Source organism: Dunckerocampus dactyliophorus, chromosome 15 (assembly GCF_027744805.1).
Source record: "Dunckerocampus dactyliophorus isolate RoL2022-P2 chromosome 15, RoL_Ddac_1.1, whole genome shotgun sequence".
NCBI lineage: Eukaryota > Metazoa > Chordata > Actinopteri > Syngnathiformes > Syngnathidae > Dunckerocampus > Dunckerocampus dactyliophorus.
The window spans coordinates 6038013-6276960 of record NC_072833.1 but is presented as its reverse complement, the minus strand read 5'-3'; the positions used below and the strand labels follow the sequence as shown (position 1 = coordinate 6276960).

Sequence of the window (238948 nt, the reverse complement as noted above, 5' to 3'; positions counted from 1 at the left end):
ACCCAGGCCTGGACTGGTGACCAGCCAATCGCAGGGCACATACAGACAAACAACCATTCACATTCATACCGATGGACAATTTAGAGTCGCCAATTAACCTGACATGGGAGGAAACCGGAGTACCCGGAGAAAACCCACACATGGGGAGAACATGCAAACCCCACACAGAAATGCCCAAGGGAAAATCGAACCCAGGTCTTCCCGATCTCCAGACTGTTACTGTGTGGCCAACATGCCACTAGACCACTGTACGGTCCCACTTCATAACTAGAAATGTAATATATTGTGCTGGTGGCGGTGCTAGCAAATTTGTTTATTCCTATGAAAAAAATAACAGTAATGCTGATAATAAATGCAGAATGGGCTTTTAGACTATTCCTACAACAAAAAGTAAAAAAAAAAGAAAAAAGAATAAAGTAAAAATAAACAAAACAGGTTCAATAAGGGAATATAATTGATTCCGTGTGTACCAGGCACCAGACCTTGTCATCCAGATGTCCTCTGCTCCCATAACTCAACATGATGTGTCCGCATTCGGAACGGTCTTCACGAACCACATGCTGACCATAGAGTGGGATGCCACCCAGGGCTGGCGGGCTCCACTCATCAAGCCTTTTGGCAACTTGTCGCTTCACCCGGGCTGCTCATCGCTGCACTACAGTGTTCAGGTACCCACATGATAAACTATTAACATCTACCTCAAAAATGGACTTCACATCTCAATCTGAGCTTGTTCTCCACAGGTGTTTGAAGGTCAGAAGGCTTACCGTGGGGTTGACGGTCAAGTGTGTCTCTTTAGGCCGATGCTCAACATGGAGCGCATGGTTTATTCTGCAAAGAAAACTTGCCTACCTGTAAAATGTAAAAGAAAATGGTTGTTGATGGAGTGAATGACAGTCATGGATTGCATTACTGTACACTACAGTACATGAACACAAGTACAGGTGCTCTTCGGGTTACGAATGAGTTCCGCTCCTAGACTGTAATGTAAGTCGAGTTTTAGTGTAAGTTGGAACTTATACCTAAATGAACTCCTAACTCCATAAAATATAGCAATAAAAATATTAAATACAAACACTAAATGTCATAAAAAAAGAACACTTAAAACCCTCCCCTTCTCCTCTCAGATCTCCTTGTAACGGCGCACGGAATCCATGACCCGTTTAGCGTTGAATAATCTTCATGATGGTTGCGACAGTCAAGCAGTTTGGACAAAAAGAGCGACCAATATCGGTGGGCGTGTCTCCTTTCTTGGATCTGTTTATGATTCATTTTCACTTCTGTGGTGACCATTTTTCTTCTCTTTTGTACACTTGGGAGACATAGGCTGCGTTCACACTGCAGGGTATGATGCCCAAATTCTGATTTTTTTTCTTAAAATCTGATTATTTATGTGGTCCTTCACATTACCAAAAAATGTGACTTGTCAATGTGAACGCACAGCGTCCGGGAAGTGAAGTTTTTACTTCATTTATGGAAGGGTGTTCATAACCACGGAACTTCACCTACAGGAAGTGGAAATGGTGTTCAGGTGTTCAGGGCACGTCCAACCGGTATGAGGCCTTGGGGAAGACGCAGGACACGTGGGAGAGACTGTCTCTCAACTGGCCTGGGAACGCCTCAAGATCCCCGGGAGAAGCTGGACAAAGTAGCCGGGGAGAGGGAAGTCTGGGCTTCCCTGCTTAGGCTGCTGCCCCCGCGACCCAACCTCAGATAAGCGGAAGAAGATGGATGGATGGATTATTTTCTCTGGGAAAATTAGCTTTGGCTGGTGTCCGTTTTGGCTTGAGTCTGACTTTCTGAAACGGATTAACGACGTTAAAGGGATAGTTTGGATTTTTTTAACAGTAAGTCGCTGTAATTGGACTACAATGCTGACTTCACGTCAAAAAATCCAAACTATCCCTTTAACCAAGGCACCACCTTCCTGCTTTCTGTACTGTACACTGACTACTTTAAGATACTGTATGTCAAAGTTACATTTCTATAGTATTGTCCCTCTTGAGAAAATATAATAAAATGTGAGGGGTGTACTAACTTTTGTTAGGTACAGTATGCAAAATCTCTTCAAAGAGTTAGCTAAATCTGTGTTTATTGCAATTATTCTAATCACTGTGAGGCGGGAGATGAGCGCTCCATCCATCATGTGGCAAGTGCATTCTGCTTGTGGCTTCATGGAGAGATAGAGGCCATCCTGTCGTGTGGCTAACTCCTGCATTCTCTCATTAAGCCCGCTGTAATTGCACAAACTCAATTATTGCCTCAGCGTTTTGTGATCTTCAAAGCCGAGATGCTGCAAACAAGTGGCGGGGAAGCTTAATGAACAATAAAATCGACAAGAAACGCACACGCCTTCCCGCAAAGCCTTTAAATCTGTTGACATTTCATTTGGAGGGAAGCGGCAACATTGTGCAACAAACAAACGAGTGGTCCGAGGCTGCGGATGAAAGATGGGTTTACTTAGTCGCCCTTCCTCTTTCAAGTTAATTAGAAATCACATCCTTTTGTTTCCCCTTCGCGTGCGTTTATTTACTTTCTCACTTGGACCATTAGAACACATTTGCAGAATGAGACGCAAATAATTGGATTTGTCTCTGCGGCTGTCAAGGATTGGGGAACATTTTTGTCTTTTGATTGTTATTATTCCTTCTCTCTGTTGTGTTGGCTTGGGGGGCTGACTTGGCACATTTGCTCAAGGATGTTTAATTTCATTTTTTTCTAATTTGTGTTTTGTTCACAATTAAGAGGCACTGGGTGAAATGAAGTTTATTGCTTTGTGACAGGAGGTTTTTTTTTTTCGTACCCTGCGGGAAGGGAGAACAGAATCTTTCAAACCTTTCTTGGACTTTTGCTCTCTTGCAATATGGCTGCACACCCAGTGACTGGACATATCTGGTCTAATGAACACGAGGAAGACCGAGAAGACACACAATGGCCGGTGTGTGTTACACCTCTTATGCAATCTTTTCAGTGCAAGTGCAATGTACTGTAGTAGTCAAACAAAGACAAATACACAACCGTCCACGTAATTAACAAAAGCAGGCTGTAGTCTCACGCAATAATGCTTAATAAGTTACAGTACTTAAAGGCTGCGTTCACACTTGCAAGTGAACTCTAGTGCGGTTCGCTTCATTTGAGCTCAAACGTGAACGCTACACGGACCAACGTTAAAATTAGAGCTTCAACTACCAATTATTTTCTTAGTCGATGAAGTAATCGGTTAGACCCTAGCCAAGGGGTAGGCAAGCCGCATGCGGCTAGGCTATTCAGCCTCCTTGTTATGGCTCTTTCGGTCATAACAAAACTAATTTTTATTATCTATATATTATTTTATATCTTGGAGTTCCATGTGAAACTTTAACATCATTTAAAAAATGTTTTTATTCATGGCCCTTGCCTTTACTTGCTGGCTTTTTGAGCGTGCAATCCCCGCAGTAAGCTAACCATGAATAGTTAAAAAAAGTAATTCATCAATATAGGTCACAAATGAGAGCCTGTGAAGAGCAAAGTCATATCTTACTACGCCGACATAGGGAAGATAAGCATCAAGCGTCAGAAACACAAGTCAAATTTTAATTTTACACAAATTAATACAGGAGTGACTCAAAAAGGCCTCACAAACGGCACTTCTTTTTGTTGTGTTCTGTTGTTGTAATGTGTAAAAAAAGACTAAAACCTTTTGCTACGTTTGCAGCTCCAGACTATTTTTATTTAGTATAAGAGGGGGCAAAACAGCTCTTTTGATAGTCAAGGTTGCCGAACCCTGCCCTAGACGGACTAAATCAATGATGAACCAAACACAAACAGTTATTGGTTTGGTCCGCAACATTTAATGGTTTGATTTATTTTGAACATGCAGACAAGTTACATTGTATCACATAGTGCAGTTCACAGTTCTACATGTCTAAAAAGGAGTAGGAAGAAGCAAAGCTTATTTGATTCTACCCCCATTGGTTTCACATGAATTGCAATACATTTGTTCACTTCCTGTATGCCAAATGTACTCTTTGCTAATTAAAATACATAGGAAAATGATATGGTAATATAAAAATGTGGTAAAGAAAAGAGGCAAACATGTGGATCACAGTTTTTTTCCAAAGTCAAAGCTGATGTGTGTATCATGTTTTGCCTAAAACACAAAGTCTGCTTTCATGGATGATGAAGGAAATAAAAAAAAAATCACATTTGAGAAGCTTAAACCAGAGGATATTTACATTTTTAAATAAAAAATGATTAATAGAATCCCGAAATAATCAATTAATCTTATAATCGATTAATCTTCCATTCAGTTTTCGCAGCTCTAGGTAAATGGCAGCAAAAGACTTGCAGAAATGACTACTATGTAAGAGAAAATGAGTCGGAAGTGCTGTCTCTGCTCTGCTCTCTCCCTTTGTGTGTGCGCACACTCTTTAAAAGTACATTTTAGAAGCTTTTTGTGAAATCTAAGAACACTAGTTTGGAATAGAGTCAAACCTTGGTTTTCGTACGCCCCAGTTTTCATATGATTCTGTACATTTTGGACGTGTACGAAAACTGAGTCAAAATGTTTGTACTCTATTGCACTATCGCAACTAGTACGTTTGCCCTGTACTGTATCATTCCGCAAAATCAAGTGCCCAAACAAAGCACTTTACGTGTTGCTGGCCCACTGTCCATGCATTATTTTTTATTGAGTGCGACTGCAAAATAACCCGCCATGGGGCCATAGACAGTTGCAAGTGCAAGCAATTTGATCAAGAAAGTGAGAAACACTATTGAATTCAATCTCACCAGGAAGTACGGAAACTCTGCATCAACAATAAGTTCCATTCATTCATGCTTTATCATTATTTCACACTGTTTTCTGCATCTAAAACTGTTATTAGTATTTTCTATGGGGAAAAATTGCCTTGGTTTTCATCCTTTTGGAACAAAATAATGGCAAACGGAGGTTCCGCTGTATTTGAGTTATGTCGCGTAGTACTGTATGTCAGGAAAGCTGGTCCTTAATTTATGCCAGGCTTTGGTCCCATTGCGAAAACACTACGAGTGTGAACGCAGCCTTGTACTTCAAAGTCATTGTTTATCATAAATAATCATTTACTTCATATTTCAACTTTGCACCTTCATGTATTTTACCCCAAAACAAGAACCCTCCCTCCCATAAAAGCCCCTAAACTCTGATGAGGTTTTGTCACTTCTCATTAGGACGGCCGTGACATTCACGCAAGGGCACGAGGGAGGTGTAATCAGAGGCAAAGGAGAGAGAGAGAGCGCGAGAGAAAGATGGCACCCATTCAGCTCCAAAGAGCCATGTTTGGCTCTGAGCAGTACATGCGCCCACCCTTTCCTCCCTCCCTCTCCTCTCTCCTCCCTGCCGCCGCTGGGGGCTTGATGTGATTTGACAAGCACAACGCTGTCATCTTGAGTTAGTCCAATTTAAAAGTCTAATTAATGAACACGGCGCCACTTTGTGTGCTTGTTGTTGTTGCCTTTCTTCCTCTTCTCAGGCCTATTTGTCTCCTATTTGCCTTCTCTTTTACCCTCCTCTCCTCACTCTTGCAGTCTTATTCGAAGGCGGTGTGACTGCAGAGGCCGCCAGTCGCCCTGAGGTGAGATTGGAGTCTCACACCATAGCAGATGATATCAACGGCATTGGGTCCCCCAATTACAATCAAACTGTCTCTTTCCCCAAACTTCACTGCACTATTTTGCTTAAACCATAAAAATCAGAGGTTACTCGGAGGTTTTTAGCGGAAACTTCTCTTATTAAGCTATAAAGATATATATATATATGTTATCGATTATAATGTAACTGCAAATGTACACCCTTCATGGGCATGCAACTAAAACCTAACTATAGGGATGTAAATTGGTGTCTACACTGTACAGTAAGCATCATAAAATCAGCATGAAACTCACGCACCTGTCTGATTAATAAATAATGGAAAAATATGAATACCATGAAGATGTGTACTGTCTGTATCATAAAAAAAACATTGTTCCAAATACTGGAATAAGGGCAATCGGTGACCGGTAATCCACATCAATATTATTATACTACTTACCATATACTGCATGCGTATTATATTGCAACATAATCTTTTTTTTTTAATGATGTAAAAATATTATAGTATATAGCACAGGTGTCCAAAGTGTGGCCCAGGGGCCATTTGAGGCCCGTGGCTGTTTTTTTAACTGGCCCACTGCAAGAAAACAAAAAAAAAACCCAGCAAAAACTGAAAACCCAGTAATTTTACAAGAATAAAGTCAGAGGAAAAAGATGTAATCTAACGAGAAAGTCGTAATTTTATGAGGCTAACGTAATATTATGAGGAAAAATAACGTCATTTTAGTAGCATAAAGTTGGAATATTGAAGAAATAATTACTTTTTATTTTGTATTTATTTATTTAAAAAGGGATATTGGGATACTGCATATTCATGAACAATTGTGTGTAAATATGCCAGAATTAGCCCAAAGGCTACTTTGAATCTGTAGTCTCTGGCAGAATGAGACAACAAAAAAAAAACAAAAAAACACCAAACCGTCACACAAGAGAACTGTGTGTTAAAGACAGTACATAACCACATACAACAATAAAAGAAAGCATTATAGTAAAATTAATGGCTACAGATCTAGTTCCTCTTCCGCCATTGTTTGATTGTTTATTTAAATGATTTGAAGGTAGGAGAGTCTCTTACAGCAACTGGGATCTTGTTCTGGATTTCTGTACCTGTGACTGATAGCACCTGAATGTTGTGCATCTGTACGGTATTACACAGTCACCTCTGGCAGAGGCTCTTGTTACCTTTCCACTCATGGTGGATTTTCATCTTAATAAACCACCCAAAGGTGGTGGAGCGAGTCCATTTAAAACCTAATATATTGAACAGGCTAATTAAATTTTTAAAAAATGTCGCAATATTATGACAACCAAACAAAACTACGAATAAAGTTGTAATTTTTGGACATTTAGGTTGTGAAAAAAAATTACGTTACGAGAATGAAGTCAAAATATGATGAGAATAAATTCATAATTAGGAGTTTAAGAAAGTTTAAATACTGTATCTGGGAAAAAAAACACTGAGAAGTCAAAATATTAAGAAAAAAAAGTCGTATTCTAAGTCATATTCTAACAAGAAAAAGTTGCAATTTTACAAGAATAAGCTCGTAATATGAGCCAAAAATAATGTCATTTTAGCAGCATAGTGCTGAAATATGAAAGAAAAAATGTTATTTATTAAAAACTCATAATATGAGACCCAAAACAAATTAAAGTTGGAATTTTTGGAAAATTAGGTTGGGGAAAAAGTTATATGGGAATAAAGTCATAATACAGTATTACAAAAAGAACATTGACAAAGATAGTAGGAAGAAAGTTGAAATATTTGGGGGGGAAAAAAGCAAAGAGCTAAGTTTATACGAATGATACGCTTTTTCACCTATACCACAAATCAATGTGGCCCTTGCATCGTTTCATTTTTCATTATGTGGCCCTCGGTGAAAAGGTTTGTACATCCTGGTGTATAGTATTTCACCACAGTCACCGTTATATTATATATTATTTTATTGTATATTACCAAGGGACAATATTATGGTGGTATGGTTTATTTGTTTTGGGCATGCTTAACAAGTTACATTCAGGACTTGCATTTAAACAATTCAACATGTAGGAAAAGGAGGAGGGTGGAGCAGAGCTTATTTAATCTTCCCCTTTCTCTACGCCCGTTAGTGATAATGCATTCACACCATATGTTTCACATGTTAGAAAATTGAAACTTGTACATAACTGTACAGTTGTCAGTGTATGGCAAAATATTCACACTTTGGCCACAAAATGCACTGTTTAGTGTGAGGTGTACTTATGTAACCCGCCTGGTTCAACCAGCCCCACATTCCACCCTGGACTCAAGCCAAGGTCCGCAGAGTGGAGAATGCCAGCTGTCGAGCTAAAAGCCCGGACTGTCAACTCGACGTCCAGCGCGACTCCTAAAGTTCTCAAGCACATTGCGTATACCCTGCCTCTTGCCCAAAGCTGGGATAGGCTCCAGCATACCCCCAAGCGGTATAGAAAATGGATGGATGGACGGACGTTGTGCTCCATTGTGTTCTCATAAGGATATAACAGTACCTGTGTGCACAAATACTCTTATCTGATTTAAATGCACTATTTTTTAGCAATGCGTGTGAAATTTCTGCAGTGACTCACTTTCTAAAATGGCATGCCACAACACAAAGTTGTGTATAATTGTTTAATAAGTTGTTACTAATTACTATTCCAAATGCCTCAAGAATCTGTATTGTATGTTTAAGAGGCGATGACCAGAAGAGGGCGCTAGTTGCTAACAAACCATAGGCCCAATAGCCTAAAAAAAAAAAAGAGGATGTGTGTTTAGCTTTGGAGGTCTGCCAGTCATGATGGAAAACCAACGCAGAACTAATCTATTTCCATGCATCCATCTTAATCCACCAACACATTGATGGCATCATTTAATCACAAAAATCATCATCACCACTATCACCATCATCTTCCTGCTCCCGCCCTTTTCAGCTGCATTAATAAAAAATGAGATTTTTTTTGGTAAATAAGTGCTGGTGATTAAGAGGAGATTAACGCATGCCTTCACACAGACACACAGACAGAGAGACAGACTGTGTGTGATGGGTTTTGTTAACACAAGAGTAACACCGGGCGGCGGTTGTATGCGCCTGACATGACATCAACGTTATCCTCCTGCCGCTCATGTTATCGCTCTTGGCTTTACAGTTTTAGGAGACTTTTTAACAGCGCCGCTGCTTAAGAGCTTAGCGTAAATGGATGGATGGCTAGATGGATGGATGAAGATCAAACACACACACACACACACACACAAACAGGGAGAGATCAGTGTCACTCACACAGCTTCAGCACCAAAGCCTGATTTGCTTTGTGGTAAAAGCTGTTTTATTTCTCATCAGTGTTGTAATGGAGAAGCTCTGCTGTCACACATTCTCATTTTACACACAAGAAGAGCTTTTTATCCTACACTCACCTCATTTTACACTATCAAGTGCAGTGATGACCATGAAAACACCAGTGCATTTAGTGTTGGTGCGTTCTTTGCAAAAATGTTGTGGTCGACTTTGGTTATGTGGAGGGGCTGCGGCACACGGTGCATTTCATACCCGAGCCTTCAGTGGGGACTTAAACGACACAATCCACCTTTTAATACGACTACTGTCACGTCACAATTGTACAAACCATCAATAACACACACCAATGCATATAACAATTACAGAAGTTGGGAAGACAAACATTATTTCTCAAGCAAGAAATCCAGTTAACCTTTTATCTTCGAATACATTGTCCTTTAACAACGCCAAACCTCTACACTACAACATCATCTGGAGCACTTTAGAATCAATATTCATCTAATAACGTGACAAAAACGTAAAAAATTATGAACAAACCCTTCCCCAGGCTGACTTATATATAAATTATATAGATTAACTAATTTATTTGTTCATATAAAGCACACCAAACGATGAACAACACTGTGTCTGCCCACTTTCTTCGTATCGGAACAGGATCAATTAAGCTCTGCGCTGTTCTTGTGATGATGCGGTCAAGTGCACTGTGTAACTCTGAATGTTAGGCATAGGCTTTCAGACGTCAACCAATCAGATGCTGACGTTACTGTAGGCCTGCTAGCTGGCCCTGTGAGGTGAATCTGAAATCTGATTAAAGAAGGTTAAAGAAGCAGTCTCATTGCTAGTGTTTAAGTGACATGGGCCAGCACTCTTGATTTTGAAGGCCCCGGGCAGATTACTGTAGGTTGACATGGCAATATGTAGAAGCTGAAATCTGATTGGACAAATATTCTGACAGACACATACACGTTCTGGAAGGAGTACACTCAAGAGATTAGGCTGCTGGGAATAAATTCATACAATTTTATAGAACAAATACTAGAATTAAAGTTGTAAATGTCGGTCAGTGCTTCTGATAGTGTTCAGGCCAGCAGAGAAGAGTTTGCTGGCCCTGACTGCACACCACTGGTGGAGGGCTTGTCAGAAAGTTGAACATGACTAAAATAATAACTCAAATATCAGAATAAAATATCTCAATGCCCTTTATTTTCCATGTTTACAAGCGTATACGGTGATCTCAGGTGAGTACATGCTGTTATGTACTAATTATTCAGTGGTATGTTGAACATTTGTGTACATGTGTATCAAAAAAGGGGAGATGTGAGTTCTGACTAATACTCTCCAGGCCTGGCAGCTGGCACCGCTCTGTCTCCCTGCAGGTGGGAGTGAGTCACGTTCACACACACAGACACACACTCACATAGAGTAACCCATTACATGCATGGCAGCACATTGGCTTCTTTTCCCTTCAAACCTCTTCACCACCACAGGCAAGACCAAAGAGCCTCCAAAAAACCAACTACATCTACAGCTACATATCTACCTACATATCTGTCCATCTATCTATCCGTTACGGTCTGTGCAATGACTGCTTTGTGTCTCTGCGCATGGTTACAACGGTTAAACACAGTAATTGCCATTTACTCTTAACTGTGTTCCCATGGGAGATGGAGCACAGGTGTCAATAGGTAACACACACCCTCAAAAATGCTGTTATGCAGCAGCTATCCTTTGTTTTTTAAGCTTTTGTCACTTTGTGTACTTGTGCCATCTGGCAAACATCAACATTACATAACATCCGGCATCAGAATGTTTCCTAACTATTTTATCAACTATTTTTTTTTTTTTTACGAAAACAACCAGTGAATTGGTGCACACAGGAGAGTTGTATGCGTGTGTGTGTTTCCTGACGTATAAATTAAAAGTGCAGAACTTCTCCCCGTGCTCACTGAAACAACATAGCCGTCAGCCGCCTGCCAAGTATGAATGTGGGGTGCAGAAAGGGACATAAATGACCCGATTGTGACAGCGTGCTTATGTGTTTGCCTTTGCCCCTGTCGTATGAATGTTCATTTATGTGTTCATTTTATGTGCCTGTGTGTGTTGTTACATTGGTGTGAATACTGCATTTATTTATACATGTGTACTGTGACTTTGTTGCTCTTTATACCCCATGTAGGAATAAAGAGATTTTTTCCTCCTGGAAAAAAGAACAGTGCACAAAGGGTCCTTTGACAAGCTAGTGTCTATGTGTGTGCGTGTGTGTGTGTGTGTGTGCGCTTCGATAGTGGGGGTGCAGCTCTTGGACCCTCTGAACTCCCTTCTGCTACGACCCACTGCAAGAGATACTTGACAATATGTTGTGTTTGTATGTCAAGACAACATTACTCCTCACCAGAGTTAAGCACTACTCAATCACTTTAGTGGCATAGTCATGATGTTGTATGTAGCAGTCAGTGGATGTGCAAACTGCACTATTTTGTACACACTGGTGCTAAATAATGGCATTATTTATGTGTCTTTTACATATTATGTACTTTCAAATAAGTTTATTTCATATACTCTTTGTTTTAGTACTTATTAGCTTGATATTGGACTAATATGAATGCTTTACAGCAAAATGCAGATGGACCCTTCATTAGGGACACCCTCACAGTACAATAAGATCCGTTATTATAGCTTTATCAATAATTATGCTTCAACATATAGTGTTTTGTAAGTCTAAACTGATTCTTATTGTGCATTTATTTGTAAAATTTTGTTTTTTTTAAAATTTGATTTATCTTTATTTTATGTGTAATATTATTATACATATTTTTGTCTTTAATTTCATTGTATGTTATTGTGTGGGTGTTGATTTTTTGAATATTTATTTTTGAAATGTTTTGTGTGGTTTATGAATTGGTTCATCTCCTGGAGTCTTATGTCTTCAAGTGTAATTTACTGTAAAACTATAATATAGTACGTGCATACAGTTGTTTAAAATGGTAATAAAAACACATTAAACGCTAACTGAACTTTACTCGTTTTCTTCCTCTTCCGGTGTAACAGTCAAAAGTTTCCCAAGTACTCTTGAGTACCATTTGTTTTTTCCTGACGGGTCCTGGCTTCATGGCAGGGGTCTTTTGTGTAAGGATTAAATGTAAATACCTATTTTAAAGTAATATTTGGGTGAATTCACTGTATTATGTGATAAGTTTTGAATAAAAATAATTTCTTTTTATTAGTTAATACTGCGTTAGTCGTATGTTGGTTGAGATTTACAATATTGTACTTGGTATCACCCCCCCTTTGCTAGTGGTACGGTCCAATTAGCCATTACCTGTTTACCAAACGCTGTTGTCAATCAGTGCCCTTATTACAAGTTGAAAATGAAAGGAAGCAGGTTTACATTAATTTTACGTCTTCATCTCTGTATTTAAGTGAAATGGTGATTTGAAAAGTAGATCTTCCCATCAATGTGAGTCACGTTTCGTGTGTTTCTTTCTTTCTGTCTTTCTTTCTTTCTTTCTTTCTTTCTTTCTTTCTTTCTTTCTTTCTTTTTATAGAAATGCACGCGCTTGCCTTTAATCAAGCTTAACCACATTGTGACAGTGACAATCTATTTTCTTAATTTGATGTTTATGTATTTGCATATTTTTTTAAATGGGTATTTAAAAAAAATACAATTTATTTCCGCCATTATAGTATATTAAAACCTGCTCAATCTGCCCCTGTTTGCAACTTTGTTAGCAGCTGTTCTCATGCATCCATACATTTCTCGTGCAGTTCTCATGCCATCCATACATTTTAGTCGTAGATGGATGGCAGTCTTGGTGCATCCATTGTGGAGAAAATGGGACTTTGGTTGCACTTTAAGGATTTTAAAAAAAGAAATCTTAGCATTGTGTTTTATTGTTTCTCTGCCTCCCTTTCTCACTTCACTGTCAACGTTTAATGCCAGGTTGCACTTGTCAGCTGCCCTTTTTATTCATCTGCATCAGCACCCATCAAAAGGTGAAGGCGGCACTTTGGTAAATACAATGATTAGGCATGAAAGCGAGCACACAAAGTGACGGGAAGACAAATAATAGGTGGACATTTTCACAGGGGCTCTGAGAGCAACCCTGCACTAACAGTCACACAAGGGGGATTATTTGGGGAAAATTCAAGGGCATTTGTTTTGTAGGGGTGCTGCCGGCCTGTGACGATTCAAGCTAATGTCAGTGTGAAAGCATTAATCTGTCAACAAAACCCTACTTGTTGGGTCAAAAGGCTTTCAGCATTGCAGCAAAAGACAAAAAAGCCTACCATATTTCCTAAATGAGAAAGAAGGCTTTTGAGTGAGACTGAAAAGAGGAAAATTGTCCACACTGCCTTTGGATAAGCAAAGAAGGTATAGCAAGCAAAGGTGTACAGTATTATCAAAAATCATTTTGCACGAGGGGTCTCTGGGGAAAGAACACCCTTTATTATTGGCACGTCAAACACAGATGCAGCTAATTGAGTTTGCGTAGTGCCGCTATTAGTTCTTCTTGTGTGTTTTGTGAAGCGCATTGAGCAGTGTGAGAAATTTCAGGTCAGTCCGGCTTATGGAGTCAAACTCTGCGGTTTTATAACAGGACCACCATGGGGTGTACAGTGGCGTATTCGTGATTCAGCATTTGCGGTCCCACATATTTGCTGATATCTGATTTGCTGCACATTTGTGTGAGACCTATAGGGCGAAGAGTGTCATCATTTTGTATGAGTGCGTCCATTATTGGATTTCTTTTGGTTATTCACTGTACTGGGATCTACTGTATTTGCCAGAAAAGTAATAGCACAGGCAACACTGTGACCATGCATGTTTTGCCAAATTTTCACCCTTTTGTATCCAGCGGTTCAGGAGTAGAGGAGTTAACTTACACAAACGCATACATAGTAGCCACGTTTTTCACATGACTATAAGTTATATGTACGAACACACTGCCCTCAGGAGTCATACCATCAGCCCCAGGAAGCCCCGTGTTGGACATTTCCTGTCGGCGCCAGGAACAATGACTTGTCGCAGGTCGTGCCTCTCACACAGGCCATGACCTCACCTCCGTGTCTGAGCTGGCAATAAATCACCTGCCTTTTAAATGCCACAAGCGATGACAGATTAACAAGGTAATGGCGCCACGGGTTTAAATGGTCACATGCATGAATTTTTTTTTTGTTACTAATATAACAGCAGTTTATGCTGTTTCCAAAATATTATGAAGCAATACTTAAACATAATGATTAAAAACACATCAGACATTAATGTATGACAGTACACAGCAAGCCCCAGTGAGTCATGTGTCATATAGAGTCATATGTTAGAGCCTTACTCTTAAACTGCTCCCGACACTAAAATTTTTTTGGGAAAAAAAAAAAAAGTACAAAAAAATAAAAGTATTCACTTATAAAATGCTTTTGTTACACTGCTGTCGTCCGCCAGTAAACAACTATAAAATACGAGTGAAATGAAGTTGTAATTGTCAAACACCCCCCTGACTGAGTTTCCTGAACCACTGCCATAGCCATGGACTCGCAGCGAAGAAAGATAAGTATTCACAACAATAACATTCACTGATATTGTCTTGTGATGAGTAGTTATTAATACATTAATAACTTACGACATACATGTATATAATACTTTCTCACCATTTACATAAAAAACACTGTCTTCTTACACTAATATCAGTTTCGGAAGCCAGAATTGACCACAACAGGTATGTAGTGTAACTGGCGGAGATTTGACACTGACAGATCTACAGTATGCAGAGACTGCAAGATACAAGATGAGCGAGAAGCTGTCCCTGTTTAGCAAGCCTTGAAATTGGGCATGAAAACCAATATTATTCTAAAATTTGAAGAATATAACTAGTTCAAAAAACTTTAGCCGCCTTGGCCTGCTTTTCCAGTCAAACGTCTCCTGAGTTTTTGACTTTATTTCCATTTGCATCAGTGCATGTGTTTTCCCCGGTCTGGATTGAGGAAAGCTAGTCAGGACAGCTAACGGTATAGAAGCACACTCCGGTAATCCACATTCAGTCCCAAACTTTCCTTTATCCGAGGCACAGTATCAAAACAACTGTCCTCAAAATATGCTGAACATAATACCGTAGAAACTGACGCGGTGGATGGCGTCTTTTGGAAATGTTAACAGGCTTACTCCATCTGCTCGAGTGTTCCAGCAAAAGCCTGCCACACAAGAAGTGGGCATAGTATTAAAAGATATACACATCATCTAAATTTTAAAACCAGTCAAAAATTGCAAGAATTTACATTTTGCACTGTTGGATCTTAAGGAGGTGATATGTAGAGTTTCAAAATGCAAGAAGAAATGGGAGAGACAAAAAATGTTTTGAAAAAGCAATTTATTCCAAACAAGCATTAAAGTGAAATAGGCTGTTCTTCAGCTGATCAAAGGTTTCAGACCACAACCTTTTAAACGCATTTCTGTCAGGTATTCACACTGTCGTGATCTCTTGATGGCAAAGGCAAAAAAGCTTTCTCTCTTTGGCTGCGGCCAGATTGTTGAGCTGCGTGAGCAGAGCCATTGCTACTGAGGCTGGATGCAGTAAGACAGTCATTTTAAACTTCTCCAAAGATCCTGAGGGTTATGGAACAAACAAGTCAAGTGGTAGAACCAAAAAATGTCACTGGTCCTGAGAGAGAGGATTCGATCGGCTGTTCATTAACACGTGGGACAATCGTTGGCCCAAATGAAGGTTGTTTGGCAGCGGCGGTTCTAGCTATGGGCCGCATGGGAAATTGGCCAGGGCGGCCTTCTCCAGGGGCGCCGCAGGGAGAGGAAGGAAAAAAAGAATCCTATTTACTAATGCTCAGCTCATCAAATCCTCATCAAGTCTGCAAAAATGTGTGGCAGATGGGCGCCCTCTACTGGCGTGATACTCGCACCCCCATTCGGGACAAACGTGATCAAAAGCCCACCACAAGTGATGTGGATCAAACCAAAAAAGAAGCAAGGGGGTGTTTGCCGCTGGGACTCAGGTTAATTACAAGGTAAAAAACATAAATTACAACAGAACAGAACAGAACTAGAACAGAACTTATTTAATTGTTAATATTGTATGAAATATATCGGAGACGAAGAGTCTCAAACATGAAAATGTGAGCCGACGGTATTGACGGTCCTGATGGCTTCCAACTTTACTAGCATGACAAGGAGAACCCATCTGAGATGTTTTCCACACGGCACAGTGGAGGGGGCACCACCATGATCTGGGTATATGTGCCCTGTGTGTCCTCCATTGTTCCAATACTGTAGAACAATGGAGCTTCAGGTTGTGCAGGGGCGTCAAACGACAGATGGCTATGTAGAGATGTTGCAGGGGACATCTGTGCGGTAATGACTGGATTTTTCAACAGGACAACGGTGTAGTTCACAGTGCCTGTCTGACAAAGGACTTCTTCCAGAGGAATAACCTCACAATTTTGGACCGTCCATTAGGGGATGGATGACAATGGAAGTTTACAAAAATGGACATCAGTTCCTGACAGTGGATGCCCTCCGTGAAGCCATGTTCACCTCCTGGAGCAACATTCCCACTCGTCTCCTTCAAACACTGGCATCAAGCATGCCCAAACCAATTTTTGAGGTGATTAATAAGAGTAGTGCAGCTACTCACTACAGAGTCCTTTTTTAAAAATATTTTATTCTTATTTTAGTGGGTTTTTTTAGGTATGGTCTTTAAACTTTTGATGAATGATGAACAACCTATTTCGGTTTAGTGGTTGCAAAGAATTGCTTACTCAGAATTTTTCGTGACTCACTCGCAATTCTTCTTTTTGCAATTTGAAGCTCTCCAAGATCCAACAGTGCAAAATGTCAATTATTCCAATTTTTTAACTGGTCTTACAATTTTGATTGGGACTTTATATAAGAGAAAATAAATTTAAAAAAAGCACCACAACAATATGGAATGCTCAGTTCCGACAATAAGCGTTCTCGCTGTACTGTCACTCAAACCTCCCCACCCCCCAGTCTCTGACAGGATTGTCTTTCAGAGGTGAAAAATAGAAAAAAGGGTAAATGTCACCATCGGAGCACACACCTAACACAGGAAATATGCTTTTCAGTGTTATTGGTAATTAACATGAGCACTTTTAACACAATAGATGTATATGTCAACCAAACAAATGAACGTACAAATCGAACATGTTAATAACATATTTGTGTGTGTTGAGGGCTTATATATAGAGTATACTGTGTAATATATGGCAGGCTTGAGGGGTGGTGGAATTTTATACTACTGTCAAGAAAATGTGTCATATTTGCTCCCCTTTGTTGCATGTGGTTGTCACTGTATTCGTGTGTGTGTGTTTCCACCATCCCTGTCGGTTTTAGTTATTAGTCACTGGCTGTGTTGAGATGCGGCCTTTTTTTTTATTATTTATTTTTTTTGAACAAAATAGTTTTTTTTTGAAGTCATAAATCCATAAGCAGACAGATGTAAGCTGGTGACCAAATACAGACGTATATTAGGCATTCCCCTGGATCCAGCAAGCGGCTTGATGGGACATAAATGCAATCATATCCTATCTCCCAAATCCCTCAGAGCTTTTTGCATTGCACTCCCCCACCCCCACAAACACCCCTCCCTTCACCACAGCTGATAGACTGTTAAAATACAGATGCTATTGCTAAGTCGGTCAAGATCATTCTCATGTTCACCATATGCCTTCCCTTTAAATTTGGTTGCACTGCATCTTCTCCAAAGTGCTGATGTTGGGACTTTTTCAGGAGGAGATGTGTGGGAAGCAGTGCTGAATTCAAAAAGACAAAAGGAGTGTGCACTTAAAAAAAAAAAAAAATCAAAATCAAAATGCCATTCTTTTGCGCTTAATCTGCCAGTGTGGGAATGGGAGATTGCTTACATCCTGTCTGCTACCCAAAATGTAAACCTTTTTCAAATCATTATAGTCCTATTACTGTAATTGACTGACAATAATGCTGCAATAATACCAGATTATAAATTCATCATGATATGCTAAAATAATGCTGGCCAGATGCTGCATAGAATGTAATCCAAAGTGAACATGTCACAATAGAGGGGGCTTTCATAACTGCTAAATGACATTGAGCGGAGGTTGCATTCTCAAATATATTGAATAAAAGCATTGGAAACACAGGAATTAAATCAGATTGGAGTTATATTTGTTATTTAACAGACAAATGCACCAGAACAATGACTGATTTAGCAATCTATATAGGAGCAAAAGCAAGAAGTACAAAAATGTTAACCCTTTTTGTGAAATACAGAAGTTTTACATTCACCCTCTCCTACAAATCCAGCAAAACCTCTCGTGTAGCCACTGAAGGAATATCAACAATAGGAATTTGGCTTGCCTGCAAGCACACAAGCGGTGGCTTTCAACAGGAAGCGCCGCCTTGACCCCTGCTTCCTTCATTGCGCCTTGTTTATACTCCAACGACTTCCTGTGCGCCCCTCTTGTTCCTCAGTCTGGGAATAAATAACAAGGCAAATCTGTGGATGTATCATGGTGCATGCATGTGATAAAAAGTCAAAGGGAAGAGCGACCTGCAGATTATCATGAGGTGTAATGTGTAGCTTTGGCCACTAGAGGGACTTTAAGACTGGGCTATGTGACTAGCAGCAGTCATTAAAAGCGTTACTTTGCATTGGGGTTAGATTATTGACATGTCTTTCTAAAAACACCTATAAAGTAAACTTTAACTCATTTCTAACTATTACATGAAATGAATATGTGTAGTACAGTTGGCTTTTAATAACTTTTTTCACAACAAACAAATTTACATAGCAAAAGCAATCACTAGTAGTTCTAATAAAGTTGACTTTTTTTATGCACAGTGCGTGGCGATAAATTTGAAGGTACATTTTGATGTTGTGCAAAAATGCGACTATGTAACACTAAATACTTACATTATGTTTATGTATGTATGAACTATTTACTACTTTTTAATTTTTTTAGCTTAATTATTGATATTCGTTTTTATTTTTTTCATGATTGTATTCTTATGGTATGAAAAGTCATTTGATTTTCTTTTTTTGAAAATGTTTTGAAAATAAAACATTTTGTTTATTTCATATTGACAACTGTTTTTAAATGAAGTCACAACACAGTGAACATAGAAGAAAGTTATTAGCTTTTATTTTCCGTAATCGAGGCCTCATTTCTACATATAAATGGCCTTTTTATTTGAAGTACAGGTTTTAGGGGCTGCCTCAACATTTTGGCCAGACTCTCAAGCCTCAGGCAGCAGGGGTCTGGGGCACGCTGCCAAATTTTATGAAACTAGCATGACCGCAAGGAATACCTGCTGGTTTTGTGTGTTTGTACATACGCCTTTGCTTTAATTCATTCATGTCGCCGATTGACTGCACTGTCCTTATTTGTGCATACATGCCAGAGGAAAATAAGGGTGAGGTATGCACCAATGGTTTGGTAATAAACAGAAAATTGGGGTTGTACTGTGTACAAAATAAATTGACATCAAACCAAGGAAGAACTGATGAACATACAGATAACTAACAATAGGACCGTTCTCACGCCAAGCGACACAAATCATGCTCGTTTTATTCCCTAATCTCACCCATAAACAAACCACCACCCAAATAAACAGACATGGCGGCAGTGTTTCGCATGATTAATAATTTGGCGCAACTTTCAACAAATTAAGACATTTGGATGCTCAGTCTTGATGTATTAAAAACCAAATGGAAAAACAAAGGTTGCACCTCAGATAGTTTTAACAAACACAGTGTCGTAACAGTCGGAAAGAATGTGGGCCTTTTGTTTGGACTGTTACACAAGTAATGCAAGTATGAACAAAGTCTGTCAGTTTTATTTTCCAGATGTAGGGTGATTGCTTAATAAGGAATAATGGATTTTTGTTTTATCGGAATATCAGAAAGGCTAATAGTCGTTGTAATTAACACCGCGCCAAGGAGTTGTCTGTGTGCCTCCTTACTTAGATGCAGCATTGAATGAATAAAATTGTGTGTCAAACCCAACTTCGTTGTTTTACCACGGCGTCCCCCCCACACAGCCTCTTGTGTGAGCTAACTTTAGAATGAAGACGACGCCAATGACTCCCTTTTGTTTTCCGTAGCTTTAACTGAAGGCTAACCGTTGAACTGTGAAAGTGAATTGGACAGGGATCAAGCATATTATATAGTTTTGTCAGCCTTTGAAGCACATCCAGTCTGCCCCCGCACATTTGCTGATTGCCCCTGAGCCCTTTTCCTCCTCTGCTCAGGCACATTGTGGCATTTACAAGGTACAGTGGGCAGCAAAATGCACATTAGAATAAGGAGGAAGCGTACACGGGGAATAGGGGAGGTACAGTGAGGCAAGGGATGAATCATTTCATTTAGTTGGAATGAAATTGCTCATGCTCTAAATAAGGTAGTCCATAAACACTTGCATGTCCTGTTTATTATTTGGAAAAATGCAAGTACATACGGGTAGAAGACCTCTGCCAAGGTGGAAAGACTGTGGTGTGCGTAAAACTATTGAATTTGCCACGTAGCATGGACAAAAGTGCATTCATCACACTCGCATCTGCGTTTTCTTATGTGAATCACTTCATAACACAGCATTACTGTAACCTTCCTGACTTTTTGGATTACTTCGAGTTGAAGTGTTTATTTTTATTGTTCAAGGTTGCGGTTATCATTGATACTTGGCAGGATTTTTTATTATGTGGACTATTTCAAGTCCATCCATTCATTCTCCTTGCACTTGTCCTCATTAGGGTTGCAGGTGAGCTGGAGCCGAGACTGGTTGACATTCAATCACAGGGCACATATACTGCAGAACTGCCAACATCTACTTTTTGTACTCGCATTTTGAGGCTGAAATGCGCTTGTATGCTAAGCTGCTCTCCAGGTGTGCATTTTAGTGCATTTTGCCGATTTCAGTTTTGGGTTCAGTCTCTGACGCTTGGATTATGACGAGGCGCTAGCATATGGTACGTTGGCTCGCTCCTTCCCTTTCAAAACCTCTTGCGTAGTTTACGTGCACATCCAAAAAATACTACTAGACCAGAATGCTATATATGACTTGCCTTTCAATATTTTTGGACTAATAATTGGAGATTAAAGAAACATTCATGTTTTCGCTCTGAGTCATTGTTAATCACATGGAGTGGTAGTTCATTGTTGTAGTGTTAAATGACCTGTTGCATGCTGTGCTGTTTGTTTTTTGGTTCACAACGTGAGTAAGACTGTCGTTCTGTTTGATGACCGTCTATCCGTTTACACTGTGTTGACAAGCTAGTTGAGTACCGCTTGCGTTATGCAAGCTGAAGTCCCTCTGACTGTGCAGACTTACAATGCCATCAACTGGACCTGTTACAACGAAAAAAATTCAACAAACACAAGTGCAGCGAGCATGTGTAGGCCTACTCTGAAATCATTGAAACACAGCCTTTTTGACTGGTTCCCATATTCGTTTAAAATTAAAACAAAACACAGCCACTTTTCTGCATATCAGTGATGTTTGCTTTTTCGACTGCTGAATTGTCATCAATGACCATTCTATTTGTCCTATCCTTGACTGTCTTTGCAGAAAGAGGTATTCTTTCATTTTCTGAATCATTCCTTGTTTGTTTTTTAATTGGGAGAATAGATGCTGTGATATTTTTATCAACGATCCTTTCATGTATTCTCCATCTGTGAATGGCCTCCCGTCCCATGTGCAGCCCAGTGTTGCTTTTCTCGCTAAATCTGGTGACTTTCCAAACCCTCTTGGCGACTAGCCCCAAATGTAGGCATTGGTAGTTCGATACTTAGTGACTGCACTGTTTTTTGGTAGACTAAGTGAAAGCAGGTATTGTTCTGGAGTTGCTGCCGAGAGGTCCGCCCCCACTCACAGCAGTCACAAGCGGTCAATGCACAGTCAGCTCCTGTGGCACACTATTTGCCTCTCCTCGAGTCACCACCTCTGTGATTAGCATGTCACGGGCTCCAAACAAATAAATACAGCGCGCTTCTCGTTCTAAAACTTATTGCGATGCTCTCGTTAATTACATAGTTGTATTTTACTGTGCAGCAACTTGCTCCAGACTCAACTCAAAACTCGCTCACCTTTTTTTTCTCTCCAGTGAGACTCACTACATACACTAGCCTACCTCCCCTTCCCTTGCTCATCCAATCAGCAGTCAGAACTTAGTCTAGATGCATTCACAGACTGTCGGTGAGTCTTGTTGAAAATGCACATTTCTCCTACTTTGGTGTTAAAAAAAATCACCACGCTCTGAGAAGGGAGCCGCAACAAGGAGGCTGAAGACCCGCATGCGACTCCGGACCCTTGGATTGTCGACGCCTGTTCTAAACCCACATGTTGTGACATTGCCATCTTCTGGCCTGGCATGCATATTACACATTTTTCCTTTGCAAACTTGGATCTTTGAAAATTGTACAGGCAAACGGATGTTAGGATTCCTGTGGAAAATACAGTTATTCTTACATTAGACAGTGTGCCTATTGTTGAAGAAGAATCTATTTGACGTGTTTTCCCTCTGGTGTGTCTGCGTTGTGTAATTTGTGTGTCATTGTTTTGTGCATGCATGTGTGTGTTATGTGAAGTGAAGGCGAGGGGAGAGAGTGCAGGAAAGTGGTGAAGAGAGAGAGACCGAGAAGTGACACGAATCAATGCGAGCACTCAAAGCACCTTCAACAGGAGCAACGACCGCCTCCCTCAACCCCCCTTCTCGCCCTGATCTCCTCCCTGCCTTTGCCTTGGGTCACACCTCACAGGAACAAGCATCTCCGCTACCAGCGCAACATCCAGTAAGTCAATACCTCCCACCTTGCATAAAAACGATGTCTCTAAGGTAGAGTACTGTGTAGTTCACAGAGCTGGGCATGTCTCTGTAGCTTTACGCACTACCAGCTCTTCCTACACCATTCACATTTAAAGCCTGCTGGCGGATTGGATTGAGGGGTGAGCTTTTTCCACCAATCACCACTCTGCCCGCAGGGAAAAGCAACGTGGTGGAGTAGGAAGAGACGGTCCAATAGAAAGGCTTGATTTGTAGTTGGGATTGTTTGTTAAAACTATCCTTTTTGCGTTCAGCCTATAAACACTCATGATTGACGTACTTTATTCTGTTATAAGCATGCCTTTTCAATGAAAAATGAAAATAATGTAATTTTCATCCACAAAAGATTCAATATGACTGATGACATTTCTGACTGTGGTTTTCCAAAGCTCAAAGTTGTAAACTGATTTTTCTGCTTGTCAAAATATGTATCTGTCACAAGGCCATTATTCAAGTAGTCAACGTTCAATCTGTGATAACACTGACAGCAAAATTATTCCAGTGGTGCTGTTGCCTGACCGCAACCAATTGAACCAGACTGGGCCCATGTCCAAATCATCTAAACTCAATTTTTAAAACCAGTTTCATGGGAGATGCAGTTTGGCCTGATTTAGGGGGCTGAAAACTCTCTTCAGCATTTTTATGCTACTCAATAAATGTGTTTGGTTTATTATTTGTTTACTTTACATCAAAGAGTATCCTCCTCCTTATCCTGTGCCTTTGTGAAATGCACCTGTGTTGTGGCTCGAGTGGTGCCACTGGTGTTATGGTATGGGCAGGTGTATGTTCTGGACAATGAGAGGTACATTTTATGCTTTTTGAACGAACAGCGATACTGAGCCCTGTTGCTCTGCCATTCGTCCATCACCGTCGCCTGGTGTTGCAGCATGGTAATGCATGCTGCAAGGATCTGTGCACAATTTCTTGAAACATCCCCGTTCTTGCATGGCTAGCGTACTCTCATATGTGAGGCAAATGGTGGCCACACCAGATACCAACACCATATGTGACTAATCATTTTATTTAGCGCTGTCCAAGGTACCCGAACCACTTCACTCCTCAGTCACACACAGGTGTTGGTAATCTACATCTGTAGTCTCAGCTGCCCTGGGAAACGTGGCTGCCAATTTGCACCTCTGGCCTCCCTGACCACCACCAAACATTCATTCACATTTATACACCAGTGTGGGCAGCACTGGAGGCAAGGCGGGTGAAGTGTCTTGCCCAACATTCCATTTTCTGGATGACCTGTTCTACCTCCTGAGCCATTGGTTATTTTTCCGCTCAAAGTCCCACCCCTAATGTGAGTATAGCTCAGTCCTAATGAATGAATGAATGTCTGCTATATTTACAGTATATACAGTATTTACAAGTATAACTTGCTGCTGATCTCCCATTTATTGTTCATTTATGATACATTTTGTACTGTGACACTCTTAACGCACACATAAAGCCACACATGACTTGCTCTCTGCAAGTGTGTGTCCCGCGGCCCGAAAAACATTTTTAGCGAAAGGTAAGACTCAGACAGACAGTGACACCTGTCAGTCTCTCAAAGATATTCCCCCAATTCAACTGATGAAGTCCTCTCCCCGACAAATATACACATGCAAGGCTCAGCTGACAAATGTAAGCGTCAGTGCATTAATGGGGTGTTGATCTCGTACAAGGCACAAAGCTGTAAATAAAGTCCCAAACATGTGGCGGATTGCTGGTGCATATCCCTGTCTTCTTCTGCCGCCATCTGTTTAGAAGGAAGAGACAGGTGGACTGAAGTTTGTAGTTGTACTACTACTACGACTACTACTCAAAGCATATACTGTATCTAAATTGCAAAAAGAATGGCTTCGCCTCGGAAATGAATTGTTCTCTCCATCATACTCACTATCCGTCCATCTCTACTGTGTGTTAGCATGGCTGCCGAAAGCAGTGGCGTGTGAATAGGCTTAAGTGATCTGTTTTCATTATCTCTCTGCAACACTTCTCATAGAATTACTTTTCAAGGCAGGAATGTTCTGGTTGTTATCTGTACTACCAAAAGGTCAATTGCAAGCGAGCTGTTTTATCACCACTGATCTATAACAGAATACGACTGACTGAACATGGACGTATACGTCTGTTGTTCTTCCACACCTGTAACATATAAGTCATTACAGACCAAAAGTGTGTACAGCTTCAGGGCCATACATAGCTGACTGCCACATTCACTGCTCTAAAAATACAGCTATTGTTGAGTGATTCACTAGAGCCAATTGTTTACTTGACACGAGTTACCCAAGGCCTGTAAAAAGAGCATATACTGGCCTTAACCTTTCCTATGGCGTTTAAAACATGTGAACAAGCTCTGCTTGCTGTATGCTGTCAAGACTGTGAAAATGGAAGATTACTTCTTTTTCATTCTATTCTTATTTGGGTCCACACAGTGTTAATATCAATATTGATAATGCTACGACCACTACTCATAATACAACTGGACATCTCTTTCAATGTGATGAAAGAACAAGAAGGAAAGTGGTCGGGGAAGCTGCCAACAAGCCGAAAGCAACAACAAAGTCATTTTAAGAATTTTTGGCAAGTACCGGTTGCGTATGACGTGACAAAAAGTCGAGAGGAAAGGAAGCCTTTTATTACAGAAATAAAACATCCAAGCTTGGATACATTTGGCAAAAACATGCATAATGTCCCCTCAAAAGCATATTAAAATGGGTTTTGGCTAAAATTCTAAAAGGTATGTTTGGCACAAACACGATCACCAAAAACACTAGACGCTCGTGATGATGACATGATGGAACATGGTGATAGCAACATCAAACTTGTGTCGTTTTTCTTACGCTGGAAGTGGGGCTGTATTTACTGTAAGGTGGAGGGACATATAAACAACATCAAACCCTCACTTATCCACAGATGTTTACCTTTTTATATAGACAGAATTAGCTTCACTAGTAGACGTAGTACATACAGTACACTAGTCTTCCCTAATGAACAAAATAAGTGGGCATCAGTTTCCAAACTTTTTCCCCAGTTCATTTTCTAACAAGCTTCATTCATGGATCAAACAGCAGTGATGATCTTCATTGTGCCAATGTGATGAGTTACCTTATTATTGTTATCAAAGTAAAGCCAGCTTCTCTGCTGCCGCTCTATTGGGACCTCCCTCTGCTCGCAGACACGGGGGAAATCTAAACAACGCCCCCTTACTGTACACACTACCCCCTTTTTCCTCAGAACACACGTCTTGTCTGGTGCACGTCGTTTCATTTGTGAAATTAGTCCATTCTCTCTGACCCTGTCTTTTCATCAGCACTGGTGGTGCATATTTTAGTCCCCTTTTTCCTGCGCTTGTTTTACTAATTGGTGGCTATACTTTGCCCAACACTGATCGTCTTTGATCATCGGAGATCATTACGTTTACCTCATTAATCTGATCCTTGATTTTTTTTTGTTTTGTTTTGTTTTTTAGCCTCCTTCCTAAAAAATAAATTGAAAAAATTAGAGTCCATACAAAATTTGATTATTAATACATCATATGAGCCAAGAAACAATGCAGTCATATTGCGCTGTGATATTAATATGTCACATTGTCTTGTGGCAAGGCGGACTGCTTTCCAGGAGGAATATGGCGCATTTGCTATGGATGGTGATCCTTTCCGAGTGGGATTATACACATACACTATATAGCATCTTTCTTTCGGGAATACAGAGCTGGAATCATGATGATAGACAACACTTTTTAACAGCTAATAATACGTAATGCAAATTGTTTGCGCTTGTGAATATTCTCATTCATCCAGTCATTGTATTCTCACGACATTCAATCGATCGCAACTGGACTGTTCAGGTTGTCTTGGATGCTCATCCGAGCAGGCTTCATCAGTTCATGCTCAAAGACTAGGTGGGACACACCAGTCAGACTAGATAGGACAGCTCTAGTCTGAAATGGTTTGTATGTATTTAGTTTTATTGTTTGTTTATATAATATTAAGCTTTTTTATTCTTAAAAAATATAGTAGTGCAGTAATACAATGCACTTTTTCCATAAAATTCCATGAAAATTGCAAAAGTTTTGTTATACATTTATGTTATGTGCTCTAATCCTTTTTCAAGGTTGAGATTTTGAATTCAAAAGGCGTAAACTGACAGATTTTACTATACTGACTGACTGGAAATGTAGGATGACCCTTCTTTTTCATGTTTCGTAGTGGTAGGTGGATCATATGACATATGTCTCCCTTAAATATGAAATATGGCCTTTTTGCGGGAAAATGTTATTAAGAAAATGAAGAAATATCTAAAATACTAAAAAAGCAGTAGTCAGTTGTGGCCTGAAGGTGGAGCTCCCTCTGTTGGTGTTTGTTGGCTGTTGCCCCATCTACCATCTACTCAACCCTTGACTGCAACATCTGCACCTTTTTATTTGTATCCTGATGAAAATGTAATGTTTTTTTGTTGGCACATGTTCCACCCCTCCTGTAAAAGTTTGAAGGAAATTGAGTGTGTAGTTTTTGTGTAATCCTGCTTGCTAACAGGACGTCTTATGTTATACAGTCATTGCTTGCCACATTGCGCGTCAAATTAGGTGGCTTCACTCTATCACGCTTTTTCAAAAATATATTCATTAATAAGTCATGTTGTTTTGTAGTTCAATACGACCTCTTAGTAAAAAGCATGCATATTTAAGCAAACCTTTTTGCCTAAATGAAGCATTTTCAAACATAAAAATGATTAAATGACCTAAAATACAAATACAAGGCATTAAGAGGACTCATTCAAATTGTGATAGGCAGTATTTTACACTGGTCATGAGGTGTCAGTCGGTGAACTATACGAGCGTCAGACTTGATCACCCACAACAAGCTTCTATTACAGGTTTGAATTATCTCACAACAGGGACAATAATATAATGATCATAATAACACACCGGCGCAAGTTTTATTTTAGTCTTAAATGACTTATTTTCTCTGATTACATCTCCTATATTGGATAATAGCAGTGTAAAGGTGACTATAGGGGTGTTATTTCATGTTTAGAGAACCATAAAGACTCACCTAAAAATCGTATTTAGTAGGTTGTAAACAGGTTTTCTATGCTCCATCTACAGAACTATTCCATTTATAAAGATTTGCGGAAATCCACACATCATGGTCAGGCCTGGAACCAGTTAACCGCGATAAATGAGGGATTACTGTCGTATGTGTGTGTGGATCACCAGCAGATGTAGTAATACTGAAGTAAATACTGATGAAGTGAAGTTAAATGCTAAAACTGCAGTAATGGGGACGCGGGTGGGAACAGTTGGCCCTCCATTGCCTCCTAAAAGGCCCGCTAAAGGCGGTGATATAAAACAAGCTGTGGTTGGTTTAGAGTGAAGCCTCCCTTTTATGAAAACAAGGCATTATGTTTTAATTACGCTCATTTGCAAAAGCTCCCTTCCTTTCTCTGCGCCGTCACGTTCTTTCAAACATGCACTAAAGATTTCCTAGCAACCTTGTAATTCATCCACATTAAGCTCCACTTTCACTCACTTTGCGCATCACATTGTTTCCTTGTGTTTCAGCCGCTCTTTTCAGCAAGCACATTTCCTACAAAGATATCCTCCCTCACAATAGCTTGTTGTCTTTGCTTTGTTGCTGACAGCTTCAACTCCAAATTGCGTCTCGTATAGAAAAGATGCCGTCCTCCTTTCTTCCTCCTCGCCCTCTTATTCTCTTCGGAGCAGATTATATCTCACGTCACTCTGTCTGCAGGCGCCACTCGGCATTGTGAAGCACGCCTCTCTTGTTGTCACGACGAGCTCAGCGCCCTCCTATTATCAAAAAGATAAGTGAACGTTTGTGTTGTGGCAAGACAAGGAAGCTGGGCTGTGATGTAGTGTTATATGTACGCGGTAAAATTGGCCTGTCTGTCACTCAAAGAGCCTATTCTCCAATCGTAAACACAAGTGAGCAACACTGAGTTTATTTGGACCTTTTGTGCCAGAAAATGCATGTTTTTTTTGCTGCAACTTGTTTTGTCATGTACATATATCTCAGTTGAGTTTGTGCTACAGTGGTATCTCTGTTTATGTACCCCACCAAATGCAAACCCAAACAAAAAAATAGCATTCAAGAACCAATTACATTTGTAAACCTACGTAACACTGTATTGTTTGTCTACAGCAAGGGTGTCCAAACTTTTTGCATTTTCATTTTCTCCATTAAAGGGATAGTTCGGATTTTTTGACATGAAGTTGCATCACCTCCCCATCAGCAGTGTACTACATCAACAGTGACTTATCAGCCCACTTGGTCCCGCGAGTCCAGCTCTGGTCGGCTTTCCGTGATGAGGAACGTAGTTCCGCTCAGTTGCTGGATCAGTTAAGTAAAGAGTTTGGCTTCTCAAGACAATATGCATTCAAAAGAGCAAACATTTGCATCATAAAAAAGCCTCCTCCCAAATTACTCGGCGTTTATATTTGTCTCCCGCTGTATCCCAGCGCTCTGTCTCCTCTCCATTCTCGTGTATGTGATGACGCTCGCATCTTCTTTCGCAACGACGCGGCGCGGTCATCTTGTTTTCGTGAGTGCGATGCGAGCGTCTTCACGTACACAAGAAAGGAGAGTTGACAGTGTGCAGGGATACGGCATTTTCCAATCCCGGCACTGGGGAAATGGTATGTAGGATACTTACTTATTTGTCAGTGCCAATGTGGCATTTTCTCCAAATCTGACCATCCTCACTAGTATTTTTTGAGACTGGATTATTGGGGCATGTCCTGTCGTGTTTGCAACATCAAACGAGCATCTGTATATGTGCACTGATGATGCATGTGTGCTACATGCACCGATTATGTTGGTTAAAAGCACAAGAAGGTTTTTAATAATTTCAATATTCATAAATATACAAGTGTTGAACATTTTATGATAAAGAATAACAAAGGTTACAGTTTGGCCCGTGACCTAAATGCGGCTTTGAATTTTGGCCCCCTGTGCGATTGTGATTGACACCCCTGGTTTAGCAATTCCACACTTCCTCTTCTACTGTGTATAAAACCGTATACACTTTTAAAAGCATGTTAACTGCCCTCTGAATTGGGAAAATGTGTCATTTACTTAAAGCTGACATGATAATGTGCTGTGTTGAAAGAGGGAATAATGGCACAGTTGGGTGCCGTTTAACTCGTCTCTGCCATGTTTTTGTGATTGTGGTCCCTTGCGTGTCGTCTCCTACTTTATTGAATTTTAGTGGATGTTCCTAGTAGCTGCAGCAGTGTGTGATTGTTGGAAACATGTACGCATCCCTCTGATCCAAACACCGTCACCTCGCACACACTTCCTCCCTCCTCCGTGCGTTCTTCCACTTTCAACATCCTTCTCTTTCTTATGGAAAAGAGCCAATTAGACTTGAGACTGTTTGTTTTAAACAAAATGGCTTTTAATTAGCGCGATCAAAAAGGCTCCTTTCTGCAAGCCCCGGGATCCACTTTGTAGTTCCCCCTCCAGATCGAACGCGGTTTTGATGCCACCTGATAGGACGCCAAGACAGTCGGGACACTTTTATAATGCACACACAAACACATGCAGAGAGGACCACTTTGTGCCTAACCATCGCTTATTCTCTCCTAGTCTCTTTTTGTTGTATTGTTATCATGACCCGTCCCTTCTGTTCCACACATCCTCTTAATTCTTCTGGTGTCGCTCCTTTCTTCTCTTTTGTCTCTTCTCTGTCTGATCTGCGGGGTTTTGATGATGTGGGCCCAGCATGTCTCACTGTTGGATCTGAACTAGTGTCTTCCACCTGCGTGTTGCAACTATATAAGCTTCTAAAAAAAAATCACTTCAAATCTTGCAGAAAGTCATTGCAGAGTGGAAGCTCATATTCATCCAATTTCTGGAGCTTTTTGTCTATATTAGTAGACTCTTTTGTCTGTTTGTCTCGACATATTTGTTGTGTCTTTCTGACAGGGGCTGCAGGGCGTCAACATGTGACCCTATCTGCTCACTTGCTCGCCTCGCCACCGCTCCTAATTGACGTGTGTGTGTGATGTTCTGTAGCTGAAATGGACTGACAACTATCACAGGACTCAAACAGGACAGGAAGCAAAATGGGCTGATTTTCTTGGACTCACGCCATGGAGGGGCCTAGGTTTTATCGGCTATTGAAACCTGATTTATTGCACAAGTTGACCCTTGACATGATTTCACTCATGCACAGGACACAAGCATGCATATGTCTGATAAATGGACAGGAGGCACACGAGGGACCAATAACGGCACAGTATAGTTGATATGTAGCCGTATGATTCATGTATCTTACTGATGGTATGAACAGCTTACTTAGCTATAACTCTGGCATGATATCTTACTGTGCGCGCACTTGCCGTCAACCTCCATATAATTAGATTGTGCATTGATTAACTGTCAGAGGCAAGTATGTCTGACAATGTGAAGCACTGTTACAATGAGTACATCAAGCTTGTACTGTACTTTTGTGATCACATGGTTGCAACAGTGGAAATGTTATTTCCTGTTCTGTGCTTTTATTTTGTATTGCGTGCTTCTTGCCGGGTGCAATGTGCAGCCGCTTTAACCTAGTGGAACTGTGGTACAGCTGTTTGCAATCGCTAGGGATCAGTTGGGTTGATATAGTCTATATAGTTTAGTGTGTATATATAGCTTATATAGGGTTTATATAGTCCAGCGGAGTCATTCTGACCGCTGGTTCATTGTTGCTGTATATTTGGAGACTGTGGAACATCTGGTATCTGTTCCTTGGGGGAGGATACTGTCATGCTCCGCAGGACAAATCATTACTTCCTGTTCTGCATTCTTATTTTGGTGTATTTCCTGCTAGGTGTAAAGTGCAGTCACTTGACGTTGCTGTGGCAGTGTGTCACAGCTGGTGACATGACTTTATTAGGCCTGCAGAGTCAGTTGGACTTTGCTGGTTCATTGCCTTTGTTCAGTTCTTATCAATGCTGTCACTGAGACTTGTTGTCTTACCTGTTGCAATTTCCATGTACTTACCAGTTTGTTTTCGCAGACCCCTTTTCCTCTGTTGCTTTTTGTTCTCCTTTTGCCTGCACGACTGTGAGTACCTGCACCTACTCGTGCCTAATTAAATTGCTTTTATTTGCACAAAGCCTCTCTCTCTCTGCATACCAGTGGTCGAGCATTCGACAGCTTCAACAGATCCTAACAGGTTGGATTTTATCTTATTTTAGCTCCTTTTTGCAAAGACCCAAAGCGTTTTACACTGAAACCCATTAAAAAGATTGCCTTTTATGCTCTGTCTTTTTGTTAGAAATGACACAAGAAAGTGTCAGTGACTTGAAATAAAACCATGGGATTCTTAGAATAGTGCAATAGTGATTGTGTTCCTCAGACAATGGAAATATATGTATTCTTCCATTTGCCTTTTGACACTTTTTTGTCATTTCCATGCATTCAACACACAAAAAAATCAAGTACAACTTGGCCATGGTATGATTTAATTTTTGACCTCAACTCATACTTACTGTGTATTCTGGACTTTTGAGCACACCTGAATATAAAGAAACAATTTTTGTGCATACACTTGTCTATAAGCCGCAGGTGTCTATGTTGTAACATGGGATATTTACACAGAAAGACACACTTTAAACCTTGTAATCTTACCTATACTTGGTGTTCCCAGCATCATTCGTTAGCTCTGTTGAGACGTAAGATGCTTTTATTCCTCTGAGTTCAACAGCTGCCGTGGTCCAAGATGTCCAGGCAGAAGCTGTAGTAATTCTACACTTGATCAAACTTACTGAAGATTTGTCAGATCAAAAAACGTTTGCTGCAAAAGAATTAAAAACATACAATATCAGCTTCTATTGTGGAACTGCACTACTTTCGCCATACATTGGCCGCATCATTGTTTAAGTCGCAGGGTTCAAGTGTGTGAAAAAAGTAGTTTGTTCATAGTCCGGAAATTACTGCGGTGGCATAAAACTGGAATTTCAAGACAGCCCCATCGCACATCCAAAGCAGCATCACAAACCACAGCATGAGGATCCTCGCAAGACCATGGACAAACAAACCTCCACCCCCTCCCCATCCCAAACAACCAATGCCGTCCGAAACATCTGTTGCTGACTATTGTTCTCTGTTTAAGTAGAGTATGTATGATTCGTGCTGAAATCGGATTGATATACTGTAGGTATCGGCTGATACTCAAGGCTTCAGTATCAGATTGGAACAGAAGAGTCACCCTATTGATCAAACTTTCTGCACATATCTAAATTGGTGAAGGTATTTTTCCATTTTCAAGGTCCCATATTATGCAAAATGGACTTTTTAACGGTGTTATAGCAGTAAAATGTGTCCCTGAAGCCTGTTTATAACTTCTTTGCTCCAGTTTTGAGAGGTCACTTTTGAAGTTCCGTGTTTTTATGGCATCACATGTAAAAACCTTCCTCCGTATGAACATGTTACCACCCCTTACCCGCCCCTAGCTAGATGAGAGGCCCCATGTATACTCCTGCCACTTCACAGAGGGCAACTTGTAAAAAAACAGGCTTCGCTACACATCTCAAAGCAAGGCCTGAAGCTCTGCCAACAAAACTCTGTCACAAAAACATTTTACAGGTGTGTATGTTAAAGTCTTCAGTGGAATAAGACAGACATACATATTTTACTTTTGACACCTATGGAAATGTGATGGGAGTTTGCAAGTATTGAGTTCGGACAACAAACAGCACACACAACTGTGCTGTGTACCTGTTCTCTTTGCTAAGTGCTAATTAGCGGAACAAAGCATCTGTTGTTCTTTTAAACACACGCCATCTCTCGCTCTGCACCGAGGATGCAAGTTGACATAATACGTATGCACACACCTGTAGTTCTAAGTAAATGCATGCCAAATAGAACTAGACGGCCCCACTCCCATGTGAGCTGACAGCTGCATCAGCGTAACATGCCATATAAAAGCGAACAGGACCTTTACTATAAACACCGTTTCTCTTTTAGAGAGAGTGCTCTAGGCAGAGAGCATGGTGGTTTCCACTGGGATAGACAGGGCTAGTAGTTACAGTATGTGCTTATTACCCCGCCTCCTTTGACACATAAACTTTGTTCTCCCACTGTCTGAGGTGAGGACAAGGCGGACTAAATAGAGAAAAGAGGGGGACAATAATGTATCTGATGTGAACGTGGTTGAAGAGCGCTTCCGTCTGATGGAAAAATTAGAGGCATTTTGCTCTTGACAGGTTATTGTGTGCTCATGTTTTTTTTTTCCCACTTCAAATGTTTTGTCAGTTTGTTTTCAGTCAAGCTGTTTCACAATAAAAGCAACCAGTGCTTGAACACACACACACATGCACAGACGTACATAAAAAGGGAAGTGTGCAGTTTGTGTGCCTTAATAGGGGACGGATCTGATTTTGTGTTCTCAGAATGGTCGCAACGGGAAGAAAGACGTCTTCCCCTCGGCTAATTATTGAGATGAGCTTTGATTGCCTGTTTGGAAACACTTTTTCTCTAACAGCTGTAATGACAATGATTAGCTGCACCACATGCGCGCACACACACGCACACCTTATGGTTACAGAAAGGTGTGTTTGCTTTGTACTTGTCATAGTTTTTTTAATAACAGTGACTAATTTTGGCTTTTTTCTGATGCATTAAGGTGCTTGAACGCCACCTTTTTGGACACAGTCGATGGGGTAAAATTTAATTTCATGTTAATACAGTTACCATTTCTGCTATTTTCTACTGAAACGCACTGGAAGGATAATTGTGCAACATTATTGTGTGTGTGGAGGTATAGTTGGGAATATTCTCAAATAAGACAACTCTGGTCAGTCTTTTTAAAAAGACAGCTCCTAACATTTGGGGCAATAAGGTGTAAGGTGGTCCATTGTGTATCTCAGGTAATTGGTTCCAAAATATGGCCTTCTAAATATGGTTTTTAACATTATCACAGCCCTCTAGACATGAAATAACGCCCCTATAAGTCACTCATAGACCCGTAGTACCAAATATAGCAGACAGAATAAGAGAAAATAAGACAAATAAATAGAGGTGTATTCATTAGTGTTTCTCACCTTCATTAAAATGCTGGCAACTTTCTTTGGTTCCATTTTGGGTTACTGAGATAGAAAAAAAATAGAATCAAGAAATGAAATAACTCATGGCAAAACAGGAAGGTGGGGTTGGTGTCGTTTTTTTCCTTCTCCAGTAGTACAACTTATTGTGCGATGGTTAGCATCCTCCTTTGCTGTTTGGGTACAAAACTTGCAAACATAGAGCACTTTAGCGTCATACTGCTAGCGATCGAACATTTAGCATTCTGAACTGGACAGGAAGCCATGGAGGAGATCGATTGAGAATGGTCTACAGTCCCTTAGCCTATCAAGACGTAGAACACAATGCGTAGGTTCTCCCTTAGCCAATCAGGACGCAGAACACAATGCACATTCAAATGCTGTAAAAAAAAAAAAAAAAAAAAAAGCACAAAAAAAAGTCAGTGAAATGGCGAGTCGGCGAATGTTGAACCGCTATGTAGCCAGGGAATACTGTACTATATTTCTAATGGGGAAAAATGTCTACGGTTAGCATCTGTTTCGTTAAGAGTCGGACCTTCTGAAACAAATTAATGATGCTAACCATGGTTACAATGTATTTTGAAAAAACGTGATAGAATGAAGTGGCAAAAGTCAAAGCACGAAGTAGCGAGGGACGGCTGTATTACAGAAGCTGATGCATTGCAAATTGCAGCCGTGATTGATACAAACAAAAACAAGGACAAACAAGCTGGTTCAATAGAAGTACAGGGGTACATTCATTAAGCTATTGTAATTGTGAGTTCTAGGTGGTTGTGATTCATTAATGAGTCGTTGTAAGCTATGGTGGCCCTCCTCCATCAGGGTTGTTTAAATGTATTGAGTGTCTCTGTCTAATTGTTTGGCCTGTTTGTGAGAGTGAATGCAGTTTTTTTTTTTATGGACATGAACCTGGAGGAACTGAATGCTTATTTGTTGAGTAATATCTGAATATATGAAGACTATCAGGAGGTGCAGAAGGCCAGATTCCCATTAGAGAGAATGACAGAGAGACATACAATAAGGGAGATGGTGAGAACAAGGCTGTTTATTCTGTACTCCCAATGCACCGATGGCATCATTAGTGTGTCAAGAACTGGTTTATTAAGCAATGCATATTGCCATCACTCATTTTTTTTCTATTTTTCTATTTTTTTTTCTTTCCTTTGTCTTCCTCGGATTGACTTCAACTGAATTTGGTCATCCTACCTTCCTCCTCTGGTGTTGCCTTCCTCCCCACCCAGTCTGTCTCACCTGTTTGAGGAATGTGAGTCCTTTTCCTAAGTCCTTAGCTGGCATTTAGGTTGACTTTTGTCCTCCACGTAAGAAACTGTGGTAAATGCTACAGTTGTGTACAATTTCAAGGCAAAACACTCAGACTAACAAGAGCTAATCTTTTGTTCTGTGGTTGAGATATACGGTATATTAGTTTGGGGGGAAAGAAGTTTCTGCCAAAAAAAAAAAAGCAAAAATAATTGAACCGGGAGGATTTCCAGGTTTTTTAAAATGTATATTTTTAGACAAACAAACGGGAAGAAGAAAGAAAAAAAAAAACAAGGTAGAGGTGTATATACACAGTCACAAGTCACAGGCACATGTCGCATCTTACCAGACATCATCATTGTCCAGTTTGTATATAACTGTCCCATTTTTTGGGAGTTGTGAGTGACGCTGAGACTGGCGGCTAGCGAGGCGTCGTGTTACTCTGCCAGATAAATATAGTTTTTCGTGTTAGCTGCTACGATAACAATATCGCTTTAGCTTGATTAACAAACAGGTCAGTTATGTAAATGGAACCCTGTTGGTGTTGATTTGAGAGTTTTTTTGTGAGGGCTTTAGCATCAAAATAGGTACCTTCCATGACGTGCGTTGTTAGCTGGCTCATACTAACTTGTTTTGTCTCGTTAGAACGCACAGAAAAGGGAAAGAAATATGCCTTCATGTTTCACATAAGGATTGTGAATGATGGGCAAAATAAAAAAAAAAAAAAAGTCCACTTTTCCTTTTAAGTACCAAAATCACATCGACAGTCAATATTACAATTTTGAACAGTGCGGCTCTGTAAGGTGTCAGTGAGTGAGGTTGACCAACGTACTCTTGTACAGCCACACCAGCTTCCGTCTGTTACACTTGAAGTATACTGTATGTTAGACTTTGTAGGGCTAATAATTGCTTTTCACTGAAAGCCTTTAGATCATTCATTCTAACTGTGTATACAAGTTCTCACACACACACCTACACACACACACACACACACACAGACACGCACCGCAGTCTTTTGAACACCAGCACGTGTTCCACCTGGGATTATAGAGATGTTTGTGAGATCAAATGTTGTCCACCACCCACTGAACCCATCCTCCCTTCCTATTATGTGTGCTGCGGGGAATAATCCTCTTGTGGAATTAATCTCCTTTAAATAGCATTTGTTACCATGCTGAGATAGAATTATTGCTCTTGTTCCACTTTGGGATATGATAATGTACTAAATCTACTTGCGTGTGTGTGAATGCCCGTGAGAAAGCTGATTAGGAAAAATACAGTATACGCTCTGCTCAAATGCAGGCAAAATGCTTGGGGTGAGGGTCATTTTATGTGGGGCAGTTCTATCCTTTTTGTTGCCTTATTGACCACAATAATTGAGTGACTCTTTGTATCAGGTAATGTGTAAAAACAACTTTCATTATAATTATCAATGAGGGTGCTTTGCCAATCCGATATTTGGGCGTATTTTTAAAATCCACAGTCCATAACATTGTTTGTAATTTTCATAAGTGAGCACATCCTTGCCGCACGACGGTCAAGTGGTTAGCATGTTGGCCACACAGTCACAGTGTGGAGATCGGGAAGAATGGGTTTGAATCTCCTTTGGGCATTTCTGTGTGGAGTTTGCATGTTCTCCCTGTGCGTGGGTTTTCTCCGGGTACTCCGGTTTCCTCCCACATTCCAAAAACATGCATGTTAGCTTAATTGGCGACATTAAATTGTCAATAGGTATGAATGTGAATGTGAATGGTTGTTTGTCTATATGTGCCCTGCGATTGGCTGGCGACCAGTGCAGGGTGTATCCCGCTTGTCGCCCGAAGTCAGCATACCTCCGCGACCCTAATGAGGAGAAGCGGCATAGAAAATGGATGGGATGGAGTAGCAGGTCAAGGACTTGCATATATATATGTGCATATATATGTATATGTGTATATATTTGTGATTCAGTCTTTGTATTGATCATTAGATTGGTTAATCTCTTGTATTGTAGATTTTACAGGTATATACCATTTTGACTGTTGGACAGTATTTCCTCCCATACATCTTCAGACAGTTTACATTTTGAAGAAAGGGTGACTTTGCCAAATAGGCACCTCCAAAGTGAGAGAGACGGGGAAAAGGAGAACTATAATTTGTCTGACTGGCAGAGGAAGTACGGTCTCTCCAGGGTGTGTGACAGTTTAAGTGAATAGAGACATCAGCCATCGTATGTTTTGTTCTTTTTTTTTCTGCAGACATGAGATATCGTCTGCTGTACTCAGACCTGTCAAATCCAAGACAGCCCCGAGTGTTTTTTTTTTTTTTTTTTTTTTTTAACAAGCTCTTCTCTCCTCTATGCAGCTTTCTGGATGTGACTGCTAAGAGGGAGATGTGCAACAGGCACAGTGTAGTGGTGATAGTCCATCACTTCATACAACCTGTGCATGTTGCAAATTGTTTGTAACATGAAACCACTTTGCTTCTTCTCAGATAGGGCCTTTATTAATGTTACAATTTTTTTTAAAATCTTGAATGCATTCAGTATTTAGAAAAATGGAGAGTTGATTCTGTAAATGCTTTGTGTGGTTCCCGCTTTGGGTTATGGTCAAAATGCTTTGGAAGACACGCTAGCATACATGTAATACAGGTACCCTCAACATTTTATAATCATTAGACAAAATGCTCAATGACTTATGGACAGTTAGTGCTGCCCGTGTCCCTACATACAGTAGATGTTTTGGCGGCCATGTTTTTCAACCAATCTTGCTCAAATTGTACACATGTGCTTGTCAGCCCCCTAAAGGTGTGTACCGATTGTCGTCACCTGTAGAGGGTGTTTTGTAGAGTGCATTTAACTGTGAACAATTTCAAGTCAGTCCGACTTATCGGGTTAAAATTTGGGGTTTAATGGTGTATTTGCCACATTTTCACCCTTTTGTGTGCACTGACTCAGGAGTCGAAGAGTTAGTTTACATAAAGAAATACATGCAATCATAGGACTCTATGTATCAACGTTGCATATTGAGGTTTTCACAAAGAAATTTCCTCTACTTCACAAATGCTCCCTTTGTGACAATGGCCCCTTTCACTTCCTTTCTTCCTCCGAATGTTTTTTTTTCAGTTGTGCTGTTCCCACCAAGTGATCACAGATTAGGAAACGAGGTTGAAAAATAACAAACGACGTCAGTGTTTGACCCAGCTACCAGCTTGGTTCCTGATCTGACAAGGGGAGACCATTCCTGAAATGTTGGACTTAGGAGTGTCTTAATTTTGTAACTGACTTTTAAATGACGTTTATGACACCACCATAGGATTGTGGTCAAAATGCGTTTGGGAGACATGCAACTGTACATGTAATACAGATATCATCAAAGTTTTATACTGTATTTTCTGGGCACTAAGTTGGTCTGCAGTAGGAAATGAAGAGGCGGAAAAAAAAGGGGCAACGTTTAGACCAACAAGGAGACAAACAGTAAGTAAAAAGTATATGGATACAATAATACCTTTTTTTTAATCAAACATGGCCTGACGTCTGGACTTAGAAACTTATTAAACCGTTGTATTTCAACACCAAAACTTCATTTTTAGAGGGAAAATCATACATGTGTATTTCGTGACTTAGTGTCCGATACAGCGACTACAATCTCCAAGCTAGACATAGTCAGTGTCTTAATCAAATAACCTTGCTGTCTAAAATATGACATTTCTCAATCCCTGCAGGTATCATATCTTAGTTGCACATTACTTACAGACTCATCTCTAAGGCATACATGTACAGTGACCTATATTTAGTCAGAAATATTGAAAGACAAGTTATATGTAGTAGTATGGTCGCTACGCTATGTTACACTGATGAGACATTACGTTATATAACATTACTTTCACAATGCATTTAGTCAGCCACGGCATGTCCAACACGACAGAGTGGAAAAAAAGTTCTCCTCCCATTTCGCGTGGAAGTTTTTGACTTCTAACTTTGTCCTTCTTCCCCACTTTTTGAAATACTTTCAGGTTTAAAATAAGTAAGATGGAGAGGCCACCTAGTTAGCTCAGTAGCATGCTACACTAGCTGTGGCCGCCTCTTTTGTCCCTGCAGTGATCCCGTATGTGGTGTAAACAAGGAATAATAGGAGTGTAAAGTGACTATAGGGGTGTTATTTCATGTCTACAGGGCTCTAGTGTTAAAACCCGTGTTTAGAAAGTTATAAACAGGTTTTCTATGCTCTAACTCCTGGCTGTGCCCCTGTCAAGATGTTTTGCCCAATGGCGGCCATTTTTTTCAACCAATCTTGCTCAGATGGTATGTACCAAATTTTGTGATGATTCTTCTAAACACTCTAAAATTACAACGAGTGTTTTGTACACAGCGCATTGGGCTGTGTGACAAGTTTCAAGTCAATACGATTCATGGGGTCAAACTTTGGGGCTTAATAACGACGCCGCCATGTGGTGTTTTTCTCAATTTTCACCTTCGTGCTTGCAGCGATTCAGGAGTAGAAGAGTTAGCTGACAAAAACAAATGCACGCAGTCATGAAAAAATGAGGACACCCCATGGGGGCAGTACCTGTGCTGTGCAGTGGAGTTAAAAACAAAAACGTCTGTATCCTACCAGTTAATCAATCCAGTGTGTCCTCATTAGCCTGTCTGTGAGTCAGACCATTGGGATGAATCAGCTGTTGAGCAGACGGATCCGATCTCAGGCGAGTGATCAACCGCCCTCCCCACATGTGTTTACCATGAGTAGGCTGATCCCAGATCTGCGCCTGGAGAGGTGCAGGGTTGCAAACAGGAAGTGAAAGAGATCAAATGCGCCAATCAGAGTGTGGTGAGGGGAGACTAAACATCATCACCCGACAGGAAGGAAGTAGCTAGAATGACACACTCGCGTGTGTGATTTGCACCGTTTATATCCAACACCCAAATATTTACTTCTGTGCAACTGCCACCCTCTAACACAAAGCTGTTATTATGCTTAAGCATTGTGTATATATTGGAGCTAGTGTGTGTGTACTGTATGTTTTGTGTTCGTCGAGGGCGAGGGCTGGAGGTCCTATTGGGACCACCTTGGTGAACAATGACTCTTTTATTCCACGGCGAGCGTTTTACTGGACTCTTTGTCTCACGGCCGACACACAACCAGACAGGAAACACACATATCCTTGCACACATATAGGCTCATGCTCACTCCAGTGGGGTTCACTTTTCTCTGACTAGGCGTGTGTGCCTGAATGAATTGCCCGTCTGCTGGTGTCCAACTTTAGGAATGTCTTGGTTACATCTTTCTTTATTTTGTTGGTAGTAGAGACGGTGGGATTCACACAACAAAAGTGGTGGTGGTGGTGGTGGATAATTAAGAGAGTGTTGATGTTGATCTCTCCTTTGTTTAAAAATAAGGAATTTTTGTTGGAACGCTTCATTAGGCCATTCCAAGACAAAAACTCTGCAATCAAATACATTACTTGCACAATGTCTCAGCAAAATAAAAAACCCAAAACCCTTTGAACTTGAACGCCGCACAGTTATTGTGAACTTCTGTTCCCTGAAACAGATAATGAGTATAGGTTTGGCCATCTGCATGTGTCCCAATCTCTCTTCTTCATTAACATTGAGCCCTGAACCACCAGATGTTTCATCACTATCGCAGCATTAGAAGTCAGCTTAATAGGCAGATGTGTGCATCTCTCCCTCTCTCTCTCACTGATTGTTGTCATGATAGAGAATAGTCTGATTACCGCCTCTGATTAGGCCAATGGGCTGCTAATCCTTGCATGGGGAGACTTCGCAACCAGCATGCCGACAACAACGTGGGAAAAAAACAAGTTATGCAACTCATAGCAATATGTTTTTTAAAAGAATACAGTTTCACAATAGGAAAGGCAGGTATTCTAATCTAAATAAGAGGCAACTACCTCTATGCATTAGGTGCAAGTTTGTGATGAAGTGAGGTTTACCTGATGCATCCACATGCATGCACACACGTGCACATTCACAGAGTCACAGAGGTCTGATGTCAGGCTTTATAATGCGAGTTTGGTCACTCATCCCAAATGTCATGTTTATCCGATCCCTTTTAAAGACCCTGTGACAATGGAACAGATGGGACTGCCTTTTGTCCGACACACACTCACACTTGCACACACACGCACGCACACACACACGCACACAATGTCGACTCTCACTGGGAGACGTGAGTTGGGTTTAAGGTTGTGTGATTGTGTTTAGCCAAGCAGAGTGATTGTGCTCTACAGGGGAGCCAGCCTGCTCTCACCACGCCAGACGGACAACACACACATACACACGCGCACACACACACACACACACACACACACACACACACACACACACACACACACACACACACAGCCCACTGCCACTCTTGCACAATATTTCTTTTTTTTTTTTTTTAGCTATCCCTTGCTGGTTTTGTTGTTGTAAAAGATTAACTGAGGATAAATGTTTTCATTCCGTTTCACGAGTCAATTTTTTTTATATTTGGCTACCTAATAGGAACGCTCAGCTCTGACTAATTAGCACGCAGGATTATTGATCACCTAGACACTTTTTTTTAGTTGCGCTAAGAGTAACTTTTTCTTTTGAAATAGATGATTTTCCTCAGTCAGCCCCAGCCAATAATTCAAAAAAACTGCTACATAATTCTGTGTTCTTTATTTCCTGAATGTTATTGACATAACAGCCAACTCCTGTAGTTGTTACCCATCATATCATTATTTAATCTATGCCAATTCGGATAGCTCACTAAAAACTTTTTGGGAATATTTCATACTGTATATACTAGGGGTGCACCAATTACAATTTTCTGTCTGATCACTGATCTTTAAAAAAGGCTGACCTGCCGATTCCGATTTTAGAACTGACGGCATACACCTTCAATGTTCTAATCTTATTTGGTTGAAAAACACTGAATACCAGTAAAACAATACATACTTGTTGTTTTAATTGCATAAAAGGAAGTTCTCAGAAATAGAAATGAAAAGTGTAGAAAATCGCTGTCCAAACTACAAAATCAAAGTCATCACTTGTTTACGTCTCGATGTTTTGTGTCATTACTGCCGCCTAGTGACCAGAATACCACATATCACTTGTATGTCAATATACAGTATGTGAAGATGCGAGGGTCGCAGCCATCTTCATCACGTACACAATAATGGGCGGCCGATAGCGGTGATATGTTACTTCGAGAGCAACTACAGTAATTGTGCCCTCATCCTCTTGTATTTTGGTACGCACTAGAAAATAAGAATCCATTCATTTCTAGTGCAAATCATGAAAGTCTGTCTGCGCTCAGGTTGATTAAAGTTTAAGTATATCAGCATGTGTTTGTGTGAGTGCCCTGCACTGATAAAGTTACAGGTATTTGTCTTTTTATTCTGACATGTACTGAAGTGGCAATTGTGTACACACACATTATGGAGAAGAGGGGGAACCAGCGAGCAGCATAAATCCACCAGTCCACGCTCAATGGCTCCACCAGCAGCGTGCCAACCTCGGCTCCGCATGCACCTGGCGTCCCCTCACACGGCGCCACCATTATTAATTGCTGATCCATATTTATGTGGCACAAATTTGCCATTTACTTATGCATAAAATTGCGAATGGGCCCGGGGCGCTTAGCCAGAGACAACAGCGACCTTTTTAAAGAGTGATAAATGGGATTGTATTTGTGTGTATTTTTATTTTATTTTTTTATAGACGGCGGTTTTAGCAGTTGGTCGTGGCAGGAAGACAACATTGGGCTGCCAATGAGATCCTATGATGTGGATATGTCCCCTCATTTGTTGTTCTACAATGGTGGTCGTTAGCTGAACCGCCAGAAGATGGAAGATGTACTACTCGCAAAAAGTTAAGGCTATTCGGTTTTTGGGTGACATTTCAGAATGAATTTAAAATGCACTACAACCTTTACAGGTAAGCATTTACTGATGCACAATTTGCTGTTCTCTAACAAGGAACTGAACAGCAAAATTCACAACAGGTGTACCCATGAATCGACCTGTTCATTTGCTGGCAGCGTGCTGTGATGTTTTGATATCATGACACCAAGGCTTCAAAGTTCAGCCTGCTGGGGTCGCTCTGAGTAACGTTCACCTGCATTTTAGCAGAGATGGGAGAAAGTCAGTGTTTTGCAAGTCTCAGGTCTTTAATTCAAGACAAAAGTCTCAAATCAAGACAACACAGGTCGTGTCAAGACCGAAGTCATAGGCTTGAAAGACCTTACAAATCATAAGCACTGTTAAAGTCTTTACAAAATAAAATACCATTAAATTCTCCACCGAAGCATGTTGACACATCCTAGTGTTAATCACTGCTACTTTTCAGCAGTCTGGCGCTCAGAAATGTAAGCCACACCCTCGTTGCTTGTTCTTAAGGCTAATTGGATGTTACCAGATGCATTCAATGAGGCAGATTCTGTGGGAAAATTTGGTGTTTTGCTGATGACATAACGGTCATTTGAGTTGAGTACTTTGAATGGGGACACATTTTGTATTTTTAAAGGAAAACTTTTTACTTTTTTTGGAATTTTGCCCATCAACCACTATCCCTGTGTGAAACATGAAGACATATTTCTTTCCCCTTTTCTGTGCGTTCTAACGAGAGAAAACGAGTTAGCATGAACCAGCAAACATTGCACTTCAGTGGAGGCACCTATTTCAACAATAAAGCCCTTAAAAAAAAAAACTCAAAACGCGAACAGTGTTCCGTTTACATAACTGACCTGTATAATAACCAAGGTTATTGTAGCGGCTACTGTATATCTATATCTGGTGATGTAACACAATGCCTCGCTAGGCTCAGCGTCACTCACAACGCCTCAAGCTACTGCAAACGGGATAGATGGTGCCTCCCATGACGTGCAATGTTAGCTGGCTCATGCTAATTCGTTTTCTCTTTTTAGAACGCGCATAAACAGGAAAGACATGAAACAGGAGTGTTCATGTTTCACATAAGGGTTGGGGTGGATGGGCAAAATTCCCCCAAAAAGTGCAGTTTTCCTTTAAGTCATCAGACTAAAGTCCGGGTCAAGTCCAAAGTCATCGATGTCTTTGATGACATTGTCAAGTCGAAGCCAAAGTCATCCAAACTCTGACTTGGGTCCACATCTCTGCATTTTAGATTCATCCTGAAATTTCACCCGAGAGCCGAATATCCTCACGTTTTGTGAGTAGTATATGTTTAAGCAATGGCTTTTTAATTTGTCTGATGCGTTGGCATACAATCAGGAGAATAGTGTGCAGACTTGTGTGTAGTGTGTGTAGTGTAGTGTAGTGCTAAAACGTTGCCACACGCTTTCTAGTATCTCTTCATTGAGTGTGCCTGTTCCTACTTTTTACCTACTATTTTCTCCTCTATCTACCCACCACTTGATTTTCCGCCATCATCCACCTTTGCATGGTATGTTGTGTGTGTTTGCGTATAGGTCACCTTGTTATTGTCAAGCAAGCTTGCTTTCCCAGAGTGTGAAGTGCAACTGAATATCTCTCTTGTTTTTCTTTAACAGGATTGTCTCTGATGGGTATCTACAGCACAGCAGAGGCATCTCTCAAGGGACCCTTGTAGGTCAGCTGCTATTTTTGTGCCACAAACACACACACACACACACACACACACACACACACACACACACACACACACACACACATGCACGGTTGCTCTGTGTTAAGGCTCATTGCAAACATTTTTTTTTGGGATGGTGGCCTGTATCTCTTTTGTCACCCGGGTTTCACAAGGTCAAACATAGAGTCCAAATCAGTTGCCATGACTACAGTCACCATGTAAGCTGTTTACATTATCAGCTTGGTGCCAATGGGCAGCCAGACAGTGTAATCAGTCCTTATTACCCCCCAAAAGTCAAATTACCAAAGATAGACTGAAGCAAAATGTTGGTATACATACTACAAATATGAATTAAAACTTCCACTAGACACACCAGTGATGTTATAGTTGCACACAGGGACTGCATAACTCATATATGATGTGTAGTTTGCTATGCATTTTCTTTTATATTGTGTATTTGCCATACTTTTGCATTTGAAGCACTTGTGAACTTGTACTTTAACTCACGGGGACACAAGAGGTTAGAGGGTGCAAAGGCTAAACGTTCAGACAGGAAAATGACATATGGCGGTCTGGGAAAGTGGAATTGTTTACTTAAGGGGAAAAAGCCATCGGAGAGAGAAAATGACAGCTGAGACAAAAGACATGTCGTTTGAAAATTATAATCAAACATATAATCATATATATAATCAACATCAAACAAAATCTATATAGTAAAAATGTAGAAATAATTACAAATATTAGATTTATTTAGATTTTTATATATATATATAGTTATAATTATATATATTTATATAATTATATATGAATATAATGTATAAAGTGCATACAACAATATATATATAATAATTCTATTATCATCAATATTACATGACATATTAATAAACATGTACATAAATAATAATTAAACATTATATTGAGGCGAGTCGATCGAGAGAGGCCGACAGGCACGCCGACAGTCCCAGTAAACACGAGGTGTGAGTTATGGATGTGTAGTGGGAACATATGGCTCCTGCCAGGCCAGATTTTCTGTGGTGAGGGACCTTGAGGACAGAACAGGAGAGGAAAGACCCACATACCATCTGGGCAAGGGACAAATAAAGTGGAGGATGGAATTAGTCATGTGAGGGTAAGTACAGCTTCGGAACAATGCCATGCCAGTTGAGAATAGTGACCTCGCTGAGGAACTCAGACAGGCACATATACTGTAGCGCACAAATTTAGATCAGACGGATAGACCATCCTGTCCTCATTTTTTAAAAACCACTACATTTGTATGCTTACACTGGCATTACATTGTTGGACACATGGGTTTCACTCCTCGACACTGTCCAGGAAACAAGGCCAAAGCCTCAGAATGGAGCCCCTGAGTTTTAATGTCCACTTGATGCGTCAAAAATGAGTGAAACTGGGCTACTTTCATATTGGGGTCATCCTCCCAAGAGCTGTAGTGGTCTGTGGTGCCCTGTCCGACTTCTAGGTCAGCATACAAACTTTGATTGTGTTAGTCACAGAGTAAAAACTACCTGGGGTCCTGAACTTTCGGAACAGTAACCAGTAGGGTCAGACATGTCTTATCTGATCATCCAACACTCTGTTTTGTGTCCATTCACAGCAAGTCAGTCAACACAGGTTGTTCTCAGCTTGTGACAATTCAGACAACCTGGGAGATGTATAACAATTAACTTGCACGCTGGTCCAGGGCAGGGGTCCTATATACATCATATTTGGTGAATAGCTAAGGTTATCTACTTCCTGCACAGAGCCAGCACAGTCACCATAATAGCATGCCGACATGTTTTCTGCACCACGTGACCACATACAGTATTATCCGTGTTTCACACGAACATCTTTAGATGAAACTCGCCAACAAAAGACAGCATTGACCGCAAACTCAAACTGTTCCCATGATTTGAAAGTATCAAAAAGTTGGTCAGAGGCTGCCACCTGCTTGCTTCCCACAATGTGTACTGTATGCATGTGTGACACAGTGGGTGGCTTGTTTACAGACGCTTAAATAGCTTAAATAGATACAGCACGATGATGTAGGACGTGCACTCCGTTGTTTGCGTTTAAAGAGACAAACGACACAAATAAGCAAATGCATCCGTGTACACCACTAGTCAGCTCCTAAGATCTTGGTAACAAAGGGCAGGTTTATCCCAGGGATCCACTATAAATACAGTGTAAGTAATATGGCAGCCAGTAAGTAATAATACTAGCAATAAGAGCAATAACTGTAAATAAATATGAAGTTTGGTTTCGGATGCAATATGTATAGTAATATAACAATAATACATTTCATAGAGTTAGAAGATAGCTTATTCAGTAATAAGACTCAATCAACAAATAAATGAAAAACATTAAATAAGTTAAACTGACACGTTGTATAATGCTAGACAAGTACAGAATATGTCAGTTGTTAAAACTAAAAAACATTGGAATTGATAAATTTGTAAGATACATGATTAAAATATGTTTTATTATTTATTAAATTATAAAAATGATTTTAGTAAAAATGATTAGTACATAATAATTAATGCAGCAAAATAAATACAAACAATAATAAGCATAAATGCTATCAAATGTAAAAAAAAAAACAACAACTGCTTGTATCTCACCTATTGTATTATCTGTCAGAAGCACTTTTATCACATTATTAAAGAAAATAGAAACGGGTTGACCATCTTGCCATGGGAAATATGAATTCCTTGCAGGAAAAGAGCTATTGTGTGTGTGTGTGTGTGTGTGGCAAGCTCACCCGCCCCCTAAACACACACATACAGTATATATAGCATGCACGTTCATGTTGCACTGCAGTGGGAGCATCATCTGTCACCAAGGGGCGACAGATTGTCCTCACGGTGTTCCTTCAGGTCGGTTTAGCGACATATACACCCTCAATATGCCCGCTGACACGCATATGCAACTACATTTAATCAAATGGACCATAATCACCGTTCTGTAGTGTCTCGTCTATATGCTGTCCAGTACACTGAGCTCTGATATGGTTGAAAATGAACTGCATGCACAGATCAAATAGGAAAAAGACTGCAAATCATCAATAACACATCAGTGTGGCTATATGATATGGCGTTGTGAGATCAGAACGCCATTGTAGTGGATTTAAGCAGCACATCAATTAAACATCAAGCGCATGCATCCTGTGGTAATAATCACGGGTCTTTTTAGTATCAAAGTGCTGCTCGGGCCTTTAAAGATCATCATCCATTATCAAGCATGCAGGGCAAACTGTACGAACTTGCATTTCCCACTTCTTCTGCACCTTCCTCTTGTTTGCATGTGCAAAAAGCTGCAGGCCTCCTAACTTGTCTGAGCTGCTGTTTTTAATTCTGTCCCTCTGTGGAATTGTCTCTCTGAAGAGTAAGACAGCAGAAAAGGAGAAGGAAATAGAACGCAGGTAGTTTCATTACCCTCCTCCTCTTTCTCCCGGTGCCTGGGTTACGGCCAATTAGGCCCATTAGCAACAACAAAACACAACAAAACCCGGTCGGCGAGCAGGCAGGCAGGTAGTTAACGGTGGGAGGAATTGTTATCTCTCCCACCAACAGGAACAAAGAAGATGCTCTCCAGAGTGCGGGAGCAAGAATTTATACCTCCCGGTGTTCTCAATTCTACAATTAAACTCTTTACTGCAATTTCCAGGTGGTTGGCGGCCCCTGGGGGAGCTCGCGAAGCACAGCCGAGAACATAACACCTGCAAAACGGCGTGTTATGTAATTAACCAAGTTTGAGACAATTGCTCAGGAGTGCATGCACTTTGCAGCAGACTATTCAGCTGGTGTATTGATTTAATTAATTGCCTCCAACAGGGAGGTTATCTTTCTGTCGATATGTGACGTTACTAGATGACTAGACTGCGGCCTGTTTTGTTAATTCCCTGTCCATCTATCTATCTGTCGCTAAAGTATATCCAAGTTTCATTTCTACATTGGTGTCTCCTGACAATGTATTAGGAAAATTAAATGTGAGCAGTGAATTCACATTTATGGGATTACCGTACACTGATACTGTCCAACAATTAGAGGTTGACCAGTGAGATACATTGGTTGTCTGAGGCCACACATTTCTCAATTAATGTTCATTTAGAGCATTACAGTTGAACAAAAATGCATGGTTTTGTTATACTGAATATGTTGGAAAACCTGGTCAGAAGTTTACATACACATGTTATAATACACACACATAGCATACATGTATCAGTCAAGCCACTGAGTGCTCTTAAATGTGTTTTTGTTTTTGCTGCTAAAGCAAAACTTCCAACTACAGTCAATCATGATCACAAACCATGAGTTAAGAGGGCCTGGCCTTGTAAAGTTAGAAGACATTCTAGAACCAACAGAACCACTTATCAAAAGACTCAGGTTATTGTATGTACTAGGTGTGCTCCAATTGATCGACCACCGATCAGTATTGGCTGGTTTCCGTGAAAAAACACTGTATCGGCATCTGCTGATACTTGCTTTATAACGCCCATCAGCTCCGCCTATCAGATCGCCCTCATTGCAGCATTCAGCCTGTAGCGACCGTCTCCCGCCCACTTTCCCTTCACAAAGCCAAAAATAAACGTGGGATTTACCTTTTAGTTGTGAGAATGATAAAGTTTTGCACCCTGCAAGGAAAATGTCTCGCCGGGGTGGCACGTTAAAAATTTTTAGTCTGGTGCGGCATTTGGGGGGAGGGTGTGGTGAGTTTTTGAAGCTTGCGATGTGATCATCGTTCGGGCGGCCGCTAATGTAACCGTGTGTGCTTGGCAGTCGGAGGTCTAAGGCGGGTAGCCCGAAAAGTGGTTGGATTCGTCCGACAGGATGACCGGCCGTCGGCGGCGGTGGAGGAATCCGGGTTTGTGTGCTGTGTGCTCTCGTATCAAAATTCTCCTTAAAGAAGGTGTCTGATCCTATGAGTTTCACCAGTGACTGTGGGAAAAAAATGCCTGTCAGAATATCCTGATAGAAAGGAACATTCATTTGTGTTCTGCGCATGTTCTACTTGAAAGGAATCTTGTGTCTTTGGCAGGAACTACTTGTAAACATGGAAACAAACAAAACCCCACACTTTTGGAGCGAGGAGGAAGCAAGCCACCTCGTTAGTGTCGTGAAAGACAGGAACATTATGTCTTTGATTGACGGTACAAAGTACCGCGATGGCGAAATCTATCAGAAGGTGAGCGAGGAGTTACGCGAAGCAGGGTTTGTATCTTCAAAAGTGTCCGGCGGGCTCTGGTGGGTGTAGCATGGATGTGGATGGCACAGCTTCGGATCCATTTACAGTCACAGTGTGTCATCAGCCATGCAACAGAGATACAGAAAGACTGGAAGATGTTTTGGTCAATGCATACACACACACACACACACACACACACACACGCACACACGCACAAACACTTCACAAGTGACAGCATTAAAGTCTTCATTGCTACAGGACAAAATTTGTCTCTTGTAGGCAGTGTAATAGCCTAGTGCAATTTAACAAGAAGCAATTGTCGAGACAAGTGGCCTAACACGGCCTTGCAGGATATACTGTACACTACATCCTCCACCTGGTCGTCTCTGTGTCTCAGACACACACAATCCAGAGGATATAGTGACTGCGTGAGCATCATTCTGGTGGCGTAATCAAATAAAGATGTGCAACACAAAACGTGATGGGGGAAGAGGGCAGGGAGTTAAATCTAATGCAACGTCTCATATTTGACTCCTCACTTCTCATGTAGCGGACACGTCCAAGATAAGTGCAAGAGAGTCTCGCTTTGTTAGACGTGCCTTTTGTGGCGTGTTTTGCATCAGCATGCAAATGTTCATTTTGGTTCTCTCACTTTAACACCTGATGGGAAGTGGTTAAGTTCATACAATTTCAACGTACCATTTTGTGTCGATGATATGTGAAGCGGGAGCACTTAACTCCTTTCTGATGAAAATGTAACATCCTTGTTTTTGTCCTTTATTTTCTCGTAGTGTTTGAGTGTATGACCCATTTTTCTTAATTGAAAACAAATGTGTTTCAATGGAGGCTGCTTTTAACACATTTGTTTCCAATTTTCCAAATTGTGTGCTCAGTATTAAGGCTATGAGGAAAATTAAGGCTGAGGTGTGAATGTTTCTGTCAAATCCAAATTACACACACATTCATGACATAATAGCTGCAAAACTAATGGCTGTTTACTGTTATGACATGGATGTTTCACTCCACCCTTAAAAATAACATTTCTTATTCAAATAAAACTACACACCTGTAGAATATGCACCCTTTTTGTCCTTATGCTTCACAATTATACTATTATATTTATACTATTTACTCAAAGACTAGTGTTATCGTTCATGTGAAAAGAATGTCAAAGTGTGTGTTTACCAAAACGCGGGTGCCCACTTGAGCGAACAAGCGAGGCTGTTGTTCTCTTCACCTCCAATTACACACAGGGAACACCTCTGCTGTGTGTGTTGCATGTGTATGTGCGCAGCCACACATTTGTGTAACCTTTTGTGTGTGTATGGGTGAGATTGTATTTATGTACATACTGTGTGTGTCTGTATGCTCCGCAAGGCCCTGGGGTCACAGGCAGCTTGGTGACAGTGCAGATGGGATAACATATGACATGTGAGTGACTGAGTTAGTGTGTGTGTATGTATGTGTGTTTAGGTCTCAGTCCATCTGGGCTCCCCTCTGATGGGCCAGGACTCCCTCTGCTCTCCGCTTTCTATCAGTAGTCCACAGGGGAGCCAAAAGGATGAGGAAGAGAGAGCTTTGCTTACCTTCATCACTTCCACCAACTCTATTACAGTTTCAGGGCATGTTCTATTCAATTCTGTTCTATATCAACATACTGTATGCTCAAGGAGGACATTGTCTCAAATTCCACATTCCTAGTAGGATCATCAATGAAACGTATCCCAGAGAGCTCAGATCTCCGCCAAGGTTTGCCTACCTCCAAATCAATTAGTGAACGGCGTATTATCTTTATAGTTAAAATCAGGTACACTGAAAGTGGGTTTTATGAAGAATTTATTTTGCACTCCTGGAGACAAAATTGATAAAATCTTTGGGGAAAAAAAACAAGAAATTTGAACCTGAGTTATAGGATTTTGCATGTTGAGTGATGTTGAATTAGAATAAGCATACACAAAGAAAATATTTTATTTTTTGGCACTGAGTTTTTGTTGTGATTATGTTACATAAAAAAATCAAAGTTAATAAAATGTAACGCTATTTCTACGTAACGTGTGTGTGTGTGTGTGTGTGTGTGTGTATATACACATATACACACACACACACACACACACACACACACACACACACACGCGCACAACTGAAGCTTTGGACGAGCAGGACAAGTCAGTGAGGACTTAAGTGAAGCTGCACAAGTGGAAGACACACTTGAAGTTGAAGAAAAGAAGAAGGCTACACAAAGGGAGGATGTCTCACTTGTAGATAGTTAATAGGAACACCCTTTTGAACAGTTCCAATGGGCTGATTTGAAACGTGCTAATAGGACCCTAAAACAGATCTGTACAAAATGTTTGCTTCTTTTTGAATGAAAAAATTTACATAGGTATACATACAATATATTGAGATATTTGTCGTATTTCCATAAATAGCAATAACTGCTTCTTATTGGTGAGTCTTTGGTTGAATCAAGTGTCTGTTTATGACAATGCACACTGTACCGTAGAATAAATAGGCCTCCTGCCATGTCTTAATTAGCTTGAGCTGCAGATGTGTTTGTGCCAATCTGGGATAGACAATGAAATATATATTTGTGAAGCTAATGTGCTTAGATGCCAGCGTGTTTGACCTATTTTCCCTCCAGCTTGGCAACTAAAGCATAATTAATTTTCATGTGTAGGCAATTCATAGCACTTGGTTCAGGTGTGCAGGCAAGGTGATATCGATATCTTAAAAAGCTGCAATTAAAGTTCAAAAAAGCCAATCTTTGCTGCCCCCCTCCTTGCTTTACCTGCAGTAGGAGTCACTCTATATCCATGTCGTTAGTGTGGTTTTGACTAGAGCAAGTTCATGTATGATTACATGCTGTGTGTACTGTATCCTTTCTGAAGTTTAATTGGGTCATTTTTTGTGTTGTATCCAATTTTTTTTCCCTGGCATCAGCCTCTTGTTGGCAAGCCAAGAGTTTTTTGGATTTTGCCGCCGCAGAGGCCAGACACAGAATGTACAGGACACACTGTGCATCTCTGACATTGTGCATTGTGTCCCCCATGAGACTTGTCGCGCGCTCTCATTCACGGGGATCCAGCTCCACTGCGATCTCATGTGGCTGCCCAGGGCCGAGTGGCGTTAAGGCTGCAGGATTTGGACTACAAAATGTGGAGGGGTTGGAGTGTGTGTATGTAGTTGGGATGAGAGGCAGACAGCAGGGAGCTGGGCAGTCAGTTTGTTCCTGTTCCATCTGTGGGATGGGCGCCAGAGCTTGGACAGGACTGATGGAGCAGGAGGGAGCAAGGGAGCAGGAGTCCGAGGACTGTGGATTTACAAGTAGGCCCTAAAAAATGGGAATCACAAAAGTAAAAGGCCAAAAAAAGTGATGCTTAAAGATGACTTGATGAGGCCTGGATATTGGAAGTAGTAACTTCAGAGCGCATACCTCTGCCAAGGTCGAACCATTTGCAAATGTGAAGAAATATGGTGGATGTCCGTAATTGTGCTTGTTCCTCTGTGTATTGAAGACTGTTTCATTCCACAAAACAGGGACACCAGAAATTTCAGACCTCAACTCAAAAAAATTGCATTGGAAGTCAAGAGTTCCTGCTTGTTTACGCACAGAAGTCCACTAAACCAGTTTCTAGTTTCGATGCCCACTTTGCCGACCGGAAGAAATAGAAAGTAAGTTTGATGATTATGTTATGCATTAAGAGTGTTTAATTTTTAAGGTTTGATTTATGCTGGTGTTCCAAACTCCTCACTGTGAAAACCTGTCAATGTACAGTGTGTGCGTGTCAGGATGAGAGAGTGGAGATTCCCCCCAAAATGAGGCTTTGTCGCTGGTTGGATGTATTTTTGTACTGGATGCTGCTTAATCATGTTGGTTATACTTTCCCTTTCACTTTGGTATCAAATGAATATGCAGACTTACATCATAGCGATTGCGAGTGGGCAAAAGTAAAGCTTTAAACTTCAACTTGTTCAAATGGAAGGATCCACAACATCCGGCTGAAATAAAAGATATGTAGGACAAATACTTATCAATTTATCAGTGCTCATGTAAAACTTTTATCAAAATTTGACCTTGCAAAATACAAATTTTTGAACCAGAATTACTTACTATACGTTCATTAATCATGTTCAATATTCCAAGTTAATAAAGATTAAAAAAAGGTTTGTTTTTTACGTGCGCACGAGTATGGGGTACATGGCTTCAAGTCAAATGTCTGAAGGGGTACGCAACCGTGAAATGTTTGGGAACCACAGCTCTAAGCAGTCAGAATCAGGGAAGTCAAAGAATACATGACGTCTGTCTCATGCCGGTGTAACCGAGGGTTTCAGGATGCTAGCTGATGTGAATGTTCGGTGTAAATAAAAGACGGGAGTTACAGACAAGTTTATTTATTTGCACAGTCAGTCTGTTAGCAGCAGACAAGGGACCTTCTTAACTCACACAACACACTTCTGGCCTTCACAATAAGAGCGCTTTGGGCTGTATCCTATTTACTTGTGTTAACAAAATAAGGGTGTCACAAAAAATAGCTTACATCAACATTGAGGCAACAAACAAAGTGCACTACTTGAAAGTGTATCTGTGTAAAAAGAAGCTTCATAACATTTATTTTCAAGTTGAATGGTTTGATATTTATATACTGGTTGAAAATAGTCCTGTAAAAAATGTATAGTAAACTTGATAAAAAGTTCATATCATTCAACAATTCATTGAGAAGTTCAGACATTTCATCAAGAACTCTGGTTAGCGCCCTCATTTAAACCATGCAAACTTTTATGATCCTGCCTCTCAAAAGCATCAGCATCGAGAATCGTTAGGAACTGGAATCGAAACTTGGAATCAGAACAGGAATCATTCAAATTCAAATGATGCCCTAACCCTAGCGACCAAATGACCCGATGTCCATGAATGCCCCTCGTGTCTGTGCCATTAGCCACAAGGTCGAGCTAGAGCAGGACGAGAGTGACATTGAATGTGAACTTAACATGCCGTCCGACACACACCTAGATCGGCTTTATATCTGCTACACTATAAAGCGACGGGTCTCTCACCGCTCCAGCTCATGTTGTGTTCACATTGTGGCAATTGTGCCCACAATGAAGACTCGCAGGTACAGTTTCATGCCTACTTAAATATGTTGACCCAGGAAGAGAGGTGGGCTGCAGAAGATATGGACGTCCTATTATTATTAAACTTACCAGAGTTGATCAGAAAAGAGTTACACGAGAATGACTGCATCACGACACAATTTTTATTTGGCCGTCAGTCATCCCCCCCCTCCAAAAAAATGCTATAATCTACGGTATTGACCTGAATATAAAACGGTATTTCTTCCCTAGAAAAGAAGTCTGAAAAAGATGGGTTGTCTTATATTTGCGGTCTTGAGATTCATGCATACAAACCAACAGGTGGTGCCAAATGGCTTCTCCTGACGACAAACATTCGGCTTTACAAGTATGTGTCCACAAATGGGTCTTGAAAAAGAGGGGTCCTCTTATATTTGGGTCCATACAGTATTTTATTGATCATTCCGAACAGCTTTTTCATGTTTTTGATGTCCGCACTCTGAATAGGGAGGTTTGAAAGAAGCCATTCATGTCAAACTAAAAAGTCCCTCTCGAAACAGACTAGGAAGTTCAACTGTCTGCGTATAACAATGTCCTAACATCTCTCCCCCAAAGATTGTCTCATTCCACGGGAAGAGTGGCCACTGACGAGGTGTTTTTCAAAACATTTCACAATAAGCACCCATTTTCTGAAAAGTTCTAATTTATTACAAAGTAGACCTACAGGTGTAACATTGGTCATTCCTACAGTCCAGCCATGCACACACCAGGCTCGAACCGGCGACCACATAAACCCACTGACTGATAGTTAAGTCGAGCAGCATTAGCCAGCGAGCTAGAAGGAAGAGGCTGCCAATCACTGCTCAGGTAGTAACTATCACAACCCCACTAGTTGGCATTCATTACACATGCACACTGCACTTCTGTTTGTTCTATTCTGTTATAACAGGTACAATTAAGAAAGATTTAAAACTTTAAAAAACGTATAAGCTGTTGTGTTTTACGGCTCCAGACAGGTTTTCTTTCGTGGGCGAGGGGGCAAAATGGCTCTTTTGATAGTAAAGGTTGCCGACCCCTGACCTAAGATATTACAAATGGACAGACAGTCATTTTTTTCCAGGTTGCACTAACCCATTGACATTACAGCGCTTCAAATAGCAAAAATATTAGTGTTAATGTATTCTTTTTGGACCATGTGCCACCCCTTAACAAAGTTTTTTTTTTTAGACATCAGTTTTGTAGTTTTTGTGTAGTCCTGCTAAATAACCAATTACAAAACGAACCAACCAAGACACGACAATCAACACATCATCTGGTGTGATTTTTGTCTTATTCCCTTTATCCACTCCCTCTTGCCCTGTCTTTCTACCTAGCGTCCGTCACTTCCCTTAAGCATAATGTGCCTCCCTGTCAGGTATTGCTTGACCTGCCTGATGATAATGGATGACATTATTTGGAAGCGTTTGTGCAAGAGGAAGTGAGGAATGTACAGGAGAATGTGTGTGTGTGTGTGTGTGTGCTGGCTAGGGATGGGGGGTGTTGGAGGGTTGGGTTTACAGGGGTGTATATTACCATATCAAAGACATACTCTGCTTTTCTGTCCTAATGGTAATTACACTGCCCACAATTGGCGCTCACTGCTCCGATCACAACAAGGGGGAGAAAAAAATCTGAAAATGGAAGGAGGGGTATTGAAGGGAGGTGTGTGTGTGTGTGTGTGTGTGTGTGTGTGTGTGTGTGTGTGTGTGTGTGCGGTGGATACTATTGGCTGGGGCTTTCAGGTTATGTTAATATTGCTCATCTATTTAATTAGGTGCTGGCTTTGTTTACATCTTTTGGCCCCCTTCTAGGAAAGACAGACAGCGGGAGAGAGAGAAGCAGAGAGGAGGGAGCGATTGAACGAGTATCAGAAGAGCGCACCAGAGAGAGTGTGGAGGGAGAATAGCAAAGTGGTTCCCGGCGCTGGGTGCTGGGATGGCTGCAGTGAGGTGCGACTGTACCTTTTGAAAGCCTTAATGAGGTCCGCTGTGGATGGGCCTTTGATGGGCCTCCTAGCGCCGCCCAACTCGTGCGGCCTGGCCTTTGAGAACGAGCTGCAGACTGCAGCCAGATTTAAACACTGATTGCTGCTTGTGTACTTTGGCACACTGCTGTAGATTGACAGTGTCGGCTTGTACAGTACATTGGACCCGATCAGTTCCATTTGGCTGTTTTATTTGGGTGAGCTGGTGTTATTTTAACAATAAGAAATAATACCGTTCAGGTAATGTTTTAAGAGACACGTATGGTGTACTTGAGCACTGCTGTTGATGTGTTAACGTAGGAATGAAGTTAAAAAGAGTCATACTCTGTGTATATCTGTGGGGATACAACACTTGCCTCCGTCCACCGTCCTAACAGAGACGCGTGGCTTGTCATGATGTGCATGCGTTAATTGTGATTAAAAAAAATACTGTTATTAATTAAATAAATTACTTACCACTGTTTTAATTTTTGACAGCCCTACTTAAAATGTTTTTTTTTTTTCCCAAAACGAGTCTTGGGGAAAAAAAATAAAATAAAAGCAAGGGAGATTGCCTCAGGCCAATTCGCTTTGTCTCCTCTCCTCTTGTACCCTTTTTAGTCTTGATTTTTGTCCATACCTTTTTGGGCTTTTCTTTGGAGTTTAAGGTGAAATTCTACGGTGTTCAACTGTCTAACCATTAGCGTTTCACGGCCTTTTGAAACTTAGAGAAGTAAAAGACAGGAGCAAAAGTTTCCCTAATTTCTTAACACCATAACTGTTGGTTAACTGTTGCATAGAGGTGCTTCCATGAGCAGTTGAAGTCATATATTGATGCAAAGGCGTCAGTCAGTATGTTGGTTTATAGCCATTATACATGCATAAAGACATGGGACTGCATTTGTGCATGCAGTTTTCCTTCTGTAAGGAAATGCCGAGAGAGCTTTTGAAACAAGCTAGTTAGTACACTTGCCTTATTATTCAGGTGTTGATGAAGGGCGAGTAGGTCAGTCAAAGTAGACTCAAAGAAGCAAGGATGTGATTACTTCTCAGGTTGAGGTTAATAAATGATGGAAAATGGACAGAAAAGGTATAGTGGGAGGTAGAGGACTTTTGTGTTGCAGTGAAAAGTGACTTTCAGGAGTGAGAGCGTAGCAGAAGAGCTGTGGATTCATTTCAAGCGGAAAAAGGAGTGAGAAGAAACAGGGTGAAGAGAGGGAACAGCCCACATGCTATCACGCTGTTTTTAATAACGGTGTAGCGGCGACCCGAGGCCTCCACGTCCACGCAACGGCTGTGCAATGTCTGCCCGGCGTCTGTGCCTGCACACAAAAGGGCTCCCGTCCAAAAGTCAAGGCATTCTGCTCTGTCTGTCGCTACAGGGCTGCACAAGACCTGCGCCTGATGAATTACCACCTGAACTGTACGATACAGCAAGCCCTTGCGGTTCATGGAGTACAGCGCCGCACCATGCCGTGATTGACATTGACTACATTGAAAGTAAACAGCTTTTTCAGGTGGGCTGCAACTAGTTGCTGTCTGCGTTTTTCCAATTATATGTATCTCCTGCCTAATCAGCTTATAATTAAACACTGATAGAATGAGAGCTCTGAAAAAGTGAATAAAAATATTTCTTACTCCTGCCGGTGAGTTATAAATCATTATAAATACAATTCAGTATTTACAGTAAGCCCTCATTTATTGCAGTTAATTGGTTCCAGACCCAACCGTGATGAGTGAATTTCCGCAAAGTACGATTCCTTATTGACCTGACCTCTAGACCTGAATTAACACCCCAATAGTCACATTTACACTCGTGTTACCTAGGGGTGGAGCGATTTGTTTTAATAATGATTCAATTTGTGTCAGGATTTCATGATTGCCAATACGGTTCAAGGATGATAATGATTAATAATGCTGACATACTTAGAAATAAGTTATCAATGAGTACAAAAAGTAGTTGAACATGCAATACAACATCAGGATGAACAGAGGGTGGTATAGCTTGCCATGTTTAATTATTTACTTTAAATAGTATAATCCAAACCTGTAAGGATATTATGCACATTCCTCAGCAAATGAATGTGGGATGGTATCTTTAGTTAGGTGTTTCTCACCTGATCAGAGCAGCCATTTGAAAGAACAGTGCAGCAACTAGCAAGTCATGCGGTTTCCTTGTACCTTATGCTGCTAAGAGGGTTGGGATGGGTCCTCGCGCTTAAAAGAGACAGTGAACAGAATACTGTGATATGGTGGGTTTATGATAAGCTTTGGTAATGATGAGACCAAACTGGGAGAGCAAACAGATACTTTGCATGTGAAGTGATGGCAGATGGCGTGCAGCAGTATAAGGAAACGTGGTAATGCAAAAGAATACATAAGAAACTGTAAATGTGACAAAACGAGTAAACGGTCAACAAAAATTACGGCTTCCCGGGCTTTCTTCTCTCCTCCTCTCTCCCCAGCACAAGCAAGTGCGCACCATTTATTGCTTCCACGTACGTAAGCGTGCACGTAACCACGCCCCCTACACCCGTGCAGACTAAATACAGTGCTCTCCACCAAACTTACAACCTGTCTCCTACAAGCAAAAACACGCAAATGACAGACGTTTCGCAGCGCACATATTTGTTTTCACCTGGACACGCCGCGCTGGATGATGACGTCACTACGTGTCACTGCTACTGGACTGTAAACTACCATCTAGAGACGTACAATACGTCCTTACGTTGCATATTGTCCTCATAAGAGTCACATAAAAGGAGTTTCAAACAAGGACAGATGAGTTTGTCTGAATGAAGTGACCAAAAGAAGACCACTACAACTCCCATGACCACCACATACCCGGAAGATGATGAGAGGCAGCCTCTGAGTAACGTTTAACATTTTTATCATTATCCATATCAAGCCTGCCATGCTTAAATCCAATGCTTTATTTCCTAGTATCGATTCAAGCGATTAAACAATGTTAAATCGATATTTGTCGTCAGGAATGGAAACTTGCTGAACACAGATCGATGTAGTTGAATCATAGAAATATAAATCGATGCATTGATGTAGTGAATGAATCGCTACAGCCCTAGTATAACCCAATATAGTAGACATAATTAGCAAAAATAAGACGGGAGAGCAGAGTGGCGGGTGGTGGGTGCCATGAGTGACGTCAGTGATTCACATTTACATCGGTTTTAGCTTGGCGTGGGTTATGGCCGCTACAGTAGCCCGTGTTTTTATTAAAATCCCTCAAGGCATTTAGAGTACAGTTGTCCTTCGCTACATGCGGTACAAATAGCGCTCCCTCGGTTATCGCAGTTTTGCAAAAAACAAAAAATAAATTAATGATTAGTCAAAAATGATTAAAGACAAATCACATGCAGTATTTGTTGTCACTGTGCGTCATTAATGTTACATTGATGAGACAAAGATTACATTACGTTAACAATGCATGAAGTCAGCCATGGCATGTCTGACATGAAAGTGAAAAAAAGTTATCCTCCCATTCCGTGTGGAAGTGGTAAGTTTTTGGCTTCTTACTTTGTCCTTCTTTCCCATTCCCTTTGAAACACTTTCTTAAGTTTAGAATACATAAATTAGAGGCTAACTAGATAGCTCAATAGCTTTCTATATGCTAGAGCGGCGGCCGTCACTTATGTCCCTGCAGTGATCTGTAGCCTGCATGTGGCGTAAACAAAGAATAATGAGTGTAATAAGGAGTGGAAAGGTGACTATAGGAGTGTTACTTCATGTCAAATAATGTTAAAAACCATATTTAAAAAGGCATAAATGGGTTTTCTATGCTCTAATTACGTAAATATTCCGTTTATTATTGAATTCTACCTAGCAGAAAATAAAATAAAGTGCATTAAAATGTATTAATATAATTATTTTATAATAATATATATATAGATATATTAATATTTTTGATTATTATATACATTATATAATATATAAAACATATATTAAAATATATATACAGTAGATATATTTTTAAAGTTTTTTTTTAAAGAACTAACATGCGTCATTAAAACTTTGGTGCTTCGTAAATGTCATCTTATCATGTAATCAAATCAAAATAATCCATTAAGGCACGCTTGCATGCATCTGATGGGGAAGAACACGAGAGCCATGACCTCAAACCCAATAAAGAATCTTTGAAATTTCCTACAGTAGATTGTACATCCTCACAAACAGGCAACAATTCACAAGGGGACACACACCAAAGATTGCATAGAAAGTTCTCCAAATTCTAGCATAATGGCCAGGTGTAATATTTTTGTCTGTCATATAAATGAATGTACATTAATCTTGGCTGAATGATAGTCCCCTCATTATTTTAAGATACGTCATCATATTTGCATAATTTACAGTCCAGTTAATTCAGTGTGGGCTATGCCAATGAATACAATTTACTGTGGTGCATTTTGTGGTATTATTCAATTTGTTTTCATTCACTCATTTATTGGGGTATTTTTCTGAACACCAAATAAGGTCCAGTAGGAGGCGTAGTCAGCACGAACTGCTGTGCAATGGCCTGTCATACACACGCACACACACACACGCGCACACACTCACTCCTCTTGTCTTCCTCCTCTCTTCACAGTATATCAAGTGCATCATCCCCTCGCACCTCACTTTGCCCTCGAGAACAGCGGCCTGCTCACACTCGCAACACAACACACACGCACACACACAGTGCTCAAGCACGACAGCACCCTCATAAGCGAGATAAGGAACTTGCGACACCAAAGTGTCCGACTTCTGTCACCCTGCTACCTCGCCTGGAGCACATGTCCTCTGCTGCGGAGCCGAGCGAGGGAATGGAGGGAGGAGGAGTGGGAACAAGGAGTGGGAGGGGAGAAAAAGGCGACTTTAGGAGGGGGAAAACAAGAAATGTGATAAAGATGCTGAAGATGAAGGCAGGGAGAAGTGGCACAGATGGAGACAGAGAGAGAGGAAGAGGGAAAAAAAGGCAAGAGAAAGTCGTAGAAAAGCAAGCATCCGTGCCAGACAGTGACTGTTGTTTTTCGGTACATGTTGTCGGCTGGCGCGCCACCAGTAAGCATGAGGCGGATGCAACTGGGAGCGCTTGGTAATTATCGCAATGAACCTCCCTCTGCGCACATGTGCTTTCCACTTAGTAATCTTCACATAAATCCAATGTGGTTAGTTTGCATGGAACACAGGAAGAGTTAGAATAATAGTGTGCAACCTGTCTCCTCCTCAGCTTCAACTCCTGCCAACGTCTTTCCTAAACATTCCACTCTGCTGTACTTTTGTGTCTTATCGGGCCCTGCTCAGTATCTCCCACTTTTGCAACAGGTGTTTGCGGACCTCCTTTAGGGAGGGATGGACTCCTGCAAATCTATGATAACGTTCTGTAGTCATATCCCAGCCTGTACGTGCAATCATGTCATCCAGCCAAGTGACAAAAGTTGCACTCATGAGATATCTTCATCAGTTAAAATAGACTATAATTTCCTTTCTGCAACTTTATGATACAGACAAACAATTGTAGCCTTGTACATCAATTCTAATACAGCTTGCACATGGCAGGATATAAGGCCGACATATGATTAGCAAGTAAAAGCCACAGGGCAAATGTAATGCAGTTTTTTTTTGGTCAAGGTCGCCTGAAGAGATATGATACAGCATGTTTGTCCATCACATGTCCATAACACCGCCACGCTAAAAGTGCCGTTTGTCGACAGTTTTATGTAAAATTCTCACGAGCACTTGAAAGAGCATTCAAGATTCTCATTCTCCATTATAGTCTGACCGTATTTGAATATCAAAGTGCAGCAAGCCGTGTGCTGCACCCTTAGGTCACTCTGATCTACAACATGCCCTCTTGCCCTCTTTAAATGAGGACATTGTTTTCCTGTTCCCTTTGATTGAAATGGTACATCTGAAATGGTTTCTATCTGATGGCTGATTAGGGAGATCAAGTATGAAGTGTTTGAATTAGGGGTGTCCTAGAATAGTCGACTATTTGACGATTTGATACGCAGGAGTCTGATTCGACTAGCAATTTCGCTGTCTAATCGTATGAAAATGTCATGTGATCAAGATTGTCCCATTCTGACCGCATGGGGGTGCCCACGGCTGCTGCTGAGCATACATTTTATATATTGTCTTTGTTTTTTGTTATGAATAGCCTATTTTGAAACAGATTCAGCCTCATTTGTTTTAATAAAAAATTGAAAATGACGCGTGTGTTTCACAGAAGACCTCTACTTATGCAAGATGGCGGCGCGTACGCACAGCGAAGCCAGCGTCTTTTCCAAACGTACAGTTCTGTAGTTGTTATTTTGCTCACACCAGATCTGGTTTAACATCTTACACTCGGCAAGAGCTTTTGGATATTGGATTTTGCAGCGCCATTCAGTCATCTCTGAGCTCTCCAGAGCACCGGAGTATACACACACCGCGCAGCCTGGCGGAAATGCTCCCCACCGGCGTCAAGAACGTAAACAAAGGCGAGGGGAAAAAAAGCCCATTCGACCATTAGTTGACTATGGACAAAATCTCACGAATCAGATTTGACTATGAAAATCCTTAGTCGAAGACAGCCCTAGTTTGAATATTATGTTTAGTGTGGTGCCGAAACGAGTCCCAATCTATCAGTCTACGCTCTATAGGATGTTGACATTATTGTATGGATTCAAGATTCAAGAGTTTTATTGTCATATGCACAGTAAAACAGGTAGTTCTGATATGCAATGAAATTCTTGTTCTGTTCATTCTCCCAAAAAAAGAAAGAAAAACACAAGAAAATGAATAAGAACATCAGAAACATAAATACCAATAAATTAAGCAACAACAACAGAAGAGACATGAATACAAATAAATAAATAAATCAATATATAGTGCTATGAGTGTGTGCGTGTGTTGCGTGTGTGTGTGAGTGCTTCGTTGAGAAGCCTAATGGCCTGTGGGTAAAAGCTGAATGAAGGTGTAGCCTTACGTTAAATCCATTCAGCTTTTACTACATAAATAAGAAGGTTATAAGGGATGAAACCAATACCTTGGGGTTAGGAACCTCAACAAATTATTCATCCCTACAAGCTCCATGTGTGTTCGTATCCTGGGATAACAGAATCATTGATGAATATCTTGCCAAAGTATCCGACAAAGCTGTGTGCTACATGGGGAAAGCTACTGACCCATCAGAATGTCTACCTTGTTTATTCCCAGGCAGCTGTTGGTGAAATTTGACATGTCATGATGACATTTCTCAGTGAGCCTGCACTATTTTGTCCCATAATTGTGTCCACTCACCCATTTTAGGGGCTTGGCTTTCTCTAAGTAGCATGTAATCCTTCCATTGGACTAATACTGTGGTGTGTCACTATGCAGGTCACCGCTGGCTTTCCATCTTGAACATGTCTTCTGAGACAGGTCCTTGTAACCCCCCCGCCTCTCCCCATCCCCAAGCACCACCCCCACCCCTACGCCCTCCTTCCTTCGCCTCCTTAAAGTTGAGCACACGGAGTCTTGTTGTACTTGAAAACAAATCACTGCACTCGATGTGGCTTAATAATGTCATGAATCTTTTAATCCGCATTGGACAAGTTGATCCATCCTAGTACAAATATGGGAACGGTTTCTCATTACATGACCAAACTCAAACTGTTGTCTCTAAAGCACATAAATAGGTCAGATATACAGTAGAATATTAAATGTTCATGTTCACCCCACCTAACACTGGGGTGTGGGACCTTTTTCCTATGAGGGGGCCTTTTGGGCTTTTTATAACAGCTCTTCTGAGGTTTGATTTGTTTTTTGATGCATAAAATCATCATGTGTGCCATTTATGGTCCATATGTCACAGGTTTCCTCCGCCAATGCAAAAGATAGCTGTGCAATGTTTCGTATGTTACATTTCTAAATGGTAAACTAAAACTCCTAAAAGCTGAACTGCTCAACTGGTGGGTCGGGACCCAAAACTGGGTCACGGAGTTGTTTTCAGTGGTTTGCGGTCTATGCCTTGGCGAAAACAGTATATATATATGAACATAACGACCCAATGTTCATAAATGCACCTCGCGTTCTTGTCTGTGCTGTCCGCTTGCTACGCCGCCACAGGGTCCGTGCCATGTTTATGGGCGGGTTTTTCTAGCTTGGGTGTGAGGGGAGGGAAACTGAGTGGGGCTTTAACGTAGTGTCTGTCCGACACACAGCTGCAGATACCTGCTGGAGAACAGCACGCTAGAGGACAGCGTCTCACCGCTGCAGATCACGTTGCATTGTAAGCAAGCCATTTAAATATAAGATATTTTAAAAGTTGGAGTTGAAAAAAAATTTGCAATTTGGGTCGCCACTTGTCATTGAGTTGTAATGGTGGGTCCTGCAGCCAAACCAGTTGAGAACGAGTGCTGTAAAAGCTCCAAATAACGCCTCTATTCAGTTAACCTTAGAGTCTCCTATAGGTGGCAGGTGTGTGGTTGACAAAACAATTAGTGCTGGGTCACATACATTGACAGTAACAGTTGTGTAGGCGTATTTATTTTATTAACTTGACAAGATGGCAGGAGGTGCATTTGAAGTATCATGAGTGGTCAGTCAGTATCTAGTAGACTTTTGCATGTTTGTTATAGTGTTGGTTGTGTTACTCAGCTGCTGGTGTGATACACGTGTGTTGCCGTACTGTTGTTTACCATGTACTCATCAGTGGTATAACTTTGATTATGCTACTGCTGTTTTGTGCAATTGACTTGTTAGTAAATGAGCACTTTCTCATGCACTCCAAATCATTGTTAAAGTTACAAAATTAAGTTGTTTTTTAAAATGAAGAGTCCTCAAATTTGGGAAATATCAGCTTTTTTCCAGTTATTGCCTGCTCCCAATTAACCCCGTCCTCTTGGAACTGGGAGCGAAGTAAATCTTATTTTTCTCTCTGGATCTCAAACGGCTAATTCATGGAAATCTGTATTTTCAGTATGTGGCATTCAACATCCACATCGATACATCCTGTTCTTATCGTTCCACCTTTTTTAATTTGAGCTCTTCTGTAATATTTGCCACTGCAAACGTTTTGGTCATGGCTGTGGACTTGTATGACTTAAAAGCTGAAAAGAATTCTGGGGGGTTGAATAAAAGAGATCAGGAGTTCATTGCTTTTGTATTCTAGTGCATAAAGAGCTATTGTAAGAGATACAGCATTGTCTGTTGTGCAGCATCCAGCAGGGGTCAATCTCAATCAGTCTCTTTTGTGAGGAGTCCCTGCACTGATATCCATTTTTCTCCATCCTTTCTGAATTCCAGTAATGTTTCATAAGGCATGACCTCCCTCCGAGTGTTGTGATTTGCCACCTGAACAATGCCAGTTTGGCTAGCGTGAAATGGAGACACCTTTGACTGTGGCAACCTACCAGTAATTGAGGTCCTTTGCCAGTCATGCGTGGGGTCACATTCCCTGCAGTCGGGTGCCGGGAGGCGGGAGCGCCTTGCCATTGAAATCCAGAAAGCCGACTCCTTTGTGGGGGTGCTCTGTTTGGTCGAGGTTGGCACATAAAGCATACAAGGCCTGTGAGGTTGATAAAAAAGGAAGAGTAGCGCAGTCATTATCTTCCCAAGGACGCCAGAGAAGAGCTTTGGACAGCAGATGCTCCCTTTGCTCAAGTTTTGTACACACAGGAAGTCAGGCAGAAACTTGTGCTGCCCTCAAGCATAAACCCTGAAAATATTTATTTTTGTGGATGCAGTCCTTTAATCTTGTGTATTTTTGGTCTCAAAAACCTCGGCTTCTTTCTCCAACAAAAATAATAGTGTTTTAATTTTTCATTTTTACACATTTATAGATGAGTGCCAAAGCAACAAGTAGCTGTTTGGTCTTTCAGACAATCAGAAGCCTGAGGAAAGTCATTTCCGAAAAAGGAAATGTAAGAGAATAGCACACAACAGAGCAAAGAATTACATTAAAATACAACACCAGATTTGCATTGTTTGGTGCTTGGTAGAAATAACAGCGTTTGCGTGTACCATCACTTCATAATACAACGCTGCAATATTTCCTGAACATTGTGAATTACCGCATCCAACAGAATATAAAATGGTATTTTTCCCCACAAATAAGTCTGAAGAAGTAGGGTTGTCTTCTATTTGTGGTCCATACAGTCGTCCCTCGCTACATCACGATTCAAACATTGCTCCCTCACTCTATAACATTTTTTAAAAATTAATTAATTACTGCTGTTTTGTGGTTGGCTATGGACTATTATTAGTGAAAAAATATTGAAAGGCAAGTTATATGTAGTATTCTGGTCACTAGTCGTCAGTAATGTTACATTGATGAGACATGACACTATATTACATTACCTTCACACTGATACTTTTCCAGCAGCAAAAATTCACTTTTTCAGCAGCTCTGCAAAAATCTCATGATCATCTTAATCAATTTCCCCTTGTGGGACTAATAAAGACATATCTTTTCTTATCTTACCTTAAAAATAAAACCAAAAAAACAAGACTAAGAATAAATATATAAATGTGGAACAGATGCATAATAAGGTAATAAGTCCAGTCCTGTGTGTGTATTTTATCCCTCCCCCTCTGTTGTGTTGAAAAGCTGCATGGCGTGGGGGAGGAATGATCTGCTTAGTCTTTGAGTGGAGCAGGACAGTGATAGTAATCTGCCACTGAAACTGCTCTTCTGTCGAGAGGTGATGCTGTGCATTGGATGATGCTGGTTGTCCGTGACGGAAAGGAGCCTCCTCAGTGTCCTTTCCTCTGCTACGGATGTCAGGCTGTCCAGTTCAGTACCGATGACAGAGAGGAGTCAGTCTGCACGGAAGTCAGCCATGGCACGTCCGACGTGACATAGTGAAAGAAAGTACATTAGTATATAAACTGTATTTGTATTTTTGTTCATTTAAAACATTTTTATGCTTAAAAATTCTTAATTTAGGCAAAACATACATAACATTTGCTTTGGACTGATAATATTAGTGAACCACAAAACAGTGATAATTTATGAATTCATTAATTTTTTAAAAACCATGATAGAGTGAGGGAGTGATTTTCGAAGGGATGACTGTAAATAAAATAGTTATTATTCTATTTGATTTACAGTCGTAACAGTACTACAGTACGTTTCCAGTACTACATTGGGCCCAACAAACCAGATTTAAGGTGTCACACAGAAGCAGCACAGATAAAATGTACGTGCGGAAATGGCCTCTAATCGTGATCTCCTCTTCACCCCCACTTCTTCCTTCTTTTTGCTGTTCGCCGCCTTGTTCAATAATGATCCCTGCTCTCTACAACGACTGGAATCCTTTTGTGCTGTCTGACACGTTTTACGTTTGAAAGGGAACAGAGGGCGTTTTTACAATGGCCTTTTATGCCCTGTGAGAAATATACGAGTCTTTCGGCTCGGCTAATGAAGGCGCTTTCATGTGGCCCCCCCCTCCCACCAGTAGAGATGGACTGTCTGGGGCCCACACAAGGCCCCAGTGTAGCCTGCAGCACCCTGTGCCATCCCGGTATTGATTGAACAGAGTGAAACTAGAATTGGGAAAGAAATTTGACCTTTTATAAGGTTCTCCTCACAGTGACAGGAAGGAGGTGTGCTCAGGCTAGACCCTTGCACCCATCATCATTATCAAGGTGACCATTACTCCCCCCACTTGTTTCAAAGCTACTCATTATGGCTCCTTAGAGCAGCAGGGCGAGGGCTGAGGACAGAGAATGATAAGCAGACTTAAACGGGAGAAGAGGAAGCGGCAGATGAGGAATCCTGATGAGGAATTGGTTTGGTGAAGGGTGAGGAGAAATAATTATGAAGGCCACTTCACTTCACCAAGGGCACATTGTATTGTGCAGGATGTTACTTCAAGTGCACGCACACATATATGCATGAAGTCAGGACGTGTCAGCTCCTGTCAGCTTTCAGCTGAGGGCAGCAGAAACAAGAGAATGGCTGGCCGTGCTGCCGGGGGTCATGAGATATGAAGTCTCGTGGTGGATTTAATTGTCTCTTTATAATCAGATTAATTAGCAGGCGTATGCTCGCCACACACAACACCTCATGCTTGTTTTGTTTTACTCGCCCTTGGTGTGCTCAAGTGTGAGGTACATATTGTGTTACAAGTATGCATACTTCCCACTAGGGCTTATGAGTGTGCAGACGCAGCGAGGACGAATATCTCCGCCGACAGCTGAGAAGCGAATTATTCCAAGCGTTTAACATCTAAGGCTGAAGAACACTGTAATACAAGAGCCGTGAGTTCAATGGCAAAACAAGAAAATGTTTTTTTTTCTCCCCTCTTTTCTTGAAGAGTACAAGTGGGAGCCGGGTAAATAATTCATTTCCTTGGCTCAGGGCACGTCCTATTGTCACTGCTTAACAAGCACAAGGACAGGCAGCCGGCAGGCCTCTTATTGCTTGTGAGCTGCAGAGGAAGAGGGAGTGAGATGAAGAGGGGGAAGCATGGTAATGTTCCCTTTTGATCCTCCCTTGTTAGCCTGTGGTGAGCTTCCTTCGTGCACCGCTGCCCGAAGAGATGGTCAAATCGCGCCCCGGGCTGTGTCAGATGTGCGTGTGCATGTATTTGTGAGTCAGTAAAAGGACAGTAAAGACACTTCCTGTCGGTTCATATAATGCAGCCCAGGTGGAGGTGTCTCCTTCGTCCTCTTCATAACATTTTTCGGGGGGTATTTGTGAGTGTTTGGAGGGGTGGACTCTAAGGGGACAAGGTCCAGGCTAATGGCAGGAAGTCTTTTAAAGTTTGCAGCCGCCACGTTTCATCTCAGCACACAGGGGGCCCCTGGCCATAGACCCTTGCTTTTGATCCTCTCTCTCCGCTCTAGTCTTTCTGTTGGCCTCTCACACAGTTTGTCACCACGGCACCAGGGCAGAGGTGCCTGTTAACTATCGCATCTCATATTACATACATGGAGTACATGTGTGAACAATGGAGGTAACACACATTTGCATACTAATGCACATGCACTCGTCATGTGGTCTTACAAGAATCAGCAGGAACTCATGCAAAAACACCACACACAATGGATTGTTTCTCGACTGGTTCCCTCACATATACTGCTGACAAAGTTATTGAGATGCCTGCACTGTACAATATTAAATATAATTAAAATGAATCAGCAATCACTTTAATTAAAATTTCTCAATTAATTATTCAGTGTTGCAGTCCGTTTCAGCCAACAAACGGCAACATTTGATTGAGGAGCACACACCAGTGGTGACCCGCATGTGTGTGTGTGTGTGTGTGTGTGTGTGTGTACTCGCGGAGAGGTATTAGCCTAATGGCAGTTGCATTCAAACACTTTTATGAGCTTTTCATGTGCCCCTGATGGTCTCCAGCCACTGTTTCCGAGCCGCTCACTTTAGCACCACATACATGCACGCACACACATGCACAGCGGCTTGGTCTCTGTCAAGCACTCACCACCAACACATTCAAACACACGCACACACACACACACACACACACACACACACACACACACACACACAGCCACAGGTCTCTAAGTGAGACAGGGCCCAGGGTAATTTGCTGTAGTGGAGCGGAGTGGCACTAAAAGCCTGCTGGGTAATTGAGAGGCTAGGGGACCGAGTGAAGCCGACTGCCCTCTATGTTCATGTGTGCGCGTGGAAGTCGCGCTTGTGTGTGTGTGCGCAAGCGAAGGCCCCTGCTCTCTCTCATTATGCTGTGGCTCCTGCCTGCCTGTCATTGTCTGGACGCGGCGCCTGCAGAAAGCCAACGGTAATGCGCAGTGACACGCGGCGTGTGTGTTTGTCTTACTGTGCGTGCATGTGTGTGTAATTGCAGTGTGTGACACATCATGTCCTCTGAAAAATAACAATATCCTCACCCTGCCCTCCACCCGCTTTGCAACACATGCGAGCACACACATCGTTCCACTGGTTGTTTCATGCTTGAAGTCAGATGGCAAACAGTGACCCAATCCACTCCACTAACTGTGCAATGCCTAACATGAACGTTAGAGCTGACCATGTAAAAATGTTATCTGAACTCAATGGTATGTTTAGGGACACCCTTGCCTCTTGCTGTACATTTGGCCCCGTAAAAGGTAAAAACAGTTACCTTAGAGTGCAGTTTCTAGCACTATGAGGTACCTAAGTCTGGTCGAAGTGCCTATATGTAATATATATGTAGCTCTGATTTACCATGGGTGCGTGTGACTACATCACTGATCCATGTATTTCAGCCTTACGTGGATAGGGTAGTCATACTGAATTTGAAAGAGGCCTGACTCCGATTCAATAAAATCCAATTCTTTGCATTTTCATGACCTATATGTGAACCATACACCAGGAAGTGTAAATCCAATCTCTGTGTAGGTAGTGGCATACAATAACATCAAATGTACCACAGTTCCAGTGCAAAGCTAGTTGTCCATTGTCCATTGTTAGTTTTTATTCTTAAGGAGTGGTAGTGTGGGACAACCAAATATATTGACGTGTATGTGATTTTGTTTTGCATGCTTTGTGGCAACATTCAAGCAAAATTCCTATATGTGCAAGTACATTTTTGCTTTTTAGCCACTCAGAATAGATGATTTCAGGATTGTCTGCAGGGATGCTCGGCTAACACACCCATTTTTATGTTTTTTTAATCACAGTCTATACTGACTACACTGTGTAGAGATGTCGTGTCACTACATCGCAGCTTATTTACTCACCCATACGCCGTCCCTTCCGCGCCTTTCCTCTCTTTCTTAGTGGCAGTTGAGGAGGAGATCAATACAGCGCCTCCGTTCCTCAATATCTGTCGCTCACAATTTGCTCAGGTAGTCCTTTTATAATGCATGCATGAAAAGGCTGGGCTGCAGCTCAGCCCGGTTGAGGTGCAAGTGCCTGTGACAGCTAACACATGGCCTACTTTAGTGCACTAAAGCAACAAAAACAAGAGTAAGGGGATATTATCCTCTTGGACTTATTTGTATCATGTTATTACACAAGGTTTGTATTTTTGCCCGTCAGTATTTGTTCTGACAATGCAAACTTATTTGAATTGAATATGAATTATTTTACCCAACTGATGAGACCTCAGTGAACCATTTCTAAGGTTTGTTTAAGCAGATAAGGGCTGTACTTGATTATATTTCTAATATAAAGGACTTGTGATAAGCTCTAATTGTGATGCGGAATTAATCTAGACAGTAAATTTGTTATCACAAAAAATCCAACGTGTTTCCTCCTGTTAATAAAAAATAAATAAAACAGTTGACTTGTACATGCTTTTAGTCATGCCAATGAAATCAATGTGTTATTATACCGGCGTTATACCAATGAAGTATGTTCGTTCCCTTTCCATTAGCTTTACACCAACGTCTCTTTTAGTCTTTTTCAGGCTCTGCCTCTCGCTGTGCTGCTTCTTCCCTCTAATTGATGCTGACACCAAATCAATAATTTCACTTTTTTTTGTCCTTTTGTCTGCTTGCGCTTCTTTGCTCAGAGCGCAATGGTGGCAAGAGAAAGAGAAAACCATGAAAATTGACAGCGTGTGCGATGGTCTCTGGATTGTCTGAGGTGTTTGTGACCTTCTTTTTGGCAAATAAGATCATTTACCGTCCTGTGTATAGCAACTGAACTTGAACTGAATTTAAACATGGTCATGGGGTGCCTAGATGTGTCATGATCCTCTGTAATTGCAATGGAAATGTTTAAGTACGATTGTGCCATGTTGCGTTGGACCATGTAGAAAACTCTTCAGATTAAATGCAGTTTTAACCCTCTATTGGTCATAGTGCACTGTGCACCAGCAACTATTTGTTATTCTTTATTGCCACGCCAGCCTCAGCGAAGGTCTGAAATTTCTCCATTATTATCATGTTCCAATACAGTGAATACAGAGTGCATTGAAGGAATGCATTTTGAAGGTTATTGACATCCACGTCTTGCATATACAGTGGAGCCTTTTCATGCAGTGTATTAATAACGCGGCAAGACATGCACCATATTACACTCTTCCAGGAAAATGTACGCGAACCGGGGCAACATTTCGATGTAAAACTTTGACGATCAGTGACAATCACGTTAAACAGGGCGTACGTTTACCGAGGTTCCACTGTACAGTTAATGAGGCTCTGCAGTATTTTAGTATAGTTGCTGTACTGAGGAAGTAAAATGTCACGTTTGTTCTATTTAGTAACCTTTTTGCCCTTCAATGTGTCTCCCAAGCGTACGGCAAAGAAAACCCAGAGTGAAAGTGAAAAGTGACAGACGGGACAAATGCCAACCAACATCGGCCGCATGTTTGGTCTAAACTGTTCAACTGTCACGACCATCATCAAAGACAAGAATGGCATCTTTGAACATGTGACATGATCTGTTCCTATGAATTGGGCAGTGATAACTAAGCAGTGTAGTGGTCACTTCCTCCTCCCAATAAACCTGTCACTCCCTCCTTTGCAGTGCACATTCCTGTGTGCTAGAAAACCACCAGGATAAAAGTAAATTTCATTGCTCTTTTCTTTAATTATTGCATTTAATCTTTTTTTATGAAGGACATGTAAAATACATGTCCTTCTGTGTACAATGTGAGTGACTTAGGTGTAGGTAGAATTTAAGTTCCAATTTACGCTAAAACTCGCCGCTGTAGGAACAGGACTCATACGTAGACTTCCTGTAATGAGATAGAAACAACCTAAGGGATCACCCGATTCTTTCAGTGCAACAGTTTACTGCTTATTTTAACCTACTGATACAAAAGACTAGACTGGAAAGGGATTCATTCCACAATATGTTATGTATTATGTGGTTGTAGTTTGTAAAGCTACAGTGCAACGTACTGAGAGGAGTCTCTAATAGCATAGCATTATAAATGGAGATAAAGTGGTGATAATCCATTGTGCTCCATGGAAAATCTAACTAACTAACACTTCAAGGCGCGTACGCTGAACACAACAAAAGTTAACACCCATAATAATAATAAATAAGGTCAACAAGGCAAACACAATGGCTCCTGATTAAGATCTAATGTGATTTCACACTACTTGAACAGGGATTTAATTTAGTGCCGCCGGACTTCGAGAAACATCCGCACTGACTTGAAGGCAGAAAAAGTGGGTGGGGGAGGAGCAGATGGGGTGTGTGTGTGTGTGTGGGGGGGGGGGGGGGGGGCATGTTGTGATGAGGAGGTCAGACTGGAAGGAGGAGGAGGGCGGGGAGAGTTTTGGGAAGAGTTCTGTCAAGAATTGTATCTGCAAGAGAGGCCTGGCTTGTGTTTATGCTGTTGCACCGTCTGGAGGAATTAGTCATGTCCCACTGTGGAGATGAGGAGGCGATGAGAAAGAAAGAGGAAATTGTATTTGTGTGTGTGTGTTTGTGGAGTAAAGAAAATGTAGATGAAGAGAATGAATTGCACAGCCTTTTTATGTGCCATCAAGTTCATGGCATTGACATATAAGTACCTCACACAAACACACACACACTCACTTATACACATGCTCGTATATACTCCTCACATAAGACAGATAACAACCATTGGGAATTCTTTGTTTGGCCAAATCAGTAGAAATGTTGTCCCTTGCCACTTTGTGGTTCGAATTTTGTGGCTTCACTCTATCACGGTTTTGCAAAAATATATGAATTAATAAATGATGCCGTTTCGTTGTTGAATATACACTTTTCTCAGACATGCCATCCATCCATCCATCTTCTTCCGCTTATCCGAGGTCGGGTTGCAGCGGCAGCAGCCTAAGCAGGGAAGCCCATACTTCCCTCTCCCCAGCTACTTCATCCAGTTCCTCCAGAGGTGTTCCCAGGCCAGTTGAGAGACATAGTCTCTCCAACGTGTCGTAGGTCTTCCCTGAGGCCTCCTACCGGTCGGACGTGCCATGGACACCTCCAAAGGGAGGCATCCTCTCATCCTCCTCTCATCCTGGCTCCTCTCAATGCGGAGGAGCAGCAGTTCTACTCTGAGCTTCTCTCGGATGACTGTGCTTCTGACCTTATCTCTAAAGGAGAGCCGAGCCACCCTACGGAAAAAACTAATTTCGGCCGCTTGGTCCAAAGTTGGGTCTCTTCATTGGGGTCTGCCACTCTTTGTCTAGTCCCTCCCCTAGGACCTGTTTGTCATGGGCTTAAAAAAGCCCCTGACAACTTGGCTCCTAGGATAATTGGGACACACAAATTTCTCCACCACAATAAGGTGGTGGCTCAGGAAGGAGTTAAAATTTGCTTGCATTTCTTCCTTGTTTAAACACTCTCAGGATTAAAATGTATTTTGAATTTTAATGATCAACCTTTTAGGTTGGACACAAGAAATGAATAAGTGACTCATGCCTATTTCACTCTTCTGACTGTGCCTCGTCCTGGTGCCGTTCAGCTGTAGCATTTTTGTATCCTTGTTAAAACATATTGCTACTGGCGTCACTTCCTGTATGCCCAGCATTCAGCTCCCCTAGGGAACACATTTTTAGCAACGTACACAAGTCTAATTTATGTCTTACATGGCTTATTTACTCTTATTATGTCTCCTATATTGGGTAATACGAGTGCAAAGGTGACTACATAAGTGTTATTTCATGTCTAGAGGGTTTTCTATGCCCTAACTATTAAAATATTCAGTTTTTAAATTTGAAATCCTACTTTGTGGAAATTCTCTTATCATGGTCGGGTCTGGAGCCAATTAACTGCGTACCTAGAGTGTATAGCATGGTGCGTGTGTGTGCACCTTGATTGATCCGGGAGAAAATGGCTTTTGTTTGGTCCCCAGTGCTACGTAACATTACAGAGTAATTACAGAATGTGTGCTTTGTTTAGGGGATATCTAATTATGTTGTTTGGGTTGCGCAGGGCCCTGGGGTGTCACAGTGTGTGTGTGTGTAAGTAGCTGTTGGGAAGACACTAATTGTCGAGGCAGTGCTAATGGTACAATGGAAGAGGAAGATAACATGGGTGAGGCTAGAGTAGAATTTAGGCTTACCTGCTGATATTAGCCAACATCCAACCAATCTCCAATATAGGAGACCAATACAGTGGAACCTCCAATGTCCTCAAAAATTTTAGTGAGGAGTGCAATGACCTCTACATTGGAAAGACCAAGCAACCCTCATATAAACGTCATTCAAAAAGAAGGGGCATACCTTTGAGGGCGATGTCCAAATTTTGGATAGGGAGGACCACCTGACATCAAACGAGAAAGGCCCTCTTTGTGGTTGAGGAGGTTTGCACCATCACCAATTGCCAGCTTACAACAATGTCCTCACACTTCACTCCCAAAGAGCTGTTTTGGCAACAACCACAACAACAACCCTCAGACGACGGGCCCACCAGAGACACAAACAGAGAGACTCCACATTTCAAATTCAGAAACTTTTGGATTACAGGTGAAAGGTTAAATGTTTTTTTTTAACAAACAAGAAGAGTCCAGTTGCCTCGATACAAACTTTGCAGATGACCATGACCTGGATGACTGAGAATGTAAATGTGTGATGATAACCATAGAACCGAAATGAAACTCTGTACAAAATGACAAATACACCTATTTAAATGTCCTATACATGCACAGATTTATTTTACCAAGCAGGTGCAATGGGAATTTCATGTAGCCTGAACCAGTCATTGTCAACTGGTGGGTCGCGGGCACTTTTTCAGTGGGTCGCACATCTCAATGTTGAGTTTTTATTCTAAAGGGGATTTTTTTATGCTATTAATACTTTTATAGGTGGCGAATGAATGTGTTAGTCCTGTCTCTTGTTGAGCTGTAGAACGTGTTTGACTCTATATTCTGCTTATCATATAGCAGCTGAATGTACATCCAGATTTTCTCTTTGGCTGTCATAATCAGATGTGTTTGAAATCGCCATGTAAAAATCACGACTGCTAATCTTTCAAAATCAGGATTTTCAATGTAAATTAGCTAGCGTATTTGTTGAAATGCATTTTGTTAATGTTGAGTGTTACAGAGAAGTTATTTTGTATCTTATTTAAGTTCTGTATGTTCAGTTGTACAGTCTTCAAGGTAAAGACTCCGAAATGGAACTCAATTGGAGTCTTTATCAATCACCTGTTAGCTTCTTTCACAGAAACTATTTGTTCAAATAATCATGAGTTTGTATATAAAAACTAATTGTTCCTGACATGTTCATTAAACTTGTTCTGTGCTGGCACCACATCATATTCAAAGTGCACTGCCTTTTCATTTAATATGAGATAGCCGAGAAATTTTAGTGGAAAGATGTCTGCTTTTTGGATTGCCGCTTGCCATTAAGAGGTCATGGTGGGTCTCGCAGCCGAACCAGTTAAAACCATTAAACCATAGTGACTAATGCCTAGTACTGTGTTGAAAACTGTTTTTTTAACAATGGTGGGCACGGTAGCACGGCGCAATTTCTTGCACACACACGCATGCGCACAATGTTTGATGACTCTTCATACCCGTATTGTCTGTAAAGATAATGAATTTTCATGGATGGGACAATTTGATGATTCTGGAACAAATGAATTCTCTTTATGTAATATGTTATGGAAAAAAAAAAGTTCTTTCAAGTCAACCAGGGTCCTGGACGTTCCTCTGTATTGTTTTTTTCATTTGATAATATTTAGTTCAAGCTAGCTGATGCAATGCCCGAAACATACTTTGCATTTTTGTTGCGGAGCCTTAGAAAACTACATAATGACAGCATGATTTTTATCAAGTGAGTTTGCTTCTGTTTGTCACATGCTGTGCGTGTCTGTTTCAAGGTCTACACAAGGTCTCGCAGCTGCGTATCTGGATGTTCTTATTGACATCTATTAGAAATGAGAGCCGCCCATTCTGCCTCACAAAGACTGTATAGAAAAAGGTCTCATTCTTCCTTGTTTATATAATTCTAATTACCGGGTTGATTTAGACTTGGCATAAAAAAAAGTAGCGACGGCATGATTCAAAAGGAGCTCTTGGCTTGAATAGCAACTGGCCAGCATTGAGGAAGGGTCAAGGTACTGGGATGTGTTCTTGTCTATGTAACAAACATTACAGTACCCCGATGTCACAGATTGGACAATTGCTGAGCACATTTGTTCCAATATGTTGCTGTTCATTATGGCATCTGTGGACCCAATGGTGCATTGTCTGTCCAGCATTTATTTAATAGAGTATGTACCAGGGCAATCATATTGTTGTTAACAATATCTTTTATTGAATCCAGCTTCACCCAACACTGTCTAATTAAATAAATTACTGAATACACACGGCATTATCACTCGAATTGAATAGTGCTTTTTGCCCACTGGAGGTAATTTGAAAGCTTTTATAATGGGCAGTTTTAGACTATATGTTATCTTTGTGATACAACACAAAAGTACCGCAGTTATATGTGGTACACCATCAGTAACGTAACTCTTGGGGAGGAAATACTCAATAATGTTTCCCATGTTGATCTGAATATAAGACAACTCATCTTTCTTAAGACCCAAGAAAATAAGAGATTTTATAAATCATGTGTTAAATACCATGATAGCATATTTCTTAGCTGCGCAACAGCTCACACATTGATCTTTATTGATCAACATTGTCTTAAAGTTAGCATCGTTAGCAACTCCTCTGCTGTTTTTGACCAATTTTTGAGCAGCTTTTTTTTGAGCAGGACTTTGTGGTCCCGGCTGCATCTCTCTCAAGTCACTTGTATGTGTGTGAGTGACAGGAAGAAAAGCTCAAACTTGCTGGGGGAGAAGTAATTTGGCCCCACCTATAATGTTTTTTTGCAATAAATTGCTCACTCAAGCATTTTTTGTCTCACTCCTATTTCTTCTTTTGCATTTTGAAGCTTAGAACCCAACAGTGCAAAATATAAATCCAGCAATTTTTGAACTGGTCGTAAAATTGTGACGAGGCATGTGTGAATGTGACAAAATTATATTTTCCACATATGACACCTGACATTACCGCAATTTTCGATGTATAAGCTGCTCATTTTTTCTCACGCTTTAAACCCTGCGGCCTATACAGTGATGCGGTTAATTTATGGTCACGTTCTCGTGACATCTCATACCCTTCAGAACAGCCATTTTGCACTTTGTGCACACACCCTCATCATGGAAAACACGTAGAGATGCATGTGATGCAGCGTTCAAGTTAAAGGCGATCGATATAGCAACTTTTGCTCAAGTCTTCCAGTGGATCCTGACAGTGTGGAGCAGTTTAAAAAAAAAAAAAACCCTCTACCAACAGCGGATTTGGAAAGGCTGGAGTACTGCGTGGTGAAGAGGAGAGCACAAGCTCAAGGGCTAAGTTGCCTTGTGTGACAAATTATGAGGCTGTTCAATTCCATGGAGGAAGATGAAGACAGCGATGAATGACTTTTGCGATAGACTTTAACCAGCGTGTTACACGCACTCTTTGGTCGTGTTTGGGAAAAAAACATTTATTGAATAAAAAGTTATGAAAATCTTCCATCTGTAACATCTTTCTGTGTATTAAATATCCCATGTTACAAAGTGGACACCTGCAGCTTATAGACAGGTACACATCAACAGTATTTTTCTCTTTAAATTTAGTGGGTGCGGCTTAGATTTAAACCCGGAAATTATGGTAATTTACTGTAGTGCTTAACATAAGTACTTATCATTTATGTGTGCAGTAAAACATGATTTTGAGGCATTTAGATGTAAAAAGCTGCTATTTGTTCCTCTGGTGGCAAATGTATGGTGGCAAATGTATAGTATTTTCCTTTTTTGTACCGAAAATTATAACTGAACCGAACCAAAATTACATTTTAGTGTACCATGACACCCTATCACCGATTATCAAACTATGTTTTGTTATGTCTATTTCATATTATTTGTTAGAACTGTCAAATCAAGTAGTTACAGTGACAAGAAATCTGACTCAATTTGAAACTTGACGACTATTTTTTCTACTATTTATCACATTGTCACATTATCTCATTAATTTTCGATGTATCCAACTAGAAGAGAGTGTATTTGGAACACAGGAAGTGAACAAATGTATTGCAATGGATGTGAGACGGATGGGTGGGTAGGATTCAATAAGCTTTGATTCTTCCTACTCCTTTTGGACATGTGGAACTGTGACTTGTAATGTGTGATGTATTCCAATGTAACTTGTATGCATGTTCAAATTAAACCATTACCATTCATATGGGTCATTTTCAATTATATCTGGTATTGCTTACTTGCTCCATTGGTGCTTTTGACCCGGGCCATCTCAGGTTGAACACAATAGATTTGTGATCTTCCAGGCAGAGGCCTTCCTCTGTGCTTTATTGTATCTTTCTATAATCCAATCACATTTCACCCAGGCAGATACTTTCAGATGGGGGTCACGATGTGTGTGTGCGTGCGTGCGTCGTGCATTAACTCATTTCCATTTTGATTCTGTTAGCGTGTGTGCATTCGCAGTCACTTCTTTGCTCTGGCTCAAACTTTGTTAGTCGGTTGTGACAGTTTGTTTGCAGGTGTGTACACTCGACTTATATTGTGTAACCCTCTGCAATTGACTTGCAACTCACTCAGTTTATCGTGTATGTTTATGGAAGGTTTTTGCACATGATCCCAAGGGTAATGTCCCTAAATATGTGTTTATATCCACTCATGCTGACCACTTCATTAAGTACCCCTTTACAGTCACACAGGGTTATTATTGAGGTCATATGTTGTAATGTATGCATTTAAATTGCTATGTGTTCATAATCAGCTACACTTATGTGTGACCTCAATAATAAGAATGTTATTGGTACCTGTAAAGTCAACAGGATGTAATGTTATCGTCCCTCGTGCTGGATCACATTAGACTGGACATCTAGAGCTAATCATTTTGTTTTTGTGTGTACTTACGTTAAAAACACAAAGCAATGTAAGCAGCTTATTTAATGATGCTGTACACATGAAATAGTTTTTTTAATGAAAAGCTGTGTCCAAACCTTTCAGCATTACGATATATACATTATTATTTTTTATGTAGGGGTGGTTAATAATAATAATCTAAATGCACAACCTCCAACTGTACCAAATACGTAGTAAAACATAAAAAAAGCAAGGCTTGCATTTGAAAAATGAATACTCCAAAAAGAGGCTCCAAAATGTAATAACATCCTTTATCATGAGCGAACAAAGTGCAAATGAATGGCATGATCAGTGCACAAAAGCAGCACTGTGTGTTAGCATCAGAAGCAGACGTGGCAGAACATGATGCGGCGTTTGATCACAAGAAGCCTGTTGCGCCCTGCGAGGGAAACGCATTGATTTCGTTGTCATGAAGCAACGAGTGTGTGTGTGTGTGTGTGTGTGTGTGTTTTGGAACATGACACTAAAGGTCCATTCAAAGCTCTTCTTCAATCAAGAGATAGTGGGGACATTGAGCGGTGGCAACATAAACACATTTTCAGAGGGAGAAAGCCATTGTGATGATCGGGCTTAATGGAGGCTCAGCTTGGAGCGTTACTCACTGTACTCTGATGGCAAGAAACAAATAAACTTATACACACACACACACACACACCAGTGCAAACATTCTATAAACAAAACACTCCTTTCTTGTTCCATTCGCATTTATGCTCGAAGTAGTGAGAGTAGAGTAGAGGAGAGTTTGAAAGCTTGAAAACACGTCTCTCTCGCTAAAATCTACAATGGGCTTTTGTTCACATGCACTTTGAGTCAAGGTAGCAGTTATTACCAACAGTTTTACCAACAATTGAGTGACCTCAGTTAAAAAGAAAGAGAAAAATACAAGTTTTTTACTTTTAAGTGTCCACTTACTTCAACTTCCAACTATTCATCTGAACTTCCAACTTTTCTTACAGTGACAACTCATTAACTAACCAACAAAGTCACCGTAAATGCTCCAACTTTATCGTTGCTGGGAGCGTGGTCTACAAAAGCCAATAGCCGGCGGGCTCTCTAATTAGCACCTGGTCTAAAGACATTGGCATTAAAAGCTATGGCTGTGGGCAACCCCCGATGGTGTTTATATTAACTCCACAAGATGGCAGCAGCTGCATTTGATGTGTCATGGGTGGTCAGCATCCAGCAGTTATAGCTACCTCTGTATGCGCTTTAAAATGTTGGCTTTTACTGTGTAACAAACTCACGCTTGTCGTACTGAGCTCATCAAGCGATCCTGTATTGATGACTTGTGTCGTATTGATCGGACAACCGCACAAAGTCTTCTCCAGCACATCCCAAAGGTTGCCATCGGGGTTCACGTCTGGACTCTGTGGTGTGAAAATGATCTCTGATGCTCCCTGAACCGCTCTTTCACAATTTGAGTCTGATGAATCCTGGCATTGTCATCTGGGAATGTGCCCATGCCTTCAGGGAAAAAACTGATTGTATAACTTGGTCATTCTGCATTTTGAGGTAGTCAGCTGACCTCGTTCTTTGGGCACAAAACCCAATTTGCTTTGCTAAATCCAGGTGGTGACCGTTTTTTGTCCAGTTAGTGCAGATAATAGACAGCCTGGATGCCCCGAATGAGCAGAAGATTTTGATCTTGGAATGGTTTGGATCGGTTAAGAAATGTAGAACTAATGGACTAATGGCCTCAGTGTCTGTATCTTTTCCCTCACATCAAAGACATTTTGTGGCACAATAAGTGGATTTTAAAGCTTGTTTCCACTCTGCCTCTTGGGTTCTATTTGCTCCCTTGTGTAGTCCGTGTAAACGAGGGATGAGTGAACAGGCCTCCCATGGATTAACCGCCGACTGACTCCAAAAGTTGCAGTCAGACTGCGTGTAAAATCTTAACACTTGCTGCGCACAGCCCTAAACATTTAGCTCGGGAAGGGAGAGCGCTGTTGTCCCCAAATTACATCTCCCGATGACGGCTGCTCCCAAAATCTGATTGGTGTTATTTGTAAATCAGCCTAAATCTCAAGAGAAGCTTCACACAAATGGAACAGGGTTTACTAATCCATTTGTAAGGCAAAAGGCAGACAAACAGACAGGGCAGAGCTTGCCAAGTGTTGCAATCACAACTAAAGATGATGAGCCCACTCCCTTCTTCTACACTCTACATCCCTGTGTGTGTGTGTGTGTGTGTGTGTCCTACATTGCGTTCTTTACAAAACACTGACAACTGAGGGAGAAAATGAATTGCTATCAAGTGGATAATCTACAAAAGTACACCAGGAGCTTTTCCACCTTATGCAAGTCATTCATGCACGGATACCACGCAATCATCTCCTGCGCAAGCCGCCAACAGGAGTTTTGAAAAGGCAGTAATTGTAAGCATGTTGGGGGAATAAATTAGAACGATGACAAAATACAGAGATAAATCCAGCTTAAGAGAGAAGGGAAGATGCGCGCCGGCTGTTTATTTGATTTCAGCTTTGCTTTGCTCTCCATTCCTGATCCTGATTTTATTTTTTTCTTAGCGGGGTGGAAAAACGGATTTTTGTCAGTGATTTGGCACTGAAATAGCTTATTGTCTGAGGCAGCCACTGCGCAGGAGCTACGTCAACATCACATGTGTGCGAGAACACGCTCCACTGTTTCCATGGGGAGTAATGGCCGTGGAAGTGGGTTTGGGCTCTGGTGGCACAATACGCCACTGTGCATGCTGCTTTTGACTGCTGTTTGTGTGTTTGCCTATTGACTTGTGTCATTTCTCTTCTTGGTATTTATAGATGGATGAGGGAGGGGTGTGAAGAATGTGGGGTGGGGCAAGGGGATAAGCAAGTGACTTCAGCTTTTCCAAATGTCCTCTTTAATTGGACATTCTTACTGGCCATTTAAATGCTTACATCACACACACGTGCACACCCACAGCCAAGCATATAACATACCGTTGTGGCATGTCATAACAACTTGAAGATATTCATTATTTTTTAAAACAAGAATAGGGTGACAATAGTCTGAATTGATTAATTTTTTTCTCTAATCCACACGGGGTCTAAATATACGTCCATTCACCAGAATCCTCAATAAGTTCCGCTGAAGGTTCTAGAATGTGCTACCTTGACCAATTATGTTAGTGAACACGATTGACTGACAGTTTCTCTTTGCAAGTTGACACAACACTGAATTGTTAAAAACTAGAAGAGAGTCTGCCCTGAGATTGGCTGGCGATCAGTCCAGGGTGTACCCTGCCTCTCGCACGAAGTCAGCTGGGATAGGCTCCAGCATACCCCCGAGACCCTAGTGAGGATAAGAGGCATAGAAAATGGATGGACAGATGGATAGAAGAGAATCCACAGTTCAAACCACCCAAGTCTTAAAGGAAAGTGCACTTTTTTTGGAATTATTCCCATCATCCACAGTCCTTATTTCAAACATGAACACCCATGTCTTTCTCTTTTCTGTGCGTTCTAAAGATATAAAAATAGCTAAAAAGGGGCATCTAATTAATGCATGTAATAGGACACACCTATTCCGCCTACAAACGCCGCTATTAAACACCTCCAAAAGCCTCCAACAATGTTTTATGGTTTTATATCCATGCTGAAACCATGTAGTAACAGGGGCATTCATGATAACATAATACTTACGGTATTTTGCCATACCTTGGTCATTTTAAGCATTACCAGAACTTCCTTCACCAAGTGATGGGCACAAGCCTTGACTGAGCCCCTGAAAAGCTGTATTAGTAATTTCTATTGTACTGCAAATAATGAGTGATTTCTCTGTCAATACAGCCGTTGTGGAAGTACCTATTCTAGCTGACATATTTATCTTGCTATATGCTATGAGCGGCGGCCATCTCTTATGCCCCTGCAGTGATCCCGAATCCTGCATAATGTGGTGTAAACAAAGAATAATAAGCGTGTAAAGGTGACTATATGGGTGTTATTTCATGTCAACAGGGCTCTAATAAGGGTCTAAACCGTATTTAGAAAGTCATAAACTGGTTTTCTATGCTCGAATCCTACTATGTGGAAATTCACTTATTGAAGTCGGGTGTGGAACCAATTAACCACGATAAACGAGGGACGACTGTACTCAGTTTTGAGATTGAAATATGTTTCAAATGAGTAGTTTGAATAATTGTATTACATGAAAACACATCTTTACTACTTCATTAACTGTTAAGTTGTTTATTATATTATTAATAATATTGATATTGTTAATTATTGAAAAAAAAAACATGCCTTAGCGCTATAAATACATGTCTTTTATTATGCACAGGTGATGGTGATTTTTTTCCCCTCTTAAGCAGGGTCAACAAAAACAAGCTCATAAATGGCCCCCGAGCCGCACTTTGGACACCCCTATTTTCACTGTTCAAAGTCTACTAATGCCCTGTTTGAGGCCCATTAATAATGTAGTTAATGGTGATTGCAGTGGTGTAATGTGGTGAATGATGGGAGCTCTATACTTTAATACCACAGGCAGAAGAATGTTAAAGTTGAATTGAATAACATGTAGCACATCTAAAAATGCATCAAACAATATCTTTATCAAATTTTTAGTCAGTGTGTTGACATTCTTTTCGATGTGGTAAAGTCAGGGGATTAGATAAAATAGACATAAGTGAGTGCAATTGCTGTAATTGAGGAAGTTAAAGAAAAAAAAATGCAACCAAAATAAAATAGAGTACATTAATTGGCATTGGTGACATGATGTGTGTGTGCAGCCAAAGGTCTGTCCAGTGTGCTTGTGTGTGTGAGGGGTGTGACAGACCTTTGTCTCTGGGAATGGCATGAAGAGTGTGTGTGTTGTGTGCTGCAGGCAGGGAAAGTCCCCGTGGAAGGGGGCACACCCGATGATGTGTATTTGGGTGCGTTTGTTTCATTGTGTGGGGGTTCCCCATTGGCGTGATAGTGGCTACTATGTCATGTAAGGTACTTCACTTGCATCACATTTTTATGACATCGCTCCACTTGCCATTAACGTGTACTGCAGACATGCAATTGTTCAACTCTCACTGAGTGGATATTTCACTGGTGGATGACAGGAGAGTGTAAAAATGGGATTGCACAAACTGTTTTACACGACAGATTAAAAATACGACAGTAAAAAAAAATCAATTAAGAGAATGATTGGAATCTTGATTGCTGGCTGCTGGGATGCGAGCATGCTCATGCATTGATGCGTATCAATAGCAGCACATCAAAATGTTATGGCGGCCATTACGTAAAGCTGGCCACGCCATCAGGAACATATGCTGCTCCAACCACGACCCCCCTTAAACTCGTATTTATGTCACCTTGTGAAATTTCCGAAATTGTTTTTTCGGAGGCGCCTCTAGAGAATGGCGAAGCTTCTAATAATGACATGGTAATTTCTTACACGTCTTTATGAGGAATGAGAAAATTAATTCATTCTGACAAGCTGTAATTATTAGCCGTGGTTGCGGCCCAGCAGTTTAGGCTAAGATAGCCTGGCACTGAGCTGCAAGAACGAGAGAAACGATCACCGAGAGGCAAATGAAACTGTACACACTCAGACATAACTGCAGCACAACACAGAATGCAAGTACAGTATCTTATTGATTTACAACAGGTCACTTTTAGCAACTTTGTCCCTCATCTTTAGAATTTATGACATGCTCTGTGTCATGTCAGTGGTCAACCAAACTGTCCAGGGCCCTCACGTATAAAACTGTGAGTGGAAATCTGACTAAAAGTCTGCGTATGCCAGAAACCCAAAATGTGCGTAAGCACAAAAATATTCAGACCTAAAAAAAAGTGGCGTACGCAACTCCACCCCACGCCACGCCCTCTCCACGCCTTCAATTCACCACAAATGGTCAATGCAAAGTGGCTCATGAATGAATGGCTCATGGCGTTCGTATTTAATGATCCTTTGCTCGGTTCTTCTGAATCACCGCAGTCCTAGTGCCCACGTCACTTTTTGATCCCATGAGATTTTGTGACACGAGATCTTGTGGCACCCCTATTGATTCACGCTAGAGCGAGGAACCTGTTGATTTTGAATCATGTCAGACACAAGCTGTTTGCGTCTGCTGAAGTCGAAGCTCAAACAGGGACATGTTTTCTGTCACGAATCCCCCAGTTAACTTTTTCAGTCTCCAGCAAAGTTCGATTTATGTAAGAGAAAGAAACCGGTTGCGTTTGAATGAGTGTCAGACATCAAGAGTGGATGTACCGGTACAATATATTGTGTCAGGTCAAAGGTAAAATTGGAACATGTCACCCCACATTTTACAATCTTCAAAACATCACGAATTTCTTGATGCTAAAGAAGCCTATTGATTTTGCAAGACGCTATACACAAGACACTTGAGGGGGTTGCGGTCAGATAATCAATAGGGTACATGCTCGTGGACTCAGCTTATGATGAAATGTTCTTATCAATGACTTTCCCTGCATTACGTTTTAAAAGCCTTTTTGACAGAATGCCATCATTATGAGGACAAGCCCTATGAAACATTTATTACACGACATGACAGAGAACAAGGCCTGACTGCAAGCTTTGTTGATCCAATCACTTTGCGTTGCAAATGGCTGAAAGACATCTCGGAAGGCTTCCAAAGACTCCATGTAGACAACAAGGTAGATGTCTTTTGTTTTAAATGGGTTGACCGGGTATGAAATGATGATGTAGTCCTGGCTGACGTCACGAGAGGAGCCTTCTTTTATGTTTTTAGTGGTTGACCAGCAGGGGGCACTGTGACGCCCAACCGACTGGCATTATTTTTTTATTTATTTTACAGGTAAAGACCATACCTGTCAACCTTCCAGTTTTCCCCGGGACACGCCTGTATTTTGCCCTTCTTTCCCGTTGCCCTCCCGTTTAGTTTCTGGTCAGTTTTCTGTATCTTAGCTTCTCTCTGGTACTGCATATGAGAATGGTGATGGTATCCTTGCGTCTTCCCTCATTTTGTCTTATTGTATGGAAAATGTCCATTATTTTTGCATGTAGGTATTGACCGGTATGGTGCAGATATGGATACAATTAAATTCATGACACCAAAAAAAGTTTGAAAAAAAACAATAATAAAATGAAAGTACATTGGAACCGTGGTTAACGTCATTAATTTGTTCCAGAAGGTCCGACTCTAACCGAACAGGATGTTAACCAAATCAATTTTCCCATAAGAAATAATGTAAATCCAATTAATCCGTTCCAGAAAGCCAAAAAAAAACATGTTTTTATAGTTTTCCAATTATAGTTTTACATGCAGAAAACAATTGGAAATGCATATAAATACGTACATATAAATGATGAATGAAAGGAATAAATGAACATTTAAGGTTACTTTTACCTTAATTGAAGACATGATTCTTGATGTGACTGAAAACAGGAAGGTTGTGGTGGTTGATCTCGCTGCCACATCGTGTCTTTGGGAACTCTCCCATTTTCAATTAAGGCAAAAGTTCATGTAAAAGTTCAAAAAAAATGTTCATTTATCCCTTTCATTTGTCATTTATATGCATTTAGAATTGTTTTATATATGTAAAACTGTAATTGTAAAACCATAAAAACATGTTTTGTGTTGTCATTTCTGAGAGTCAACTGCTGATGACATCATACACTGGCGACGTAACGTGCCAATTTGTTTAGCCAGCTAATAGGATGCTAAGAAGGATGTGATTAAAAAATACATTGGGAACACATTGGATTCACACATGTATTAATAACACGACAAGGTGCGCACCATATTTGATGTTAACCGCAGAATGAACACAAACTGAGGGAAAATTATGGTGTAAATTTACGACGTTAATCAGAAAAACACGCCAAGCGGGGTGGACGCTGTCTATATGTGTATAATAATGGTAAAACCCATGTTTAGAAGGTCATAAACAGGTTTTTCTATGTTCTAACTACGAAAATATTCCATTTATTAATATTGAATCGTACTTTGCGGAAATTCAATTATCGTGGTCGGATCAGGAACTAATTAACCACGATAAAGGACGAACGATTGTATATTTAAAAAAAATATTAAGATGTTGTCTGCACATTTAATAAATATTTAAACTAACTTGAACCCTCACCCTTAAACTAACCCGAACCACCCTACTAAACATTGAGGAGGTGTCTGTTCAATCGACCAATATTTTGGTAGAGATCCACAATTTCTGCGATCGAAACTGCGATCCATGGAAGATGCGACACATTATTGCCACCTACAGGATGTTCAGTTTTATTGCTATTTAGAATACATTGGTGTGGGTTGATCGAATGCATTGATCGAGTATTACTACCATACTATACTATTGTATTTCTTTACCCTGCTCTGTGTAGTACAAGAGAAGTGATATCAGTATGATGTGACTGTATTGTCCCTGCTCTTTACTCGTTCAGTCATGCCATTACAGTTGTTGGCTCATTCATTTAACGACCCACTTCTGATGTGCAAGCAAGTGGCCATTTGTTTTTCACCAAGTGTCACAGCTTGACAGGGGCAGATATTTATCTCTTTTTGTGCAAACCGAGACGTTCACATTCATCTGCATATGTGCAAATATTATATCTTAAAGCAACTATTCATGCGAGGCTATTGAGTGTGTGTTTCTCCCATGAAAGCCTTTTTTGTTTATTTGTTGAGCGTGTTCATTTTTGTCTTGTGCTGTTAAATGTTTTATCCTTGCAAAGGCATGATGGGACCCCCCGGGGAAGAGGCATCTGCCCGCCACGGCCACACGCTGAATTATACATGACAGCACAGGACAGTGTGTGAGAGAGTGTGTGTGTGTGTGTGTGTGTGTGTGTGTGTGTGGTGGGGGTATTTGTAGGTGTCACTGAGTGAAGTGTCCACTTTGTTGCGTGACTCCATTTCAGATCTGCGCTCAGCTGTCTTCACTGGTTGGCTGTCTGTTGTGGCCTCGTTCTGTTTGCTTGGCTTTCAGTGACGGCTACATACTCCCAAAATATGTCTTTTGGAATCATTTTGCACGTGTTTGACAAAGTCTTGATGAGCAGCAGACTGTTGCTTTTGGAGATTTTATGGTTGGTTTCATTCTGCAGTTGCAAGTCGGGACTAAATATATGATATGCATGGTAACCCTGCATGTTTGTGTGTTTATGTGTGTTTGGTCACACAGCTTTGCCTATTTTATTTTTATATAGTTTTAGTTTTTAGGCCAAATTGGGGCCCTAAGCAAACTTTTATTTGGAGGCCCCCCCAATTACAAAAATGACTTTATGATGAACAGGGACACCGCCAGGAATTTTGTGCTGCTTGAAAAAAATCACATCAGGCCCCCTTGTGGGCAGCTGTGGTTAAACATTTTTAGGAGCTATCTGACCCATTAAAAGCTATTTTGACACAGCTTGACTGGAACCTGAATTAGATTCATCTAATGGTGCAGGAGCAGCTGTATTATTACACCAGTGGGTGAATTCTGCCGGTATTCTGCTGCATGCTGTCAATCATTTTGTCCAGAAGGGCAGTGTCAGATTACTCGTCTCCGTTTTTTCACTCCTGGCTCGGTCTGATTTGGTGCTCGATGCCTCATGGCAGCGATGTGCCCCCTTGCACAAAATGGGACCCCTTCATGGATCATATTGAGGGGCAGCCCTGTCTGGGCGGCCTTGGAGCCTCAGTTTAACAGCTTGCCCTTGCCAAAATATTACAGAACAACTGGAGCCAACATTTCCTACCTTCCTAAAGTCACTATTTTGTATGTGTGGCTGATCAAACATTAATCGCAAACTGGAATTTATTGATTTTATTGCATTTTTGGTTTTCAGAAAGCCTTTATTGCGTTTGACCAGGATACTGCAGACAGCCGGAAATACGAATAAATCATCAAAAGTAAACAAACAAAAAGTTAATTAACTACTTAAGCGATCAACTTAATGACTTAATTAATAATATGTTGTAATTAATCAAACATTCACAACATATACTGTACACATACACCCATTACTAAAAGTCAAATATCAATGATAAATATCCATCCATCCATTTTCTATGCCGCTTCTCCTAATTAGGGTCGCAGGGGCATGCTGGAGCCTATCCCAACTGACTTCGGACAACAGACGGGGCGCATAATTAATATATAAATAATTTCTAATATACAATAAATAAACTCTTTTAACTTAATTCAATACCAAAGACGAACGTATACGTTTTTCTAAACCTGAACGCTCGATCCCAAAGACATATTTATATATTTTTTTTGCATGAGAGGCAAAAAGAGGTGATGACGCAACTGCACACTAATCGATGTCACTTTTGGAGTGACACCATAAGAACGGCCACAAGGTGGCAGAAGTGCATTTGATAAGAGCTCGGCATGGAAATTTTTCATGTAAAAACACACTGGACAGCAAGGAGGAAGTGGAAGAGCATGGAGGAGTGTAGCGTGCAGGAGGTTACGCATTTTAGGGAAATTTTAACGCATGCAAACGCACACATGCACGCGTGCTCACAGACAGTTTAGTTCCAAATGTAAGTTCATGGTGTTATATTTGTAAATAAATTGTTATTAAATTGTTATTTTGGTGTAAAACAACTTTTTGTGTGTTTATGTTGTGGCATAGTTGTTTAGATATTTGAGCTTTCAAAAAAGCAAAGTGTCAAAGTGAAAGTTATGCTTGAAATTTGTCTTTTTACAAAAAGCTGGTTTTCCAGAAACTTACCTGTGTTCTACTGCTGATTACTAAAGAACGGAAAAAGGTAGAAACAATCTTTTTTTGCAGAAGAAAGACGGGAGTCTAATGTTTCTTTCGGTAGGTTCCACGTTTATATAGCCATAGAACACAATATTCTGTGTGCCTTGAAAAATCAGTCAAAATCGTCTAAAATGGACGGTTCTGAACGGGTTGTATTTTGAAAAATGGCTGGGATGGAATGAGTTAAGTAATAATCATCAATAACACCACATAATACTTGTGATTTCCAAATATCTACCATCATGAATTTTAATTTTCGCAGCAGTAATTGATAGACCAAAACAAACATATTGCCCCAAATGTTATATATGGTAAAAGGGAGAATATAATGCATACATTTCATGAGCCTTTTCATGACTGCAAACATGATACTCTTCACAGACTCAAAAAATAAACACAAGTTTTTTGTGTTTTTATAAAGGTTAAATAATTTGCCCTCTGAGCGTGCGTTAGTATGTGTGCAGTGCACCTGAGGCCTTGCTACTCTAGCTAATGAAAGCCCCATCTCTTCATGCAAATGAGGCTGCTGTTAACCCCAATCAGAAAGGTCGCTCTATGCACATCTATCCCACATTCCCCTGAGTGCTGTGCAGACAGGACACAATGGTCCCACACCCACTGGAAGGCCCACATGTAATTACTGGGAGACAGAAAAGAAGAGGGGGAGTCAGGGTCTCAGGTAGGTTTGCTTTTTTTCGTGTAATTGATGTGAAACACAGGGTTGGTTGCATGTTAGGTCAAGTGCAAGTGTTGTCTCCACCAGTAGACACATGCTCACAGGGGTGACAGGTAATTACAAGATGAGAGCAGCTCTGCTGTAGGTACAATTGAATGGTCAGGCTTGATGTGCCGTCAAAAGAGCACCAGCCCCCTTGACGACAGCTATCATTAGTACCTATAACCCTTTGGAATTGATGTGTGCCTGTTTATGGTAGCTTTAATGTGGATACAGGATAACCATGCACACGGACTAACCGCTTCTCACACATAATGCAACAGCAGTGTCTCACAAAAGTGCATACACCCCTCCCGTTTCAGCAACCATTTTATTATATCTTCTCAAGGGTCATTACTATAGAAATGGAGAGGACTTGCAGCTTTGGAAGCAGTATATTATTTCCGAGGGAAGAGGCCGTTTCAGAATGTCACAGTACATGTTGGAATTTATGTTTCTCTCAATGAAAACCATAGCTCCTCAACGGCAGCAGCACTCATGCAGCCCCAGACTCAGGGCATACCGGCAAAAACTTGATGTCACAATGCAGGGGTCTCCAAACTTTTTCCACCGAGGGTCACATAGTGACAAATGAATGGATGCCAAGGCCACTTTGATATTCTGTAAACAAACACTTATTATTAGTATGAACTTGTGTCTTTGCTCTATTTTTGCCCCCTTTTTTAAAAAATGTTCAAATATTTCAACTTTCTTCTTAAATAATCTTTGTAAATTTTCTTTTCGGAACATTATGACTTTATTCCCTTTTCCCCAACTTCATTTTCACAAGTTTCATAATATTACAACTTAAAAATAAAACTTTTTTCTTTAATATTTCAACTCTATGCAACTAAAATGACATTATTTTTTTCAAAATATTACAAGTTTATTCTTGTAGAACTATTTTGTCATTAGAATACAACTTTTTTTTCTTGTAATATTTTGACTTTATTCTTATAAAATTATGGCTGGTTTTTTTTAATTTTCTTTTTCAACTATTTCACCACTATTTCAACTTCCTTTTTGTACATTTTCTTATTTATGACTTTATTCCCATGATATTTTGACATTATTCTCATGATGATATCACTTTTTCTGCAACCAAATTTTCCAAAAATTAGAACAATATTTGGTGTTTTGTTTGTTTCTCATAATATTACAGCTTTAAAGAAATCTTTTTTCTTTAATATTTCAAATTTATGCTATAAAATGACATTTTTCCTCATAATATTACGAGGTTATACCTCTAAAATTACGACTTTTTCTTGTTAGATTACAACTTTGTTCTCCTAATATTTTGATTTTATTCTTGTAAAATGACTGCAGATTTTTTTCTTTCATTTTTTCCAAGTCCAAGTCCAAGTCTTTTAGAATGTGCCACAGGCCGATAATCAGTTGCGGGCTGCAAGTGACACCCGGGCTGCACTTTGGGCACCCGTGTCATAATGGCACCGATGCTGAGTAACTAAGTAGCTATTGGTGCCTCATTTTGGTGCTAAATTAATAGTTACTACTGTAGCGTCTATCTGCACATTGAAATGATGATAAGGAGGTGGTCGATCAACAATCTTTTATCAGAATGTATTGTAGGTTACTGTCGGCCACAGCCATGCCAAAATAACATCCGCACCCACACGTGCTCGCTCTCCCTTCTCACCTAATCACCAGTCATCCTGTACACATTCACAGCCTCACAGACAGTCGGAAATGACAGAACTCTAACGTCGCTACACCCTTCAGAAGTTTGATTGTACTTCACGTCAAAAGATGCAGACTCAGCCCCCTGCAACAAGTGCTGGGAGATGATATTGCACAAGTAGTGTCATGTAAGCCACTTCATTTTGATCAGTAATGACATGACTCCTCCATGTAGGATTAACTAGCAAACACAGCTGTAACGCTAGTCGAACAATGATCAATATCTGCTTGAATCGTTCGGCGTGTATACACTTAAGTATGGTGCAATTTTGCAAATTATTTTTGCATGTTCCGTGCATTCTGTGTTGCGGCTGGTTTTGCTGTGATCATTATGACAATTTGTTGTCAATTTTAGTTTATATTGGTGAATTTATTACTTAGTTAGAATTTTGTTTATAATATTGAAGCATTTAAATTACAGTGGCACCTTGGTTTTCTTCATTAATTTGTTACAGAAGGGCACACGGAAACCGAACACGGAAAACTCGGGCAATAGGAAATAATGTAAATCCAATTAATCTGTGCCGAATAATATTTATAAAAAAACTACATTTTATGGAGAGTAAATATAATTTTACATGCAGAAACCAATGCAAAATAATGATGAATTGATGAAATGTATTGTTGATGCAGACTTCTACTTGCATCCTGGCGAGATCAAATATGGTGTTTCACACCTTTTTTTTTTATCAAGTACTAGCACTTGCAACTTTCTTCAGCCCCATGGCAGGTTATTTAACAGTCCCACTCAATTAAAAACACATGGATAGTGAGTCAGCAACGGGTAGGATGCTTTGTTTGGGCATTCGATTTTGCGGAACGATACAATATAGAACAAACTGACTAATTTGCTGTGTGCAATATTGGTCAAAAACCGAGGCAAACATTTTAGCAGAAAATTTAGATGAAAACCGAATAATTTTGTTTTTGGACAAAATTTGTATTTTTTACGTAGGGTTCAGGCACCGTTTAAACAGTAAAAAGTAAAAACAATTAAAAGCACCAATTTGGCACTGGTAGCAAATGACACATTGGTAGCAAATGACACATTTAGACACTAATGGCTTTGTGTTGTTAAATCTACAAGAAGCTGTACACTGGCTCCTCATAAGTATATCCAAGTTGCATTTCTGTAGTAATGTCACTTGAGAAGACATATTGCAATAAAAATGTTTGCTGGAATTTGAAGGTTGTACTCATTTTTGTGATATACTAGAAGGAAGGAAGTAGTTAGTAACCCCTTTTGCAGCTTTAACTTCCAATATTTAATGACCTTGAGTCCAAGAATTTGTGTTATTATTGTTATTGTTAGTTCTTCACAAATGTCTTTGTAAAGAATTTAGGTTGGGACTTAACGGACGTTGCTTTGTTGCACAGTCATGCTGACAGGGCCTTCCTCAGTCTTCTCCCACAAAGCTGGAGGCATAGAATTGTCAACAGAAACATAATTTTAAAAGCATAGGAGCAGCCTATCAAATTAGGAATGACAAAAGCTGCTTGCTAAGTACCAAAAGTACATTATGTGGTTTTATGGTAAGGAAAGCACATTTTCCTGCATGCCTTATCCCTTGTGACTTTAGTTGGAGTTGTTTTCCAGTTCATTGCTTGAAAAATCATAAGTAGATATCATGGTATTTTTGAATGCTACAGTTACTGAATTTGGTACTTTTATAGGTACAGCCCAAATTCCGTCAGTACTACTAAGTGCTGATTCATGTAAAATCAAACGGTACCATGTTTCGGCACCTGAACGCATCCTTGTGACTTGCTGTTTACATCAACAAGAAAACGTATTAAAGATACAGAAATACTTCAGTATTTTTACAATATATGGATAGAAGTAGTGGAAAGAAGTAGTCCCTCTGTTGCAGCAGAGGGAGCCCCCCTGTGGTGGACAGAGGCAGCTGAATGAATCATTGCAGCGCCCCGACAGCCATGACCAATGAAATGCTTTTCTGGGAAGAAATGCATGATGGGAAGCTGTTAAAATAGTTGATGTTTTTTTTCTAAACTCGTATTTGTACTTGTATATTTCTTACCTACCTTTTGAGTGTTAAGTTGCTGTGTGATGATGTTGAATGAATCATTGCAGGGAGGCTCCCTCTGGTGGACAGAGGCAGCTGAATGAATCATTACAGTGCTTTGGCAGCCATGGCCATTGAAATGCTTTGCTGGGAACTAATACACGGTGGGAAGCTGTTAAAATTGTTTGTTTTTTTATTCTAAGCTCGTGTTGGTACTTGGATTGTATATTTCTTACCTAGCTTTTGAGTATTGAGTTGCCGTCTGACGATTTTAGCGTTCTTTCTTAGATGACACCGTGAGCCAGTTATATTGAGTAAAGACCTGCTGCGGTTTCCGATTGATAAGCTCGTTGTGAGTTTCTCATAGCTCATAGCATCATTAATCAAATGTACATTACAAAACCGATAAACAACATGTACTACTTTATGCTAAGAAAGCGCATTAATATTACAAAGATTTTTAAAATGAATACATTACTCACATGGTTTACATGTATAACAGAAATAACATTTGCTGTGACAAAACAATCCCAGGTACTGTTTTGGTTCTAATGTGAACGGTACCCACCCCTAAACTACAATCCTGTGATACAACCATGTCACAATGCCTATACTGTAAGTTTCAGAATCTTCCAAAAATAGTGCTCTCTTTGCCTGTTTTTCCGGTATCCCAGCATAGTCCAATGTTTTTACCACATCGGTTAACCTCAAAATGGAGTCAATGCATGATTTTCTGTCGACAGTAGATTTTGATAACAAATTCAGTGTATTAGGGACCAAATATATCCAAGTTTTAGGCAAAAATGTTGTTTTTGAGGCTTCATAAAATATAAGTATCCATGCTAGAAATCATGGAACTCTTCATTCCAGGTATAATTGTCAGAACACAGCTATTTTTTTATGAACTCTTTTTTGTTCCCCATTGGACCCCAGGCTTAACTTGTGAGTGAGGACGTGCATATCTGCATACTCCCCTTGACAAGCTTGTTAAGCATGTTTTGTGGTTAGTACAGCTTTAACTTTGTGCATCATTGTATGTCTGTGCAATTAAATATTGAAAAGCACTTGACCATCAAAAGACTACTGCAATCTTTTCCAGTGAGGGAAAAATTATTACCTTAAAATCATCATGCGCTCAAGCCTGTGGGCAATTGAGGTCCCGATCTGCTCAGCTGCAAATGCGAGACAATTTTTCTGTTGTTGTGTATAACAATGCCAATCCCTGTTCGCCCCTTGTCTTGCGATAAATCGGTTAAAGCCCACCAGTAGGGTCTAGTCGATCAATTTTCAAAGATTAGTTTTGCCAAGCCAAATTACGTTTGTAGCTCGGCCAGCCTTTGTGGCGCTGATAGCCTCAAGGTGCTTCTGCCCTCTTCACTTAGAATGTTTTTTAATGTCCTGAGGCATTCTCAGATATTTCTATGTCATACTGTGAATTCCACAGATCTGCCCATTGTTCGTGTTTTCCTCACAAGCAGTGAGCCCATAAGAGACTTGCTAAATGAGACATCTGTTGTGAAACAAAGCCAAGCCTTTATCATAATGATGCCCTTTTCCCATAACGGCTGAACACAGAAAAGTATTAATAGGATAATACAATATAGTGTATAAAGCATTCTAGTGTATCTACAGTACCCTCCAGAAATATTAGAACAGTGAGGCCAATTTCTTTATCTTTGCTATACAGTAGTCCCTTCTTTATCGTGCTTAATTGGTTCCAGACCAAACCGTGATAAGTGATTTCCTCCAAGTAGGATTCCTTATTTATAAATTGAATATTTTCTTGAAACATGTTTATGACTTTTTCAATATTATTTTCAACATTATTAGAGCCCTCGAGACATGAAATAACACCTCTATAGTCACCTTTACACTTGTAATACGCGATATAGTAGACAAAATAAGAGTAAATACGCCATAATAAGACGCACGCTCGTGTGAGTTACTGTAAATATTGTCTCAAAGAGAGGTGGACAGGGGTTCGGCCACAAAAGTAGCCCGTGTTTTTATTAGGGATTATTGTGCCTGTTGTGAGATAATTCAAACATGCAATAAAAGCCTGTTGTTCCGGCCATCGAGTCTGATCCTTGTCTGTCTCATCGAACATTACAGCACTACTGACACAAGTGACCAGTGTTGAATACATGTCATTTTATCATGAGTGTAAAATACTACATTTCATTATTTTATCATCTTTGAATGCATCTTTTGAATGCCTTATATACGTATTTAACTTCATTTAGCCATTTTTATGCTTGGAAATGCTTAATTTAGGCAAAAAACAAACATTTGCTTAAATATGCATATTGTTTAATAATAGGCCATATTCAACCAGGAAACAGCCTGATTTATTCATTTCTATTTATTTAAAAAACGTGAGAGTGAAACCGCAAAATTTGCACTGCGAAGTGGCCAGGGACGACTGTAGTCTAAAAACATTTGGGTTTGACATCAAAAGATGAAAATCAGACCAGGGACCAACTTTCATTTCCAGGTCTTTACATCTGGATCGGATGCACAACTTAGAAGATAACACCCATTTTTCATGTTGGAACATGTGACTGACAGATGTGTTTTTTGGCCCAGGTGTGTTGTTCTATTATAGTGCTTAATCCAGTGAGCCCCAAACCCCGGGCCGCGGGTAATTTGGTACCTGTCCGCACGGAAAGAAAAAATAATTTCCATTATTTCATTTTTTTTAATGTTTTATTTTGAAAAGTGGCCGGATTCTCTCTGTTACATCCGTCTCACCTGACGCATGTCCATTGTGCGTGTGCTAACTTTATCTCATGCCGCACAGATAGACTACTACTGTATTTTTACCATTTTTCTTTCACCTCATATTTGGTCTCGAATGCTGATACTATGTGGGAATGCATAAAGGTAAGTTTTGATGACTTATTGAGTGCTAATGTGCACATTTGTCTCAAGTTAATTCATGCTAGCACACTGCCTTTTACCACACACGTCAAACAGCCATGTAATCATCTCTCTGGAAAAACTTGGCTTGAACTTGAACTGGTGGATGGTGGGTCGGCATTCATTTTGTGCTTTTAATTTGATGTTATTCATGTCCCTCCCCCCCCCGATTTGTGGGAACACAAGCCGGTCCGTGGGTCAAAAAAGGTTGGGGACCACTGGCTTATTCAATCAAAATAGTATTGCATTTCCACAGGTAGGGTAGGATAGGTTTTGCCTGTGCATTTAGAGGTGAAAGCAACATGACAACAAGAGAGCTGTCTCAAAATGGCTTGAAAAACAAACAATTGTGAATCTGAGAGAACCGTTGCACAAGCATCGGTCATGCCCAGTACAACAATAGACACATACAGACACCTATCAGGGAATATTACTGTCAACTTATAAGGGACCTTTAAGCTTTAAGCCATCTGATTCCATGTACTGAATTTTATGGTTCCCTGCACAATAGGTATAACATAGATCAAAGCACGGTTGTGTGTGTGTGTGTGTGTGTGTGTGTGTGTGTGTGTGTTGATGAGTTCTTCCAGTTAAGCCAACAACAATCCCTGTTTTTGAAAAAGGAAAAAAAAAAACTAGGACACTGTTCAACCTAACAACAAAACAAAACATTTTTCAAATCCCATTAAGCCTTGAATAAAGGAGTCATTTTCACAGTTTTGATGTTGTTTTGCAAGACAAGAAATTGGTGCATGGACACCTCAACAGTGCAAGAATTAAAGAGAACTGTTGTCTAACAGTTCTTACTATATATGAGTCATATTCTAATTGAAGGGCTGAAAACATACATGGCACTTGATCATACACCTAAACGGCCATGAGTGCGATCCCAAAATGTTGTTGCGCCCCGTGTCTAAATTCAACATCAGGAATAGGATGGCGTGCAGTAAACTACTTCCTGTTGAGCGCAATACAACAACAGCTTTGGGAGGAGAAGGTGGCCATTGAGAGGGTGGAACCAGGCCCCAGAGCAGCCTGGGTGAGCCAACGTTTCATTATCCCCCCTCCGTCCCTCTGTGATGGGGAGAAGAAAGGCAGACGTGAGCGGAGAAGAAAGAGAAAGAAGGGAAATAGAAGAGGGAGAAGAGAAGAAAAGAAAGAGACGTTTGATAGAGCTGTGTGTGGAGACTGAATGAGCCAGTGAAGGGCAGCCATTGTCTTGCCACGACCTCAATTTGGTACTGTACGCTCCTCTTTTTACTGCACTGTCTCCAGCCACAATGCTTCCTTTCTCCTCCGATCTGCTCCCTCTCTCTCTTAAAGAAATAGGGGGATTAGGGCCCACTGAGGGGCTCTGCGTGTCCAGATTGCCAACTAACTTTCCGTCTTCACCGAATAACCGCAAGACTCATTTGTTTTACGTCTACTAAACTAAGCATCTAACAGAGCGAGGCTTTTGAAAGGTAAGAGAGACTCACAGGGACAGCTGGACTTCCTGTTTACTCAGGACATGTTTAAGGAACAGGGGATGCATTCATGTCTTTTCTACCTCCACTGCCCTCTTAACTCCTCCCATCCTGGTCTTGCATGTTCTTATTTTTCTCTTTCGTTCCAGCTCTCTTTGCACTTTGCCGACTGAACTTGCTATTTGATAGCCGACTTATTAGGATGTTACCTAAACATCAGTAGACAACACAGAAGTTTGGTTTTTCTTTCATGCTCAGTTAACAACAAAGAAACTGTGCTCCAAAGCAGACCTCGAAGCCTCACTGAGAGCAAATATACCCCGTCCGTCTCGAGCCCTCCCTGAAGTTTTCTTTGTGCAGTGGGACACCGGGGCGCGCGCGTCGAAAGATGTGCTAGATTAAAAGAACGGCTTCCGTCGCAGCCGTAGTGCCCATTGTGCAGGGGGACAGATGTACACAGATGAGGCAACACCCACACACGGACACAGTCAGGCTGCACAGATACAAAGTCAAAATGTGTTTTGCATTGCAATGACACTCTATCTTGTTAGTCATTAGGCCACCATCGAAAAGTGCCGGATAATAACAAATCATGTTTCCGATATCAGTGAAACATTAACTGGTTGCAATCGTAATGGATATCATATTTTTTGCAGCAGTTGTTGAATGATTCCGCTTTAATTATCGCAATTGTCCAGAGGTAGAAAGACTACTAAAATATTGTACTCAAGTAAAGGGTGTGTTCACATTTGTACAAGCGTACCTTCGTTAGGTTCGTTTGGTCAAGTGCGAACGCACTCCACCCAGCCCATGATGGGACCAAACAGGAGACATGGCCCTCAGTCCACCTCCAAATGTACTCTAGTCCTAAGTGAGGCAACTGTGAACGCTGACAGCACCAACACACCATAACACCACATATCAGAGTGTAACCACACGACAGCTAGCAAAACAAAACAGAAAGCTTTAAGAGTTAAATGTGCGTTCAGAAGTGCAAATACAGGAGTTAAACTTTGCTGGCTCTTTTCAACAAAGCGCTTGTGTTGCTAATTACAGTTCAGTGAGATTTAAGGCTGTCTTCGACTAAGGATGTTCATTGTCGAATCTGATTCGTTAGATTGTGTCAATAGTTTGTGTTGTGTGTGTGGGTTTTTTTTTTTAAGAGCATGGTGATGGTAATGAGCATGGTGCTGGTAATGGTGATCCCGACAAACAGATCTCATTTGCGACTTTTTCCACTTCAAAGAAACAGGCTAAAACACTCAGATAAACAAATAAACATGGTCGGTGTGCAACAACAGTGCCTTCATTTATTTAGTGACACAGAAAGCAAGGAGAACAAAACCGAAACACGGTCGCTGTTGGCACACATCAGAAAAGGACACATAAAATCGGAACAACATGGCTTGAAAAACAACAACTTGCCAAAACTCTCAGTTAGCAGCCTAATTTCTGGCATTACAATTCACTGTCCGGATATAAAATAAAGTTGATTCAACAGCCTTACCCGTTTTAAATGATACGCCAATGATACGTTGGTTGTTATATGTAAGAAGCTGCTGACACGAGTTGCACTTTACTTTCTGGAAATAAAAAAATATCCACACTTTGGATGATTTTTTTTTTAGTAGCCAATAAGTCCGTCGATGTTGCTGGTCTTCCCAGCGTTCGAAGCCGGCACTCCCCTGAAATGGGTGATTTTTATTGATTTTTGGTAAGTATGGGTCTTCTGTTAAACACACACCTCATTTTTTTATTATTTATTAACATAAATTAAGCTGTTTTTGTGTCATTATAGGCTAGTTATAACAAAAACTAAGACGTTTGGGGAAAAATGCATGATTAGCAGCAGCTGTGGCCAGCCCCCCATGTAGTCAGAATGGTACAATCTTGATCACATGACATTTTTTATATGATTCAACTGTGAGATTGATAGTCAAATCAGACTCCTCCGAATGGAAATGTCAAATAGCCGACTATTCTAAGACATCCCTCGTGAGATTATTTGGTCCGCTGACAAAAACGGAACCGTACTAAAGTGACCATCATATCGTATCTTTTTAAAATATTTGATCCAGACCAGAGAACCGGACTTCAAGTGTAAGCGCACCCCAACACTACAGGTTCACAATTCTACTCAAGTAAAAATTGTAACTGATTTCAAATTCCAAAGTGACCAGTTAATTTTGAGGGGGTGGTGTCCTACAGTGTACAGTCAAAAAGTCTCAAACTTGGTGTTCTGTGCATAAAGTAAGCGCATGATTTGTGACATAACGTCACGTCACTCAAGTATCCCGAACCAAAATGCCGTCTGCTAAGTTGAATACAGCCGCACGGTGGCCGAGTGGTTAGCTTGTTGGCCACACAGTCAGGATATCTGGCAGATCTCGGGTTGGATCTCCGTTTGGTCATCTCTGTGTGGAGTTTGCATGTTCTCGCCGTCCGTGGGTTTCCTCCAGGTACTCCGGCTTCCTCCCACATTCCAAAAGCATGCATGTTAGGTTAATTGGTGACTTTAATTGTCCATAGGTATGAATGTGAGTGTGAATGGTTGTTTGTCTATATGTGCCCTGTGATTGGCTGGCGACTAGTCCACGGTATACCCCGCCTCTCGCCCGAAGTCAGCTGGGATAGACTCCAGCATACCCCCGCGACCCTAGTGAGGAGAAGTGGCATAGAAAATGGATGGATAGAATGAACAAAAGTTTCTTTTATATCTGAAAAACAGCTAAAATAAAGTTTGAAAGAACACCTTCTTTCGCCACATTATATTCAGCTGAATATGGTATTCTCTTGTTATTGTCTTGATTCAGCTGCATGCATTCGCCCAATGACAAGTGCTTACTCTATTCAAATTACAATACCCGCCCACATATGAGGGATGTATCGCTTAGAATTGAATGTGGATAGTTTTGTTGAAATTGGCCATGAAGCCCTTGGACTAAAACTGAAAATCACAGTGGAACGCAACACTTCTCAATCATCACTGTGTCTGTTTCCAACCTATGCTTAATACACTGCATAAGCAACAACCGGCTAACTCAGAATGCATTAACACTATGTAAGGATGGTATGTTGTATGGTCCACCCCTCACACGTCAGCAACCGTACCACAGATCCTCTCAAGGGAACATTCTGAGAAATGGAGCCTGGATACACCCCAGTGCACAGCCTTGAAAGCAGCATAGATTTACTGTCCTCCGTAAACAACTCCACACAAGTGAGTCCACCTCACATGTCCAAATTGAGTCCAAAGTGTCAGTATTTAGTGTGAGCACCATTGTTATCCAGCACCACCTTAATCCTCTTGGGCATGGGATTCACCAGAGCTGCAGTGGTGGTTTCTGGAATCGTCTTACACACTTCCATGATGAAATCACTGGTGGCGGACGTTAGACGCCCGGCTCACAGATGCTGAATTGGGTTCAGGTCTGAAGGAGACGTACTCGGCCAGTCCGTGTGTTTGGGCTCGTCGTTATGTTGGATTTATTGCATCCCAATCATCAACAAAGAGTCAAAGGTTTTTCAAATGAATTTGAATTGTGAATATAAAATCACAAAGCGTATTTTTTTTTGCTCCCCTCCTTTCAATTGCAGGTCATGGCGAATAAACATGTAAATACAGCATCCTTGATGGGGTCCTTTGTTTGCACGGCCTTCCTTTGGCTACATTCTCCCGAAGCTAATGAAGATGGAAGATTAAGCAACAGCGACGAGCGGTTACTTTTTTGTCAGGGAATTATCAAGTGTCCATCCATCTCACTTAATCACCATGTTAATATCTCCTCAGACACCGATAGAGAGCTAGCTGTTTGCCAGCTCAAGGTTAGCATGCTTTTATTTCTATTGACGAGATGAAAGAGGATGGCGCATTCAAGCTGTCGTCCGAATGGGCGCAGGCGTGGACAAACCATTACATTAATTACTGTATACACTACAACTTCTTCCATCTTCTAATAAATACATTTTTAATAAATATAACGCATGAGGGTTCAAAATCCAAATATTCTTATGGAACATTTTTGTACTTCACAAGGATTGCGCAAATAATATCAAGAAATTGTAATGATATGCTAAAATGGCAACCTGAAGATACAAGCACTGCATCAAATTGTCTACAATGAAGCCTTTTATGAACACAGATAGACTGGCTTTTCTTTTCTGCTAATCGGCTCTTTAATGTTTTATTTAGTGCTGTCTCTCCTGTTGTTCGGTTTGTTTTCTGAAGTATTTGACTTAAGTTATTGCCTTATCTTTAGCCATTGTTGCTATCGCTTCTCTGTGCTGTGGAGATGTATCCCATTGTCCTTGCCATATGAATTACTAAAGAGAGTCATTACCATAGTGATGACTATGCATTCGGAGCAGGGAGTTAGCAGTACCCAACCAGATCTGGTAGATTACACTGTTTTCTGCCTATACACCGTGCAGTTTATATTTAATACACAGTAGTGGAAATGCTGTGTATGAATATACAGTGGAACCTCGCTTAGTGTCATTAATCCTTTCCAAAAGGTCTGACTCTAACTGAAACATACTCTAACCGAATCCATTTTTCCCATAACAGATCATTTAAATCCAATTAATCTGGTCCAGAAAGCCAAAAATGTTAACACAAAACATCATATTATAGTTTTACAGTAAATTTTACATGAAGAAAAAAATAAAAGGTTACTTTTACCTTCACTGAAGATATAATTCTTGACGTGGCTGCTCCCAAAGACGCGATGTGGCAGCGAGATCAACATGCTTTTGTATTTGCCATGAGTTATTTCTTGAATTCAATAGTGTTTCTCACCTCACGAACCAAATGGAGCCAAAGAAAGTTGAAGAACGAAGAAGGTGTTGAAGAAGGTGAGAATTCAAGAAATAACTCATGACAAAACAGGAATGTGCTGCCCGTGTTGATCTCGTTGCCACTTGGTGTCTTTGGGAACAGTCACATCTTCAATGAAGGTAAAAGTAACCTTAAATGTTAAATGTATACCTTTTTTTCATCATTTATATGCATTTAGAATTGTTTTATGCAGACGTGTTTACATTGTGTGAACATTTTTGTGAGTCAACAGCTGATGACATCATAGACGGGCAACTGACTTTTTGTGATAAAAAAAAACCAAATTCATTCAATACCAAAACCGCAATTATACGTTTTTATAAACTCGAACTCCCGATCCCAACAACATATTTATACATCTTTTACATTTTTTTGTGCAAGAGGCAAAACGAGGTGATGACGCGCCTCCCCACTAAACGATTCCACTTAAGAGCAATTTTAAGCCATGAAAACGGCCACAAGGTGGCAGTAGTGCTTTTGATAAGTGCTCGGCAGAGATCATGTGGATGGAAAAAACACACATGACAGGAAGGAGGAAGTGAGAGCGCGTGGACGAGTGCGGCGTGCAGAAGGTTACGCATTGTAGGGAACGCATGTGCATGCACACACACATGCGTGCACACACATGCACTCACATAGTTCAGTTCCAAATGGGAAAATTTGTGTTAATGGTGTTATATTTGTTCATAAATTGTTATGTTGGTGTAAAACAACCCTTTTTTGTGTTGTTTATGTTGTGGTATAGTTGCTTAGATATTTGAGCTGTCACAAAAGCAAAAAATATTTGTGTCAAAGTGAAAGCTGGTATTTCTCCCATTTTTAGTCTGGAACTGATGTTTTCCGGAAACTTACCTATGCTATACTGCTGATTACTAAAGAACGGAAAGAGGTTGAAACATACTTTTTTTTCTGATGAAAGACGAGAGTCTAATCTTTCTTTTGGTAGGTTCCATGTTTATATATCCGTAGGACACAATATCCTGTGTGCCTTGGAATATCAGTCTAAATTGTCTAAAATGGGCGGTACTCAAGGGGTTGTCTTTGTAAAAATGGCTGGGATTGAATGAGTCAAGAACGCAGTTGGGCTCACGCAGTGTATTAACAAGGTGACAAGACGCACACAATATTGTACGCTACCCAGAAAATGTGTACAGACCAAGGCAAAAATGTTGGCGTAAATATTTAACATTAACTGGAAAACACGCTAACCGAGGTTCCACTGTATTTGACTGCTGCCTCTTAACTGATTGTAAAGGTAGTGTACTTCAAAGGTGCAACCAGCAGAGGCACTGTTTTAGTCTTAAGTAGTTTGTGACCTCCATACAACACTGCATCGCATGTTTTCCGAAGCAATTTGACCGCAACCCAGAGGCGGCCCAAGAAACAAGAAACGACCCAGCGCATGTCAATACATGATTGCTTTATGACAAACCTGACTGAACACACAAATAGTCAAGTAACATGTCGATAGCCATCTCTTTCTCTCTCTCTCTGGGAGTCCGGAGAGGCCTGTCCTAATTGAGCTGGCCTCAGGAAGCCCATCATTAGCCCTGCTGCTCTGGTCACACATGGTCACCAGATGTGAGTCCAGCCACAATGGAATGCAGTGCCACTCGCTCTTCTCTCTGTCTGCCTCTCTCTCTGCTAATAAACTGCCTTTTGTTTCTGTGCGGCCATTGTCCGTTTTAGCCCAACCGCTGTCTGACATAAGAGAAGTCATCGGGCTCTGAATGGGAGGCTTTGTAGTCACGCAAAAATAAATAAAAAATAACAGACTGAGAGACAGACAGAGGGAGATGGACGGAAGGCTTCTTGAGGACTTCAGTGCACCCTTAGGAATTTTTATGGCTTGTTTGTGCAGTTTCACAAGCCAATATGTAAACGTGGCTTTGTCACCTCCTTCTACCTGCGTGTATTTTCCATTGGAAAAAAAAATTCATATTTTTGAATTGACTAATTTAATGTGCCCTCGAAAGAATTCCAAATATTTTGTGATTCGTCCTGAGAAAGGATGCCAAATTGATATTTTAAACTGTGGAAAGGTCTTTATCTTGTGTACTTGTGTGTGCGTGCGTGCGTGCGCGTGTGTGTGTGTGTGGTTTAAACGGCGGACACATGGCAAAGCACGATGCATTTCGACGGCTGCCCTCATTTGAGACAAATGCAATTATCTCGCCTGGCTGACTTTTTTCTTATTATTGAAAAGTTAAGTCGCTAATCTGTGAAGTTGTTTCTCAGCTGAATTAATTCAATTATCTGGCAGCATGAGTGGATATCAAGGGCTGACGTCTCTGTCCGCGCATTTTATTTCGTGGCTGCACTTGCATAATATTATTCATTGTGTGTGCGTGCGCTTGTGTGCTGATATTAGCGTGGATTAACGTGTTTGTGACACTCGCCGCACATATTTGCGTTGTATTTTCAGATACCCGTGTGTGTGTGTGTGTGTGTGTGTGTGTGTGTGTGTGTGTGTGTGTGTGTGTGTGTGTGGAAGCCATGTTTTTCAACTCCCACTGGATCAAGGCCTTTTTATAATCCACTGAGCCGACATAATTCCACCTCACTTACAATGGATTTGTCTCCGCTTTGTCTCCTCATTATTGTTCTCATTCACATGATAAGCTGCTTCATGGTTCCATTAGCGTTGTATCTGCTTCCATAAGCAGCCAATTTTCAACTTCCAACTTTGTAACCCCGTAATCTTTTATTTTGGTACACTGAAGGACAGTGGTAGTAGTAGTAGTAGTAGAAGTATTCTCTCATTGTTCTCTGTACAAACTAAAAAGACGTTCCATTGGATATACAGTAAAACCTTGGTTTTTGTATGCCTCAATTTTTGTAAGATTCAATTATTTTTTTTTTGCAAAAATGTTGCCTCCCTTTTGGTTTTCGTACAATATTGCACTCAATAAACTAGTCCCTTTGCCCCGTACTGTATCTTTCCACGAAATTAAGTGTCCAAACAAAGCACCGTACACGTTGCTGGCCCAGTGTCTGCGCATTTTTTATTGAGTGCGACAGCAAAATAACCCCTCATGGGGCCAAAAAGTTCTGAGTGCCAGCAATGTGATAAAGAAGGTGAGGAACACTATTGAATTCCATTTCGCCAGGATGTACGGGAAGTCTGCATCAACAATAAGTTCCATCCAGTCATCATTTGTAATTATTTTCTGAAAGTAAAATTTACAATTATTGTTATTATTAATGATTAACATGATTTTCTATGGGAAAAATTGCCCCTGTTTTTATCTGACCTTTTGGAAGGAATTAATGATGAAAACCGAGGTTTCACTGTATATTGTTTGAGTTTGAATTCCAGTCACATTATTTTTATTCTTCTAGGGTTTCCAAGCCTACAGTCCTTTGTCAAATCATCCGGCTCCTGTTCTCACATTAACTCCACAGCATCAACTCCACCTTCCCTCCCTGTGGGGCCCTCGCCTGTATCTTCAGCATACAGTCTGCAGCAACGCATCTGTCAAAATGGCCGCAATAGCAGGGTCAATAAAATCACTTATACCACAAAGTTGGCGCTAGCACCGGGTTATAAATAAGCATGGACATTTGGTAAGTTCTATATTTACAGCAGTGATGTCCTACAAAAAAGTAATCAAATTAAGTGTGTTTTTACAGCACAAAAGTCATAGCAAGGCTCTTGTCTAAAGAAAATGTGCGTTAATAGTAATGTAAACAATATATCCCACCTGGCATCCTCCTCAGTGTCCTACTTTATATTTACATTAAAAGTTGCTCAACATTTAATCAACTAACAATTCTCAATCTATAATAATGAACACTGAAAAAGTGCCCTGTATCATTAGCGTTGCTATGGATAAATGTGGATAGTCCAGCGTTACCTCGGTTTTTGTTGTTAATTCATTCCAAAAGTCATGAAAACTGAATCATACAAAAACCCCAGGCAATTTTTCCCATAGGAAATACTGTAAGTCCAATTAATACGTTCCAGATACCCAAAAATATTAACAAAACCTACATTTTACAGAGAATAATAATAGTTTTGCATGCAGAAAACAATGGGAAATAATTCTAAACTAGAGAAGCACTCGGACATCGCAGACGTCCGCCAAGCGCCATAGTTCCCTCCATTGTGATTTACACCAAAATAATAATTGTACAATTTTTGGATCAGTCTTTGATATTTTGTAGAACCTGTTGGAAACATGTCCTGTATTTTTTCCCCAAGTGGTCTGACCATTTTTTGTGGCATTATATGCTCAAATGCCGAAAATGTTATCTCAGAATATCTCAGAAAGAATCCTTTAAAAACATTCCTGGATCCAGACGGTGATCTGGATCACCCCCAAAATGTAATCGGTTCTTCCATATTCCATTTCCGACAATTCCTGAAAAGTCCATCCAAATTCATTCAGAACTTTTCAAGTTATTTTGAACACAACAAACTGACAAACAAAGGGATGAACACAAGCAAAAACAAAACGTCTGTGCGCTTGGTGGTAGTTATGATGAATGGATGGAACTTATTATTGATGCATACTTCCACTACGTCCTGGCGACATGGAATTCAATAGTGTTTCTCACCTTCTTTATCCAATAGCTGGCACTCGCAACTTTCTTTGGCCCCACGGCAGGTTATTTAGAAGTCGCACGCAATAAAAAACGCACGCACAGTGAGTCAACAACGCTTCGGGTGCTTTGTTTGGGAACTCGATTTCGTGGAACGATACCGTACAGGGCAAACGGACTACTTTGTTACTCGCAATAATGCACGAAAACCGAGGCAAAATGTAGGTGAAATTGTTCAGATCAAAACCAAATCATTGGAAAACTGGGGAGCAAAAAAAAACGAGGTCTGACTGTGCAGTGATTTTTGCAAAACTCCTAAGCACAGGGCAACCATCTGCCTCGCTTGACTGGGTTGAGAATGACAAAGATGGATGATGGATCTTTAGGATATGTAGTATAGTGGGACCTGTGCTATTAATAGTCTGTAATAGTAATATAACTACAATCAGCAGCATTGCTATGTATCAACTTATGTTGGTCGACACCCAACAGGTATCCCACCATTTGGCATCCACCAGTTTGTTGTTTATGCAGACACCATCTTTTTAACTCAAACACATTTAGCTTTACAGTGTATGCTGTGAATAAAACCTCCCTTTAGAGACAATCTACTTCTTTTTGTCTTTTGTAACTGCAGGAGACTTTGTTTCTCCTCTCTCATTTAACCTTATCGATCCTTACTGAAGATAGGACACAGCCGTGTATACATGGGAAGACAATGCTTGAAGCTGTTCATAGATTTCTCCCTGCTGCTCTAAGAGGTGTGTAGCAGGCTCTCGGGGTTTTCTCCGTCTATTGTTTAATGGATTATATCGACACGCTTCTCTTGAGTGAAGCCCTACACTCATTTCATTCAATAGGGGAGCTTATTGTTGTTTACAAGCTCAAAGCATTTGTCAGATGACTCAGATTATATTTGTGCTTGCAGTTGTCTATGTCTACATGAACATTTTGGGGGACAAATAGATGAAAAGTGTATTGTTCATTGATCAAATCTCTGACAACGATGCAATGTACTTGCCAAGGTTGGAAGAGAGGGTCCCCTGCATGAAAAAGCAGGCAAAAACAACTCATTTTGTGGCTCCTTTTTGTTACTCTACCAAAAACTGCTTTTCCCCCCTCAAGTATTGTGGTGGCTATTGATCAAGAATCGAACCATGTCACTCTGTACTGGAGCCTAATGTAATTTCGACCCAACTTTAAAGGAGAAGGCTGAAAAGAAGATGATCAGCCACAATGAAGCACAGTGGAGCAGAATGAGATGAGACGAGATGCACATGTAAAGGGCATTATGTTGTCAAACACAGACAGTGCGAGCCTGTTAAGTTAAACACGTTGAGCCCTGTCAGGTAATTGCATCTCCACGTTAATGTCTAATTAGACAGCTCCGATGGGAGTCATATGCACTGCTTTAATTAAGGCACCCGGTCTGGGACTTTCTTGTTCACACATATGAACACTGACAAACACGGCACTTGTTTAGTGTTATGTTCTTCTTCAGTTTTTATGATTTTATGGGTTAAAGATGCCATATACTACTGTTTTTTAAATCATTTTAAATGTGCAGTAGTGTATAGAAAGGCTGTTGCCCAAAATCTAGTTTAAAAGTGTTTTTAGTAAGCGATACTGGGAACATGCCCTTCTGTGTGTCTGTAGCTTTAATGCTAATGAGCTGTGTTTGTCCATGTCGGTCTTTGTGGTTATTGAGCACTTTATTCACTTTTTACATATACACGGGTTTTCAAAATAAATTAATTAATAAATGAGTTGTTTTGTGGTTGAATACTGCCTATTTTTTGTTTTTTTTAAAAAAAAGGCATATTTTAAAGGCAAATGTATGTATTCTAAGCCAAAATTCAAAATTTTTAAGCTTAAAAATTGCTAAATGAACAAAAATACAAATATAAGACATTCAGAAGACACAGGACGTAATATGTAGTATTCAACACTGGTCACTAGGTGTCAGTAATGTTGCATTGTTGAGACAAATATAAACGGTTAAAGACCCACATACAGTATACTTGTAGATCTGCTTACAACTTACACAAGTTCCACTAATAGTTGGCCGTAGGTTAACACTGTCAGCCACCTATTCTGTTGGTGTACATACAGTAAGTGTGCTGTGCAAACAAAAATCTCCGTCATTCTCTGTTGTCTGCTTGTAATGACTCGAGCTCAACATAAAGATGTCTGGTACAGTTCCCCTCAATATAATAGTCTGTGCAATCATTGTGTCCCTTGCCCCTATTGCTATACTCTCAAGCATGATGAGAACCCAGAACTTCAAAACCTGCCGTTGGAGTGCCTCTTCTCTTGAAAGACAGTGTTGGCATGCATTGTGGTTGTCTTCCGCTAACTAGTTCATTATTATGTTACTCTACCGTCACTGACCAGCCTTGAAGTCGATGTTCAGACTATCACTGTGGGGGGCTTCCTGTCAGTCATATTCAGCAGGACCAGTTTCATTCAATAGGAAGCATAAATAACCGCAGTACCTGTACCTCATGTGACAGCATAAGCTGTTAAGGTCGCCTGACGTCACCCTCTATTGTGTTTGTGTGTGATTTTACACACCGCACTAGTTCACTGTCGCACTGTGAACGTCTGCTGTAATTAAGGCCAACTCGTGCCTTTGAGCAGTGCAATCGCTGGCCACAAGATTAGGTACACCTGCAGTGTGCACACCCCAACCACATATTGTGAAATGAATAGTAATCATAGAAATAAGCACTATTTTCTTGGTATGGCCGTGCAGCGTCAGGGAATCTCCTCCATTACACCACAGTGTAAAATCCGCTTGCTAATTAAAGCCTTATAAATCAGCACTTGTAATTATGCTAATTAGCCCGATAACTTCCTCTCAGAAGCCTACACAAACAAAGGCGACGGTATCAGATGATGCGGCGCGTTAACGAGCTTGTCAACTTATCTGACACACACTAATTAATCCACGGGATTTGGGAAGGAGGGGTGTTTTTCAAGTTGGTTTTAAGGGTTGCATGAGGCCCCTTTAGACTTTTTTTCAGTGCGACCATGAGGGTTTAAGCTTGGGCCGGTTTCAAGATATACCACGGTATGAAAAAGTCATAGTTTGAAAATCACTGAAATCTTTCATTGTGCCGTTCCTGAAGTATTAGAGAAAGTGAACAAGACAAGAGTGGCGGCTAAGTGACATGAACGGTTTACTCCCCACTGAGCAACAAGCAACAGCCACCGAGCAACAGTTGTTACAACAGTCACGTGACCCGGAAATGGACATGAGCCACACAAGTAAGTGTATCAAAACTCACAATCTAACAACAAAATGCGTGTGTGGACAAGTTGTGACCTTCACTTTCACAAACGTTGTGAAATAATAACGTAACGTTGCTACTGTCTTTTTTTTTTTTTAGTTATTTGTGTTGTGACCTTCTTGAGCCACTTGCTGATTGCATTTACTTGCATTTTGCTTTGTTTTAAAACAAAAATCTATTTATGTTGTCGTATCTTCAGTTGCAGGATTAGTCACAGTAGACTGCATTAAGGACTCCTCCTTTCAATAAAGACATTTCAAAATAACACATTTTCAAGCTGTAATTACAATACAGTGAAATATTTATATTATACACACACACACACACACACACACACACACTTATCGTTGCAATAATAAAATGGCCTTTTGAAGGGTTGTGTTGGGCTATGGCAAGCAGGCCTTGTTGCTTTTGCAGTAAAAGTGAAAGGCAGTACATTTTCCACACTTTCAGAGGCAAACATCAGCATTATACCTTAAGGGGGTTTGTTTTGAGAACGTTCTTGTACCTATTTGGCCCTGAAAGTCCAATAATTCATCCAGTTGACATCACTGTTGATTGAATGCATGTGTGTAAAGACAAGTCAATGCTTTTAACGTATGATTGCTGTGGTCAGTGCATGCACGAGTGCTCATAGTCACACACGGTGCCAGTCGACGTACCATAAGAACATGTGTCCAAACTTTTGACTGGTGCTACAGTATATTCATTTCCTACACTTTTGCAACGTGATGTGTGATTGATTAGCGATATTACACAATTAGGCAGCCTCAAGTGAAGAAAGCGACAGGTAGAACGCGTCTTCCAACGTTGCACCAATCACACATAACAGCTAAAAGTGTCACTCTGTGCATGACTACCGCCTGCTGTTTACCTCCACCCCCTCCCTCCTTGTTTTCCTTTCCCTTTAATTTGATCTAAGAAGATGTGGAATCCTTAACTTTTTTTCAAAGCATACTTTTTTTTTTTTTTTGGTGAGCCTTTTTTTGCACGTCACATGACGTTCTGTCTGTTCAGTATGCGGCGCTGAGAGGGCATCATTACGGAGCTTGTATTTGAGTCATTTTGATTTAAGCAGCCAGACAATGGCCTGTTGATTGAAGCAACCAGAAGGCAGACAATAGGGTTCTATGGCACATAATGCGCCACCATTTTTTCTGAGCTCCCCGCTTTCAGAAAAGGGCTCCGGCTCTCCATTGTGCCTCTCATGGAGGGAGAAAAAAATAAAACGGTGCTTGGGGAGGAGGAATATTTTCCCGTGGTATGTCATTATTTTGCAAATTTCTATTATCTCATCATGTTGTCTTCATTGTAATTGCAGCTAATTAGGAGGCTAGTTAGGAGCCTGGGCTTTGAGGCTGCCTCTGCTGCTGAAAGGAGTCCACCGATTATGGCCCCCGACAAGAGAGGAAGCAGGAGAAAAGGGGAGATTAATGCTGTTACCCAGGAGACACTGGCTTCCATCTGCGGGGAACAATGCAGTTTTGTTTTCTCCGGGATCCTGCTCAGATCAACAGAAAGGGCTATAGCTCTGCTTGGCGACAATGCCCGATTCTGTCTTTCCGAGGTTTTGGGCAAACTCCGCCTGCCTCGTCCGTTCCCGCCTCACCTACCATCAGTTCCTCCCCTCTGTCATTTTTGCCACCTTTCCCTCTGTTCAGCGGGCCCTGACTAAAAAGCTTAGCGGCTGAGTGACTGAGAGCTCCCTCACACCCCCATATTCCGAGTATCGGATGAAAGCGGCAAGATGTATGGCTGGAGTTCCCAGGTTGTGGGAGGTCGTGCCCTTGTCACACACAGAGCTGCAAGGTTTTAGCCGGCAATCCCTTGGTGCGCTCCAAAAGCACTTAATGAAATAATATACTGTCGCTTTTGGTCTTTTTTTCTACCCCCACCACACTGAGGAAGGCCCCTTTTTCTAAGTGCAGGGCCCCGGGGCCCCCAGACACCTTTTTTTTTTTTTTTAGCAATGAGGAGGCAATACAATGAGAGCCGGAGCCCCGTTCGGTACAGTACAAACACAGAGAGCTCAAGCCGGGCTCGGAGAAATGAAAGGCCTTTGTCAGCCTTTGTCAGGACACTGAGAAAGCAGGGGAGAGCGAGCGCTTATGGATCAAAAGAGACAAAGGGAAACAGATAGAGAGGAGGAAGGAGACAGGCGAGCTCGGATCACATGACTCAGAGCATTGTGATCCTGAGTGAGGAGCATCTCTCCATCTGGCCAAAGCCAGAAACCAAGGGAGAGAGAGACGAACAGACATGAGAGAAAGTATTGAGTGAGTGCCAGCGACATCTGCTCCCGTGGGCACAGCAACATAACTCCCTCTCCATCAGCCTCAGTCAGTCTCAAAGGTACTAATAGATGCTCTATCGTTCCCCTTTTTTAGTCTATGGTAATGGTTGTGATTGTGTTTGTGTCGGACAATACAGTGGTACCTCGGTTTTCCAACACCCCAGTTTTTGTAGGATTGGGTTTTTAACGAAAATGTGTATTGTTTTTTGTACACTGTATTGGTTATCGTACGGCCAAACATTGCGCCTAACAAACCATTCAGTTTGCCCGCGTATCGTTCCGTGGAATCAAGTGGCCAAAGAAAGAATCCCACGCGTTGGAAACTCAGTCTTGTCTTGTTCATCACAAAGATGCTTGATAGTAAGACGGATTACTTGACTTCCACTTCCGTAGTACGCCCTGAGTGGGTTAGCCGCCATGTTGGTAAGCAGGATCCAGACACAGTTCACTGTGAAGATGTACTCGGCACACTGCTCTGAGATCAATTGCTCAAATAGACGGTCCAAAAGACAAGATTTGTCATTTTTTAAATTTCAGGAAAATGTAGTAGATTTATAACACTAGAAAGTTGTCAATAAACGGGATGGTGGCGCACAGTATATCACGAAGCTGCTTTGTTTCTCCGGGGGAATAGTTGAAGTCATGAATTGTCTGTTATTTTCTTGAAAATTTCTATTTTAGGAATGACGGCAATGCTACCAAGCATTCAAACAACATATTATTATCCTTTCACTTGTTTTTCCAGCATCTATCGCCTTGTCAGGGCCAATCATCAACGCCAGGGGGTTATATTTGCATGGTATCTGGACATAGTTATAATGCTGTAATGCAAAAACTTGCACTACTGTATTGTCCTCAACCCATTCTTTCATTGGCTTTTTGTCATCAGTGAGCATCTTTCAGCGTATACTGTCAGGTTATGTTTGTATCGGTGTGAGTTTCCCCCAATTGTTTGGTCTCCTTTCGATTTGATTAATGCTACTTCCTGTTATTGACACATTTCCCAATAGCATACTTCAGCATCTTGTATAGGCCTAATTGCCGCTGGAGCCATCTTGTTGACGTAACCCCTGTTACAGCCACACCGTGATTAAAAGGAAATAACAGTTGATTTCTGGTGTAGAGTTAGAAAAACATATGGTTGTGATACGGTGCCATATGAGGAAGACTTGATACGGGGTCAGAACACATAGCAGCCACACGTCTTGTGATAAGGAGCCAACCATGCCTCGCTACATTGAAAGATTCCCGGTTGAAATAGTAAAAGCAGAAAAGAAGTCATAGATAAAGACCATCCTGGTATTACTGTTGTATCTAACAAATGATTTCTGCGTCTACTTCTTGGCAAAGGATAGCATAGAATAGAATAAGGCGTTGTGTTCCAGTTGGCAGTTGGAAAAGTTGGAAAGGAAGAGTTGGGAAGTACCTGCATCTGAAAACAACAGCCAAACTTTAATCAAACAACCTGAGATCCTAACAGATTCTGAGCGAGAGCAGACAAGGTAATCTGTGTTGTCGAGGGACTGCACCTTGCTCCCCCTCCCCCCCGGGCGCCATTTATCTTTGTCGTGTTTAATGCGCAGTCAAAGTGGGTGAAAATCTTCTCTCTTAATTTCACATGTCATCTCCCGCCAAAATGCTTCAAAGACGAGGCCCTTGCCAAAGATTTCCTCCCTTCTTTCTTTTCGTCTCCGCCTTTCCTCCATCCCCGTGTTGCCATCGTCACCGCCGCTTCGGTGCCAGGAAAGGAGCGCGCATTGTCGGCTTGAGAGTTTAACTTTCAGATGTCACTCCAGTTGCATACATCTGTGACGTGCCGTGCATGTGCTCGGAGACAGAGGTGCGCTGATTGAACTGAGGACAAGAAAACATCCTCATTTTTACGGGCAATGAGCGAGCCGGGCTTCCCAACCTTTTAATGTAATCACTCACTTGTGCACGTGTACACACACGACACACAGCCAATCAATAGTGTGAGCATTGCTAAAATGTCTTTCTCTAAACATCCAAATGCTTGATCTTTATAGGTTGACACAAAAACCCAGACTTTTTTGCAGAACATAATTAGAGGTTTTTAACACCCAGTTCAACTTGTTCCTCAATACACTCTTTACATTTAAACAGCATCAGTTTTCCAACAAAATCAGTATTATTGGACCACTGTGAGCTTGTCAAAAATACCTGAAAACATTGTTTTGGAGACCAAATTTCACAATGATTAGAGGTTTCACAACAAAAATACTTTTAAAGTCCTCAGAAGTGTTCAGGAGATTCACTTTTTCCCCCCAAAGTGCTTAATTTTTGAATGAATTTCAGCTTACCTTGTGTAGCTGTGATGCATGAAGACAAGTGTACACCTGCTATTAGATTAGAATGAATTGACCCGAATGTAAGGCCTGTTTTGGGGAAAAACAAAACATAATAAAAACAATTAAAAAAATAAGTGAAAACTTGTAATTAAATTAAAGAAACAGATCAATATTTTTTAAATTGTCGTTGGAATTAAGCATGATGTTAGTCCTTTGATGTTTAAGAAGTACTCAAAGTGTCAAAAAAAGCATAAGTGGTCCTGCGAAAAACCTTTAATAACTCAAAATGTCCCGAAGTAAACTTAGCGCCTTTTGGGAATGAGCTCTTTTCGTTACTTAGCTGCTTCGCCAGAGCTCGGCTACCTGAGGCTCCCGTCGCAATACTCGAATATTTTTTTAACACCCGAGTGGGGAAAATGTGTATTTTTGAAAGAGTTAAAAATATCCGACTTTCTGTAAGACCGTGAATGCAATCTGGCTGAGTTCTCACTGGCCTGCGTTCGTTGAGATGTGATATCTTTTCCTCCCACTGTAAGCTAACTATCAATATATCCCTCCCCCCCAAAAGGAAACAAACAATAGTGTTTAATTGGATGCATCACTTAAGCATCACCTTATTGCCCTTAATGCATGGACAGATTCCTTTTGTCTTCTTTGCAGCAATGCTGGCTTGATATGTGGTGAAAAACAACAAAAAACGTTGAAAGACATTTTCAAAACAAGCACCCAACATTTTCCTGAAAAGGAGTCATTTATTCAAAGGTAGACCTACAGTACTTGTGTATCATTGGTCATCCTTGCACACGACAGGCTCCACTTCTTGAGGCGTCGGATAGTGAGGTTTAGCCAACGTACTATCACAACCCTGCTACCATAATTTCCGGACTATAGAGCGCACCAGTATGTAAGCAGTACCTGGTAAATTTAAAGAGAAAAACAAATTTGTACATACATAGGCCGCACCGGTCTGTGAGCCACAGGTGTCCACGCCGTAACATGGGATATTTAGAACACAGAAAGATGCTATACGCAGAAAGATTTTTTCAACCTTTGTAAATAAATGCTTTTTTCCGAACAGAGCCGAACAGTGCGTGTAATATGGCTAGTTAAACAGAGCCGAACAGTGAGTGTAACATGGATAGTTAAACAGTAGCCTACCAGAAAAGTCATTCATCGCCATCCTCCTCCTCCTGAGAGCTAAAACCACTCGAGTCATCTTGACAAGCATCACAATAGAACAGCCTCATAATTCCTCCGTTGTCAGTCTCTCTCGTTCTCTTTCCTTGTAGCTCTTCGTTGTCTCGAGTCAGATTAGCCATTTAGCTTGAGCTTGAGCGTTGGTAATAGTGGACGGTTGACAGTCTGAGTAGTCCTAACAGAAGCTGTAGTAATTTTACACTTGATCAAACTTGCGTAAGATGTGTCAAAGAACGCCGCATAAGACTTCAAAAAGTGATATTAGCTTCCACTTGCCTCATCCACGTCACTGCACTCGAAGCATCATGGGAAATGTAGTTTTTAGCCGCATGACTGTACAAGCCGCAGAGTTTAAAGCGTGAGAAAAAAGTATCCCCTGAAACAAAATTACGGTAGTTGGCATTCATTACGTAAAGGTTGCCGACCCCTGTGCTTGGCAGTTGTTAAATAAGTCTGCATTGATGACCATCGTCTGAACATTGGCATGCCATCAGGTGGTTTGAATTGGTTATTTTTATATTCTGCAATTTCTGCCAGCTCAGATTTCCCTAAAAGACATGAAAACGTACTTTTAAAGAGCAGTGTCACACTCAGAAGGGAGAGAGAGGAGCAAAGAGGTGGCGCTTCAAATGCATTTTCTCATGTATAAATCTCTAGACCTCGAAAATAAGATGATCCGGGTTTTTTTTTTACTAGGGGAAAAATCCACTATTATAGTCCAGCCAAGCCCGTATTTGAACCGTCTTTTTCCAGGGCGGAATCATTCACAATCTTTTTAAAAACAAGAATTGGGTGCACAAGTTTGAATTTATTTTTGCACAGGCTCAATTACATACACACATTCACCTTCAAGCCTTTGAGTGAGCGGTACTGAAGGTTTCAGAATGTCTTTTAACTTGACAAGACCAAGCCCTGTTATCTTCTCCTTAGTGACCGTGATTGACTGCAGCTGATAGTTTCTTTTCGGCAGCAGAAAAGAATGTGTCTGACAGCACTCATTGGATTGAACAACTGGACAGTACAAAGAACTTTGTGAAGATCTAAGAAGGAGGATTGTAGATTTACACAAGTTGGGAAAGTATTTTGGTCGTCCGTAAACAGTTGGATGTACGTGTTTACCTTTTTCTCTCCACATTCTATAATGAACTTTACAAGGCTATCCTGGTAAAGACGAGTCATTTGGTTTTATTTAGCATGACAACACACGACGACTTTTTATCTTCTTGACCAGATTTTAGTCAACAGTTTGCTCACCCTTATCTCCACTCGTCCAATATAGCTGACCGGAGCCTTGGCTTCTCACCCTGACTGCCTGATGCATTGGTGATAAGTGGTCACTGTGGAAACGGTCGCGGGTGTTACATGGCCTCCCACACCAAACAAAGCCTTTTCACGTCCACTGCTAATAGTCGCACCTTCTGACTGGGCGCCACTATTCAACACATTAGCGGCCAATGAGGCTTTATTGTTAGCACGTTACCAGGAACAGGGAGGGAAATACCTAGCTTAAGTAACTTTGGAAATACTGTATTAACTTCACCTTTACTCTAATGACCCCTTTTTCCACTTGACGCTTTGTACGACTTTCATTATATCAACAGGCAGAGACTGGCATGACTGGATTGTAATGAAAGAGGGAGGTGTGCCGCCCCAGCCAGCTGAGCTTGAGTGTGTTTTTACGCTATTAGCAGGCGGGGGTCAGCAGGGGTGAGGCTGTTCAGCATGTTTAATAGCCCCCGAATGGACTGTGGACATAGTAATAGACTGATAACAAACACAGGCAGGGTCATGGGTGGAGATGAAGTCATGATTATGATTCAGGGGGAAAACAAAGTAATGATGGATGTTTTGGTGGGTTTCACTATTTGGATATCTCCCCCCTCCCCCCCCCCCCCCCCATTTCTTTGTGAGGTTAGTAACTGAATAACTTATGCATACATGGCAAACAGTGCTTTGAGCAAATTAAGCATCACCTTATTGCCTTTAAAACCAGAATTCATACATTTTTTTTAATGATCCATTCAAATGTTTTTATGGAAATACTGTTCTAATTACATGACAAGTGAGGGAAAGTGAGTCCCCCGGTAGGCAATACACAGCATTAGGTAAAAAAAAAAAAAAAAGGGGGGGGGGGGTGAATTAGAACTTCTGGATGTGTTAAATGATTAGATTGCATGTGTGTGCGTGTCAGTGGTCTAATGACGGTGCTGTCTGCAGAGAATGGAACACAGGAGGGAATTAGTCGTCATTGCATATCAAAGGTTCAGCCATTAGAGACTCGGGGTAGGGTCTTCCTAATGAGGGGGGGTACCGGTGTGTGTGTTTTGTTTGCTTAGGTCACATTAGAATCACAGTTGGACACACATTCACTATGACCTGCTTTTCTATGTGGTGTCACACAAAAGGTGGGTAGCGTAGATATACAGTATATGAAATACATGTCAAAAAGCTAGATGGAGTTAGATGCGCTGTGTTGCCAGGACCCTCTGGCAAGCCTCGCCGTGCCTCTCAGTGTGGCACGGCGTGGGCAGAGGTGCCAGCGAGATCCCCGGGCTTTGTGTGACACACGAGATCAACGCCAGAGCCGTTGCACGCACACGGCGCACAATGCACCTCACACATCTCCTGTCTCCTTCTCCAATTAGAACTCTCTATATGTGCATTTGCCAGTATTAATGTGTGTGTGTGTGTGTTTCTTCATGTAGACCCATTGGCGATGCCCTCTGTGCCATCTGCACCGCCAACCCCCCACCCTCTCCCCAACCTCCCACCCGTCCCACTCATCACAAGGGTGGGCTTAACCATCTGTGTGCCAATGTGTTCCCACAGGGAGGGGAAAAGAAGGGGGGGCAACAACATGCACATGCACAAATACACCTAGAAGTGCACTTCATCTTCCTAAAATAGATGCAAAGGTGTCAATTTCATGAATCCATTTCATCAGAGCCACTGTCATGGGATAGTATTCATCTCAATATTGACTGCTAATGGATGCCAATGGGCGTTATTGTTATTATAATCAGGGGAGCACAACAACGCCTTGTCTCAGACCAGGGTAATCACATGAAAATTAGGTGCAATGTCGCGGCACCTGTAACGTGGAAGTCCCAGCAGACCGTAGTTGGTTAATGGTTTGAGTCCACAAACACGATTCAAAGGCATCCCCAGGACTTAAATGTGATGGAAAGTTTATGTAAATGTTAACACCAAGGTGGCTTGTGGTCTGGTAATGATGGTGAGTGGGTGTAGGCGTCATGCTGTTGAATGCAGGCCGCTGGCTTCTATTATGTTTGGATGATGAGGAAGGTAAGCCTTGACTTACTTGAGTTGATCGTCTCTGTATTTTGTGCAACTTCTTTTTAATCGTCTTTCATTCTGCATTCTTGCTCGTCTAAGATAGTCGGCATGTATTGTTCCTTATCAGGTCTCCACGATGAAGGAATAAGGTACTCTTGCACCCAGTGTATGTGATAAGATTAGATTTGCGCGACATATAGAAAATGGAAGTGGATTATTTAGTAAGAAAAAAAAAAGACAGAATTGAATTAAAACTAGTGGGTGTTATTGTTAAACGTGGAACAGTGGGAGCTTAAGCATAGACTCAGTGTAGCCCCCAGGCAGTGGATAGCACCATCTCCTCTTTCTTGTTCTCACCAGTAGTCTTAAAAACATATAAACAGCCTTCAAGGACCGCAAAGCCTGTGTAGAAAATCAGAAAAAAGAATTTCGTCCTCACTCTTTTCCCCTCCTCAGTCCTCGCACTTCTCCCTCGGAGCAAGTATACAAGGCGTGCGTTAGGGGGGTGGGGGGTGGCTGCCAGGGTGCATCAATCCAGAGTTGAGCTTGTGCCTTGACGTGGTGAAACACAAAATGCACAGATTTGATGCATAAACGTGTGCTCTATAAAAATAAAAAAAATGAGCAGAAGGGAATGCTGCCAAATCCCCCCATTCAGCCCGATGCTGAAAGAGGCAACATCTTGACAGCTTTGAGGTGTGTGTGTGTGTGTGTGTGCGTGTGTGTGTGTGTGCGTATGCATGTGTGCGTGCGGTGGCGGTAGTGGTAGTGGATAGAGAGAACTGAAGTAGAAGTAGATAAAAAAATGGCTAAACAAAGCTTGATAAGTGATGCACCTTTGTGGTAGAAGATTAGGAAGTGTAGGAAATTAGATAATGTATTCTAATTGGCTTCTTAAACTAAATAGTGCCATTGGTCATATAAAATGAATGGAGTGTGTCCTATAGGGGCTCTAATATCGGGCATTTTACCAATCAATAGCTAGTCTAATTCATTTTGAATTCTTTTTTGTTTGCTTGCAGATTTTCTGTATATCATCTTCTAATGTTTAGCATTATGAGTTGTATGCCAAGCCTCTTGTGTTATGTTATACAAGGGAACCCCCTTATCTCACCGCCCCTCGGACTAGCTGACTGACGTTGACAAAAGTCGTTGTCGACACAGCTGAAATCGAAACCAATTTGTGCACAATCATCCTGCCTTATCGTCATTCCGTTGACATTACAATATTTTATACTCTTATCTAAGAGAGCTGTTGCGCTAATATTGTTGTATGACAAAAAAGCTTTCGTACATGTGCAAATCTTTCTTCTGGTGGCTATAAACAAGTATAAACAATAAAAAAAACAAAAACAAATGGGTGTAGAACCCAGGTTGCTTGTAACAGGAAGTCAGTACGTGCACGTGTTAATGCTGTCTGACTACTTATGATGGAGCACGCTGCTTCCGGATAATGTGAAAGTTAACAATAGTACAACAGACCTCGACATATTAAATTTCCCTACAATGCGTAACCTTCTGCACGCATACACGTGCATGCGCATAGTTCAGTTCCAAATGTGAAAATTGTAAATAGCTCATGGTGTTATATTTGTAAATAAATTATTATTTCAATGTAAAGTCAGCTGGGATAGGCTCCAGCATACCCATGACCCCAGTGAGGATAAGCGGTATAGAAGATGGATGGATGGATGTAAAACAACCTCTTTTTTGTGTTGTTTATTTTGGTATAGTTTTTTTCCTGATGAAAGAAGGGAGTCTAATCTTTCTTTTGGTAGGTTGCATGTTTATATAGCCACAGAACACAATATATTCTGTGCCTTGAACAATCAGTCAAAATTGTCTAAAATGGCTGGTACTGAAGCCGCTGTCTTTTGAAAAATGGCTGGGATTGAATGAGTTAATGTGAACAAAAAATCAGAATTGGGCATCATACCCTGCAGTGCGAACGTAGCTTTATTGGGAGGAAGAAGTCTCAATAATGAGACCACCACGCTGCTTAGTTATCATTGTCCATTTCATTCTTCTTTCACATGTTCAAAGGTACCATCCTTAACAGTCGTGCCGTTTCAGCGGCTTGGGCAGTGCATGAAGCCAATGTTAATTTCTTCGCTGAGCCTTTTGCTTTTCACTTTCACTTTTCTTGTGTTTTACACTCTGTCTCACGCTTTGGCGACATAATGGAAGCTAAAGTTAAAAAGTTAGCTAAAAAGAACAAAAGTGACGTCCTTCCTCAGTGTAGCGATGCGACTACGTATTTCTCTGCCTACGTAAAACGAGGACCACCTGCACTTGTGTCCGAATTAAAACATACATTTCCAGCATAATGTGGTGGTTAAAAAGCAGCAGTGATTCATCTTTTGGCTCGTGCATCCGTTCACCTGTATGGTGGATTAGTGGCCGCAAGAGATTCACACGCGGCCTGTTTACATCTATGTTGGAGAAAGTGTGCATGAGAGTAGATGAGAGCGTCTGGAGCCCCCACCTGCCTGTATAAACTGGGACCTGGCATCAAGAGATAGTGACTCTATATCTTAATAGCGTCGCTTGACCGCCACTTGGCCTTCAGAGGGGACACTTGTGTCCCCCCACGATAAAACCACTTCACACAGATCTTGCGCCTCCCTGTGCTGCGCTCCGTCCGCTTGGTCTTCCTCTCCTAGGAGAGAAGATATGTGAGCTCATGCTGGGATGGAGATAAGTCCCTGGCACCAGAGGCAGTCATGCATATTTCTGGAATATTGTTGACTGAAGCAAGTTTAAGCTGACTTTCTATTGTACTGACGTATAACAGTCAGCTGATGTAGGAATGGAGTTGTTCAACTGGTTTGGGCGGCACATAAAAGCATTCCAGCACAATACTCCCATAATTACCTTGTTTTAACTGTTGGCAGACAAAAGAACTGGGACATAACTGTCACTGAATCAGTTAGGATTGGTTCTTTGTCATTTGTCACTGAGGATAAGTGGACATTTAGTCATGCCAACTCCTGTATTCAAGGTCAACCTGGCGTAAACACGGGACACAGCAGCTTTTAGCTATTACCAGTGTCCTCTGATCTTGTTGGTTTAAGGGAAAATGGCGTAATCATAATTCACATATGATCTACTTTCAAAGATCTTGACATGCAAGCGTCCCATTTGGTGGAATAGTGTGACTTGTGTGTCTTCATGGGTCTTTAAGGTTTGTTTACAGCCAGTCTCCCCATGCCCCTGCTGACAGTCGGCCCCTAATGCACTACAGCTGTTTGGGTCCCCGACACAAGGGCCTCTTATCAACGGTTTCATTGTAATGAACCCTGTGTGTGCATGCTTCTTTATGCTTTTTTTTTCCCTTTTGTGTGTGTGTGTGTGTGTGTGTGTGTATGTGTGTGTGTGTGTGTCCTTCTGGGTGTTGTTGCAATGCATCCCTACCTACACACAAGAAGCTTTGTGGCACCTTTTTGTCTTTCTCACATCGCCTCCCTCTTTTATTTCCAAGAGGCAACTTATGAACCTTTGAAACACCTAATGAGCTCTCTTTTGTTTCAGTCCAGGTGAAGCAATCGCAATCGCTTTTGTTGTCAATATTTTCTCATCATAGACACTCCAGCTGCCTTATTCATATTAAGCAATGCATGACTTGTTATCCTCACAATTGCACTGTTTTAACAGATATCTGGGGCAATCTCCATATATCAGAAAAAGCAGTGTAATAAGTGTTTGCAAGCATGCCGAAAGGCCATTTTCCCCAATCTGAAGCATTTGTAGATTAAAAAAATAAATACATTCTACATATATATATATAATTTCTTTTTTATTTATTCCCCAGCTGTTTTGCAGGGCCAAGGAGAGATGCCGTTCCAAATCAATCCTGCGTTTAGTGTTGGAATTTGATTCAATTATTTGGCGTATTCTTCCCATTCGACCATGAATTACAATAGGTGAATAGAAAACCAATGCCACTGATTGTTGTTGACGCTGTTATGTGGAGTCAAACGTGGAGTTTGTCTGTGCTTGTAATCTATTATTTTTGGAATCTTTACACTTGCTGTATAAGGTGATCATTTGCTGTTGTCTTTTTAGTCACTTAATGGATGTTACATCATTTGCAGTTAGGAGTCATTTTTGTTGTCTTTGGATCTGCCAAACGCTTTGAATGCTATTCGCCTACACAATTTGGATTTATAATGGCTTCTGAATGGTATTATCAATAGGCTGTTGGCTGGTTTGCTTGTTTCAGATAAAGGGCTGTCACCTAATAATCTACAGCAACGATCCTAGTTCAAAATAATGTTGTTCCTGAAAGTTTTCAGACACGTTCATCACATTAACTGTATTTGTCATGTGTGTGCAGTTCAGTGACAGGGCTGGTTTTGGATGGCCCACCACCACCCCCCTCATTTCAGTGTGTGTGTGTTTAAGTATTACAGAAGTGGCAGTCTGTCAACTCCGCTTTCCTCTCTCCTGACCGGAACAATGGCTAGATTGGCCGTATGTGTGACACGCAGACCACACACCACTAATAGTGACTGACAGCACAAAGAGCTAAAAAGCAGCGTGCACTCCTGACACACAACATGTACAGTATGCACACCTGAGGACACAATAGGTGTGACTGGCGAAGGTTGTGTTTTGTGTGTTTGGTGTGTGTGTGCGTTCATGCATGAGAGGGCCGGCATATGTTCTGTTGAAAGTGTTCAGCTGTCTGCTTGTAACCAAATCAAATCCACGTAGCAGAATCAAATGGCTCATTCTGGCTGCATCAAAACAAAAGAAGTAAGTAAGGACTCCAACGCTTTTATTTAGAAGTCATGTTCTGCTGGAGCTATTCATACTATTCATAAACATGGCCATGAAAATGGATGGAGGACGTTGTGTTCGGAATCATGCAGCCACACAATGGCTGGCTAATGGCCACACAATAAGTACATTGAGACGTTGGGAATGATGGAAGGGAAGCGGGGATATTATTGTGCAAATGTGCGCAAGTGTTTTCAGAAAAACCTGGAAAATGAATTAGTGCACAATAGATTTACAGTACCTTTGGTCAGTGACTGTGGTGTGGCTTTATTGAGAAACTGCTGGCACCAATGAGGGTTAAGGTTTGAACCCTGGTGTTGGAAAACTGGTGCAAAATAGGTACTTTACCTGTAGAAGTATTGTGGATGTAACGGATGTGTAAGAGTACGTTGGTAAACCTCGCTCACTGACACCTTAAGGAGAAGAGGTTATCTGCATATTGAGTTGACGGTCCGTGCTTTTAGCTCGATGGCTAGCGCTCGCTGCTCTCATTCTGAACCAGGCGGGCTACATTGATACAGTATCTGAAGTGATTAGTGAGCATACCACTCACCTTTTCAGCAAGCACTTGTACAACATTATATTTTTTCAAGGGACAATGCTATGGAAATTAAACTTGGATGCACTTTAGAGTAGTCAGTGTAGGGCTTGTATAGCAAGATAGAACTGCTATCCATTAAAAATGGCTCAACACGCAGCCATTATTGTCAAATAGCTGCCAACACAAGTAGGTAGCAAGATAATTGCCTCTTGCCTACAGTCGAGCATAGTGGCGGTAGCGGCATGGTCTGGGGCTGCATGAGTGCTGCCAGCACTGGGGAGCAGTTCAGCAGGGCATTACCCCCTCCCATGGGAAAAATAAAAAAAATAAAACAAATGATAATATATAGACACTCCTCATCAAAATGTTAAGACCGATTTAAATATTGCAGTCATTTCGATTTTGCGCTGTTGGATCTTAAGGAGGTTCTAAGTAGAGCTTCAGAATGCAAAAGCAAGAAATGAGGGTGAGACAAAAAAAATCTGAATAAGCAATTTATTGCAAACAACAATTAAACTGACATTGGCTGTTCATCAGCTGATCAAAAGTGTAAGACCATAGCTCAAAAAAACCTGAAAACTTCCTAAAATACAAATACAATGTTCAAAAAAGCACTCTGTCATGAGTAGCTGTGCCATTCTTTTTAATAACGTCAAAAATTGGTTTGGGCATGCTTGATGCCAGTGTTTCCAGGAGGCTAGTGGGAATGTTGCTCCAGGTGGTGGTCATGGAGGGCATCCACTCTCTGGAACTGATGTCCGTTTTTGTAAACTTCCCTTGCGAACAGGTATTGCGAACTGCAGCGTTGCCCTGTTGAGAAAGCGAGTCATTACCACACAGGCGAGGGCCTTCGTCATGAGGGATGCCCCCTGCAACATCTCCACATAACCAGCTGCCGTTTGACACCCATGCACAACCTGAAGCTCCATTGTTCCATGGAAGGTTAATGGTGGCGCACCCACCACTGTGCCGTGTGGATAGAAAACATGTCAGGTGGGATCTCCTTGTCATTGCAGCCATTCCAGTAACATTGGAAGCCATTAGGACCGTCAAGGTTTATGTTTTTTAAACTTTCTTCCACCTTTCATTGACCCATGTTTGAAGCTCTCATACAAATTCCAAACAAGGAATTTTGTGGCATTGAAGGAGAATAGGCTTTTGAAGATGTTTTATGTTCTTATAATAGCCTTCTCTCGCAGATGCCGTCTGATGGTTATTGGACTGCCCTCGGCACCGGTAACAACATTTATGTGTCCTGTGTCTTGATGGACAGTCAGTGGCATCCTCCAGCTCAGGGTCGGTGACATTTTTTTGGGGTCGACTACTTGACTTTTTTTTTCATAACCCTCAGGATGTTTTATATGTTTAAAATGACTTATGAATGAATGTCTTACTGCGTCCAACCTCAGTAGCAATAGCGTGCTGCGAGAGGCCTTGCTTATGCAGCTCAACAATGTGACCGAGTTCAAAAAGAGAACGTTTTTTTGCCTTTGTCATCAAGAGATCATGACAGTGTAAATACCTGACACGGAATCTCCATTTTTGTCAAGATTTTGGCTTTTCAACGCTGCGGTCTGAAAGATTTGTTCAGCTGATGAACAGTCTGTTTCACTTGAATGCTTCGTTGCAATAAATTGCTTACTCAGTTTTTTTTTTTGTCTCACTCCCATTTCTTCATTTTGCATATTGAAACCTCCTTAAGATCCAACGGTGCAAAATGTGCATTCTTGCAATTTTTCAACTGGTCTTAAAGTTTTGATGAGGAGTGTATGTATGTATATTCATTCATTCATCCATCGCGGGGTATGCTGGAGCCTATCCCAGCTGACTTTGGGCAAAAGGCGGGGTACACCTTGGACTGGTCGCCAGCCTATCGCAGGGCACATGTAGACAAACAACCATTCACGCTCACATTCATACCTATGGACAATTTAGAGTTGCCAATTAACCTAACATGCATGTTTGTGGAATGTGGGAGGACACCGGAGTACCCGGAGAAAACCCACGCACACACGGGGAGAACATGCAAACTCCACACAGAGGTGCCCAAGCGGAGACTCGAACCCAGGTCGTCCTGATCTCCTGACTGTGTGGCCAACATGCCACAATTGATATTGATATTTTTTTAGATTTAAAAAAATCAATAAACATTTCCCTCTCTTAGCATTTTCGATGTGCAGCACTTTTCGGCAAGGCAGCTTGCCTTTCAGACTTGTGTCGACGTCATCTGTGGTTGTATCATTTCCTTTCATTTGCATCCTTTTAATAGCAGTTTACACAGCAGAAGATTGAAATCATTCGGAGAAAGAGGCAGGAAGTGAAAACGTTGTTGACCCCATAGATGAACGTACAGAAGGTTTTCTGGGCCAACAAAAGGTGCAAACACATGCACGTGACATGATGAGCTAAAACATTAAATAGAACTTATCTGTGATAGTTCCCTGTGCATTGCGTAACATAGACTTTCTTATCATCCAAGAGTGTCTACATGATTTGCGGCTGTTGGCTTGAGTGTGTGAAAACCGTGTGTGTGTGAGTGAAAGTGTGAGAGTTGGTCTTGAGGAAGGGGGCAGCACTGATGTGCCTTTGATGAGCTCTCTGGTCAAATGGTCCCTCCCCTCACGCACACACACGAGATGAGAATGAGGCTTCTGCTGCTGGCCCTTTAAGAGCTGGATCTCACAGCTTCCAGCCAGGGGAGGAGAATAGGAGGGACAGAGGCAGAGAGAGAGAGAGAGAGAGAGAGGGTGGGTGTCAGTCTGAAAGTGTGTGAGTAGAGAGAGAGAGGAACACACACATACAGTCATACAGAGAAAGAGAGAGAGAGCGGTGTGTGTATGCGTGTGTGTGTGTGTGTGTGAGAAAGGTTGAAGGATCACTCTTATCCCGTCTTGTTTTGAGGGGGAGACTTCACCTTGTTCATCAGAGCATTGTGGGACTGTTTTATGTTGTTGTTGTCGAGAGAGACGGACCCTTACTCCAGCATGCTCACTGAGCCTGAGCTACCTCAGGAGTGTAACAGGTACGTGCGGACCCTCCCTCACACAGACACGCTCACACACGCGCGCACACACAGATGAGTTAGCGGAAGATGAGTGTTGTGACATTGCGTGTGGCGGTTGTCAATGCATGTGAAAGGAGCGCTGATATTAAATGCATGGGCAAATGTGCGATGAGATAAAAGTGTGTAAAAGAACTTGTGTGTGTGTGTGTGAGAGAGCGATAAATACTGTGATGTGTGTGTGTGTGTATGTCGATGCTCATCATCCACTTTCATCACTTTATTTCTATCTCTATTATGTCTATCTTCCGCTGATAGATGTTTCTTGTAAAAGCTGCACTTTTTTTGGAATAAGTAGCCACATTTTATATTTCGAGCCCAACTTGAAATACCGAAAGCCATCGCCGTGACTTAGGCTCCTGTTTTACAAATATCACCGGTTTAGTTTTCACTTAATCCCGCTTTGTAATCCCATTGTCCAATCCCTACGATGTCATTTTTTCCGCTCTTCCCTGATATGATAACGTTGCCCCTCTGACGTTGTCTTCATTTAAAGGTGTGAAACCTGTAACCTGAAATCAATCGTGTTGTGAGAGGCAGATTATGTTCTCATAGCTCCCACAACCCGGCGTTTTCACACACACATGTTGACTTTTATGGCATTAAGAAGTAGCGCTCTGTTTGCCCCATGAATCTAATCTTTTGTTTCGAGATAAACTGGGGAGGAGTTGGAGGAGGGGGGGATTTCAGGGACCCTTGAGTAAAAACACGTTGAAATATGTGTTTTTCCTAATAATCAAATCCGTCAAAGTGATTGAGAGGCAGGAGGGGAGCAATATAACAACAGCAAGGGAGGAATTAGGAATGTAAAGGATTACACAGGAAAGCAGAATGTATAGAGATAAATGTGGGGATTACAATGATTTAAGTGGCGAGCACTTAAAACTCTTTGCTTTCCAGTAATGCACTCCATCACTGCATTGCATGTGTGTGTGTGTGTGTGTGTGTGTGCGTGTGTGTGTGTGTGTGTATGCATGCACAAGCAAGGGGGTATCTCGTACTCTTCTGTGTGTGTGTGTGTGTGTGTGTGTGTGTGTGTGCGTGTGTGTGGATCGCCACTCTCTCCTCGGAGTTGTCAGTGCGTGTGCTCTCCATCCTCGTTGGCCGCGATGCTCTCGGTTCCTGTGTCTCTGTAAGTGTCTTCATCTTTTCATCGCACTTCCTCTCCCTTTGCTTACCACCGCTTCTTCTCTTCCTTTCCACAATCTGATGGAGAGTTTTGTAAGAGTTTCTTAGGTGAGAAAGAACTTTTGTGTAGTATTTTATATATGTTCTGTAACTGACATTGTTTTCCCGCTTCGTTGTGCGTGAAAACTTTCAGTTGAAACCTTCTCCTTTGTGGCTTTGTGTGTTTGCGCCACATTGACAAGGACATGAGAATTAACGAAGGGGAAAAGGATTTATGTGGCCAAATCGACACATTCCTCCATGATGGACAGAAGAAAAGATGTGAGGGGAAAGTGACAGAAAAGTGAGAATGGCCTAAATTGTGTGCGCGGGGGGGAGGACAAGGTCTCACTCTGCTGCTTGCTCAATGTTAAAGAAGTTGCAGCGGCGATGCTGGGGTTGTTGGTGAGTTTTTACACCCCTCCATTTGTCCCCGCTATTTATTGCTGTGTGATCTTTTAAAATGGGGGTGTGAGCACTTTTGAGACACTTTTTAAAATTTTTTTTTTGACGATTTTTGTTTTTGTCATGGTTTCGAACCAGTTTAAGTGCCACTCCCAGTACGTCATGTAGATGAAAGTGATACGTGTGTGTGAGGAAATATGTGTGTGAAGGCCAAAGAGAGAGTAATTAAGTAGCGTGTCCGTGCTCTGCAAACTAATGCACTATGCTGCCCCTCTCTGTCCCGTCCTCCATCACACACACGCACACACACACACACACACACACACACACACACACACACGCACGCACACTAGGACTGGAGGCCATTGTTGGGACCATATTGTGCGTCCCCTGAGAGCCTTGATAACCGTGTCTCCATCCATGGAGGAAAATAGAAAAATACCAGTGGAGGAAACTAAACCCCCACAACCAGCTGAGCGGCTGTGTTTGTTGTGTCTGTGTCCGGTCTTGTCACATGACGTGGGGTCACATGGTCGGAGTGAAAGGTCAGGCGGAGGTATTGCATGGTTAGTCGAGCAGTGCTCACTTTAAATTCATCCATCAGTCCCCGCAGGATCTTTTCCCCAACACACATCTTCCACAATACGAGGCAGTGTTAGGGGTTGTGTGGTTCCTCCCAGCTGGCTACAATAACGCCTCTGTCTGTCCAGGTAGCGCGACAGGGAGGAGGTTGAAAGTTTTGGGGAGAGAGAGAGCAGCTGTGTCATTTGGAGAATGAACTCACATGTGTGTGTGGTTTGCAGCAGGGAACGGAGCAAGCGGGTGGGGTGGGTGGCTGCGCTGACAGCGAGACAAATGTCGCGACTCCCCGTATGGATCGCTTCGCAAATAGCCACGCCGGAGCAACAATGGCGAAAAGTCGTTGCCTCGCTCAATAAACACGAACGAAAAGGGAACGCACGGGGTAGCCTTCCACCGGATGCACTTTTTCCCTCATTCTCCGTCTGTCTCCTTTCAAACAAGCGCCCCTTCCCCTCCTCTCCCCTCACACACACACACTCCTCATAGACACACACACATTGTCGTCCTCGCTTCTTCCTCCAGATTTTCCCACGCGCTCGTCTTCACTTGTCTGGACTTTAAACTGATGTGACAATGTTGATTTTTCTCTTCATTTTCCTTGCTTTAGAATGTGTGTGTGATTAAACAGCAGTGACATTAAGGTGCTGTATGTGTGTGTTTGTGTATTGCCGCCTTTTGTGGCCACGCTGGACAGGAAACAGAGTTCGGGCTAACAGCGGCCAATTTGCTACCTCTCACAGAGGACCCTTTGTGTGTGTGTGTGTGTGTGTGTGTGTGTGTGTTGGGTGTGTGAGCATTCTGTGGCCGTTACACACTTTCTTTAAGTGTTCATCGGGGGAAAATCCAGCGTGCATTGCTAAGAGCACAAAAATGTCACAGTGCAGTCACAGTTATAAATAGTCAAGATGGATCATATAAGGCACAATCTTTACAATATTCAGTGCCTTTCGCCCATGTTGCTGCCACCTATAAATAGATATTAGGCAATTTCCCTCCAGGGAATGAGGGCTGGAGTGACCTTCTTGCAAACAGCTGATTGTGTAAAGAGCGGGCAGTACAGAAAACAACACCAGGCCAAGAGAGAAAAGGCGTTATGGCGTATGTGTTAAAATTCCCCCTTGAGGATGTACAGTAAATGTTGCGCTCGGAGGCAAAACGCCCCAGGCTCAAGTATTCCGGAGAACAATTTCAAAGACACACTCGGGATTATATCATTGCCGATGCACGCGCACTTCTTCCAATGGATGTGGCGGCGTGCTCGTGTCCTAAAGCGAGGCAGTACATGCACATTCGCTTTACGGCGGAATTCTCCAGAGGAGGCTCCCACGCTCCCTGAAAGGAGTTAACAAGAGCAGTTAGCGCCATCATTATGTTAGCAGCCAACGTGTGTGGGGAGAGTGTGAGCTTTCTACCTTTCATATTTGTGTGTGTGTGTGTGTGTGTGTGACAATACAACACATTTTTTTACAAGAAATGCCAGATCTTATTTAATCCTACCCTTTCTTATGTCTCAGCAATTACTGATAGTTTCTTTTTCCGTATCAAATAGTAACACAAACAGTGACAAAATGTAGTCACCATAAGCTGGCCGCGTGTATTTAAACATGCTTGCGTAAGCCTCGCCACTGCATGCCGTGCCAGCATGAAGCCGGATGAGTTGATTACAGCAAAGCGACCAGCCAGGAGGCGGTTAACCGGCGTCCACGGCGATTATTCGTCCGGTTAATGGACGCGCGTCCCCGTTCCGATTAGTGACTTAGCAGCGGTGGACATATGTGATATGAGAGCGACTTAGCCGAGGAGCCGCTAATCATCAAAAAGCCAAGGGGGAAGTGGCGCTCTAATCTCAGCTTAACGCTGTCACCGTGTGCGCGGTTGTGTGTTTGCGTGTGTGTGTGCGTGCGTGCGGTTTCTGCATCAGTTTGTGTAATACAGGAGACAAACAACAGATTAAGAGTTTTGCGTCTTTCGATTTAGTTCACAAACACACATAGCAGTGAGGTGTCATTTAAAAATCTTTACAGATGTGCAACAAAGCCTAGTTGTGTGTAAAGTTGTGTGGCTCCTGCATGGGTTTGTGCGATAGACGAGACACACAACAGATTACTTGTACTTGGAATTCAAAAATACGTCTTGCGGTGGGGTGTCGTTTAAAAATCTTTACGGACTTGCAGGAAAGGTCACGAGCGTGTGCAAGGTTGTGTAGTTTCTGCATGAGTTCGTGTACGACAGGTGACACACAGCAGTTATAGTTTTGCTATCTATTTGTTAGAAAGGCAAAAACACACAGAGGAGTGTCATTTCTGCACAGCATTGTGCTCCAGAGCAGACAAACAATATCTTTTGATGTGTTTTTTAAATTAAAAATCCACAAAGGAGTGGGACATCGTCTCAAAGTCATCAGGGGTGAATAGGTCGTGATGTGTGTGTGTATGTGTGTAGTTTCTGTATGATGTGTAACAGAGGAGACAAACACCATACAAAGATGTTGCGTTATGATTGGACTTCCACGGTGGGATATGTGTATGAGTGTTTGTAACAGAGTAGAACTCTGCAACAATAGATGTTGCTTTTATATTTACATTTTTTGCAGAAGTAACGTCATGACAGCCTTTTAAATTCCCGAGAGTGTGTGTGTGTGTGTGTGTGTGTGTTGAGTTTGTGTTAGACTTGTTTCATTCAGAAACACACATCCGAGTGGGATATCTCATTGCAGCTTCCAAGAGAGGGAAGATAAGGTGTTTCCAATAGGATCGTTTAAAACCTGACAGTTACGTCGAGAGACTTGTGTGTGTTTTTCTCGCACAGGAAAACAAGCGACAGATTTTTTCCCGTTCAAAAATAAACATAAGAGTGAGGTGTCCTTTCAAGTCATGACAGCTTTGTCCTGTGAGGAGTTGTGTGCTTGATTTGACAAGTTCAGCTTTTTTAGCTTTGCAGAAATTAAGCAAATATTCTCTAATTATGACCTGGACCGAGCTGCCAACTTATCATTTTAAGTAACAAGAAAAAAAATTTGATAATCCCCGCATCACTCTTGGCTTCCAAACGTCTTCCTCCAGGTCTCCGGCGGCGTGACAGCCCCTGCCAAAGTTTAAATGAAGTAACCTGCGCACACGCCGTGCCCAATTGTGTAGTAATTCCACTTCAAAGGCAAAAAAGGGGGAGGGAGGGGATTTTATTGCCGGAGAGGAGCTGCAAATGGCCTCCCCTCTGAGGAAGTAGTAGTAAGTTGGGAAGACGGGGTGGGGGGAAGGAGAAAGAAGAGAAAAGAGCCAGGAACAGCACACTCTTGTCTAAAATATCATCAACGCCGCTACTATTTTTTTTACTGATTCAAAGGTGACCCCAGGTCTGTGTGTATAGAGGGTTATGATTAGGCCGAGGTGTGCACGGGACACAAGGGGACGTGTGTGTGTGTGTGTGTGTGTGTGTGTGTGTGTGTGGGTCCGTATGTGAAACAAAAGACCTCAGTGTGAGCGAGTGAAAGGAGGTAAAGTAAACAGGGAGTGATGAAGACAGACCTGCAGTGTTAGGGCCTCTGTTGTATGTATGCATGCATGTATGCATGTGTGTGTGTGTGTGCTAGTTTGCACAGCTGGGCCAGCCTCTCCACATTGGCTCTTGTGTGAATGGAAGAACTATGATTTATGCACTCACTCTCTGCTTTGTCACCACAAGTGACATGCACTCTATCATAAACGTTATCTTCAGTCAATTACACTTTTAATGTCAATCGAGCTTAATGATAGCGGCTTTATCTGCAGCCTTTTGTCATAGACACAACTTGTTGTTGATCATTTATGGCGTGTCTTTTTGCTGAGTAAGGCGGAGCAGATAAAGAAAGCCATTGCGGTGCACAATCCACCGTAATGACTTGCATGGATATGCGCTTTATTGTTGCACTTTAAGGCTTTAAAAATCAATGCGAAGTCGTATTTGCAGGATGCATTACAAAGCAACAGGCGGTGCTATATTGTACCATTGTATCCAATCAGGACCCCGAAAAAGCACAGTGGATTAAGAAAAAGAACAAGTCTTATATGAGACTGTCCATGGGAGAAAAGCCAAAATAACATTTTTTTGGTACTTTGCAACAATAACTCGAGTTTGCTAGGGCATGACCTCAAGCTGAAAGTTTAGCACCACTTGATGTCAAGCTCCTTTTTGCCTTAATCTTGTTTTAGTAATGGTTTGATTTAATTTCCAATAAAGAAATGCATGAGTCACCCATTAGACCGTAATGCGGTTACAAGAATTCACTGATTTGAATGAAAAGTTGCACAGCACTCATATGATTACTGTGTGAATTGATTACATACTGCAGACCTGCCAACATGAATCCATTTTTCGTCCTCGACACGCATTTTGACCCTTAATTATGCTTGTACGCTTTGCTGCTCTCCAGGTACGCCTAATCCACCTATTCGCCTAATACTGAGCCTGAATTACGTAGTGTGCTTGAACGTGTCATCACCGGAACACAACAATGCATGGACAGCATGCGGACCACCGTCGGGGGAAGTACTCATCATTTCTTCATGGTTGGCCGGTCTGCTGAGTTTTGGCATGTTGTAAAACCAAAATGAACTTGTGATATATTTAGGTATTACACTAATTAGCTTGCTAATGTGTCACCTATAACCCAAAGCTAAGATGTGGATATTTTGTTCAGATAGATTAGCATATATTGACCTTCACTGGCTTGGTTTTAGCATCTTTAATGCACAAAATGTATGAAAGAGGCCCCCGCATTCTTCAATTTGTTGGTATGTGGCCGTCAGTGCTGACATACAGGATCATATCTATGGATCTTGCTGGCAAAATAAATTGAAAGTGTTACCGCAGCGTTGGATTTTGGCCGCAAGTTTCCCTGCAATGTGGTAGCGCCACATGTTTCCTTTTGCAGATTGTTTGACTTTGGCTGTCATAAGGTAAATAAGCAATGAATTAGTAGCAGGGCTGCTCCTCGGAGCAACGCCAGCCGACAGAAATCCAATAGAGGGTAATCAGTTTAGCCGAGACAAGCAGAGAGAGAGAGGAAGGCTGTGGAAACCCAAGATATAATGACTAAAATATCCCGACAGTCCGATACCTGTTGCTCTGTGGAGTGACTTTCTTGCACACTCACCATTGCTCGCCCCTCCATCACCGGGAGATGTTAGCAGCCTATTACCCAGGGTCATAGTCGCAGTGGCTTCAAGGCTGACAAGTGCATCTGAAAGCACTCAGCCGACGCTGAGAACCACATTAAATTCTATTATTGCTGCATAGTCACTGCATCCCTATTCAGCTGGAGTACAGGGAGGCAAATTTACCTTGCGAGAGACAGAGTTCACCTAATAGATGTGGCTTTATATCCTTTGCTTCTTTTCAAGGGAACAAAGCCACGGTAACAAATTGACACAGCGGGGCTCTTGTGTTGCTAGCCATTTTCTTCCAGTCCCCCCACTATTGTCCAGAGGTTTTCATAAACACACATTATTGTCGGTGTGCATACTGTTCTCTCTCTCTCTCTCTCCATTATTTTCCTCTCTTTCCCTCTCTCTGTGTGTCTATGAAAGCCCATTGTCAAGGCATGGTCATTTCCTCCACAATGCCAGTGCAAGCGGGCTTCATTTGCAGTAATGGCCTCAGTTTTTGGAAATGTGAACGTTGAATGGCCCCTGTCGTAAACACACTGGAAGGACCTGAGAGTGTGTTTGAAGGTCCGCCAAAGAGCTGCGTGCTCACCATCAAACTGAAGGGCATATTGTTCTGTCGCTTGAATGTGCGCATTCAGCCACAAAGTACCTTTAAGATGCCTGAGTTGTCCATCCTTGATGGGGAGTACAGTATGGATATTTTGGAGTGTAAACTTCTAGTCTAGGTTTTGTTTGCCATCTTACGTTAATGACGTGTGTCTATTCTGTCGTTTCTATATTTTTATGTTACCTCTATTTGCCTTTTCCAGCAATGCCTTTCTTTAGGCTTCTGATTGGCTACAAAGACCTCATTGTTGGGGGTTACAGCACCACCTGTTGTTTTATAGTCTGAAAATGTATTTTTTTTTAGGTAATCTAAGCATGTGAAGGTCATCCAAGGAATATGGAGGACAGTCATTAACATCCCTATTATCAATCTGGCGTATCTTTTTTCAGAAAGCGAACTCCTCTACTCACGAATCGCTGCACACAAGAGGGCGAAGCTGTGGCAAAGCATGCACCCCTCCTGTGTTGCTGCGCTGTGATTTTTTTGGACAAATGCACCAAATGTTAGATTGACTTGAAATTTCTCACACAGCTCAATGCGCTCGACAAAACACCCACTACAACTTCAGCGTGTTTAGCCGAATCGCCACGAACTTTGGTACACGCTATTAGTGGACTGACAAACGCATGTGTGTAAAACTTGAGCGAGATTGGTTCCCAAACATGGCCGCCATACACCAAAACGTCTTTGTAGGGTCGCATGTAAGTGTCTGTTTTGAGGCCAACCAATAGGGGGCACCCCAAATGTCATTAAAAAAAGGATTACAATTTGCATTTTTCCAGACAACTGTATATATGATTAACTCCTCCTTTCCTTCCCTATCTCCCTACCGTCCTCTCCTTGATTTTTTTGGTTTCCAGGATGTCTTCCAAGCGACCAGCCTCTCCATATGGGGGGACAGATGGAGAGGTAACCATAGCAACCAGCAGACAGCGAGTGGAGGATGAGGAGAGCGAGGGACTGGGTGGCGTGATCCATCTCCCCCTAGCCTCCTATTGCAGCAAGGTGTCCCCTCGCTCGCCCCCTTTCCGGAGCTTGGACAGCCCCCCCAGCAACACGGTAAGAAGTTCAGCTTCGGCTCGTGCGTAACGGGGGTTCCTAATTGGGGAACATGTTGCCAGTGCAGTTTACACAACGTGATTGGGTTTGGAATCTGCAGCTGTCATCATCATGGGCCTCATCTTCCTGCCTCGCCTTCCGCTGGCTCTCAGCCCATTCCCATAAGTGTGCGTGTGTGAGGGGTGCAAACACAAACACCGTAGATCAGCTTATGCTCACTTTAATCCTGACCTCCAGCTGTAAGAGAAGTAGGTGCTCAGGGCAGTTAATTGATACGTTAGGAATAATGTGTGTCTGAAAAGTATTTTGGACGGCGGCTGCTGGAGGTTTCCCTACACGCACGCACGCACGCACGCACGCACACTTTTCCCACTGTTGTGAGCCCACCAGCACCCGTAGCCTTGAGCCCATCTGATGCGCAATTGCGTGACTCCAAAAATGTGACTCACTTCCAAGTGTGACATTGCGTGGCGCCGCTGAATGTACAGCATGTCTGCAAGTGTCGGCGCTATACGAGCCTGCCGTATGCGTGAACTTAGCCGCGCATGCATGCATTTACGGCGTGTGCGGTAGCGCGCCTTCTCCGACGACCTTTCCCACCCATACTACTCATACTTGTACACCGTAAAACAATGAACAGCCGCTTAGCAGCTGTAATGGGGAGCTAATTTTGTAATTAGGCAGCTGATTAGCCTGCAGGCCCTTCCCACTTTGTGGACGTGTGTGATTGCAGGTGCCGACCATAAACCAAAGTCCTGACGTAAACATACATTGTGTTTCCAAAACTGAAGGGGAAAACGCATTTTTGTTGCATTTCCTTCAATTGATCAGCCAGGGATGCATCAATCTTTAGTGTGCAGTCAGTCTTAAAGTGACAGTACTTAGCACACCAGAAGGGAGACAGTATTGGTGGTGCTAGTGTTGGCATGTGTAACTTTTTTTTTTATTTTTTTATCTCGTCTTGAAGAGGCTTTAAAGCGGCAATCCCTTCGCCGCTGACTGTCAGCAACTTTACTACGAGTGTTGTGCGTGTGAGAAGGGAGTGGGGGGGGGTTCACTCATTTTCAGGACAATAGCTATAAAGCGATTGCGACAAGCGAATGGCGGACGGTTGACTTGGAAGTGAGGCGACAGGGGGTCCGTAGCGGATGGTCGGGAGGGGTGGTGGTGGTGGGGTGGGGTGGTTTTGGGGGGGAGCAGCGAGATTACAGCTTTATCTTGTCATTGTAAATGAACACGACGGCAGGGAAGCGCCTGACCTCTTCTGCAGCCTTACCTACCTGCTGCACACACGCATACTTTCATATTGAAACCTCTGCTGTTTATGATAGTTTCCGAATGACTGCAATCTCCTTAAGAGGTTTTTTTTTTTATTTTTATTGGTAAGTAAAGTTTTCCGTGTGTACGATTGGATGTATAATAGCAGTTAAGTCAAGCAACACCAAATCACTATGATAGAATATCCTCTTTTATGTTATTCACATTTCTGCAGCAAAGAAATAAATAATTCTTGCAAATGAGGCAAACGTGCTAATGGGCGAGCACTAATTGTTTCCCTAACACAACAGAAATCTATAAACATATTTTATCATGCCTGGTTTTCCTGTTCCTTTTTTTAATTTATTTATTTTATATGCAGCTGTGTGTGAGCGTTACGTGCATGTGAATTGGACAGATTTAACACTAATTTTTCATGCCAGGCGACACACTAATGAATCAAAACACGCTGGCCTGTCAACAATCGGCGGTGCTGTTGAAATATACTGGCATGCATTAGCTCCTATTTAACATATAATATGCATGTTTGTTTAAATAGCACCAAAAGCAAGCTTTTGGAGACCTCTGCCTAGGCTTTTTTGGCCAATCAAAGGGTGAGTGTTTTCCCGTTGCGGGACACATACAGTATAAGAATGAATGCAAGAAATGCTGTTCGGATTCTCATAGCATCTTGTAAGAATTTATATTTACAGTTTTTTCTGTGGCAGTAATTCTCCTTCAAAGTATTTAATAATATTTAATTTCAGTTTTAGGCCTACACAAAACAAGTTGCGATCTGCAAGTAACTCCCAGGCTGGACTTTGGACACCCCACGTCTAAGTGAACCACATTAAACAGGATCCTACATAAGGCCAACCGGACATGATGCAATTCATGTGCATGTTGATGGGGGGTAGTCTGTATTCACACAGCAGCCGAGTGCACAATCTGGATCAGATCTGGATTAAACTGGGTTTGGTCATACTGCACATACCTGCAGTGGACCTGCTTGATTGTGTTCTAAACTATTATAAGCCATGAATGGCTTTAATGGAAATATACCAACATGATACAAAGTTCAGTAAAATTCTAACCTCATAACTCTCTGAAAAAAAGCCTTTTTTTCTGTTGACGTTTTTTTAAACATCGAAGCAGGTTTTTTACAGCATATGCTACTTGAACTTGAGGACCTTCAAGTCAAAACTGACAGTGTCTGTGTTCAGCCATGGCATGTAACGGGATTTGCTGCATGTGTGTGTGTGTTTGGCTGCAAGTGTATGTCGTGTAGATTGGCAGCTCTGGCGTGGAGCTAAGTCTTTACCCCCCCTGCAGGAGCGATCATTGACATTCCCGTGTGTGTTTGGATGTATTTTAGTCTAGCAGCTGTTTCCAGCTCTTTCCACTGTCACATTGTCCGTGTCTTGATCCACGACCACGCGCCAAGCATCAAATATTGTTGTTTTTTCCACACTTGCACCTTGCAAAGCCCGGGACATGTCAGGCACAGCAAGGGAGAGAGAGAGAGTGCGTGTTAGGCCAAGGATTCTTCTTTCTTCATTTGGCAAGAGTTTTGAAACCAAGCAGATGAGCTTAAGACAAAAGTTGTTTAATTCGGTTCCATTGCAGAGGCTGTAAAAGGATAAAGCGAGTGAGGCGCGATTTTTACTTTGTTCCACTCATTTGGAAGAGAATTGACATCTGCAAACTAAAGGCAGAACCGCCCACACTGCCAGGCTGCCACATCCGTAAATGCATGTATGCAGTCTCACACACACACACACACATGCACACATGCACCTACAGGCTATCTGGGTGTCAAACAAAATGGCACAACTCTGAGGAGAGGGCAGGAATAAATGCATGTTGATGAGGAAACTTTTACAAATCCTGTTAGTGGAGGGGCACAGATGCATCACACCTGACTGACACCACTTTGTAATAAGTCCTAAATGCAAATCAGTGCATGGATTATGATATATGGATTATATACTCGGGATTGATTGAAAGGACCCTAATTGAAGGGGCCACACTGCCTGCTAATTCGCTTTGATCGGGAAATGACCTCCATTGTTGGACAAGATGACATCTCGACATACCACAGAGGACCCCCCCAAACCTCATCTTCTACACACACTCTTCCCCTCGCTTCTCTCATTCTTGTTTGTTTTCTCTGCGCGACATCTTTCTCGAAAGAAAGCGCGTTTTAAGTAGGCGCTGGATTAGATAAATGGGATGTGACAGGTGTGACCGCTGCCTTCAAGATGCCTCCTTTCCTCCCTCCCGCTCCCTTGCTCTGTCAACTCGCTCCCTCCTCATTTCCTTTAATAACATCACCTCTCTCTCTCTCTCTCTCTCTCTCTCTCTCTCTCCTTTTTTTTACCCCCTCTTTTTCTCTCTCGGAGCCGCTTCCCTCCCGCCTCGTTTCATTTGCATGGCGTGCTTGCGATGATGCAACTCGTAATCACGGAGACGCTCATTTTGAAGTGTGAATTACCCTAATCTGACGAACAGGAGGCAAGGAGGGATGCAACAAAGGCAAATGGGAAGGAAGATACTTGGGTGAAACTTTTTAAAAATCTATTTTAGGGTAAAAAAAAAAACAAAAAAAAAACGAGTTTCTCCAACAGTGACATTAAAATTAAAAAAGCAACACCAGCCATTTGCGTGCATGGCAAAGTAACAGGCACAGAACATAAAGCCATCAGCCAATCAGGAGCCTGAAGAAAGTCATTTCTGGAAAAGGGGCTGAGGATGAGGAATGAGGAATAGGGCAATTATTCATGTGCGCTGCTGAAATCACATGCAGTATATCTGAACATACTAAACAGCAATAACAATAATAGAAACTAATATAGTTTTAGAACACCCCAAAAGTTTTAGAACACCCCAATTCTTCCAGTTATTTAATGAAATTCAAGTCGTTCAAGTCCAATGAATAGCTTGAAATGGTACAAAGCTAAGTGGTGAAGTGCCAGAGGTTAAAAACAAACTGAAAAATAATGTGTATTTCAGAATTATACAAAAAGGCCTGTTTCAGGGACCACAAAATGGGCCAACAATTTAAAGCTGTTCTGCAGAAATGGAGGTGGATCAAGCCTCGGCAGTTGGTGCTACCAATTCCTACGGGTGTTCCAAGTTCCGGAGTACTTACTACCTCCTCTGTCTGCATAAAGACATAAAGTGTTGGTCACACACTGTGGTACTGTACCCTTGTGAACATCAGTTGATTAACATTGTGCCGGAGAAAGTAATTTGTTGGTACAAAAATGACAATAAAAAAGGGAATTAACAATGGAAGAGAGACAGACCATCTTAACACTTCAAAATTTAGCTTTTTCCTCCAGAGAAATTGGAGTGTTCTAAAACTTATAACTATAACTATAATTGACATGCCAATGCTGCACTTTTCCCCAATTTTTTTAAAATAAATAAAATGCATCTTCTATGTGAGCAAAAGGTTCTAAAAATCAAAGTAATGCAATAAATAACATCCTGCAGCGACCGACTTAAGGCCACAACTCCTCCTCAGCCATGTCATCATGGGTGTTCCAGCCATGTCATGCTCGGTGCACAATGCATGTGCAGGAATGCTGGCAGAATTAGTGAATTATTGAGCGTGCTGACTTATTCAGAGTGTGAAAACACAAGCGAGCCAGTGAAGTGGAGGATATGCCAAGTGATAATGGCCGGCTGTACCTCTCATACAGCACCTCCAAGATTGGAAGAAAATGCTTCTATTTTATTTTAATAGTTATCTTCTATCCCGATGACTTGGACTATGAGCTCGGTGTCAGGTTCCACTTCCAGGCTGCAGGTTAAACATTGGCCAACGATCTCCACCCAAATACACATTAATGACATCAATAGGGTTGAATTGCCCTGTTGTATATGTGTAACACGTGAATAAACACACACACACACACACACATAAAAACAGATGTATATGTGTACTGCAGTTTGCCGCCCTGTGGTGAGATTAGCCAAAGATTAACTCAGTGGACCATTGACCCTTGCGTATGCAAAGAGCTAACAGACTGGCAGGCTGGATTGATTGACTCACTTGGTCGTTAAAGTACAATAAAGACACGTCTTCGTATACCTCTTCTGAAGAGTTTCAATTCTTTGCAAATTTGAGAGGATTCCACAAAACTGTAGTTTTTTGTTTGTATTTTATATATTTTTGTGTTTATTTTATGTAATAATAATGATTGTATGAGCGTATAAGGGCCTTGGTGGAGGTACTGGGATGGAAACTGTAACTATGTTAACTGCGTGCTCCCTCTCAGTGTCACTGTTAATTGGGCTGAGACGGCATTAAGTCTATCATCCAAACAAATGCCACCTCGATTGGATTGCCTTTACTCGCCATTCAAGCTGTTTTCCTCGACCTCGCTTTGCCAATTGTGCATTTGGAAACTTTCTTCCAGCTTTATAAATTAATCCAGGCTTCAGTTTAGTGTGTTCTAGGCTGAGTAAACTTGTGCCACAAGCAGTCGGATAATTATTCACGATGACAGCTTGGCATAAAGAACACAGCTTTACCGTTGGCTCTATATATGATATTTTGTAGCTGTCATGCCAGTTGTTCTGTCTTTTGTGATTTTTACATCTACGGCTTGACAAACGTCCAAATCCTGCAGTCTTACAAGACAAAAGTACTGACTGGAACTCGTGCTTGCGAGTTGTGTGTACAGTAGCGTTGGACGTCCCTCAAAGCCGAGCAGTGGAAGTCTTTGTAATGTAGTGACGCCGAGAGTTTTTTTTTTTCTTTTGCATCGTGTGCTCGTTCTGTCAAGTACCTCCAAGTCTAGAATATAGAATAAGCAGAAGTGTGCTCCAACTTAAGAAAACTGGCAGGGGATAAAAGTCAGGACATTAGGCTCAGAGAACAGGAGAGAATAAAGATAAGCTCCTCCCGACATTCCTTATTTAGGTAAATCTAATGACTCTTTTCCTCCTCTTCCTCCAGGAGCTAGATGGCTCTAAGGGCAACTCCCTGAGCCCTTACACCCAGCACAATGCTACCTCACCAGGCAAAGAGGAAGGCGGCGGTGGGGGTCGACCCTGCAGCGACGGAGGCTCAACTACGGGGACCCTGGGAACGCCGGAGAGACGCAAGGGTAGCCTGGCGGACGTGGTGGACACACTGAAGCAACGCAAGATGGAGGAGCTGATTAAGAATGAACCGGAAGGTCAGTCATCTTTATCTCTTTTTATTTTTTTTTATTAGCAGGTTCAAGGCTTGGTGGTGCCATCAAATAGATGAAAAGCGGACCCAAAATGTAATATATATAAATATCCACAACACAAAAAGCAGATTTGTATTTCATTCACTAATAATATTGTTCAAAAATGTGCATTAACTGCTGACTTGGAACAGTTCATGTTAGGCTTTTGTCTTTTTTCTTCCACCACACAACCACACCAGGATTTGAATATTTAATACAACCTGACTTCAGGCTGGTTTATGCTCCTGAGTCAAGGTGATGCCGCCCGCCAGCATTGCGTGACAACCAGCACAGACGAAGCTGTTAGTACATCACTTCCTGTATACGACGTGTTTTAGTTCCAGTTCATAATAACGCCCTCCATCTCCCTTTAATTGCCATTGTTCACTAGCGACAAAGGAAGCTAACAAGCTAAATAGTTGACGAGTGTCGTGGCTGCTCACTGGTTGCACTTCCACACTTGAAGTACCCAGATGTTGCATTCAGCGCATGGTGAGTGTGCAGCGATGGCGCCTAACCGCCCTCAATCATCTTGGCTACGTTCCGGAAGGGGGAGGGACTAACTCGAGTGGTTGCGATTCACAATTAAAAAGGAGAGAAGAGGAAAACAAGGAAACGGATAAATATGGCGATCGTCATTTCCTGTGAGTGCGCAATGACACTCATTGGTACAGCACAGGACAGTGGAACCTCGGTTTTCTTACGTCCCTATTTTTGTAGGATTCGGTTTTCTATGATAATTATTGCCAAAAATATGTCGTCGTTTGTGTACACTGTCTTAGTTATTATGTGTGTGTGTGTGCATGTGGTTTATTTGTTTCCAGAACACGCACAGAACGATAAACATCTCCATTTCTGTCTCTTTTCTTCCCCCTAATAAGAAATGTGCTCCCTGCACTGATGAGGGGTGCAAGCACACTGCGTATTTCTGAGTGTTCTGTGTGCTTTTTGTTTTCAATACGGCTGTAAATCAAATTTGCAAGTGCCAGAAATTTGATAAAGAAGGTGAGTAACTATTGAATTCACGCAAGAACTCGGACAGCAAAGTGCGACGACAGTGTCTGTTACAATAGGATTGTAATGTAAAAGGTTCCTTAGTAAACACAAGTTGCAGGGGGAATGGTTCTGCAGAGACACAACAGAAAGCGAGCGGGGCCAGAGTGTGTAATGATGATTGTACCTGTTGCTGAAGTTCACAATCAAGTTGACTTGAGCGAGTATACAACTCTAACCATCCACTACGGTTTCTAACGGACTAGAATGAAACAGCATCCCCATTTCGTTTTGTTTTCTGCATGTAAAACTATAATTATTCTGTATAAAATATGTTTTTTCTTCATATTCTTGAGTATCTGGAACGGGTAAATTGGATGTACATTTTTTACTTAATGACCAATTAACGACTAAATCCGAGGTTCCACTGTACGCAGTGCACGCGGTGTACATGTTGAAGTGCAAGTATGGACGCCCGTGAATTGAAACACAGCTAAGAGCTGACTCACTGGAAAACACCGCCCCCGGTCTTTGGGCGGAGAATTGCACGGCACGCATAAGCATAAACCAGCCTTGATAAGAACACATTCCGCTTGCTTTGTGGTCTGCGCATCCCACCAATTTCAGCTTTGCATAGCCTTGCAATGAAGTGAAGTCTTGCCTCTGACAGCTGGAATGGCGCAAAGAGTTAAAATTAGCTTTTGGCCAACTCTAATTACCCTTTGGCAGATAAACAGGAGTTTAAGTCCACCATGGCGTGCATGTAATCGTGATAATGTGACAAGAAGATCAACAACAGGTGTCCATCTCCTCGTGATATAAATAAGTTTTATTGCACTCGTTTTCGAAAACAACTTTCTGTGCAGCCAAAAGGTTACGGCACAGTAAGAGAGGCACTACAAGTGTTTACCTCCCATTGTACTCGCTTCTATGTGCCTATAGTTCTCCCGGTGCATCAACAAGCTTTCACTTCAAGCTGCGAAGCGCAAACCGTATTTTTCTCAGCTTTTCAATGCGGTCAAGACTGCTGGTCCTCTCTCGCTGTCTGCTTGTTTTTTTTACACCAGTCGATAATAGAGGCCCGCAAAAGAAAAGAAAAGAGGAAAAACTGCTGTTTGTCGAGCTGCGCTTGTAATTGAGGTGTGTTTTGGGTTGCTTCGGTGGACCTTGTGAACTGGCAGGAAAAAAAAACAGAACAAGAATGGATCTTTATGAGTCAGCCAAGGCAGAGAAGGAGAGAGTTAAGAAGAGAGATAAAGCAGTGGTGTCTTCATAGACCCCATTAGTGGTGCGTTCCAACCCGGAGCATTATCAGCTCTGGGTTCAAATGAAACGTGCCAACAAAAGGGCCCCAGCGCCTCCAGACCTTGCACACATACAAAAAACCGAGCCAGGCAAGAGAGAAAGACAAGGAAAAAGGGAATGAGAGAGAGACAGAGAGAGAGAGAGAGGCAGTAGTATTGAAGGCGAGATAAAATCCCTCTTCTGTGCCCGGCTAGCTATTGTTTGGCTGTGTGGCTCACAAAGACCATTAGCAGCAAACAGCAGGTTGGGATGAAATTTTAATGAAGGCTTTAATCATTATGAAAGGCTTGGAATATTACTGCTCTCTCTCTCTCTCTCACACACACACACACACACTTACTATCGCTTCCAGCTGGATCAATGACATACACACACGCGCACACATTTAGAGTAGGAGCATTAACACCAAGAGGACACAAAATGGGTCAAAAAACAATAAACATCTTGAAACAGACGAGGCTGGACTTATAACGGAGGCTGGCCTGGAGCGAGACATCTCACGCACACACACACATGCACGCTCCCGCACACACACACACACACACACACACACACACACACACACACACACACACACACAAAGAAAGTTTGAAAGATATAGTTTTGTGTCCAGTGGTGCTCTACTTAAGGTAGATGAATGGAGCTCGTGTGCATACTAGGTCAAAGTGAGTCTACTGTTTACACCTATGAGAACATTTAATGCAGCTTCATACGTGTGCATATGACAAGTATTTGTGTGCGTTTGTGTGTGTTGCGGCTAATAAATGACTAGCCATGTTGTCCCCCATGGCCTGGCCTGATCATGCTCCACTGCTCTCCTGCTCTCTCCATTCATCTTGTGTCTTCTCTACCGACCACCTGCTACCCCTGGAGATAACACACACACACGCACGCACGCACGCACACACACACACACACGCACGCGCGCCCCACACAACAATCCAGGTGCAAATACAAGTAGACTCCCAAAGAGCAACAGGATGGAATAATCTAAGGATCCCAGCCGATGTATGCAGTGTACGTCTGCTGCTGCTGTATTAATCCAGAGAAGTGAGAGGATGGAAGATGAGCGGCTCGTGCCGGAGTGCGCGCACGCGTCATTATGTGGAATAATGAGGCATCGCAAGAGGTGCAGGGTCGAGAGGAGTGTTGGTGTTAAGACCCATGAGAGATGGCTGCACATAAACAGGCATGGTTTCCTTTGGGTCTGACTTTAACCTCTCGTTAGCCTGGGCTGGGTGGCTGGAGGATGGAGAATAAAAATGTCGGTGTAGCGGCGTGGTTGTTGGGTTAAGGCATGATGGAATTTGAGAGACTGAATGTGTGGATTTGTGGGTTGGAAGGTGTTTGGGTGTATCTTTTGAAGGAAAGCTGAGAAAGGGTGAAGGGCCAGTTGCTGGATGGAGTGAATAAGTGGTTGCATGGTGGCCAGGTAGATGGAAAGGTGGGCGAATGAGTGGACGGATGGTTTAAAGCAGCAAAGTGTGAGGCCAGGAGACCTGGAGAGGTACAGCAGCTTGAGAAAAATAAGTTAAAAAAATAAAGGCATAATGTGAAATGAATTGGTTTTTAGTTTGTACGATGAAAGATGGACAAAATGTGCTTGAGAGAATGAGGCTGAAGGGTGGCTAAATCGTCAGGTAGATGGGAATGCGGGTGAATGAGTGGATGGATGGTGTAGGCCAGTGTTGTTTATCATGTAAACAAGTCCCTAGGAGGCACCAGACGACTTCTCGGGAATCGCAGCAGCTTGAGAACCCAGCTAACCCCTAACCCTAGATGGTTGGTAGATGAACGGGAGGGCGGGTAACATGCTCGATGGATGGATTGATGGCAAGCTTGTTATATTGAGGGAGGGTTATGGCCTTCACCTTCCACCGGAGACCCCACATCCACCCACTGTATGCTCCACAGCAGGTTTACAGGCATGCTGGCAACCTGGAGGTCAAGCACAATAGTGTTTTTATGGCTCAGCGTACTCGCCGCTTCCCACTGCTCCGAGGCACCAGTCTCCATACTGAAAATGCCAAGTCAATGACAGATGTCGCACAACACACATACACACACACACACACACACACACACACCACTTCATCTACTTCCAAGGCAGTGCGGGGATCCAAGGGTTTGCTTTTAGAGCGCACTGAGGCATTTTATAGGACAGCACTTAGGCGAGGCCATTGTGCCAGACAAGCACACAGTGGCCGCTGCTCCCTCACGCCTCCGTTCACTCCAGTGGGTGACAATGGGAAGGGCGGATACATTCTGCCAAGAAGAAGCAGAGGGAGAAAGAAAGGGAGGCAAAAAAGGGAAGGAGCTTGATAAGTGGATGGATAGAGGCAGTCTTTCGTTCATCCGTCCATCAGTCCGCCTCCCCCCTGCTTTTACTTTTCTTAATTCTACATGCTAAACATCAACAATAGCATATACAAGACCCTTTTCTTTTAAGTATAGCTGCCTCTGGGCCATTTGTGGCCTTAGATGCACCTAAAGGACAGAAAAATGCATACAGTTGCAGGTTTGCAAGCCTGGCATGAGAGCGTCTTTATGCCATAATGTGTAATTAGTTTGAGATCTCAGTGATAGATGCTTTTATTTGTCATTCAATCCAAGTGACATTGTATCCTCACTCCTCAAAGAGTGCCATTCACATCCATTTTGTCTTATTTCCAGTTTAGTTTTTCCTCTCTCTCTTCTCGTGGCATGAGAAACGGGCAACATCAACCTGAAGCCTATTGTGAGGGCGGCCTATTGTTGGAAGCCATGAAAGCCGCATTCAAGTCACTTTTTCTTATTGAATTGTTTGCTTCGCTGTGGCGTTCTCTTCCCCCAGCCTCGCTCGAGACAATCGGTGGGGATGAAACTCCATTCTGCCTTTCTTCCCGGTCCAGATGAGCGATATCGAGGAGATGAATAGTGTGCCAGTGTGTGTGTGTGTGTTGGGAAAAGCAGTGCCCCAGCTTTTGTCCGATACTGGAGCATAAAGGGGCTTAGAGAGAGGAGAGAGGGTCCTGTGGTTTTCCTGATGGTCTGTGTGTGTGTGTGTGTGTGCATGTGTGTGCATGTGTGTGTTATCGGCCTCCCGGCGTGGCATTAAGTTAAGGACAAAGGCTTGGGGTTCATGAATCAGCCAAGGCTTCCAAGCTTGGCTATTGTGTCCGAGTCACAGTGTGAGTGTCCTGCTGCATGCTGAGCGTGTGCATGTGTGCATTTATGTGTATGTGTGGCCATATCTGCTGGCCAGTCAATATGGCTAACATGCAATTCATGCACTTGTGCATCTCTTCTGTGTGTGCGCACAAAAAGCCGGCTGTCACACAGATCCCAAAATAATTGACAGGCCCCCATGTTGCCCCCCATCTCCATTCACTTGCATTCAACTCTTCCAATCAAATAAAGGGAATCCACAATTTACATCTTCTCATAAACTCTCCTCATTTGCACGGCCTGTTGTTGTTTTCCTTCGCCTTTCTGTTATTCCCCCCCACCTCCCCACATTACCATGGGGAGACAGAGGAATGTTTTTCTTCTTTCTTTTTTTTTGGCTGCATAATAGCTTCAAGGTTAATGAGTTTTCTGCACCAACTTTATCCATCACACATCGCTGCAAAGCTTTAAAGCTATGTTGGAAATAATAATTAAAAAATCAGTTGGAGCGGTGCAGAATTAGACGCCATCGCACATATCTAAACCTATGCAGTCAAATCGTAGGTCCTTTTCACGATATTTTAACAGTAATATGTGTCCTGCTTATGAGCACCCAATGTGAGGAGAATCTTTGCGCCACTTTTGAGTAAAAAGGTGCTCAAACGGTGATTGTTTTTGAAGTTCCCAGTTTCCATGACGTCATGAAGGAAAAGCTTCCTTTCTCATGGGCGTGATGCCACCTCTGAACCGCCCCTAGCTAGATGAGTGCGCCCTGTAAAAAAAAAAAAAAAGAAACAAAAAGAGGCTTCTCTACACATCTTAAATAAAAGCTGGCGCTCTGTCAGGTTTTCCTCAGCGAATAGGCTAGCCGAGTATGATGTTGTTGTTAAAATGTTCACATACCGTAGCTATGTGAGTGTTGCTAACATTTCCTGTCTGTTGCTATAAACGTAGGGGAGCTGAGTGGTGGGTGGACAGGAAGTGATGTTGGGTTTTATTAGGTGCTTTTATCAGGGATTTTTATTAGGAATTATTGTGCCTGTTGTGAGATCATTCAAACCTGTCATAAAAGCCTGCTGTCACGGCGATCAAGTTTGTTTGCCAGGAAGAGTAACACCGAGTGACCAGTGTATCATTCACAGTGTCTTTCAATGTGTCTTCTGCATGCCTTCTGTTTGTATTTTAGTTCATTTATATGCTTAATTTAGGGCAAAAATAAAATTAGCTTCAGTATGCAGTTTGATTTTTTTTACTAATAAAAGGCCATATTCAACTATGAAACAGCAAAATGTATTAATCAATATATTTTTGAAAAATCGTGATAGAGCGAAGCCGTGAAATTCAAACCCCAGAGTGGCGAGGCATGACTGTAAAGTGAATAGTAGCGCTTCTTGGAGCCACACACTTGGGGACACGTCAGGCATGTGAGGTCAGGGGTGCCTAAAGTACATTTTTAGCCCGTGGCTCTTTTTTTTTTTTTATTGCCCCTTGGCATGTAGTAAAAATATTATTATATTACACTTAGATGTGGATGTTTTGTTCAGAAAGCTTATAATATATCATATATTGATCTACAATGGATTGGTGCACGTCCTTACATTTTTCTGCATGCAGCCCTCCATGGAAAAGGTTGGACGCCGCTGGCTGTAATGGATAGTCATGTCCCAATACTTTTGTTGTGTCGCAGTGCAAGTCAGTCATGTACTCCGTCTTGGGGTCAGACGTGTCTTCATGCAGTTACTCAGCAGCCCGGTCAGCCGGGCTCTCTGTGTCAGTCTTTGAAGCCACAGGGTCCAGCATGAATTAACCCCTGGCTGGCTGGTCAAGAGGGCGGGGCCTGCAAATGAAGTGCTGTGAAGTCCATGTTGTCAGCCTCAAGGGGTCGTGACCCAACCCCGCCCCCCACCGCCCTCTTCTGCCTGAGCCCACAGCGCGGCCCCAGCCTTATTTGAGCCAGATGTTGGGAGACAAGAATCTAAACCTCCCCTTCCTCTTCCTCCTCACTTCCTATTGCAGCAGCCACTCATGATGCTCGCTTGGATTGATTGCTGTACTCCTTTTCCTCTTTACTCCCTGCGGGAGCCCCCTCCCCCCCTTGTTTCTGCTTCACTCGGGGGAAAGACCACTCTACGTATACATATAAGTATATGTGTGTGTGTCTGTGTTACCCTCTTTCATCGTCTCCTCTCTCTGCCTCCATTCATGCTTCCTCCTCGTCCTCCTCCCTGGCTGGGCTCAGGAGTAGTGAACAGGTGTTGTCTCCTTTTGATTTGGGTGCGTTCGGATTAATGTTGTCAGCTCAGCTGTTAAAACAACTGCCACCGCCAGATGCCAGTCAGTTTGGGGCTGGAGCTGTCACCTACACACACACACACACACACACACACACACACACACACACACAGATAGATACCCTACTTCCAGCACACACACTTGGCACATTGGAGCACCGGCGGAGCAAATCAGCTGCTGTACGCCAGTCTCGCTTGTAACCCAGGTGTGTTTTTGTGTTGCCTTTCCAAAACATCACAGTCATAGGGTGTGACACGATACCGCACTGATCATTAATGTACAGTTGAGTTGCTACTATCACTAAAAACCTCAAGGAAAAGTCTTTTTTTGGACTTTTTACTTCTCCCTTATGCTTTCGTGGCTCCGCCAGGGTGTTTACCTCCAGCCCTTGACCGTTAAACTTTTACACATCGATGATTCATGCTTGTCTCTCTTTATGGGCGTACGTTTGTCACCGTTTTCTTTGGCGCCCGAACAACAACCTACACAGCCTTTATTTGCTTATTTGGTGATTACGTTTAGAAAACTGCATGCCGGTGAGTGAAATTTGGGAGCAAAAGTATGATTAAGAGTAAATCATCAGCCGTTTCGGAAGGGCACACGCTTCCTTACAATGTGTCATACAGGAAGTGCTAGAATATGGGAGGGTGTTTTTTCCACGTATATCTACACTTTTTCATATTTTTGTAAGAATGACTGCTGTCATCTGAAAGCCTTAAAATAAATAATAATAAATCAACACTTTAAATTCATTTAAATTCCTTTGCCTCTTGTTGACTTGTTGCATTAAAAAGAGTAAAGAGTAATTAAAAAAACTAATAAATCGTGAATTAATAACTCATTTTAATAACATAATAAATACATCAATCATTTAACTACAAACAAAAATATTTAATGAAGAAAAATAAAAAAATAAAAATAATTAATAGTAAATTATGAATGAACTCTTTAAAAAAAATGAATCTGTAAATAGAAGTAAAAATAAATATTTAAAGAGTTTTAAAATTAACTAGTTAAACTCTAAATAAAGAACTTGAAGTGATTACAACTAATTACAATTACAATTACAACTTATGAATGCATACTCTTGAAATTAAAAGATGAATAGATGAATACTAATAATGAATAAATAAACTCTTTAAATAAATCAAACTTTAAATAGTAATAATAATTAATACATGAATAAACTCTTTACATTAACATATATTTTTTATTTTAATATTAAAAATAAATAAATAGTAATTTGTAATAATTTTAATTCATTTTAAATTAAACATATTATTTATATTTACCGTAAAATAAACAATTTAAAGTAAACAAGAAATTTATAGATTTTTTTTTTAATATAACTTTAAATAAATGCAGACATAAAAAAAAAAAATTGAAAGTTTTGAAATCATAGCTGAATAAATCATTTTGTGGCAAACTCCTCACCGTGTGTGTTTGTGGAGTGTGTCACGGCGAATCTGCTCCCCTACTTTTTGTGCAATTTTCGCACCTACGAGTCTCTTGAAAAAAAAAAGCACTAATGTCACATCGTTATCTCCCTCCAAATGAGTCACCATATTTGTGTGCAAAGCCATCACACGGCACAGTCTTGTGATACCGTTTCAAGCAGCCGTGCACCCTCACACAGTGGACACTTGTTTGTCAGCTCGCGTCGGTTTGCCTGACACTCTTCCACCCTGCGGCGCACACAGTCTTTCAGCCCTCGTTTTTCGACTTTCTCTGCACCATTTGTTGTTTTCAAAAAAAAAAAAAAAAAGTACCTCCGCCCTCCAAGCTCTCTTTGGATCACGCCCTCCTTGTCTGTTTTGTTGGCTAGCTTAATTACACTAACGAGGTTATGGCCGAGGTTATCATACGCCGATGAAGTCTTCAGTATCTGCAGACAGCCAAACATTGTTAAGACAATTAGCTGCACTCAAAGAGTCATGGCTGTCTTGTCGGGGTCATGACGGGGATGGAAGAGGGAAGACGCAGGAGGGCTGAAACTGAGTGGAATGTTCCAGAAGAGAGGAACCTCGAGCATCAATGTAGATAGTAATATTAATACTAATATTTTTGTTTAAAAGGACAATTCCCATGGAAACACTATCGGTCATGCACACACACATGCAAGTCAGCCGAGCATTCCAATGAGCACTGTTTGGATTCTTGTTGCCGTCGGTCTAATGGTTCTCACATGCCTGTCGCCCTTATCTTTGAGCGGGACAATGTGGGCTTTTTTTTTTTTCCTCCTAAGACTTTACAAAGCATTCTGTCTCGGGCCGATCGCGGCGCAGATGGGACAAACATTGGCACATTGAAGTGTGGGGCGGGGGTGGAGACAAAAAGATACAGAGAGGGATAGCACAGACATCTAAACAGAGGGAGAAGAGTGTGCTCATACGTCTGTTTGCGCTTGTCAACAGCGTCTGCGCAGACAGGAAGAAAGAGGAAAGGGCCCGCCTCTTTAAAGCCTGTCAGCCAAGTAAGAATAGTCTTGAGTCATCACTTTTTACCTGCACAACGTCCAACATGCGAAGCAGCACGACTGCGTCAAGAGCTTCTTACACTTCTGTCGGTCTCTCCTGCCATCGCTTTGACAGGCAGACGAAAAATGTCACGACTCACTAAAGAAAACGCCTGTGTGTGTGTGTGTGTGTGTGTGTGTGTTAGCGCTGTCGGCCTCTTGTATTGCTAATGCGTGGGTCCGTCCGTGGCCCATACACGGCAGGCCCCCCACACACAATGTCTTCTTTTGTTGTCACGTTAAAGTGATGCAATAAAGCTGTGCAGTGACAAGGACGGCCCGCGGGCCACTGACTGCACTGTGACAGGGACATCCACTGTGTGTGTGTGTGTGTGTGTGTGTGTGTGTGTGCAGACAAGAGCACTGAAGAGGGGTTATTGCCACAAGACAGATTGCAAGTGTCATTTTCCATTACAGCAGCCTGAGCCACTGTGTGTACACACACACACGCACACACACACACACAAATACACATGCCTCGGCCTACTTTAACAAGATGCTTTTGACAGGAAGAAATGTGCGTGCATTAAAAGTGAGTGCCCCGACGATTAAATTGTCCCCTCGCCCTGACACCAGGTGGAGAAAAGGCAACTTTCATATGATTGGTCACTGATAAGAATGAGATTTATCATATTTAAAGCAACAGTATGCAATTTGACCATTAAGAAAGTCATTTTGATGATGCACTGACTTGAAATTGGGAGGGGAAAAAACCCTTTAAACACATTTTCATATGATGGCTACTGATACAAATGAGCTTTATTACATTTAGAGGAACGATACGCAACAATGTTTCCATTCAATATCAGCTTCTGAGTCATTTTGATGGTACACTGGCTTTAAAAGGCTGAAAAAAACCACCATAGGAATGGAATTACAAGTAATAGATTTAAATAGTAGATGCAAATAATTCACAAGATTAGTCATCGATGGCAATTGTGAATACTAGATTTAAAGAAACACTATGTAACAATTGTACCATTAAATAACAGCTTTGTAGTCATTTTGATGGTACACTGGCTTAATTAAAATGACGGGGAAAAAAACACAGCTGACCACTACTACTTGGCCACTACTAAAAAATAGATGCTTTATACTTAAAGCAACAATATGTAACAAAAATATCATTAAATAACAGCTTCAAGTTTATGTTGATGGTACACTGGCTGGAAATGAGGGACAAAACACTTTTTTGTATACTTTGTTGTGATTGATCACTGACAATTATTACATTTAAAGCTACACTATGTAACAATTTGACCATTAAATATCAGTTTCAAGCTCATTTGGATGGTACACTGGCTTGTAATAGCGAGAGTTGCATCTCTGCAATCACCATGGCAACCCTGCATCACACTGAAAATCGGGTGGACCAGCCAGGACAACTCGCGTTGATTAGTGGAACACAACTTTTTACAGTTGATGCTTGTGCGAACTTTTACACGCTCTTTTTGGGCAATTTATTGAGCATTGGATATTGATGTACTTCACATGTTTAGCTTTTGACAATGTATTAGCTAGCTAGTGCACTTAGTATTGCACTTAATAGCATTTGATAGTCAGGATTTAGCAGTTATTAGTCCCATATTTGGCTCCCATCTTCATGCAAACCTAAAATCCCCCAGTTTGTTTCTCTTTATAAGGTGCAGCAGCGATTTGGGTCCATACTGAAAGAATCCAGAGCCGATTCAAATGTCTTAGATGTTATCAAGGAACCTTTAATGATACAGGAGGTCACAGAGGTAATTGGGAAAATGGGGTGTGTCTGCAAGTGTGTGTGAAAGGAACATATTCTCCCTGTCGTTGGAAAAACACAGCGCTGAGATAATCATAGCTAAAGTCTCAGGCTTGGCTCGAGAAACAACCAAAAAAAGAGATAAATAAATAAAATAATGAACGTGAGAGAAGAGAAAATGTTTGAGGAGTTTGTCGCCGACTTTCTCCCGATTGTCGCTCCAGAATTTTTTGTGCCCTTCATCGTTCTTTCGCAATGTCGCGCCCTCGCCGCCGCTCCTATTTCTGACTGCCAGTGTGTGTTTGTATGTATGTGTGTGTGTGCGTGTGTGCGTGTGTGTGTGTGTGGAGATTTCATGCCAGTATGAAAATTGGCTGTGGGTTTGGTTCAAATCAAATTGGACATAAGCACCCACAACACCATCTGTTAGGCAAAGGCAAGCGGAGTGAAGGGCAGAACTCTCTGCATTGGGATAAATGGATTTTTCAATTTATTAAATTGTTGACTGACACCCTCTGAAATGTTCCCCTTATGTGTTCTGCAGCCTATTCTTAGAAGATCACATTTAAAGCTATACGTCCACACTCTTCCCAGTAGCTAGAAATAGAGTTGAGCTTGTTTTGTCTTGCAGTGCCACAATTAGATGTTACATTTAAATGCTACCTTTTTTCACAAGACCTCTATGGGTTGTGCTCAAAATGCTTTGGAAGACTAAAATCCATCCGTCCGTTTTCTATACCACCTGATGATCAATGACTTATGGGCAATCGCTAGATCCCAAAGACATTTTGGTTGATGGCGGCCATATTTTTCAACCAACCTTGCAAACATTGTACACACATGTGCTTGTCAGTCCCCTAAAGGTGTGTACCAAGTTTTGCGGTGCTTCGGCCAAGCACCCTCAAGGTACAGCTGGTATTTTGTAGGGCGCATTGAGCTGTATGAGAAATTTCAATCTGATTTATGGGATTTGATAGCAGCGCCACCTTGTGGTGTATTTGTCAGACAAATAATAGCACAGGCAACACAGTAGGAGTGCATGCTTGACAAAGTTGCACTTTTATGTGGGAAGAAGGTGTCTTCAATGCTTCGCATTAGTTTGTGTGGTTGTCGGATGAGTGCGATTTTCTGCAGCTTAGTAATTAAAATACACATATGATTGTCATGTACACTGCAGGGCAGGACCATTAGTAATGTGTCCCCTGCCAATGCACCCTCAAAACTTGATGCTGATTTGGTGCCAAACACTCACTTTCAGTGTGTGTGCCCCCCACTTGCCTGCCAAGCGGTCTTTATTAATAACTCCAATTGGAGTAGCTTGAATGACAAGTACGGATGATGGGGGACTGCATGGGACGTTGCGTCTCTCAGCAGTGGGAGAGCCTGGGAAGTGAGGCGGGATGTAGGAGACGTTTTTAGTGTTTACACAGAGGCCCCTGCCATCGCGGCAACTGTTGCCAAGCGCTCCTTCTCCCCAACAACAAGGCTCGGTAATTGGTGCTGTGAGTCGCTCACCTCGCAAAGGTGGACAAAAAGCGTTTTGATATGTCTTATAGTGCCCCCTCTTTCTTTCTTTAGTTTTTCTCTTCTCATACGCCCTCATCTTGGCAAAGCCATTTGGAGCGCCATTAGAGGGAATCAATGAAAAATGTGTCCAGACACATGGAGCGGCTCAACCAAACATGAATTGATCATCTAAATAACAACATTATTATTTTGTAATGGAGCATACTGGAAGGGACGGGGTTCCAGCCAGACTGGAACACTTCAGCATAAATAAGACGATGTATTTTTACATTCATGTACATCATGTGGAAGATCCTGTCGCCCGGAATTTCATTGCTTGAGACACAACATTAGGTACACGTGCACAACCCAAAGGGATAGTGCCGTGGGAAATGATCCAATGTTGCTTAATTTGTCCAGAAAGTATCATTTATTGAGTACAAATAATGTATATATGTATATTTCTTCATTGCTCTATGCCAGCGACAAAGAGTGAAAGGAAGAACAATTAATTGAGATATTACCTGTATCGATGATACATAATTAACCTGTGTATTATGTTATGAACGACTTCTCGTTAGGGATGTCCGATATCGGCTTTTTTGGCGATATCTCCTGTCGTGGAATTAACACATTGCGGTGACCCACAGTACGGTTTTAGACATTCAGCAAGTGCGCTTCCGTTTCCGAGTCTTGAGGTTGTGCAGCCACTTAGCTGTTGCTAGCGAGTTGTTGCTTGTTGTTGAGTGGAGTGGAGCGTAAACTCATCTGTCTCGTTGTGAATCACATCTCCACATTTGGTGACGACAGCGAGGCCCTACCGGCGCCGCTACAAGCTAACGAGTTGCCCAACGTCGGTGCTATCTGCGCCGGCAACACGATACACGCCCGTAGTTTCAAAACATCGAAGCCCACTTGCGAGGAATAACACAGAACGTGACAAAGTATTTCGTCGTAGTGGCTGCACTGGATGCCTCGACGACGGCCAGCACGGGAGTCCATAGGCCAATATACAGCAGTTTTTAAAATCGGTGTTCATTATAGGGAAAAAACGATATCGATATCCACCGATATTGCATTTTTATGCCAATATCGGATAATATCGGCCCACCGACATCCCGAGTTCTCGTCCTTGTGTATTACATCGTTTTCACCCAGCGATCCCTTCCCGTCTGGACGCAACTATTTACTAATCCGGCACAGTGTGGACCCACATTTTTTTCAACCTGCCAAAAAAAAAATCCCAGGAACGTTTGGACAGGGACAGGGCCGCAATCAGCGTAGGTAAATGTTTAGCATGCATTATTAAATCAGTTGTCCCTCCCCCGTTTACCAGATTTAACAACAAATTAATCCGCAGCAGCCCTTTCTCCCCATAACTTTACCCTTCCCTCTTCCAGTGAAGAAGCTGGAGTTATGTAAAGCTCTTGTTGGGTGAGTTAAGGTTCTAGAGATGTGGTGACAACAGCTGCCCAGGGAGGGCCCAACGTGATTTTCTCTCATGGGGCCCAGAATTTCTGGTCAGACATGGCAAAAGCACAAAAAAGACCTTTAAGAGTTGTTATTGAATTGTTAAAAAAAAAATATGGGTCCTCTAAAGTGACCTTCTTGCCCAATTGGTCCCATCCTCATTGAACATTTCATAAATTGTCCTATTTTCATGCAAATGCTAATGAAAACACTATCAGATCTGATTTGGGCTCAGCGGCTAGGAAGAAAAGTGGGCCGTGTAGCATTAAACAGTCGAAAGAAGGACGTTTGCTAACTCAGTTAAAGGAAAAGTGCACTTCATCCCATCATCCGCAATCGTTATGTGAAACATGAACATGTATATGTCTTTATCTTTCCTGTGCGTTCTAAAGATAAAAACAGATAAAAAGAGACAGCTCATTACCGCACGTAATGGGAAACACTGGCTACGTTTACATGCAGTCAATATTCCGGTTAAGGTCAACATTCCGGTTTCTAAAACATTCACAATAACCCGTTTACATGCGTGAAGTGAAAAGGAAAAAAACAAAACGCACGGACAATCTTTCGACGCATGGTAAACGTCATTTCCGCTTCTTCTTCCTGAATCCAAAAACAACAACAACACTGGCACGGCGGATAATGAATGAATGAATGTTTGCGTTTTGGTGCTGGCACTGACCCGCCACCAGTACTGTTGCGGTACTTTCTACCGTCAATAAAATACATCATGTTCCTGTCTTTCACCACACTGACGAGCTGGCTTGTCTCCCTATCGCTCCAAAAGTGTGGGGTTTTGCGTGTCGTCATGTTTACAAGTCCTTCCTGCCAAAGACACAAGATTCCTTTCGAATAGAACATGCACAGAACACAAATTAATGTTCTTTTTGATCGGGATATCCCGATAGGCATATACGTGACCCGATTTTCGGGTTAGAAAAGGAGTAAACCAGGGGTAATATGCTCATATTCCAGTTTTTCAAAAGGGTTATTGGTGTTTACATGGCCGTGCGCAACCAGGTTATTGCTAATATTCTCGTCATGATAGGATTATTTGACCGCATGTAAACGTACTCACTTATAACGGCTGGAAAGCCTTCTGAAAAAGTCTCCAAAAAGCGCCAACAGCACTGAATTTGCATATAATGTGACGTGCATTTTAACCAAGCTACAGCCACATTGTTATTATTATTATTAACAGTGTTACGTCCGTCGAGCTACGTCACTGGCGCATTGGCACACCGCACCAGCTAGCTACTAAGTTCACCGCTAAAAAGGTAACGCTTCAAATTCAAGCTGTTGTGTTTTTATTTTTGAGTTTAGAAAAGTTAACGGCAGGTGTGGCTTTTCTACGTTGCTATGTGAAATCAACGCGCCCAGGAAGGAAGTTCTGGTCATGCTTAAACAGACCAAAACATGGCAAAATACTGGAAGTGTTACATGTTGTCATGAATGTACCTGTTGCTACATGGTTACAGCACGTATTTAAAAGCACTGCTGGAGGTTTTTGGAGGCGTCTCCGTAGGCGGCATAGGTGTGTCCCGTTACGTGCAGTCATGAGCTGTCCCTTTGTGTCCGTTTTTATATGTTCAGAACGCACAGAAAAGAGAAAGACGTGTGTTCACGTCTCGCGTAAGGATTGTGGATGATGGGCACAATTCTAAAAAGAGTGCTCCTTTAAGATCACCCACTTACAGAGTTGTGACAGTTGAGATTTAGGTCTCTCCTTGGTTTCTAATCTAATCGCGGCATCATATGTAAACATAGTCCGTCACAGTGTGCTCAATACTTCAGTGTTCATGGAGGGTGGCGGGCCTAGACAAACGCCGCCACTGCTTGTATAATTGCTTATTCAACGCTGACCCCTGCTCCGTTCGGGAAGGCGGTGAGGGAGGATGAAGAAGGAAGTGGTGGGAGGAACGCGGGGGAAGGAGTATAGCCAGAGCCTCATCTTGCCTGCCAAGGCAAGTCAATGTGGAGCCTGTTTTTTTTGGAGGTGGGGAGGGATGGAGGGAGGAGGGGGTCCAAAGCCAGGGCCCTTTCCTGTGGACCCGCCTCCTCACTTCTTCATCCTCCTCAGAGCCCGGCTGGGTCTGGCGCTGGCACAGAGGCCCCTTTGTTGTGCACCCGAGAGCCCGGACTCTCTCGTCGTCTGCTCCCTTCTTTTTCACTCTCTTTCCTTCCTCCTCCGTCCTTCCCTCCAAATATGAGATAATAGGAAAAATGGAGCTGGCCACTCGTGGTGACTCAGGGCAAAGAAACATCTGAGTGAACAAAAGAAAGTGTGAAAGAGAAAGAAAAAGCTCACGGCGCGATCCAAAAAAACGGACGGGGGCTCGCACTGGCTAACACACACACACACACATATAGAGTATGTAGTGTATATTCACACGCTGTCTCGCCGCCTGTATCCGCAGGTTGTTTTGGCTCAGCGGCAAGGCAGCAGCTTGACTCTGTTTGAGCAAATGAGCCAAAATAATAGCAGACAATCCCAAAGTTACTGTCGACGCTTCCCCCCCTCCGTGCGCTATTCCCAGATTGCAATGGGAATATCACCTTTTGATGATGCAACAGGATTCACAGCAATTTTTTGATGCAATGCTTGATTTTGAAGGGGGAGACAGGTATCCTCCCTCAACTCCACCCTGCAAATATGTGGCCCACACCCCTGCGTGGGCACAAAACTCTCCACATGCTTACCTCACCCACTTATTCGACGTCACATATAAGAAAAAGGGAGTGGCTCCTCTGATTTTCATGGAAAGTGTTGTGTGCTGTCCTTTTGCATTATGTGGTTTCTGGCAACTGTCCTCCATGGTTGCTATGTTTTCATGCAACTGTCAAACTCATTTAAGGCATAAAATAAAGGAGAAATAATACAATTCTATTAGTTCTATTAATTGTAGTAAAAAATAATGCAAATAATGAAATAGAAATAAATAGAAAGAAACATTATGTGGTTCCTGACAACTTTTAGTGGTTCCTGATGGTTGCTACAGTATGTTTCCATGCAACTCTCAAGCTCTTTACCTAAAATTAAAAAAAATAATAAATAAAAAAATCAATAAAATACAATTAAATGAAGTAAAGTAGGAAATAAATTAAAATGAATAAAATACAAGCAATAGAAATAAACATGTAGTTTCTGACAGCTCTTCTGGATGGTTTTCATGCCCATTTTACACCTCAAATAAAAGAAATTCAATTCATTTCTTCAAAAAAAGTTGTATGAACTACAATTGTAAGAAAGTAGGAAATAAAATAAAATTAATATTAGCATAAAAAAGTGGTAACTGTCAGTGTAAGGTTTCCATGTTTTCAAGCTCATTTAATGCAAAAAAATTAAATAAATTATTAAATAAAAGCTAATTAAATAAAATGAAGTTGAATTTTTGAAAAAGCGAAATAACTAACATTGTTTTGCTGTCTGGCATCTGCTGTCAGGGATGTTTTAATGCAGTTGTCAAGCTCATTTAATGAATGCAATAAAAGAGAAATGCATACAATGAGAAAAACACATTTTAAAAAAGTAGAAAAATTATAAAAATGAATAAAATGTGAATAAATTCTTAAAAAAAATATTCAAATGATTGTTGAATGTTGCTATACTCTTTTCATGTAACTGTCAAGCTCTTACTGTCAAAAATACAATACATAAAAAAATCTATGAAATACAAATAAATGAAAAAATAACACATCAATTAAAATGAATAAAGCATTACACTCATTTCACACCTAAAATACAGTCAAAATGTAATTCATTAAAAAAAAAATCTATAAAATACAGGAAAATATAATAATGCGGGAAATAAAATAATAATAATAAAATAAAATAAATAGAAGAAAACTGCCAACTGTTAGTTGATGGTTGCTGTGTTTTCAAGCTCATTTAAGTGCCTGAAATAAAATAAACCAAGGATTAAATAAAAGTTCAAACAATATCAAATTAAGTCGAGAGTAAAATGACATTAGTCTGCTTTCTGGCATCTGTTTGGCTGCAACTGTCAAGCTGGCTTAATGAGCTGGTGATGTTCATAAAGGAGAAAAGTAAATGCACTTGACAGCTAGCTGTAATACAGAAGCTATTGGCAACTCAACGAGCAAGCTGAGGGGACAAGGAGGTCACAGTTTAAGAGTTGTGTGCATGCCCTCCTTCCAAGCACCAGCACACATACTCTACATGTACAGTGTGTTTATGGAGGGGGTCAGGGTGGGTTCATTCCCTGCAGAGTCCACATCATCAATCAACATCTGAGAAGGCTACAGTGTGCCTCCTCTCCTCCTGTCTCCCTGTGTCTTCCCATTTTGCCATCGTCTGCACAATGAAAGAGCCTCTTGGCTTTTATTAATAGTTAAAGTGGTCCCGGCCTGTCACTTGGGACAATGGCTGCAGCCCTGTTAATAAATAAAAATACTAACTAGAGATGGAGACAAGAGAGGAAGAGAGATAGCGAGTGGCGTGGGGGGGTGGCGAGAGGGGTGGGTCGGCAATGCTGCCATTTGTTGTTCCCGCTCACTTGTCAAAGCTCTTTGGCTTAAAAGCTTCTGTCATTGTTGAAGGAGGAGAGTGGGAGAGAGAAAGGGAGGAAGAGGGAGCACCGGGGGCTAATAGCACCTGTTGGGGTGATGGTGAGACAGCTGTCAGAGAGGGAGGGAAACCCACTCTTTCTACTCTCCAGCCTTCTCTCGCTTACCTTCACGCGGCGCTCGGTTTGCTGACTACAGCAGCAGTGAGAACTCAAGGACAGAGCCGTCGCACCGCAAGGCTGCCGGGATAGAAAAACACACGCAAAAAAGTGTGGAATGGCACGACGTTTAAGAATCGGTCTTTCATTGTGTGTGTGTGTGTGTGTGCGTGAAAGCAGGTCTGTTGAGATCAGCCGAGCGCGAATACTCGACTAAGTCGGAGGGAAGGAGCTGAATCAGGTCTCTGGAGAGTACAGTACAGTATGTAGGACGCGCTACAGAGCATCTGTGTGTCTCAGCAGAGCTTGCATTGTCATACGTGTGTGGGACACGCGCGGGTGCATCTTTCTAAACGGAACAACTACGGGACGTATGTTTGAAAATTGCAATGTATGGCTGACACGACACTACTCGATGCAACAAATGTATGGCGTCCGCGCAGACGCTCGATTGAAACGGCACAATATTTCATCATCTTGATGTGCAGTTTTTTTAAGCCGTCAAAAGTTTGGACACACCTTCTCATTCAAAAGCATGAGCAAGTGTCTCCAAACTTTTGATTGTGCTGTATATTTTTTGGTGGTGACTCGCTACCCTTAAAATCAGCTTGAGGCCAAGTGTTCCGAAAGCGAAGAGTGTTCGCCGGACGTCTCTTCCTCTGCGGACGGCATTAGCGTGTTCATGTGTGTGTTAGTGCAGGCAAGCTGTCGCTCACCAGTGAGATTAAGATGTTTTCCTCCTAAATCTGTCTTGTCATTCCGGTTATGAGGTTGGGAGGGGAAATAATCCAAGCACAAACAAACTTTTTCTCCCTGCGCATCAGCATGCCTACATCAGGGTACGGGAGTGTGTACGTGTGTTTGTGCATTCAAGTGTTTGCATTGGCTGACAGGGTTAATCTGGGTGGAAAAACCTCCCCTCCGTGCTAAGACCTGCCATCCCAAGTGCAGATGGCACCTGGTAAATTACATCTCTCTTTGTCTGCCTATATTTAAGATTTCTGAGTCAAAGTGGTTTAGAAGTACTCCGCATCGCACTGCCAGACATGTTGGTGGGATTCTGTGTGCAGGTGTGCCTAATGAAGTGGGCTTGTGTGAGGATTTTTTTGCAAACACGCATGTTTAAATGTGATGCTTCTGTCGGGGTGTGCGCGTGCGCGTGAAGGCGCTCATGTGAGCAAGGCTCTGTGGAGTGTGTGTTGAAAACAAAGCGGCGGCTGATAATGTGTCCATTGTGGCGGGTGCATTAAGGCCCTCTTTGTCTCAGGGCCCACAGGGCTAATGATTCTCTAGCAGCAGGTGAGAGGCAAAAAGCCTCTCGCACTTCCTCTCCCTCTCTGCTCCACTTGTCTCTCGCTTTGTCTTGCGCCGGCTCGCTAAGTCTCGCCTCCCCCCTTCTCCTTTTTTTTTTTTTTTGTTCCTCGGATTTCTTCTCGTTCGATTATGAGCATCCCTTGCTACCTTTCTGTGGTCCTCTGTTTCTCGCTCCTGCTGATGCAGCCATTAGGCTGAGCCGCTGCTGCCTTTATTACAGCAAATGGACTTTAAAGCTGCTTTATTGTGATATTGGCCAGCCAACTGAACCTCTCTCTCTCTCTCTCTCTCTCTCTCTCTCTCTCTCTCTCTCTCTCTCTCTCTCTCTCCATGTGTCCTTCATCGCCCTGAACAGAAGCTCCCAGCATTGAGAGGCTGCTGTCAAAGGACTGGAAGGACAAACTTTTGGCCATGGGCTCAGGACACATCGGCGAAATTAAAGGTACGTTATGTTTGCGTAATTGACAGTGAACGTCTCGATACAAAAGTCAAAGAGAGTCACCAAAGACTGACTTTCATGGGCCCCGACCTGTTGACTAGACATGACAAAAGTCCTTTGTTTCAAGTTCCTTTTTGATTCAAGAAGAGAATAAAAAAAGTAACCTCGCTCCAAAATATGAATTTGAATCAATAAAACTTAAAAGAACTTCATGATTTTGCTCAACGGGCCTTTTCCCTGATTCGAGGATAACATAATTGCTCAAACCTGTGTTCAGACGTCAGATTTACATGCAAATTATATTTTATATTAGATTAACACCCTCTGCTGCCCAGATATTATATAAAACACCTTCCTGTGCGTATACAGTCGTCCCTCGCTCCATCACGGTTCGAACGTCACTGCCTCACCGTATCGAGATTTTCCAAAAAATAATTCAGTAATAATTGATCACTGTTTTGTAGCCGACTACGGCCTGCTATTAATCCAAAGAATGCATATTTAAGCAAATAGTACATATTCTTGGCCTAAATTGAGCATTTCCAAGTACAGCAATGTTCTAAATGAACTAAAGTACAAACACAGTTTAAAGCAATACAAGACGTTAATGAAGTGTTGCCTACACTGGCCACTCAGAGTCACAAGTAACAGGCACCAGACTTGATCGCCAACGACAGGCTTTTATTATTTTATAATTGTTTATCTCACAACAGGCACAATCAACATAATAATAATCATAGACATCATCATCATAACAATAACACAGGCTACTGTTGTGGCCGTACTCCAGTTAAAACTCAACTCTAAATCCCAGGCATCACATGTCCGGACCACATGTATTGAAACACACACGAGCGCAAGTCTTAAAGTTTGTTTTAAAGGGCTTGTTTTCTCTGATTATATCTACTATAATGTGTAATATGAGCACAAAGGTGACTATAGGGGTGTTATTTCATGTCTAGAGGGCTCTAATAATGGTAAAAGTTGTATTTAGAAAGTCCTGAACAGGTTTTCTATGCTCTAAATAGGAAAATATTATGTTAAATAATATGGAATCCTACTTTGTAGAAATTCACTTATGGCAGTCGGTTCTGGAACCAATTAAAAAGAGGGATTACTGTATAAGGACATATAAGGACAAAAAACACCCTCCCTTTATCTATATAAGACATGGAACGCCCTCCTGTCCCCATTTAAAGGTGTGAAATGCAGGCTGCAGCCACAATGTTTTATGTCTTCTGTTTATATAATTATCCACTGGAAGCATGAGACACCCTACCATGCCCACATGAGGACAGGAAACACCCTCATGTCCATTTAAGGACATAATAACACTTCCTGTGACCCTATAAGGATAATCAACACCCTATAAATTGCCTATTTAGGACATGAAACACCCTCTTGTGCAAACACAAGGACATACGACATTTCACCGGTGCCCATATAAGGACATACAAATTCTTCCTGTGACTATGTAAGGATACGAAACACACCCCCTGTGCCCATATAAGGACAGCGAAATTCTTCCTGTGACCGTTGCCTATATTGAATCGAAACACCGTTCTGAAACCCATTTAAGGACATGAGACGCACCCGGTGCCCTTTATAAGGACATATACATTATTCCTGCATCCTATAAGGAAGATGACCACCCTTCCTTGCCTATATCAGGGCTTGAAACAGCCTCACGTTGCCCATATAAGGACATGAAACACCACCCCCTGCCCATATAAGGACACATGGCCACAAAAACTAGAGCTAACGTATTTGGAGCTGAAAACAAACACCTGCTGAATAAGGCCCATTGTTAATAACTTATTTCCATCGATCCAACTTTCTCTTCACAACCACATGAGCAACAGACTGACTCGACCGAAGGGCAGGAAGGAAACATGAGGATATGCAGGGACTCGAGAAAAATATGAAAAAGCGTAATATTCTGCAGCAGCGGCGCTTCGTTAGGAAACAAGACACATAATCAAAAGAGCCTTGCAGAGCGCTATGACCGTTTGCAAGGGGGGGCTTCATTGATCAAACCTCACTCTTTTTTTTTTTTTTTCCCAGCGTCCTGCTGCGCTGACATTTGTGTGTAGGGGCGTCCTGCTTGGCGCCCCACGCACCAGCAGCTGGGGGGCAATATCAGTCGTGCATGTGTCTTTGACAGCGCTGAGAGCGTCTATACAGGATGTATGCGTGTTTTGTGACTGGACACTTCATCAGGTACCCAACCTGATGAAAACTAAGATAAATTTAGCTTTACCAAGACAATTAGGCTCACTTTAAAAGCAGTGCATGGAATAGAAAGCCATTGTAGCTCTCATGAAGGTATTTTTAGGTCGAATCTATGAATTAAGTGCCATACGATGCGTTTTGAAAGAATTTTTGTGGGCTACGCAACTTGTAGGCAAGTAAATTACATCTAGCTTAGCCAATGGGAAAATCAAGTTATACTCAACCACACAGTAAGCACTTTAATCTACTTATTGACACTAACTGGGTTGTTTCATTCATGTAAATGTACTCGCTAGTAATCCTCCAGACTTCATGTACCTTTCTGCTCCTTCAGCTGAATCCCGTCCTCCTTTCCTCCCAGGCCATCTTGTCCCTGCTCCTTTCTCGTTAGCTAAGGGAGGGGCGGGGTGGGGGTCTGCCATTAATTAGCCCCTGAAACACAGTGACAAGTATTGCATTGTTGCAAATTGCTTAATTATGTTGAGACTGTTAGGCAAGCACAGGCTGTAATAATCATTCCGAGGAGTACTCCGCTCCCTGATCGATTCTTCCTTACAGCAGCTGAAGAAACACGTTTATACAAGGATGTGCGTGTGCGCTGGGGGGGGGGGGGGGGGGGGGGGGGGGGGGGGGGGTACTTTCATAGAAGTTGTCGGAAAAAGTGGGGGGTGGTCTCCATCCCTCCGTCTGCTCTGGTTTACTGATTAAAGCCTCGCATCTGACGACGAGCGGAGAAGAAAGAAAGAGAAGCGTTGTCTTCATCTTCACACACCTTTTCGTGCTGAAAGGAATGCTCTTGCACCTCGGCGCACACATCCGCAGTGTTTGTGCACAAAAGCGGACGATTTAACTGTGTTTGCATTTGTGCATGTGCGTGCGTGCGCGCGCGTGTGTGTGTGTGTGTGTGTGTTTGACCCCCAAGACAAGAAAGCCTCCTTTGATCCATCGTTTCACCTTTACAACCCCCTCTTTTCCTTTAAGTTATCCCCTCTCACTTCACCCTCCCACCCTTTTTTAACATTTAACACTGGACTCTTTCTTGTCTTGGTCAGCTTGGGCAACACACACACACACACACACATGCACACACACATGGTTCTCTCTTTCTGACTTGACAAAGGTGGGTCTGTGCGTTAGGACAGCGGCGTGTTTATTTTTCCAGCAGCCAGCGCTCCCAACAGTTGCCTTTATTGTTCATTGTTGGCGGATGGATGGAGTGAGGGAGAAGGTGGCTGGGTGGGGGGTTGAGTGTAGGAGATGGGGGGGTTGGGGGTGTGTGACGCGGTGGCTACCAACCGGGAGGACAAATGGATGACTCTCACCTTCCCGTTGTGGTCAAAGGCCAGGTCAAGCTCCTTACAGCACGTTCTTCTTCTCAGTGTACCCCTTTTCTCTCCCCATGAGTCCCCCCTTTGCGCTTTCCTCCCGCCTTTTCCTCTCATCCTCATCTGGTTTGACTGGTGCAGGAATGTGGCCCTCTTTAAGGTAGCAGCTGAAGAACAATGGAGGATTGTAGTCGCACACACACACACACACACAATAAAGTCATGTCGACTGGTGGAGCAGACATGAGGACCCACACTGATTGTGCTTCTCCCTAACTACATCCTGTTGAATGATTTAGGCCTTGTGTGTTTGGTAATTGCATGTGTGTGTGCGTGTGTGTGTATGTGTAATGGAGCTGGTATGTCAGGATCTGAGGGGTCAAGGGTCAGGCCATGCTAAATGTGAGCAGAAGGTTGGTTGACTGCAGGGTAAACACAGACCAGACACACTTTCCTTCTCTCTCACAAACACACACGCGCGCACACACACCTAGAAGGCATAATATCTGCTGTTGTTAGCAAAAAATGATTCATTTTCTTTCTTCATTTGTCATTTGTTTAACCTGTTGACTAACGTTTCCTCCCCTGGACATGCATGAAGGTATAAAGTAAATGATGAATGTGGTCTAAGCAATCACGCCTGGCCTTGGAAAATGAGTCCACATCTGGTTTTGCACGCCTTCCGTTAAAAGGACCCCCAAACGCCCAAACGGGTCATATATTAGACTAACCAACAAGCCATGGATAGCTTTACTCTGCTTTGTTGTTGACCTTTATGATCCTTCTCTGGCCTCCGGTTGCGATGACATCCATGCAACATATTTGTATTCTCACAGAGTTGCCATGTCCTAGATGTCATAATCCTGCATGTGCATGTTTAAATAGACTTTCAAGAAAGCGCAATAAAACCCAGCAGCTCAAACTAAGGCACAAGTTGAAGAATGTGTTCAAACAACGAACAGTTTAAAAAAGATACTTCCCTTAGCGTTCACACTGGTGTTTTTGTCATGTGACCAAAGGTGTGGTAAAAAATAAAACGTATGTGCATAAAATATAGACTTGATTGAGCAGTTTTTGTGACACCCGGTGGAACCTCTGTTTACGTCATGAATCCGTTCCAAAAGGTCAGATGAAAACCAAAACCTACAAAAAACGAATACATTTTTCCCATAAGAAAATGAATGTAAATCCAATGAACACACCCCAGACATGCACAAATATTAACATTTTATAGAGAATAATTATACTTTTACATGCCGAAAACAAAGTGAAATATATATAAATGAGGAATGAAATGGGTAAATGAACATTTCCCTTTATTGAAGACTTGGGAAGAGGGGAGGGAACAGGAGGGCCACACGGACGCTGTTTCATTCTAGTCCGTTACAAACTTAACTTTAAGGAGTGGACGGTTAGAGTTGTATACTTGCTCACTTGAACTTTGTCAACTTCAGCAGCAGGTACACTCACCATTACACCCACTGGCCCGGCTCACTTCCTGTAATGTGTCTACCTTAAACTGTTCTCCCTTCATCCTGTGTTAACTAAGAACCTTTACATTACAATCCTATGGTAACAGATTCTACCTTTTGTATTTTACTACAACTACTTTCTTTCTCACCTTGTTTATCAACTTTTTTTGCAGCAGCAGTAGTTAATTAGAAAAAGCAGACTCAGAAACACGCAGTGTGCTTGAACGCCTCATCAGCACAGAGCGCACACTGCTTATTAGGAGGAAGGAAAGAGACTGTTAGGAGTTGTTTATCATTCTGTGTGTGTTTTACAAACAAATAAACCACCCACACACACATAATAAAGAAGATAAAAGGATTCCCTGGCCAGAATCTGTTTATTGTGTCCCAACTCTACTATAAATGAACCACGATCCATTCTTCACAGAGTCACCAACGTGTGGATGCCTTGTTTGGGCACGCAACTAGAATGCTAGGTGCACTGTTTGACCATTTTCTGTCATCTTAACACTGGTCTGTGTCTTTGGTCCGTGTAGTGTTGACATTTGAGCTGAAGTGAACTGAACCACACCGGTGTTCACTTGGAAGTGAACCAAGACCCATCGCTGTTTGGCTTACACTTGACCAAACGCACCAGAGATTATTTTAACCAAACCAAACATGTCAAGTGTGAATACACCCGTCAACCAAGACTACTACTTCTTTTCTTCAAAAGCGTCACCTTTGCGCTTTCTGTGCCTGTAGGTACACCGGACAGCCTGGCGGAGAAAGAGCGCCAACTCATGGGCATGATCGGCCAGCTGAGCAGCCTGAGGGAGCAGCTCCTGGCGGCCCACGAGGAGCAGAAGAAGCTGGCCGCCTCGCAGATGGAGAAGCAGAGGCAGCAGATGGAGCTGGCGAAGCAGCAACAGGATCAGGTACAACCACTCCATATGACCCAAACAGGCCACTTAAGACCCAGTGTCATGCCCCGTGTCCTTATTTTGAAGGTGCGGTTGTAAAAAAACAACACACGTCTCATTAAGTGTGCATACAACCACCGACATGTGCCTTTGGCAGCATCAACACAGAGACACACTGCAGGAATGAGCTTAGGTGGATGTAAGCAAGACACACACACACTCCTACCAAGCTTCCAGGCGAGACTCTGCCAGGTATTTGCATAGAAGGGGCTTTCCTGCCTTTGTTGTGTTTTTTACTAGCTCCTGGAAAGTACGCAGTAAATGAGGTGCACATGCTCGCAGAAGTACAAATCACCTGTGACAAACACGATGCCTTGCAGTGCCCTCAACAGCACACAGCAGGCTCCACCGTGCTCATCATATATTGCAAACAACCACTATGAGGATGTCACAAACGACAAAACAACACAATGCCAAATTCTACCAGCAGAGCCTGTAAAGCGAATAAATCCTCAATAGTTAGGTAAAAAATAAACTCATTAAGTCACCTAATAGTGCACTTCCTGCAGCGATGTTTCACCTAATGTGTGTCAATGCGACAGCGCTGACCCTTTGGCTATGAGCTGCGACCAGATGCTCTTTAATATTTTATACCACGGCATCGACCCTCTGTCGTGCAACTGGGGCCTGGGAGACCTGCAGATGTGTCGCATTTCCCACAGGCCAAAACGTACATACGACATAACTCACACATATACTGTAGAGTTCCTAATAGTATTGTGTTGTTTATTTTTGTTTTGTCCTCAGATTGCCCGGCAACAGCAACAGCTCCTGCAGCAGCAGCACAAAATCAACCTCCTGCAGCAACAAATCCAGGTGAGGCGGCTTTGTGTGTGTGCAACCATGTGTGTGTGCATATATGGTAGTTCATGTATCTTTCATAACCTGTTAGTCAGCACAATTGTTTGTGTGTGCAAGCAATTGTGATTGGGTTTTTTTCCCCCAGTTTTAAGTCACAGTAGTTTTACACTTATTTCAACTTTTTGTTGGGGTACCGACTGTTGAGGGATGGTACCAAAAGGCGGTGCTGTTTTTGGTGAGGCAGGATACTCATCAATCATTTTTCCCAAACAAAGCTTGTCTTCTTCTTGTAATAACAGACACAAGATGATGAAATACTAGACGTCCTCCATTGTTATCTTTTGTTTACTTTTGTCTTCTTTATTGGATTCATTGGCGGGGTTACATTGTGTCGGGCTGGTATTGTGACAAAGCAAACATACAGTAGCTTTGCACAGCGGAACAATAGCAAACAGGCGCTTGACCGTAGTGGTTTGATAAGTTAAGGTCTTTCCACAGACTAAATAGAGATTTTTGTCATCTCCGATCATTAAAAGTCAGCTTGGGTAGAAATGCCGACTTAAAAATGGAAGTATTGTCCTTTAGGGTGCTACACTGGAGCCTCTATGTTGGTCCAGGTGGCTTGGAACTAATAGCCCGGGCCTTTGTAAAAGCAGATGACACTGAATTTTGAGCTGAGAAAGACCCGCTTTGTATCATAGAGACACCCTGTCCAAGACGGAACGCACACACATGCATACACATCCCCTTTTAACCCCCCCGTGAGTTAGCCATACACAGTGTGTGTGATAAGGGAGTGTGTGTATCCAAAACAGCTGTGTTTATTTGCATTGTGTGGGTTCAATTATAAATTGTTCCCTTTTTTTGTGTCGTGCAAGTGCGTTGTTTGTGAAGACGTCTCTGTGTGTTCTGGATTGTCCTGGTTGGTTGTGTATGTGCGCCGCAGCTGTGTATGTGGAGCTATAAACACGTCCGCTCATGATTCACTCCCTCACGACCCCGCCGAGACAAAGCTCTCTTTTCCCATGACTTTGCAACCTTTTCCCAAACAAGCGTTACTCCATTGAACGGGGCCCCCGCAACAATAGCCTCTCACAAGCCGGGGGCAGCTGTAGGCATTCGCAGTGAGAGGAGAGTACCCGCGATCAACACGACTCGAATGTCGAACGGGCGAGCAAAAACGATGCCCCATGATCAAACGCACGCTCCGCATCAAAGAGTTGGTCGAGAAACGCGCTGCTTAATCATTCATGAAGAGATTGTCCGCACAATCCCACAATACAATGGCCTGCCAGAGCGAGGGCACCAGGTTCACTATGTTAGGGTGTGTGTGTGTGTGTGTGTGTGTGTGTGTGTGTGATAAGCCCCTTGTGATTGCGTTTCCCCCTAACGAGGCCGAGTTCAGCTGTCCCTTCTTGTGTCTCTCTCTGTTTGTAGTCTGCATGCATCCTTGGCTTTGTTCACCCCTAAACCCCCAAAGGCCCGCAAAGAATGCTTTCAAGCGTCCACTTGGAAGAGGTGATGAAATGAAATGAATGATCAAGCTCATGAAAAAGAGAGCAGAGTGACACACATCTTCATGAAAGGAGGACAAATTATTCATTGTCCTTGCATTATATTTCAGGATTAAGTTTATCGCATGCGTGTCACCTATGTAGGCCATTGCATATCTGTGTGTAAACACTCATTAGTGTCCTCAAGTCACTGATGGAGTCATTTCTTGCTTTGACTAATTGATTTCACCTAAAATTAGCATCGCTAATGAGCCATTAGACATAGACCGTCAGACAGAGTGTTACAGTATGCGTCAATCACTGTCTTTCAAGGCAAAATCAACACTGAAGGCTCTGTCCCACCTCGCCGTTTACCGATTCCGGTGTACGTTTTTTGGACTTTTTTCAGCTGGTTCACAGACATATGTAAACTTTGGAACGACGCTCAGCTTTGGATAGCGATTGGCGGTTCTGATACGTTACTCTGACGTTTTTTTTTACGTTTTTAGCGTTACTCAGGCGGAATCTCACCACTCTTTAGACTTTTATGGCTCATGCTCGCTCTCCTGCAGGGCAGTAAGTCGCTTGTAGGATGCAGCAGGTTCCTTGCGCAGGACCTCGAAGTGTAATAGTACCCCAGAAACGTAGTATTGCGAGATAATAGTGATCCAAATATCATTTTAAAATAAGCAATGTGGCCTGTCCACGAGCTACGGCTGATGTGATGAAGGGCACTAACCGGATGTCGCTGGACAGACATTCATATGTTTTTCAGCTGTTTCGTTATAATATTTAAGGAGACGTTACGTTATATATTATATATTATATATGAGACGCATTTGGAGGTGCTGTTTTATCGACCGTCCATGGCCAAACAAATGTAATTTGTCTCCGTATGCACCTTCTGATGTAAATATTTAGATGGAGGTAGACGGATCTACACTATAGGGCTTATTATTAAGTCGCAGTTTGTATCTTTTTGGCCTCAGTATGCTCCCAAGCTGCTACTGGGCGTTGATGGTACCTTCTCCGACTAGAATACCATCTAGATTCAACCCCCCCACCCCATCTTAAGTGAATATCAGAGGAAAGTGATCCTTTTTGCAAAACGAAAGTCCACAACGTGCTTCTTTCTGCACCCCCTGCTAGGAGCATCCTTGTTAACTTCGTAAGGGTGAGCGTGCTGCCCTCGCTCTCCCGCTCGTCTCCTCTCGTTAATTAGGCGACTTCTCTCTGAGACTCCCCCCGGTGTCGCCTCGGACAACCGTAGCTGCCGTGCTGGGAAGCACGACAGGGATGAAAGGAGCTCACCTTCAGAGCATCTCGGGTTTATATGGAGAAGCCATAGAATAGAAGCCAACAGGATATTGAAACACAGGGATGAGGGGGACACCAAATGTCTCCTGGCCTAATGAATCAAAACCCACTCGACCAAAACACACAGTGATGGTTTAGAGCGTCTCTACCTGCTTTGCGCCGTCTTTCATCTCATCAAGGCGCCGCTTTAGAGGCAGGAGAGCGGACTGGGGGGTTGGAAAAATTGGAAAATGAGTAAAGCCACCTGATGCTTTGACTGGTTTAAGAGAGGCCAGACGCGCCGGCGACGGCGGCTAACAAGCTGTCCATTAAGGCTAACCCTGCGTTGCTAACTCAATCACTGGAGCTCACAGTGTAATACCTGGTCTGGTCACAAGCTCGGCACAGGCTTTCATTCATTTTCACACATACCACACACACCAGTGCACTTGTACTAAAGCAGCTAACTTAATCGCCTGTATAATTGGTTCATCTCTCCCATTAAGCTGCGACTGGTGCAATTTGGGTTTTCCCTGTTCAGTCTACCCTCTCTTCAAAAGTACATTGTACCTTTTAGCTACATTTGACACAATTACCTTACAGTCTTGGGGTAATTATTGTTCAGTCGTCCCTCGCCACATTGTGGTTCGAATTTCACGTCTTCACTCGATCAGTTTTTCAAAAATATATCTATTCTGTTTTTCGTGGTTGAATACGGCCTACACACAAGCACCAGACCTGATTGCCGTAACAGCAGGCTTCCATTGCAGGTTTGACAGGCACAATAATAAAAACATAATAATAACACGGGCTACTGCTGGGGCCGTAATCCACTCAATTTCTGAACCCCCGATGTTACCTCCTGTCCTCCCCACGTCCGGAACACATTGATTGCAACACCCGACCACAAGTCTTACTTATGTCTTGAATGGCTTATTTTCTCTGATGATATCTATTATATTGGGTAATATGTGTTTAAATGGTAAAATGGTAAAGCTAGACTGTTTTATGTGTGTGTAAAGGTGACTATAGGGGTGTTTTTTATGTCTAGAGTGCTCTAATAATGTTAAAAAAACATATTTAAAAGGCCATAAACAGGTTTTTCTACACTCTAACTATGAAAACATTCCATTTATAAATAAGGAACACTACTTCGTGGAAATTCACTTATCACGGTCGGGTCCGGAACAAATTAACCGCGATAAAGGGGTTACTGTACTCTTATTTCGGACAGTGTACGGCTGAATGCGCCTGGATCACCATATGTGTACCTGTGCATCCCATTGTTTTTTCATGGGTTAAAGATACCAAACTTTATGGACTTTGCTTTGAGTCATGCAACCAAACTGGAAGCATGGGATTCTCCAAAATGTCTGAATAAGTGATAACTAAGGCTTGTGGTCCAGTACTGATTGCTGTTTCGTGGTTGAATATGGTCCATATGGCTTCTTCCTTTCTCCTTCTTCCTCACTTCTTTCTTAAGTTTAGAATAAATAAAAAGGAGGCTAACTGGTTAGCTCGCTAGCATGCTATGCTTAAAGCCGCGCCCGTCTCTTATGTCCCTGGAGTGTTCCCGTAGCTTGCGCATTAGCAATGTGGTGTAAACAAAGAATAAAAGGAGTGCAAAGGTGACTAGAGGGGTGTTATTTCACATCTACAGAGCTACAAATAATTAAATAGATTAAAAAAAAAACGCATTTAGAAAGCTATAAACAGGTTTTCTATGCTCTAACTACGAAAATATTCCATTTATTATTGAATCCTACGGAAATTCACGTAGCGTGGTCTGGTCTGGAACCATGAGCCATGATAAACGAGGGACGAGAGCACACTGGTATTTTTGTCATGGGACGGAAGGCTGTTTTCATGAAGTATTACATGAGGTAACTCAAATTTTCCAGTCCCAAACGCCGTCTGTGTTGAATCTGTAAGTTTTTAAATGCTATTTTTACCATCTTAGATTTCACAAACAGCTTCTAAAATAGACTTTTAAAGAGCTCCATTGTCACACACAGAGGGAGAGAGCACCTCCAATGCAGTGTCTCATATAGGATAGTATAGCAGTCTTTGTTGTCATTTTAGCACCGGTTCGTGTCGCAACGTGTTTTAACCAAACCAAACATGACGAGACCGGAGAATGGCGACTGTCTCTCACTCTTGAAGATGATTAATGGATTTATAGGTTTGTCGCATGAATTTCGTCAATACAACGCGGCGTAAAATCCCTGTCTCTAATGACTGCACTGATATCGGAAGCTCTTTCTCGTTTCAAATTAATTATTGGTTCTCTCCCCTCTTCAGCAAAAGGTCACCCGGGTCTTGCATTAATTGCTGAAGCATATGGTCGCCAACAGATTTTAGCTGTGGGACTGGCACTTTAGCGGGGGTATTTTTTCGCGTGCTCAGATGCAGGCCATATTGTGCGGCGCTGCCAGCTATTGTTCAGCGCATTAACTTCACAGAGCTAATTACTCCCCAATAATAACTTTACCTTGGAGTTTTTTTGTTTTTTTTGCAAAAGCTCGCCACGTGCCAACCAACCTGTTTCGCACCCCATATGTTAATTAGCGGCCACATCTTCATTATGCCGCAGCGGCGCTTTAAGTTCAAGCTGTGCCGCCTGGCGCGTGGTGAACGCAGTCTCGACTCGCTGCCAATTATTCTCAACTCTTTGCTCCCCGCGCCGTGTCGCCTTCTCCCTCCCTTGTTCATTCTGTTCACTCTATCTGCTGCGGAGAACTTCTCCGCCAGGATGATTCTTCTTGTCCTCTGTGGCCCTGTGAAACTTCTCACTTTTTTCTCCATATATTCTTTCTTTTGCAAACATTTAGCACTGATTAGAGATGTTTCTCGCTCTCTCTCTCGCTTTCTTTACGGACTCTGTGTCCATCTCTTTCAGTTTTGTTTGTTTCAGGGCTTTGGATGTGGAGGAGGGCTTGGCAAGATTAAAAGCTCTTCATTCTCAATGCCGCCCAGAGCCCACAGAAGCGGCGGTGTGATGTTTTGTCTGTGCTGTTGTAAGGTTTTCATGTTCACTTTGGGACTGATGTGAAAGAGAAGCCGAGGAGAGTGTTATTCCCCAAAGTGCCTGCCGTTTTTCAGATGTGCCTACTCTCTTTAGACGTGAGATGTGGAGATTGTCTGATAGATCTGGCCTCGCTTTCTCAACACAAGTGTCTCTTTCCCTCTGTCAACTCTTCTGTCTTGCTTTTCCGGGGAGTCCTGTCCCTCTCAGCAGCGTAAGTCTGAATCGACTTGAAGGTATTGCGTTGTGGACGTATGCAGGAATATTGAATTAAGAGTGAAGAGTTGGAAGAGAGGGGTGTCAAGAGACACTCGGTTCACAAGACCAGATGATACGAGACAAGATTTGAACATTACTTTTAAGAGAAGAACAATGAAAAGATATTACAAAAATATATATCTAAATATATATATATCGCAATCTGCTAATTTAATTTCTACTACATTAGTCTTCTGCACTCTGTGTGTATGCTACCGGCCCTGCCTCCACCCATCGAGACAAAGAGACTGTTTGACTGACAAAAAACGCTCCATTCATGCCGTTGTTCTATGAAACAAATGCGCAAAGGTGCTGAAACCAATGCGCAGAGTGAATCCTCTTCCTGCCCGTTTGGAGGCGAGACACGAGGAAAACAGACATGCATGCACATGGCATTATACCGAGGCCGGCAAAATTCTGATCATCCCAAGCCTAGTACCCACGAGACGTTTTTTTTCTGAACGAGAAATCTTGCCATGTTTTAATCTCGAGAGATCTTCCGACACCCCTATTATTTATATATGATGCTGACAAACATGCCAGATGATGGCGCTGTTATTGAACCGCAACGTTTGACCCTAAAAGCCTGACTGACTTGAAAATTCTCACACAGCTCAATGTTCTCTTAAAAATACCCTGCTGTAACTTCAGGGTGTTTAGCCGAATCATATCGAAATTTGATACACGCCTTTAGGAGACTGGCAAGCACGTGTTTGTGAAATTTGAGCAAGATTGGGCGAAAAACCTGGCCACCGTCAAACAAAACGTGGGCGGGCCTTAGCAACTAATTCAAAAAGCCATTGACCATTGGTGTAATCATTTTAAAACTTTGTATTCCATGCATGCTGCCATGTCTTTGAAAGCATTCTGAACACAACACGTAAGGGGCCCCACAAATGTCATTACAGTCATGTGAAAAAATGAGGACGCCCCGTGAATTTAGAGTGGAAGAACACAAGAACCCTGACCTCAAACCCATTTTCTGGCCAATTCCCCACAACTACTCAAAAATCTTGTTCTTCTTCATCCGAAGAAGAGTGGAAACTGTCATATCGTCTACCATTTACTCCCTGTAGGTGTAAATGAGCATGAGTCCCGATACTGGAGTGCATACAGTGTCTAAGTTTAGGGTTTCTCACCTCAACATGACCCATTGCCTTGCATGCGGTGCCACTGAGCAGCCCAGCAGCTGCTAAGTTGACTATTATTACAGCAACATATGGGTTGGAATTATTCTCTTCTCAACCGTTGCTTGATCTTTTTTTCCCCATTGTAGAGAATCACATGCATTGTACGCCATCGCTGTAGGACGATTCATGTCTGCCTATTGTACACAGTGATTTTTTTTTTGCGCTATTAAAGGATCTTATGTGATATTTTCATTTGCAATGAAAGGAAGTCACACAGATGTCAGTGTGTCTCCTTGTTTCCTATCTCCTATCTCCTCCTCCCTAAGGCGCATTACAGTATCCCTAGCCAGCTCCACTCCAGCATATGTCCAATTAGGCCTGAAAGGCAAAGCGGAACTGTTCTGCCTGTGATTCGTCCCCGCGGGGGTCCTGTCCGAGCGCCGCGCTGGAACGCCTCTCGCTTTCTGATCGTGCAAGGCGAGCGTGGTTTATGGTTAACCAAAATGCTGCTGTAATTATTGTTTTTTTTTTTTTTTTTTGAAGGGAACACAAGTCCCCTGAGCCGGGGATAGTTTGATTACAGTGTTGTTGGCATGCCGACACACGGGCGCATACAAGGGGGATCCACACACACACACACACACACACACAGTATTAACTGTACACACACACATGCAGGTAAAAGTGAGCGTTTTACTACTAAACAACCACTTCAAGTGCCCATATCACTCAAATGTGACTTGATGATACCATGGCGCTCGCCGCATCTTTATGATTGCGCCGCCATTTCAACACCAATTTTCCACATTAGACAGCTTTTACGCGCCTATTATCCTATTCGGGGGGGGGGGTCACAGAAGAGGAGAGATGGAGGAGAGGAGGGTGAAAGGTCCAATCACCTCAAAGTGAAATGTGTACTCATCACTTGTTTTTATAAAATCTAAGGGTTCATAACATTGCAGAATAGGATTTTGCAGAAACAATTCATTTAAAAGTAAAATATCGATTGGTGCTGAACCGAAAATGATGACCCCTCTTTTTCAACGCAAGATACGTTTTAAGACTGAAGGGAGAAAAACTCTGATTGAGAAGTTGTTTAGTGCCACCAGTTGGTTTGCATGCATAAATCATTTTTTTCATCTTTTGTTTGGGTCTATGTAGCCAGTATAATAAACCTTCTCTTCTCCTCCCAGATCTCCTTGTAACAGCACACCGAATTCATGACTCCTCTAGCATTCATTAGCATCCAATAATCTTTATTCTTAATGATGGTCGCGACAGTCGAGTGGTTCAGACCAAAAGGGCGGCCGATATCGGTGGGCGTTATGACGTTAATGTTTTACTTCCATGTTGTTGTATTTATGCCTGGTATACTGTAAACGAATCTTTGATTCATGGAGGACGACGAGAAGGAATAAGTTTTAACAAGGATACAAAAACGACAAGCCACGATCAGAGGAGTGAGTCACTTAATTTCTTGTGTTCAATCTCGTAAGTTGATCATTAAAATTCAGATGAAATATAAACTTTTGAGAGTGTTTAAACAAGAGAGAAATGTGATCAAATGTTAGTGCCTGTCTGAGAAAAGTGTATCAAATGTATGGTGAGGGGTCATACATGTATAATAATCGTACGAAAATATAGTTGGCTACTTCGCGGATTTCACTTATTGCAGGCTATTTTGGGAACCCATATCCCTGCAATAAACGAGGGAACGCTGTATTGCTGTGAAAAGTGGTGTATGTATTCTAAAACAGGCTGCTCTACCTGACATCTTTGATACAAACAACGATACCAAACATTAATCATGTAATTGGATTGTTCTCCAATTATTATTTGCTCTAATATGCAGTGTTCTATTCACTCACATGCACTTTTCTCCAATTTCTGGTGCAATGACAACTTTTAAGCAAATAACAAGTGGAAAGTAAACGTATTAATGTTATTTTTCCTATTCTGTCTCTATCTGTAAGCAGCTTGTGTCTTTTTTTGTCCTCCCTCTATCACCTTTCTCCCATCTCTCAAACTGTACGTCCGTCCATCATACACACACGAGCCTTCTTTGTGCGTTGTTTTTGGCAGCGCGCTGTTTTGTGCAACCATCTGTCTCCTATACTTGCTATGCTTTCTCTCTCTCTCCTTTTCTGACTCCCCCTCTCTTCTTCGCTCTCTTCCTCTCTTGGCTTCACTGCCAAAGACGCAAAGACGCCCGATCGGATCGGAGGAGGGTTTTTTTTTTTCTTCTTCTTCTTCTTCTCCTTTTAAAATCCTCCGAAACCTTGTGAAGTCGTATGGCTCCGTGCCTAAGAGTGCGCCGATATGGTTATGTCTGAATGTGTGTGAGACTGGGTTCAATGGAAGAGCATCGTCTTTTAAATAAAAGGAGAAGGCCAGCTGCTGAAAACTGTCCAAACTCCAGAAAGTGTGTGTATGGAATATGTGTGCTCCATATGTCACATGATCTATATGAGCCTGAATGCATGCAGTACATGAGAAATGATGATATTGCATTCTAACATTTATATCTATTTCTCTCCCCTTTTCCTTCCTTTCTCGCTCCTCCTCTCCCTCCGTCATCAGCAGGTCCAGGGCCAACTCCCGCCACTGATGATTCCTGTCTTTCCTCCCGACCAGAGGACCCTGGCGGCGGCGGCGGCCCAGCAGGGCTTCCTCATGCCCCCTGGCTTCAACTACAAACCTGGCTGTAGTAAGTTACCTTCATATACATTTATTCAGTTAAAAATTCAAATAAATAGTAAAAAAAATATTCTATTTATACATATTTTATTAAATATTATGATGACTGCATATGACATTACAAATCAATTACTATACATACAATACAATACAATACAACAATACATAAATAAATGCAGAAAGAGTTTTCCCACACATGCCCATATAAGACACTCTCAATGCACCCTTGTTTACTTATCTGCCTTCTCCTGTTGGCTCCTTCCATTTGTCTTCTATTTTTTGATTTTTAAAAGCAACAGGACTTTTTTTTTCCCTTTTTTTTTTGGCTATCACGCTCCGGCTGTGGAGCAATGTGTTGTTTACCACGATAAAGAGAGAGCGATAGAAAGAAGAGAGAGATGGGCACTTGCCAGGGGAATGCTGGGAATAAATGCTCCATGGGGGGTTATAGCAAAGTAGGGAGGGGGGTGGTAATGTGACCTGCCCCAGGTTCTCCTCACATTAACACGGGACGCAGCCAGAATGGGGTTCCAACACAGCCCACACACATAAGTGTGGCAGCCAGAGATGCTTTTTGCCATATAGCAAACACCAAAAAATAAATAGTGACACAAATCTAAGCTTTAGACTTCCCCAGCCTCTTCTAGAATTTCACAGCTTGCCAAACAAGTCCGTTTCATTTTAATTAGCGCCACCCACACCCCTTGGAGCCCACCTAAACACACGGTCAAGTGGTGGGTTTTGTCTTTTTACAGCCTTGGCCAGTCCCTACCGGACTGCGACACAACACCCCTGAGAACACCCAGTAGATGAATGCAACATGTAATTCCATGTACTTTTTAAGGATTTTTTTCATGCAATCTAACAAAAATGTAGATTTAGACACATTTTTAGACTAAAATGGCCATTTATCAAGCTCTTGGAGGGTGCAAGAGCATGTAACATTTACGTGAAAGTAAAGCTAACAATTGTGCATGTCGTTTGTCTAGGGAGAGAGGAAAAAGACTCTTTTCCCCTAATAAATATATTTTAAAATCTGTGTTATATGGGAAAATATGTCTGAAGGAAGCTAACGCACATGCATCATATTTACACATAATGCAGCCAATATTGGGTCAATAGTATTTTTAAGATTGCAGTGGGGTAGGGGTGTCACAAGATCTTGCGAGATTAAAACGAGATTTCTTGTAAAGAATGTCTCGTGGGCATTAGGTCTGGGATGGTAATAAATTTATTAATTAATCACACAATAAATGGAAATGATCATTTTGCTGGCCTCAATACATTGCCATGCGCATGCGTGTTTTCCTTGTCTCCCGCCACCAAACAGGCACCAAACAGGCAGGAAGAGAGTTCACTCTCACTGCATTCACTGCATTGGTTTCAGCACCTTAGAGCATTTGTTCTACAGAACAATGGCATGAACGGAGTGAGCCCTTTTGTCAGTAATACAGTCTCTTTGTCTCGGTGGGTGGAGGCGGGGCCACTAGCATACACGCAGAGTGCAGAAGAGTGTAGCGTAGTAGAAATTAAATTAGTAGATAATATATTGTATAATATATCTCGTCTCGTAGACCCAATCTCGTATATCGTCTCGCCTCGTGAACTGAGGCCCTGTCCACATGGCAACGTTCTTTTTTTTTTTGACGGGGGTTGAAAAAAAGTCACGACCACACTGTGCCAGATTAGTAAATAGTTGCATCCAGACGGGAACGGATCACTGGGTGAAAACGATGTAATACAGAAGGAACACCTGCGTGTGGCGCTGTAAACGGTCACGCAGACAGAACCACGTGACACACCAAACTATAGAAGAAGCAAGAAGGCATGCGTAGAAGTCCGTGGTTTTCCGGTTTCCAAGGCTCATCTAGAGACTTACGATGAAGTGGAATTACTCCTACGATTCATTTTGAAGAATAAGAATTCCAAAAAAAAAATTCCAAGAGAATGTCGATGGGGGTGATTCATGTCCGTCAAAATATTCAGATATTATGTTGGCTTGTCATCAAAGCTCACTTGTGGTCACGGGGTGGCGACGGGTCTCTGATGTCATCCTTTCTGTGAAACAGCGGATCGGCTGTCTATACGGCAGATTTTCCCACTCCGTTTTCAAAAAATACCGTGTCAGATCATCCACAAGTCCGCTTCCATGTGGATGAAAGGCTGAAACGATAAAATACTTTGCCGTTTTGATCTGAAAACGATTCCGTGTGGATAGCCTCTGAGTGTCTGGTGACACCTCTACAGTGCAGTGAGTAGGCACTTTTTTAGTGTTGCTTAATTCTGCACACATTCGGATGTACTTTGCATTACAATTAAGTACCTTAAAGTGGCTCCTGCAGAGTAATTACAGCGAAGCCTATCTGCACCTTTGCACAATCACTATTAATCCACACTTTTCTCCTACCTTCTCTTATTATTTGCCCCTTTTTGTCCATATCTAGATTAATCAGGAGGGAGGACACTGCATACACCTGTCCACCTGCATAATGTAATCCGTGCAAGTTTTGATTAAACACTGGCCAAAATGTATTAATTCAATAATGGTTAATATTAGTTTTCAGCACATCATAGTGAAAGGGGTGTCTAATATTTTGACCACCTTATGCAGGTCAAGGTTAGAAAAACTTCTCAATATGAGGAACTGCAAACTATAAACACAGTACTGTAATTCTAAACCTAAAAATTGAATCAAAATATAAAAAGTACATGAGAAGAGAAGAAGATGATGACAACGCAGCAGGAGAACTGAAAGGAGAAAAAACTAGGAGGCGGGTGCTACGATCGGCAATGGCGGCTCTTAATTACAACACTGGGTGCCTTGCTTTATCAGAATCCCCTCACCTCGTGCTCTTTGTCAGAGGGTATTAGGGAGGAAGACACACAATCAGGCTTTTCATTAAGGCCCCCGCACACAAAGGGCAGCTTTAACAGCTGCGCAGAGCGACTCGGGTCTTGATGGGAGGGACGTTTTGCGAGAAAAAAGCGGAAAAACAAGATTTTACTGTTCTAGTTGCTTCATGTTCCTGTTAAAATGACATCAAAAGATTTTCAATTCTATTGAATACTAAGAAGCTACATTATGTACTTTATCTTTTGATGTCGTTTTGTTGCTATGTTGTGTATTGTATTGGATCACATTAGGTTCACGTTCTGTCTACAGGTGATCCATACCCTCTCCAGCTTATCCCCACAACAATGGCTGCTGCTGCTGCCGCCACACCAGGCCTGGGACCCCTTCAGCTCCAGGTAAGAGTTCTAGTGGGACAACTTTAGTGTCCTGTGGTACCCCAATTTAATAGTACAATAGAATACACTAACAGCTGCCCTGTTACATACACTTCATATCAGGTGACATTTCTTCACACGCCTCTCACTCTTCTCACGCTGGCTATCATGAGAGAATATAGGTCAAAGTTCACGCAGAGTGCGTGTAATACATGTGCACCTGTTAGCCCAAACATGCCCGCCCTTACATATGTTCAACACTACAGGGAGGAATCGGAAAGCTGTGTGAAATTCTATCACTGAGAACGTTTCCCAGCGCCATCGCTGATTTCATTATGACTCGAGTGTGCGTGTGTGTGTGTGTGTGTGTGTGCGTGCGTGTAATGTCCTCAGATCACTGCTTCAATCTCTCTGTCCATATGTTCCACTGTGTTCCGCTGCCGCACTTAAAATCTCGGCTTTGTCCACCAAGCGCTAAAAAACATCTTCCGTCCATTCACACACACACACACACACACACACACACACACACACACACATTTTGAGATTAAGGCTTTGTCCGAGATTTGTCCTGCAGGCTAACACACAAGTACTAAAAGTCTAAATATGGGAGGATTTCTTTTGGGATCATCTCATGTGATAAGGTGGTGCTTGTCTTGCTTTTGTGGTCTTTAGGTTGCCATAGCAACCATAGCTAGTTTTGATCGATCTATTAGTGCAGTGCTACACCCCTATAAAGTACAAGCACAATAATACATAATGCACCTCAGTAGATTGTGTCCATGCTATGGATACAGCTAAAAACCTGTAATGGGCCATTATAAGTTTATTGTAATGTATTTATTATCATAAGATGCAAGTCATAATAGCATCATAACAGTGGCTGCATACAATGGACTTCTTAGTACTAATTTAAAAGAATAAAGTTGACTCTGACAGAATCAGCCATTTTCTCTCTATACAGTATGTATCTATATGTATCTTTGGATAGGATTGTGTAGGTGAAGAGAAATAACGGCCTTGTGTCCTCATTTTGCAGCTCACAGTCCATCGAAAGCCACAATAACGCCGAGAGAAAAGCATCCCTTTGAGTGGTGCGCTGTTCTTAGAAATACTGTATGTATTAATCTCCTAATGATTTAAAGCTCTTTCTACGTTGACAGAAGTCACACTCAATGGAGCTTAAGTGCCGAATCCTGCAATGTTTTTCAAGGCAATGGCGTGGACAAGGTTGGCATTTAGCATCTAAATCTGGGGGGGGGGGATGAGTGTGACATTGTGCATTAGACTGTATTAATCTGGCTCCTTTATTGACCTTTGATATTATTGATATTATCCACACAAATGGACATGAGAAGGAAATACAAATGCACTTATGCAGGGAAGAGAGAGGCACGGTTGGAGGGGGGAAAGGTAGAGATATTTAGCCATCAAAACAGAGTGGAAGAAGAGGAGAATTGTGTGTGTGTGTGTGTGTGTGTGTGTGTGTGTGTCTGGCTTAAAGAGGGTCAATGGTGTGGGTCAGGCATCATATGGAGAGGCAGATGTTGGAACATATTGTCCTGGATTACCGCACTGTACACCGGAGAAACGGACGAGAAGCGAACAACAGACAGACAGGCAGGCTGGCGTTAGTACGAGGAGATAGCAAGTATTCAAAAAACATGATAGCAAGTAGACAGGAAATCAATGTATTTGCGAAAAATAGGTTCAGAAATCAACACACACTCAGTGGGCACTTCATTAGGTACATGAAGAAACCTCATGATGTGCATTGTTTGATTTGATAACACTGTTTTTAGAGCTGTATTATGTGTAGAACTGCACTAAAGCAGCTGTTCCTCATATTTTGACCTGATCACGTAGCTAATTCTACATTATTATGATTGCTGCCACCCACAGTATGAAAGATATTGTTAATAAATACCTCTCATTAAAAATGAGCATTATTATCTTTGTGAAAGCATAACTCTTGTTTTGAATGGCATCAGATGCAGTGCAGGTGTACCTAATATTGTGTCCTGTGAGAGGACAGTGCCGCAACTGGCGACCCATGGGCCAAATGCGGAAATGCATAAATGACATCAGACCGGCTCGCCAGTTCAGTTCAAAACTTGGGAGTTTTTTTGCAGCAAATTGTGAAAAATAGCTATGTGTAACAACTCTTGTCATATAGAGGATCTTTGACTTATCTAACATGGAGCGTCTTCGTCTTAATTTATGACCTTATTACTTTATTCATGGCTATTTTTTGGTAAAAGTCAAAGTTTTAAGATATAATAATAGTTCCGAGCTTCTTTTCTGTTCTGGCCTCTGAGTCCCAACAATCGGACAAGTGGGCAGACAGACAGGAAGTCAGATAGACCGACGAGCAGACAGTGAGGAATCCATTAAGTTCCACACAATAGTCTCCAGTGTCCGTGTCAACAATGGCTGCCTCATTTGAAGCGCCGCTAACAACAAAGGGTGAATGACCTGGTAATCTGACTAAAGAGACTGCAGATTATTGATTGAGGAGCATCTCACACACACGCACACACACACACACACACACACACGCAAACACACATGCACACAGGATGATTGAATGTGATGAAGATGTGCACAATACACACATAATAGCACACATCCAATTCTCACAAATCACCTTTTGGCCTCTTGTCAATAGACTGGAGATGCTTCCTTGCACACACACACACACACACACACACACACGCACACACGCACACACACAATCAGATATGTATGCAGATGTGGCATTGCATTAGGGGATTAGAGTTCAAACGCGCGACTTAGGAGTGACATTTCAAATTCCTTATTCTCATCCAACAACTATGATTGCATTCCCCCCGCCTCTTATGTGTTGATTTGTTGTGTGTGTGTGTGTGTGTGTGTGTGTGTGTGTGACTGGGCTTGTGCTCCTCCAGTCACCCCAGGGGGCTATGTGCTGTCACTTCCTGTTTGTTGACATGCATGCCGTTGTGGCGACGCTCTGGGCGCACTCCGCGATGTCTCTGCCCTCTGTGGCGAGCATGTGTGTGTGTGTGTGTGTGTTTGTGCACATGTGTGTGTGTGATTGCTTCGCCGGCCCATTGAGCAAGCTTTGAGTGACGGGAGCTGGCCTTGTAATGGAACTCAATTCAGCCCACAAATAAAGAGGCCTTTGAAGCACTGGTCCGAATATGGCAGCACACAAACACACACACATATACACACACTGCCTGTGGTCCACTCGCTGGGGGGGGCTGGCTGGTGGGAGGAGGGGTGAGGGGTGGGGAGCCTTCACCGAGCCACAGCGCAGCTAATTGAAGCTGATCTGATCTCAGCGAGTTGGACCACCAGAACCCACTCGAATCCCCGCTGGTATGCACATCAGCGGCGGCACTTCCTGTCTGCTGTTCCTGTTGCTGCATGTTCCTCAATTATACTTCCTCCCCTCTGAGTGTGGCAGATGTTCCAAAGTCCAACGGCATGAAGAAATGAATATACAAAACATCACCGCCACATTCTTGGATTGCAGCAGTCCAGCTACTAATTAGGTTGTCTCTTATTTTGAAAGGTGTTGTTTAATTGGAGGGCCCATTTTGTATTACTTTTTAAAGTAATAAAAGTATTTGTTAAAATACAGGATACTACAGTGTTCCCTCAGTTTTTGTTACTAAAAAGCTCCAAAAGGTTTGGCAATGTTTCCCCACAGGAAGTAAAAATGTAAATCCAATGAATTTTTGTTAATCCAAAAATATGAACAGAAAATACATTTTACAGAGCGTAATTATAGTCTTACATTCAGAAAACAATGTCAAATAATTCTGAATGACGAATAGATGGAACTTTTACTATTGTTGATGCGGACTTCCCGTGCATCGTGGCGAGTAGTGTTTCTCACATTCTTTATCAAATTGTTGCCACTTGCAACTGTCTTTGGCCCCATGGCGGGTTAATTAGCAGTCACATGCAATAAACGGACTAGTTTGGTACGTGCAATATTGTACAAAAACCAACAAAAATATGAACGCCACGGGTTGATTGGATTTCAGTGGCAGGGTGATGGGAAAGAACGGCAAAATAATGGAGTTTCCCGGGAAAAAATAGGAGGGCTGACAGGTATGTCTGCCCAGTTGCATTTGATGCTGATATATCTTTGTCTTACAAGTGCTCTTATTGTGAAATAAAGTTGAGCATGTGTTGTGACAAGATTGTACCCATTGAAATTCCACATTCAAATATGACCTCCTGAAGTTTATGCATGTGCAGCTGGATTGTCTCATTCCTCTTATTTGTCGATGAAGAGTGTGTTAAGACAGCAGAGGGATCGCGACTTACAGCGGCTGTCAGGGCTGATAGAGAGAGGTGCAAACAGACAGAAAGAAGAGAAAGAGAGAGAGAGAGAGCAGCTCTTCCTTGGCCATTTGCATAAACCAGCCTTTGTTTGACGCCAGTGGACGGCAGCCAAGCTTCAACAGAAGGACGGAAGTTAAACTATAAAAAAGAAGGAAAAAAAACGGCATGGTTGCCTTCCAGACAAAAAAAAAAACCCTTCATCAGAAATAAATAATAACAATCATAACTATTTAAAAAAAAAACACTTCAGAAGCGGGAACGACAGTTCTAGCAAGCGGCATCTTGGAGATTTGTATTAGCGGACATGAAAGAGTGTTTAGGAATATTGAAGAGCCTTCCAAGTTGTTGGATTGGCCAAACACTTTTTCGTGTTATTCAATCGTATTGCAACGACATCACGCTGGAATTAATTAATGCGAAGAGAATGGCGTGAATCTGTTTTTTGTTCTCGTCTTAAAGCAACTTTAATTAAGAGTGAAAAATGGCCCAATGGAGAGTGTTTTTAATTTTTATTTTCACCTTGAGCAAGACACTCTACGGCATGACCTCAATATCCCCAATGTTTTTGCTTTCTCCCACGATGCACCTGGAGGGGACATCGCCATCTCTGGGCCTGTCAGAGTGGCTGTTAGCGCTTCTCCCATGGGGGCGTGAGGGAAGGAGGGGGTGTACAGTAGTGATGTCCCTTTCTAGCTCGCTGTGTCGCACAAACACAAGCTCGGCCACTAATGGCCTCTTCTTCTTCTTCTTCTCCAGCTTTTTAGTTTTTGTTTGTGTGCTCTCGAGTATTCATTTATTCATGTTGCCCCTTCTCCTCCTTTTTCTACCCCCACGCCCCTCTCTGACACTGCAGCAGTTGTACGCAGCTCAGCTGGCTGCCATGCAGGTCTCCCCCGGGGCCAAGCAGCATGGAGGCAGCCTGGCATCCCAAGCCAACCTGGGCACACACTCCCCACCCAGCAACACACACTCACAGAGCGACAAGGGACGTAACTCCCCGCTACCAAACAAGACCAAGGTAAAAATGAAAAAGTCCTTTGTAACGTGTGTATTTGTGTGGGAATACTAGAAAAGCCAGTGGATTTACTAAAGAAAGAAACTATGGAGTTGCCAAGTTTTTTCCCCACTGTCCTGTAGGGGGGGGTAATGTCTACTGACTTCCATGGATCACGCCTACAGTATTATAAAGGTATCAAATAACATTTTTTTTTAATTATATATAATCTTTAATCATTTTTAAAATAGGGTTTTTGTATTTTTTTTCAATATTTATTTAAAATATATATAAGGCATATTTTTTTCATTAAAATTTTAGTCAAAATAATATAATGTAATTGAATAAAGAATATAGAGAGTAGCTAGGATATAATGAATTCCAGAAGGAGGTGTTATATATTGATAGATTTGCTAATTAGGATTGCACAAGTGACAATTGGGATCAAACAATGAAACATTAAACAAACCATTCACAAACTTTCTGAAGGACCTTCGTACAAACCGAAAAAATATCGGTAAATGAAGGCAATAATGAGGGACTAAGTCCACATACCATAATATGATGTTAGTGTACCACTCTTAGACAGTTAATAGAAAACACCCATGGAACTGTGTTTCACTAAATGAACAAAAAGGGCACTTTGTGGAGCACATTCCTCCTCCAAATGTAATTTATTAAAAAAAAAAAAAAAAAAAAAAACACTGGGAATTTTTTTGTTGTTTTTGGTGAATGGAACAGCCCCAAAATTCAATTAGTTCTTTTTTTGGCTCGTGCCGCACCCCCTCCACCCCCTCAGTTCAGTGAAAATTGGCCAAGTTGCATCCTTGGCTGAGTTAAAGCTGTACAAGAGGATTGTGATTGTATTACAACAACCACTTGCTGTAAATCATATCAAGAATTACAGACTCAATTATAAGCAGAGTCTGTAATAACTGACAAGGTGGAGGAAATCTGTTGGCTTTTTTTTAGTGTGACAACACAAAACAGTGTAAATGTTTGTCTGAATGTGCATGGTCTGAGAATGTGTGTCCATTTTTGTTTGGAGTTTGCCTCTCCCCCTCTTCCCTTATCAAACGCCCGCCCTCCCCGATAAAACCTCTGCAAATCAAACAGCGTGGACGTCTGTTGCTGTTTGTGCCATTTTCTCGGCTGGCTGGCCAATAGTGGCGGAGGGAATCCGAGTGGAATTCAATGAATATGTGGTCAGCCTTTGGGACCTTGACCATCCATCCATACACACACACACCCACACACACACACACACAAACACACACACACACACAGACACACAGACACCTGACTACCTTACTGTATCGGACCACTGTGTGTCGTATGACAATTTAGTAGAGAGCACTATATTATTAAACATTTTCTTTATCTGATAAATGCTGCATACGAGAAACTTGGGAAGCAACAAACATCCTGACAAAGTGCAATGGAACACTCCTGCAAGTTGGCACATGAGAGGCAGTGTGTCACACAACAAGGGTGATGCCCTAAAAGACCATTAAACTTTTATTTATATCTGCGTCGGTCGTAATAGAAATTAAACACACAAAATGTTTTGCAAGGGAAATGCCGTGTTGAATGGCAGGACCGCCATATATTTTGGTTTACGTTCAACTGTAACACTTTGAGATTACTCTGATTTCCTACTTTCCAGCAGTCTTTGAATGCAGCATGAGAATGGATTTATTGGACTGTTCCTTCGCGCGCTGGTGGCCGCCGTGTTGACAAGCAGGGTCACATTCTGACTGTGTGCACATCATCACCAACACAAACATGCTTTTCCATCGCCCCACACGACTTATTACCATATATATGGACTTGGGCTGACCCCGAAGTGCTGTGGCCTGTGGTGGAGGAGCCATAATAACCTCCCCTGCCCAGCAAGAGCGGCTGGCTGACATGTGCACGGACCCCGGCAGGCCCCATGGAGTCCAAATGGCCAAGCGGCCGCTGTGCTCCCTGCTTATTCCCTTCTGTCATCCTCTCTTTTACCGCTCTTCCGCTCTCTCTCGCTCGCTCTCTGGGTGAGTGACATGTATATTTCAGAGGTGTGTTTCCCCCTGTGGGCTCTGTCTCAGGTCTCAAGTCATTTAGAGACCCGCTGCCTGCCTGTGCTCACAGCTGTTTGGACTCAGGCACACATCACTTAAGTGCTTTACCCTCGGGTGAGACAGTGGCGCGCACACACACGCACACACACACACACACACACACACACATACTTGTACATATGTTGAAAAGCATTGCACACGAGAACACAAAATCACTGCAGCATACATGCAGTACAAGCCCGGAATTTGGGATGCACAATATGACGTTTCTTCTTTAAATTAAATTGGTGTAAAATGTCAGGTGCATGTCTTAAACAGCCACTTCAAGCCGTGTGCTGTAATAGAATTAGATGTAATATAATTCATATCCAGTCAAGATGGAAATAAACGGGCATACACACACACGCATCTTCACAACAGTCATTCCTGTGAAAAGATGCACAAGTCGGATGTCCTTTTTCTCATCCACAGAAGGGAACTCGAGCCCACACACACACACACGCGTGCACGCACACACACACACACACACACACACACACACACACAGTGTGTCCCTCTGGCTCTCACTGTCACTCTGCATGTTTTCGGTCTCGGAGCTTGCGACTGTTTCATCAGCCAAGAGAGACACAAAAGCAATTGTATTAATTCAACATTCCAAGCCTTTCAGAAGCTTTAGAGGCCTCACACACACACACACACACACACACACACACACACACACACACACACACACACACACACACACACACACACACAGAAGATTTAGAGCTTGTTGAACAATGTCTTGCACACACACACACACACATATGAACAAGTCCAAGCCTCTCAGCTTGACTGTCTAAACTAATTCCTCCACACTGGCATAATGCAGGTTGGCCACCTTCCCACCATAGGATTTGTCTTGGCTCAGGGAGGAAATTCCCTCATCCACTGTACAAGAGGCATTATCTATTTGTAATAAATATTCAAACGCATTCCCAACCAAAGCCCACCATAATATGGGTCAGGATTGAGAAGATCCCCCTGTTCAGTTTTTTTTCCCTCCTCTCCTCTATTCTCTCCCCTTCCTCCTATTGGGCCCATTGTCTCACTGAAGGCATCTTTGGGGGTCTCTGAGACCCCCCCTAATGAAGGACAATCCGGTTAGGCCTCAGCGCGCACACACACGTTTCCAGAGTGGTGCTCACACACGGGCACGTACCCATGCAGGGGCTTAATTGGAAGGGCTTAATTGAGTTGTGAGGGGCTCATAAGGCTTAGTACGACTCAAGGAGTGGGAATCAGTGAAAGTCATCCTTAATGAGTGGAGATATAGCGGGCACACACACACACAGACACACACACACACACACGCGCATTTGAATCCAACTGTATTGTGGATTCGGCCTAAGCAGCAATTAGAGTAATTACTAGAAAATAAAGAAACGTAATGTCTCCATTCCACGTAGCTCCGCCATGTCCGCGAGTGTGATGGCTTATTTAAAAGCCACATTACAGCAGTCAGTAGTCTGTCCCTTTGGATCGGGGTGCCGTTGCCATGGCAGTAAAAGAGGTGTGGTGTCTTGTGGTGGTCTACATGCCCATTCACATAGGGGCTTGTTTACATGTGTAGAGGTTATTGTGGGGTGAAGGCAGGCATTCATTAAGATTGATGAGCGCATTTCAAATCTAAAATATATGGCCACCGTTGTAACATGCTGTTGGTATGGGTGACATGGGCCTTTAAATACAAGCACGTTAAATGTGATGGATTGGTCGCAGGGGGGAGGTGTGTGATCCTTATATACACTCTCCCATGGTTTTCATTAGAACAACAGAACGTTGTTGGAGCAGACATCCAATTTCTTGCTCCTCTTGTGTGGAAAATTTGGAGGAACAGCATTTTAAGTGCATGTTGTCCGAGGCCTGCATGTGCATGTCCACCCGGTTTGAAGGATGGTCTTTTATGTTGCATGTAAATGTCATTGGTTTGTAAAATTTCCACGCATTATGAGCTGTTTGGGCAGTGGCATGCACCCAATCATCTGTCCAGCCAGGCTTGCCTTAGATTGCTGTGCATGGGCTCCGTTTTTCTTCTTTAATTTTAGCACGCCTACAATTTTGAGCGGTGTCGCAGCGAGGAGATTTGTCTCCCGCGTCCAAATTCCAACGGTAAAAGTCACAGCGGGCGAAACTGTGCTGTTTTGGTTTTTGCAGGACAGTGAGGGTGCACAGCCATTGAACCTGTCGGCCAAGCCTAAGGCATCCGAGAGCAAGTCACCCAACTCCCCCCCAACTTCCCCACAGGTCCCTGCTGCTGCTGCTGCTGCTGCTGCTGCCGGTGCCGCCAAGATGGGCCCCGCGGGCGTCATGAAGCACAGCGTCGCCCCCTCCAGCATCGGAGGACCTCCGGCCAGAGTCAGCTCAATAGGTAGGTGAACATAAGTCCTCACTGCACACTTCACTGCATTCACCAAAGCTCTTATATAGCTTCTTATATGGACACTTGAAAAAGTCAGTACCCGATGGTTGTAATATCCACTTCCCCGTGGGAGAAAAACTAACCACATTGTTTGTTTGTTTTAAAAACAAAATGTCACATTTGGAGTCCGAAGATGAGAAGCTAAGCGGTTAGCTGCGGACAGCTAGGCAAAGCGTGTATACAGTAGAACGATACAAGAGAAGTCCAATAGGTTTGACAAGGGAGTGACTACAGGCTTGTGTTGATTCTCACAGCAATACGGAAAGTGCGTTCTTTGTCGGCTCAATACGGATGTTGTCAACCCTACGTGACACAGCACACACGTTTGTGTTGTCATGGCACGATTGTTTTATGTGATCGGCTTGAAAAGGCATTTATCGGCATGTGTTGAACACGTTTTTTTACGGAAAGCGGCCGATACTAATCGGTGGCCGATCTGTCGGAGCAAATATCAAAGTGGCTCTCGCATCCTTTCATTTTTCAGTGGCCCTCAGTGGAAAAAGTTTAGACACCCCTGTTTTACAGCTTCTTTTTACAAATGTTGTTGAATTAAAAAAATATGAACCATTAGAAAGACGTGGCTGCATCTTAATGCCGTTGTATTAATAATAGCAACCGAGGCAAAAGTGTGTTAATTATATAAATTAAGGTGGAAACTGCTCACTTTCTGACAATATCCACGTTTAAATGGGGCATTCCTGGATGTGCTCTTGGCAATACCAACAAAAATAGCACTTTGCCATTGTTGCGAGTGCCAGTCCCATAATCATCCCCGACCATATGCACACACACATGAAATATGACATAAATGAATCACCATTTTCTGCTCTTAATCCATTTTTCACGCAACACTGATAGTTCAAATATTTCACATATGTAACAAGCTATAATTAGTGTGTTTGTGTGTTTTTTCCCCCCTTCCTCCGTGTCATTATTTGCCTGCAGGGCCTGCTTCATTGTTATGTGTTTATTAGTAACTGAAAGAGACAGAGAGAAATGAAGTGGTGCGGGGGGGGGGGTTAGAAAGATGGGGATTAGCACCCTTCCTTTTTTTTTTTTTAAGCGATGAAGCGAGGGAATAATAAAGAGAGGAGCGTATGACAGACAGGAGGTATCACCAATGAGATTAGACAAGGCTCTTACATGAGCCAGGACAGCGCAAACACCCAGCGTTAATGACACAATGACAGCACACACACACACACACACAACTCAGGCGCACACAAAGGCTCGCACACAACACAATCCCTCCTCCCATGCAATAGGCCGTCATTTTTGCCTCCCTCTGACTTCTTGGCTAATCTCACTGTTTTTCAACAAATCTGAGGATTTAATATCAGATTAGTGGATTTGCGGTCCCAGATGTTTTTTGTTCGGAAAAATGGATTACAGTGTTTAAAGTTTGTGCGTGATCCCCCGCGCGTTTGTACGTGGAGACCGAGCACGCTTTGTGTCCCATCTGTTGCCGCTGACGGTCACCAGTGTATTTGTTATTGCGGCTCATCGTCGTATTAGGAGTCTCCTTTCAGGTTCAGAGGGGATCGACGGGCCAGACAAATTGGAAAAGAGTCTAGACGAGTTCGTTTTGATGTGCACGTATGCTTGTGGGAGGTTTCGGTGCGCAAAAAAACAGTGACAAGATCAACCCTTTCGCCTTTGAATTTAGTCTGATTTTTACCAAAAAGTAGTGCACTCTAATTAGTAGGAAAACATAACCCTATACCTGAAACCACACCTGGCAACATTTGCATTATAAAATAAGGGAACTATTCAGGGAAAATGAGGGAAATTCTGAGGAGGAGGGTTTTTTTTCATGAAAGTTAAAATATGGGAAACTATTAAAATGGGAGGGTGCCGGGAAAGAAGGTCAAAATATGGAAGTTTTTTGGTGAAAAAGTGAGATACGCCTTAACCATTTATTTTACACACCGAAAGCCCCCTGGTGCTAACCCCAAACTTAACATTTTAGGTACCAGTCGATTGTCCTTAGAATATGGTGTTTTAAGAGCAGTTTGACTCTATGGTGCGTTCAGGGACCGCCAAGCAAAATGAGAAATCTCAACAATTGAGGAAAAAACATTAGCAGTGAAGCATAACGACATAAACATGTACCATTGTGGGCTGGTACATCTATGCTGTACGTTCTACTTGTATTCTCACGTACTGTAGTTATAAAAGATTGTCGACTTAGGGCGGGGGTCTCAAACATAATTTACCTGGGGGCCGCTGGAGGTAGAGTCTGAGTGAGGCTGGGCCGCATCGAGTATTGGGAGTAGGGCTGGGAATCTCAGGGTAACTCACGATACGACACGCAATACATGGCTCACAATAACAATAATATCTTGATACAGTAAAAGGGTGAATCAAATAAATAAAATCATTTCACAGTTTATATTTTGCTGCATTCAGCTGGGATAGGCTCCATCTTACCCGTGACCCTAATGAAGACAAGCGGTATAGAAGATGGGTGGAATTTTTTTACCACATTTTTTAATTGACTCACTCGCTCTTAGTTCAGTGTAGGCTTATGTGTGCATCCTACGAGTAACATTGGCTTGTCGCACGCCGTATTACAGTCATCTTTGAAGACAAGTCGCCGGCCGCAAATGGCCCACGGGCCACGACTTTGAGACCCCTGACTTAGGGTGAATGAGATGTGTTTTCGAGGAAAAAAAAGGATGGAAAAAACTTTTTTTTTTTTGGGACCAAAAGTGAAAATTTGTGGGGCCATGGATGTGCGGTGATCCACTGTACATGAGTTTAATGTTGCTTTTGTCATTTTACCTTTCCCCGATTGGCTGGATGAAATCACATGACTACTTCTTTATAAGGAGGTGGAAGTTACCAAATATGGGTCCCGGCCCTGTAAAGAAAATGTGCTTGCGGTACTTGGGGTGTCATGAGACACTCAGTTTGGAAGACGAGACGATACATGAGATTGGGTCTACGAGACAAGATTTGAACTTTTACGAAAAGTACAGTGAAAACATATAAAAAAAATATGACAATATATTGCAATCATTTCTATTACCTTCTACACTCTTCTGCACTCTGTGTGTATGCTAGCGGCCCCGCCTCCACCCACCGAGACAAAGAGACTCTATGACAAAAGGGCTCACTCCGTTCATGCCGTTGTTCTACGGAACAAAAGTGGCAACGTGCTGAAACCAATGCACTGAGTGAACTCTCTTCCTGCCTGCTTGGAGGCGAGAGATGAGGAAAACAGACACGCATGCACACGGCAATATGTCGAGGCCGGCAAAATGATAGAGTTATTCTCTTTTATTTGTGTGATTTATGTATTTATTTATTATCGTCCCAGGCCTGGTGCCCATGACACACCTACAGTTACTATTTAACAAACCTTACACATAATACAATACTTTTTCTTTATTTTAAAACTACTTTTGCTGGAAATGTATCCCAATAAATGCAGTTTTGTGCAAATTGTATGACTTTTAATGAAAAAGTATGGGTTTAAATCCTGTAACGCTGTTCCTAATAAGGAATCCCAGGTGATGAAGTGCTGATGGTGTCAGCATCCTTCTATCCGTCGTCATCCGTCCTAACAGACCCACAGGCATGTGTCTCTCGCCGTCCATCTATCTTCCCCTCTGAAACCAAATTGAAGGCCTGTCACTGCCTTCATTCTCAAACACTTCTTTGTGTTTGTCACTGTCACGAAACTCTCAAGTTGTCGGAGTGCTTTTGTGGTCAAAAATGTTCTGTGCCTGTCGGGAGAGATTTGTAGGGGGAAAAAAGAGAGAGAGAGAGAGAGAGAGAGAGAGAGAGAGAGACACACAGACGCCCGGCCCCTTCTCTATTTGGGTCACATACACTCGTCCCGATGGTCGACATCACTGTCATTTCAACGCGCGCACACATTCAGGCGTGTAAGAATATCTATCAGGGCCTCCCTCCCCGTTCCTCAGATTAAAATTGACTGCCACCCGATTCCATCACCTTCTCCTCCCACCACCAACCCCCTTTTTTGGCCCCTCTCACGTCCAGATTTGCCGACTTCTGAAAGAGTTCACGGCTCTGTCATTACCAATCTGAAGCTGGTAATCTGGCCTGAGATGGCATTAGGGGGGCGGCTTAGCACAGATAAAGGCCCCATAAGCCAGCAGTGGCTCTTTGTTAAGAGCTAACATAAGTGATAGAGCGAGGTGATAGCGGAACACATACATTAGACAACTTTAGTTTAGGAGGGGGGGGGGTCACCGGGCTGCTAAAATAACATGTGCATATTGCGGGCAGGTATGAAGGCAGCAGCCGGCTTGCAGCAATGCCAGCTTCAGTCACATTCTGACTCACACTTGTGTGTGAGAACGTGCACACAAAAGTCCCCTCCTCAAGTGTATGCTAATGTCTTTACCTCATGGCTCAGGGGGAGATTTATTCTGGATGAAAAACCAAGCATAAACACACAAATGCAAATGTAATTCCGTTCACTGAAGAGACACAACGCAGAAAAACGGCATCACGTATACTTCTGGTAAATCACTCATATTAATCGCCGGCCTCGCTCCCTGTGCACGTCTCAGCAGACTTGCTGTCGTCGCTGTCGTCAGGGGCCTACCTGAACGACCACGAGGCCGTGACCAAGGCTTTCGCCGAGGCCCGCCAGATGAAGGAGCAGCTGAAGAGGGAGCAGCAGGTGCTTGACGCCAAGGTGGCCGCCGTCAGCAACCTCGGACTCAACAACGGACGCTCCGACAAGGTAAAGAAAGAACAGTGTTGTTCAATTAAGAAATGCTGCCATTAAGCAGGATATAATTTACCTCCCTTTTTTTTTTTAAGTACTGTGTTGACCCGCATGTGACATGAGCCTAAATATACGATAGCCCCTCATTTTCAAGACATTTTTGGAAAAATGTATTCAGCATCAGTAAATTAACAACTGGTAGATTGCAATGAAAAGGATATCATACTTCTTAGCTGCTCAACTCAGCTTCATTGATCATCAATATCTTATCGTTTGCTAACTTGCCCATCCCAAGATACAGTGGTTTTTGGTATTAATTCGTCCCAAAAGGTCCAACAAAAACGGAAACAAAAACCAAAGCAATTGTTCCCATAGGAAATAATGTCAATCCAATTCATCTGTTCCTGACATCCAAATTTATTGACCAAAAAAATGCATTTTTATAGAGTATAATTATACTTTTACATGCAGAAAACAATGTGCGATATTTATAAATGGCATGTGAATTGAACAGATAAAAATGTGACGTCATTTTAAACTTTATTGAAAACTTTGTGGCGAGCATGTCGCGGAGCGGAAGGGCAAGAAAAGAAGAAACGCCATCGTCATGCTTTGCCATGAGTTCTTTCTTGAATTCAATAGTTCTCACCTTTTTTTTTTAAATCAAATTGCTAGCACTCTGACGATAAGCGGCATAGAAAATGAATGGATGGCTAGCACTCTGAGCTTTCTTTGGTCCCATGGTGGGTTATTTAGCCGTTGCGCTCAATAAACAAAAATGCAGGGACAGTGAGTCACCAACGCGTAGGGGATCTTTATTTACTCAGTTCCACAGAATGCTAGAGTACATGGCAAACAGACAAGTTTATGCACAATATTGTACAGTGCATGAAAACTGTGGCACAATTTTGGCAAAAACCCGAAAACTGGGGTGTTTGAAGACTGCATTTTTTATTCTTAATAAAAATAAAAAATACATTTGAAAAGTATCAATACTAATATTAATCAAATGTTACATAATAATATTTTAATATTATTCATATTTTAAAATGTAAATAATACAAAAAAATAACAAAACCGAGGTTTAACTGTACTGTACTGTACTTTTTTTTTTTTTTTTTTACTTTTTCACAGCCGTGTCACTGGTGTGTGCGTATGTGAGTGCCAGGAAGAAAAGCTCTGACTTGCTTCGGGAGAATTCCAGAATGCAAAGATAGATGACCAGTCTTTTTCAGACTTTTGGGAGGGGAAAAAGTAGGGAAAAAAATGCTGTGTTATATTCGGGTCAATACGGTACGTCGGTGTTGCAATACAGTATGTTCGCTGAAGCTAAATTGTGCCAGATAAGGTTAAAACATCTCAGAGGTAATGAGTGTGTCTGTGAAGTGCACTACACTGCAGGGCTCTGCGTGCGTGTGCGTGCGTGCGTGCGTGTGTGTGCGTGTGTGTGTGTGGCGGAGAGGAGCATCCAGGAGATGCTAATGTGAACTGACGGCGTCGGCTCCTCGGCAGCGTGGCTAAATCGTGGTTATTTGTTAAACACATTGGGAGTCGCATGGCTGGTGCAGGCGAACACACACACACATATGGAGGCAGAGCAAACAGTGCACTGGAAGCTGGATTCTGCATCCTTAACCTTCACTTATTTAAATATGCTAGCTAACAGTGGACAAGCATTTATGCATCCAATGCAAGGAGATATGACGATCTTTGTAGAACTTCTGCTTCCTGTGGCCTTTTTGGCTTTCTGCAGCGCGAGTGTGAAGCCGCCCGTGCCTCAACTCAGCACTCGGCAGCTACAACAGAGTCATCTCTGACACTCGGGGAGGATTAGTTTTGTCGCTACTTTGTGTCTCGACTCCCGTGTCAGCCTGTTCAATCCACTTTTCTCGTGTACGGCGCTGGGGCTTAATGTCAGACTAGGCTGTCATCCACTCTGTCTCACCCCCACCACCACCATCTCGCTTGCACAAAAGCTGTGTGGCATCATATTTAATCTTCATATCTGAGTGTGTGGAAGACATGATGTGCTTTTCTCTTTCCTGGAATGAGCTCCGATCACTTGTTTGAAATCAAGATAATTCCGCGCCTCTGCTTCTCATTTATTCAAAGAGAAAATACAAGCCATCAGTCTCCCTCTCGCTCGCTGTATTTATCTCAAAATGATGCGGGGGAAATGATCTGACAAACAATTAAAGGGTGTTGAGCTAAAAACAGAAAAAGCATGTGATTATCATCCTGCCCTCTCTCCATCCACAGCTTGTCAAGGTCACATGTAAATGGAGGTACTTTTTGGATGGTTGTTAGAGAAGACGACACTGTTTTGCTTCCTAATCGTATAATTAAACTGCAAAAAAAAAGAGTTGTGTGTGTGTGCATGTGTGTGCAGTCAAGTTGCAGCGCACATTACGCATGTAAATGCTCAGCAAATCAGCGTTTTATTGGTTGTAATAAATACTCAGGGGGCCGTGCAGCGTGGCCTCGCTCTCCCTCTAATGCGTCGACCCGCGGCCTCTGCGAGAACTGCCGCACTCCACTCTCACAGGTGGCTACTGCGTTGGTCCAAAACATGCACACAGATGCTTTTTGCAGCACTTAATTAGCTTGATTCCATCCCCACATCCTGGTTATGAATCTTTCATGGTGTTTTTATCAAACGGGGGACTAAAAATGGATGCGTTTGTAAGTGTGCGGTGTTGAGGGAGGTTTCATTCATGCACACACACACACACACACACACACACACACACAAACACACCCTCGCTGACTCAAGCCGTGTTTGTGCAGGACAAGGCTGCCTTGGAGAGTCTGAGTCAACAGCTGAAGCAGCAGGCCGAGGACAAGTTCAGCCACGCCATGCTGGACTTCACCATGAGCGGCGACTCTGACGGTAAACACGTAAACACACACACACACAAACACAGGACGATGACGGAGTGTGTGGTTTGCATATTGGTCAACGGAAAGACTCGCTGTCATACACGGGGTGCAAACATTGCTAATACAACAATACACAGCATAAAAAATGAATGTGTCATATAGACAAGCCTATTGTCACAAGTTGATTTTTTTAAGTATACATTTTTGCATGTAGTGTGTGTTTTTTTTATTGAGGGGGAACTTAAACGGGGCTCATTTTCCACTTGTTCTCCACTATTTGTTTTTATTTATGTAGTATGTCATTTGGATACATTATCTAATTTTTCTATTATAATTTATCATTAACTTACTTAAATTATTTTATTTTTTGTATTTTAATTTGAATTTTCATTTATTTTCATTTTTTTATTATATTTTTTATTATTATTTAATTATTTTTTAATTTTTATAATTTTTTGTTAATTTTATTATACCATTGTACCATCCATTAACCTTTTCTCTGATGCTGTTAATAATTAATCTATTAACTAATTAATTTTTTAATTTCCTTCTTCTCATTTGCTTAAATGCCCTCACCCTTATGAGTTGCAGCGCCACCTGTTGCTGCCGCATGTACATGACAAATGTGCTTGAATGCGAGCAAACATGTGCCCCTTCTTTCCTTCTCACAGGCTCTCCGAGCGTGTCCGACTCAAGGATATTCCGAGAGGCGCGGGGTCGCGGCAGCAACGAGCCGCACATCAAGAGGCCGATGAACGCCTTCATGGTGTGGGCCAAGGATGAGAGGAGGAAGATTCTCCAGGCTTTCCCCGACATGCACAACTCCAACATCAGCAAGATCCTCGGTAAATACACACAAAGTGTTTGGAATCAGCAAGAAGTGTAGTGCTGTGTGTGTTCGTGTGCGTCTCCCGCCAAACACACACTCCCTTCCAAGTGGCGGCGTGTAAGCGGCTGTTAATGAACGGCTGGGGAGAGTGCGCCTCAGACAAATGATGATATAATTCATTATGCATTAAACAAGCAACACGCGGCCGCCTGACATTTCCCCCGGACCGCCGGGATCGGCCCTGACATTTTAAAGAGCTCCTAAGCGTTTTATAACACAGGGAAATCTGGTTTTAATAAGCCACCGCCTCCTCTCTCGCTCTCTCGTTCTCGTTCTGTATCTCTCTCGCCCTCAATTGCTAACAGATCGCAGAACAGACGACGAGAACAGCCAAGTACTGACAGCTTTTAGCCATTAAACATACAGTAGCCGCGTGCAAATTCAGACCAGATATGAGGCTGCACTGGGGAAAACAAGATTACACCCACTCACACACACACATTCAGTTGCGATAGTACAAGCGCATTGACGTGAAACCCTCATTAGTGTGGATGAGTACCTGTCGCCCCCTCATTAACCCCACTTCCCCGAGTGGATCACACCGACTGACACACATGCTCAATTGAAACCTGCTCGTCACATCTTCAGCCCTGCCTGCCTTCACTTACAGCAGTTGCGTTGATAATGATGAATCATTAGTGGCTTGTTAATAGACACATTGGGCCTATAGTAGAGTTGAGGACCCTGTATAAATGATGGCACCTTGCAGGACGCAATCAATAACATGGCTGACGTGCCACAAACATAATGCACTGTACCGTATCTGCAGTATACAGTGTGACGTATGCCTCGTTTCAAGGCGATTCCAGCTCAGGCATATTATTCTAGTCATGGTAATGGTACACTTTATTTCCAGCATGCAGACAAGTACATGGCATGTTTACAGTTGACCAATTCAACATGCCCGAAAAGGGAGTAGGAAGAAGGAGAGCTTATTTAATGCTACCCTTTCTCGGAAGATTCGCCTATGAAGCATGTATTTATTTTTTTAGTATTCACGTTGATTACTTCTATTGAGCATAAAATGCGAGGACATCTGTTACCATTGACGCTGCTTCTTCCCAAAGGTTCGCGCTGGAAAGCCATGACCAACCTGGAGAAGCAACCGTACTACGAGGAGCAGGCTCGCCTGAGCAAGCAGCACTTGGAGAAGTACCCGGACTACAAGTACAAACCGCGGCCCAAACGCACCTGCCTGGTGGACGGCAAGAAGCTGCGCATCGGCGAGTACAAGGCCATCATGCGGTCTCGGCGACAGGAAATGAGGCAATACTTCAGTGTGGGGTGAGACGATAACACCGGATCAGAATGGAAGACTATTTCTATGATTGTTTAAATTGGTTAGAGTCTCAAAGCCTGGAGTTGTTGGTGTTTATTCCTAAATTAGTATTTTGTTTGGTGAATTGTGGCTTAATGCATATTTATTTATTTTACATTTTTTACATATTTAAAAATATAAATATTAGGGATGCTCCGATCATGTTTTTATGCTGCCGATACTGATCACCCGCGGGTGAAATCGGCTGATGCCGATACCGATCACATAGAAATTTTGAAATAAAAAACATTAAAAAAACATTCATTTTCATAGATGATTTCAACCCAAACAAAGCGAATATGTTTGTTTCAGCAGAACGCCAACAAAATGGTGCTATCCACACGTCACATTTTGTATTTGAGAATGCATTTCTTTCTAGTGCCTCGTGGTCGTGGGGGGGTCCCTGGTGCCCGCGGGCACCACGTTGGTGACCGCTGGTATATGATATCAAAGGGGAGCCATAAAATGAGACAAAACCACATTTGACTTGCTGTTTCAAAATCACTGGTGAAACTTAAAGGATCTGGCGTCTTCTTCAAGGAGACTTTGGATGCAAGAGCATCCAGCAGGACCCCCCATGCAGTCGGCAAACCCGGTTTCCTCCACCGTCGACGATGTCTGGCCGTCCAGTCCGACGAATCCAACCACTGTTCGGGCTATCACGGGCGCCTGTCGCGTGTTTTCGCTGATTAGCCGCAGCACGACCGACGATCACATGGTGAGCCGCGGAAACTCACCACACCCTACCAAGTGCCCGTCCCCCCCCCAGATGCCGCACCAAAGATTTTTAAGGCGTGTTTTGCAGGGTGCAAAACTTGTATCACACTCACAACGACAGGAAGTCCCACACGGCAGACATGCTCGTTTTGGCTTTGTGAAGGGAAAGTGGGCGGGAGATGGTCACTATTGGCTGGCTGCAGCAATGGGGGCGGAGCTGAACGGTGAAGGGGATCGGCGCTTGAAAGCAAGTATCGGCATACGTCGATACCATGCTTTTTCAAGGAAATTGGCTGATACTGATGATTAGCTGATCTATCGGAGCACCCCTAATACACAATCCAGACGGTTTTAAGCCAAAAAAACGGCCACAAGGTGGCAGAAGTGCATTCGATAAGCGCTCAGCATGAATCTTTTGCATGTATTGACACGCTCGACAGCAAGGAGGAAGTGAGAGAGCGTGGAGGAGCGTAGCGTGTGGAAGGTTACGCATTGTAGGGAAATGTGAACGCGTGCACACACAGTTTAGTTCCAAATGTAAAAATTGTAAATAGTTCATGATGTTTTATTTGTAAATAAATAGTTATTTTGATGTAAAACAACCTTTTTTGGTGTTGTTTATGTTTTTTTTTGGTGTGAACTGATATTTTCCTGAAACGTACCTATGTTCTACTGCTGATTACCAAAGAACGGAAAAAGGTAGAAAGACATTTTGAAAAATGTCTGGGATTGGTTGTGTTAATATTTCGACATGACACTATTTTTGTTATTCTTGTAAAATTACGACTTTTTCTTGTTAGATTACAACATTTTTTCTAAATATTTTGACTTGATTCTTATAATATTACTTTTGATTTTTCCATTTTTGCTGTTTTTTTACTTTTCTTGTTCAATGAATATTTTAGAATGTGCCACGGGCTGCAAATGGCCCCCTGGGCTCACTTTGGACACCCCTGGTCTAGTGTGTGTCCTTCCACAAGGTCTGTATACTTAAGTATTTTTAACCCCTGTGTGTGACAGGCAGCAGAGTCAGCTCCCCCTGTCGTCGGCAGGCGTGGTCTACCCGGGCGCCCTCTCCATGGCGGGCATGCCGTCGCCCCAGATGCCTTCGGAACACTCGAGCATGTCGAGCAGTCCCGAGCCCAACGCCAACCACCACCAGACCTCCTCCCACATGGGCGTCCTCAAGGGGGATGAGCCGCGCATCAAGGAGGAGGAGCTACGGCTAGACGACAGCAACGGCGACGTGTACGACGACTTTGACTACGAGGACGAGGAGGCCGACTACGCCAGCGATAACGAGAATCACATCACCCAATAGAGTCAATCGCGCTCCCTTTTATTATCCGCCCATCCCCCCCCCCCCGTGCCGTGGACTCTTAGCAGAGCCGAAACCCCTCCCACCGGAGTCCTGATACCAGCATCCTAGCCAATCAGCTGAAGCGTAGGACGGACTGTCACTCACACTGACTGTTACACAATCCGGGAGGAAGACAAGCCAGCCCTGACGCTTGCTGACGAGCATCCAAGTACTACTGCAAGACTTTTACCAATGCGAGTATCTTGTTGCAAAAGACTTATATATATATTAAAAAAAGAAACCTTTTAAACCATTTGTAAGCAAAGGAGACGCAACAGTGGACCTGTCAGAGGCCAACAGATGACACTTTAAAGATGGCGGACCTTTTTTTCTTAACAAGAGACACTTTTTAAAAGAAAAAAAAAACAGCTTTTTTTCGTTCTCGGTTCTATAATATTCTCACTCAGGTACACGGTGCCAATAAGTGGCTTGTGAATGTGATTTGTTGTTTTGGGGTTTTTTTTTTGTGCTACAAGTTTGAATAATAATAATAGGAAAATCTTTTTTTTTCTCCCCCGCCTCCCCCGTTCGTTGCGAAGCACCTGAAAGACGCCACATTTTTATTTTCAACAACAGAAACCAGATTCTCCCTCGACCAGAGCGTGGACATTTTTCTAAGGGTTTTTAAACTAGTATTTTTCCTTTTCACTTTGTGGAATAACAAAAAGCACTGTGTTGCGAGACAATCCACCTGTTTTCAGCTCGCTCCGTCCCGCCACGCTGCTCTCATTCGGAGAGCTACACAGCAGTGCAACATCGCTAGAACCACAACGTGTGTGTGTGTGTGTGTATGTGTGTGAAGACAAGAAACTAACTGCTGTTTTATCTACTATAACACACACACACGCACACACACACACACACACACACACACACACACACACAGTCCCTTCAGTCACTCCCTGCTGACCTCAGTGGGCCGCCAGTCAGTGTTTCTGTTTGTATTTGAATACTGTATTTTATTGTTTCTCTAAACTGCCTCTATTCTAATTTTATTAACAATAATTCTAAGGATGGTCAGCTAGTAAGTTATGTACAGTATAATTTATTTTTCTTCTCTATATCGGGTTTCTATGACCGTATGACATTATTTTAGCTCGTAGGTATTAGGTCTAAACTTTGTTCCCTTTTTACTTTGTTGTTTTGTATTAATCCTGCGGCGAGTGGGGGCGGGTGGAGCTTAACCCTTTTTACGTCCAAAACCCATTTCTAAAAAGCACTCAGACTCTCGTCAGAGAAAAGAAGAACATGCTATTTTTTATTGTTATTATTATTATGAAGTTTATTTGTTATTCTAAATGTATAATGTGAAGATTCCCCTCCTTTTTTTTATTACTTATGGAAGCCCACATGTTTACTAGTCCCGTTGCAGTGGAACATCATTGGCACACACACACACACACACACACACACACTTCGATGAAGAGATTATTCATGACAACCAAACAAGTCCTATGCTGTCTTTTTCTTTCTGTTTTATGACATTTAGATCAATCCTGTACATATAGTTTGTTTTGTGATGGCAGTGACTTTTTTTCCCAATCATAGGAAAGCAGTGTTTACTCCACCAATGGTGTTCCACCGCATCTTAACTCCATCTGGAGCCTTTTTTTTGTGCTTTTTTTGTGCTTTGTTTGAAGCTCCACGGAGCCATGACTTCTCCTGACTTGACTTTGCTGTACAGCCAGCTATGTTATCACACACCATGATGCTGGACTAGAGGGGGCGATATGTGGGTGTATAGCGGCTCAATCATCCCTGCTGGCAAGGTCTGCCCCCCTTCCCATATCACGACAATGAAGATAATATTATTTAAGACAATCAAAGTCATGAGTGGAGCTCAAAGCAAAGTCAGAATTATTACAACAACAAAAAAAAATATCGTACCATCTCAACTTGAAAAATCAAGAAAGATAATTATGTAAATATAACATAGAGTTATAGATTTATATTTTGTTCATAACACAGTGTAATATAAGTTGTATATTTGTTTTTCTCTCTCTTCCTCTGTCTCTTTTATTGATGTTATCCATGCCACAGGAGTCGCAGTACTCTCTCTCTCACATACACACACACACACACACACACACACACACACACACACACATAAAAATGAAGAAAATTATGAAAGAAACAAAGAAAAATTGAGAAAAAAAGCAAAAAAAAAAAAAGCCATGGGCTACCACCACCATCTGTTCTAAGTTCACTTTTTTCAGTATTACTGCCAGACGAGGCTCTAATAAAGACAGCAATGTGTTCGGTAACACTTCCGTTGGTCCTGCTTACTTCTTTTCTGCACTCACTTTACCTTATTATTATTATTATTTTGTAAATACATCACAAGAACTTACATTTATAGTAAATACATGTCGAGTTTGCAGCATTTTAGTGTCTTTTTAAACATACGCTTATGTACACTTATATTACAGACCATTAAGTGATGGATTTGAATGGAAAACTCGAGCAATAGCGTGCAATAATTTGACCTTAAAGTGACAGCTTCAAGATTATTTGGATGGACTACACCAGGCACTTCTGCCGTAACCATGCCAATCATGGATCACTGATTTTACACAGTCTTTAATATCGGTGGACCAGCCAGGGTAATGCTAATGTTAGCCCGAGGACCTGTGCCAGTTATACTGTTAATAACATGCACCCAATTGATATGATGTTTTTATTATTTATATATTTGGTCAAACAAAGTACAAAATAAATGACCATTTTGAACTGTAGATGGACTTGTAGAATTCACTATAATTAAATAAGTGGAACACTATACGTTCTGTGACGCTAGTTGACTTCCAAGTTCTAATTTCAAATAAAATGTTCCCATAGGAGATAATTACTTAAGTGTACACAGTAAGCCTTCCTAAAATGCACTGTACAATAAAAGCCAAGCCGGGGCACTATTACCACCACCTCAAGGGGACACACCCACCAGGGACATAAACAGGGAAACTCCACACCTACAATTTTAGAAGCCTTTTGGACGAACAGTGAAAGCTTGTCAACAAACAATAAGAGTCAATTTTTTATATATATATACAGTGTATAATTACTCACCTGTGACGGAGAAGTTAGAGGAGGGTGATGCCACCACAGTTTCCAGTTCTATGGTTATCGTCACACTTCTCCTTGATAATACGGGCACCATTCTGTGGTGGCAAAACGTCAAAGAAAAAGCAAAAATGCCATCACTTAGATGCTCAGTAAGATGAGGTCTCTGGAGATACGCTGAGGTCACAAATCGAAAGCATGAAGCCCATTTTTCCAGAAAATCTCACTTGAACTTCAAATTGTACAACTTTGGGGAACTTTGCAGCGTCCACGAGTATTGCGTGTGTGTTTAAAAAGCATTTCTTTCCCTAAACGCAGCGATGAAGGCGCTCGGTGGCCAACACTTCAATCATCTCCATAACAACATGTTCATAATTAGGCCAGGTCTTCCAATCAGAGGGCCAGCTGGGAAGGAGTGCATCCCAATCAAGGCCAGTTAGCAACCTGATAACCTCATTAAACACAACAAGGGGACGCAGCAGGGGAGGGAGAGGGTGAGCCATAAAAATGTGTGTGTGAATACACACTATGCACTCAGCAAGCACCCTAGGTGAACATGTATGTCATGAATGTAAAGGCGAGTCTTTAATTGATGCTCACTTTTCAAGGGTTAAAAACACAAAAGCCCACTCATGAAAGTGATGTCCTCATCTGCGTCCATATGCTCGCCAATCAACTCCCACCAGCCGCTCCAACACTGTGCATAAAACACAGTTGAAAGCACTCGGAGGAGATGATTTTGCTAATTACCATAGCCTCACACACACACACACACACACACACACACAAAATGGCCTTTTGATGCAATAAAGAGGCGCGGTGGCTCCTCCAGTAAGTGAAGGACTTAGTTGTTCTCTGGGCGTGATGAATTTTTCAGTGGCAGCCTGGAGGTAAAAACCTGAGAAAAAGGTTTATGTGTGAATAGTTGAGGAGCAAGAGAGCGGATTCAGATTTTCTTTATTGTCGCCGGAGTGCTGGAGGAAGCAGCGCTCACAGATTAAATCTCACACACACACACACACACACACACACACGCACACGCACACACCCCAAGGTGCACTGTAGGAGTTAGCTCAGTTTAAACCCCAATCATCCACTTGGCGATTTCCATCACAATAGTTCAAACAAAGCAGAAAACTATCACATTTGCATTTGAATATTCATCATTTAACTTTTTCCCTGTGTGTACAGATCTTATATAAAAACAATTCGAGGGATGTGTGTTTGCAATCCAAACTTTCCAACGGGCGCAGTCGCGCGATAACTGTGGGTGTTTGGAGTGAAAACGTTGTCACATTAATGATTTAAAGTCGGTAATAGGATGTGCTGTGACGCTGAGCCGCCAGCTAAGCTGAGTTTAAGGCTGCAGTGATAATGTATTCATGAGGAGGAGGGATTACTACACAGACAAACGCGGCTCCAGAGCTGAGTGCAGCAGAGCAACCTGGGCCAAAAGGCCTCATATTAGACGGTGTGCACAACCACAGTTCAATGGAGAGCTGTGGTAAAAAGGTGCAAAACAAGCCAAATCGCATACAAAATCATACTTGTAAAATGGAAATGTCATATAAATATATGTATAAATGTCATCTCAGCACATATAAAATACCACTGTGGATAACAGTAATTATAATGTGCTTTATTATTGTTTTCTAACTTTTAGGGAGCTTTCACACATAGGTTGAGTTCTCTGGTACCAAGCAGTTATTTATTTATTTTATTTTATTTACATTTCTGGTGAAGGTGCTGGTATTTAAAATTCCAAGCGTACCATAATGCGCCACGCATACCATGTGACATTTCTCTCTTCTCTTATTGGTCACCGGTAGACGGTAAACCAGAAGAAAGTCGGAATGGTGAGTCAAACTTACTAATTGACACTAATAAGCAGTTAAATTGTCCTTTAATGATGATTTAAAGGATTATACGGAAATATAGTAGGCTACACCAGCAAGTGGACAAATTGGTGAAAAGATGGTTCAGCAAGTCATTATTTTCATCTTTACTCAACCATATGTTGGTTCATTTGTCAGTCAGTACCGAGACCACTTCTTCACCTAGACGCGGACAAAGGTTTCATTTTAGCAGCAAAAATATTTTTTATGTCAAAACCGACCAATGTTAAAGTAGCTGGATCTGATACTAAAATTACCTAAATGCAAATGGTGCATTGTCACATACCTCATATGTCCGCAAACACTCGTCAGCGCTCATGTAGAATGTTTAATGTAAAGAGGTACTTTTATGAAATATGAAGTGGGAAAATATTTACATTTGAAACACGTTCCTATGTATAGTTCTAAAAGGACGTAAAAACACTTCATAAGAGGCTATTAGCTGAGTCGTTTGTCATGTGCCTCAACCCGGAAGTATGGTGGCATTTATGGGACAAAAGTCATGGCACTCCTTACTTAAAGTCTTCATGTATGCTTGCCGTAATAGGATGTGAATTTTAACTGTAATGAATTGTTATATTCATCGTTAAATTCTTTTTAAAAAACAAAAAACCTACCTTTACACAGATAATTACTATGAAGTATATGATATTTCTATTATGTTTTGCAGTGGTAGGGAAATATACGGCATAAAAAGCATAATTACTGTATTAATATAAGTACCACGTGATCATGCGGTATGACTTGTGCATTGCAGCGTCATTAAAAGCGGTGAAGCATTCATAAAGGTCTCGTAAAAAATAATTTCGGCAAAGCTGCAAAGACATCAGTCAAAGCTCATCTCAGATGTGAATCAAGTGAGAAGAGGCCATTAATATTAGACGGATGGTGCATTAAGAGTCCATAAAATCATCCCGTATCAGAAAATGCCTGCACTCAAACCGTAAAACTAAAGTAACGTGACACCAAGATGCGGAATAAAGTAGAAATATGCAAGCATATGCTATATGGGAGAGATATACAGTAGTTTATTATTTTGGCAGATGGCCAGCCTGTTACTTTATTTTTCATGTTAGTAGTTAAACACAGGATTAATGTTTGCATGTCACATTATCACATGACAGATGATGTTCCCGAAGAGGTTAAAGGTCAACCGCTTCAAGATAATAAAGCTGTTTTGTGTTAATCGGAGGAAAGAAGGGGAGAAAAATGACCAAGCAGATATGAAGCGTCAGTAAAGTAATCATCATGACGTGAGACGCCGCGTCACAAAGCGCCATCAGTGTTTGAGCGACAGCTTAATGTGACACACACACCACACACGAGGGAGAGCAGCGGTGTGTGAGGGACAGGCGTGGCACGCGGCACAGCAGCGAGGAACCCGCGGGGCTGATCCCAGATCAAGAACGTGGAAGCTGGCTCGACGCCTCTGACACGTCGCCCCGTTCTCGCTGGCGTCGGCTGGCCTACTTTTGCCCCGCTTTGCCTGTCCATCAAATGACATTTTGTTTGGCTCATTTACGTACACGGTTGTGTATTTCTCTTTCATTCATGAGCCTTCGTCCCTGTTAAATAACATTCCTCTCTGTCGCTTGCCTTCACCTTTGACCTTTCCGCATAACACAAAATGAGGAAATTCGTATGAATCCCATTGAAATACTTGGAAATTAAGTGCTTTTACTTCTTTGACCTTTTCTAAATGTGTGTATTTAATTGGAATATAATTTGAGTTATATAATTGGAAGATATCACTATGGCATCATTATATTTCATGAAAACTGTCATTACTAGCAGTGCAGTCAAATTTAAACTCTCATTTAAGTCGCCAGATATGTCTGATAAAGTGCTAACTTTGCGAGTTGGAAAAACGAGCTCATCATGCATTAATTGTGAGTATTCCCATGCAGTGCAACTACAGCCACAATAATAAATACATTGTTAGTTCAGTAGCTCAAAAGCGAGCATTGCGAGTGTATTGTGTCCGTGTGTGCAGGTGCGCTTAGTGAAGTCGAAGCAGTGATGTAACAAGATACGAAGAAGTGATATGATGGCTCGTCAGCTGTCAGCAAGTAGGTGGGCCCATTAACACAAACTTTTCACAGCAAACTTGAAAACATGTTGTTGTGCTGTGTGGGCGCTTTAACGTCATACTCCATGAAATCTATACCTTTTTTTTGAGAGAGGGAGAGAAAAACCTGTAAAACTGTTCTCCTCTCTCCCCATCAACACCCTAATGCACACATGCAAATATTATGCTAATGCTATGTTAATTGGCGGCGTAGCTGCAAAGCAGCCCTGCTGTTCAAATGACTGGTGAGAAAATAGGTGGGGTCAGTCGCAAGCTGTAAAAGCGGCTCGAACACAAATAAACAAAACCCTCGGGGATTAGCGGAACAAGGGCCAGTGATAAACGGATGAGGAGAGAGACTGGGAATACAACGGGCTCCGAGCGAAAAAGGGGGGAGACAAGGGAATCGGCTCAGGGATATGGAAACATGAAGAGGCAGAGAGGGAGATGGGCGAGGAGGCTTTAGGAGGGAGGGATTAAAAGGGGACACGGGACGACGCACTGTAAGAAACAGGCCAGAGGTAAAACAAATAGCAGACTTTATAAGGAAGAGCAAGGGTAAATAAAAGGATAGAGGAATAACACATGCAAATGCCGTTGGGATTAGAATAAACAGTAAGGGGACAGAAACAGGGTGAGTCATAAGAATCAATCACAGTGTGTTCTCACCTCAAACTTACTAAACAGTTTCATTTACTGTATTGCCAGGACATCGCCTATATATAGTCTATATACTGTGCATAAACTAATGATAAAGGACGTAAATCTGTGGCAACAAGCCCTTTCCCAAAAGATAGCGTGCCAGCTAAATGATCAATTAAATAGCTTTTACTATGACCGTATTAGGAGAATTTATTGGAAATCATACAAAAGTTCACAGCTTGAGTTTTTTTCTAGCAACAGTTATAATGAATATAAACAAATATTTTAGGAACAGGACATATTATAACATAGGAAATATTCAAATTGATGTGTTTTAGGTTGAATAAAAAAAAGACATTACTAATCGATTGCAACAGGACTCTTCAGATGTTTCACCTCTCATCCAAGCAGGCTTCATCAGTTCATGCTCATGACTCGATAGGACAGCTCCAGTCTGAGGGCATGATGCAGGATCCAAGTAATTATCCTCGAAGGCTACATTCACACTGCAGGTCAATTCCGATTTTTTTTTTTTTTTTTTTTTTGCTCATATGTGACTTGTATCTGATTTTTTTTTTTTTTCATGTCAATGTGAACAGTCAATTCAGATTTTTTCAAACGCGACTCAGGCCTTGTTTGTATGGAGATATAAATCCGATATGTATCCGATCTACTGCAGTTTGAAGGGTCGGGTCTCATTTATTCGACCTATACATCATCCTCATCGAAAGGCGTGTTTTGCTGTGTGAGACTTGGTTAAAAGTACTCATGGATGTAGGCAAAGTTCTTGTCATCTGAAAGTTGTTTTGAAAAAGGGGTTTAAAAAGCAGCTTGCGTCAATGTCTCACCACACCTGGCTCCGACATCCACCCCCATGCTCCTCAGAACAGACGTCTCAGCAAGTTCTCCGTGAACTGCCGTCGCCAAAATTCTTGCCCTCGTTCTTCTTAATCTCCTACACGGAGTCGTTTCGTTAGAAAAACTTGACTCCCGTTGCACAAAATCCTTGAAATGACCACAAACGCGCCAAGGATAGCACGCAGACTGCTGCAATGCTGACTTCCGTAAACACAACATGTCACTCCCCGGATCCTTTGTGTTCACATCGACAAGTTGCATTTTTTTGGCAATGTGAACGAGCACGTAAAAAAAATCAGATTTTTACCAAAATTGAGCATTTTACCACGCAGTGTGAACGTAGCCTAAGGCAGACGCAACCTCCTCAACCTGAAATGTCTTCTAAGACAACCTGAGTTGCGAGTGATTCAACGCCCTGAGAATTAGGGGGGGTCGAAACCATTCCTATATTGCAGCCTTGGATATCGGCCGATGCCGATATATTGAGCCGATATCATACATACTTTTATCACTTATTTTGTAGTGTGGAATGTTAGAAAAGGCTTGATAAAATGATATTACTCAAACAGAAAAAAATAGTCAGGGACAGCAGCTATGAGGAAAAAGTGATCGGTTTACTTCTTTATGCATGTGGGGTTTAATATTACCTACACTGTAGTGGCAGCTAGGCATAATATAGCGAGGTTCGAGAAGCTCAATTCAGCGTTTAACTCACTACCTGTTCTGTTTATAACTAATGACTTTTTGCCATCCTGTGGGATTTTCCCGTGTGACGCTGCTTCAAAATGCCAGATGAGTTTTTGTTATATTAAACTTCTCCGATTCTGTGCCACCACGGGAAAGCTTTGACACTCACTTACTAGTTTAAGGGAAAATACTGCCACATACATGGCCGACATCACTTTTACTCCACGCTACTTTTTTAGCACCTTAACACACGCTGTTGTTGTGATCATGTGGGCTCTGTCCGGCTGCTGCTCGATAGACGTACCGGGGCAGAGTCTGGAATCTTGTATTCGAGTGCCAATATTGGCGATATTAGATGCAGTACTAGATTTTTTGCTGTTATTAATACACTCTTTGTAGGATTCTTTGTACTTAAAAATGTAATCCAACACGCTATGAATTCAAATATGATTTTGTATTCAGTGACTTTTCTACTAAAGACAGTGCATTGCTTTTTCTTTAAAGTCCTACTAAATTCTCATATGAACATTTCATGTGTTTCAATGTTTTGGACTTCAGCATTTTGCTGGTTTGCTGGTTTGTTACCTTCAAAATGATGTTTTGGTCAGGTCAAAATTCCAATGCAAGGGCACTTGATCAGCCATCACTTTTTTGGGTAACAAAATATGAAATTTCACCTTTTCTATGAAGAATTAGATCAGGGGTGTCCAAAGTGCGACCCAGGGGCCATTTACAGCCTGTGGCTGTTTTTTCATTGGCACTTCGGCACATTTTAAAAATACAATTAAACAAGAAAACTTAAAAAATAATATTACAAGAATGAGGACAAAATATTCCGAGAGTAAAGTCATAATATATTCTGAAATATAATAAAGTCATAAAACAGTAAAAAGCTGAAAAATGACAGGAAAAAGGGTATAATATGAGAAACAAACAAAACAAAGAAAAAGTTGCCTGCGATTTTTGGAAAATTAATTTATTATATTATGAGAATAAATAGTTGTAAAAATTTAAAAAATAGCAAAAAAGTGTAATATAAGGGGAAAAACTTCATACTAATAATATGCTTTGTCACAGAAAACACAAAGCTGAGATACAGGCTGCTTTTTTTCTTGAAATATAAGAAGCATTTTTGCCTGTCTACATGGGTTGGTTTAAAAAAATGTAAACGTGGCCCCTGCATCCTTTGAATTTCTCAGTATGCGACCCCTGTGGAAAAAGTTTGGACACCACTGAATTAGATCTTTTGTCAAGCGTAGACAGAAAAAGTTGGAAGATGAAGCCACTGTCTTATTTTTGTAATGCCGGGGTACAAATATAAGAGCCTTGAGTGTTGTGAGTTGCATAAATACTGCACTTTGTGATACTTCATGTTTAAAGGATTATAAAGGATACAAATACTGTATGAGCGCAAACCAAATACGAGCTGGTAAAGTCAGCTCAAGAGACTCTTGAAGTGTGTTTGCTACTCTCTGGACGACCCGCGTTGCAAGACATAATTGTTTGGAGTATTGAGAGTTGTGAAACATTAGCGTACCCTAAATAAATAAGGAACCCAGTGGGTTTTCTTGTGAATCTGTCAGGGGTTTTGCATGCTCCAGGCCTCGAGCACTTTCTGCTTGGTTTGGTGCGTGTGGTGTAATGTGTGAGCGCTCAGTGGGCCCTGGCAGGAGCTTTTTTGGAAGCCGTCAGTGTCCGCTCCATGCCAAGCAGCCACAAGATCCACCCCCTCCCCCTCGTCAAAAACAGCACCCGCTGGAGCCCCGGTGGCTGCCAGCTTCTTAGACAGCCCACTGCTGACCCCTTCAGGCCAGGAAGCTGTCGTCCAGCCAAGAAACCGACAAGTCCGGCGGGTCTTTTTCCCTTCCCCCACTAAGTCTCAAAGATTGTCTCCTTGTTGGCCTCTCACTCTGCCCCCCAGACGGAGAGGCTTGTAATTTTAATTCCATCGCCTCGTCGCTTCTTTTTGCTCCCAAGATTTAAAAGCCCATTTATTTGTCTCTCTTTGCTTTGGACGCTCCTTCGACGCCACAAAGAATTTCCCTGCGTGTGCGACACAGGCGCCAAAAGCCACAGCTGACAGCCATGTGTCCTGACAGTTGACTTTGAATCCCACAACTTGCTTTTTGTTTTCTGCTTTATTTTCATTTTCCAGCACCAAAAACTTGCCCCGTGGTTGTCAGCACACATTTGTCCTCTCATTGTGACCAAATAAGCACCAGCTGGCTCCGTCGTCCTCTTACCCCCGGGCTGGAATTGTTAGGACTTTTGCATTTGGGACAAAACCAGGACAATCCAGCTGTGTGTGTGTATGTATAAGTATGTATGTATGTATGTGTATCTGTGTATGTATGTATATATGTGTGTATACTATAAAACGGCCAGCCCAAGAAAAAGACAGAAAGAGTCATGATAGCTGAGGGATTGTCGATTTAAACTTCCAACAGCTGCTGTATCGTGAGGGTAAGAAGGATTTCCTGGATGGAGGTGTCCTAATGGCGTTAATGTGAATTCATAGACAACCATTAGCGCCCTGCACGAACCCGCTACTCCTTGCCAGGCCCCATCATAATGGCCTTGGCTGGCTCTGGCCGCTAGTCTGCATGTAGCGGATCTAGCATGGATTTATTTCGATGTTCCCAGGGATTACACCCTCGGTGAGCTGTGTATTATGAGTAGATTTAGCCCCATAACTCCTGAAGATAAGGAGGGGATTGGAGTGATTGTTTAAACGGCATATGTGTTCATCGTCATAGCCTCAACGCGTGTGTATAAGAGAGCAATTCAGGACAATACAATCCTCAATGTATTATTTGTCAATGACATTATACACAAAACATACTTTTACTGAATTTGAACGGCTGCTTTATGGATAGGACTTTTTGGATAGTGGCAAGTTATTGGTGGTATTAATCAAAATGGACCTTGCAACAATTTTGGTGTACTTTCTCACCCATCTGTTGAAAATAATTCATAAAAGAAGATTGGTTGCAAAGGAATGAAGTGAATCTTGCAGAAAAAAAGTTGGTAATACAGCAGAAACTCCTATTTTATGATATTTTTTTTAGATTTTTAAAAATAAAATCAGTGATCATTTTTTCATTGTGAAGTGAATTTATCAGTTCCAGAGTCAAAGTGGTTCCACCAAAAAAATCCTTTATTAAACGTGCAGATAATATTTTACGTGCATTTTTTGTCATACGTACAAAGTGTAAACACAGGCGACGAGGTTCTTCACATAAATACATCTGACAGGCCAGTGTACATTCCCACATACATTCTGGCTTACGTTGTAGAGCAGTGGTCGCCAACCCGTTGATCGTGAGCTACTCGTGGGACTTTGCCAGTCGATCGCGAGAACATTTTGACAACATTTTTATTATCATATCTGTGCCCTCACCTCCCGGAGCGCGACCAACGGGCACGTATTTTGTCCACTGAACACGCCCGTATGCCTCGCCACTATCCAGGCAGCAACCCGCGAGCCCCAGCAGGAGCCCAGTCCCCAAAACCCAGCCGGAAGTACACTAGTACACCGGCTTGCTTCCTGCACCGACTCGCCCCCACGCGCTTGCAAAAAGGTTGAGCGAGAGAGGGAGGGAGTGAAAGCGCTGCAGCGATGTGCTTGCGCACACAACAGTAATTAACAGTAATGCCTTTGCTAGCTCAAAGTTAGGGCACAAATATAACTCCATAGACGTGCAGCTCTAAAAAAAAATCTTCGAGCCACGACGACACCGCTCGTGAAGTGCTGACTATTGTAGCGTATTGACCAGCCCCGCTCTCCTCAATCTGCATCGCTCGGCCACTACACTGAGCCAACGAGCCAAATAGTTGTAGTTTGCTGATGAAGATGTGTACATATATTGTATACGTATATACAGTATATATGTGGTGTATATATATTGTATTGTAATGATTGTAATGTGTTCACTTTCTTATGTGGTGATGAGTTTGGTTTCTGGTTATATGGTTGTCGTCACATTTTTTGCACTTAGCGCGATTGGTAGGTTAGGTGTTATTGTAATATCTGACTAAATATACCTCAGAGAAAGATTTTGTCCTGTTAAAAATTATGAGTCGGAACCCAGTGTTATGGAGCGAGACGTCCACTGTCCCTCCGTGTCCCGGACATAAATTCGGCCATGTACAACTTTTACTGTATGACTTCTGCAGTTGTAGTCAGAGAACAGCGGGGCTAAGCCGCCCTCTGTTCTTTACATGAGGTTCTTTACAAGGCCCGGGAGAGCCCACTCTGACCACAAATGAACATGGGCTCATAAACACACGCAGAGCTAGACTTTGACACGTAACCCCAGCCAAAAAATATCAACTTCTGCGGGATAGCTTGACCTGAAATGCTGAACTGTGTCCCAGGGATGTGAAGCTTGGCCCTAATCTTAAAATGCTACTTTTAAGATACTTGGAAACTAAGGAGAAATCTGATTATTGGCTCCATTGCTGCTAGTTGTATGTGTGTGGATGTTGATGATATCGTGCAGCAACAATTGTAGATAAATGTGTTAGTGACTTTTGCTTTACAGCCTCTCGGGCAGGGCTATTTAACTAAATAATTCCAAGGGCCATATTTTTAGACAGCTGAGGCTGAGCTTCTTCTTTCACTATTATTCTTATTCAGTTTATACTGTCACAGTAAGGCCCTGCCATATCTTAAAGCCTTTACGTCACCAAATAGTAGTCATGAATTAAGTAATAGTTGTAAATTAAGATGAAGAGGCTCTGACTTTTATATAACAGGAGTGCTTTGCGGTTTTTAGGAACCTGCTGCAAAAATGTAAGCCAAAGATGCCATACTGTATATGACAGCAGCGCTGTGCTGTTTTTAAGGACCTACTGCGAAAATGCCAGCTAAGGTCTTCGATGTGACCTGAGTGTTTTGCTGTTTTTAAGGACTCTACTGCAAAATCACTAGTCAAAGATCCTGTATGACTGGAACACTGTTGTTTTTAATGCTCTGCTGCAAAATGCTAGTCAGAGACCTGACATGAGCGCTCTGCTGTGCTAACATAAATTGCTGAAAAAAATCCTACATATGACAGGAGTGCTGTGCTTCAAAACTGCAAGTAAAGCTTTTTTACATCATGTGAGTATTTTGCGGTTTCTACGCCAAAAACGCTAGTCAAAGATCCTCTATATCAGAGGTCCCCAACCACCGGACTTGGGGTTGTACTGGGCTGCAGGAAACTTTCAGGCACAATGATAAAAAAAACAAAAAACTTATAATAATATAAATCATTTGTAAATAACTACATTGAATTTTATGTAAATGCATATCAATTTTGTAAATATGGGTCATTATTTTATTTGAAAAATAATATATAGTTTTGGAAATCCAGTTTTTGTGTGTTTATGTTGTTTTGAGCTGTCCCACTTACTTTGATGGTCCTTGAATGCACCATAGTTGTGTGCTAACTTTCTCCCACGCTGCAAAGATAGACTATACTGTATTTTTCCTGTTTTTCTATTCCCTCATTTTGGGCCCTCATATTTGCTGCTACTATGTGTAAATGCAAAAAGGTAAGGTTTGATAACGTTATTGAATGGCAATGTGCATATTTGCTCAGTGCACAACCTCCAGTTAATTCATGCTAGCACACTACTTGTTACCACACACATCAAACAGTGACGTTCTAATCCACTCTCTGAAAGTCTGTCCTGATTTTGTGCTTTTAATTTGGTCTGCTGGAGGTTTGTGGCAACAGGAGCCGGTCTATGGGTCCAAAAAGATTGGGGACCACTGCTCTATAAGACTGGAACACTGCTGTTTTTAAGGCTCTTATGCAACGATGCTAGTCACAGATCTATACAACATGAGTGTTTTGCTGTTTTAACGTAGTCTACTGCAAAAATGCTTGTCAAAGATCATCTAAATAACAGGAACGCTTGATTTGAGTGTCAAATGATTTCATGCTCTACTGTAAAACGCGAGTCAAAGATATGACACGAGCGTTTTGCTGTTATCAGGAATCTCCTTTAAAAACATTTGTGAAAGATATTTTACATGACAGGATTTGCACTAAACTGGCCAGTCGAATTGAGCTGGTCTAGGGCGCACAGAAATTTGGGCTTGCTGTGATGTGGTGTGTTACAGTCCTCAGTTCAGCCATTTTAGTACAGTTTTGAAGGCAACTGCAGTTTGTAGCGCCCGTATGCTTTACAACATGAATTCAACATTTTATTAAAAGGCAGATTATGTGTTGACAGAGCACAGCAACACTTCTTAATAGCGGGATATTTCGCTTCCTCCTTTTCTTGCCAATCAATCAGTCGCGCCATGGAGCCTTTTCCCTTTTCTGCACCGTGCCAACTGTCACTTAACAGACAGAAGTATACCGTCTCCAAACTGTTCTGATAAATAAATATCACTGTGCCGGAGGACAGCTTTTTTTCTCTCCGTGAGCGTGTGAGAAAGTGTCACATTTGCGCATACAGTGACAGACAGACGTGATGTACCTGTGTCACACGTACCTAGAGATTATGTTCTTTTTTTTTTTTTTACACAAACTTTTAAACCATCATCTTCGTCTTGGAAATGTGCTTAATTTAAAAGCTAACATATCATGTGTCCATTTGATTTCATCCAGCATGCACGACGAATTTTGACCTTAATTGTCAAGTATTATGTTCATATCCAAGCCGTGTGTCTCTTTAATGTGACCTCTGAGGTCGTCCAATGTAATTGCATGTGTTCCCTCCGCACACAGCTGTAGGGGAGGGACCGAAGACCACACAGGAATAAACAAACCTCAGAAGGGAGGGAAGGAAAGGAAGAAAGGAGGAAGAGAAGAGACGGATGCGTGTTGACAGTTGCTATGTCCGCAAATCTTTGGGTCATTAGGAAAGCGATACCCCCTCTACCCTTAGCCCTCAGTTGGGATTTAGGGGAGGTTGGAGCAACACCAGGACGCATCAGGTTGTCAACTTGAACCCCTTTGGGAATGGCAAGAGACGGAAAAAGTAGCCCGGAGTTCCACTGAGATGATTAAACATTACATTCTTGGCACATACATCCTAAAGTGTCTTTTAGAAACAAACTTGGTAATGCAATCTGGGGGACAAGCTGTAAGTGTTGTGTGTTAGGACAACTGCTCGTCTTGTGCGAATATCGGCTGTCGCTGCTCAAGTGACAGTTTTAGTTGTGTGTGTATAACACAAACAGTATATCATAACCTTTTCAGCAAGCATTTTTATTACAGTATGTCTTCTCAAGGGCACAGCACTATTGTAAGTAAGCTTGGATATAACTTAGAGTAGTCAGTGTAGCAGGAAAGATTTACTGTCCCCTGAAAATAAAACACATTATTGTCTAAATACCTGGCAACACAAGTGAGTAGCAAGATCATTGTGTCTCGTGTCATGATCTTGGGCTGCATGAGTGCTGAAGAATTCCAAAAATATGCATGTTAAGTTAAGTTAAGTTAATTGGAGATTCTAAACTATCCATAGGTATGAATGTGAATGTGAGTGTGAATGGTTGTTGTCTGTATGTGGGTGTACCCCCCGCTTCTCCCTCAAAGTCAGCTGGGATAGGTCCAGCATACCCCCGTGACCCTAGTGAGGATAAGCGGCATAAAAGATGGATGGATGTTGTGTTTGAGCACCATTGTTATCTATATTGCTGTATTCCTCTTGGCCATGTTACTGGAATATTCTTCCACTCCTCCATGATGACATCACAGGCAGAGCTGGTGGATGTTAGACACTTTGTGCTCCTCCACCTTCCTTCTTTCCTTCCACTTGAGGAGGCCCCACAGATGCTCAATTGGGTTCAGGTTAGGAGCAGACATACTTGGCCGTACCATCACCTTCACCTTCCTCAGCAAAGCACTTTTTATAGGAGGTGCGTTTGACCTTTTTATCATGATGGAAAACTGCCCACGGGAGGGGGTCATGCTCTGCTTCAGTATGTCACAGTACATGTCAGATTTCATTTCCCTAAATGAACCACAGCTTCCCAGTGCTGGCAGCACTCATGCAGCCCCAGACCGTGACACCACTACCACCATGCTTGTGTTGCCAATAGTAATGTGTTGACTCGTTTTCAGTGGATAATAAATCTATACTGCTGTACACCGGCACTGTTTCTTGTAGTGTTGTCCCTTGAGAAGATACACTGTAACAAAAATGGTTGCTGAAATGCGAGGGGTGTAGTCATACTGTATAGTAGGAGCAAGGTGTGTGCGCGCCACCAGTTTTTGTCTGTGAAAGGAAAGAAAACATAAAAAGAATGTGTTTTGAATGTGTCCCTGTTTTTAAACGCTGCTTGTTTCCTACCCGCTGCAAATCTCGGCGGCGCTGGTGCTGACATTTGGGAGCAATTTTGAAGTGCGCCCGCAAAGGTTGTCAAGGGATTAATCTCATCTCACGCTGGGGCGAAGGAAGCAAAAAAAAAAAGGCTTCCTCCAAGAATTAAACACAATTTACCCATCAAGACAAGTCTTTCAGGATGGGAGACAAGCATAAATAATATCTCCTCGGTCCAGATTTGCTAATTTACAAGCTTAGCATCTCCAAATGTTATTAACGGGAATGACGAGGTTAGCAGAAGGCGCTGTAGGGAATGATTTGTTATCCAGGCAAGCAGCAGCCGGGAAAGAAAGAGCACATGTTGGAGCGCTCAGATAGAAAGAGCGACATACCTGACACCCACTGCCTCACCCCCCCATTCCCGTCTATTCCCACAATGCAACACCCGGGACTATGCTCACCTCGGGCTGGCAGATCCCGAACTTGGCATCACCCTCGCTAATGTTCTTTTCCCTTCCGTCTCATTCTCATTTTTCCCCCTCCCCTCCGCTTCTTTCCGCACTCTCCCACTTGCTCTCGAGGCTTCAAACATCAAATGGAACATTTGGGAATCTTGGCAAAGTCAGCTTGTTCAGATATTCAGTCAAAGTGAATGGAGATGTCTATGGCTCTTCCAAAAATGTGTTTGTCACTTCTAAAGATCTATATCGCCGTCTTTGCTCGGTCACCGTCCATGGCGAGACGCCTTCAATCTCCCGCCAAGTCACTCTGAATGTTTTTTTTCTCTTTTTCCATGATTAAAACTTTTGTAAATAACAAGTTGCCTCCTGAATTTGGAATGCTGCACCTTTTTTTCATAGCTGACAAGGCGCTAACACCCTCGATGTGACGCCTTTGTGCACACGTGTGTGTGTGTGGGCGTGCGTGCATGAATGTGTGTGTTCCCAGGGAGAATATTTTTGATCTGCGCTGGCTGTTTATCTTGCCGGAACAGGAGTCTCCCGTCATTGCAGCCCTTTTCTGATCCTGACAGATGAGTTCAACCTGCAGCCCGCAGCCACCGAGAGGCGAGAGAAGAGATGCAAGGGGGGGGGGCGGTTGCTTGGTTGGCGTGCGTTTGTGTGTAAGAGAATGAAACACATGGATACAGGAAACAGAAATAGTGGGGGGAAAGTAAACGAAAGAAAGACAGAATTGAGAAGAGTGGAGGAGAACAGAGAGGCTGCTTAGCCTCACCTGCCAGTCTGTGTTAGCGGGGATGAGCCAGTTTTCCTGCTTCTGGAAGCTTAGTGTCAAAGGTGGGACTGCAGGGCTCTGTCTGACACGTGTGTGTGTGCATGTGTGTGTGGGCGTGTGTCTCCGTGCCCAGTAGGGGTTCCCCTGCACGTTCCCACTTCTTCTCGCCTCGCCACTGATCACCTCCTTCTGTTGCCATCACTCCATGGGGACATGACTTGCATCTCCTCAACAAACTAACAGAAAAGACATCAGAATCATCGATGATACAGTACATTTATTAAGTTTTTTTTTAATAATACAAATTGTAGTTATTTTTTTGGTTTGTTTCAATTGCTCTTGAGTGTTTAAAGTAGTTTTTTAATCTATTGCATGCCAAATAAACAGGTTCTGCAATATTCTAGTTTACCCCCAATTGGAATAAAGTACACCAACCTCAGAAATGCAGTGTTCATGCAAAGACGTGTGGAAATGTCACAGGAGGAAAAAAAAGCATTAATGCAGGGGTGTCCAAAGTGTGGACCGAGGGTGTTTGTGGGTCACGGCTGTTTTTGCACATTTTAAGACTACAATTTTCCAAGAAAACTAAAAAAAAAAAAAAACTAACAACAAAAATGAATGTGGAATATCTTTTTGTTTTCAAAGTGTCTTTAATATAGAATTCAGGAAGAATTTCAAATTAACATGATCAATATTACACGTATGTATGCTTGTGTCAGCGTAGGAGGTTTTTGCAACATGCGTGTGCATCTACAGGGGGGAGGACAAACACAGAGGGGTGGGGTCACTAGGATTTCCACCAGTCTATTGAACTGGCGTAATTGGGAGCGCGACCAACACACACACTGTATATCAGACCAACTGCTATTGGCGCTATCCCTTGTCCACCTAAACATGCACTCTTTCATCTCGCTCCCCCATCCGTTTACATTCGTCATCCTCACCTCCTGAACCTTCCATTCACATGTTGCCTCTAAATGGGATGGAAACTCATTCTTTTCACTGCCGGATATCTTTGCTAAGACTCATCTGAGAATGTGCAAGGGGTGCACCTTTTGCCCCAACTCGCCCTGCAACCAAGATGTGAAAAAAAACAGCAGGTCTTTATACAAACTGGATAGGAAATTTCTCCCACACAGCGAGGCGATGGAAAACCTTGACTCGAGCACCTTGCTGTTGTATCCGCTCGCTGTTAAATGCGGAATAATTTTATTTTCAAATAGTCCAAATTGTCTGAAAGGCACCCACCACAAGGTGTTTGTTTGCTTATCCGCATGCTGTTATTTGATGACAGCGCTTGCGTCTTGAAAAAGTGGTGATAATGCTTTAAGGTCCGCGCAGACTCGACCTTTCACCGAGGTCATGATGCTTCCTACTGAAGTCTTGTTGCTTTATATTTTCGCCCACCTATTTACTTTCAGTTCATCTGTTGCAAAAACACCCATCTTTGTTGTTGTGATGTTTTTCTGCCTCTTCTTCTCTTTCTACTTTCATTTTGAATAAGGCGAAGGGCACCTCATATCCAGTGCATGACGCTGTAATGGAAAAAATTATATTTAATACTATGTAGTGATTCAATATACATCAATAATGTCTCATTACTTTTTTAAAATGCTAGTTTTTGGAGTAATTTCCTTAATATATGCCTTTATCTGACAGGTCTTCCTGTCCTTTCTCAAATATATGAGTCAGCAGAGTCAAAATCAACGTGGAAGCATCACATAACGGAGTCGGTGAGTACATTTTTCAAATGATGTGCAGAAATCAACATGTTTCAGTGCTTGACCAGCTTTGTGTGTATCCAGTAGATTGGTGGGAAAAAAACAGTTAAAACAGACTGTTCATGTAACTGCTGGATGGATGGATAGTACAGTCGTCCTTCGTTTATCACGTTTAATTGATTCCAGGCCCGAAAATGTAGAGAGAAAATACAAAAAAAAAATACAGGGAGGAAAGAAGGTGTTGATCCACACCGGCAACAACTTGTTTTCTTTTCCAATGTTTTGTAATCTTTGTTTCGTTAACACCGTTACCCCTCTTAGCTTCCTCGATTTTTTTCTTTTTTCTCCAGGATTGAACTGATCATTGATCCAGTATATCCTGGGGAGATCGGCCACGTGTACACCACTTTCGTACTTTGCTACTCGTTCATTCTTGAATTGATTCTCAGCTTGTATTTCAAAGTGCTGGTACTTGCAACTTTCTTTGGCCCCATGGTGGGTTATTTGGCAGTCACACTCAATAAAAAAAAGTACGTAGACCGAGTCACCAATCCATGGGATGCTTTGTTTTGGATTATACAAAATGATACACGGGCAAATTTACTGTTTGGCAGTGTTTGGCCATATGAACCGAGGTGGTGTATGAAAAATGGGACAAAATTTTTGTCGAAAACCGAATTGTATGAAAAGGGGGCGTGCCAAAGCCAAGGTTTGACTGTACATGCGAAAAAGTGTTTGCCCCCTTCCTGATTTCTTATTTTTTGCATGTTTGTCACACTTAAATGTTTCAGATCATCAAACTAATTTAAATATTAGTCAATGACAACACAACTGAACACAAAATGCAGTTTTTAAAAGAAACTTTTTATTATTAAGGGGGAAAAAAATCCAAACCTACATGGCCCTGTGTGAAAATGTGATTGCGCCCCTGGCCCCCCAGCTCGAAAATCAGCACACGCGTGCCCTAGACCGGCTGTAGGAGCCCGTACGACCGGTTGTGTAGGCTTAAGGGAAGTTGTGTTTTTTTTCAACTTATAGCTGCCATTGTCTTCTCTAGACAGCAAACTACTTAGGACTGAAACAAGAGTTCTTCTACATCTAGTCTTATCGATTCTTTGATTATGATCCCGAATACGAATCCTACCACGAGGCATTATATGGAACCAATGGAACACATGCATTAAAATCCTCACTGCACTTTTGAAAGGACTTTTAATGAGATGCATAAAACAACTTGAAAGTTGCAGGGGGGGGGGGGGGGGGGGGGTTGCAATGCGAAAGCGGGGGACGAGGATGGAAGCGGCGCAGCTCGCCACCAAGCTGACAGCGAGCAGGCTTGACATTTGGCCTCTCGTAATTAGGGAAGTGCCAGATTCCGTCGTGCTAAATCTCCGCTCGGAATCATTATTCTCGACGGTGTTGACTCCGCTGCATCCCACCCGCTTAAGCCCTTCTCAGCGAGCACCCACCCTCTTCTCTCCATCCCACCACCATGACCACCCCACCACCACACCCCACCACACCCCCACACTCTTGTCCGTAAATATTGCAGCCAAAATTACATTACAGTTTTGAGCTTGCCTCCCCCTTAATTGCTTGCCCTCCAAACACAATCTGCTTTGGCAATACATAAGATGCTATGGGAGTTTGCAGCGACAGTGAGTTGGCAGCAAGGGAGCTGTGCGGCGGTCTGGGAGAAAAGGGGGGGAAAAAAAAAAAGAGTGTGTGTGTGTGGGGGGGGGGTGCGCTAAGACGAGGAGATAAAGTGTGGAGAGGAGGTGATCACACGCAGACAAGCTGGGGAGCAGCAGACAGATGCCACCAGTGCATGGCTGTCATCCATGGAGGGAGGGGGTTGACGGAAGCTAGGGAACAAATTTCAAATTATTGTTGCAAATACACTGAAAGATATCTTAAAACACAGGAAGGTTTCTAGAGAGCGAGATCATCTTTCAGGTTCAACACTAGTAACCTTTGACCTTACAACTGCTGTTTTTTAAATTTCCACATTCTGTCAGTGTAATGGCCAGGCGTCCCAATACTTATTTTCACATACCTGTACATAAAGCTACTCTTCAGCTGAATGCATGATCATCCACACGGCATTGTTATTACAGCTCTAAAATGTGTTATTTTGAAATATTGTTATTGAAAAGAGAAAAAAGTCAAGTCAAAACAGCCATTTTAAACCATGTCATGCATGTTCTCCCCGCGTGTGCGTGGGTTTTCTCCGGGTACTCCGGTTTTGTTAGGGTAGGTTACTTGGCGACTCTAAATTGTCCATAGGTAGGAATGTGAGAGTGATGGGTTGTTTGTCTATATGTGCCCTGCGATTGCCTGGCGACCAGTCCAGGGTGTACCCCGCCTCTCGCCCAAAGTCAGCTGGGATTGGCTCCAGCATACCCGTGATACCCGGATAAGCGGCATAGAAGATGGATGGATGGAATATAACACGATGAAAGTGGAGCATATAGTATGTATTTAAAAGAAATAACCCAAAATAACTAAATTCTTTTAAAGTAAATAATAAATAAAATGTTTAAGAAAACTTTTTTGGATCATGTGATTGCTGTTAGCAACTGAGAAGTTGTTAAGTGGTTGTTGCTAGTTGTTCAGTGGAGAATAAACGGTTTGTACCACTTATCCTCGACTCCTGTCCGAAGGTGTGAATCACGACCCACAACGGCGACAACAGCGCGGCCGTACCGGAGCCGCTCAATGCTAACGAGGCAGCGAACGACTTTTGGCAACACATCGAAGCCCAGTTCCAACTGTAAGGAATAACACAAGACATGACATATTGAGTATTTCCACCTAGTAGCTGCGCTGGACCACCATTCTCTCACATAGCGTACAAACGGTATGACGCACAATTTTAGTGGTTCTAAAACAGTGACTTTTTTATACCATGGTATACCTTGAAACCGGTAAAGGGCCCATGCCTACGGTGAACACTCGGGCAACCTTGGCGTACGACATCCTGAAGATGGTAAAGTTACGCCTTCAAAATTGAAGAATGCCTGTAAAATAACACAGTTACAAAACAAAAGCAACCCCCGCAAGTCAATGACTTCATGTTCTGTTGTTAAATAAGGTTTAAAAATATTAGATAATGTCGCATATTTCCTATGACAAAAACCAAAGAGCTTTGTCTTACCTGTCCATACGCAACATGTTTGCGTCATTAATTTTGGGTCAAGGCCAATTATGCAAATTAGACGATGACATCACATATCTCAAAAGTAGCTAAATAGGACAAAAAGTACAGTATGTGGTTTGGAGATGCAACATTATGTATACAGTGGAACCTCGGTTAGTATCCACCACGGTTAGCGTGTTTTCCCGTTAACATTGATAATTTACGCCACATATTTCTCCGTTTGCGTGTATTCTCATGTTAGCGTACAATATGGTGCCCGTCTTATCGTGTTATTGATACACTGTGTGAGTCCAACTCTGTTCTTAATCGGGGGGGTTTTTAACCACAAAATGTCCTTCCATGTTAGCATCCAATTAGCTAGTTAACAAAATGGCAACCGGAAGCCAAAGTCAGCTATGTTACAGTACATCACCCATATATGATGTCATCAACTGTTAACTCAAAAATGTTAAACGCACTTGTATAGTTTTACATTTGTAGTTTTATATGCATGAAACAATTGTGAATGCATGTAAATGATAAATGAAAGGGATAAATGAACATTTAAGGTTACTTTTACTTTCACTGAAGACATGACTGTTCTCAAAGACACCATGTGGCAGCAACATCAACCACCTCCATCTTCCTGTTTTGCCTGTTATTTGTCTGTTATTTCTTGAATTCAATAGTGTTTCTCACCTTCTTTGTCAAAATGCTTGAACTTGCAGCTTTCTTTGGGTTATTGAGGTGTTTGTGCACATAATCTGCTCCCTGGAAGTCCTGCTTTGGCTCCACCAATGTACTCGATCTCACATCCAAAGTGTCCTCTGCAAGTTTCACGAGTGGAATGTTCTCCTAAAAAGGTAGTAAAATATTTTTTTGTCTAAATGAAGGTGATTTTATGGTTCCTTTTTTCATATTGTATAGCCAATAGCAGGGGTGCAGCCAGGATTTTATTTTGTTTTTAATTTTTTTGTGCCCCCTTTAACAGTGTCAAAGCGCTTTGAGTGCCTTGGAGGTGGAAAGCGCTATACAAGTAAATGACCATTTACCATTTTTATCAGTCCATGTGACTGGTATAGGTATCGGCCAATTTCACTCATAGATGATCGGCATCGGAACCGGCAGCATAAAACCCTGATCAGAGCATCCCTACTATAAAAACGTGTTTTGTGTTAACATTTTTGACTTTCTGGAACAGATTAATTGGGTTTACGTTGTTTCTTATGGGAAAAAGTGATTCGGTTACAGTACATTTCAGTTAGAGTCCGACCTCCTGGATCAAATTAATGACGCTAACCAAGGTTCAACTGTATTATGTGTATATAGCATTGTGCTGGTGTACCTGATGTTGTGTCTCTTTCTTTATATGTGCAGAATATGTGTATGTGTAATGTATTTCGGACATTTTTCTTTTCTTTTCTTTTTTTTTTTTTTACTAATTAGTCCTAAAAAGCATGGATATTCAAATGTGTCAGCTGCATAGCCGCTCACTCTGTCAGTGCCAGGTGCTGTGAATCTCTAATGTGAGAGTTAACACGTTGGTAATGTACACAGCAGTCACAAAACTAATGCTTCCAGTGAGCTCTGAGTAAGTTTATGCATCTATAGTTTAACGCTACATACAGTATATGCTTAAACAAAACTTGGCTTGTGTAATATAACTTGTAGCCAATTTTAATTCACTTCGTCCTGCGTAATGTATAATAATTATAATCCCTCTGGATATGTTGGATGTGGATTTTCTAATATGTAAGTAGATGAAAGCACAATTCCATTATATTTGGCCAAATGACACATATTAGTATGTGTTTGCGCAATAAAAACGGAGCATTATTATTTTTGTCAAGGCAGATACAGTTTTTGTTGTATTTGTATGCACGTTCTAACAGTCAATTAAACCAAAACAATGGAAGTTAATGAACTTTTTGCTGCAGTTGCACAGTCATATTGTCTATATTGTGTATAATGTGCTGTTTGCATGTATTATGGAGCAGCCGTCATCATCCCTTCAACTGATGCTGTCAGCGTCTTGCAGAAAACAGTTTTAAGCCGTTGCAGTCAATCATTCGGGATCAGAATGGAGGAAGAAACTAAAACCACCCAGCATGCACCATCAACTTGTTCTTGACAAAAAAAAAAGCATTCCCACAAGCTCCTTGTAGAGTGTGTTGGAGACAAAGTTGTGTGTCTTGCCGAGCAAGCCCATCACAAAGCGTCAGTTAATCTGGGAGATGGCGAAGAGAGGGGGACGTGGCTCTGACAGGGGCTCGCTTTCCGCCGTAAGCCTGCCATTAACGCTAATCCGTACGGGTGACGAGCAGGGGAGGGGCAGCAGTGGCGAGACGAGGTTGCCTGTAAATATCAATAACAAATAGGACCCTCATCCAGCCCATTCTGGCCCCCATATTCTTTATCCTTTATCTTGCAGGGGGGGATTGGACTCATGGAAGTTAATCTCTGTAGCCGTTATGACAGTCAATTAGCAGAGAAGAATGTAGTTGAACTGCTTAAAAGTAAACGTGCAGGGTTTCATGTGTGAGTGGTGATGAGGGAAAGAGGGAGGGGGTTGTGTATGTGTGTGTGTGTGTGTGTGTGTGTGTGTGTGTGAGTGAAGAGATGTTCTATAATGACAACTATCTCTCTGTCGGCTCCCCTGGAGAGCAGATGGGACATGAGCCTGCCAATGAGACAAGAAGAAAGAGTGGTGTGTGTGTGTGTGCGTCAGTCATGCATATGCACACACACATGCATAAGTGAGTGTGTGTGTACGTGCCTCTTTTCCGTGCATGCAGCAGCTTCCACATTTGGACAGTCTGATGAGTTGACAGCAGTACATTTTGTATGTGACGCCTATATGGACATGAGTCATGATGCTTATTAACTTAGATGCTAAACCACAGTGTAGCTTGTTTTATACACAGTATCTAAAAAGTTTCCACCAAATTATTGGCCGTCTTTTCGCTCTATTTGGTTTAAGTGAACTTTTCTTCTCACTTTTACTATGATCAATAAGTGCCAGAGTGAATGATCAAAAAGCAACAGATGGATCATTTTGGTGTGTGTTGCTCTCACTACTTAGCAGATAAAACAGCAGTGCCAATTCCAAGGAAAGTTTTTCTTCTCCAAATTTCTGCGACCATACCAAAGAAATATTGTGTTTATAGCTGTGCATGTATTCATCAACTAATTGTAAGGAAGAAATACAGTATTACGTGAACTGGAAAATGCAAAGAAAGTTGTTTAAAAAAAAAAAAATTTAAAGGGAAAAACCCGACTTCTTTTTAGGCTATACTTTGCCACAAATACTCAATACTTTTGCCATACTTTTAAAAATAGTAGAGGTTTAGGGTATATCATATTCATAATAATGTGTGTTTTTTGTTATTTCTAAATATTATTATCTATTTATCTAGTATTAATTAAAATTAAATTAAGAAATAAGGAATTAGGGGTTTAAGGCACATCATGTACATAATAATGTTTTTTTTCTGAATATAATTTTTTCGCTAGGATTAATTTAATTTAATTTAATTAATTAAAATAATAAAATAAAAACAGAGGTTAGGGCTGCTATCAGGCTGAAGAAGGAGTCTTACTGAGCAAGGAGGGCTTGTGGGACTCGTGAAGCAGCTGAGAGGTACTGGCAGGCCAAGCGGCACGTGGCTTCGACGGTGGTCGAGGGAAAACCTCGGGTGTGGGAGAATTCGGTGATGCCATGGAGCACAATTTTCGGTCGGCCTCGAAGAGGCTCAGCAAATCATCCGACGCCTCAGAAAGGGGAAGCAGTGCCCGGTCCACACTGTTTACAGTGGGGGCGAAGGCCTGCTGACCTTAATTGTAGTCAGGCAGTGGAAGGAATGACATACCTTCTGGAGAGGAAACGAGAGGACACCAATGCAGACGCAAGGGTACTGGAGGGTGTACAGGAATTTGCGACATGCAGTTTGTGGACTTGGAAAAGACATTTGACAGTGTCCCTCGCAGCGTCCTATGGGGGATGCTCCGGGAGTACAGTGTTTGTGGCATGCTACTACGTGCCATGCGGACCTTGTGCAACCGTAGCAGCAGTCTGGTTCGCATTGCCAGCAGCAAGTCAAGCCTGTTCTTGGTGAAAGTTGGCCTCCGCCAAGGCTGCCCTTTATCACTGATTCTATTCATAATTTTTATGGACAGAATTTCTCGGTTCACCCAAGTCGCTGAGGGTGTCCAGTTTTGGGCCTTTAGGAGCTCATCTCTGTTATTCGCAGATGATTTGGACCTGATGGACTCATCGAGCTGTGACCTGCAGTGTTTACCTTCAGTTTCTGGGATGATATTCAGCACCTCCAAATCTGAGGCCATGGTTCTCAGCTGGAAAAGGGTGGATTGCACCCTTCTGGTTGGGCGTGAATTACTGTAGGTATTAACCTGTTCACTGAGCATAAGTAAAACCCCTTAAACAGGACTTCCATGGAGGGTTTATGAAATGAAAAATGAGAGGTATGGGAAATGAAATATGCCATCTTCAAACGTTCCAAAATTACTTGGGAACAAATATTTCCAAGCTTGTTTACGCTGAAAAAAGGATAGCAAACCAGCTCAGTCCCAAGCCTCCGGGGGGAGGTCAGGGCAGCCACCCAGGTGCCCTGATCCAGAATGAGAGGCTAAACTGGGCCACAGGACGTCCTCTCAGCCCCTTGAATGCCTTTCCCAGTGCCGAGAGGATCCGGGGGCCAGTCCATCAAAAGTCATCCCAAGTCAGCCCAGGGGGAGCGGGACAATAGCCAAGTATGTGTTCATGTGGTAATGCAATCACGTCTAACTAGAACAGATTTTTTTGGTGAAGTTATGAAGGCGCACTCGTGGCTGTAAACCCCGCTGAACTGTGTGCAAACATCCGTGTATGGAGAAAACACACAGTAGTTGAAGTCTTCGGCTGCATGCACATCTGTCTAGAGCAGAAGTTCAAATTGTGACTTATCACACAGGGAATATATCACTGAATTTATGCTCTTTCTGTCAATATTTGTCCTCATCTCTCATGTGAACTCCGTCTTAAATCAACTATACATCCATCATCTTACAGCAAGGCTAGAAAGCAGGTTGAGGCCACAAAACAAATGCATGGCCTCTGCTATTATCACTGCAGTGGAGGAATGATGTCATTGTATGATTGATTTGAACTCTGGTCTTGTGTCCTATAAGCGCCGAATGACAAATAACAGCATGTAATAGTAGAATAGAATAATAGCAGAATAACACCATCTGACCTTGACCCTCCAATCTTGGCTTTCAACGCGTTGATTGGTATTATTACACAGAAGTCAGCTGTGAATGTGTGTTTGTCTTGAGGGGGCATTGGGGTGTCCTCACTGGGAAAACATGTCGAGAAGAAATCGATGTACTCTATGTGTGTCAAGTATTTATTAAGTAAACGTTGTTAATATTGGTATGTTTTGCCGGGTCAAGCATTTATACTAATATTTGACAGCAAAAACATGAACGCTGCTCACTATAAAGTGCAACGTCTTTCATGAATGGCACAATGGGCGTCAAGATCTTGTCACAAACCTGTGTTTGTTGTCCAAAACCTATGCCTTCCCATACCATAACCCCACCGT

General features: G+C 42.1%; 1 protein-coding gene and 1 long non-coding RNA gene across 10 annotated transcripts; both read left to right on the top strand.

The window, feature by feature from the left end:
• The first annotated feature begins 12202 nt into the window (after positions 1-12202).
• Positions 12203-212041, top strand: sox5 (SRY-box transcription factor 5). Of its 8 annotated transcripts, XM_054753930.1 has the most exons (17): positions 12203-12352; positions 22479-22682; positions 45521-45579; positions 140037-140235; positions 146462-146684; positions 168038-168124; positions 173895-174067; positions 174860-174928; positions 184696-184822; positions 187976-188061; positions 193235-193399; positions 197635-197848; positions 202447-202622; positions 205395-205497; positions 206159-206332; positions 207444-207660; positions 209432-212041. In XM_054753930.1, exons 4-17 carry the CDS (start codon positions 140038-140040, stop codon positions 209730-209732), a joined length of 2313 nt encoding a protein of 770 aa, XP_054609905.1. In that variant the 5' UTR covers positions 12203-12352; positions 22479-22682; positions 45521-45579; position 140037; the 3' UTR covers positions 209733-212041. The 8 variants fall into 8 exon arrangements, with proteins under 8 accessions (XP_054609905.1, XP_054609903.1, XP_054609908.1 ...); XM_054753928.1 differs by lacking the exons at positions 12203-12352; positions 22479-22682; positions 45521-45579 and adding an exon at positions 130983-131232 and having other exon boundaries at positions 184699-184822; XM_054753933.1 differs by lacking the exons at positions 12203-12352; positions 22479-22682; positions 45521-45579 and adding an exon at positions 130983-131232 and having other exon boundaries at positions 197725-197848; positions 202450-202622.
• Positions 212042-215838: 3797 nt separating this feature from the next.
• On the top strand, positions 215839-235028 carry LOC129168532 (uncharacterized). Of its 2 annotated transcripts, XR_008566272.1 has the most exons (5): positions 215839-216615; positions 216720-216795; positions 230145-230218; positions 234074-234208; positions 234410-235028. It is a non-coding gene; the product is annotated as an uncharacterized LOC129168532 (long non-coding RNA). The 2 variants fall into 2 exon arrangements; XR_008566271.1 differs by having other exon boundaries at positions 234074-235028.
• The last annotated feature ends 3920 nt before the right edge of the window (positions 235029-238948 follow it).

What these genes read in the sequence shown, in the direction of transcription:
- sox5 (XM_054753926.1), top strand. Translation starts at nt 131,156, where the DNA reads ATGTTGTTGTTGTCGAGAGAGACGGACCCTTACTCCAGCATGCTCACT. An exon ending in TGGGACCCCTTCAGCTCCAG is followed by an intron (nt 188,062 to 193,234) that starts GTAAGAGTTCTA and finishes CTGACACTGCAG; the next exon opens with CAGTTGTACGCAGCTCAGCT. An exon ending in GGCCAGAGTCAGCTCAATAG is followed by an intron (nt 197,849 to 202,446) that starts GTAGGTGAACAT and finishes TGCACGTCTCAG; the next exon opens with CAGACTTGCTGTCGTCGCTG.